Source organism: Myxocyprinus asiaticus, chromosome 42 (genome assembly GCF_019703515.2).
Source record: "Myxocyprinus asiaticus isolate MX2 ecotype Aquarium Trade chromosome 42, UBuf_Myxa_2, whole genome shotgun sequence".
Classification (NCBI taxonomy): domain Eukaryota; kingdom Metazoa; phylum Chordata; class Actinopteri; order Cypriniformes; family Catostomidae; genus Myxocyprinus; species Myxocyprinus asiaticus.
The window spans coordinates 25,836,574-26,095,000 of record NC_059385.1 but is presented as its reverse complement, the minus strand read 5'-3'; the positions used below and the strand labels follow the sequence as shown (position 1 = coordinate 26,095,000).

The 258,427-nt window shown below is 39.7% G+C and overlaps 4 protein-coding genes across 9 annotated transcripts in view; 1 reads left to right on the top strand and 3 right to left on the bottom strand.

Annotated features, from left to right (window-relative positions):
• LOC127432969 (spermatid perinuclear RNA-binding protein-like) overlaps positions 1-7,745 on the top strand; it is a 162,292-nt gene extending 154,547 nt beyond the window's left edge. For all 3 annotated transcript variants that reach the window (XM_051684519.1, XM_051684520.1, XM_051684518.1), the window contains exon 19: positions 856-7,745. In XM_051684519.1, the coding sequence (XP_051540479.1) occupies positions 856-950 (95 nt within the window). In that variant the 3' untranslated portion in view covers positions 951-7,745. The remainder of the gene's footprint in view (positions 1-855) is intronic.
• A 12,825-nt stretch (positions 7,746-20,570) lies between these two features.
• Positions 20,571-178,249, bottom strand: LOC127432493 (rab GTPase-activating protein 1). Of its 2 annotated transcripts, XM_051683624.1 has the most exons (27): positions 177,650-178,239; positions 146,365-146,570; positions 143,148-143,177; positions 135,846-136,074; positions 134,884-135,091; positions 134,435-134,609; positions 131,829-131,986; positions 128,099-128,209; positions 125,963-126,029; positions 125,289-125,391; positions 117,369-117,538; positions 115,493-115,661; positions 115,089-115,182; positions 110,060-110,210; positions 64,574-64,687; positions 59,299-59,373; positions 57,052-57,177; positions 55,640-55,783; positions 55,394-55,435; positions 54,885-55,013; positions 48,569-48,661; positions 46,865-46,975; positions 45,870-45,974; positions 42,925-43,008; positions 38,931-39,002; positions 22,680-22,877; positions 20,571-22,484 (listed from the first exon to the last, which is right to left on the bottom strand). In XM_051683624.1, the coding sequence occupies exons 2-27, from the start codon at positions 146,512-146,514 to the stop codon at positions 22,362-22,364; spliced, it is 3,231 nt and encodes a 1,076-aa protein (XP_051539584.1). In that variant the 5' UTR covers positions 146,515-146,570; positions 177,650-178,239; the 3' UTR covers positions 20,571-22,361. The 2 variants fall into 2 exon arrangements, with proteins under 2 accessions (XP_051539584.1, XP_051539585.1); XM_051683625.1 differs by lacking the exons at positions 20,571-22,484; positions 22,680-22,877; positions 38,931-39,002 and adding an exon at positions 39,016-40,861 and having other exon boundaries at positions 177,650-178,249.
• Positions 81,506-86,768, bottom strand: LOC127432494 (probable G-protein coupled receptor 21). The gene has a single exon (XM_051683626.1). The coding sequence runs from the start codon at positions 85,926-85,928 to the stop codon at positions 84,900-84,902; it is 1,029 nt and encodes a 342-aa protein (XP_051539586.1). The 5' UTR covers positions 85,929-86,768; the 3' UTR covers positions 81,506-84,899.
• Positions 178,250-179,484: 1,235 nt separating the features above from the next.
• LOC127432489 (roquin-2-like) lies at positions 179,485-221,169 on the bottom strand. Of its 3 annotated transcripts, none has more exons than XM_051683614.1 (19): positions 220,898-221,169; positions 214,796-215,099; positions 209,714-209,831; positions 206,180-206,413; positions 205,620-205,795; positions 204,033-204,233; positions 203,673-203,805; positions 200,304-200,422; positions 200,061-200,173; positions 199,500-199,751; positions 194,527-194,681; positions 193,677-194,059; positions 193,371-193,505; positions 192,826-192,978; positions 190,070-190,283; positions 189,859-189,943; positions 187,976-188,153; positions 187,474-187,610; positions 179,485-184,386 (listed from the first exon to the last, which is right to left on the bottom strand). In XM_051683614.1, the coding sequence occupies exons 2-19, from the start codon at positions 215,024-215,026 to the stop codon at positions 184,266-184,268; spliced, it is 3,138 nt and encodes a 1,045-aa protein (XP_051539574.1). In that variant the 5' UTR covers positions 215,027-215,099; positions 220,898-221,169; the 3' UTR covers positions 179,485-184,265. The 3 variants fall into 3 exon arrangements, 2 of the variants coding, with proteins under 2 accessions (XP_051539574.1, XP_051539575.1); XM_051683615.1 differs by having other exon boundaries at positions 221,013-221,165; XR_007895753.1 differs by having other exon boundaries at positions 184,333-184,386; positions 187,474-187,554.
• Between the last annotated feature and the right edge of the window lie 37,258 nt (positions 221,170-258,427).

Below are 258,427 nucleotides of genomic sequence, written 5' to 3'. Positions count from 1 at the left end.
ATTTATTCACCTTCTCTTTCAAATCTTGTTCAGTTCTGTTAATTGTTAATGGTCTAGAATTCAAATGAACAAAATTCAAATACTTTAGTCATTGTTCTGGCTCCATATTTTGTGTTCGATGGAAGAAAGTCATACAGGTTAAGTACAACATGACTGTGCGTAAATAATGTTTTGATTTAATATACCATTGGCTCGCTTGTACTAAGAGCAAAAACGTTTTAACACCGTAATGCATCCAGATATGTTCAGAAGTATCTTTGCTTTTTGTTTTGGTCATTTCAGCAAAAGCTTGTGCTGGCTGATGGTTGGGTCATGATCATCGTTTACCAAAGAGGAACACAATCTCCATGGTTACACGAGTGTTTGCGATATTCCCATTCATTGTTAATGGATTCCCCCACACATTCATTGTCAAGTGTCCACTCTAAACCAATGGCTCTGTCCTCTTTGGTAGTGATAGCTGTCATTGTACTATACTCTCTCCAAAATCAAAACAGATCTGATTTGTCAGAGTTATGTACTAACTACATCTGTATGGAAACTTCCAAGTTGCTACATATGTCTCACATTTCCTCTGCCTGTTTATATCAAACGAATGAGCTCCAAATTTCTTTCCATTTTTTTTTTCTGTTGGAAAGTGATAACCATGCAGCTTACATTGTTGATGTATTTTTTATTAACCTTGAAACGCTCCCTTTGCAATGAAAACCCCACATACAGCCCGAAAGAGCAGAGGTCCTAGTACCCACCCCTGTGGCACACCCTAACCCCATTCCACCATCAGAGTGTATGCGGCTGCCTCCACCCGGTCCGCACCATTAATCACAGCTTTCTCTGCTCTTGTCCTCACTGTAGGTGGTCTTTTCATTGACAATCCCTTTTACCAGCCGCGGACCATCGCTCCTTTTTTTATTCACTTGGGTCCTCAAGATCTCTTCTCAGACTTCTAGAACCATCAGGTTGTGTGGCTCTAAACTGTCGTACCACTCCAGGCTTGACCAGGCTGTCTCCGCCGCACAGAAACGCCCAAACTTCATACTTTCTCCACCCAAACCCATCCATACCCTATCTATGGATCCAAAAACGCACCAGTCTTACAAAAGCAATACTCGATTACACTTGCTCCTCCCGAAAACCTGCTGGGGACCTTGGTTCTTTCTTATATAGCAATACACTTAAACTTCTTTGGGCTTTAAGCTTACTTTAGATGATGTGAATGTTCAGTCGAGTCTTACTCAATCTTAGCTTTGCAATATAGTCATTTTTATTGTATATTCACCACGTGTAAATGTGGCTATATTATAAATATATGCATATATATGTATGGTCTATGGCACTATAAATATATATGTGTAGATATACCCATGTACTTATGTATATTTATATGCATTTTATATATATATATATATATATATATATATATATATATATATACACACACACACACATATTCTTGGTATTAATTATTTTAGAATTGGAAAGTGATATTTAGCCATTATACTAGGATGTAGCTTTCTTCCAATTATTTATATATATATATATATATATATGCTAAGCAATTTAAGCTTGTATTCTCTGTAAACATGCAATATGAAAGCTCTTTTCTTAATCTACCTGTAGTAGATTAGCAATGCTTCCTTCTCTGCACCTTGAGCAGCTTTATCATGTCTTTTCACTAGATCTGTGCGAGTGCGTGTTTTTGTGTGCGCACATGCTCAGTCGACCAAAGTCTGGCATTCTGGTTAGTTTAAGAGGTCGTCCTCCAAATATCTGGCCATTTCACCTGTCCATCACACACACACACACACACACACAGGCAATGTGTGAACTATTAAAGGATTATTAATTAAAATTAAAGGGGTTTCTGTAGGGTTCAATCTGTTGAGATTAAGCAGTTTGTCCAAGAATCTTAAATTCTGTCTAAACAAAGTTTGTTGTATATAAATCAATTAAAAATTTAGAAATAAAGACTTACCTGTTTGTTTTGTCGATATATCGTTTAATACTGATCTGGAAACCGTGTGAGCAGTGCGCTGTTGTTATAGGAAACCTCCTCAGGTGAACAAGATATCTGTTAATGAGTGTGTAATTATTTGATGTTATAACACTCAGTTATCCCATGTTATATAGAGAGATACCTACAGTATAAGTAAGCCATCTGTAGGTTGAGTACCCTGAAAAGTAAAACTGTAGCATTTCTTCATTTGTCCAACAAATGGCAGCCAGTTGAAACTGTTTGGAGTTATATTTGGTGTCACTAGAGGTGCTTTAATTACACACTTCACCTTTAAGACCCCTCTAACCTTTTGTTTAGACTTCCTATAATTCCTATAACTAATATGATTCACACCTTGCACACTGGTTTTTCTAAAGCACATCCAGCTGCAGATCTGTTTACATTCTCTCACTGTTGACTGAGGTGCATTCTCATACAGACAATCACTAACATGTTTGTGTGTGAGCAGGTCTGACGGGCAGCTAGCGTGACCCAGACAACTTTTCCTTGTCAAAAGCACAGGTGACTCTCCTTAATATGCCATTGATGGTCCTTCACTTGCCTTCCCAGTCATTGTTTCATTTCTACTTCTCAGGCCTGTTTCACACAGTATGCATATGCAGGGCATATTTATTTTGTTGTCCATAGTAACAGGCTACAGCATTCATACCGACCACGTAAAGCTGGAAACATTGCGAGTATGCCAATGCAAACGCTTTGTCAACACATTGCAAGCATACTCAAGTACTGTCATTTAAGCGGATATTATTATTTTGGTAGCCAGCTATTAACATGTGACTTTAACTTGCTCTGCAAGACTCTTTAAACTGTTGCTCTGCTATGACAGTAGTTGGCCTGAAAGAGAAAATTGACTAGAAGACATTTAGCTGTTGTCCGCTATAACGCCACTTGTGTTAAGAATGCAACACATACTTGTGTTGCTTATGATATGCGGTCTGTCATATTTCAGAACATAACTTAAAAATTTGCTTGCGTAGTTAGGAACATTTGTGTTCCAGTACTTGTGTATATTATGTTTCGGGCTGAAGCAGCACAACGCTGCTTAGCAGAAGTGTAGCTGCATGTAGAGTTTAAGCACTCAACCTCACCAGAAAATGTTTTTTTTTTTTTTGTTTTAATGAGTCAATATAAAATAATGGAGCAAACCATTCGTTATTTGAAAAAAGACAGTATGTCAGGCTTAATGCAAGTTATATGAAGTGACAGGCATACAAACACTCTTTCTATTCAGTAAATATAACTGAATCCAGAAAATTAAGCAGTGTATATCTGAACTTTTGGGTTTGGATTTCGTTCCACATAAATTAATTACTATTTGGATGTAAATGCTATCCACTTCCTCATATAAATAAATGTTCATATCGATCAGTTTTTAATAATCTCAATGTTTAACCCTATTCTGATAACCTTATTATAATTTATGGCAGTTGTCAAAGGAAATACAAACTATGGTAACCCAGAAATCGCTTCATTTTCTGCATAAATCCACAGTTTAAAAAATCCTGTCGGTGTGAAAGCTCAATGCGAGCCTGCTATTGCAGTTGTGCCGCAGCACCGCTTACGCTTGTGGTGTGAAACAGGCCTCACTGTAATGCAGCAGTGAGCGGTCGCTTTTTACTTTTGCGTTTTTCTTCACACAACTCTAGGCTAACTAATTTATAACAGCACTCAAAAGACTCCCAGATCTCAACCACAGAGCACATTAATGGGAAAAAGCTTGATGATATTATATTATGTGTGCTATATATGGAAATGAAGCTATCATGAACCATCCTACCATAAGGATTACCATATTCTGAATACTTGAGAAAAGAAAGTACTTGTTATTTAAAAAATTTCTGTGACTTGTTAGTTTCACATGTATAAGAGTAGATAAATCAGCCAATATTACTTGTATTGATGTTTGTATGCCAAAACATTTTTGATATTTGATTGTGTATACAGTAAACACAATGTTTAAATTTCTCACCAAAAATATTGTCTAGGCCAAACTTTTGTGGATGTCACAGAAAGAGGGCACAGCTGACCTACTTTAATGCCCAGCTCACATAGATATTGAATGTGTTGCCTTCTATAAATCTCCCCATGTATTTAGTAATATTTAAGCTGTTGTGTTTGAATGTGAAATATTGTAGCTCTCAAATAGGAAAAGATGGGATGTAATCACAGTAATACTAACAGAATAGTACTAGTTTTATAGTAATAGTACATAGTTCAGTAATAGCAATAGAACATGCATCTCACTATGATAGTAAAAATTTTAATATCCTTGTTTGTCATAATGTATGTTTGTGTTTTTTTTCTCATTTAAAAGTGAAAATGTTTTGAAAACATTTTTTGTCCCCCAACCAGATACGACTTCGGTCAGTTTTGAATTAGTGATGGTAAGTCTTGAATGGGTAAGTTTTGTGTGAAAATGGAATGGAGATTTGAGAGAAAAGCGCATCAGAAACACCCTGCAAATGACAAAACATAAGTTGGCCTTTAATTTATTTTAGCTTTACGAATGCTCGTCAAACACACAAGCCCCTTTTCCTTTGTCACACCAGCACTCCTCAGTTCAAACAACTGACAATTGGAGGTCAAGGCTAAAAGCTACCCTAGTCAATGCAACAGTTAATGTTTTCAATGTTATATTGAGTTATTAAAACAGAGTGCTAACAAAGTGTAGCAGTGAATGTTTACATTTTTGTTTCATCTTCATTTGAAGTCTTCCAGGTTATTTAGTGTTTCGTCAAATCAGTTTGTGGAACGTGGATCTCACTGACAGTTTTTAAAGTGAAAATGAAATCAAAATGGGCCCTATTCATATGTTTCTGATTGTATTGTCAATGATTCATCAGAGCATGCTAGAAAATAATTGTTAATAATCTTCAAAAATGTTCTTAATAAAAGAATAAGACTTTCCTTATTTTTCAACCCCACTCTAACCATGCCCACTTTTCACTATTCAGTCAATTACCAGTGGCTAAAATGTTTTCATTAAATATCTGTTGTCACATTATGGACATAAAATTGGATGTAAATGTTGTTTCATATTGACTTTTAACCAAGATTATCACAAATGTTTTCCAATACTCACAAATGTGCTTTAAAATAATACGTATTTCAAAGCAAAGCCTCTAATACTGTAGTCAACAAAAATATTACAGGGATGCTTCATTAACCCAAAAATATTAATCCAGCGTAAAAGTTATATAGCCTGTCTTTATAAAATACCAGCTGTGGCATTGTTGCTACAATGCTTTTCAAGCCTCAAAATCTTCTCCCGAAGTGCATATCTCTCTTATTTGTGCGAGCCTGCTTCCCCAGGTGGCACTGACAGCCATATGGTCTATATGTTGTGAGGAGTCATATTTTAGTTGAGTTTATGTTTTAATTCTGCTTATCAAAGAAGAGGGGAGTTCATCAGCTGTGTTTTGGATTGCGGTGGGGAGGATCTCCTGTGAAATTAAGTGTGGAGGTAACGTTTGAAATGAAATTGCAATAAAAGACCCAGCAAGGCTCTAGATACCAGAGAGAAAATCAAGCTCAGTGCAATCTGATTTTGTATGAGCCATCAAAAGTTTGTGATTTATTTTGACCCTTTGGGTCTTCCATATGATTTGCGATTAGCTGTACTCTGGTCGAAGCCAAATGCATCTTTACGGATGCAGCATGCAAACTTGCCACATGCTCTAGTGGCATTAAGCTACATGCCAGTCCACATCAATCAGATTTATAATAAGAATGCCAGGTTGTACTGTGGACATATAAAGGTATGGTACTCACCTGAGGGATGCAGGTTTGCGTCCTAAGTGTCTTCACTGTCTCTGTCCAATAAAGTAGTAAAAGAATACTTTAAATATAAAGAATTTCAGGATTGAAGTTACTAGACACTAAATGGTTGCCTCTGACCGATCCAGTACCATTTCAATTATTTTCTCCAACTACAATATTTAGGACCAGTTATTATTAATTTCCTATTATAGAAGATATATTAGCAGGTTACATTCTCTAGGCCAAATAATTCATTTGGTACAGTGGCCCCCCAAAAGATTCAGACACTTTAAAACCTAACAAACTTGAAATGTTTCACTTGAAAAGTGTTTGTGCTTAAAGAAAATTCTGGGCTTAATACATATCAATACAGGTTACAGTAAGGCACTTACAATGAAGGCGAAAGGGGCGTATTTTTGGAGGGTTTAAAGGCGGAAATGTGAAGCTTAAAATTTTATAAAAAACACTTACATTTATTTTTCTGTGAAAACTTGTCTACTATTAAAGCTGTAAAGGTGTTTAAATCATAGTTTTCATTGTAGTTTTAGGTTTATGGTGTTACATCGTCATTGCAACGAAGTTCTAAAATTGAATATAACTTTACACTGAAAAGTTTAGTAAGTGATTTTCTCACACTAAAAGCATGTTGTTCACATCTTGTGGCTATACTTTTGAAACAGTGAGTACTGTAATGTTTACGGATTGACCCCATTCACTTCCAATGTAAGTGCTTCACTGTAACCCTGATTTTTAGCTTTTTTCTAAAGAAAAGGAGGGACGAGTCGAAATGATAGTACTAATTTTTGTACATGTCAACTGTCACAAATGCTGTCGATTCAGCTTAACTTGTATTGAGCCCGGAATATTTCTTTAAAATAAATTACACTTGGTATGATATTTTGTTTCATAATGCAGAAAAAAAAATCATTATTTTTTTAAGTGTGACTTTCTAATACAGATGCTGGAAAAACAAGCCTTTATAATATTGGTGCTTTATCAATATGAGCAGACTTCATTGATTTTGATAACTCCACATTGAGAAGAACTTAAATGAATTTAGTGGTGAAGCAATTGTCCTGTTGAGACGGAAAGGGACTTGTGTGTGGGACCGGAGTCGAGAAAAGCTGGAAATTCAATTTGCGAGCTTGTGATCTAAGTGCAGAAATAAAGATCCAGTTTCAGCTTGAGGAAGCTTTGCTAAATGAATTGCTGAAGTGAATATTTTCTCCATGTCTCCGATCTCTCCCTGCATATAGCTGGGGTTGTTGGGGACGGGCTTCATTTATGCTGGTTCACACGCGATCAGGGATCCTCAAGTTCCCATAGACTGAACCAGCAATAGAGCCATTTTTAGGTTTGGAATGTATTCCATACTAGAATGTACTATCATAGAAGAGCTAACTGCATCATTGTGAGCACATACAAATGTACTGATATGAATTATTTATATAATTGTGATTGAGTATATTTATTTTGGGGGGGGGGGAGGTGCTTCTGTCCATGTGTTTGTTTATTTCTTTCTCATATTTATACCTTTTATGAGCATGGCAAATACTTGTTTGCTCTTCCATAATTCTGTAAATACACTTTCCTGAGTCAGACTGCAGGTGAAAGCAGTCTGTGGGATTCTCAGTTACCCATATCTCCACTTTTATGGTTCTTGATGAGTTATATAAACAAAAACATTATCTAGATTGAGACATTATCAAGGGAAATACTATAATGTGAAGTGGTGACTGTGCACAACTTCTGTGAGTGAGCAGTGCTTGAACATGACAGCAGATGTTTGCTAGCCGTGGTGTCAAATAGCGATCTATTAGTTGTGAAAATGCTGTAGTAGTTTGTCTGTCACTTTATTGCCATAATTTATGCTTTCTAAATAAAGTGCTAAATCTCTGTAAAGTGTAAACCTTTTTTAATAAATAAATATATATATAAGGATGTTAAACAATTTCTGATGTGTATTTTGTCCTGTTTATTCTTCACTACATGAGCCTGACTCACACTACAAGACAGAGTCTCATTGCTCTTAAAGTTTTTGCCATCTCGCATGCCAGTCATTGGGGCTTCTTGTGTGCACACTTGTGAGAGTCGCTCCGAGTTGTCCAAGACGCTTCTGTAAATTTCAGTTTTTCAGACTTTTTTTTAAATCTAGCCACACTGTCTCCAACAAGCAAGAGTGCATCAATGAACAACAGCCAATAAAATTATAGAGAAAAAAAAAGCAATCAGACAAACAAACAAAAAACTCTTACAAAAAAATCTAGAGTTCTGGCAAACTAGCCACAAATTTTTCACTCATTATTTTCACATGCAAATGAACGTGTGATTTGCTGCAGACGTTTGCCAGAAGTTTGCAGCTCTTCACCAGTAGTGGTGAATCTGCAGCAAACCTTTGGCAACAATGGACAATTTGCCACAAGTTTGCCGCAAAGCTCATTTGCATGTGAAAATGATCAGTGAGTTTGCAGCTCTCAATTTTTGTAAGGAAAGCCATCACAGTGCCAATTTACAGAGTCCCTTTGAGGACAAGGAGGGAATTTATTTTCTGAAATCATTTTGTGTTCCTTAGTAAGTTTTGCATTCCCTTGCAATAAATTAAAAAGTCCCTCACAATAGCTCTATCCATCCCTTATCAAATGTTCACCTATGGTATTTGTGGTAAAATACTACTAAATTAATGGGCTTTTTCTATATCGTGACACACTCCCTCCCTTGAAAAAAACAACAACAACTCATGTTGTTCAGAAAAGGAAACATAACTTCAACAACCCAAACATTCCTCATTTTCATCAGAAGAATTCTGGAATTTTCAATGTGTTTCTGTTTGTTTATGGTCTGCAACTCTTCAGCTGTTGGAAAACAGTTTTAGGTTACACATGTGGGCAGTTCGGACATCTTCAGTAGACTCCAGTGCAATTTGGTAATTTAGAGATGCTAATTGTTGTATGATACGATAGGGTGCTTTCCATTTTTTTGCCAGTGAATTGGTCCACTGCGCTGGACAAAGGAAAGTTTCGCAACCATACGCTATCCTTTTATTTGAATAGGTGGTCTCTTATGGTCTGATTGTAACTCCTTAGTTGTCTCAAGTGGGCTTTTTTGCTGCATTCTTTGGCTGTAAACTGTAATTATGCTATTTGTTTGACAACAGCATTGGAGGCATCGTCAGGTGAAAGATCTGGACTACACAACACTTTGTCCATAGGACTCTGCAACTTCCTTCCCAATTGCAGTTCGGCTGGTGTCATACTAATGGTTTTTCGAATGGCTGAGTTAATTGCAAACCTGAGTTCTGGTAAATGCTCATCCCATTTATTATGGTTGTCCTCAACATAGGTGGAGATCATACATCTGAATGTACGATTTACTCTCTCTGTCATGTTGGTTTGCGGGTGATGGGCTGTGGTTAATTTGGGTGTTATGTTCCATTTTTCTTACAATTCTTTGAAAATTGTTGAAATGAACTGTGGGCCCCTGTCTGAGAAGATGAAGTCCAACACTCCCCATCGAGCCAGCATTTCCTTCCTGAACAAGGAAGCAACATTTTGGGCAGTTGCATTTTTCATTGGAAAAAAATTCTACCCAACGCGATAGTCCATGAAGACTAGGACGTATTAGTTTTGGAACTTGCTTCGTGGCATGGGACCCATTATGCCAAAACCTAACATTTCATTAGGTCGAGAAACAACAGTCTGTTGTAAACTTCCAGCATGTTTACGATTATCATGCTTGAGAGTTTGACATTTCACACACCTTTAACATACTGCTTCACATCTGTCCACATCTTTTACCAGTATGCAACTTGCAAACTGTAGTCTGGCATTTTTATGGTGGTTTTGGAGCAGTGGATTCTTCCTTTCTGAGCAGCTTTTCAGGTTATGTCAATATAGGACTCGTTTACTGTGGATATACATACTTGTCTACCTGTTTCCTCCAGCATCTTCACAAGGTCCTTTGCTGTTGTTCTGGGATTGATTTGCACTTTTCGCACCAAACTACGTTCATCTCTAGGAGACAGAATGCATCTCCTTCCTGAGCAGTATGATGGCTGCGTGGTCCCATGGTGTTTATACTTGCGTACTATTGTTTGTACAGATGAACGTGGTACCTTCAGGCATTTGATAAATTGCGCCCAAGGATGAACCAGACATGTGGAGGTCCACAATTTATTTTGGCTGATTTCTTTTGATTTTTTTCCATCATGACATCCACAGGTACACCTCCTATCAGAAGCTAATTGTCTAAAGGCTTGATGTCTTGATATATATATATATATATATATATATATATATATATATATATATATATATATATATATATATATATATATACACACACACACACACAGTTGCAATCAAAATTATTTAACCCCCCTGTCCAATAATACATTCTGGTGATGTGAGTTAAAACACATAAAAAAAACCTCAGTAAACAGTTAAAGTAAGTTTTTAATACACATTTGAGTGATTTTGAGAACAAAGAGTTCCATTTACCCAAATTATAAAATAAAAAATAACTAATTCTCTCCACAAATGTCATGTCAAAAATATTCAACTCCCAAAGTCAATCATTTGTGGAGCATCCTTTATCCTTAATAACAGCAAATAAATGTTTCAGGTAAGTGTTCTCAGGCTTCGGACACCTCTCTATTAGAATTTTTACACATTTCTCATGAGCAAAAGCTTCCAGTTCATTGACATTCTTTGGTTTCTGTGCTGCCACTGCTTCCTTGAAATCCCAACAAAGGTTTGCAATGGGATTTTAATGATGGACTGAAAGGGCCATTTAAGGACATTCCACAACCTATCCCTGAACCAGATTTTGGACAACTTGGATGTATCCTTGGTGTTACTGTGTTGCTGGAAAGTCCAGTGATCACCGAGCTTCAATTTACATACTGAAGGCATCACATTTTTCATGCCAAAATGGCCTGATACCTGAAAGAATCCATGGTGTCAGTCACATAGTCAGGATAGCCGTTTCCTGCAGCTGCAAAACACCCCCATAACAGGACTGACCCACCTCCATGCTTGACTGTGGGGATGGTGTCGTTCTTGTCATCACCATGTCATCTCCAGACGCACTGCTGACCCATGGGTCTAAAACTCATTTTCAGTTTAGTGTCATACGTCTATAAAACCTTCTTCCAGGACTCCACAGGTCTTTCCTAATTACTTCTTGAATATTCAAGTCAACATTTCCCTTAGTGAAGTTTTGCTTTCTTCCACACCCCAAGAAGGTTGCTGTTGTACCATATTTAAAAAATTTATGAATGGTGCTGCCAACTTTGTCTATTGGAAATTGAAGTGCCTTGGAAATGCACTTTTAGCCATGACCTTTCTTGTGTAATGTAATAATCTCCTCTATTAGCTTTTGAGACAGCTTATTTTTAATTGCATTTTTTGCATAGAAATAAATGTTTGCTTACAACGTAGTTTGATGACTTAATTTTGTTTTAAAACAATTACTTGTGTAGCCTTACATATTTAAGAAACAGCTACATGCAATAGGGGTTGAATAATTATGATATGGCTGTATTTTTAAAAAATCTTTCTATTTAGAAATATTAGGTTATATATTCACACTATGACTTTGAATGTGTCACTCAACTGATATAGATGTAAAGTTAAAAAATTCTGGGTCATCAGAAAATCTTACCTTTGTAAATCCTTACTGTCTTGGGGGGGGGCGGGGTTGAATAATTTCAATTGCAACTGTATATATATATATATCTCACAAAGTCCTCAGAATAAATATTCAGAGAAAACGAGACTTATCATAGTGATCTCAAAATAAAGTTTTGTAGTTCTGTAATGGTGACGTACCATAGAATGAAGTAGAATGCTAAGTTTTTCAGGCACCAGTTAGGTTAACCTACCAAAATCAATAAATACAACTGTTTCTCCCGGTATCTCCTTACCACTGGTTACAAATACAAAAGAAAAAAAAACAAAAGTTCAGTTCCTTTTGAATGTATATTCTCAGCCCAATGAAAGATCATAAATCAAAACATTTCACTTTGTTCAAACCAAATGCAAACATAAACAACAGGCTCATACCCCAACAGAAATAAAGTCATTTGTAAAAACCACGATCTCTTTTTATATTGTTAATGATATGTATGCATTGGTGTGAGTGTGTGTGTAGGAAGTTGTGTGTGTGTGCTGCCACAGCGGGCAGATTGATCCAGTGTGTGTGTTAGTTTTCACTAACTGGTGAAACAGATGAGAGGAAGTTGCAGCCACATGGAAGCCATGCATGTGTAGCATCATCGGGAGTGAAATTCAAAAACAACTTGCCATGAGACCTCATGGATGAGCACTTGAAAGGTCCTGTAAGTCTCCTTTTCACAATGGCCCAAACGATTTCAGTTTCCCAGATGCTTTCCCTCTTGGTGTCCAGGTGAATAGGTTGAGTTTCACATCTGCCTTGCGAGCACACATAAAGTCTTCAGGAACAACCCATTCGCTGTACATATTTCCCTCTGCACAACAGTAAGTCCTGGTTCGTGTGCATACAAATTTGTGACTAGTTTCCAGTTTCTGACTATTTGTTTACTCACAAGAGCGTCTGTGAAGATGAAACTCATACCGCTCGCGGCCTCTTCTCTGGGCGCCGGGACATGATGTCACGCACCTGTCGCATAGCTTTCGCCCCATTCTGCTACCTTCCTTCACAGGTTCCAACCTTACTTTTATATCTTCCCCATAATTGATTGTGAGAGAAGGAAAAATTAATGGGCTGAGTTTTTCTGTATCGTCACAACGTTATGTGACCGTGACAACAGAATGAAATTATGTGCCTAATTACTTGTTTGGTTGCAGTTTCCCAGTGAAACGTCCAGCAGGGGGTGCCAAAAGCGAGTGAAATGTTGAAATCAGATTAGGTTTATAAGGTGAATATTAGATGGAGATTTTAATGAGTAAAACGTACCTCCCTAACCTAAAAATTTAACCTAAACCAAACCAATAGTGATCTAAAATAAAATGAGAGTTACACAAAATAGACATCCTAACCCTAAACCAACACCTAAACCTAACTGATAGTTTCCAAAAAACAAATTAGAAATGAAAAGCCAATTTTTTGAAGCAACCACGTCATTTTGTGTTGCTTCTATAACACTCTCGTCTCACGTGTAAGCTTGCATGCTTGATTGATCTCAAATCGTGTACTACTTAGTCCAACACTCTCTCAGGTGAGCTACCACGCAAGCTAATCACATTAGAATGAGTGTGTAAATCTAGAGTCTGTAATACAAGCATTAAAATGTATAGTTTTTCATGCTTGATAGTAAAAGTGTTTTGGTATCATAACATAGCAATGTGCAAAAAATATGTGTTTATAAAGTCATAATCAGCCATTGTACACATGATTTGTGTGAAAGTGAATAAAACGCACAGTTGTTGTAGTGCATCTAATGTTAATTGTACCAGGAAACTGAGTACGAAACGTAGAACGCGGCACATAAAACTCAGTTTGCAAAGATGTTGTTATAGTAACGTTTATTAATTCATAGAACACAAAATAATCTAAGGGACTCTAACAAGCTCTTAACTTTCTTCTTTTTCATTCTGTGCAAATCAACATAAAAGCAACTGCAAATCTTTCCTTAATGTTGTTTGTTGACATATTGTCTACAACTCTTGCATATACAGCATGTGTGCGAGTTTGTGTGAGAATGTAATTTGGGATCGTAGCCACAATCTGGGAGAAGAATGATCTTGTAATTGACACCTCGTAGGCAATTACTTGCGTAATGTGCGCACCATAGCTGACTCAAAATTCTGTCTTGTAGTGTACAAGAGGCTTGACACCCATGAGGGGTGAAATTATAAGCAATCTTCTCATATCAATGAATCATCTCCAGCAACTCTGCTAAAAAGACCAGCTTAACTAGCATGCAATTCCCATGCTTATCTAGGCTGGTTTATGCTCACCAGTGCTGGTTTGGTGCTGGACAGTGGACCAGCATAGCCTTGCTTTTCACCAGCTTTCTAATGAAGCTGGTTAAGCTAGTTTAAAAGCCTAGTGGGGACACTAGCATTCCAGCATCCCATGCTGGGGGACCAGCACTCAAAACACAACATAAGCTTGTGACCAGCAATGATAGTTTTATTCAGCTGGGAAGGAATAAACATTCTCAGCTGAAATCGAACACCAGTCAGACAGAAGTGTGTAAAGACCAGATTAGATGACACTGATGTTTTCTGACTGTGGTGACTGTAAACTATAGCCCAGTCACTTTGGAAGAGAGTTAGAACAGTTACTGGTACTTTAGTTTACACCAGTATTGGAGGGATACTGGGGTCGAATTAGGGTACTTTTAAATACAAACTCGCTAGACCCAGAGTCAGCTAGTCAACTGTGTGTTAACAACTTAAAAGTATATAAAGAGTTTGGTCCCAACCTGGTTACATAGAACATTTCTGCAAAATTATTTTTATGTGGCTTGTTATATGTATTGTAACAGTTTCCTGGTGAAATAAACACTAGATGCGCTACAGCAATGACTTTATTCACTCAAATCATGAATAAAATGATACATTTTCAGTTCTGTTTTGCCGTGTTCCTCACACAATGCTATCTTAAGACATTTAAACACTTTTACTATAGTACATAATATTTTAATGTTTGCATTACATGACCAACTACATTTGCACGCTTGTTCAAGTGTGATAAAATTGCATGGTAGCGCAACTAATAGAGCATAGCACTTGCTAAGCAAAGGACTGGGTACGAACCCTGAAGAGCAGGCGAGTCAACGTGAGCCAAAAGTGTCATAGAAGCACCACAAAATGGCATGGTTGCTTCAGCAATTACGCTTTTTATCTCACATTTGTTTTTATGATGTTTAGGGTAGGTAGGTTGATTTTGTTGATTTAAAACTACACAGAGCATTAACTTTCGACTCGCTTTTAGCGTCATACAGTGGACATTTCACCTTAGATATGCTGCGATACATGTAAGGAACCACGTAACGTCACTTTGCTAAAATGTCGCCACAGTCATGAAATTTTCAGGCTGGAATGTCCATGTGACGTGTGTGGGCCCATTTTAGGGTCTGAAAGGTTTAGTCCTGTTGATCTGTGGTAATCCACACTTGGATGGGGTTCATTTGGAAAGAACATCCTGGGGAATGTTGTTCTATGACAGGCCCTGATGAAATGACAGGAGTCCAGTTACTCTTGGCATCACTGACATGATTAAACCTCTTCCCCGCTATACTTTCACTAAGTCATGAGCTCTCCTTAAGTTCCTGTTTAACTTTAAGATCATTCCAAACCAAAGGTAGGTCCAAGGTGGAAAGCAGAGGTGAAGAACAAGACATAGACCTCAAAGTGGATGGCCAGACCCATACTACTGCTCTATTATGGGCTGTTAACATGCCTTGAGTGGTAATGAGGTAAGACCAGGTATTTTCAAGCATGACAGGGGACCTACTCTGGCCGCCAGAACATAAAAGATACCAGGTAATTATTAGACACCTCTCATATGGCAAAGCCATTGCAAGAGGATAGAGTTTTTTTTTTTTTCATTAGAAGCTGTTTTTTGTTGTTGTTGTTTTCAGCTGTTCTTTCTTGCATTAGAAGCTATTTTTGATGACTGAGCAAACACATCACCCAGGCTTGTGTCAGCAAAACCTGGAGTTAGCATACTTCAGTCCAAACTGGTCAGATTCAGACTCTGGGATACTTAGCACTGCCAGAGTATCCTAATTCACTAATGATAGAATAACATGTGAGCTGTGGAGTTTGGTTTAATTTGTGATTATATTTGGGTCTGTGCCAATGCCAGGTTATTCTGGATAACAAGATTCCCAAGTCCATTTAACACCTCTCAACATATCCTCCCAGGGTGATAATTTTACAGGACCATGTGTTATTTCAAGAGTTAAGATACTTATAAACAGGCTTAATGATATTACAGGCCCTGTTGCAGCATAATCATTTGATTATGACTATTATTATGCCTTATTTGCTTGCCACGTTTATAAAAGCTGGTTGATGTATTAAGGAAAAAAGGAGACTTTGCTCCATGGCTCATAGAAAAAACACAAACCTGCCAGCGGGCCCGCGAGAAAAAAATATTATAAAAATATTAATAACTACAGTCTTGACCAACACAAAATAGGTATCGTTTTAAAGCTTAGAAACTCTACTTTACAATGCATGTATGCATTATGACCAAAACTGAACAAGTACTTTGCAGACAAATCAGATCACGTCAGGTGACGTAATCGGAAATGATGTAGCGTCATGGAATGCTAAACCAATCGGATTTGTATATACTCACAGTCAACAACTTTTAATCAATATTTTATTGCTTTTCATTTAAATAGGACATTCACGGTGCTTCATGGGATTGTAGTTCATTCCCTCATGAAAGACGTTAAGTACACAGTCTTGTTCCTTTGTCTTTTTGGTATAAGCCTAATCCTTTTTTGCTTCAAATCAAAGTTTGAAATGTTGTGTTTCACCTCCAAGCTGGTTGGTTTGTTTTGGTTCATGGCTTAGAACTCTTTTATGAATGATTTTATTAAATCCCTATGGAAAAAAAATGAATGGGAAAATGGGAAAATTTACTTGGGAATACTACAAATACAGGAACCAAGACGGCTGAAAAAGTAGGTGGGAACTTTTGCGGTCGATGGAAGTCAGGGGGCCCTGGGGTTAAACAAAGTTAAACCCATGCATTAATGCAGCCCTGGCTGTGAGTGACTCGCACAAACAACTGTGGAAAATTGAATTGGGTTGCTCAGCGAGAGTCATGACACTGATTCAGTTTCAGATGAATAAGCACGAATTTGCTTGTGCAAAGAGTGGGACTAATTAAAAGAAAGGTTCTTTAGCTTACAGTACATGCACCACAACACATTAAATCTTTCCTGTTGTAGCTAGAGTATTAAGAATAAACCATACTTGTATAATAAATGGTTGCAAATGTTTTAGCAATTTCTTTTTAAAATCATTTCATAACTTGAGTTCTCAACAGGCCATTCAGGCATGTCTTTGACACTTTTAGGTGCTGTCACCAGTTTACTTTGTGCTGCAGTGTGACAAATGAATTGTCAATTTATGTAAAGTACATATATTCACACACACTTGTGGCAGACTCTGCCTTCCCTACCAAGGAGGAAGCAGGAACCAGAGTGAACAATCAACAGAACTTTAATTTCAAACTCAAATTTAAACAGTACAATGAAAAAGAGACACGCACACACACAGACGAATGCGTCTCCGGTTCGTCCTTATCCCCCTTCCGGCTGATTAGGACGATTCAGCGCCGGGTGTGCGTCCTCATGGCCTGGCCACGCCCTCCTCCTCATCACACTTCTCCACCACCTGATTCAGGCTGGGGAATCCTCCGGCTTGACGTACTCCCCTCCCTTCCTGGAGGGGAGGTTTTACCCTTCCGGCCGTCCTTCTGCCAGCAGGTTTTCCCCACCTCTTTGGACCCTGGGAGAGATGAGGGGAGGGAGAGGGAAAAAGTGAGGGGTAGAGAACCACAACGCCATTTGGTCCACGGCCAGCTGGGCAGTGGTCCTCCACGGGGCGATGGCACTGGACCTCGCCTCCTGGTGGACGGTAGTAAGCTCCTTCGCCTCCTGGCAGACATCAGCGGCTCCTCCGCCCTCTAGCGACCAGCAGCAGCTCCTCTGCTTCCTGGCCGATGGCACCGAGCCCCCCCGTCGGATAGCAGCAGCTCCTTCATCTCCTGGTGGATGGCAGCGGGATCCTCCGCCTTCGGGTGAACCGCTCCAGTACAATCGTATCATACCTCCTTGGTGTCGCGACCCTCCTCCAGCAGCGAGGGCTTTTCTGACGATGCGTCTTCCTCCTATCCCGGGTTTCAGCACCACTGTGGCAGACTCTGCCTTCTCTACCAAGGAGGAAGCAGGAACCGGATTGAACAATCAACATAACTTTAATTTCAAACTCAAATTTAAACAGTACAACAAAACATAGACGCATACACACACAGACACGTGCGTCTCTCCTCAACTGGCGTCTCCGGCTTGTCCTAATCCCCCTCCATGCTGATTAGGACGATTCAGCGCCGGATCCAACTTTGCAGCCCCTGAACTTTCCAAAGTTGAGTAGCCCTGACATCCTGTATTGTAAATATAAATGCTTCAGGCATTAATTATAGGCTAAGACATTTTCAATAAAAAAAATTTAAAAAATCATGGACGACTGACAGGCGATGTGATTGTAGTGAAAACAGGTACAGTAGCCTATGTTCTGTTTATCAATTCAAATGAAAAGTAGAGCGTTAGTTAGGGTAAGTGCACTCATTAAGCCTAATTTCAACTTTGAAGTGAAATAAAATAAAAACCCTCACCTCTTTTTGCTTTTTGTTCTTTTTAAATAAGTCTATTTTTTCATTTGAGTATTATTTTCTTTGCAAGCCAATCAGATTATCCAAAATTTTGCATCCCCTTGCATCCAGAAGTAGCAGAAAGTATTTTGTGTGGAGATCCTGCAAATAAACACCTACCCAATCAATTATTTGCTAATTATGCACAATTAATATTTAAGAGATCAATGGTTTTATCTATGCATGTAAAGAAATATCAATCAGAAAATTATTACCCTTCATTTTGAAAGGGAAAGATTTGTATTTTTGATCTGCCAAAAACATTGTCAATGTTAACCATGCTCTTTTTGCATTTTTGTTGTATTTTATTATGTATATCTCATACAGTAAATAAACCATATATTGTTTTATCATGTAGTTTTTTAGCAATAAATAAATAAAGCACTTCTTTCAGGTGGCCTTAAATGGTACACTAGCACAAAAACCAAGCTGCACATGATCGCTTGGTGCGAAAAAATATCAATATGAAACTTTTTTTTGGGGGGGAGGGGATTTTTCCCCTTTTTCACTCAATTCAGAATGCCCAATTCCCAGTGTGCTTTGAAGTCAGTGATTCGCCTCAATCCGGGTGGCGGAGGATGAATCCCAGTTACCCCTGCGTCTGAGACCATCAACCCGCGCATCTTATCACATGGCTTGTTGAGCGCGTTGCCATGGAGACAGTGCGTGTGGAGGCTTCACGCCATCCACCACGGCATCCGCGCTCAACTCACCACACGCCCCACCGAGAATAAACCACATTATAGCGACCACAAGAAGGTTACCCCATGTGACTCTACCCTCCCTAGCAACCGGGCCAATTTGGTTGCTTAGGAGACCTGGCTGGAGTCACTCAGCATGCCCTGGGTTTCGAACTAGCGAACTCCAGGGGTGGTAGCCAGCGTCTTTACCACTGAGCTACCCAGGCCCCCAATATGTAACTTTTTAATGCTAAATCGTCGCTTCCGGTAAGCTTCATGAGAGGGTGGAGTTCAAGCAGTCTCTTGTGTGATGTAATCTCACGGGTTGAGACATCCAAGATTAGCACACAAACGCACCATTGTGAGTAAAGAAACAGATAAATACAGATCTAAACCAAAAACAACCAAGCTACTGTACAGTGTTCCTCCTCACTTATCAACAGTGCTGACACTGTGACGCACGTGTCAGTTCTCGCGTGTTTCAAATGCCAATGCGACTGTCACACGTGCATACCGCTGCAGAACAGAAGCATGATTTAGAGTTAAAAAAGTACTTAAATATTTATCTTTTTCGCACCAAAATCGATCATGCCGCTTTAGAAGACATTAATTTAAAAGCTGGAGTCATATGGATGACGTTTATGCTGACTGTCTGTGATTTTTGGAGCTTCAAAAGAGAAATCACCATCCACTTGCATTTTATGGACCTTTTGAGCTAAGATATTTTTCAGTTTTTCTTCAAATGTGTTCTGGTGAAGAAAGAAAGTCATACACACCTGGGGTATCATGAGGGTGAGTAAATAATTAGATAATTTTTCTTTTTGGGTGGTCTTTCATCATATTGCTGTTGCCACCATTTTATAAAAGCAATAAGCCACTCAAGCTTTTCATCGTGCCAAGTACACCTCTTAAAAATCAATGTAATGCAAGGACTTTGTGTCTTTTATCATTGCTGTTGCAGCCATTTTATAAAAGCTGTAAGCCACTGTGTTGCAGTGATTTTACCACAGGTGAGGAGGATTAAGGCACTCCACTTCGCATCATGCCAATGACCCTGTCCTGGATGAAAACCGTTAAGACCACAATTACACAAAGTATGCCATTTGAAGCAGGGCATAAGAACGCCCCTTACCCATGGTAAAATCATTGTAATGCATAGCCTCTTGTGGCTTATTGTTTTAATAGATGTTCTTTTTCATTAGAAGTCCACTGTTGAGTCCACTGTTTACTAGTTCCCAGCATGCTTTGCATGGGACAGGGAGAGTAAATGTTAAAATTAAGCATCATTTTGTGTGTCTTTGTGCAAGTTAAATATAAAGGGGGAGACTGTTCATTGTTTTGTTTAGAAGAATTTCTATGATGTATATTTGGGGGTTACAATCATGGTGAATTGTTTGAGCCTAGGTTGAGGACCAAAACATTTTGAGTATTCTACATAGCACATCAATCGTTCAATGGATAAAGCACCAACCATAGCATAGTAGCCAAGTTGCACTCAGACTGTCCATGACAGAATCAAGTTCAACCATAGAGTTTTTGTGTACTTTTGCTAATTTTTTTGCATTGAAAAATATTTCTGTTAGTTACAACACACCATGGTAGTGGTGTAATTTGCAAATTTCAGGGACAAGTTGTAGATTTCTAACTACTTCCACTTCTAGCAGACAAACTATATATATAACAAAATATTATGCTACAATGTTTTAGACACAAAATAACACTATACCACAGGATACATGTGTTCATATCTTTATAATGAAATTCATGAAAGTACACAATGCAACCTACACTATTACAATGTCCACACGGATGTAATGCTGGGGAAAAGTACATTTGGCATGTAATAATGAGCAAAAAATGAGTATTAATCTCGTAGCATGGTACAATTAGGCAATATAGTACAGTTACAAAGTAGAGTTTGAAATATAAAAAAAAAAACTTGTATGTTTCTTTTTTATTTACAACCCAGTGCCTTATAATAGAACGGCCCCATTTGACTTCATAGGGCACAAAGGCCTTCTTTAACAACAACAATAACTCTAGCAAGCCAGATATCAGTATAAATATATCTGTAAGGTACAAAGACCCTCCCACTAAGTATTCTTTACACACACACACACCTCATCCACATACACAGTGACTAACGAAGTTTGAGTTCTTCCTTTACCTTGAGATGTGCTTGCCGATCAAAACGTGTGCTCAATTCATAAGTGCTTTAAAAAGCGCCTTTCCCGTTAGCCGCAACACACAGTCACTATAGAAGACAGCATATTGTGAATGACCTTTGACCTTTAAGTCACAAAAGCAGCCCTTTATAGATCAGGCCATGTGTGGCTACACCTATACAGAATCACTGTATCCCACTGTGCATGATTCATCATAAACACAACAATAACTTTTGTTAAAGGCATAGTTCACCCAAAAATGAAAATTCTCTCATCATTTACTCATCCTCATGCCATCTCAGATGTGTAGGACTTACTTTCTTCTGCAGAACACAACTGAAGATTTTTAGAAGAATATTTCAGAAACAGATCAATATTTAAGTCTTTTTTTAAACTCTAAATTCTGTTCCCTGCCCAGTAGGTGGTGATATGGATGAAGAATGCAAATCGCCAAAAAAATAGGAAGAATGTGAAAGTGGAGATTGATAGAAAAAAAGGACTTGAATATTAATCTGTTTCTCACCCACACTTATATCACTTCTGAAGACATGGATTTAACCACTGGTGTCATTTGGATTACTTTTATGCTGCCTTTCTGTGCTTTTTTCAGCTTCAAATTTTTGGTCACCATTCACTTCCATTGTATGGACCTACAGAGCTGAAATATGCTTCTAAAAATCTTTGTTTGTGTTCTGCAGAAGAAAGTCATACACATCTGGGATAGCTTGAGGGTAATAAAACAATGAAATTTTTATTTTATTTTGGGTGAACTGTTACTTGGGTGCCAGCTAGTGGTTAAAGGAGGAGTTGAATTAAAAGTTCACTGTACAATCTATGTACAGTGTGCTACTTATTTACTTCCTCTGGGAACCACAATATTGGCCAACACAGACACGCACGCACTGTACAATAAAAGCAGAACTTTTCAGTCATACACATGCACACAGATGCACGCATTTGCCATCACCTTGCAAAAAGCAAACCTGCATGACACAAATGAAAGTTACGGTTGAACGGGAACTAGATTTCCAAAAGCACTCGTACCTTATATTGACAGGGACTGTGTTTGTGCAAGTAGTCTTGAGTAGAACAGTAGATGAAGTTTTAATATCCCTCAGAAGACACAGTCCAGTCCTCTGTTTAATATCAGTAGTAGAAAGACTAGCATTAAAGTCTTTTTGCTTTCAGTAAGTACATGTGTTTCAATTGGGGTAGTTGGTACCCTTGAAGTAAAGTTCTTTTTACAAAAGGAAAAAGGAGAGAGAAAAAGCATTGTTCACTCTGTGCCAGCCGTAGGTTGAGATCGCTGGGCAGGGGAGCGATAGTTAGTGGCTGGAGTGTTGTGTCTCTCTGGTCCTGTTAGACGCTTTCTTTGCCTTGAGCTCCCGTGACAGTCTTGATGGAGGTTAATGTCCGGTTGAACCACGTCTTTTTGGCTGCTTGGACTTCATTCAGAGCCAGGCCCAGATGATGCTCCAGGTCCTGAGGAAATTAAAGGATTTAAAATGTCAGAGACAAGCTTTGAATTTTCATTTTTGGGTGAACTATTCCTTTGAAGGCCTGATCAGACCACAGCTTCTAAATTGAATTTAACAATATAAAAGTACAGTATAAACTAAACTAATTTCTTCAAAAAAGCCAATAAACCAATGAAAAACCATGATATCTGAATTTCACCTGTATCTTGCACTCTGCCTCCACCAGCTGCAGTTTGGTCTGAGCGAGCTCCAGCTCCATCTCTCTCAGCTGGTTCTTCAGCGCCTCCTTCTCCTCGTCTGTGTCTTCCTCACTGCCCTCCTTAGGAGTGCTCCGCACTTTCAGACGGCCCTCCTTACTGAAGAGAATGCTGCACTTATCACAGCCCTCCACCTTCAGCTGAACACACACACACACAAACATGCTATTTAACCCCTTAACGTCTACCAATTCTTGAGCACAAGCCTGAAAATACCATCCTTGAAATAAAAATAGCTGCAGTTCATGAACCCTTTGGATTACAGGCATGACCTTGGTCTTGTTAAAGCAGATTGAAGAGTCAGCAATTTGTTAGAGATATCGTACAGTCATTATTGAAAAAATAAACAAATAAATAAGTAGATGTGAAACAGGCAAGCCACCACATGTACTGTGGGATATGAGTTGCATTGGTCAATTGTCAATTATACAATTTAGCAGTGATTATACAAAATCAGTTGAATGTAGAAAGCCGAAATTGACCAATCAGAATAGAGAGCTGAGTAATACATTTGGCTAAAATATTTTTTATTAAACCCGTTAACACGCGATTAATTTAATATGTTTAACACATTAGATTCTGACATTTTATTCAGCTCTATGTGAGTCTGAACAATGGTTGGAATAATTTGCGACGAATATTTTGGAGGACGAGGGTTTAAGAGATTTAATTCCTATTGCAACGAATACACGACCTATGGGGACTAGTTCATTCAATTAGTCAACCTCCTACTTAGTCTTTGGGAAATGTTTAATGTTTAACACTTTACAACAAGGTTCCATTTGTTATCATTAGTAAACAACATCAGTTAACATGAACTAACAATGAACAATTTTACAGCATTTATTAAAGGGATAGTTCACCCAAAAATGAAAATTCATCATTTGCTCACCCTCATGCCATCCCAAATGTGTATGACTTTCTTTCTTCTGCAGAACACACAGATTTTTAGACGAATATTTCAGCTCCGTAGGTCCACACAATACAAGTGAATAGTGATCAGACCTTTGTAGCTCCAAAAATCACAAAGGAAACATAAAAGTAATCCATACAACTCCAGTGTTTAAATCCATATCTTCAGAAGCGATACAAGTGTGGGTAAAAAAAAAAAAACAGAACAATATTTAAGTCCTTTTTTACTCAAAATCTCCACTTAAACTTTCAGATGTGAGTGAAACTAAACAGGTACCACATGTGACTTTCAGATGTAAAAGTGAAAGTGGAGATTTATAATAAGAAAGGACTTCAATTTTGATCTGTTTCTCACCCACACCTTTTATATTGCTTCTGAAGATATGGATTTAACCACTTAAATATTCTTCTAAAACTCTTTGTTAGTGTTCTGCAGAAGAAAGAAAGTCATACACATCTGGGATGGCATAAAGGTGAGTGAATGATGAGAGAATTTTCATTTTTGGGTGAACTATTCCTTTAATCTTAGTTAATTTCAACATATACTAATACAGTTTTAAAATCAAAAGTTTTGTTTGTTAACATTAATGCACTATGAACACATGAACTAACAATGAACAGTTGTTTTTTTTATTAATTTTAACAAAGATTAATAAATGCTGTAAAAATACATTGTTTTGTGATTAACATTTTTATTAATTTTTCAAAACAAAGATAAACAAAACATATATACAATGACTCAACATTAACTCCCACTACTTCCCCTCCCCAATCAAGAACCCCACCCGACCCCAAACGAACATCCCAGTGGTCTTACATAAGTACACACATATACAGAGAATAAAATAATAAATAAATATATATATAAATATATACATATACATATACATACACATATAATAAACATACAACTCTAAACTATACCTCTCTCTCCACAGACCCACTGCGAAAGCCCCCCAAAAACATCAAATATCTACCCCATTTCCCAATAAAAGAATCCCATATCCCCAGCCTTCTACATGTTACCTCTTCGAAGGCTGCCACCCTTCCCATCTCCTCGCGCTACTCCCGAATTGAGGGTGCTCCCACCGACTTCCAACCCCTTAAAACAATCTGCCTGCCTATTATCGCACTGGTGAGGACCCAATTGTTTATGTATTTGTCACCTACATCAATGACCGCCCCATCACCCAAAACACAGAGTCTGGGGCAAAACGAAATCCGAATGCCCAACACGTCACACAGAACACTCTGTACCTTCAACCAAAATTCCTGAATCTCAGCGCACCACCAAAAAACATGGGCCATGTCTCCATCCTCTGACTGGCATCGCCAGCAGGTGGGTGTGTCTTTAAGACCAAGCCTATACAATTTAGAGGGGGTCCAATAGAACCAATGTAAAATCTTGAATTGTATAAGGCACATCCTTGCATCTCTCGATGCAGCTTTTATGTTTTTTTTAAATCCTAGCCCATTCTCTCTCCTCCAATTCCAGGTTTAAATCTTTCTCCCATAATCTCTTGAGAGTGGTTGAGACTCCATCCCCCAGACTCTGAATTAATAAGGAGTAATACACTGATGCCTCATGGCCCTTTCCAAAAGCAGAAATCACCTCTCCTAGGGTATCTGCTGCTTTAGGGGGGTGTATGCTATTCCCAAAAATAGTACAGAGCAAATGGCTTTAACTGAAGATACCTTAAAAACTTGAGATCTGGGGATCCCAAAATACTGAACCAGATTTTCAAAGGATCTCATCACACTGCTCTCATAAAGATCACCGAGTGAATTAACCCCCCTCGCAATCCACTCTGACCAACAAAAAGGGAACTTATTAATGCATAGTTTGGGGTTTAGCCATAGGCTCGAGGCAACATTTAGATAAACATCTGAATTAAACACTCTGGACACTTTTGTCCATACAGAGTGCAAATGTGAAATAACGGGGTGTGATTTAACTTCTCTATTTAGTTTGATGGAAAGGCTTTGCAATGGCAAAACAGGGGCAAGAAGTTCTTGTTCAATGCAGAACCAGGGAGGGGCTCTTTCAGGTGGAAGCGACCAATGAGCCAAATGTCTGAGACCGAATGCATAATAATAAAACAAAATCTTGGGTAAGCCTAGCCCACAATTGTCAATCGGCCTATGTAATTTATTGAATGTAATCTGGGGCGCTTACCACTCCAAATGAAAAGACTTCGCTATGCTCTCAAATTGCTTGAAATAAGAGACATCTACCGGGAGTGACTGTAGCAAGTAGTTAAATTTTGGAATACAGTTCATTTTAATAACACCTTCCCACCTGTCTACATCGCTCAAAAACCGTTTTATTAAAGGGTCAAAATCAGACAAATTTGTTGGGAATAAAATGCCCAAATACTTAATGCCCTGTTTGGGCCACTGGAAGGTGCCTGGCTGGAAGGCCATTACTGGACAGTACGCTGTCAAAGCCAAAGCTTCAGATTTAGACCAGTTGACTTTGTATCCTGAGAATTTGGAAAAGGAATTAATAATTCTGTGGAGGCAAGGCATAGATTTAGTAGGGTCAGAGACGAATAATAAAATATCATCTGCATAAAGCAGAAGCTTATGCGCCACGCCTCCCGCTGTCACCCCTGGAAAATCATCCTCCTTTCTTATCGCGGCTGCTAATGGTTCCAGGGCAAGACAGAACAATAATGGGGCCCCTATCCAGAGTAAAATAATCTGAAATTAATTCATTTGTTTGTACCGCTGCTACAGGGTGTCTATAAAGTAACTTGATTCAACCAATAAAGGTACTCCCGACCCCATACCTTTCCAAAATCTTAAAAAGATAATCCCATTCTACCATATCAAACGCCTTTTCGGCGTCAAGTGAGATGGCAGCGACCGGAGTCTGATCATTCGCCACTGACCACATGAAACGCCTAATATTATCAGAAGAGCTACGACCCTGAATAAACCCCACCTGATATACAGGTGCATCTCAATAAATTAGAATGTCATGGAAAAGTTCATTTATTTCAGTAATTCAACTCAAATTGTGAAACTCGTGTATTAAATAAATTCAATGCACACAGACTGAAGTAGTTTAAGTCTTTGGTTCTTTTAATTGTGATGATTTTGGCTCACATTTAACAAAAACCCACCAATTCACTATCTCAAAAAATTAGAATACATCATAAGACTAATAAAAAAAAAAACATTTTTAGTGAATTGTTGGCCTTCTGGAAAGTATGTTCATTTACTGTATATGTACTCAATACTTGGTAGGGGCTCCTTTTGCTTTAATTACTGCCTCAATTCAGCGTGGCATGGAGGTGATCAGTTTGTGGCACTGCTGAGGTGGTATCAGGTGGCCCAGGTTTCTTTGACAGTGGCCTTCAGCTCATCTGCATTTTTTGGTCTCTTGTTTCTCATTTTCCTCTTGACAATACCCCATAGATTCTCTATGGGCTTCAGTTCTGGTGAGTTTGCTGGCCAGTCAAGCACACCAACACCATGGTCATTTAACCAACTTTTGGTGCTTTTGGCAGTGTGGGCAGGTGCCAAATCCTGTTGGAAAATGAAATCAGCATCTTTAAAAAGCTGGTCAGCAGAAGGAAGCATGAAGTGCTCCAAAATTTCTTGGTAAACGGGTGCAGTGACTTTGGTTTTCAAAAAACACAATGGACCAACACCAGCAGATGACATTGCACCCCAAATCATCACAGACTGTGGAAACTTAACACTGGACTTCAAGCAACTTGGGCTATGAGCTTCTCCACCCTTCCTCCAGACTCTAGGACCTTGGTTTCCAAATGAAATACAAAACTTGCTCTCATCTGAAAAGAGGACTTTGGACCACTGGGCAACAGTCCAGTTCTTCTTCTCCTTAGCCCAGGTAAGACGCCAGGAGTGGCTTAACAAGAGGAATACAACAACTGTAGCCAAATTCCTTGACACGTCTGTGTGTGGTGGCTCTTGATGCCTTGACCCCAGCCTCAGTCCATTCCTTGTGAAGTTCACCCAAATTCTTGAATGGATTTTGCTTGACAATCCTCATAAGGCTGCGGTTCTCTCGGTTGGTTGTGCATCTTTTTCTTCCACACTTTTTCCTTCCACTCAACTTTCTGTTAACATGCTTGGATACAGCAGTCTGTGAACAGCCAGCTTCTTTGGCAATGAATGTTTGTGGCTTACCCTCCTTGTGAAGGGTGTCAATGATTGTCTTCTGGACAACTGTCAGATCAGCAGTCTTCCCCATGATTGTGTAGCCTAGTGAACCAAACTGAGAGACCATTTTGAAGGCTCAGGAAACCTTTGCAGGTGTTTTGAGTTGATTACCTGATTGGCATGTCACCATATTCTAATTTTTTGAGATAGTGAATTGGTGGGTTTTTGTTAAATGTGAGCCAAAATCATCACAATTAAAAGAACCAAAGACTTAAACTACTTCAGTCTGTGTGCACTGAATTTATTTAATACACGAGTTTCACAATTTGAGTTGAATTACTGAAATAAATGAACTTTTCCACGACATTCTAATTTATTGAGATGCACCTGTATATGTATAAGAGATCATAACTTTACTTAATCAGGTTAGCCAAAATTTTAACATCAAGCTGGATCAGGGAAATTGGACAGTAACTTTTACACTCGTTTGGATCTTTGTCTTTTTTAAGAATCAGACTAATCCGAGCTTGTGTCATGGTTGGCGGAAGCTTTCCATTCTCTAATGATTCAGTATAAACTTCTAACAAAATTGGAGCCAGTTCTGTTGCATAGGATCTAAAAAATTCAGCAGCAAAAACATCTGGCCCCGGAGCCTTAAGGACTTAATTACCTCGCCAGTTTCCTCCAGGGTTATCTCAGAATCAAGAGAGTTTTTTTGCTCATTCGTCAGTTTAGGGAGTTCTAATGGTTCCACAAAGTTTCTAATATCTTCATCAGTAGACGAAGACGTGGAACTATAGAGATCAAGATAGAATTCTTTAAAGGCATTATTAATATCAATGGCTGAAGTTTTCACCATCATCAGATTTCACTGAGGGAATGGTAGAAAAAGATGCTCTCTGCTTTATATATCTAGCCAAAAGCTTCCTTGCTTTGTCCCATGACTCAAGGTATGACTATCTTGCCCTGAACAACCACAACTCCACTTTCTGCGACAAAATAGTATTATATCTGTATTTCAATCGGTCAATTCTCTGAGACCATCAGACGACATTCGGCACTTCGGCTCTGCCTCGGCACTTTTAATATATCCTTCCAACTCCACGAGTTCTCGTGCTTTGGATTTTTTGGTGAATGAGGCATACTGTATGATCCGACCCCTAAGAACCGCCTTAAGTGCCTCCCAAGCCATGCCCACAGAAGATACTGAGGACCAATTGGTCTCCATATAAACATTGATTGCTGTCTTTAACATTTGTTGGAAATCAGGATTTTGCAAAAGGGATACATTAAAGCGCCAACTATATGATTTCTTTTTCTCTGTATGTGGCAAGATCTCTAAGTTCACCAGGGCATGATCTGAGACTAAAATGTTTCCAATTGAGCAATCCACAACAGATGAAATGAGGGACTTAGATATATAAAAAAATATATATATTTTCTAGAATAAATCTTATGAACTGATGAAAAAAATTTATAATCCCTACCAGATGGGTTCAAAAGTTGCCAGATATCTTCAAGACCAAGATTTTTACAGATCTTGTGAAGCATCAGTGTTGCTCTAGGGGGCTTACACACTTTTGCTTCACTATGATCAAGGAATGAGTCCATCAAAAGATTAAAGTCTCCTCCCAATATTATGTCATGAGAGATGCCAGCAGCTTGCCACATCCCATCAAGATCTATAAAAAAGCCCTGATCATCAACGTTAGGTGCGTAAATATTAGCCAAAATCAACCTTTGCCCCTAAATTTCTCCTAAAACAACAATGACTCTTCCTAATTTATCTTTAATCTGTTTGAGACAATTGAATTGTAGATGCTTATTTATCATTGTAATGACTCCTCTGCTCTTACTTGAACCAGCACTAAAGAAAACATGTCCACCCCATATCTTACCAAATTTTTCAGCTTCCTGCGGGGAAAGATGTGTTTCTTGAAGAAACACTATATCATATTTCTTACGTTTAAGAAAATAAATAACCTTCCTTCTTTTTATAGGGTGCCCCAACCCATTCACATTCCATGTGGAGAGAGACAACTTATTCATATTAACATTTGACATATTGATATAATAATAAAAAAAAAAAAATGTGTGTGTCAAAAACAAGATTACACAGACCACATTCCCCATTAATGCAACAATCAAACCCCAAACTTCCCCCCGAACAAAACAAACAGAAAAAAGAAAAACGTGCCAACCGGCGACAATCCCTCTAAATTCAAAGAGTCCATGTTCGCATGCGAGAACCCCCACGATATCTTTGCCATCGGATTATTCAAGTCCGGTGTTTCTGCACAAATTTTGTGAGGCAAAATTACATAACAGAAAATACTTTGTAAAACAGACCCCAGCCAACAGGCAGAATAACAGAAAAAACATGTAGATTCATTCACAGAACTGTCTCGAAGCTGTGTTCCTCCACAAAACAAACTCCAGCTGATATAAAGCCATTCAGTTTCCTCGGACAGACAAACAACTGTTCAGTGAGCTGGCTGTTATGAGTGCAGCAGATGAGGTAATCATTCTACTGGGAGGCATAAGCACTAGCCGCTAGGCGGAGCCAACACGAAAAACAAAACCGGCATCCTGGTTCCTCGGATGATCAAGAGCCAGACTACTAACTTGGAGGCCACAAAAAAAAAAAAAAAAAAAAGAAAAAAAAAAAAAGAAAACACCATAACTTACTCAGCCCGTCAACTTTATAAAAGACGTCCTTTATGTGAGCATGTAGATATTTTGCGGTCATCCATAGTGTCCATTCTTGGTCTGGCCGGGAACTTCAGTGTAAAGAAAATCTTCCGTCAATGCAAAAGTTTCTTGGAGTCATGCCATAAAACAAACTCCAGCTGCTAGGCGGAGCCAGCGCAAAAAGAAACAAAAATGACACCCAGCTTTCTCAGATAATAGAGTTTCTCAACCGCGAGTCAGTCCACTAATATAAGAAACATCAAATGGCTTACTCCAAAGTATTTATGAAGGAGAGTGCCTGTTTTTGACATGTAAATACCCTGCGACCATTCTTCGTTTCTATTCTCAGTTTGGCCAGGAACATCAATGCAAAAGAGATCTTCTGTTGGTGTAAGAGTTTCTTACATTCCCTGAACCGATCGGGTTTCTCTCGTCAAATTCGCAAAGTCCGGGAACAAGAAAATATTATGGTTCTTCCAAGAATGCTTCTCTTTACTCCTCACCTGGCATAAAAATACATTGTTAATTGTTTGTTCATGATACCTAATGCATTAACTAATGTTAACAAATGGAACCTTATTGTAAAGTGTTATCGTTTAATGATACTTAAATTTGTTATATTTCAGTGCATTTCTGTCTTCATACTGTGGAAGGCTTTGTTTCGAAAATGTTACCAAAATATTATTGTTACATATTGTTTTGATTTATTTCCTTAAAAGGAAATAAATGCATTTTGATAGAAAAAGAAGTACATATAGAGTCAAATTTTAGCACTTTCAAAAGTTGTCTGTACTTATTAATCGACTGACGGCACTAATTTTTATGTAAATATACATTACACTGTCCTTGCAGTGTTTGCTGGATTATTTGATATACTTGAATTTTACATGGCCTCAGTTTCCTCGTGAAATGAATGTGGCGGAGCTACAACAATGACTTTAATTCACTTTCACAAAAATCCTGAGTAAAACGGCAGATTATCAGTTCATAAACTCTTTATTTTTGCCCTGTTCCTCACACAATGCTATCTTATCACATCAAAACACTTTTATTATAGCGCATGACTTGCAAGGCAATACATTTTTATGACTGCATTTCATAATCAACAACATTTACAAGCTTGTTCGATTGCAATCAAATTGTGTGGTTGCAGATAGAGCGTTGCACAGGAGATGCAAAGAACCGGGGTACGAATCCTGAAAAGTAGGCGGGTCGACACATAAGCTAAAAGTGTCATAAAGTACCACAACATGGCGTTGTTGCTTCAGCAAATGTTTTTCATCTTACATTTGCTTTTATGACACAATCAGATAGGTTTAGGTTTAAGGTTTAGGGTAGGGAGGTAGGTTTTGTTGGTTTAAAACTAAAAAAAATGTCACTGTCACGTAATGCAGGGCTCCAGACTAAATACATGACTTAGGAGCCATTGGCTCCTTAACTGAAACATTAAGGAGCAAAATGGCTGTTTTTAGTCATCAAATCATATAATTGCTCAATTTCGATTGTTGTTCAGAAACAAGATAGAAAGCAGAAGAAAAGGAAGACAGCTGATAACCCATTAATCGGAGGTTTAATAAACAGTATATATAGTTGAAAAGATAAGTTTGCATTCCCCTTTTGTCTCATCGATGTTCACTCCCCTTTCATAATTGATACAAATATAAGAGATAAAACATTTTATTTAGTACTGCCCTTAAGAATATACATAAGCAGATATTTACATAAACCATAGTATGCATATAGTAGTGTGTTGCCTTCTTGAGCATCAATGAATGTTTGCACCTTGTGTAATAGCTGAGTCCCTCAATTGTCCTAAGTGTCAAAACCTGCATTTTATATATATATATATATATATATATATATATATATATATATATATATATATACACACACACACACAGTTGAAGTCAGAAGTTTACATACACCTTAGCCAAATACATTTAAACTCAGTTTTTCACAATTCCTGACATTTAATTGTAGAAAACATTCCCTGTCTTAGGTCAGTTAGGATCACTATTTTAAGAATGTGAAATGTCAGAATAATAGTAGAGAGAATTATTTATTTCAGCTTTTTTTTCTTTCATCACATTCCCAGTGGGTCAGAAGTTTACATACACTTTGTTAGTATTTGGTAGCATTGCCTTCAAATTGTTTAACTTGGGTCAAATGTTTTGGTTAGCATTCCACAAACTTCTCACAATAAGTTGCTGGAATTTTGGCCCATTCCTACAGACAGAACTGGTGTAACTGAGTCAGGTTTGTAGGCCTCCTTGCTCGCACACACTTTTTCAGTTCTGCCCACAAATGTTCTATCGGACTGAGGTCAGGGATTTGGGATGGCCACTCCAATACCTTGACTTTGTTGTCCTTAAGCCATTTTTCCACAACTTGAGGTATGCTTGGTGTCATTGTCCATTTGGAAAACCCATTTGCGACCGAGCATTAACTTCATGGCTGATGTCTTGAGATGTTGCTTCAATATATCCACATCATTTTCCTTCCTCATGATGCCATCTATTTTGTGAAGTGCACCAGTCCCTCCTGCAGCATAGCACCCCCACAACATGATGCTGCCACCCCCATGCTTCACGGTTGGGATGGTGTTCTTCGGCTTGCAAGCCTCTCCCTTTTTCCCCCAAACATAATGATGGTCATTATGGCCAAACAGTTACATTTTTGTTTCATCAGACCAGAGGACATTTCTCCAAAAAGTAAGATCTTTGTCCCCATGTGAACTTGCAAACTGTAGTCTGGCTTTTTTATGGCGGTTTTGGATCATTGGAACTTCCTTGCTGAGCAGCTTTTCAGGTTATGTCGATATAGGACTCGTTTTACTGTGGATATAGATACTTGTCTACCTGTTTCCTCCAGCATCTTCACAAGGTCCTTTGCTGTTGTTCTGGGATAGATTTACACTTTTCGCACCAAACTACGTTCATCTCTAGGAGACAGAATGCATCTCCTACCTGAGTGGTATGATGGGTGCATGGTCCCATGGTGTTTATACTTGCGTACTATTGTTTGTACAGATGAGCGTGGTACCTTCAGGTGTTTGGAAATTGCTCCCAAGGATGAACCAGGCTTGTGGAGGTCCACAATTCTTTTTCTGAGGTCTTAACTGATTTATTTTGATTTTCCCATGATGTCAAGCAAAGAGGCACTAAGTTTGTAGGTAGGCCTTAAAATACATCCACAGATACACCTCCAATTAACCTATCAGAAGCTATTTGGCTAAATGCCTAAAGGCTTGATATAATTTTCTGGAATTTTCCAAGCTGCTTAAAGCACAGTTATACACAAATTAGTGTATGTAAACTTCTGACCCACTGGAATTGTGATATAGTCAATTAAAAGTGAAACAATCTGTGTGTAAACAATTGTTGGAAAAATTACTCGTGCCATGCACAAAGTAGATTGCCAAAACTACAGTTTGCTAATATGAAATCTGTGGAGTGGTGAAAAAACTTTGTTTTAATGACTTCAACCTAAGTATATGTAAACTTCTGACTTCAACTATATACATATATATATGGTGCTGGACTTTTAATATTTTTAAAGAAGCCTGAAATACACATGGGACTCCTATTTTGAAATGTCTGCGCTCCCAGATGTGAACACACCGACGGATGATTCGCTGAGAAAGTGACTCTGATTCAAACTGCTAACCTGAGCTCCTGAGTTTACTTCACACCCTCAGTTCTTTTCGGGTGATTCATGAAAAAGAGTAATTTGGTCACGACTCTTGCGCACTTTCTGGGCTGTGAGGGGCTCGGAGCAAATGCGGGAGGAGCTGAACATGCAGTGCCAGCGAAGGCTTGAGCCGCTGATTTGTCCAGAGGGAGAGGGGTTCAAAGAGGGGTAGTCTCTGATCCAATGCATACAGTAGATGGTGGTAATGCACTATTTTAGCTTGCGAATCGCCATTAAAAAATAAATAATAAGACGACGATGACTCTCTTGTATGGGTTTGTTGTTGCGTGCGGTGCAGCAAGCACATCACAACAGAATGGCTCGAGACACATTGGTGGTGCGCGCTCTAAAGATGTATTCAATAACTCACAAGATGATATCTGACGAAATCACTGATATATATATATATATATATATATATATATATATATATATATATATATATATATATATATAGAACTGGATTGCTCATGATGTCATATCAGTTCCCAAACATTCCATTGTCCCTACTGACTTAATAGGAAATCTATAGTTTACTTGCGTAACCCTGGTTCTCTGATAGCATTAAGTGAGGTGTCTCACTATGGGATACGCCCCTTCTGTGTATTCCTAGAAGACCTATTACATAACGCCAGCCCCTATTGGCTAGCAGAAATTATGCTAGTGTCAGGAGGAGGCTACACTTCCCAGTACAAAAGGGGCGACACAGCGTCATCACATCATTCAAAACAAGCACACCTCTTCCTCGCTTCACACAGCAAGGAGGGTGATCTGGTGAGACACCTCACTCAGTGCTATCAGAGAACCGGGGTTACACAAATAACCTATAGTTCTCTTTCAAGCATACGTTTCAAGCAGCCAGAAACACTTTTATGGTTGAGAAGGCATTTACCTTATCTATCAAATCTTGTAGAAATTACAGTATAACAGCAACTGAGCACTGATAGGGAATCTCGAGTTTAACTGCGCACCAATGCTCAAACACGCCCCATTTATACCCATACAAAGATTTAGTAAACGATGCTCTAGCATTCTGTATAGTCCTAATAACATTATGGGGCAACCCAGTTGCATTCAAACTGAACCACTCACAGGCCAGGCCCACAATGCCAGGCGTTCTGGATGAGGATGAAACATTTCCCCCTGTGCCTGCGATAGCAGGTCTCTTCGCAACGGAAGTGGCCACGGCTGTTCGTATAGCATATGTATGATCTCTGCCAGCCAATATTTCCCCAGCCAGTGCGGAGCTATTAATATCATCCTCTCTCTCACTTTGGAGAGGGTTGGAGATATCAATGCTATCGGTGGGAATGCATAAAAGAGAATGTGAGGCCATTCGTGTGCCAGTGCATCTATTCCCATCGGTGCATTCTGATCCTTCAGAGAAAAGAACAGAGGGCACTGAGCATACTCTTGAGACTCGAACAGATCCACTGTCACCCTGCCGAACCGGCTCCAAATCTGCTCGACCACTTCTCTGTTCAGTCTCCATTCCCCGTAAAGAGGATTGCCCCTCGACAGCAAATCCGCACCCCGATTCATAATACTCTGTATGTGCGTCGCTCTCAGGGATAAGAAGTGGGCATTGCTCCACAGAATCAGTTTGTGTGCCAATGTGTGCAGGAGTGATCTTAGACCTCCCTGTCCATTTATATACGCTACCACTGTAGTGTTGTCCGTTCTCACAAGAACATGATGCCCTTCTAATAAGGGAAGAAAATGCTTCAGGGTTAAGAAAACTGCCTGCATTTCCATTAAATTTATATAGTGATTGGTCAAATGATGACCCCATCTCCCATTTTTTATCCTGCCCTTGTGAGTGCTCCCCCAACCGGACAGTGAAGCGTCCGTAGTAATGATTTTTCTGGCCTGAACAACACCCATGGGGATCCCTTGAATCAAAAAGGATGGGTGTTTCCAATGGCGCAATGCCAGCACTTACACCGATGTCACCCTCACTCTCCTCCGAGAGTGATGTAATGGGTCCAATCTCAGAGAGGCTACCCAGCGTTGAAACTCTCTCATGAATAATTGGCCTAGTGGAATAACTATCAGAGCTGAGGCCATTAACCCCAAAAGTCTGAGGCATGTTCGAAATGAAACACTGTTTCCCCTCCAAAACTCAGCCAGACATTGAGTAAACTTTATCACTCTCTCCTCTGACAGTCGTGCTCTAAATGTCACCGAGTCCAGTGACAGTCCCAGAAATGTAATTGACTGTGTGGGGATTAATACACTCTTCTCGGTGTTTAATCTCAAACCCAATTTTTGAAGATGAGCTATAAGCATCGCAGTGTGCTCTCTCGCTATATGCTCCGATTGAGCTGTCACGAGCCAATTGTCTATGTATGAAACGAGACAAATGCCTCTCTCTCTGAGCAGGGTCAGAGCCGCTTCCATACATTTGACAAAGACCCTCGGGCTAAGAGACAGGCCGAAAGGTAGAAATAAATATTCGTACATCACCCCCTGAAATGCAAAACTCAGGAATTTCCTGTGGGGTGGGTATATGTTTCTGTGAAAATATGCGTCCTTCAGATCGATGGATGTGAACCAAACGCCTGGATGCACCAATTTCAGGAGTGTTGAATGAGTGAGCATTCTGAATTTGTACTTTCTTAAATACTTGTTCAGTGCTTGTAGATCTAATATGGGACAGAGAGCCTGAGTTCCTTTCTTTAGAACGAGGAAATCCTCAAATAAATAAAAGTCACTCTGGCTTTGCTCGGGCAGAACCACTCTTATTGCTTTCTTGTTCAGCAAGGAGGAAATTTCCCCCCCCGAACCCGTGAGTGAATTATCCCTCTGAATTGCGGGGGGCATGCAGTAAATTGCAGTCTGTACCCGACTGTATTGTCCTCAACACCCAGCGCTCTGTCGCCATCTCGTGGCTGAGGCGTGAACGAGCCTGAGCTCTGCTCTGCGCTGCGCATGTGTGAACACTTAGCGCTTGGACAGAGTTTAAGTGGCTCACCACCTCTAAGGGAGTGGTGACTCCCCGAGGTGGCGTTATTATATGTTCTGTTAATGTATTTTTCAAAATCTTTTGGGACATTTTGTTTGGCAACATTTTTGGGGGATACAGTGAAGACTTTATTGAATTTTGAGAGTGTAAAGTGCTTGTGACTAGTGGGTGAGTGTGCACCACTGCACCATCTCTCGTCCTCTTCATTGCTTTGCAACCCCTTGCCCAGCCGGGCTCTGTTTGCCACATAGAACAATTGGGAACTCCTGAAATCATTCCCTCCTGAATGCTGAATAACTGAGGGGTTGGAGCCAGCATATTGGGGGGGGGGGGGGCTGTGGATGAAACAGCATATAGACACACACAACCCGACTAGGTGGGTTTCCATCCAACTATTTTTATGCTCATTTTGAAATTGCACATAAGAAAACCTGAATGGAAACACTTGATATGCGGAAAAAAAAACTTTCGCTTTAAAAAACTTTCTACATTCGCTTTAAATTTAATGCACTAGGAGGAAGTGGATTTTCTTGAGTTTCGCATTAGTTAAAATGCGCATTAAGGTGATGGAATTGTTTTATTCGCAAAACGATGACGTGTTTTGACCATTTGTGCATGTGTTATAAGTTTGCGATAGCTTGATGTGACTGGCACACCGAAAGGGCCGACATTGGCACACAATTCTTTGAACATAGCGCTTGTCATTCGGAAGTGTTTAACCCACAGCTTGTCGATAAAGTGGGTCCTCAAAATCAGACATAACCGTTTTGAGAGCGGGCGCCCCCAGGTAAGCGGAGACTGGTGGTGTATGGGCATCGCAGCTATTTCAGCCCACATAATTTCAGATATTACACTTATTCTACGGTGTCTCGTGGATGCATTTAATAAAATGAGATACTTGCTCCAATTTTGCAAATACAACTGTCCCCAAAGCAGGGAGAGGTCATTCAGATGCTCTATCATGACGAGGCGGCTCCCTCACTATAATGTGCATTACAAAGTGGATGGAAACACGCAACGATTCGTATTTTCTTAAGTCGAATTTTTAGAAATGCGCTTAAAATATGCTAAACATTTTTGATGGAAACCCAGTGTAGCCAATAGCGACTAGACTTTAAATTATCGTCACAATCAATTCTTTTTGGTTGCATTTGTGTCCATTTTAGTCGCAGTATGGAGCCCTGTAATGTGCATGAGATCACGTTACCTCGCTGTCTATGTGCCCTAAGAAGCGTGCCTCAAATTGAGAGGCCATCATCCCACTCAAGAGTCTCTCCACTTACCTACTTACCTCATTAGTGTGCACACACACAATCAGTTCAAGCTTGCTCATTAGAAAATGCTCATTAGAAATGTTACAATAATTCAACTCTGAAACAAAGCCTTATTCAGAACTAGAAAAATATCATGCTGCAAAGTAATCATCAAAAACGAAATGACATCAAAATTAGCCCCATTTACTTTCTTAATAACTGTCCCTGGTCTTTTTGTGAACAATTCATGAGTGTTTTATTCCAAAGAAAATTGCTTTTCATAGTCTTCAATCAAAGTGTAATAACTTTAAGCCTATGTTTAACAATCCAATCAAATCCTGAAGGATTAAATCATGTCCCACCCTACATTTTATACCTCTGAATATTCTATTTCACTTTGGAGGTTTGTCATATTATGTAAGTTAAATGCATTGCATATGCCATTTCATGCTAATCTTTTAACCAGGCCCCAACAATAAACAGCTTTTCAAAAAACAGCTAATGAAACGTGGCAGTGTGTGTGTATATCTGCCATAGTCTTCACCTACCCGGATCTTCTCCAACTCTCCTCTGTTGGCAGTCTGCTGTTTCTCCAGACGCTCGCTAAGCTGAGAGCAGATCTGACACACAAACACACAGAGGTCAAAGGTCAGTATACACTACCTCAGTACTAGAGTGAGACGAACATGCCATCATTCAATTTATATATCATGTTACAAGATATCACATTCCTCGTCTCTCTCTTTGAAAACCCAGCATCCTCTTACAGTAAGTGCATTAACAGCACTACACAGCTCAAGTCTGTAGGTGATCACGCTGACTTTTCAACCTCAAATCTATTTTTGATTGGGTGCCTTTACTGGAACACTTGATCAATGACATGTATTCATTCTCAACCCAACATCAATCGTTTACAGGGTGTTGTTGGAGCGATGAGGATCAGATTTCTTAATTAGGCTTCCACCTTCATATACATTCATCAACAAGGAGAATGAATGGAGCATGGATTGCTGTTTAAAAATAAAGTTTAATGCCAGAGTCATGGCTAAGCAGTTAGCGCACTTGTTCCAAACGCGCTGAGTTGTGGTGCTAATGTGAGTGATGCAAGTCTCTCGGCCATCCCTTAAGAAATTAATCATGGTTGTATTACAGTATTTGTAGTAAAGCCAAAGCACAGGTTTAAGAAAGACATAAGATTGAAATGGCTGCTTTAGAGCAATGCCTGAAACAATTTATATAGAAATGATTTCCCTCTAGAGTATTTGTGTTTTTTGTCTATTTCTTCAGACGGCAGACAAGGTAAACCTGTCCTACTCGCACTAATGAGCTGTCCAAGTGAATGTGTGTTCATTTCATACCGGGAAGCCATCCAGCATGATACCTGCAGACTTCAAACACTCATTGTGTGTTGTCTGGCTCATACAAGCAATATGGGTGTGAGTGTGTGTAAGAGAGAGCTGGTTCAGCTCTGAGGACAACATTATCATGCTCCACCATGAATCATGCTGTCAGCGGTTCCATTAAAATGAGCTCTGCAGGGACAGCAGCTCAACTATTTTTACAGAGCAACTCTCATACTGCACTGAAGGGGCCACTTTCAGGCCCGTCTCTCCTCTACACTCACATCAGCCCTTATCTGCACATCTTACTGGAATCTGAGATGTAAAATTGGTCTAGTTTGGAAGCGAGTTCTTATAGGACCATTCAGTGTCTTTACTGTGGTCTATTAGTGGTTATTTTGAGTTGTTTCAGAGAAACACTCTCGAACAACTATACAGAACAAAACTATCTTTATGCCATTACAACTCACGAGAATGAGAGCGTTAAGACCGATGTTTCAATAGTGTCATTTGGTAGGTTGAGAACATCAATACAGTGTTGTTTTAATAGTGTTAAATGAAGTGCACTTCAATTTTGTCAAGCAGTTTAAAGGTATAGTTCACCCAAAAATGAAAATTATCTCATCATTTACTCACCCTCATGCCATCCCAGATATGTATGACTTTTTTTATTCTGCTGAATACAAATGAAGATTTTTAGAAGAATATTTCAGCTCTGTAGGTCCATACTGAAGGAGAAAAATTCTAATCCCTCTTTGCTCTTGAAAGTTATATCTTATATTTCATAATCCTCACTTAATCTTATTATATTAATCAATCTTCTGTTCTCTTTTCCTAAAAGGTACAAGTAATATGTATGTGATTTGAGGGGTATCTGAGGGTCTGGCCCATGTCAGGAGTGCTTCAACAGTGTTTACTCTTTTAGCCCAGTCTCCGGAGAATGTGCATTTTATATTGTATTGCATTTATTCCATTTCTATTTCTATTTTTATTACATAATGAATCATATACCTTATTTAACTAGATGCAGCAATAGTGTGCTCTCTTGTGCCCTTTTGTTTCTCTTTGTGCTCTGTCCTAATGTTCCACAGATGGTGAAGACCGGCATTCCAGCAAGGTTTAGGAGGAGGCCTCTATTCCTGAGAAGACAACACCTACACATTGCATGTCTAAATAACTCATGTCTCTGAATTATTTACGGTTATTGTGCCCTCTCAAATGTGACTTTGTCATAGTCGAAAAACAACTTCCAAGGATTTTAATTGCTCTCTTTGGTACCCCTTTGATGTAAAGAAATAAGGAGTAGCCATAACTGATAGCTAACCTTTGATATCTGACCATAAGTTTGTTTCAAACAAGGATGGGGCCTCAATTCACGTTGTGGCTAACAATTATTGTTTGCACGAAGACGGAAACAGTCCATATTTGTAATATGTTAAAATGTTTGAAGTAGCTGACCTATCCGAATGCTAGAACCTGTGGTTTGATGACACCCTTAATGTAATTTTCATATGACTATAATTGCTTTGGAAAGTTTGTAAAACTTCACTTCGAACTGTTGTATCTCATTGACTCATGATGCCTATTGAACCTGCAGAGAATAATCAGTAAACTCTCTCATTTGACTATTGCAAAACCTGACTCTGAGTTTTATTCTTCAATATCCATATTGAGGACCCAGCTGTTACTCCTAACAATACAATGCAAGTGAATGGTGGCCAGAACTTTAAAGCTCCAAAAATCACATAAAAGCAACATAAAAGTAATCCATCCGACTCCAGTGGTTTAATCCATGTCTTCAGAAGCAATATGATAGGTGTGGGTGAGAAACAGATCAATATTTAAGTCTTTTTTTACTATAAATCTCCACCTTTGACCCAACCAGAGGTGGCTATATGCACGAAGAATGTGAATCGGCAAAAAATAAAAGCAGCAGAATGGAAATGAAAGTGAAAGTAGAGATTTATAGTAAAAAAGGACTTAAAAATGTTTCATACCCTCACCTATTATATCGCTTTTGAAGACACGGATTAAACTACTGGAGTTGAAAGTATTATTTTAGGATGCCTTTATGTGCTTTTTTGAGCTTCAGAGTTCTAGCCACCATTCACTTGTATTGTATGGTCCTACAGAGCTGAGATATTTTTCCAAAAATCTTCATTTGTGTTCAGCAGAAGAAAGTCATCCACATCTGAAATGGCATGAGGATGAGTAAATGATGAGAGCATTTTCCTTTTTGGGTGAACTATCCCTTTATTCATTTCAGTGAATTGGTAAATAAATTGTTTAATTAAATACATATATTTATTTCGAAATAAAATCAATAAAATAATTATTATAAAATTATTAAATTCATAAAGTTTATAAAATAAAATAGGCAAACATGTATGCTAGTCCTCAAATTGAGCAAAGATTTAGGATGGCAAGAAAAACAACAGGAAGAGAACAGTATAACATCAGTTTTATCGTACAGGGTTCCCACTCTTTTCAACCAATGAATTCCAAGCCCAAACATTTAGTCTTTCATTATGAAAATGGCACCATAATCACAAATTTGTAAAAAACTAAACCACACCATTGTTTGATAAAAATTCAACTGAAAACATTTATTTTTTTAAATTTAACCCATCCAAACACATTGCGTGAATCATAAAATGGGTGGGGAGTAGCAGCATATCGTTGTCTCTAATTGATCAGGTATTTAAAATAGCATATTTTAAACTCTTCACCATGTGTTTTTAATCCAGTGCAACGTAACACCCCGATTAAATATTTTAGGACAGAGTATAATAAAGAAAAATATATTAACTTTAAAAAAATTCCATGATTTTTCTATGACTTTGTATATTTTATACATTTCCGTTACTTTTCCAGGCCTGGAATCACAATTTTAAAATTCCCTGATATTTCGAGGTTTCCATGACCGTGGGAACCCTGTACAGTAAAACTGATGTGCCTTCAAAGTCTCAGTTTTTTTGTTGAAAATGTAATTAGACTATGGGGTGTTTTAAAATATGACATGGCTGCGATTAGGCTATTTAAACTGATTTAGAGAGTGACACAGCCACAATGTCCTGGTGGAGGGATTTTGGACTTCATTATGGCAACAGAAGGCCATTAGAATCATAAAGACTTCAGATAAGAGTGCCAGACCTTACACACTAGAGACACGAGGCATGTGAGTGTATGTGTTTGTGTTCACCTGTTTATATTCTCCAATGATGGAGCCGTTCTTCTTTATCTCCGACTCTGATTTGTCCAGTTCTCTCCGACACATCTCCTTCAGCTGAAAATAGGTATGAGATATGATGAGGTATAATTGAGGTATGAGTTAAAGACTCTTTCACTCTCTTCACACTACAGAAAATCATTCACAATCACAACAATCCTTTATTTAACTCAAATATACCCTCCGGGAGACATCGCTCCACTCTATCTAAGGACAACTTTGTCTTCAGGCAGTATTGTCCCTCTAATATAAGACCCATCTCAGGAGGACCACAGCAATCAACTGAAACACACGTCCATCGTATTGCAAGTCTGCCCTCTCAAGGGACCATTTCCTGATATCACTTGATCCAAAGTATAGACATAAAAACACAATACTGTATATGGAAGTGAAGTCATTATGGGGTTATTTATGATGATTTATCTTAAAATCCTATTGATCTAAAGGCTTATGCTTAAATGCTTGAAATACGTTTTGAAAACAAATGTAAATTGTCTACAGATGAATTTCTTTACAAGACAAAAAACTAAAAAAATCCAACAATTGTCCAGCATACATATGAACTTTATTTTAATGCATCTCAGCATGCACATCATGAAGTTGTTTGAAAGAATGGCCAGAGTGTGCAGAGCTGTAAAGGTCTCTGTATACTCAAGGCAAAGTGCTTTTTTGTTCTTCGCTCAGTGCTAAAAAGAAGTTTGAAACAGTCGAGTAACGACATACAGTTTGTGAACATTCAGACACCAGCCACACTGTTGGGGGAGGCATTTAGAGGAGCATTTAAATATGAGGATGCACAAGATTACATGTGAAACATCAACTAATATGACATTAATATGTGTTATCAATGATGTCATGCCTCATTCTAGGAGTAGAATTCACACGAGATCAGTAAAAGAAGCTGTTTTAACTACTCAATGATGATTTTAAGTAATCTATATGCAGTCGATAATGTGTAATTTGTAATGTTTACCTTGGCATTCATGCAATATGTGGTCATAATATGCGCAGATTACACTGTTATTGTAATTTACGATTATGCTGATACTACTGCAAAGATGGGTGTATAAAAGAGTGTTAATGGGTAGAATACAGACAAAAGAATGATGATAAGAGGTATATCTTACTTTGGCCACATGTGTGAATGGCTTTTACTGCAGACGGCATATGAGTAAAGCAGCATATAAAGCAAAAAAGTGAATGGGCACTTAAGAGTGTTTGAGTAGATTTGATTCCTTCTAAAGACTAATTAAACAAACAAAATAAATTGCACAACATGGTCTTGGAAAACATCTCTATGCCAACAACTGCACAGATGTATGTAAATTTGCACCAGCTCGCTAATAACTCTGTACACCGGTGTGTTCATGTTGGGAGTGGTGGCGGCGTAGTGGACTAAAGCACTGAACAGGTAAGAAGAAGGTTGTTGGTTCAATCCCCACAGCCACCACCATTGTGTCCTTGAGCAAGGCACTTAACTCCAAGTTACTCCAGGGGGATTGTCCCTGTAATAAGGGCACTGTAAGTTGCTTTGGATAAAAGCGTCTGCCAAATGCGTAAATGTAAATGTTGACTGATCTTAACTGACTGAAGGGGAATAAGCTGTTGGCCTCAAAGTAGGTGGAGCTCCAGGTCACATCTACCGATGGACATAGACCAATGGCAGTAAGAAGGTGTTTAGCATGCGGTAAGAATTTTTCCTAAAATTTGCCCTGGTGAGCTGTTTCGACCATGGAAACAAGCTCAAAAACACCTTCCTTTTGGCCAGATTTTGTTCTAAATGTAGTCACACCCATTCGTTCTTCGATTTCATATGAAGTATGTTGGGGCCTTAATCTAGACAAAGTGTAAAATATAAGACAGCGTAATTCTCACATGTCCATCTGTGTTATTGTGTTTAGTTACTTTTACAGTCTGCATCTGTATTTCATCATTTACACTTATAAAAGAATTAAACTACTGTCAAGCTCAAGAGTTTAATTCTGTTAAGGGAAAAAAAAATAGTGTGAAAAATGTTTTACAGGAAAAACATATTGTCCTTGGCACAAAACACAATAAAACTGATTGCCAATCAGTAGTGTGGTGCAATATTTGTTATTTAAGGCCATTATTAAACATTTTTGCATTTACCTCGAAACATTTTTTGAAACCGGGTTAGCACAAAACATTTTGAAAGAGAAAAGTCATGCATTTTTAATATTTGTTTTCAATTATAAAGTTATTAAATGTATTCAAATTAAAAGTATACAGTATGTGAAATGCTCTTTCATTTCGAGTCAGAAGTCACCATAGGTATTTTTTGGAGAAATGTGAAATTAGTTTTCCACTGTTTTAAGTTTTCTATCATTTTTTTTATTTTTTTTTATTTATTTTTTTTACAGTAATTATTATTAAATCTCAGTTTTCAAACTTTGTCAATGTTTTCATACAATTTATATATATATATATATATATTATTATTATTTTTTTTTTTATGTGGTTTGCTCTAAATGTGGAGTGGTTGCTGTTAATTTAAAATTAATTATGTTTATTAAAATAATACCTAATATGAAAATGAAAATGTTTTACTTAAATTGTTTTTGATGTCTTCATAATAACTAAACATAAGAACAAATCTACTAATTCTGCCAAATAATGTCTGAAAATTGTTTGGAATATTTGGAGTCAATTTTGTAGGTTTTATGACAGCCATCAATGACAAACTCATATTTGTTGAGCTCTAATCTATGTCTATGGCAGTTATGGTTCTGGTAGTTTGAGTCTGATGTGGGAAAATATGATTTAGTTCAAGTTCAGCAATTATTTGACAGTTTTTATGACTAGAAAAACAGACAACTATTGCTCTAAAATGAGTAGGTGTGTCCAAACTTTCAACTGGTAGTGTACATGGGGTTTTGGTGATGGAGGAGGGGCCCGACCTGTGCAGACTCTTCCTCCAGTCTTCTCTTCTCATCTTCAGAGTCCACCAGTTTCTGTTTGGTGATGAGAAGCTCTTTATTGAGAGCGTCGGCTTTCTCTTCTGCCTAAATACAAAGCACACGCACACATACAGAGATTTAATATTCACACCAGAAGATACAGGTTGGTGTGATTGACAGTCTGTGCTGAAGCAGGACTTGCAAGAGGGAAAACCTTTGAGAAATTTAAAAAAATCACTTTCCACAAATAAGGTGCAAAAATATCTGGGGAAAAAAACAAAACACATTTTTTTTTTTTTTTTTATCAAATAGTCAGTAAAAGGAGGTGCTTAACTTTCAGAAAGTGTTGCTCGTCAAACCCAGGAGATCGAATATTGGTTGTTTAATTTTTTTTTTCATTTTCTATGAGGTTTGCAATGTGTTATTTGTATGATTTTGCAATTGTCTAGCAATCAACATCCCAATTAAACTGTTTGGCAAATGCAACCAACATTTGTAAAACTTGAGAAAATGGAATAAGATTAAATACAGTACTTTCCCACTATGCTGTAAAGATGTTATAGCAATAAAAATGTTACTTCTTAAGTGTCACAATTTTAAGTAATACTTTTAAGAAAAATACTTTTTCAATGGGAAAATTATGTGGTTACAGGGTTGCACAAAAAATGTGGGACTAAATATTCAGTTTTGGGCAATTAAAATGATGTTTTACTACTTTGAACGTCAAAACTACACAGAAAATATCAATATTCTGACAATGTTGTTGGATACAGTGGAGAAAGTCAAGACCTCTGAGGTGGGACAGTCCAAAATCACCATATTTGATGTGTTTAAAACAAGCTACTTTTCATGCTAGGTTAATTTTTATGTTAAATAACTGTTTATCCAACATTAAAAAATTGGGATTTGTGGCTTTCTTACTTTCCAAAGAAGAGATTGGACACCAAAGCATACCGTATTCGTGGAAAGTGGAGATAACTGCGCAATAAACTTACGTTGTCCAGGTCTTTCCGCAGCGCAATCTTACTGCTGACCAGCTCATGTGCCAGGTCGTCGTTTTCCTGTTCCAGACGCATGTTAGCTTCCTGTAACCGCCGGTTCTCTCTCTACAGAGCAGACACAGAGTGTGTGTGTGACAGTCGTTATAATGGTTAACTGTGCTGAGAATAAGAGGAAACTTGGAGAAATTTCCCAGTTACAGGAAAACATGTCAGAAAACAATTAATACACTGACTGGACAATCCTCAGACTATTGTACAAAGAGAGAGTGTGCACCAGTCATTAAACAGAGAGAGTGTGTTTTGCAACATAAATGTGCATGTTAATGACATACATACAGTACACATACATAATATTTAAGAGCCTTCGTATTTAAGTGCCACTGATTTAAACATCGCAATGTGTGGTCTTATTTAAATATGTATGCGCATATTCAGTGCAGGATTTAATTGAAATGTAAATTAGGCTAGATAATTATATTACTAATGAACATTGCCGTCAGTATAGATCAACAGTGACAGCACTTGCTAAAGTTACCTAGCTAGCCTGCAAAAACCTCTGTGGAGACTGCCATGATTCCTATTTTCTAGTGACAACTTCTCTGATTGGTTGATCTCTCTTTAGGATTGTGGGTAGTGTAGTACTTCATAAGAAATTTGCCAAATAAATCCATTTTTTTTTTTTTTAATTTAAAAAAGTTCCCTGACATCAAACTTACTTAAGCATATGAAAGGTCTATGCTATTGCTAAAGCTTTATATGCTATTAAAAGGTTTATTCGATATTTGTAAACAGTAGTTTAGCAGTGTCCCAATTAGTAGAATAATATACTAAGCACTAAAAGTGTTTTTTGCTGGTGATGGGAAAGTGCATTCTTTGAGAATGCAGTAAGACACAAGTATAGGGAGATACTACGATGTCATAAAAACAACTTACTTGGAAAAACTTAAACCAAACTAAAATAAACTTGTACTCTAAAACTAAGCAAAATAAAATAAAAATGACCCTGAATTGACTTGTTTTCGCTACAGAGCATTTTATATAATTTTAAACCTTTACAACCTGCTTTTATTAAACATGAACTTTGAAAGTCCTAAAATACCAAAACTTATACTAAAATAAAAACTAAACATACTTAAAAACTGAACTGAAACTAGAAAACACAGAATGAAAACTAACGACAATCTCACAAAAATTGAAGGACACACTGAAAATAAAATAGATATTAAAATATTAAATATTCAAAACTATAATAAAGTTAATCTAAACTATTATAGTTTACACTGTGAAAGTGTATACACCCAAAGCAGGACTGACAGTTGCTAAATGATCATTTTAGTTCCTGGTGAGTTGAATGGCAGGCTGCAACTATCAGGAATCCATCAGCCCATCTTTTCATCATCTCTCTGAGCCCAGCGGTGACCTCTTCCCACATTACTGCTCATTAAACTCAAAAAGCACATTTGCTAATAGGAGGATGTGCAGAATGGAAATGGGAAAAATTCATTTGCGCTCAATGCAAAAGGAGAAAACAAGCTCTGACTTGGGGGAGAACAAGATCTTAGCCTAGATTAAATTTACATGCCAATGGATCATGTAAATATTCATATGCACACAGTCACGAATGCAGATGCGTAAATCCCTGTAGAGATAAGCACATGCTTATACACACACACAGATGCAGAAGAGGGATAAGTCTACCTCATATCTCTCGATTGGCGCCTCCTGCTGTTCTTGTTGCTCGCGAATGGTGTGATATTCCTTCTCGTACTTCTTTAGCTTCTTCTGACTGATCTGTGATGTACAGAAACAAGAACACCAACAATCATCCATGTGATTATCTAATCAGCCAATCGTGTGGCAGCAGTGCAGTGCATAAAATCATGCAGATATGGGTCAGGAGCTTCAGTTAATGTTCACATCAACCATCAGAATGGGGAACAAATGTGATTTCAGTGATTTGGACCGTGGCATGATTGTTGGTGCCAGATGGGCTGGTTTGAGTATTTCTGTAACTGCTGATCTCCTGGGATTTCACACACAACCGTCTCTAGAATTTACTCCGAATGGTGCCAAAAGTAAAAAACATCCAGTGAGTGGCAGTTCTGTGGATGGAAATGCCTTGTTGATGAGAGAGAGCAACAGAGAATGGCCAGACTGGTTTGAACTGACGAAGTCTACGGTAACTCAGATAACCGCTCTGTACAATTGCGGTGAGAAGAATATCATATCAATGCTATTCTGAGATGCGGGTTGGAGCTGTTTTGGTGGCACGAGGGAAATATATATATATATATATATATATATATATTTATATATATATTAGATGATATTTAACTATTTCTCTTCATTGATAAGATTAATTGTGAAGATAAGAGATACACTGTTAACTTAATACAAAGTAAACATTTTATGTGTATGACAAAGTAAATTTATTTAGGCTTTTGTACAATGAGAATATAATTAATTTCGCTAATATGTTATCTTTATAATATTTTACTAACTATTTTTCTAACACAGTAAAATTGGGTCTTTATGCATGGAAATATAAAGCTGCCTTTATTTTTTTGGAAGGGGGTCCATCCCAAGGGTATCATCATATTTGGGGGTTCTTGGCATCGAAAAGTTTGAAAACCCCTGGTCTATTTAACAATCTAAGCTGCTGCTGCTGCTGCATTATTTGAATGAGAATCACTTTGTTGCATTGTTGTTTCACTGATTTCAAAATTACCCTCCTCTATATGCTATGTAAAATAGGAAAATGTTGTTGGTTTTTTTACTTGTTGTTCCAAAGGCCGTTTCTTGTCCAAATGGGCGGGTTCTAGGCCAGAACAAGCTGCAAAGTGGACTAGACTTTATGATAATAGTCAAAAGTCCGTCAATGAGAAACTAACCTGAATCACTCTGGAGATTTCACGACTTAAAACAAACCCGACAGACAAAATGAAGCTGAGATTCAAAGTAGATCTGAAAGAGTTATCTTAACATAATACTGTGACTAACCACTTATTCATTTAACAAGATTTCTGTTCATGCAGTTCCTGCACTGTGGACACCCAAATATACACACTGTGTCGTGTTTATCATCCTGCAGCTCAATACTACCCCGTTCTCATCAAATGACCCAATTTCTGTGAGACTGAGTGCATTTTGTGTAAATAGCACCAGCTATTCCTCACAGGAACCCTCTGGTCCCTCACACTTGCAGGAGCTGCAAATACATGCAGGTTTGTAAATGAGCCCTATTTAGCATATTGCACAGGCTTTGAGACATAGAACCGGGTATGTTATATATTTATCCATAATGCCTCCACAGATGGAGCCATGTCGAGTTGAAATGAGATCCATACAGAAGCCCTCAATGTCAAGACGAGTTCATCAGTCAGTGTGTTTTCAACGACACCCGGGGGAACAATTAAGGGCAGGGTGCAGTGAAATGAAATTGTGTGTGTTATACAGTGTTGTGGAAGCTACTTTGAAACTGCAGCTTCCTCAGCTGCACACTAATCATAATATAAAGCTAATCTACAGTCAAGCTTCCTGGAAATACTTCAATAAATATTCTTTTTTTATTTATTTGTTTATTTATTATAAAAATAATTAAATAATATATATTTGTCTGGCACAAATTAGAAATCAATTCCAAAATTGAACAGATAAGACTCTGTTCTACTGTTAAGAACACTTTCATTTCTATTAGAACTGGATAATGTATTGAATATTTATGTTATACTTGCAATGGTTTTGCTGGTAATCTAAAATCAAGCAATCATAAATATCGAAATGTTTTTTAAAATTACTTTGTTACAGGAAAAGTACGATACAAAAAAAAATTGAAGTGTCTCTACTTTGAGACCCCATTTACACCTGGTATTAAAGGAATAGTTCACCCAAAAATGAAAATTCTCTCATCATTTACTCACCCTCATGCCATCCCAGATGTGTATGACTTACTTTCTTCTGCTGAAAACAAATGAAGATTTTTAGAAGAATATTTCAGCTCTGTAGGTCCATATAATTTAAGTGAATAGTGGCCAGAACTTTGAAGCTCCAAAAAACATATAAAGGCAGCATAAAAGTAATTCATTCGATTCCAGTGGTTCAATCCATATCTTCAGAAGCGATATGAAAGGTGTGTGAGAAACAGATCAATTTTTACGTATTATTTTAACTTTAAATTCCCTGCTCAGTAGGTGGCAATATGTACAAAGAATGTGAATCGCCAAAAACAAAAGAAAAAGAATAAGGAAGTGAGAGTGGAGATTTATAGTAAAAAATTACTTAAATATTGACTTTATGTGACTTTTGGAGCTTCAGAGTTCTGGTAACTGTTCACTTGCATTGTATGGACCTACAGAGCTGAAATATTCTTCTAAAAACCTTCGTTTGTGTTCTGCAGAAGAAAGAAAGTCCTACACAACTGGGATGGCATGAGGGTGAGTAAATGATGAGAGAATTTTCATTTTTGGGTGAAATATCTCTTTAAGATAAGTTTTGGTGATCCGATCACATGTAGTCAGGCAAGACCCATCGCTGTTTACACCCATTCGCTTAAATGCATCTCCTGTCACCACTTGTGTTTGGATTTTGAGGGGAGAGTCTCTGATTTCATGATGACATGCATCAATCACTACGTCAGTGTTTTACTGCATGATACAGCAAAAGTGCCCTGAAAAGCACAGAAAAACACCCTGCATGTTGACATCAGACACACTGAAGAAGATCTGTGAAGTTCTCGTGCTTGTGTATGTTTTTGTCGAATTTTCCTATCAGATGGTTACTTCTCCTTTTAAAGCCGCTAGTAGCCAGCAAAGTTTAAACTTGTTGTAACGTAGCAGTTGATTGACAGGTGAGGAATGGTGCTTCACTGCTGTTCGGGATGCATTCAGGACTGATTAGCATTCACACCTCAAATGTGATGTGGTCACATTTGTTTTCGACTACCTTCGTATATGGTTTTTGTGATCCGATCACAAAATGTTTTGCACCCCATTTCCGCCTGTATTCATCGCTGACCACTTGTGATCGTATCACCTGAAACATATCTTAATACCAGGAGGAAACGGGGTCTTAGTTAGGTCCTCCAACACTGGTGTTGCAGCATGTAAAAGCTCTTTTGATCACATCTGCTTTTAAACCAAAGGGGGTGGTGTCACTTAAACTGAGGAAGGGGCCATGGGTCTCTCATACTGAAATAACACACAAAGGCACCTAAACTCAGTAGTGAGCTTTCAGTGTTGTGATGGGAGAGCGTGAGTGAAGGATGTAGAGAAATATAGGTTAGTTTGTATTTGGAAGGAAAGCGAGCAGGGCCAAAAGAGACTCAATCAGTCCTGTTTTGACTGCACTCAAGACTTGATATGGCAGCACGACACATAAAACACACTTGACAGTGCAGAGGCCAGCATTTCCAGAAAGTAAAGTGTGTAATGACAGGTACAGATACACATTCAATGACAAACTCTCTCATATCTTCATCTCAGCTGCCCACCTTCTTGTGCTGACAGAATGTGGTTGCTGGTCGAGATGGAATGATACTTCCTTCTATTCTCCTCCATCACTGAACAATTTGTGCTCTGTTACAACCTGATGTGCTCATTGGGTCACACTAACAAGTTCAGATACCAAGGGTGAAAACAGTGACCTCACTGCATCACTTAAAAACCTGTACATGTATGCTAAAGGGATAGCTGAACCAAAAATGGAAATTCTTGGAAAAAAGATGCAATGAAAATGAATGGTGATCCATGGCAGGTGAAGACGTGGACATACAAGACGCATTCTATGAATGTGGATTTGTTTTGTTCATCATAAAGACCCACTTTTTACACACCAAATACCATAGATAGATCACAGGAAGTATAACAACCTGAATCAAAATGCATCCACTTTGTTGGAGTAAAAAATGAGTTCCATAATGCACCAAAAACCAATGTCCTCTGCTGGTCACGCCTGAATATTACATCAAAACTCCATCAGGTTCTCTTAGCAGTCACTTGACGTATCATAAAGGATTCTAAATGCTGATAATAGAGAATACGACCAAATGAAAATTAAAACTAACCACATTAACACTACGTAATTCATACAAATACTTTGGCTAAAAATGAGTTTTGAACTAGATTTGCATTTTCAGATGAAAAACCAGTGATTGCAAGGCAGCAAAATAAAGTTTTGAGATACATAACGAGACAATCTGTGCAGTGGAAAGGAGGCTATTTAAATAGACAGGCACAATGCAGAATGCAAATATTGCAATGACATCACTGTTGGTTACATTTTGAATGCTAATTATTACATAAATGCATGTCAATTGGAGATTTTCAAACTTCAATCGTAAATTTTAAGTTTGAATGGAATCTGAACTAGAGGTATATAAGCAAAAATCTATGTCAATAGTTGCCGTTAAATTTTTTTCAATTATTATTATTCCTACATGTTCCTCTGTAGCCGACACTGGAGGATTCTACAGTTAGAGCGGTTTGATTCTATAGTACAACAGCGGCCTCTAGAGGTGAAATAAAAACAATCACATGGGGATTTGCTTTATCTAAATCTTTCATCATTGACAATATTAATCCATATTTCTATCCTCACTTCAATGCAGATTTTGTAATTGAAACAGAGCTAAGTCTCTGTCATATCAAAATAAGAGTCCCATGCGTGTTTTGAGCTTGTTTATAGTTAAAAGTCCCACATTATGCACCAAATCTTAATTTTTCCTGGTTATTATTGGGATTTTGGTTAAACAATAAACTGCATCTGGCATGTTATTAATTATGGGCTCTTGTAACATCTACGTCTGTGCCCGTCACAGTTAGGAAACATAGGGGACAGAAACATCTTAAAGTGAAAGTTCACCCAAAAATGAAAATTCTCTCATCATTTACTCACCCTCATCCTATTCCAGATGTGTATGACTTTCTTTCTTCTGCAGAACACAAACAAAGATTTTTAGAAGAATATCTCAACTCTTTAGGTCCATACAATGCAAGTGAATGGTGGCCAGAACTCTGTAGCACCAAACATCACATAAAGGAAACATAAAAGTAATCCATACAACTCCTGTGTTTAAATCCATATCTTCAGAAGAAATATAATAGGTGTGGGTGAGAAACAGATCCTTATTTTTAACTCTAAATCTCCACTTTCACTTTTACATCTGAAAGTTATATGTTGTGCCTGTTTAGTTTTACTTTCACATCTGAAAGTGAAAGTTAAGTGCAGATTTCGAGTAAAAAAAGACTTAAATATTGTTTCTCATCCAAACCTATTATATCACTTCTGAAGATATGGATTGAACCATTGGAGTCTGATTGATTACTTCTATGTTTCCTTTATGTGCGTTTTGGAGCTACAAAGGTCTGATCACCATTCACTTGCATTGTAAGGACCTACTGAGCTGAAATATTTTTCTACAAATCAGAATTTGTGTTCTGCAGAAGAAAGAAAGTCATACACATCTGGGATGGTATGAGGATGAGTAAATGATGAGAGAACTTTCATTTTGGGGTGAACTATTAATTTAAAGGAAGTGTTCACCCAAAAACACAAATTATATCATTATTACAAAAATTTGAAAAATTTCACACGGCTTATGCCACATAATGAAAGTGAATGGCGACTACAGGATGTCGTGCTCCAAAAAGAAAATAATAATAATAATAAAACCATAGAGAAGAAATCAATACAACTCATGCACTATATTCCAAAGTCTTCTAAAGCCATATAGCCATCAGGTTTGATGTCATTGATGTCCAACCTGCACCACTGTCATCATATTTGATTTGGGCGCTGCTTCAATGTGTTGATCAACGATTTGATTTGAGAGTCACTATTTACTGTCATACTGTAAATGGCAAAAAGCTGTGTGAAGATTTGTCACTTTTTTTCTTTTGTGTTCCATGAAAGAAAGAAAATCACTTGGGTTAGGAAGCACATGAGGGTGAGTGAATAATGATTCTTAAGGACTAGTTAACCAGCCTGATTATGGACACTGAGAGCTTTGATTGGTTACCTTCATACTACATGCTAGCTCCATGAGCTTCTTGGCGTTCTCCTCTGAGCGATAGCGTTTGGGCACAGGCACTCGAAAGAACTTCAGCGCGCCTTCAAAATCAGTCTGTAACAGGTCATCTTTAGATGTCTGTGGAGATACAGAGAGCTTTAAGAAAGTTCTTAGGGCCAGACAGCACTGCTCCTTCAAGTCAAAGAGACGTGATCTTAGGTTAATGGTACTAATTTTCAGTTGAAGTGTTTGGGTGGTACGCTGGAAAGACACTGCATCTCATCCTAGGGTTAAATGATAGCAGTGCTTCACTAATTAACATATCTGATCACAGTGTAATGTATGTGCCAAATATCAAGAGTGCCAATAAAGTCAAACATCCTTTAAATAGCTGTAACCATGGCAATGAGGCACGGGTTGTTTGCAGGTTAATTTTGGGGAAATGGGCCTGCACATTCATTATGTTTCCTTGGTGAAACCTCTTAGAAAAAGATGAAAAGTGGCAGCCGGTGATTTACCTTCAGTAACGCAAGAGCCACATTGAAAATGACACTGATGCCCTGAAAGGAGAAAAGAACAGTCAGATTGAGAGAGAAAAAAATCTCTAATTTTTATTTGTCATCTAAATTAACAGGTAAACTGTCTGAAGACAGAGCTGAAAAAGAGACTTTTAAGGTAAGGCAGGTAAATATGTTAAATATAATCATCATTTATGATAATTAAACAAAATTCATTTGAAATGTTTAATATGTCAAATCTGTTACCTCACACAGCAGTAGGTCTATGATGTGAAAGACCATGTAGAGGGGGAATTTGGCTGTGAAGAGAGTGAGGAACCACTGGGAGGCGTACATGTGCGCTTCCAAACCCAGATTCAGGAAGTGTGCGTACAGGTCTGGAATGTATTCCTACAACAAAGGATAACATTAATAAAAAAAAAAAAAAAAAAAAAAATATATATATATATATATATATATATATATATATATATATATATAATTTTTAATTATGTCAATATAATAAATGATATTACATATAATGCATGATAATATAATATTTATAATTATATTTATAATATTTTATTTTAGATTTAAATGTTATTTATATATTTTAAATATTGATAATACAGTATGTTTATATAATTTTATTTAATATTATAATTCAATTAATTAATTATTAAATTTGTTACATTAAATTAATATTCATTTATTTTATTTTTATTTATACATAGGGATGCACAATTTTATTGGTGGCTATATCGGTATCAGCCGATAAATGTGAATTTTAAAGTTAGTGGTTATCGGTCCGATAAGAAAATATGGCAGATATATCAAAGCCGATAAATTATGGCTTTTCCAGGCACGTCATGTGGGTTTTGATTGGTGCCTTCTGGCTTAGATTTAGAGGATCAGACTGGATCTGAGTAAACACTCCATTATACAGTATTTAATTATGTCACATGCATTTTGTTTCTTTTCTTTTCAAATTCACTGTTATGTTAGGAGTGAGTTTGAGACTTGTTTGCATTCCTTAGTTTTGTCTTTTCACAGGTTTGAATCAAGTGCAATGCACTGTATTTATAAAAGTAGCTCACTCATCATATTAATTTTAAACTGCATGAGTCATTATGCTTTTTTTAAATAAAAGGAAGTTGGCCATAGGAGTGAATAATTTCTTTATTTAACTGGTTCAAAGTAGGCTACATTTAGTTCATGATTTATAAATTTTAGATGTTTCTTGCAGGTTCCTTGTTTTCTGCAATTGAAGTTGTTTTAATATAAAAACAATAATCCAATTTACATGATTGATTTCATTAGAAGTGCTCCGGATGTGGCTTTATAACGTGAGCCTTTTGTTTTTGTAATCAGACACACAAAATGTAGATTTATATCCAGATATAGATTTATCGGCAAATATGTTGGTTATCGGCCTCCAAATACACTGAATTATCGGTATCGGCCAAAATGTTCATATCGGTGCATCCCTATTTGTACATTTTATTTATAAATATATAACAATCGTATAACATTCTTTTTTTTTTATAATTATGTATGTTTAAAAATGTATACACAATATTTTACTTTTGGATAATATTCATTTGTAGACAAATTTAAATTTCTAACAATTTAATTTTGTGAAATTGTTGATTAATAAACCATTACAAACCCTCACTGACCTGCATGAGTCTCTCCAGCTGGAAGAACTTGCAGTGCAGATCTTCAAAGTTCTGCTTAAAGAGCTCCCTGAGACCGTATTCAAACATGATCTTCACCAGCACGCTGAACGCCTGCTCCTCTGGCATCTACACATGAAATAACATGACACACTTCACAAACAGACATGTCTGGATTTATACATCTCAATTCTAACAAGTGTCTTGATGCTTAAAGGAGGTTTGACAGTTGTGGCAGAGGGAAATTTACAGTGAAAATGATACATTTCGGTCTGTTCCCCACAAAACCTTGATAGCACACATAAGTTTCTGAGATGTCTGTTAGTGTTTCATCTGAAAACCATTGCAGTCTAATTAACATCTCATAAATATCAGATTCTAAATCATTAACATCTCAAAGACATCTGCTAAATGTCTTTATGACATTGAATACCCCGTTTAATCCTAGTACTGTATTAATATGCGTTTCAGGTGATCCAATAACAATTGGTCAGCTTTAAATCAGGTGCAAATTGGGTGCAAAACGTTTTATGATCGGATCACAAAAAATACATATGGAGGTTGTCAAAAACGCATGTTACAACACTGCATTACAGGTGTAAACGCTAATCCATCCGGAATGCGTCCCGGACAGTAGTGAAGCGCCATCCCTCATCTGTCAATCAACCGCTACGTTATAACAAGAGTTTAAACTTCGCCGGTTATTAACAGCTTTAAAAAGGCAAATAACCATCCGATAGGAAAATCTGAAAAAAGCGAATACATACACAAGCACGAGAACTTCACAGATCTTATTCAGTGTGTCTGATGTCAACATGCAGGGACACCTATGAGAAGCACGAACATCTGAAGCTCAAGTACTCCACTAAAATAAAGGATCATTTTGGTTGAAATGTTGCGTTTGTGCTTCGATCAAATTTCAGCAGCATCTGGGAGAAACACTAGCTGTCAATCCAATCTAATGATTCCGAACGAACTGTTTATATGAACGGCAAAAAAAGTTTTTACGTTGATGCGCGCATTTATATGTCAAAAGCATCAAATCTGAATTGATCTTGTGACATGCGTACACTGCACGACCAAACAGCATTCCCTTGCCGTTTGAAGGGGCGGTCACACTAGACTTTGTGCATTATTTCAGACAACGCAACGAATGAGGATATGATGTAACACGAGGGCTTCTGGTTTTAATAAACAATACATCACAAATCAAATAAAAAATCATTCCGAATTTTAAAATATACCATCTACTTGCTATCCAGCAACAACAAAAAACATCTAGCTTTGAAATATTAGAGGTCAGTGGTGTGTGACATTTCGATCTTCTATTGTGTCACACGTCTTCTCAGAGTTCAGCATTCCCTCGTTGTCATGACACCATTACTGCGTCAGTTATGGACATGCACACAACGTCACAGTTTCAGAAAGCAACCCGATCAAGCATTTACATGGCAAGTATTTTGTTCTTGAATGGATTATAAAAGATTTACACCACCCTTTACAATCCAAATGAAGTTTTCATTGGATTTGACCAATTCATTCCCATTGATGTGGTTACATGAGACGTTTTTATTCAGACTGTGCTAATAGTCCGATCACAAACGGATTACGAGGGTCCATGTAAACACACCTAGTGTGCCGGTTTTATTCGCACTTTCTTAGTCTTTTCAGATTTTTTGCGGTTTATTATCACTCAGTAGCACACTGACATACTGATTGATGTTCTGTATGTCATCATGTAATCAGAGACCCTCCCCTCGAAATCTGATCACAAGTGGTCACAGGAGATGCATTTAAGCGACCTTAAATCTGTGTCTAGCCTGACCACATACGATCGGATCACCCGATACGCATCTTAATATGCACCTGACAAGCATCTATTATATATATATATATATATATATATATATATATATATATATATATATATATATATATATCTTTGTTTTTTTTTTTTTGGAGCTTGACAACCCGTACACATTTTGAAAAAGAGCACTCTGGACACTCCTCAATATATTTTCTCTAGTTTTCCACGTAAGAAAGTAATATGGGTTTGGAACGTCATTGTAGTAAATAATGGCCATATCCCAGCATCCCAAACATACACAGAAATGGACCATACAGTACAGCTGATAGCAGAAAATCTCCACTAGATGGCATTGCTTCTCATTTTAAGGAATGAAGCAATAGACACATGCATTGCAGTAAAAACTTCTTATTCTAAGAGTGTGTGACATATGTGACACTCACGTGTAGCAGCAGCACAGCGGCGAGGAAGGACTGTCCCTGGCAGTAACCAATCTCTTCATCATATACAGAGTATGCCTGCAGAGGGAAAGTCATACAATGTTTATTAGAATTATGAGTAGTGGTGTTCTTAATTTGAGTGGTGATGTGTCATTTTATGATTTTAAAATACTTTCTCAGCAGTTAATGACAGAATTTTCATTTTTGGGTGAACTATTCCTTCAGGTTGACCTACATGCCTCCCAAAACTGTGTTAAAAATGCCTGCTAAGATTGTGACAAACACAAATTGCAGTCCTAACAATCTTTGAGGACTGGATTGAATTGTGGTGGTTAGAGGCCAGCATTGAGAGATCTGAATCGCACCGTGTGGTCAATATGACAAATCTATCGAGCCATATAAATGATGGCAGTAACACTCAGAGAGAGGACTGCTGAATTATTAAGAGGCGCCCAAAGATGGAAACTCAGCCATCAATCTCCTCATACCCTCATCATTACTGACTTTCACATTACACCCACTGACCTCATTATTTTAGGGAAAAAGTTTGTGAGACCTGAAAAGTGTGGAAGTTGTTAAACAGGTAATGTGTGTCACTGAACATCCACTATGGGTGTACCATTATATTGTAAAGACCTCTTACTATGCTTTTAGAAAGCTGATTGATTGTGGATATTCAAAACAGAAATACACATTTTTGTGATGTCATAATTGGTGCCTCCCATTAAGGTCACCCCTCCACTAAATCTCCCCAAAAATGACAACTTTTCAAAGATGTCATGTGGTTCTTGCTCTAGCTGAAAACACTTTACAATAAGGTTGCCTTTGTTAACATTTGCTAATGACTTAGTTAACATTAGTTAATGCATTAGTGAACATGAACTAACAATGAACAACACTTATTTACAGCATTTATTAATCTTGTTTTATGTTAATTTATAGATCTACAGTATATAGTTAATGTGAACTAACAAGGAACAGTGCCTCTTTACAGTGTTTAATAATGTTAATTTATATGAAGGCATATGATAACATATAGTGTATATACTACTTACACATTTCTCAACTTTGAAAGGTGTATACATATGATAACATCCATTGTGGAGGAGAAAAGTTGGAGGGATATTGAAAGAATTGCCAGTCACCTATGTTCCTGGGTGATATTTTACTGAACTACTTAGAATAAAGTATTTATTATGCATATTTATCAGTGGTGAAAAGAGTACTGAGTACTGAGTAAAGAGTACAAGAAAAGATTTACTGACTTAAGTAAAAGTACTGCTAGAAATAATTCACTTGAGTACAAATAGAAGTACTGAGAAATATTATGACTTGAGTAAATAAGTAGTTTGCCAAAAAACTACAAGTAATTACAAGTTACTTTATGAAAATTATATTTTATATAGTATATACACTTCTCTTATTATTAAAACAATTGAAAATGATTGCGCTACCATGCGGAAATCACAATACAGTGGGTTTTTCCCCCCATTTTCTGAGGTATTGATTTCTTACAAGTTGCTTTACACTTGCAGTCAAATTTAGGTTTTAAAAATAGGCAAAAAGAAACACATTTCTCCTGAAATTCTATTTTCTCCTAAACTCTATTGTTTTAGAGAGAATAAGGCTATTCCATGCATTACTGTTTTGAAAAAATGTTCATGATGCTGTGCCCTGCGGACTTCAGTCGTGCCGCGCACAACACGTTTTAGTTTATAAACAGATTTAGCGCTTATAACTTTCTTCTTCCCAAAAATTCAGAAATATGATGTATTTTTTCTGTACTTTGTAATTGTGGTGAAAAATAACTGTAGCGAAGTTGAATACTTCATTTTTAATCAACTCAAGTAAAAGTACTATTATTTATACTTAGGAAAGTAGGATATTTTGAAAATATACTCAAGTAATGTAAAGAGAGAAGTTGTAATTCGTTACTTTCCACCTCTGATATTTATGAACCTTATTGTAAAGTGGAAACCATTTGAACATCAATTAATGTGTTACTAATGTTTGTTGACTCTTAATTAATGATAAATAATGATAATAACGTTTTTACTGTGCATATTTGTGAAACTTATTGAGAACTCCGCTCACATTTCCTTCAAAAAATGTAACATTTATTACTTCATTTGCAACTTTATCGTTTCTTCCACGTTGGGTCCATTCGTTATCCTTTGGAAAAACCTGTATTTGACGGAACCGGATTCCTGAAGCGATCCTCCAATCAGACCAGTCAATCCTGAATGGAACTTTCAGCAAAGGGTGCATCTCAATCAGTTTCCTAGTTCAGTAGTCAGGGCACTGATCAGTGAATCAGCAATTTTAAGGGCTGTCTCATTTGCAAAATCGTTCCAGTGCACTGAAACGTTCACTCCCTAAAAAATCCCACAATGCACCTTAAAAACCAGGGAGCATCATTGCTCACTATGTATGCTCATTACCGGAAATGTCATCATGTCTTCTGAAGTCTCTCAAGTCGTTAGATGACGAACACAAGTGTAAATATATGAAGTCCAAGCCTTATTTTTTCTTTAAAAAGATGTAGTTTGTAATTTCATTCATAATTACCATGAAAGTGAAACAATCTTTTAAATATTTTAGTTGTTAAAAGGCTTAAAATGCACTCCAGTATATTTTTATTTCTTTATTTATGCCATTTACCTGTTATAATAACACTGTACTTTTGAATATCTTGAATGAAAATGAACAACAGTGTCATTTATACAGCAATGCTGTTGATTAATAACAGCTACGCTTGGATGCGCTTCATTTCGTTAATGTGTCGCCTGTCGCGGGTAATTGAGTCATAAGTGTCCCAATATTCAGTGGATCAGTACCCTTACCAGTGCCCGAATTCATGTTTACGATATACTGATTCACAACATAGGGAGCTAGGGAGCTAACTGAGACACAGGGTATTTTTTTCCATCAAGTCTGTTCACTGTCGGCCATCTTTGGAATGCTCTCGGGAGACTATTACCAGTTATGCCAGTGCAGCTCCAATCTACTTGAATGGGGAAAGACCGAAATCTCAAAAATGGTTGGTCAAGATTACGATCAAAGAACATATTTCAAATCAGCAATAAAATCTGACAATACTGGAATCATAAATTTTGATTCTTTACCTCATATTACGCAAAAAATCACGCATTTACGTGTTCTAGAGTTGATTGACAGATGATGTCTGTATCTAAAAGGTGATTGGCTCTTTTAACTGTTAGGCAGGACTTCCTTTCTACATCCATTGACCATTGGGCGCTCAGAGCTCCTTGGTTGAGCGTTCTAATTTCTCCCATTCATTTTAATAGAAGTGGCCCATCTTCGCTAAAAAATCTCTGCTTTCAGCGAGTCTCCTGTTTCCATGGTAACACTCTTCAGCATTGTGGGTAATGTAGTTGTTCATGAATTCGACAGCTTTTATTATATATATATACACTATACTGCCAAAAGTATTCACTCACCCATCCAAATAATTGAATTCAGGTGTTCCAATCACTTTCATGGCCACAGGTGTATAAAATGAAGCACCTAGGCATGCAGACTGCTTCTACAAACATTTATGAAAGAATGGGCCGCTCTCAGGAGCTCAGTGAATTCCAGCGTGGTACTGTGATAGGATGCCACCTGTGCAACAAGTCCAGTCGTGAAATTTCCTCGCTACTAAATATTCCATATTCAACTGTCAGTGGTATTATAACAAAGTGGAAGCGATTGGGAATGACAGCAACTCAGCCACGAAGTGGTAGGCAACGTAAAATGACAGAGCGGGGTCAGCGGATGCTGAGGCACATAGTGCACAGAGGTCGCCAACTTTCTGCAGAGTCAATCGCTACAGACCTCCAAAGTTCATTTGGCCTTCAGATTAGCTCAAGAACAGTGCGTAGAGAGCTTCATGGAATGGGTTTCCATGGCCGAGCAGCTGCATCCAAGCCATACATCACCAAGTGCAATGCAAAGCGTCGGATGCAGTGGTGTTAAGCACGCTGCCACTGGACTCTAGAGCAGTGGAGACGCATTCTCTGGAGTGACGGATCACGCTTCTCCATCTGGCAATCTGATGGACGAGTCTGGGTTTGGCGGTTGCCAGGAGAACGGTACTTGTCTGACTGCATTGTGCCAACTGTGAAGTTTGGTGGAGGGGGGATTATGGTGTGGGGTTATTTTTCAGGAGCTGGGCTTGGCCCCTTAGTTCCAGTGAAAGGAACTCTGAATGCTTCAGCATACCAAGAGATTTTGGACAATTCCATGCTCCCAACTTTGTGGGAACAGTTTGGGGATGGCCCCTTCCTGTTCCAACATGACTGTGCACCAGTGCACAAAGCAAGGTCCATAAAGACATGGATGAGCGAGTTTGGTGTGGAAGAACTTGACGGGCCTGCACAGAGTCCTGACCTCAACCCGATAGAGCACCTTTGGGATGAATTAGAGCGAAGACTGCGAGCCAGGCCTTCTCGTTCAACATCAGTGTCTGACCTCACAAATGCGTTTCTGGAAGAATGGTCAAAAATTCCCATAAACACACTCCTAAACCTTGTGGAAAGCCTTCCCAGAAGAGTTGAAGCTGTTATAGCTGCAAAGGGTGGGCCGATGTCATATTAAACCCTATGGATTAAGAATGGGATGTCACTTAAGTTCATATGCGTCTAAAGGCAGATGAGCGAATACTCTTGGCAATATAGTGTGTATATATATATATATATATATATATATATATATATAATATAATATAACGCATATTATTAACATTAAACAAGACACATAAATACTGTAAATACATGTTATTTTTTTGTGTTAGTTGACGTTAAGTAATGCATTGAGTAATGTTAACAAATGCAACCTTATTGTAAAGTGTTACCGACAAACCCATTTCAATATGACCCATATTCATCACTCAACCACTACCCTAAACAAGATGACACTTGTTTTACAATAGAGTGTTTTATCCATTAAGCAATTTCTAGATTACTATAAAGAAACCCATACCAAAAGTAGCTTATGAAGGAGCTGGCACAGTCCAGGAGTGCACATTTTACTTCTTTGAGAGATTTTAAGAATTTATATTCCAGAGCATTTTCCAGAGCACAATAAACTGGATATTACATGGCTCTATGGAAAACTTCATTCTGATTGGTCAATGGTGCCATCTAGCGGTCTGATATTTCGCACATCCACACATCACACCGCTCATCTGGATATTGCAAGCCTTACGTAGAACGCAAGTGCAGTATCAGAACTGTGCTGCCAAAATGAAAGAAAACCTGGAAAAACATCTGCTCACCTTACAGATCTTATAAAGAGAGTCCTGCCCATCACCTCCAGTGTCTTTGAAGTAGTCGTGTGCAGGAAAGGTACGGTTAATGTCACGAGTGATGGCACTGTCTTGCGGAGATTCCTGATAAAAGACAAAGAGAGAGAAACAGAGAGAATTATTGTCAATGTGAGACAGAACTATTTGTCTACAATGCAGATATATAAACTTCTTTCACAATACAATACAATTTGAAGGTAGCACATTAAATGTACACAAAATTGGTCAAATGTATTTGAAGATTTGCATTATCCATGAACAAGCTTGTCGGTAGATTTTGAAACTCACAAGGAGCAGCTAACTGTTCGTTGGTCACGCAGTTACGGTTATCAGATAGTCTCAAAATCAGCCCAAACGATATATCGGTCTAACAGAATTATCCAACAAATACTTCAAAACCGAAGTCGATAAACTCAATATCCGTCTGGCTGATATTTAATAAATCACAAATTCATATATATACAGTATACAGTCACTATTCAGTCAATATTGATAAATCTATAAACCAGACCATTTATTGATCACCACGTTATTTTTGTTTTTGAGGCTTCATATATTAACATTAGCCGACATTTAAATTAGAAGCCTAATTTGTGTGCTGTTTAATTCACTGTCACTTGGCCTATTGTTTAATGCAGTCTGGTGTAATAGCTTTGGGAGACCACAAGGGGGTAATATAACATTTACTGTACTAACTATTGAAGGGCCTGACAATGTGGTGAAGGTGGTAGTCCAAAGTCTCGAATATAGTCACCATTCACACAAAAGTTACGAAGGTTTTTGTACTTCTAAGAATGAACAGAGTAACGTTAAGTTTGAAGGTTAGTGTATAAAACTGGTGTAACTGCGCAAACTAAATGATTAGAAATGGTGATGTTTGTTATGCAATCTCTCTGTATGTAACCTTAAATACTGTAGGTTTCATTCAAGTTGTCAAACCACAAAAAGACATAATTGTAACTGAAAATATATTTTGCTGTCTATATGAAAGATACATATACACAATACTGTATATCATCCAGAGATGTAGGGCTGCAACTAACGATTATTTTGATAATCAATTAATCTTTGATTATTTCTTCGATTAATCTGATAAAAAAATACATTTTATTTCTTGTATTTATTAACATAGGAAAAAAAAAAAGAGTGGCATGCTGTCATAGCAACCATGTTACGTTCCGTTTCCGTTTGTACTACGAAGGCCATCTCGTTTAAACGAGACTTGTTTAAAGGAGGACACTCGGTATACTGCAGCCTTCAAAGGACGCATCCTACCTAGCATGCAGCCTTCCAAACGAGACACAGAAACTGAAAGTGCGGTATGATGTCGCACGAGTTTAATCAAAGTGATTGTGCTCCCTTTCTCCATTGTGATCGGTTTGACTGACGTGGATGCGCGCTCGCTCGCTTGCTCAGTGAAGTTTAATGGAGACTCGCATTTGGTAAAAGCAAACAGTTTTGTGAAATATGTGGAAATACACGTCTGATTTTGAGTCATAACATGTATACATTATAAAACAGAAAATAGCAGTAAAATGTAAGGCATGTGCTGAGAGAAACAACTCTTAAGCGCATCAAACAGCACAATCACTCTTTCAGCGCACCTGATGCAGCAACCGCTCCACATTAAACTGTAGGCTTATTATGATCTTTGAAGTGTTTTATAAAGTGCTCTTGTGCGCTGGACAACTTAGAAGTACATAGAAGATCTTAGAGCTTTCTCAGTTTGCATTACTCTGCTGAATAAATAGTGTTGTTCCAAACAGAATCAAGGGAACATTTGTTTTGTAGTGAGGATTGTTTGAATAGAGTGGCCACTAACAAAAGAGCTGATTGGGAGGTCAGTTAGTCCCACCTGTCCTCTCTAATCTCAACAGGGCTTGATCTACCAACACCTCACAAAGTTCTACTCTCATTCACGCACACAACACAGATGTCTTCAGTCAAAGTACCGACCTTAACAGCGCAGCTATTACATTATGTTCCCTAAAAAGCTTGTACTAGTGCATTATCCACCTTAATCATATCTCTAGACTTCTCTACCCAAATATAGATTTCTTTGAGTCTCAATGATACGGATTATGGTTCGTTCCCCTGCTGAAAAAGACCTCTTAAACCAGCATGGAAATTCAGGGCTGGTTATGCTGGTAAAAGCAATTTTGGTGTTGGTCCAGCTGGTTGGCTAGCACAGTCATGCTGTTTACCAGCAAAACTTAGCTGTTAAAGCTTCTCAACCAACATGGCCTTTTCTGGTGAAGATGGTTGACCAAGGTATTCTTTCTTGTTAAGCTAGTTAAGAATACCTCTCACACTAAAGCTTTTGCTGTGGGAACCAGACAGTTTGGCATCAGACTTTGGTTTGTTTAATTGGTGCAGATGCTTTGGTCCTGTTTTTGAACTCAGGTGTGCACCAGCTAACCGCTTGAAGTAGTTGTGGTGTGGACTCCAGTAGGGTTCAGTTCTTTTATGAAAGCAATCCAGACTAAGTCACGTAACTGAACTGCTATTGATGACATGATGACAATTTGCCAAATTACAGTTTAAACACACATGTGCACAGATAGACCCCAGGTGGTGCACAAGCACCTGCCTTTTTGGCCTCTGACTAGATAAGTGCCCTTTTTGCAAGACATTTTTTTTTCTTTTTCTAATTTAATATTTTAGTTTTTACATTTGGCCAATGGTATAAATTCTCAATTAAAAGCATGTTGTAATGCCCAACAACTGCATTTGAGTTCTAATTCTGCGAGACCACATGAGCCCCTGCCCCTCCCTCTTTGACTTCCCTTGTCAAAGCTACCACAGTTAATGCATGCAAATTGAGCACCCTGCGGAGCAGCATCCATGTCTTTCTGACCTGCCTTCATTGGTGACAGCCAGGTAACGATTGTGTTTGCCCTAAGTTTCAACATTGTTCGTCACTGTTGTGAAATTAAACCACTATTAAAATATCTCAATACAGCAAAGACTAACTTAGGCAACAGCCCTCCATTAAGCTTAACAAGCAAGCAAGGTAGTCTGGCGTTGGCGTAAAATAACATTGTGACACCGTCGTCAATGAAAAATGAGTGAAATCCAGTAGGATAGTTCCTTTGTCAGGCAAATTAAACAAATAAATATGCATTACTTGGTTAATAGTCAATCACATTTGGATATCAGAAACATTAGCCGATCTGTCACCCGTCACAAGAAAATGTGCAAATATATGATTCATCCACTGTTTACATGCTCATACTGATTAGCAAAAGCTTTAAGATATAGCCTAGTAAATTATCGATTCTTACTCCTGTGACACACAATTTACTGGTAGTTGTAGGCAAGCCAACTGAATATCATTTCAATACAATAGTCCAGGGCCTTTATAAGCTCAGATTTGAAAGTTTAACTGTTCATCTAATTTTAATTTTAAATGCAGGAGAATGATCCTGCTCCCTTCACCTCAGTACACAGAACACACTTAGACTAATTGGTGCAACTGAACATACGCCTACTTTGTAGTTTGAAGGGTACATTGGCTGGTTTATTCTTTTATTTTATTTATTCAGAGAACAGCTTTTTTCAATTTTGTGTAAAGATTTGTTGATTTTGAATGGTTATTTATTTTACAGACCACTAAAGCATGCACAATGTGGCATTGTTTTCTTTGTTGTTGCCTGTTATTGTGATGAAAGTAGAAATAGCAGTGTTTCCCATTAAGTACCTAGACTGTCTAATTTGTCCCGCCACAGTTTCATAATGAACCGAAAATATTTTTACACTTCTCATAACAACATAAAAGATCTATAGCATTGTGTTTTGCGCTGTTGCTTCGGCAAAGCATCTCTCACTCCCAGTCAGCAGCTGAGGAGCAAGTTCAACACAGGTAACCACTTTTGCTTAATTTCTTTGATGGCTCAAATATATGCTCTAGTCAGTTTTGTGTTTTGACCATTTGTGAACTGCGTTAAACTCCATCTTGTTTACCATGCTTTGTGGGTGTGAGTTTTTTGCCTTGTCATCAACATACTTATCTATACAATGATTAAATTACTTCAAGAGCACAAAATTGTTTACCAGAGCACAAAGTTCTTCATAGATCTAGCCTCTTAATTTTGCTCTCAAATTGCACCAGATTGATGCATTTAACTTTAAAATGTAAAAAAATATAGTACGGGGAAGCATGCCCCCAGACACCCCCAGAGGGTCCGAGGTCCACCCACTTCAATCTCACAAAATCCTGTGAGAAACACTGATAATAGTGAATGCTAAAGACCATCGTCTCTGTGTGAATTGATCATTTTGTAGAAATCTGTTGAGTATTAAATATTTGCATGAGTGTATGGGTATTGAAATAAAAAAAATATATATATGTAATTAAAGGTGCAATATGTAACAATTTTCATGTAATATTTGCCCTTTTTTTTGCCAATGTGTGAACGGCTTGTAATGCAACTTAAAAAATGAGCCCTTTCCGGACTTCCTAGGTTGCCTATTAAAGCCTGTAGACTGATTTTCATGCGAAGGGAGCGGGTCGCTTTTGCCAGGAAAATCCAAAGGATGTGACATTTATGCGCGCTCCCGAGAGCCTTGCCTCAGTGCTTCTCTTCCGCTATTCAACAGCAACAACAAACTGCAACACTAGGTAACGTTATATTAGAGATGGAATCCAGCAAACGTCCTACACAAACTCAGAGTAAGCCAGAACAAAAAGAGAAAAAAACATTTATCTACTGAATCCAGTCTGGCTAAACGGGAACATGATCGTGGTCAAGTGAAAACTAGAGTGAACGTTGGCAGGGCATTTGATTCCTGGAGGGACCTTCGTTCGTTTTTGGGGATCAAAACCGACCCTAAACTGGCGTTCTTCTTATTGGACAGGTAAGCTTACATAACTGCAATTCATGTGAAATATAGTGCCATAAGGATTGATCTGTGTAATTTTAGCTAAACTACAATAACACATGAAATGAATGCTAGACAATGTTCAAGATAATGCAAAAAGACCCATTCATTAATGTAACGTAACTTAGTTATACAGAAAATATATACATTCTATTATTATAAAACTACAGAGCATCGATATATCAAAATGACAGTTGTGGTCACATCAGTACTGAATTGGGTCAACATATTTATAATGTACAGTCTATTTTATAAACAGCTACTGTCATCATCCACCAAATTTAGGTAACAGCTTTTGATAAAGCTGGCTAGCTAGCTAACACCGACATAGGCTATCTTATAAATGCAGTTAATGTATCATGCAAAGAAAAGTGATTACTTCAAACTACAGTCTCGCATAGTCAGACCTATATCCACACTTTGTTTTAGCCCTGTTCCAGCACTGGAGAGGCAAATATAATATACAGTCTCAAAGTTTGTAGTAAAACACTCATAACTTTGTAATTGTAATTATGTTACCTCATCTGTCAGCACGATGCTGGTGAATCACACTGTCTCTTTGTACATTACGTCATTATTTTGGATGCTCGCTCGCTCGTGTCCCTATGGAGTGTGCACGAGCATGAGCAACAAGTAGCTGGCAGTTCACTTAATGGCCACAGGTGTCATTAATAACAAGGGTTTCTGAATCTTACATACTGCAAAATATAAAGATGTGCTACTGGTTGTAACTTTATTTTTTATAAATAATTTTGAGAGGGGTGCCCTTTTTTCCACTTGAGCACCTGCCCTCCAAAATGTCTGTGCAGTTTAAAGCTGTTCTCATTGCTACTTGACTCCATAGGGAATATGCCTTTGGCTAGTAACTCCCATTTTCCCATTTTTTGTGCATCCGCAGCAGACAAACGCAAGTGCTAATGTGTGCGTGTTGTGGTGCATTGAAGTCGTTTTGGAAAGATCGTATTTACGAGATGAGCACACATGAACGCCACCACAAAGACGGAATTACGAGTGGGAAATTCTTGATTTTCTTTGAACCCCGACTTTCTGAGTTGGGGGCATGTCGATTTAAGAATCATGGCGGAAGCAAATTGTTATTGGTAATAATTTAGTTTGACATGAGGAGTTTGACTGTGAAGTATAGTTTGTATAAATTTTTGTACTGTTATGAAGAATGATGATAAAACTTGAAAATAACAATGAAAATAAGACTCTTTTAGCTGGTTTAAGCAGCGACAATTAAAAACATTATGTGTGGCTTTGCTCTTCATTTTGTTGCATTGGTGCTGAAAAAGCTTCCTACCTTTGCTAATAAGTGAAAAAGAGAGAAAGAAATATGAAATTGTAAAACTGGTCCATTCTTTCTGACTAGAATCACTTGAACGCACATCATATCGTATTTACGATACGAACTACCCAGGAGGACTTCAGTGCACTGAAAAACCATAGGGACAAAAACATCAATTAACCAACTTTATATTTGGTGTCTTTAACTACTATTGTATGTACTTAAGCATTTGATACAATGTACTAATTATGTACATACGTTTTGTTGCATTGTACTTACATTCAAAAAACCTGCATTTAATTACATCTGTAGTAACACTTAATCTTACCCCTAACCCTAAACTTAACCCTATCCTAACCAAACCCTACTCCAAAACCCACCCCTACAGTACATCAACCTCAATAGCAGCAAATGTGAATCTTGTGAGAATATTGTCAGAACAAATTAAAATCTAAATTGTGTCCAGGGATAATGAGATTAAATCTACTTGATAAGATGGAAGATGACACTATAACCCTAAAGGTTTGATGGAGAGAGTAGAAATTATTCTTGTAAAGAATGAAGAAAAAGGAAAGCAGAAGAGGAATGGAGGGGTGTTATGTTTCACTGGCCCAATTAATTAGCCAATTAAGGGCTCTTGGAAAAGGGCAAATGGCGCAATCAATTCAAGAGCCACATCACATGACCGAAAGAACATGAAAAATTTAATGAAAGAAAAGTGGGAGTGGTGGCCATTGACATAGATGATATTAAAAGCAAAAGATGAAGAAAGAGAGGTGAAGAGAGATATAGAGTTGGAATAGAGTACAAAACATCCTTTCACAACAGTCCGGAATATGTTGAGCACATGACCTGTCTACGAACACCACCGAGCCACAAATAAAAGCAGGCCACTACACTGGCATTCAATGTGATTTCCAACTTGTCAATTTTCTCCAATTACTTAGGACTGCACAGCATTTCCCATGGATTTGAATGTTCAGGGATGCTTGCTAAATTGGAAGACCAGATTATATTAAATTCCTGTTTACACCTGTCTTCCATTGGTTGTACAACTGTCCCGCCCCAAACACACCACAGATCAAGCCAATGTTGCTGTGTTGGGACGGACGGGACACGCCACACATTAAATAAAGAAACACTTTTAGGTGATACCTCCAAGTGGCTTACTTACAATTGATGCTGCATATTAAGCTGAGATACAAGAAAGAATTGTACAACACATTAGCTTTAATTTAGGCAAAAAACACTTGTCCATATTCATGTATCCTCACATACACACACAGTGGATTCTTTTGATGACTTTGTTCTTTGGGTTTAATTTATAACACTATACAAATCACATTCTGAAAGGAACATCAGCCATATTGTGAGCCCAACTGGAGACCATGTGACCCGGCAGGATATCTATGTAAACACAGATAAAGATTCACGACATAAACTGTTTATACAGTGCCACAGTGTACTAAGTAAACACAAAAATAGCTACAGTAGAGTCACTGTACAGCTCTGTGCCTTATCACACAAAGCCAAATCTAGATTACACAACATCTATTTATAGCTGCACTCCATTTTGAACATACACGCACACCCAGCGGGGGCACAGTAGCTTAAAGGCAAACTGTGGTCAACATCCTTTTGCCATTTTAAATGACAATAAAGCTAGACATTACATAATGCCTGTGGCCAACAGTTATAACATACTCAAAATGTTACTAAAAGAGTACAGTAAGGGGAGTATGCCCTTTCAATGCTTTCTCATTTTTTTGTTTTTTTTTTGTTGTGATTTTGGTTTTTGTGTGTTCCCATTTTTTAATCTCTTTTAAACATACATTAATTTCAGTGATGCTATATAAATAAATGTAAACAGACCTCACTTCCTGGAACAGCGATTTAACACTTCCTGAACATGCCCAAAAGTGTTTCCATAGAGTCACCCCAATATGTCAGCTTCCTAAATCCCCCACTGTCAATGTGAAAGGCACAGTTTGACAATTTACTACATGGGGCTACAGTAATGAAACTTTTAGTTAGAAGGGAAATCACATGATGAGTGTTACGAACTATCTACCATAATTAAATCAACCACTATCCGAGGTCAGGATGTGAGTGGAGACCCTTTACCACCTGTCTAACACACACATACAGAACTTAGAAAATAGGGAAGGGTATTGGCAACCACCTCACGAAATGCATCACGATACATGTCACGATTCAAAATATTGCAATTGTATCAGCACAGCCCAAATAGGAAGCTCAGCAGAAATGGAATGCCGGTCTTTAAAGACTTCAACTGCAAACACCAAGTCTATTATGAATAAAACATTTCCTAGTTCCAACACATTTCCAGGATTAGAAGTTTGATATTTCTTAAGATACCAGACAGCAGCGCATCGTCTGGCTCTACTATAAAGACATAAGAGAAGATGATCTGCGATTATGATCCAGTTGAACTAAAAAACTGGACTATTTAACTTTGTGGAACATTCATGAATGCGCACACACTGATAATGTATATCCCAGGCCTTGTCTGGTGATTAAAGATTGGGGCTAGTAACCAAATGGTTGCAGGTTCAAATCCCGCTAGAGGCAATATTTAAGCTATCACCATTGTGCACTTTAGCAAGATACTTAACCTCCGGTTGCTCCAGGGGGACTGTCCCTGTAACTTAAAGTCAACAAGGCACACTGTTTGCAATCCATTTAATCTGACATATTTCTAATGCATATGTGCATAGACCAACAATTGCAAAAAAATGAGACAGAAGACAAGAAAACAGCGACTCGTTGGTCAGTCAGTTTTCATTGCAGTCCAAAGAACAAAAAACGGACTGGTTCTCCAAGATGCTTGGAACAACCTATCCGCTAACAACATCGAAAAACTGTGTGTAAGTGTACCTAGGAGAATTAGTGCTGTTTAAAGGCATAGGGTGGTCTGCGCTTGTACATGGATTTCAATGCATTCCCAGGTTCCCCATCAAATACATAGATGGTTGCAAAGATCCTTACTTTACTACACATGAGTAAACTGGTGGCCCATAGTACTTCAAACAATAACCAAGATCACAGTTTCTGTCTGTGAATGTCTGACTTTGCCATAAACAAGGATGAATCTTTCATCCTGCTTGAGAAGGGGAGTCTCCACTAGCTGTCTCACTTTGGGTCTGGATGGTGGGGTTCAACCTGAATTCAGGACACCATGTTTTATTCATCTGCTTTCAAGCACAAGACTTCAGTCTCCTCCTAAATGCACAATTAATATCAGTTGTCACACACAACTTTGTTTCTTCACTGCACCCTACACACTTTGGCTTTCTTCGTCTTATTCTATTTTCTCTATAGCTGACCCTCTTTACCCATCTTATGTCTTTACAAAATAATCGCCATATGTGTTGTACGTTTGCACCTACGCCTCTTGTGATCATTCTCTGCATTTTGACTTCAATTCACACCATCTCTCATGTAATACAAGTGAACTACCACCTGCTAACATTGCTACCAAGACTGAAGCCCATGCAATAACCTACAGGGATGAAATGTTTTCCGTAAAAACACAAAACAGACTAGCGTGCGCACATGCAAGGCACTCGCAAGTACTCCCACACACTTGGACTATCAGCGGATTCCAGCCTGAATAAGCATAGCCCCTTTTCAAAGATTAATTACCCTCTCTTTCTATAATTGATACTCTGTTTATGTGGAAGAGAGCAGCCACTAAATAATGCATCTGCAACCAGCAGCTCAGCTGACAAACTCGGCAGCTACGCAAACTCAGCACGAACTGCGTGGCAGACTGACCCACTGCTAACACCAGCTAGGCCACAGGCCAGCAAGCTGAGAAGAGAATGGAAAGGGTCTAAGAAGAAAGTAGGACAGAGCTACAGTGACTTCACTGGATCAGAAGAAGCTAAAAAATAGGTCAGTTTGAGATCAGACCATAATCGGACCATTCCGACTGACCTGAAGCAAGTCTCGGAGGAAGATCAGATTAGTCTTTTGCTCAGACTACAAATTGACAGTAGTTTAATATCAGACTAAGTAGACTAGTCAACTATTGGGATAGAGGCCAGCTGTAACCTGACCAAACCTAAATGGAAAGCAGGTCTGGAAAAAGCCCAAAAAGGACCGAAGGACTATAGGTCAAAAAGTGCTGAGCTACTGTTTGGTAAATCAGTGTTTCCTAATCCTAGTCTTTGAATCCCTGTGTCTGAATATATCTACTTCCCTACTGTATAGTATGTATAAGTGGTATAACCGTATCCTCAGTATTCAAAAACCATTAAGCTGAAAAAACCCAGTAGACCTTCTGCATTTGGCGAGATTCTGAAGTGCGCATCCACTGGACACTTTACCAACCCATAATGCCTCGGGAGCTTAGACACTGTCAGAATTAAAAAAGAAAAATGGCAAAGAAAAAATGTAAATGCTATATCTACAAGCAAAGCTGTTCCTGGTTGATAAACTGTACTTGTTTAACAAAAACAGAGTAAATTATTTTTGCATTTGTTGTTACATTTTCATACATTCAGGGTCACGGAACAATGCCCACGTTCCCGGATGATTATGTCTGAGAATATATTCATACTACACACCTAAATAACATACTTTATTAATGGCCAAGAAGTACGTTATTCTTCAAATGCATAATTACTCTAATACCTTCATCCATATTGTTCTGTGTTTTGGGTACTCAGGGTTGGGAAATAACAGCTGCGTCTCAGTTCACGCACTTTCAGAGTATGTACTGCATTTGATTAATAGAGTACTTCTCGGCCACTAACAAAGTGTGTTTTTTAGGTAGGCAGGTGAGTAGTATAAATATAATCACAGACTACTTCAATATTGTGCATTGTCCAGTGACCCGAATATATGAGGTTGCAACAACAAATTCGAAAATAATCGTATCAGGTTTTGTTAAAGAAGCACAATTTAACCACAAGGAACAACTTTCTTGGTGTATAAAACACAGTTGAAAAGAGCCAGCCAACTCGTGGTTTTCCTGTGTATTTGTTTTTTAATTCAACATTTTGAATCTGACAGTTTTTCTGCTCCTGACGCATTATGGCATAGTATAGTGTCCAGTGCATCGGCACTTCAGAATTTTGCTGGATAGTACGTCATCTGGGTGTTTCTCGCCTACTGTTTTATGAATGCTGCAGATTCCGACACGCTATTGAAATGGCATACTATTTTTATTTATGGTAGGGAAGTATGCATATTCTGACGTGGGGACTGTAATAAATGACATCTGTATCCATAATTACTTATAAATGGTTTAAAAAAAGTGACATCACAAAGCATGAGTATGTTTTGAGCAGGAACAAAGCATTACATCTCCATTTCCAGAGGTAAGAATGCCTTCCTCTCAAACATTTCCATGAAACCATAAAAGAGGAAGGCACAAATTAAAGAAAAGCAAGAATGCAAAGAATGGCAGGAAGAAATCAATAATAAACAAAGAATTAATGGACAAATTCTTTCTTTTTTTACTTCCACAAGGATTCCCAAGACTCTTTCTTTCTCAGCATCTGTCCAACAACCCCAGGAGAAGGAAGTCAGAATATGTTTTCAGGGTTTGCTGGGAGTTAAAGTGTCTTGTACATGGAACCATATTTATGTTCTGCCAACATTGGGGACAGTCGTCCTGAAAAACCCTTGTGACGCAAGACCACTTAGGAGATCTGTGTGAACCTAACTTGCACAAAACATAACTTGGGTTTTGAATGTAATGGTGAGATTGTGTGTGTGGTGGGAGAAGGGTGCTTCCGCAGGACGTGCACTGTACCTTTTTCCTGACCATTGTTTAGAGTCGTTTATTCTGATCAGCAACAATGGGCAAAAATGGCATTTTGTTTTTCTTTGGGGAGGCTGATTATAAAACGTGTAGCTAGCTTGATGAAAGCTGAGAGAGGGAGAGGCTGATGGTGGGCGAGTTGGTGGGTTGACTCTTGTTCACTCCCTCATTAAGAGGGAGGCAGGGAGGGTCCACTTCCTCTTCCCTTAAACACTACATCACCCAATAGGCACATGTTGGGGAATCAGGGCTCTCTAGGGTCTGTTAGAACACATTAATGAAAAAGGTTTAATGACATTTAACTGTACACTATATCATTGTGGAATCTGCATGTATTGTGTAACACCGTGTTGTAATCAGGTGCAACACAATAAAGTGACAAGCATGAAAATGCTATGTCTTCCATGTTAGTCTGGGTTTAAATGAGAGTCCTAAACAGCCACAGTGAAATCTCATTGGTCCAAATTCCATTCCAAATAACTTTATATTAAACATCAAATTGTCACTGGAAATGTGTCATGCAAGGTTAAGACATGGTGTGATGCAATGAAAATATTAAATATTTCTGAGTAAAAGGTTCTCAATGATTTATTAACTTGTTTGATTTTGTTGTTTTTAAACCCATTCATTTTTCAAGACGATTTTAACAGCTATTTTATATTTTAGCTTGGCGGTCAGAATCTGTCACATTTTTAAAAAAATTGTCTGACTATGTTTAGCAAGATCCGTGATTCTCAACTGGGGATACGTGAGCAGGTTGGGGTACACGAAAATAATTAGATTTTACTTTGTTTAACCTATAAAATAAAAAGTATGACTGGGCTTGGTGCTGGATAAAAATATACATTTTTAGATTAACTGAGATATTCCTTTGAACAATCTCAATTTCGATTCTTAAAATCCTTTTAATATGCAAAGTTCAGCACTGAGATCCTTTCACTACGTGTTCACAGTAAAAGTTTGTTTTGACTTGTTCCATATAATGTTTTAGCATTTGTTGTACATAGCAATGTAAAATTCCTGTAAATAGTACGAATTATGCATGTAAACAATAAGCATGTAGGCCTAAAAATACATTGTAAAATGAATATTTCAAAATGTACCAAGCTAGATGGCCAGGTTAGTTGTTTTTGTTGAATTTCTGATGAATAAACATCATAAATGGCACGTTCATCTTCTCATTTTGTACATCAGGGATTTTGCAATATAAATAATAACATTAAATGATATCTAGCCTTTGGTACTAGGACTTGGCGATAAATAGACTATTCACAATATAATTGTGATGATATTGCTGAGGATAAATAAAATTAAGCAATATCGTGAATATTGCAATAATATTAATATGCTTTTATGTTTCATAAAGAGCCCATCAGTAGACTAATTTCATGATCCTTCAGGGCTGTAAAATGAATTAAAATGACATAAAAAAGGTGATACGGTCAAATGTGATTATTAAACTGCAAAAGGCTACGAAACAGATAAACATGGTCCGTGTGTGCTTCAGTATAAACAGTTAACACGCTGATCTGTGCACACGTATGCTCATGTTTTAAGCACTTTTAGAGCAGTACACGTGCATTGTGAAAGAAAAGTACTGCAGGGTAAAGCGTTCACGCAATTCTAAACATCAGTAACCGTTCTAAGTTCTAATAAAAATTAGGATAGTCAATCGATTAAAATTTGTTATCAAATTAATTACAGTACAAGCCATTTAAATCATATAATCACAATTAATTGCTTATATCATTATTTGCTGAGAAAGTCCTCCCAAATAAAAATAATATAAAAAGTTAATAATAACTGAAATATTTATAAATATACTACGTAGGGCCTATAATAAATATATAATACAGATTGAAATTTGAAATAAATTGCATTACGGCAGATGAATAGTGGAGAGGGACTGCAGCTTCAAATTCCTCGGAGTTCACATCTTGACTTTATTGTCCTTAAGCCATTTTGCCACAACTTTGGAGGTATGCTTGTGGTCATTGTCCATTTGGAAGACCCATTTGCGACTGAGCTTTAAATTCCTGGCTAATGTCTTGAGATGTTTCTTCAATATATCCACATAATTTTCCTTCCTCATGATGCCATCTATTCTGTGTAGTCCCTCCTGCAGCAAAGCACCCCCACAACATGATGCTGCCACCCCCATGCTTCACGGTTGGGATGGTGTTCTTCAGCTTGCAAGCCTCACCCTTTTTCCTCCAAACATAATGATGGTCATTATGGCCAAACAGTTCACTTTTTGTTTCATTAGACCAGAGGACATTTCTCCAAAAAGTAAGATTTTTGTCCCCATGTGCACTTGCAAACTGTAGTCTAGCTTTTTTTTAATTGCGGTTTTGGAGCAGTGGCTTCTTCCTTGCTGAGCAGCCTTTTAGGTTATGTCGATATAGGACTTGTTTTACTGTGGATATAGATACTTGTTTACCTGTTTCCTCCAGCATCTTTACATGGTCCTTTGCTGTTGTTCTGGGAAAGATTTGCACTTTTCGCACCAATCTAGGTTCATCTCTAGGAGACAGAACACGTCTCCTTCCTGAGCGGTACGATGGCTGCGTGGTCCCATGGTGTTTATACTTGCGTACTACTGTTTGTACAGATAAATGTTGTACCTTCAGGCATTTGGAAATTGCTCAAAAGGATGAACCAGACTTATAGAGGTCCACAAATTGTTTTTTTCTTGGCAGATTTCTTTTTATTTTCCCATGATGTCAAGCAAAGAGGCACTGAGTTTGAAGGTAGGCCTTAAAATACATCCACAGGTACACCTCCAATTCAGAACACCTCCTATCAGAAGCTAATTGGCTAACTGTCTAAAGGCTTGTCATCATTTTCTGGAAATTTCTACAAACGCGGGACAGCATTACAGAAAAAGAGGAGATGAAAGCGTTTCACCAGAACGGAGCTTTGTAAACGACACTGCACTTTCAGTGTCAAAATAAAAGCTCCAGGTGAAGGTGAAATATGACCTAAATATTTTCAAAACATAAGTGGAGTAGTTTTTGAATGCTCTAAAATGCTTTAGTAAAAATATATGACGGTAAATAATACACTTTTATTAAGCTACTATGTATATAAAATATAAATATAAAAGTGCATGTCAATGAAAATACATTTCATTCTCCCTAGTGTTCATTTAGTGAACAAATGTGGGCAAACATGCGTTAAATATTTTTAAATATATTTTGATTCAATGCCTTTAAAATACTGAATCTACTTGGCTACAATGGCTAATTGTATAATCCTAACCCTCTAATCATCTGAAAAAAATATATATATAGAATATCGAGATATCGTCCGGCCCTATTTGGTATTCATGTTTAGTTTTGTTTCGATGAAGAGGTACTTGAGCTTTACTGATGGTGCTGTGGGGGTACTTAGGCAAAAAAGATTAGAAAACACTCAGCTACTGTAGATAACGTTACTTTGGTAAAATACTTCAACCACCAAGCATATGCAACATCTATTAAAGTCATGAGAAACTTATGAATGCATGCAACACGTTACAACTTTGACTTGTCACAGAAAAGTTGGCAAGGATTAAAAACAATGTAGTTGATCAGCAAATGTAAGATATATTCAAATAACACTGCAATGCAAGTAATTACCTAATAAAGCCTGACTGCAAAGAGACAATTATTGATGAACCATCAGACACTCACAACAGCACATTCATCTACATTAAAAAATATGCATACATTCAACACAAACATACAAATGCACTCAACAATAGTCTTTCTTCATTCAATGACTAAAGTTCAAACAAGACAGGATAGGATCACATTTATTTCCTCAGTGCAGATATACCAGAATATAAACATATTATCCACAAATATTTTCTAAAACATGACATCATTACAAAATTTGCGGTAAAGTACACCAGTACCTCAGCTTCAACCCTAAAACATACTGGACAATTTGTTGATTTCCTAAAAAAAAATATGGAAGAACAGTTCAGTTTCCTTTCAGCCCAGCAACTTCCAAAACAGTGTTAATCACCAAGACTTTGCAGTGTTTTCACATCCTTTTGTAAAAAATGTTCACTAAAAAAAAAAAAATGAAATACAGTTTGGGACATTTTAAGGTGAAAGGCGAAAAATTATTCTCTCCAGTTAATCAAATTAAAAATCAGAGCCACTTAAGAGGGCAAGATCATGAGCAATTCATTAAAGAGCCTGTCTCAGCAATTTAACAGATTGCAAAAACATACACGAACAAATTCAATAAAGATGCCAAGTACAATCAAGGCGAGGTTGCAAAAGAGGGGTGTGTGAGTGAGTAAGAGTGTGTGTGTGTGTGTGTGTGTGTGTGTGTGTGTGTGTGTGTGTGTGCGCCCAGAGGGGTGTGTGTTCCTTAGGGAGAGAACACACACTGTTCCAGCTTGGTCCTCCATTTTCTGTGATGGCAGGGGCCCGGTTGGGTCCTGCGTCCTAATATGGCACAGCAGAAAGCAAGTCATCATGGGAGATTAGTTCCCATGAGAGCACTAGCCCTTGACTTTGATTTCAAGAACAGAACCATTTTCCCACAGGAAAGGAAAAAAAAGCTTTGGCATCATATAGAGAACAAAAAACATACAAAACAAACTCTCTGGCATCGAAATGTCCCAAAAGTTCAATTACATTGAAACCATTCCACTACTTTTACCCAAGACGTACAGTACCATTGTTTACGTTGCAAAACATGCAATGCCAACACCTGTTTGGGCAGCGGCATAGTTTTAAAATCCATGTCTTTTTTTCCTCAGACAAAAAAACAAAAAAACATCAAATCGCATTTGTCGAAAACAAAAATGTATATACAATCCCATTGACTACATCCTTCAGTTAAAAAGAAGTATGCAGAAATATCCTCAAAAGACAATATCTACAGTGTTTGAAAACAGATATGCTATGCTTCAATATCAAGAATTTCACAAACCCAAATAATTGTTCACTTTATTTATTCATTTTTTAATTTATTTTTTAACAGATACAGGGTTCCCACTCTTTTTGACCAACGAATATCCATGAATTTTCCATGACCTTTACAATCATTTGTGACTACTGGATAAGGATTTTTTTAAGAGCAATCAAATTCAGACCAATTTGTGAACCTGTTTGACTGATTTTTTTGAAGAGAACTGATTTAAAAGAACATTACGCTCACAAATCGGACATAACTTTCACTATTTCATCAAGCCAATGAAATATCTTACAAAAAACATCACTAGAAAAATTTACATTCGAATTTTCATGATTTTTAAGATTTTATTAATTGCCATTATTTTTCTAGGATTGGAAAGCACAACATTTTAAAATTCCCTAATAATTTCAGGTTTTTCATGACTGTGGGAACTTCAGAAAAGGAGTAGCAAATGGTACGGATAATCCGGTCTCCAAAAAAGTGATAACATTTTGGGTGTTTAATTTAATCTCAATCCTTTCTAGGTGAATAAAATGTTTCATGGATGAGATGGATTCTGAATGCTGATGCTCCAGGAGAATTACAGAGACCAAAAAGCAATCAAGACGAATGCTAAAAACAAGTTCTCAGAATAGACATGCACCTTTGTTCGGTTTAAAGTACATACGCACACTCGTGGTCATGTGCGATCAATAAAGTGGTGGATGGGTAAATGGCTCGACAGTGATACACAAATTCTTTCAGCTCTGGTTCAAAAACAGCACATAGCCAGAGGCCACCAGATCAGGATCTACATTTCAACACACATCTGGGACACTTGGATAAAATAAAAGCCCTTTTTCTATTATGTGTGATATGTTTTCTCTAAAAAAAGAAAGTATTGCACAGCACCCTGCCATGACATGGCAGTTCAGAAGCAGTCTCAACTATATTTAACTCTTACCCAACACATCACCTATGAAAGGCTTGTCCTGACACTTCATAAGTTACACTTTGTCACATCACAGTAATACAATTATGAAAGCAAGCCCATAGACAATCCATGCATAAACTGAAGAGATGTGGCATAAAAAATAAATCAATTTCTGATCAAAAATAAATTTTGGTTATACCAAATTTCATACCAAAAACTGGACTTTAAGATATGCCACAATACATAACCCTATCCAATGAAAAACATTCTATTAAAGAGAAGGTAAAAGTCATACCCAGAAATACACTTAAATTACATACAAAGAGAAAATGGGTGTTTATATCTAATAAAAAACTTCTTACATTTTGCTAATAATCAAACACTCCATTAAACAACATGTGTTTTCAATCTTATTACTTGAACAATTTTGTGGATCCTCTATTATTAAAAAAATAAAAAATAATATTTAATCAGAGAACGCCCATAAATATATATTTTTTTACTTTGGTCAACTATGAAGACCAGGCTATCTGCATAAGAACCCATTTTTAACAGTACCATCCAAATGAGGGAATTCATGATCACAGTCATAGCATGACAAAGGACAAAAAACATGATTTTAAATGCCCAGTTTTCTTGGCACCTCCACACATGAATTATGTACAGAATCGGCGTATGAGGTTTCTTAAGTGCGTCACAAAGATAAATAATACAGCGCAATAAAATGTAGTTCATTGTTCTATTTTTTTGCAAAGACTTCTTTAAAGATTGTCTATAAACATGCAAGACTCTCCAGAAACTTTGACCTCTGCGTTCTGCCATCACCGTTTCAGTAGCTTTCAAACTGACCTGCATTTTAGTAATTAATTACCCTAATCCACCCAGGGTTGGACAGTTTTCTGTGGTTATTGTCCACATAAGCACCTTTACCATTGCAGTGTCGTTCATCTTAATTGCCCGCCAATGTAATTAACAGCTGTTATGGTCATGTGTGTCGTGCTAACTACATGAAGTAATGTATTAAGTGTGATGTTCTTTGAGCAATGCGTTAGGACAGATGTTCCCCTCCCCTCTTTAACCATTCATCCCCACCACTAAAATTTGCAACCTGTGAAAGCAAATCAAGTATGGCAATGGAGCTCCACAGGATAACTCACGGTAGAGGAAAAGTCAAAGAGTCATTCTAGCAGGCATTACATGTCCAATAGGCATTACAACCAAATTGAAATTAATTGTCAAACCAGATCCTCCAAGTAATTAAATAAATCTTTCAGAAGGATTTGAAGGGTGGTGAGCCTATAGAGTTGATGCTGGGGGTAAGGGAAGAAAGTTCATCTCCAGTACAATCAAGGGTTAGAAAGGAGTCAGGCAGAACAGGCTGTCTGTTTGCAGTTGTATTAATGCATCTTTTGGGGATGATGTCCTTATATGAGAGGCTTGGTTATGCAATCCCTCCATGACATTAAATAATCAGCAAATGAGAAGACCATGTAATTGCTGCATTGTTGAAGGGCTTGGGTAGAATTCTGCTTTTTGGGAACAGCTCTTGTGAAAAATTCCACTCCGACTACTGAAGGTCAAAACTCATTGCTGGTCCAGAGACGAAAAGCACTACGAATCTAGCAAAAACATCCTTCCACTGAGGAGTAGGGTCATGATCAGGTTATCCTCTGAATTTTGCAGAATAAATTTGGTATTGCAAGCATAAAAATAAATAAAATAATTTACAGAGTCTGAAACCAGGTCAGACCCTGGAAATGCTTTTAATCTTTGCAGAGTTATTGAAGTCTCTGTCTAAAAGATCATTATAACACCTATTAAGTAGTATTTAAGATTTTAAATGTGTACCTGCATTTAAACAGCTGTGAGCCAGTTAGCAGTATAAACAGAGGCTATATGTTCTCACTGTGCTGACCACATAACTACAAGTCATTGGTCCACAAAGACTGGCAAAGTCACCACAAAGTCTACAGATCAGCTAGCTAAGGCTGCTGAAAGTCATAAACTTTCTCCTTTAAGCTGTGGTCTTTTAAGCAGACAAATCAACTCCCCAGCACTGTTTTTTTGTTTTGTTTTGTTTTTTTGTCACTAATGAAAAGTAAGCTTTTTTGCATACAGACACTGAAATCTAAACTATATAGTCATAATTCTCTAATATAATTTGATTCTTCTCCTTTTCTCATTACTCCTTTTCTTACTATCACTGTATCAAAATCTGCTGAGAATGGTATATCAGCTAACACCAATGAGAGTAGCCCACTCTCACATAACATTCCTCTTCACTTCTAATGACCAGGGTCAGGGGTCAACTTCTCCCTCCAAGATAATCGCAACTACACAAAGAAACAGACCGTTGTGGTCTTGCCTAGTTCAAAACACCCTAACAGGGACCAAACTTGAACTGTGCATAGATGCCCAGATACAAATCTTTTAGCATCAGCTTTTAGCTTGACAAGACAATTGCCATCAACACCAAAGTGACTCTCCTTGCCAACAGAAGGTGCTATACATGGCAAGCAGGATGGGGAGGGGATGGGAGATCTCCTAGGGGCTTCTTGGTGTTGGTACGTTGCAGACATAGAAGGCAGAGGCGCTTGAGGCCTTTGCGGAAGGCGCTGTTGGACAGGCTGTAGATGAGGCAGTTGCAAAAACTATTGCTAATGGCCAGCCATGTGGTCAGAAATGAGGCGATGGCATGGCGGTATATCCCTGCGCTCTCCAGTAGAAAGTAGATGATGTAGGGTAGCCAAAGCAGGTAGAACACACTGGTGATGCGGAAGAGCACGGTAGCGTAACGTTTGTCCGTGCAGGCTGGCTCACCTGGTTCAGACTCTTGTGGGCCAAAGCGAGCTCTACGCTCACTGATCTGCCGTGTGTGCTGCCGACATATGCGAAAGATATGGGCATAGGTGAAACAAACAGTGAAAGCAGCTGGTGCATAGAGGGCTGCCACAATAAAGGCAGTGAAGAGGGGCTGGGTGTCCCAAGAGGAACACCACCTAAACACATCACCGTGGTATCCTGGCTTGCCCCAACCAAAAAAAGAGGGCAAAAAGATGAGTGCCGAGTATAGCCAAATAAGGGCGATGCAGGTACGAAGACGGCAGGGTGTGACCAGAGCTGCATAGGAAAGAGGCCTGGTGATTGCAACATAACGGTCAACACTAACGCATGCCAGAGAGGCCATGGAGACGCTCTTCAACACGCAGACCATGTAGCTAAAAACCATGCAGGTGAGTTCCTCGTTCAAGCCCTCCCAGTGGTACAGCAGAGACAGGGAAGGGATGAGACAGCTGACCCCAACCAGGAAGTCTGCGTATGCCATTGTCTGTATGAAGGAACTGGTGGTATGATGGCTGAGTAGTGGGGCACAGTGGAAAACAAAGATAACGACAAGGTTTCCAGAGATGATGAGCACTGTCAAGAAAAAAATAACAGCTACTTCCAGCAGGCAGGTCTCGAAGATCTGAGAGTAGCCAATGTCCAGCAGGCAGAAGGGTTCTGTGCTTTGGTTCAGCTCAGTTGCATTCATTTTGTTCAGGGTGCGCTTGGGCGCACAATTAGGGTGCTAGTTCCTTGGGGGCCTAGCTCAGCAAAGGCTTCCCATAGTACATCTGCCCCTGATAGACCCAAGGTATGTGTCCATGCAAGGTTCCTTCCATATTAGCAGCAACATGAGCCACTAGTGCTTCGTGTCCGCAGCAATCCTTTCACAAACACATACACACAGAGACAGCGACAGTATCCTGGAGAGAGTCACTTACTGAGTAAAACACTGAATCATACTCGCTGTGACTGCTGTGTGGGCAGGAGGCGAGTCAAGCATAAAGTCCAGATCGAACTCCAGCAGTACAGGACATCCACAAACCCCCTCCTCTATCTGTGCCCCACCTTTCCGGGGAGAACCACAGCTGTGTCTGAACAGGGCTGGCAGCTGCTGACACAGGATGTGCACACTGAAAAAAGGAGAGGAAGCTGAGTCCTTGCCACTCTGATCACAGAAATCCTGGCCACACCTAAACAAATTTAAGTCAGGAGCCTGGAACAAGCACAGCATCAGCACTGGAGAATCCTCAAAACAACAAAGTCAAATTCAGTCTATTACTGGAAATCTCAAAGAGGATGAAATCCACAGTCTGTTATCTTCACAGAAACTTCAGTTGGCATTCAGACTGAAAGTAGGGAATCTCCTCAGCACGTGCCGAGCTACCAGCTCCCTCACATCAACGCAGAGGAAGTGTGTGTGATCGAGGATAAAGGAAGAGCCAGGGGTGATTGGCATTTCAAACGGCGAAGGGGGCTCTCCAGAGAGGAGCCAGCATCTGGAATGTAAATGAAGGACAGAGAGGTATGATGCAGAAAGCAGCACCTCTCTCTCTCTTCCGTGGCAATGATGCATCCGTGCTCTTTCCTTCCCTCCCTCCCTCTCTCTCTCTTCTGCAGCAGAAGCAGTAAAACTCCTCCCACCCACGACTTCAGCCAGTGAGCAGATGTAAGAGCATGAGCAGAGAGAGGCATCCCCTTACCTTCCATATACTCCATCAGCTGAAATACTAGCTGAAAAATGCTTTGCCTTCAGCTTTTTACAGACTAAGTCACTTAAACACTATTTCTACATTAAAACTCCTAATGCTCGCTCTCTAGCACTTGGTCTATCCTTTCCCTCTATTCTCACCCTTATTCCAATGCAACTTCCCTCCCACACACTCTCTCGCTCTCCCGCTCACATGCGGACACATGGAGAAAACAGCAGGAGGTCAGAATGTTGCGCTAGCCATTTCTAAAGTCCTGCAAATATGTCTTATTGCCAGAAATATTTTCTATTTCTTATAAAATTAATTGAAAATTACTTTTCATGACATCATACTTTGTACAGGAGCCACAAAACTAGTCATAAAAAATGGATGTAAAGCAAAGTAAAAATGCACTCCAGTGGTTTTTACCATCACAAGTCCTTTGACACACATCAAGAAGATATTCATTAAGGTCTCCTAGTTCCTTAAGGCAATTCCATTCTAAAAGCTTTTCATTGGGCTTGTGTATTTGTTTCATGCATTCTTATGTTATCAGATGATGCCTGAATTAGGTCAAAAGATTGTTACTTTAGAGATCGGCATGCAGCCAGAATAGGCACATGTGGGCAGCAGAAATACTAAGGTCACTGTGGTATGATTTGTGCCAGTCTGGTTTTAGTAAATGTTCTACAATACTGATTCACTGAACTCTTAAAGGCCGTTCACACTGAACACAGTCTTACATTCTGTCTGCACTATATTTTAATTGTTGCTCTACTTAAACATATGCGCTCAATGGACGTCTTTGACCATTAAGACACTGTGTCTTTCTACATCTGCTGTTCAATTTTTTACACGCAGCATGAATGATCATTGTCAGTTTTAAAACAATTGACAAATCGGATGAAACTGGGGGTGTGATAGACATTTTAACATATGTACAAATATATACTAGAGCAAAGGAGTTAAAAGCCTATGTCTGTTTTTTAATAAAAGAGTGACCTGTGTGAATGCCCCCTTAGTGTTTCTCATAATACAAACTTACCTGTTTCCATTTTATATCTTTTGTCTATTTATCAGTCCCTATTCTCTGTCAACATGGTTCAACTAAAACCACAAGACACCTTCAATTTCCTTTCATTCTGTCTCTGAAAAGAATCCGCATATACACAAACGCACACACACTCCCCACTTTCACGCATCTCCTCAGCCTGGCACACAAGGAGCTAAAAATAGGCCCGACTGAAAGGTGGGGAGCGGACGACACTGGGCTCATCCATTAGGAGGGAGACAATGAGGATGAGAGGAAGAAATAAAGAGGAAGGGCTGAATGAATGCAAGACAGACAGAGACTTAAAAAGTACAGTTTGTTCAATATGTTGTACTTTTGCTAATCGGAATGTTGATCATTTAACCAGCAAGGACAGAAAATACACCTTTCCAATTTCAGACAACTTGGGTTGAGACTTTTGGGGCTTTTCCACTGCACGGTACAGCTCGACTCGACTCTGCTCGCTTTTTGGGGGTTTTCCACTGTGGATAGTACATGGTACCTGGTACTTTTTTTAGTACCACCTCGGTCGAGGTTCCAAGCGAGCTGAGCCGATTCTAAATGTGACGTCAAAACCATGCAGATCACTGATTGGTCAGAGAGAATCGTCACTACCAGCGTCATTGCTACAAGCTAGATAGCAGGTTAGCTTACCCTCGTGCATCGTCTTTGAGCTAACACAGTGATGTTCTCGTCTGAGCTTTGGTGTATGATTTCCCAAACTCTCCTGTTTTTTTTTAGCTGTATTTTGACTTGCTGCCATCAGCCTTTTTTGAAACAAAGTTTGTCGTCTTGCTGTGAAAAACAGCCACATGCCGAGAATCAAGAACACTATTCCTTCGATATCCTCCATTGCTCCTTTGTTGTGTGTTTGCGTCACATTTGAGATGATGTCACGGCAGTAGAGGCGGCACTACTATGACGATCAGCCTATAATCCCACCCACATTGAGGCTGCACTAAACTGCAGTGGAAAAGCAAGCTCAGAAAAGTAAAGCGAGCATAGTCGAGTCGAACCGCAACGTGCAGTGGAAAAGTGCCATTAGGTCCTTAAAGTGAACATGAAATCAAAATGGACTATATTTACTTTCTTAATGCACATTGCAAATAGTGAACGATTCATTGTTATTGCAACGATTCATTGGTACGATTCATTTGGTAATGTTATTCCAAAGAAAAGTTTGTCTTTGCTCACCAAGTCCATTTTTCTCAATAAAAAAAAAAAAATTGCATTTCTTATCTCATGATATGAGTAATTTTATATCACAATATATATATTTTTTTCAGAGAAACTATATAAAAAGTAGTTTATACTGTATATTAAATAACATACTGTAATGCCTATTTTAGAGTAGTGATTTAAATACTATCAAAATGTTATAAATACTTCCTCTTATATAATTTTCTCCTTATTTGGAACTTGACAAATATAGTCAGTTATAAAAAACAAAACAAAACAAAACAAAAAAACTAAATTTGGATTTAAATCAACCTTACCATTTTGCTAAATTTCACCATTATGCCTCAAGACATTATGCCTAAAGACGCTGACTACCACACCTGGAGTCGCGGGTTCGAATCCAGGGTGTGCTGAGTGACTCCAGCCAGGTCTCCTAAGCAACCAAATTGGCCCGGTTGCTAGGGAGGGTGGAGTCACATTGGGTTACCACCCCGTGGTCGCTATAATGTGGTTCTTGCTCTCGGTGGAGCGTATGGTGAGATCTGCGTGGATGCTGCGGAGAATAGCGTGAAGCCTCCACACGCACAATGTCTCTGTGGTAACGCGCTCAACAAGCCACGTGATAAAATGCGCAGATTGACAGTCTCAGATGTGGAGGCAACCCGGATTGAGGCCACCACGAGGACTTAGAGCACATTGGGAATTGGGCACTCCAAATTGGGGAGAAAAAAAAAGGAACAACAAAGGAAATAATAAATAAGTAAAAAAATATCCAATGAAAATAAACACTTCATTGAGAACTTAATGCTTTAAGTCTTCTCTGTAGAGAATGATGAATATCTGAAGGCAAACATGGCCGGTTTGTTTCCAAATTTCTAACATCATTCAAACAGAATTTTCTGAAGGGTGATCATGTTTAGTTTAAAAAACACACAACACATAATTGTTGGCCCATGACACTGTTTTCCTTGTCAGCGGTGGTTAAAAAGTCGGGTTGTCTTGTTGTTTGAAATGTTTGACTTTCTTCATAGCACTTTAAGGTAAAAAAACTCAGTAGAATTCAAATGGGTCATATGAGTTTTGTGGTTTGAGCACGATATCAAGAGAAGCCAATTTTAATAGCGCGAGTGATCCTGCTCTGCGATCTCCTTTATCTGAAGCACAGATATCGGGAAGCCTGCTGGACTTACGTTAACTGTATCGCTTTTTCTAAAGCCAAACAAATTCCACACATCAGAACACGGACCTTTTTTTTCTTCACAATCTCCTCCTCATTTTCTTGTATAAGGGATTTGAGGAACTAGCAGCCGCTCCGCCTTCCTCCTCCATTTCTCTGACAGAATGTGTACCGCGTATGTGTAACATGAATCGAATGCGGTGCACATTTCTTGCCACACGTAACCACAATAGAAACGATAATTCAAAATGTATACTGATTGTCAAATTTCTACTGGTTTATCGTGTCTACCGGTATATCGCCCACCCAACTCGATCTCATGAAAATGTTTACAGAATTTATGAGCTGGCTATTTCGTATGGTCGCGCACGATGTTGTTCGCATAAACTCGTACGACTTCATTATGTGCAAATTCCCAGATGTCCAATGCGGAAGCAAGCACAAGTTCCGCACACAAGGCGTTAAGGACATACTTATTAATATTATGCCCTTAACCAAACCCTTTATCAAAACTTAACCAATCAGTAGAGTATGTAAACATGACAGTAAGCTGTTGTGTGTGACAAAAGCAAGTAATTGAAGCGTATTAGATGGAAACGATGTCCAGCAACGTCATTGGCTGTAGTGAAAGTCGTAGGAATTCAAACAAGTGTAGTCACACGATATCATACGAATTAGCCAAATTTAGAAAAGTTGTACGAATCTGTGTTGTGCCCATCCCTAGCATCTACTCTGAATAAGGTCTATATGATAGGATAAGATACAGGCCGTCCCAGTAAGTGATGGGAAGGAGTTAGTCGAGTTCGGCCTGGCTCAGCTGCTCAGTGAAAACATAGTGCACACAAACAACACATACTCATCCCATCATAAAGTGAGACAGCAGCTTTTACATCAGCAGTCAGACAAACTCTCAGCTCCACAGCCCTGGACATCACTGCTGCAGCACAGACCTGCAGGAATCCTGGCATTTAGACCACCCACAGTCTTTCTCCATGAACCCTGCACAATCTCCTGGGTCTAGACCATTCAGCATGACATTAATCCCGCAGAGCACTGATGCTATTTTTATACAGAAGTATACACTATATTAACTGGTGATAATAAAATATCTTCTTGAATATAAGTAGTAAAGTTGAATCACCATGTTTATTCACCAATTAGTCGTCCAATAACCAACAAGTCAATTAATGAGGTTAACCAGTTCATCTAGATTTTTTTTGTTTGTGTGTTCTTGTGTGTTCTATGCAGATATAAATATATATTAAGAAGATAATATTCTATACAAGTATTAGGCCGGTCAATTGATTAAGAACACACACACACACTATATATATTTATATGCAGTGTATATATAAAAAATATATACTGTGTATATATATATATATATATATATATATATATATATATATATATATATATATATATATATATATATATATATATATATATATATATATATATATATATATAGACACACACACAAACTGGCGGCCAAAATTTGGAATAACGTACAGATTTTGCTCTTACGGAAAGTTGTTTTTATTTTTATTCACCAAAGTGGCATTCAACTGATCACAATGTATAGTCAGGACATTAATAACATGAAAAATTACTATTACAATTTGAAAAAAACTTCACTCAGTGTCAGTGATCACTTAAACTACTTCAAAGAGTTGTCATCAAAAAATCCTCCACGTGCAGCAATGACAGCTTTGCAGATCCTTGGCATTCTAGCTGTCAGTTTGTCTAGATACTCATGTCTATTTCTCAAACTAGCGACTCTGATGAACTTATCCTCTTGTTTAGTTGTACATCTGACCTTCCACATCTCTTTCTGTCCTTGTTAGAGCCAGTTGTCCTTTGTCTTTGAAGACTGTAGTGTACACCTTTGTATGAAATCTTCAGTTTTTTGGCAATTTCAAGCATTGTAAAGCCTTCAGTCCACAAAACAATGATTGACTGACGAGTTTCTAGAGAAAGCTGTTTCTTTTTTGCCATTTGTGACCTAATATTGACCTTAAGACATGCCAGTCTATTGCATACTGTGGCAACTCAGAAACAAACACAAAGACAATGATAAGCTTCATTTAACGAACCAAATAGCTTTCAACCGTGTTTGATATAATGGCAAGTGATTTTCTAGTACCAAATTAGCAATTTAGCATGATTACTCAAGGATAAGGTGTTGGGAGTGATGGCTGCTGGAAATGGGGCCTGTCTAGATTTGATCAAAAATGACTTTTTTCAAATAGTGATGGTGCTGTTTTTTTACATCAGTCCTGACTATACTTTGTGATCAGTTGAATGCCACTGTGGTGAATTAAAGTACCAATTTCCTTCCGAAACAGCAAAATCTGTACATTATTCCAAACTTTTGGCCACCAGTGTGTGTGTGTGTATATATATATATATATATATATGTAGCTGTTGATTTAAAACATTAATTCACTGTGATTATATAAAAAATAACGCATTAAAAAAAAAACATTTAAACACACTTAATCATGTCCCTGGAACATAAGGAATATTCCTACCTATTCAAGCTTAAAGTACCACCTGTTTTCAGCAGGGGGCATTAAGCGAAACTACAGATGTTTAGTCAACGTGCAGCTGTATTGACAACAATCCTCGTCTTGCTTGAAACAACTGACAGAACAAGATGTGAACGAGTTCTTGCGTTCAAACAGCTGGACTGAGTGTAATTCCAACTGCGGGGATCTTTTCAAACTATGTTTAACTTGACACAGCGACCTAAAAGCGTTGTGTTTATGATGTGATGCAACCAAAGTGTCCATAGTCTGTGTACATTGACGCGATCTTAGAAAAGCCCTCATTATAAATCTATTTCGGACAGATTGACGAATTCAGTTGCAAAATGGATTACTGTGGACTGTAGGCCAATGGCTTTTATATGGAACAATATGGAAATAATTAATATCTATTAATATACTGACTTACAAAGCTACTTTTTGAATTGTCTTATCAATGCTTTACTCATTTGCTACATATATATATATATATATACACACACACACAACAGTTAGTTCTGGTCATCGAATCTGATTGGACGAGAGACATTCCATGAGTACTGATGGTCTCACACCATCAGCACTCGGACACTTCACTGTGTGTATCACTCCGCTTGTGTTCGTGCCATTCTAAACTAAAGTGTAAGAGCAGTGCAGATGTGTTAAGAGCTACTGTATATCTGTCTCTTTACATTTAATTTTGTGACATTACATATTTTAGCCAGCAGGTGGAGGCAAAAGACCTTTCTGTCTGTAATATGAGCCAGTTGGTGATGTGAAGTGAGTCAGCGTCACTCAGTGTCAGTGATCACTCGTATTACTACTACACTACTAAAGCTAGGAAATAGCTTTGAATGGCTTTAAACTAACAACTTAAGCATTAGGGCTCATCACAGCTGAGAGACACAACAGACTGATTAATTACACAAACTCAAGGCGCTTACCTCTTACCGGAGTTTCCACCTTGGAGAGGACAAAACGGTAGTGGAGATTGCGGTTTCTATAGTGAACGACTCTTGCGCACCAGCTACCATGAAATAGGGAGGAATACCCCTGCTTGGACGGCTATTTTTCCACTGAGAAAATAGGATGCATTTCACCAAAATTACATTATCTTCAGAAAGCTGACTAACAGACTACAGCATCATCAACAGGTGATCGCACATGCTCCATCTCTCTCTCTCTCTCTCTCTCTCACTCACACACACACACACACACACACACACACACACACACACATATCCTTGTTTCTCCAATAACATGTTAGAAACAGCCCAAGCTGTGATACTAGTAGCTTTGAAGTTATGTTTTTGAGAGGCTTGGATGCATCATTTGGTTTAAACCAGCAACGGCATATTCTGATCCATCGCGTAAGAAAGTAGTTCTATGCATGAATGTGTTTTTTGTGACCGTACTCAGTTTTTCCTAATTTTTTTAAATTTACTTGTTCATTGAACTGTTGTGTATAAGCAATATCACACTCGCAATCATGCTATTTGCTATTTATTATGGAATTTACGTACGGTTAGGTGGCATGATTAATTGTGTTAATTAGTTAAACATTTGCTCTAATTTGTTTTAATTTCTTCAAACGCAATAAGTGTGCTAACATCATGCTGTGCTTTAAAGATTAATGTTGCATATTTTTTCCTTCCCCTTTCTAGCAAAGCCACTATGTCTCTGGTCATTGTGTCAAGACTCATGCTGTCTTGTGAGCATCCTGCAAAAACTGTTGCATTATTCTGAATATGCCATCTTGGACTTACAATGACACCTAAGGGCGTGGATGCAGCATCATTTGAAATACAATAGTTTTCAGTGACAGATGCCATTGTAGAAATTTACTATTCACAGTGAGCCATGAGTAATTTAATCCATGAAATTAATAATTAGTAAAATAATCCATTTAGCGAGTAGTATTTTGCTGGTCATGTGATTCTTAATTTAGATTAAAACAGCTTTTAAAAGGGTAATGATATGACTGGAGTCATTCATCTTATGTGAGCGGTCATGATTTTATACATATGTTTAATTAAATTCTTTAAAAGTAATACTTTTTAAACGAGGAAATAAAATTGTGAGATCACCTTTAAGACAATGTCAAGTTAAAAACAGTCTAAAAATAAATAAATAAATAAATAAATATTTATTTATTGTGGCTTGTTTAGAATGCTGGGACGTGAAGTGAGAAGAGGTGTGGGCCGCTGCAGAACGGACAAACAGACAAGGCTTTGTGTTAACCGTTTGTTTTTATTCACCACATGGGGTGGTGTGTGAGAAGCGTCTAGAAAATCTGTGTGTGTCTGACCTCTGCATCTGTGTTTATGGACATAGGCACATCTGGTAATAGTATAAGCCGGAGAAAAACAGTCCGGACAAACTTGGCCAGCCCAGGGATGAGCGCAGGGAAATGAAGGCTTCATAAGCTAATGCTTGTTACTCCATTAACAGTATAAGATCGAGAGCCAGATGGTGACAGAGTGCAGAAGTAGGCTCCATGACTGTTAGCTATGCATTAATATCTTGATTGGATTTGCAATGTCACCATATGAAACATCCTGTAGCAGTAGTTTTTTACAGCATAACATATTTACATGGTTTCAATACAGTCTTGGAGCCTGTGTGCAGTTTTACAGTTTTTCTAATGTATTTCAGGAATATTTTCAGCTTCGGAATGATGACTATTAGAACATCAAAGGCAAATAAATTAAAAGGGCTGTATTTCATGAATGCCTCAAATTGTGAGGCTTGTTGATGAGAAGTCTGCTATTACTTTTCTTAGTGATTTGACTAATGATTTTCATATGAGGGACAGTAAATGGGCCAAAAACAAATCTAAAAAGGGATCTAAGAGAAACCAGAATATCATAGACTTCGAGTTAGGCTCTTTTGACATGGGTCAGTAAAAAAACACTTAGCAACCACACAAAAAACCTAAGCAACCACCTACCAATGCCCCAACAACAACCTAGAGACTGCATACCATGCTTCTAGGGGTGGGCGATATGATGATATGAAAAATAAATAAACAAAAACTCTCCTTGTTTTAAAATCAACCTCACCATAATACTAAATTTCACATTATGCCACATTTCAGTGTTATGCTGTTGACTAGTATTATTATATAATTATTATAAACTTTCCTCAAGAAACTCAACATCTTCTCAAAGCAATGCAACAAAGAAAATAATAAGTAAAAAAATATTCAATGAAAATAAACACAATGATTTAAGTAATCTCTAAAGAGAATATTTAAATATCTGAAGGCAAACATGGCCGGTTTATTTCGAAATATTTAATGTCATTCGAAACGAATTTTAGTAAAGGTGATAATGTTAACTTTAAAAACCCTGTATTTTGGCATGTTTAAGCTGTTTTCCTCATCAGTGGAGGTTAGACTGTAGGGCTGTCTAGCTGTTTGATTTCCTCCATAGTGCTTTAAATTAAAATGATCAAATGATTCCTCTCTGCGCTCTTCTGTCTCAGGAGCAAAAATATCGAGAAGCCTGCTGGACTGCGCATTTTCGTGCTCAAGAGGCAGCGTGCGTGACACTCACGTGAAACACAGGTGCAACACTTTATTTGATTGCCACAATATACTGTATATCGTCATCACCCAGCCCTACATGCAACCACTCCGAACATCTTAGCAACCGCACAGCATTGCCCTAAAAACCAACCAGAACAACCTAGCAACTGCACAGCAACATGTTTCCTATCAGAACACCTTAGCAACTGCACTGCAATGCCCTAACAACCACCCAGCACAACCTAGCAACTGCACAGCAAAATGTTTCCCTCAGAACAACTTATCAACAGCATGGCAATGTCCTAACAACCACCCAGAACAACCTACCAACTGCACAGCACATGTTTCCAATCAGAACACCTTAGCAACTGCACTGCAACATCCTAACAACCACCCAGCACAACCTAGCAACTGCACAGCAACATGTTTCTACTTAGAACACCTTAGCAAATGCATGGTAATACCTTAACAACCTCCCAGAACAACCAAAAAACTGTACAACAACACGTTTCCCCTCAGAACACCATTGCAACAGCATTGCAATGCCCTGCCAACCACCCAGAACAACCAAGAAACTTTACAACATGTTTCCATTCAGAACAACTTAGCAACTGCATGGCAAGACCCTAACAACCACCCAGAACAACCAAGCAACTGCACAGCAACATATTTCCACTAGGAACAATTTAGCAACTAAATGGCAACGCCCTATAAACCACCCAGAACAACCTAGAAACTGCATAACAATATGTTTCTACTCATATCAACTTAACCGCATGGCAACACCCTAACAACCACCCAGAACAACCTAGAAACTGAATAACAAAATGTTTTCACTCAAAACACCTCAATAACCACATGACAACACCCTGGCAACCACCCAGGACACCCTAACATTTCAGCTAAAAGTATTTTCTTCTTCAAAAACAAACAAACATTGCTTATAATAAAAAATACAGCTCAAAACGTTCACCCCTTCATTTATAATTGTTACAACCAACCAGCTGAGGTTTCTATACCCCTTATATTGTGACAGTTTGGTACAGTACTGAGCCTGTCTACCATCGTTTCCATGGCAACAAGTGTAAATAAATGGAGATTTATTGGGGTTAAAATGAGTGGCACTCCTTGAGATATAAATGGAAAAGGTGAAGCCCTCAGTAAAATTAAATCAAAACTGTCATCACTCAGGCCCCGGTGTTAAGACGTGTCCTGTATTTATGTCCCAGCACTGGTAAAAATCAACACTTGTCTTAATCCAGCCATTTGGCCCAAATATATCAGAGGGAGGCCTGTCTCTCAAAACACTGGAAATTCTATATTTCTCAGTAAAATGTTTACTGGAAGCGGAGACATTCATCAATGTCACTCTGTTGCTTAAGTTGCTGTAAGCGTTAAACTATAGAGCAGCCTGCCAGTTCCACGATAACAGCTCAAAATAGAAATGTGGGCCATTCAATGCTTCCATTGAATTATACACAATAGCAAAACTCAGCAAGCTATTCTTTGTGCAACACTTTTAAGTCATGAATCACCATGGTTCCCAGGCGTCAACCATAAATGTACACATACACAGGGGGGATAAATGTTGTAAAAAGGTTCAAAACTTTTCTGGCTCGACATATGTCGTTATTTAACAAATATTAGCGTAAAAGGGCATCAGCAACAATTCTTATGAATTGGCTATAAGGTTAAGAACACTATCATTAATTTCTAATAAGCCAGTGTAAGAGTGTGACCTGTGGTTTAGCTTTCACTCGAACCCTATGAGATATCGTTTTAGTCTGTTTCTACTGTAGTGTAGTGTGCAAGTAGGGCAGACAGTGAAAAGTGCAGGCCTGTGATAACTAGCTAAGTGGAAACAAGACCTTTCATCAAGGGCACCCCATAACGGCTGTCCATAAGTCAGCTTAGTGAGAGTTACAGCCGGGTCTGGCTTTATACTCTCCTCTCATAACAGAACGTGCAAAGAAAGGTAAAAATACTAAGAATATTACAATACATTTAAAAATAGCATTTTTCCACAAGTGTGGGGGAAAAAAGGTTAAGCTTTATAAACTAGAAGACCATGTTACTTTCGCTGAACACATTTTGAGGTACTAAGGGTCTTTATGTCTTCAATCAAGTCTATTGAATAGGAAAAGGGAACAAGATTATCATCAGATGATTATTTCCTGTTTACTGATGCTCAATACTATGAGGTCACAGTGACATGGGACATCCAGTATATGGCCAAAAGTGTAAGAGTACCCCCTTCTAATTAACAGGTCTGGCTAGACCTCTTAATAACAGTGAAACAGATTTTAAAGCTACGGCATACAATGACAATCTAGAGACCTTTCTCTTTTCCGATACAGTGTACTGTTTGGAATATGCCATCAGAATTTGACATGATTCCCTTTGAGACAATAGAGAGTTTTAGAATTTTTGTTCCTGATGCCCCTGCCTTTCAACTAGTCTTTGAATATGTGGTCCTCAAATGCAAAACATTTTAAAATGCTAATTGTGTGAACTGTCATCTTATGGAGTTTTGTGTTCCTTGCCACAGTCGTCTTCGCCTTGCTCACTGGGGTTATAAATACAATTATTATTTAATTACTTATTTTTAAACAATTCACAATCGTATTTTATCAAACTACACAATGATGACTCTAAGACATTATAGATATTACAGTTTTATCTTCTGTTAATGCCTGATCTTCTGTAAAGCTGCTTTGGAATGATGTGTGTTGTGAAAGGTGCTATACAAATAAAAATGACTTGACTTGACTTGTCAGATCAACTTCACTGAACTGCTTATTAATCAACCAAAGCTTTACCTTGAGATCTCTCCAAGGTGAGATTCACCTTTGCAACTGAACATGTAGCAGTAATTTAGTTAAGTCAAAGTTAAGCTCCTTTAATCTAATGCTTTAAAATAGGGCTTTGAAATAGTAAACATTTTTAAACTAATTAATCGCACAGTTTTCTGTGATTAATCGCAATTTAATTATGGCACATGATATATTACAACAAACATAAAAATAAAAAAAATAATCATTATAAATATACTGTATTTACATGATACTTTGTCTCAAAGAACTTGCAAGAAATTGGTTAGTCATCATTTTCTTTATTTAAATAGGTTAAAATATTCAGTTCAGTTATTTTATTTTATAAAAAATTTTGTGGATAGAGTTAATCAGACACATTTTTACAGGTATTATCTTTGATGCAAGTACATGTATACATGCCATAAAATCAGTGGACATATTGTAATTACAATTTGGGCAAAATCTTCAGCTGTTTTAAAGTAGACTTTTCTAATTAAAGGGTCAAATGGTAATTCTGTTTCATTCCTCCTGACCACCAGAGGCGGTGCTTAAGCACTAGTGGATTATCGCAGCACCAGCTGGATAGGTCAAGAGAATATACCAAAGTCACGTAGTGACTCGAGGATAATAGCCACATTAGCTCAGCATTCAGCCTCTTTTGCTTTCTCGCCTGATAGAGATAGGTCATTACTCTTCGTGTGATCCCGCACTGTCAAGTGCATCTTACTAGAGCAGCGAAGTATCGTCCTCGCAATCTGTGACAGCTCGCTCCTAAACCTTTTGGATCCAGATTGGATTATTTTGTCGGTGTTTGGTGAGTTTTGTTTTTCATTGGATATACTTTCACGATCTGTCGGTAACACTTAGTGCTTCTCGGAGATATCAGGTGGTTAGTGTTTACCGTGCTAAGTTTGCGGTTCCCCGCTAACTTAATTATCGAAATCTCTATTCGGATTTTTGTGATACGCTGTGCTCCTAGGTGCAGTCCGGCGGCCAGTTATCAGAGTATGGATATATTCTTTTTGACATTTTTTCCGCAAACATTCCTTGCTGAACTGCCTTCCCCAGGATGTTCATTCTAGTCTTTCAGCTGTGGGGGGTTCTAGTGGGGATTCAGTTCAGTCATCAGGACAGGATCTGTCCTCTTCGGATGACACTTGGCTGTGCTTCAGATGACGGTTGCTCATCTAAGACTGGACAAGTCAGTTTTCAACCTCATCATTGGCAGATGCCAGGGGGACCACACCTGCGCCCCCCACTGCCACTAAAAGTCACACCCATAAAGCCTGTGGTCCTTGGGCTGGCGGTTGATCTTTTTTCAATGCAACATCTACAATGCTGGAGGAGCACAACAGTAGATCCCTGGGTTTTGACTACCCTGAGCACGGGGTATGCTCTACAGTTTCGACAAGTTCTCTAGTATTGTCCCTACAGTGGTCAGGGATGCAGTTCATTCAGTGGCTCTCTCAGAAGTTCATTCTCTTTTGGAGAAGGGAGCCATAGAAATGGTTCATCCCCTCGTTCAAAGGAAGGGTTTTTATTCAACTTATTTTCTAATTCCGAAAAAGACAGTGGTTTTCATCCAATTCTCGATTTAAGGCATCTAAACTTGTTCCAGAATATGCTGCCTTTTCGAAGGTTATGTGCAGCTGACGTTCTTCAGTCTGTCATGAGGGAGGATTGGTTTACAAGCGTTGACTTGAAGACATATACTTTCATGTTGCGATTGCACCTCAGCACAGGAAGTTTCTTCGATTCAGTTTAGAAAAACAAGCTTACCAATCTAAGGTCCTACCATTCGGACTGTCTCTTGCCCCTCGTTTTTTCACAAGGTGCATGAGTGCAGGTCTGTACCCTCTATGATCCAGAGGAATGCGGATCCTTCCTTATTTGGATGACTGGCTGCTTTGTGCCCCCACAAGGCATCAAGGTGTCCACAACACCAGACTGCTTTTAGAGCATATGCAGAAACTGGGTCTCACTGTAAATGAGACAGAGTTGCCTGATTCCGGTGCAATCGGTTACTTTCACTGGGATGACTCTGGACTCTCGTTCAATGTCTGCCACTCTATCACGTGCTCGGGCAGACAATATTCTGCATCTCCTTGCTCGTTTCCAGTTGGGAACGATGTTGCCATACAGAGTGTTACTATAGCTTATGGGGATGCTGACTGCTGCCACTTCTGTGATTCCACTGGGCTTGCTCCACCTCAGGCCTCTCCAGCAGTTGAACAACAGTGTGTGTTTGAACCCCACCAGACATAGTCATCGGTTGATCATTGTTTCCCACAGTTGTGTTCATGCATTAACACAATGGAATCACTAGAAGTTTTTAATCGGGAGGTGGTCACGACCGATGCTTCCCTCATGGAATATGGTGCAACATGGAATCACAAGGGTATTTGTGGCCGTTGATCTCGAGATCAGTCCACAGACCTCATCAACCTCCTGGAGTTACACATGGTTTCCTAGCCCTACAATATTTCTTGCCAGTTCTGGCAGGCCGTCATGTGCTCATTCAGTCTGACAACACCTCAACGGTGTTCCACCTGAACCATTAGGGTGGCACGAAGTCGCTCACGGTAGTCCTTGCATCTCACTCACAAGATTCTCACCTGGTCTCTTCCCCGACTAGCATCACTGAGGGCAGTTTACCTCCCGGGGTCGAGCAATCAGGTAGCAGATGCTCTATCAAGGGATCTTCTGCAACCGGGAGAATTGAGTCTTCACTCGGATGTGGTTCAGAGCATATGGCATCAGTTCGGTGAAGCAGAAGGGGATCTTTTCGCATCAGAGGCAACCACCCATTGTCACTTGTGGTTTGCAAGGACAGAGACATCCAACCCGTTTAACGACTCACCAGTGACCGAACTGCCTAATTTATACATTTCTTCCTATTCCACTGATGTAGGAGACATTACACAAGATCTCCCTGTGCAACCACAGGGTGCTCCTTGTAACACCCCGATGGCTAGTCAGGCCTTGGTTTCCCATACCTCTGAGACTATTGGTGGGCAGACAGTGGCAGCTTCCACTCAGGAAGGATCTACTATTGCAGATGGATGGCAGTGTTTGGCACCCGAATCCAGCCTGTCTGCAGTTTTGGGTTTGGCCACTGGGACCAATCCTCTTCTAACTGATTGTGAACATGCTGTTGTTCATACTATTGCTAGTGCTAGGGCTGCATCCACACGTCAGCTCTACACTGCGCAATGGAATTTTTTGTCTTCATGGTGCAGGGATCGTGGGTTGGATCCTACACACTGTGAGGTTTCATGAGTTTTTAGTTTTTATGCAACATCATTTGGATGCAGGCAAGACGGCTTCCACATTAAAGGTATACGTTGCAGCCATTTCTGCATTTCATGTACCAGTCAATGGTTCTTGTCTTGGTTCCCATAATCTTGTTTGTAGTTTTTTTTAAAGTGTGCGAGACATTTAATGCCAGCCTGCAACCCCTGTTTTCCTGTGTGGGATTTACTACTTGTGCTTGAATTTCTCTGTTTGCTGCCGTTCAAACCTTTGCAGATGGCTGACCTGGATATCTTTGAAAACTGCCTTTCTGTTGGCCATCGCTTCTACTAAACGAGTCAGTGAGTTACATGCATTGTCTGTTAGTGGGTTATGCATGTGTTGGTTGCTAGATGATTCTGGCATTGTGTCTTTTCTTCCTAAAGTTCTGTTTCCTCAGTTCATGAATCAGTCCATTAATCTGGCCGCATTTCAGTATTCGTCCCAATCAGGTGAGTCAAGGGATCACCTCTTGTGCCCTGTGCGAGCCTTGAGGTGTTACGTGGATGCTACCATTCATCTTAGAAAAACAGATCAGTTATTTGTTTTCTATGGTGGTGTCCGGTAGGGTGCCTCTGTTTCTAAGCAGAGATTGTCACACTGGATAGTGGAGGTGATCATTCTGAAATACAAGAAAGCCCAAAAGTCCCTGCCAGGAGGTATTTATTGTCATTCTACTAGGGCTGTGTCTAAATCTTGGGCTGCATTTAGAGGAGTCTCCATGGTAGATATCTGTACAGCTTCTACCTGGGCTTCTCCATGTACCTTTGCTCGCTTCTACAAGGTCAATGTTGCTACCCCTCATGCTGTGAGTTCAGCGGTTCTTCAGGGACAGCCTTGACTGTTTTTCAGGTGGGTGGCATTCCTCATGACTATGTTGGTAGTAGTCATCCACTAGAGCATAAGCACCACCTCTGGCAGTCAGGAGGAATGAAACAGAATGCTACTTACATAGGTAACTGTGGTTCTATGAATTCCGGATGACCACCAGAGTTATTTGTCACTCGGAATGCACGAGAAAGATGTACCAAGGCTGAATGCTGAGCTAATGTGGCTATTGTCCTCAAGGCTCTGCCTACGTCACTACGTGACTTTGTTGGTATATTCTCTCGACCTATCTACCTGGCGCTGCGATAATCCACTAGTGCTTAAGCACCGCCTCTAGCAGGCATCCAGAATTCACAGAACCACAATTACATATGTAACTAGTGATTCAATTCATATCAAACTTTATTTGGCAAAAGAAACTTAAGTGTACATTGCCAATGCATTAATAGACACTATACATACAGATATAAAACATACAGTGCATCCGGAAAGTATTCACAGCGCTTCACTTTTTCCACATTTTTTTATGTTACAGCCTTATTCCAAAATTGATTAAATTCATTATTTTCCTCAAAATTCTACAAACAATACCCCATAATGACAACATGAAAGAAGTTTGTTTGAAATCTTTGCAAATGTATTAAAAAGAAAAAAAGAAGAAAAAAAAAATCACATGAACATAAGTATTCACAGCCTTTGCTCAATACTTTGTTGAAGCACCTTTGGCACCAATTACAGCCTCAAGTCTTTTTGAGTATGATGCTACAAGCTTGGCACACCTATTTTTGGGCAGTCTCTCCCATTCTTCTTTGCAGGACCTCTCAAGCTCCATCAGGTTGGATGGGGAGCGTCGGTGCACAGCCATTTTCAGATCTCTCCAGAGATGTTCAATCGGGTTCAAGTCTGGGCTCTGGCTGGGCCACTCAAGGACATTCACAGAATCGTCCCATAGCCACTCCTTTGTTATCTTGGCTGTGTGCTTAGGGTCGTTGTCCTGTTGGAAGATGAACCTTCGCCTCAGTCTGAGGTCCAGAGCGCTCTGGAGCAGGTTTTCATCAAGGATGTCTCTGTACATTGCTGCATTCATCTTTCCCTCGATCCTGACTAGTCTCCCAGTTCCTGCTGCTGAAAAACATCCCCACAGCATGATGCTGCCACCACCATGCTTCACTGTAGGGATGGTATTGGCCAGATGATGAGCGGTGCCTGGCTTCCTCCAGGCATGATGCTTGCCATTCAGGCCAAAGAGTTCAATCTTTGTTTCATCAGACCAGAGAATTTTGTTTCTCATGGTCTGAGAGTCCTTCAGGCAGGCTGTCATGTGCCTTTTACTGAGGAGTGGCTTCTGTCTGGCCACTCTACCATACAGGCCTGACTGGTGGAGTGCTGCAGAGATGGTTGTTCTTCTGGAAGGTTCTCCTCTCTCCACAGAGAAACGTTGGAGCTCTGTCAGAATGACCATCGGGTTCTTGGTCACCTCCCTGACTAAGGCCCTTCTCCCCCGATCGCTCAGTTTGGCCAGGCGGCCAGCTCTAGGAAGAGTCCTGGTGGTTCCAAACTTCTACCATTTATGGATGATGGAGGTCACAGTGCTCATTGTGACCTTCAATTCTGCAGAAATGTTTCTGTACCCTTCCCCAGATCTGTGCCTCGATACAATCCTGTCTCGGAGGTCTACAGGTAATTCCTTGGAATTCATGGCTTGGTTTGTGCTCTGACATGCACTATTAACTGTGGGACCTTATATAGACAGGTGTGTGCCTTTCCAAATCATGTCCAATCAACTGAATTTACCACAAGTGGACTCCAATCAAGTTGTAGAAACATCTCAAGGATGATCAGTGGAAACAGGATGCACCTGAGCTCAATTCTGAGTGTCATGGCAAAGGCTGTGAATACTTATGTACGTGAATTTTTTTTCGTTTTTTGTATTTTTAATAAATTTGCAAAGATTTCAAACAAACTTCTTTCACGTTGTCATTATGGGGTATTGTTTGTAGAATTTTGAGGAAAATAATGAATTTAATCAATATTGGAATAACGCTGTAACATAATAAAATGTGGAAACAGTGAAGCGCTGTGAATACTTTCCGGATGCACTTTATTGAATGCTGAAGTTTAATTTGCTGAAGTATTAAATCTCAAAATGATTATTTTCTCTGGCTGCCATTCAGTCTTTACAAGTTTACCTGCTGCAGCTTCCTGAATGGCTAGGTCGGGTCTCTTTCTCACACCCTCGGTCTCATGGGTGGTTTCGCTTTTGAAACCAGTTCAGATGAAAATCAATGAACGTTTTCGGGTAATGCAAAGAGATTCGGCAGCTTGCCCATATCTCTCCCACACCTGTGAAGTCTCCATTCTCCATTCAGTAAATCCACTCCCGTGTTTATTATGCCCGGGACATACGTCCGGACATGCACTGCTCCACACAATCAGTTTTAGTGCTAGGATGTACAGTTGAGTTGAGCGTGTACCTCCTGAAAATGTATCTATGCCAATTTGAGCCACAGAAAGTGGCGAATAACATTAATAAAGTTTTGCCCATTGTAAAAAGGAGCCTGGGTTTGTTCCTGGCAGGCAGCAGATGCGCTAACCCCGCCCCAAGCCTACCCAACCTGCAACTCGGGGACACCTTTCTCCTATCACATGGAGTTTCAGGAAGTAAAGTTTTTTATGCATTAAAGGATTCTGGTTTCAATACAAGTCAAGCTCAATCGACAGCATTTGTAGCATAACGTTGATTACCACAAAAATTATTTTCGACTCTCTTCTTTTCTTTAAAAAAAGCAAAAATGGAGGTTACAGTGAAGCACTTACAATGGAAGTGAATGGGGGCCAATTTTTGGAGGGTTTAAAAGCAGAAATGTGAATCGTATAATGTTATAAAAGCACTTGCATTAATTATTCATTTTAGGATTTTAGGTTTTGGTGACATTACATCATCAACATTACACAGAAAAGGTTAGTAAGCAATTTTATCACTTTAAAATCATGTTAACACACATTTTGTTTATGTCTTGTGCCTATACTTCTGAAACAGTGAGTATTTTAAACAATTGGTCTCCCTGTGACCCAGATTTTTGCTTTTTTTTTTTTTTTTAAGAAAAGGAGGAAGGGGTCAAAAATTTATTTTTGTGGTAATCAATATTATGCTACAAATGCTGTCAATTGAGCTCAACTTGTATTGAACCTGGAAAATTCCTTTAAAAATGTTTTTATTAATCGCAGAAATAAACACGGTAAATTTCCCAGCCCTACTTTAAAGGAATGTCTGTCTTCATCAGCTGAGTCTGGATAAACAAATTAGCGAACTGAAATTGACTGTCGTCGGACGATTTCTAGGAAGCTGATGTGGTCTTCGAGTACTCTGCACTTAATTGGTACCACACCCTTGCAGTGTACTATGCTGCTCCAGACTGTCTTTTTTCACAACACTTTAAGGTCACATGCAAAAAAAGAAAACTTTGAGAATTCAAATTATTCATTCAGCTCCACGTGTTTCACAGAACTGGCAAAATCTGCACTAGATCTTGCCAACATCAATTCTTTTTCAGCACAAATTATTAACTATACATCACTTACATAAACAAGGGCATTTTTCATTTTTGGGTGTACTGTCCTTTTAATTATAATAGTGATCAACACATCACTAAACGTGGAGACAACATGAAAGATTTCAGGTATCCTCTGTTCTTTTGAAGCCTGCAGCGATACAAAATTGGTTTAGTTTAACTCAGTATGGTTTGAGAGACAGACCTATATGTGCTGGAGCCCCTCAATATCGATGTTGTCTTCACCATCTCTCTCTAACACACACACTCGGTGTGTGCAGATCAAGTTTATTTGTACTTTGGGGTGGGTGTGTGTTTAGGGGGAGTGAGGAACATCTTGTAGCCACCTGGGACCTCAGTGCTGTGGGATATTTTCTTTACATAATGACAGCTGACACGGCCGTGCCCAGTGAAATCACTGCAAGCACGTAGCCAAACTAACAAATAAACTACGAGACAGCCTTTGCTTGCTGCCGACTCCAAATATGGAAATCCAAGGAAGATCCATGAAGCCGAACTATGTTTAGCATGAACAATGCAACACAGTACAGATGTGGACACATCACTGTATGCTCTGCTAAAGATGTGTTGCGTTAGATTAAATCTGCAGGTGAGGACTGATGGTGCGTTCACACTGACAGCAAATGAATCATTGGAGATTGGCAAACTTCTGTACTGTTTATCATTAGTTAGCAGGTGTTCTTACAAGGGTTGGGCAAAATTCAGAATTTAAGAATTGGCAGCCTTTCAATTCATGAGTTGGAATTTAAATTCAATTGGCCACATCCCACGTGATGTTGAATTGGAGTATAGATTTGAAATATAAAATTGTTGAATTGAAAGAGGAATTTACTGAACTGCAATTCTACGAAATTACAAAAATGTTGGTTTCAACGAAATCGGCAAGAACAGATAACTTAGGTGCTCAGTTTAAGGTTCGAATCTTTTAAGCATGCCTCACGTTGCTCGTCTTAATTTTAAAGACTTTGGGGTAAATTAGAGTATTCCGGAAAATATAAAGAATTTTTCTGTCATTCTAATCATCATATTTATGGTGAATATATACATTTATTTGAGTTGTCAATTGTTTCAAAATTTTAATCAAATTAACTACATCATTGCCAATTAAGTAATTGAATTAATTGCAATTAATCTCATATCAATATTTGCAGAGAAATATTGAATAATTCAATATATAATGATTAAATAATTTTAAATAATTGTAAATATAATATATAATGCATAAAAAATATACACTTATTTAAAATCAGATGATTGCTACATGCTCCAAAAAAAGTTGGGACAGTCGAGTGTTTTCCACTGTGTAACATCACCATTTTTTCTAATAACACAAACATTTGGGCACTGAAGACACAAGTTTGTTGAATTTTGCAAGTGGAAATGTCCAAAGTTAGAAGGTTTCCTGTATAAAAGCATTAGCTGAGAGAGAATTTCTTTCATGTATTTCTTTCACAATCAGCTATGATTAATTTAATCCATGAGTGAAAATGTCTAATACAAGAATGGTTACTGAGATTAAGTGAGTAGTATTCAGCTGGTCATGTGATTCTAAAATGGCAGCTCCCATGGGAGTGCCCCTGCCCCATGTAGCATAAAACAGCTTTTATATGGTTACTGATATGACTAAAGTCCTCATCTCATGTAAGTGCTCATGATTTTATACAAATGTTTCAAAATTACAATTTATGTCTTTAGGAGTAAAACTTTTTAATGGGGAAAAATGACTGAGTGCACCTTTAAATTATATATTATATATCAAATTGTAATATACCTACCACAGATTATTAGTAATATGATATGTGATCTAATGTTTCTGACAATACCCCTTGTGTTGTGTGTAACATAATAACATGTTCACAGGTCATTCATTAAGAAAAATGAAAATGTATTTTTTAAAAACTAGTCATTGCAGGTAGATTCTTTGAATTTCAATCCATTTTAATTCTACTAACTTGAATTAAAATTACAATTCTGCATCATACCTCAATTCAAATTTAATTTAGGAATTGAAATCGAATTTCTTATTCAAACCAAATCATCAACTCCCATTGAAAATGAATGACCTCCAGTCACTTTATTACTGCAAATAGCTGACAGTGAGAACGTCCCTTGATTTATGTCTGGACTCTAGTGGATGAACCTCATCAGCCTTTTCAACTGACATGAGATAAAACAAGTCAATGTTGCATCAATGGTACAATGCTACAACATAATGAACAAACTCAAAAATGGGTAGCTCACAAAGTGAGAAACAAAGAGTCAACAAGGGATGACTAGCTTTCACATTAGAGCCAAATTACATTGGGTGTAATGGGGAACAAATGGGACAGGCCACAGTGGTTCACAGAATACTGAGAATAGTGCTGTTGTATGTTGTTTGGGAAATGGGCTCTGCACAATAAACTTATGCAGTAAAAGCCCCTGCTTTCAGGAAAATGTCTTTACTACTGGGAGGCACCTCAGGGACAAGGTAAAATAATTGACAGGTATGGTACATTGGCATTCGTCCCGTTAAAACGAGTCTAGAACCACAACTGTACACATGCCCAAACAAACAGAGTTTGCATGTGGAATGGTAAAAAAGGGGATGCTGAAATGAATACACGATGTTGCTTTTGTTTATTTATGCTATGCAAAGTAAAGGAAGTATAGAATGTTGCCTTTGCTGGGCAGTCTAGTGTAGTGTAACAGTGCCTGACAATATTTTCAACCATCTTGGTTCCAAAAGTATTTTTCCCATAATTCTTCATAAAAGTGTTCTAAGCAATGGACCAAACCATCCATCTCTGAGGTGAATTGTTTCATTAAAAACTTTGATTTGAAGGAGATAATTATTTGAAAATCAGACAAAAATACAAAGCCACAAAATGTCTTTAATGGGGGAATGAACTACATTCCCACTGCAGAAGCATTGCAAATTACATAATGAAATTTCAAACAATGGAAAAACATACTATTGATTTAGTATTTCTTGATTACAATTAGTTCTTGATTACAAGTATAAAGACAATGTATTTTAACTTTATTGCAAAATATTCATATATATATACAATATATGCGTAGTTCAGTATATTTGCATTAAGATGCATTAAGTCAGTCTTGTTGAAAAGTTATACTATGCCTTATGATTTAAAATCTGTTTTTGGTGCACTAAAATGGCATATAGGAACTGTATGCCTACCTTTGTAATGAGTGTTCGGTACTCCTCCACCTGATGGTCATTGTTATGACATCCGGCCAGTAGCTGCCACACCTCCCCTCTCAAGGCCTCTGGGACACCACTGCGGACCAGTGCCGGCAGCTGTTTGGGCCGAACCGCCAAGTTCAGATGCCTGAAGAAACATTAGAGTAACCACAGGGACTCATGGCTACAGCCTGAATTATAGCGCAATTACATTCAAGACTGCCATTCATACTGTGTTTGCACTTTGAAACAATGGGGAACACAATGAATGTACGATGACAAAAGTGTTACACCATGTTCCAACCAGACGCAATAGGATTCCAGGGACAAGCAATTTGTCCATCCACACTCAATGTGATAAGGCTGTGCAGCACAATCACAGCATATTTGGTGTTTAATGTACAGTTATGAGGAGCAGACTTCTGGACCAATGAGACTTCACAGTGGGCAGGACTATTCCACATGAATAAGCAGAAATAAAAACCAAGTGATCGACAGAATGTCCTGTGGTTCGTTGCTTGTCGCAGTCTCAGCTGGTTTGGACAAAACAAAAAAAGATATACACTCACGAGCACTTTATTAGGAACATTATGGTCCTAATAAAGTGCCCGACGTGGTCTTCTGCTGTTGTAGCCCATCTGCCTCAGGTTGGATGTGTTGTGCATTCTCAGAGTCTATCCTGCTCACTACAATTGTACAGAGGGGTTATCTGAGTTACCTCAGCTTTCTGTCAGGTTGAACCACTCTGGTCATTCTCTGTTGACCTCTCTAATCAACAAGGCATTTCTGTCCGCAGAACTGCTGCTCACTGGATGTTTTTTGGGTTTTGCTACCATTCTGAGTAAACTTTAGAGACTGTTGTGTCTGAGAATCCCAGGAGATCAGCAGTTACAGAAATACTCAAACCAGCCCGTCTGGCTCCAACAATCATGCCACGGTCGACATCACAGAGATCAAACTTTTTCCCCATTCTGATGGTCGATGTGAAGATTAACTGAAGCTCCTGACACGTGTCTGCATGATTTTATGCACTGCACTGCACTGCTGCCGCACGATTGGCTCACTAGATAATCACATGAATAAGTAGGTGTACAGGTGTACCTAATAAAGTGGTCGGTGAGTATATTTTTTCACTTGTAGCTTTAACGAGTTACATTTGGTTAGGACACGTTTGGTCTGACACATTGGTTGGTCGCTGTCATGTCAATCAGAAGGCTTCTTCTTGTCCAAGTGGGCTATACTTGGCCAGAATAAGTGGGCCAAACTTCATGTCAGTGGTCAGAAGTCTGGCTTATGCATTACTCAGACAATGGTTACATGCACAGTTGTAATAAAGCTACAGCAGGTTTTTGCAAGTCAAGCTGCAATCTTCATCTGAATGTCCAAGTAAACATAACACAATACGTAATCAAATATTTGAAAGAAGGACATCAAATATGGCAGCTTAAATACATGTCAAATATCACCTCTTCCCTTTAGAGCATATAATATAGTATAAATGCTGGACAAGGCCAAGCAACAATAGAGTTATCTATGCCGGTAAGTCCAGCTTCGCAAAAATTGGACTGGTACAATTTTTGTTGGACTAAATCATGACACTTTAAAAATACAAATTATTGTTTTTTGTCTGGCTGAAATCAAACTTTTGAAGTGCATGTAAACATCCCGAGTGTAAAAGTAATTCTGGGAGGCAATGTCATCTATTTATGTGATGAGCTGTGCGGAACCTTTAACTCGTGAAGAGGATTGGATAATTCTGAGACACAATTGTAACCAGCTACAGGCATAATATCTGAATGAGCAATGTGTTTACGAGCACACATTGTATTTGTTTATGGCATACTGTGTCATAATGTCACAGGTGCCAAGAAAAGTGCATACTTCCAGTGTGTTGCAACATGACCCTTTCTGGCAAGGAATTTTAGTGTGGATATTACCCTGCCAATCACTCAAAGCTGGCAAACTCAAATGTGATTACTGCTGCAAACTGTTTCCTCCAATAAATAACACTGAATATCAGTGCAACAAATCTTTAAGACATTAAAATACTGTCATTAGGATGAGTTACTAATGAGTGAATAAGTCCTTTTATAAATCCGTAATGTCAGTTTCCTAGTTTGCGCTAGGAAACATGGGGGCAAATATTTTTAAGGCAATAGTTCAACCAAAAAAGAAAATTCTGTCACCATTTCTACTCACCCTTAAGAAACCCATATGACTTTCTGTATTCCACTGAACAGAAAAGATGGAATTCTGAAGAATGTTTACGTTAACGCTCTTTTCTATGCAACAAAATCTTATAGTGGCCAAAGGACGATAAAAGACCATAAAAGTAGTCTTCTGAGGCCATGAAATAATTTTCTGAGGAACGGACTACTGAAAATCATCCCCTCCACTGAAACTCACAACTTTTGGCATCGCTGACTTAAAAATCTGATATGGCAAGTTTTTACGCGGCAAATCAACCTGTGTATGTGTGAATGAGATTTGAGAACTGCAATTAAAAGCAATGTTTTCAGCCAATAACAGATTACATTTCAGTCTATTGCTCACACAAAGCTTTCGCATAGCTTCAGAAGACTTCTTAGTGCAAGTAAAATAGTGCACAAGTCATGTAGACTACTTTTAAGGAACTTTTACTGAACTTTTTTGTCATTTTTGGAGCTCAACAGCCATCAATTTCATTGTATAGAAAAGAGAAGCATGAACATTCTGCATAACATCTATTTTTGTTTTAGGAACAACATGAGGGTGAGTAACAAGGAGCCTATGTATATCTGCCAGCAATTTTCATTTTCAAATTTCTTTTTGCCTGAGCAGTTAGAAGGAATCACAGCTGTTTCGTGCTCTGTGAAAAACAGAGAGGATGTTAACTTTTATGTCAGATTACTCAGCACAAATTGAATTATATATGGATGTTTGCAGAGGCATGACCACAAAATACCAAAATATTAATTAACAAAAACTAGACAATTAAAAATGGTTTGAAGAACATTTTGTCTTTCGGTGTGCAATAAAGTAGTACCTGCAAAAAGATAGATTGTAAATCTCAATTTCCAAAACAAGGAAAGCCAAGATGGGGAAAGCGAGGGAATTACTAGATACAGATGTGAGCACACAACACACACACACATATAGACACACAGAAAGACACAGCTGTGTTCTTCAGCAGTGTGGAGAGAGTCGCAAGCCGTAATGAAATTACTGAGCATAATTTAATTCATCTCGAGTTTTTGATTAACAACAATGAGAGTAATGGGAAGGGGGAAAAAATCTTAATTAGACCCTTTATCTGTATTTGACCATTCCTTCCATCCCATTTCCACTGCTCCACATTAAAAAATATCTCTCATTTCCCACTCATGAATGAGTTCTTAAATTAGAAATGGTGTGTGCATGCGTATGTGTGTTGGGGGGGGGGGGGGGGGTTGTGTGGTTTATGAGGACATTTTTTTTAGGTTACAAACTGGTAATTACAATGGTAATATGCAGTAAGTGTGGTATATGAGGACATTTCTAGTGTCTCCATAGTTCAAATCGCTTAAAAATAAAAAATAAAAAAAAACATACTAAACTATGTTTTTTTTGAAAATGTAAAAATGCAGAAAGTTTTTTATGAAGGTTAGGTTTAGGGGTAGGGTTAGGGTTCAGAATCTATAGTTCGAAGATATGACAGAAGATATGATGTGTTTATATCCACATAATGCAATTCAATGGGGTCCAACATTTCCAAGCCCCAAAAAGGACATAAAGGATCCACCAGTCAATACATCTGCTTTGTGGCATCGATAATGGTGTAATCTCACATTTAAATACCAAACAAATAAAAATAAAACTAGGGCCATCATTCGATTAAAAATTTTAACTGAATTAATTAAATGAAATGCAACAAATGAGACGAATTAATCACAATTAACCGCATATATCAATATTTGCTGAGAAAGGCCCCCCAAATAAAGATAATTCAATAAATAATAATCAAAACAAGAAGAAATTAGTGCTGTTGATTTAAAATATTAATTCAGTACAATTAATTATATAAAAAGTAACATGTAAAAAAAAAAAATTATGCAATTCATCATGTCCCCGGACCATAATAAGGAATATTCCTGCCATTGGAGTGCAACTACAAATGCAGGGATCGAGTGTTTTTTAAAGCTTCAAACTACATTTACTTTGACACAGCGACCTTATAATAAATCTATTTCGGACAGATTGACAAATACAATTGCAAAATGGATTGCTGTGGACTGTAGGCCAATGACAGGCTTATGTTCGACAATATAGAAATAAACAGTATATTGCCTTTTAAAGCCATTTTTGTATTGTCTTTTTAATGCTTAACATGTCTGCCACAAAAATGTCATGCTTTTTAATTATCTGAATTATTACATTAATAATTCATATTATATTTTTAATTATTTAAATATAACTATTTAAAGTTATTTAATCATTATGTTGAATAATTTTTATTTGAGGGCCTTTCTAAGCAAGTATTTATATATGCGATTACTTGCGCTTAATGTAAATAATGAATCATAATTAATTTGATGAAAAATTTTAATCGATTGACAGTCCTACTTTTAACGCGTTATTTTTAATATATTTAATTGTACAGAATTAAAATGTTATATCGACAACATGAAATCAAGCAATCTATATTCAGGGTGTGTTTAGAGGTCCAAAAAAATGTAAAAAATAAAGAAATAAATAAATTGTCAATGTGGCTATTGAACTGGCTAAGGTTGAGTATCACTGCTGTACAATGTAACTTTACGAGGTAACTTTCTGTTTATGACAGTTACAGTAGCTTAAACTCATTCTAATACATGCTACTCTAGCAAGGCTCTCGGATTCTACCTGGATGGCTCATTTGGATCACACGCCACATACAGAGCGGAGCTGACATGAGCGGCTATGGTGTGGTCACTATATGTCAGGTTTCTGCTGCTCCTGCGCTGAAGAACTGAAGGTCATACTATATGTAACTGAAAATTAGCACTATATATTGTTGTAAAGCACTCACCATTTGGATAATAAATCCCCCCAAGTTTCCAGAATTTTTTCGCCACATTCCTTAGACACATCTCCAGAGCCGCTTAGTAAGGGCTCATCATTATCTAGAGGAATAGACAGATAATAGACAGAAGAATAAAGAGAGAGAAAGATGTTCTTAGTAGCAGAGGTTCAATTAAATCTCAGCAAAAAACACAAAATTACCACATGTAAGGCTCAAGTGACAAAGTAACAATAATAATAATAAAAACAACTAGATTATGACAGTTACTATGGAAAATTTGAGTGGAACTTGTTTGTGCAAAACTTGTTGATCTGTGAGACTCAACTCCTAAGAACCTTCTGGACTGATTTCATCTTGAGTTTTCAGCTACCATAAAGTGACTGTGAATGTGTTCGGGGTGGGCCACTCACCTTTCTCCTCATCATCCTCTGGTGGCGAGGGCACCATAGAGCCAAGAGACCCAGAGGGCGGGATGCCGGGACTCGCCGTGGTCTTCATCCTTTCTCTCTCCGTCTCACTTTCTAATTTCACCACTTCATACAGAGTGTCTGAGTTATTCTTCCTCTCCTTATTCTCCATCTGAGACCAGAAAGAGGACACTGTCAGATCTCACTCAAAGACTTCAGAGAGATGCAAAAATCCAGCACTTTCTTGAATCAGAATCATGAATCATACAATTACAGTTGCAATCAAAATTATTCAACCCCCCTGACCAGCAATACATTCTGGTGATGTGAATTAAAACACCTCATTAAACAGTCAAATTAAGTTTTTAATACACATTTGAGTGATTTTGAGAACAAAGAGCTCAGTTTAAACCAAATTTTAAAATAAAAAATAACTAATTCTCTCCACAAATGTCATGTCAAAAATATTCAACCCCTAAAGTCAATCATTTGTGGAGCATCCTTTATCCTTAATAACAGCAAATAAATGTTTCAGGTAAGTGTTCTCAGGCTTCGGACACCTCTCTATTAGAATTTTTACACATTTCTCATGAGCAAAAGCTTCCAGCTCATTGACATTCTTTGGTTTCTGTGCTGCCACTGCTTCCTTGTAATCCCAACAAAGGCTTGCAATGGGATTTTAATGATGGACTGAAAGGGCCATTTAAGGACATTCCACGACCTATCCCTGAACCAGATTTTGGACAACTTGGATGTATCCTTGGTGTTATTGTGTTGCTGGAAAGTCCAGTGATCACCGAGCTTCAATTTACACACTGAAAGCATCACATTTTTCATGCCAAAATGGCCTGATACCTGAAAGAATCCATGGTGTCAGTCACATAGTCAGGATAGCCATTTCCTGCAGCCGCAAAACACCCCCATAACAGGACTGACCCACCTCCATGCTTGACTGTGGGGATGGTGTCGTTCTTGTCATCACCATGTCATCTCCGGACGCACTGCTGACCCATGGGTCTAAAACTCATTTTCAGTTTGGTGTCATACGTCTATAAAACCTTCTTCCAGGACTCCACAGGTCTTTCCTAATTACTTCTTGAATATTCAAGTCAACATTTACTTTGGTGAAGTTTTGCTTTCTTCCACACCCCAAGAAGGTTGCTGTTGTACCATATTTAAAAAATGTATGAATGGTGCTGTTAACTTTGTCTATTGGAAATTGAAGTGCCTTGGAAATGCACTTTTAGCCATGACCTTTCTTGTGTAATGAAATAATCTCCTCTATTAGCTTATGAGACAGCTTATTTTTAATTGCATTTTTTGCATAGAAATACATTTCTGCTTACAACACTAAACTTAAATTTTAAAACTTAAATAAGTGCCATTGCAGATTGATGACTTAATTTTGTTTTAAAACAATTACTTGTGTAGCCTTACATATTTAAGAAACAGCTACATGCAATAGGGGTCGAATAATTATGACATGGCTGTATTTCTAAAACATCCTACTATTTAGAAATATTAGGTTATATATTCACACTATGACTTTGAATGTGTCACTCAACTGATAAAATTCTGGGTCATCAGAAAAGCTTACCTTTGTAAGTCCTTACTGTCTTGGGGAGGGTTGAATAATTTTGATTGCAACTGCATGTGCACTTTCATACCTTGGATGTGTCTTAAAGCCAAGTGGGCTGCCTACCTAGCCGAACAACTGCCATTAAGATGAATGAGAAAGCTAAGTGAATGAAAGCTCTTTCAAGGTATTATAGGCCTGCTTTGCTGTAACAATCTCCATTAACAGGATATTTCCTACTGACGGATTCTCTGTGTGTCTAACAGAAGCAGAAGGTGTCAATTCATTTTAGTCGGCACTCACCGGTCTGAGTTTGAGATAGAAGGTCTCAGTGTAACTGCGTTTACTGAAGGGCCAGAAAAGCCTGTCGTTGGGTGAGCACACTCGAACCCGCGTCTCCAGCAGGAACCTCACGGGCTCCTCCACCTCAGTGATCACCAGATCCACTGCCGTTGTCATGTACATGAATGTATCTGTGTCATAGAAACAAAAACAGCAGACATTAATGGGGGATTCTACAATTAGGGCAGTGTTTCTCAACTTTTGTGTGCACCATTGTGAAAGATAATATTCGAAGATATTTCCTCCGATACTTCTGCTGTAATGATGACAAAGCTGTTCATTTTCAAATATTATTTTTTTTTTACAATAACTGAAACTGTGTAAATTGATTAAAATAAATAATGTAGCAAAATTTTGTAATTCGTGAACTGTATATTCCTTAATAAAAACAATAAATCCCAATAAAGGATTTGCTGAACTACACTAAGAAATCTTATTTTTTATTTATGTTTACATCTTAATTATTTTGCTGTTTTTAGCATTTTCTTTTAAGTTAGAATGTAAATATTACTTATTTCAAATTATTCTGAGGCATCTTGTGGCCCCTTGAAAGCAGTGTTATTATAGTTTGGGATTTTTAATTTAGTTTTTATTTCTATTTTATATTCAATTTTTCATTACAATTTAGTTTAGTTTTCGTTAGTTCCCTATCTGTCACTCACTCGACGTTGTGTCGATGTAGTGACACTAGGGGTCACTCTTGGGAGCCCCAAACACCCCTGCTTTTATGAAAAAGGGCAATGAGAATTGGCAAGTGGAAATTGCATGCCACTCCCCCGGACATACGGCTGGTATGCAGCCACTCATTCAGATTTTTCTCTTTGGAGCCGAGCGGTTGTATTCAGTGCACTGAATTCAATTCCCTCCAAAGACGCACCTCAAAACTTCTGGATTTACGGCACATTTCAGCGGCTTCTCCCCCTCTGCACCCGTGGAGTGCAGAGAACGCCCCTGGGTGCTTCGGCAGAGCAAAGATAAGAGAGTATATTCTAAAAGAGTATATTTTCATTCACAAAAAGAGCGGCACACGCGGAACGTCTTTTTAAGATGTCTTTCCGTTTGTGTGATATTCCTGGTTGCGGTCGTTATCTCTCCTCTTCTGACGGCCATGATCGCTGTCTTACGTGTCTGGGCACTGCCCACGTGGAGACATCGTTCGTGGATGAGTCATGTCCTCATTGTGTGAACATGACCATGGCAACGTTGCGGTCGCGGCTTGCTTTTCGTAAGAAAGCAAGCCACCCCAGCGGCCCCCCGCACCGGTCCTTCTACCTCTCGCACGAGACTGCCGGCTAGTCTCAGCGCGAGTTCGACTTCTCATTTGGAGCTCGGGAAGGCGATGAGTTATCAAGCGCAGCATCGGAGAGCGGGCTCGTCCAGTCTGACGCAGAGGCTTCGGCTGGGCTTCCTCCTTCGGGAATGGTCGCTCAGTCTCACGCCGACGCGGAAATGACGGACATGCTTTCCCGGGCGGCCGCAAGCATTGGGCTAGAGTGGAACCCTCCACTCTCCCCTGAACCCTCGCGGCTCGACGATTGGTTTCTGGGCTCGGGGTGCCACCCACGGCCACCCCCCACCCCCGTTCCTTTCTTGCCGGAAGTGCATGAGGAGCTGACAAGATCGTGGGAGGCACCTTTTACTGCCCGGTCCTGGTCTTTCAGCTCCCCCGCTCTCACTACCCTCGATGGTGGAGCAGCCAGGGGGTATTTGGTGATCCCCCAGGTGGATAAGGCGCTCACGGTGCACTTGTGTCCGCAGAGCACCGCCACGTGGCATGGGCGCCCGAAGCTCCCATCCAGGGCCTGTAGGATTATGTCGTCCCTGACGACTGTGGCCTGCAGTGCCACTGGACAAGCCACCTCCGCCCTGCACGCCATGGCACTCCTGCAAGTACACCAAGCCAAGGCGCTAAAAGAACTGTACGAGGGTAGTTCTGAACCGGGATTGATGCAGGAACTGCGTTCGGCGACTGACCTCGCTCTCTGTGCGATGAATGTCACGGCGCGGTCTCTCCGGCAGGCGATGTCCACCCTGGTAGTCCAGGAGCGCCACCTTTGGCTCAACTTGGTCGAGATGGGAGAGGTGGACAAGGCATGGTTCCTTGATGCCCCCATTTCCCAGGTTGGTCTGTTTGGCGATGCCATCGAGGACTTTGCCCAGCAGTTCTCGGCGATGAAGAAGCAGACGGAGGCCTTACAACATATCCTGCCCCAGCGCGGCTTAAGACCCCGCACCCTGTCTGCTCATTGCCAAGGGCATCCTCCTGCAGAAACAACACCGGCTCTGCCACAGCCCTTCCCCATGGCCCGGCTCCGGCGTGGAGCCCTCCGCAGGACGCAGACACCACCCATTTCGTGGCCAGCCGCTAAGAACCCGAGGAAGGCTTTGAAGCGACCCCGAGACGGGCGACCCAGGGGCGAGGAGACCCACTTCTCTGGGGCTGATCGACAGACCACTGCATCCCCCGGTGGAGGGCCGAGAAGAGAATCTTTTGTCGCCACATGCCCAGGAGGCTGCGGCACCCAAAAGCCTGGTTCCCTCATCTCCTGGGTCACACATCCGGTGCACACGGCCGTCGTCACGACCACCGTCCACTGTCCCATTTTGGCAGGTATGGCGCTCCAGCGGTGGACCCCCCGCCCCTGTGCGCCCAGCTGTGGCACAAACACACCCACACGGGATTGGTTCCGGTGGACTACAGGGACGAGATTCCTCCTCCCCCCTCCTCGGCAAATCTTATGTTGGTCGGCAGGAGCCAGGTAAGTGCTTCGATGTCCCTGGACTCAGCACAGCCACGGGGCTCAAGTCCCCTCAACGTGGCACCTCGAGCTCTGCCCCGCAGCGAGGCCCCACCCGCCGTTACGTCCGACGTGATCATTCCCTTGGTCCCCCTCGCCCGGAGTATGGGCGCATGGCTCACGCTTTCCAACCCGTCGCGATGGCTGACCCGGAGCGTCCGACTTGGCTACGCGATTCAGTTCACCAGGCGCCCGCCCAGGTTCAGCCGTGTCCGCTTCACCTCGGTGAAGGGCAAGAACGCCGCTACCTGCGAGTACTGAACCGGGCTTTGCACAGACTCCCGCCCAAGATGCTGATGCAAAAACACACTCTAACGAGCATCCGGCATCAAGATTGGTTCATGGTGGTAGACCTGAAGGACGCGTACTGCCACGTCTTGGTCTTACCTCGACACAGACCCTTCCTGCGGTTTGCCTTCGAAGGCCAGGCGTACCAGTACAAGGTCCTCCCCTTTGGCCTGTCCTTGTCCCCTCGCGTCTTCACAAAGGTCGCAGAGACAGCCCTTGCCCCGCTAAGGGAAGTGGGCATCCGCATCCTCAACTATCTCGATGACTGGCTAATCCTAGCTCACTCTCGAGAGTTGCTGTGCGCACACAGGGACCTCGTGCTCCGGCACCTCAGCCGATTTGGGATTCGGGTCAACTGGGAAAAGAGCAAGCTCTTTCTGGTTCAGAGCATCTCTTTTCTCGGTTTGGAGTTGGACTCAGTCTCGATGACAGTGCGCCTCACGAACGAGCGCACGCAGTCGGTGCTAAACTGTCTGAAGGTGTTAAGACGGAGGACAGCGGTTCCACTGAAACATTTTCAGAGGCTCCTGGGGCATATGGCATCCTCAGCGGCGGCCACACTGCTCGGGTTGATGCATATGAGACCGCTTCAGCACTGGCTGCAGACTAGAGTCCCGAGATGGGCATGGCGCCGCGGGACACATCGTGTGACCATCACACTGATCTGTCGCCACATCTTCAGCCCTCAGACCGGCCTTGCATTTCTACGGGCAGGGGTTCCCCTAGAGCAGGTCTCCAGGCGCGTCGTGGTTACAACAGAGGCCTCCAAGACAGGCTGGGGAGCCGTATGCAATGGGCACACAGCCGCCGGCTCCTGGACTGGCCTGTGGCTGCGTTGGCACATCAACTGCCTAGAGTTGTTGGCAGTACTGCTCACCCTGCGGAGGTTCCAGCCATTGATCCAGCGCAAGCACATGTTGGTCCGGACGGACAACACAGTGATGGTAGCGTACATCAACCATCAAGGCGGTCTACGCTCCCATCGCGTGTCACAACTTGCCCGCCATCTCCTCCTCTGGAGTCAGCAGCGTCTCAAGTCACTACAAGCCACTCACATCCCGGGTGACCTCAACACCACAGCGGACGCGCTGTCATGTCAGGTTACCCTCAGGGGAGAGTGGAGACTCCACCCTCAGGTGGTCCAGCTGATTTGAAGTTGATTCGGTTGAGCACAGGTAGACCTGTTTGCTTCCCGGGAATCCTCCCACTGCCCGCTTTGGTACGCCCTGACCGAGGCACCTCTCGGTATAGATGCGCTGGCACACAGCTGGCCCCCTGGACTACGCAAATACGCATTTCCCCCAGTAAGCCTACTTGCACAGACCCTGTGCAAGGTCAGGGAGGATGAGGATCAGATCATCCTAGTAGCACCCTACTGGCCCACCCAGACGTGGTTCTCGAATCTCACGCTCCTCGTGACAGCCCCCTCCTGGTGAATTACCCTGAGGGAGGACCTTCTTTCTCAGGGACGGGGAACCATCTGGCACCCGTGACCAGACCTCTGGAATCTCCATGTCTGGCCCCTGGACGGGACACAGAAGACCTAAGTGGCATACCACCCGCGGTGGTAGACATGATCACTCAGGCTAGGGTGCCCTCTATGAGGCGCCTGTATGCCTTGAAGTGGCGTCTGTTCGCTAAGTGGTGTTCTTCCCGACGCGAAGACCCCCAGAGATGCGCAGTCGGATCGGTGCTTTCCTTCCTGCAGGAGAGGCTGGAGGGGCGGCTGGCCCCTTCCACCCTGAAGGTGTATGTAGCCGCTATTTCGGCGCATCACGATGCAGTAGATGGTAAGTACTTGGGGAAGCACGACTTGATCATCAGGTTCCTGAGAGGTGCTAGGAGGTTGAATCCCTCCAGACCGCACCTAGTCCCCTCGTGGGACCTCCCTGTAGTCCTTCGGGGTCTACAGGGAGCTCCCTTTGAGCCTTTGGAGTCAGCTGAGCTTAAGGCACTCTCTTTGAAGACTGCCCTCCTGACTGCGCTCACTTCCATCAAAAGGGTAGGGGAACTGCAGGCGTTCTCTGTTAGCGAATCGTGCCTGGAGTTCGGTCTGGGTTACTCTCACGTGATCCTGAGACCCCGACTGGGCTATGTGCCCAAGGTTCCCACGACCCCTTTTAGGGATCAGGTGGTGAACCTGCAAGCGCTGCCCCAGGAGGAGGCAGACCCAGCCTTGGCGTTGCTGTGTCCGGTGCGAGCTTTACACATCTATTTGGATCACACGCAGAGCCTTAGAAGCTCTGAGCAGCTCTTTATCTGCTTTGGTGCACAGCGGAAAGGAAGCGCTGTCTCCAAACAGAGGATCACCCACTGGGTCATTGACGCCATCGCGATGGCATATCAGGCTCAGGATGTGCCACCCCCTGCGGGGTTACGAGCCCACTCTACCAGGAGTGTGGTGGCCTCCTGGGCCCTGGCCAGTGGCACCTCTTTGGCAGACATCTGCAGAGCAGCTCATGTACAACACCTTTGTGAGGTTCTACAATCTCCGGGTTGAGCCGGTCTCGTCCCGTGTATTGGCAGGCAGAGCAGGTAAGTTCCGGGACAACTGGCCGTGTGTACTGCTTGCGCATAGTGCCTTTCCCCTCCCTTGAGGTGAAGACATGTGCTCTTGACTCCCAGTCATGTTCACAGACTGTGATCCCTGGATGACTTTCCTCCTTAGCCCTCTGGCAGTTGAGTTTGAGGAAAAACTCGCTGACTGATCCAGTACGTGCGCTAATGAGCCCCGGTACTGAGGTAGGTGCTCCACATGTGCTGATTTCCCGAAGGCGACCCCATGTGATATCTTCCGCAAAATCGTTTCGCTGTCGGCAACTGCGTCTTCCTTGGGCAGAGGCCCCTCTGCCCCCCGTTGTCATGCTCTGAGTTTTGGGCAGGGTGTGGTCTCCGCTGTGTCTTCCCCTTGGGAGGGACACCCCCCGACGCAGACACTTATGGCTCCCAGTCAGTTAACAAATAGGTTATAAAAAGAGGATCTTCAAAGGTTCTTCTTCCCAGTATTGAATATTTCTTAATTTTTTCTCTTTTGACTAAGGTAGAAAACATCCTAAGCTTTCTTCAAAGGTATAATCTTAGGTTATGTGTCATTTGGATCATAATTTAAAGTGTCAAGAAAAGAACAATTTCCAAAATTGTCCCACTTTGCCCATATTCACCATATTATGTCGAAAACTAAAACTAAGATGAATTCGATATCATTTTTCTTTATTTTAGTTTGTTTTGGAGTTATGAAAAAGTATTTTAGTTTAAGTTTTTTTTCCAATAATTTAACTATAATAACACTGCTTGGAAGTTTGCTGAGGCCCCCTGGTTGAGAACCACTGCAAATTGTTTTAAAGAAAAAAAAAAAAAAAGAAAAAAAAAAGCAGCAACATTTTTCAGATTTGTTTATTTGGAATAATTAAAGAATTTCTCTATTCTGTCCCCCAGCCCGACATTTTAGCTTCCCCCTCATAATAAGTGTACTTTAACAATGCTAAAATTGGAAAGTCTACTTTCCATTTTTTCATAAAAATCATGTTTTCAAATTATTTGGTATTTGTGCACAACTTGAGAAACACTGTACTCAATACTGCTGTTATTATCATCAGCATTTCAGAAAACATTTCAGATATTGTTTTTTAAAGAGGTGAGAAATGATTGCATTTCTGTCAGTGCAACAGAGTGACCATTTACAGATCCGAAATGTAAACATTTTCAAGATTTTTACATCATGACCTACTACTGCATGAGGGGAACTTTTTCATTCACTTGGATGATTTTAATGAAATTAAATTAAAAGATTGTTTCCTTTTTTTTTTTTTTTTATAATTATAGAATTTCTTTCCTTTGCCTCCTAGCCCAACATTTTAACCCCCCTCTATAATAAATGTATTTTTAAAAAAGTGTTAAAATTAGGAAACGTCTACTTTCCCTTTTTTCATAAGAATTAAACAATTATTTAATTTAATTTCAATTAATTTGGTATTTGAGTACAATTCAGATTTTGCTGTTTCAGAAGGAAATTGGTACTTTAATTCACCAAAGTGGCATTCAACTGATCACAAAGTATAGTCAGGATATTACTGATGTAAAAAACAGCACCATCACTATTTGAAAAAAGTCATTTTTGATCAAATCTAGACAGGCCCCATTTCCAGCAGCCATCACTCCAACACCTTATCCTTGAGTAATCATGCTAAATTGCTAATTTGGTACTAGAAAATCACTTGCCATTATATCAAACACAGTTGAAAGCTATTTGGTTCGTTAAAGCTTAACATTGTCTTTGTGTTTGTTTTTGAGTTGCCACAGACTGGCATGTCTTAAGGTCAATATTAGGTAAAAAATGGCAAAAAAGAAACAGCTTTCTCTAGAAACTTGTCAGTCAATCATTATTTTGAGGAATGAAGGCTATACAATGCTTGAAATTGCCAAATAAATTGAAGATTTCATACAAAGGTGTACACTACAGTCTTCAAAGACGAAGGACAACTGGCTCTAACAAGGACAGAAAGAGATGTGGAAAGCCCAGATGTGCAACTAAACAAGAGGATAAGTACATCAGAGTCTCTAGTTTGAGAAATAGACGCCTCACATGTCCTCAGCTGACAGCTTCATTGAATTCTACCCGCTCAACACCAATTTCATGTACAACAGTAAAGAGAAGACTCAGGGGTGCAGGCCATATACGCAAGTCTTCGCAGGACGGCCATCATTACAGTGCCTATGAATTTCCTGCATTCCAATGAAGTGTGTCAAATCTAGTCACCTAGTACGAACTGAGTGTGCACATACTGTATGTCTTTACCTTTGGGTGTCTCCTCGTTCACAGCCTGAAACTGTGGAGTGTTTGGATTCCAGCTCCCTGTGATGATGTAAGACTTCCCATCTGAACTCTTGCCCATTGATTCCTAACAGACCAACAAAGGAGAGATGGTGAGGACAGCCAATGGAATAAGAGAATAAACAGAGAGAACAGAAACAGAGTCAAACATAATCTTGACTTCATAAAAATTAAATTTGTGGCTATAAACACAATGTGATTCACTCATGCTGAATTAAACAACTGGGAGCCGTCCCAGCCAAAATCCAGACAGCTGATTGGTTGACACTGTCTGCGGAACTAATAGTATGGAGGACAACACTTCTGGGCTTGTGAAACATTACTACATGAGATTGTGTGGCCAATGAAAAAGCTGTTTCAGAAATCTGTGTTTATCTGAATGTTACACAATTCTGTTTAGAAGCCACAGGATGTGTGTCACCTCCAGCATTCGGTCTTGAAGAGTTTGATGTCCCCATCAGATCAATATTTGTGCATCTGTTTAAAGCTCATCTCTTGCACATTTATCCTTGCCTGACTCTGATGATAGATTATGTATGAGGTCTAGCTTACTCTGATTTAGCTGTGAGTTTTCGTTTTTACCTGAATGGAGGACCTTAATTGTTAATTTAGTTATCTAAATATGAAACGCCACCTACCAAGTCAAGCAGGTGCATGTCACTGTTCTTTACGTTCTTTCCTGGGCTCAAGAGCAGACCAAAACACCTGTAAAACACACACAAACACTTAAAGGGATAGTTCACCCAATAATACAAATTATGTCACCATTTCTCACCCTCATGTTGTTCCAAACCCGTAAAACTTTCCTTCCTTCATTGACGAAACTTTAGTTTCCGTCACCATTTACTTTTATTGTATAGAAGAATCAAATAAAGTGAATGGTGACCAAGGCTTACATTCTGTCTAACATCTCTATACTATAAACCTTAATAGGTTGATTCTACTCAATTAATTGATTGAGTAAACTCGTTCCCTCAATTGAATTGCATAATGGTGTCTCCAAAACTTGTGTAATCAAGTTCACTTAACTTGGTGTTCATATCAAATGAACTTAACAATTTAAGTTAAAGGGATAGTTCACCCAAAAAAGAAAATGATCTCATTATTTACTCACCCTCATGCCATCCCAGATGTGTATGACTTTCTTTCTTCTGCGGAGCACAAATGAAGATTTTTAAAAGAAGATCTCAGCTCTGTAGGTTCATACAATGCAAGTGAATGGTGACCAGAACTTTGAAGCTCCAAAAAGCACATAAATGCAGCATAAAAGTAATCCACACAACTCCAGTGGTCAAATCCATTACTTCTGAAATGATATGATAGGTGTGGGTTAGAAACTGATAAATATTTAAGTCCTTTTTTACTATAAATCTCCACTTTCACATTCTTCTTCTTTTGTTTTTGTGGCAATTCACATTCGTCATGCATATCACCACCTACTGGGCAGGAAAGAGAATTTATAGTAAAAAAGGAATAAAATATTGATCTGTTTATCACTCATCATCATATCGCTTCTGAAGACAGAGTAAACCACTTGAGTCATATGGACTACTTCTATGCTGCCTTTATGTGCTTTTGGAGCTTCAAAGTTCTATTGTCATTGTAGCATTTTAAGGACCTACAGAGCTGAGAAATTCTTCTAAAAATCTTCATTTGTGTTCAGCAGAAGAAAGAAAGCCATACACATCTAAGATGGCATGAGGGTGATTAAAAGATGAGAGAATTTTCATTTTTGGCTGAAATATTCCTTTAAGGTAACTAGATGCAAGTACACTTAACTCATATTTGCTATTTAAATGTTGTTGTTTCAACTCAAATTTAGGTCATACAACAACACCGCTTAAATAATGATTAAAATATTATTAACTTATTACAGGCCAATCAGTAAATAAACGTAATTCTCCAAAGAAATGTATACCTCTACTTCAGTTGCACATGCCCAAGGTGAGCTGAAATAGATTTAACAGGGCCCAACTTGGCCAAAGGGGACACAGATCACCATAATGGTGACATCACATGAAACAACTATTTGTAACAAAACAACATAAATAATAATACAATAGAGCTAAAACCTCTATGAATTCTTAATAACAACTATTTAAATGCCACATATGTTCCCTTTGACCAAGAAAACAAAGTGCAAGGCATTGTGGGTATTCCCTATAGCCTCAATTTTGTACCCAACAGTTTGAGTTATTAAAACCTAAAATCTTAAATCTATGGATTATTAAGAAAAATAAGTTCAAGGAACTTGGATTTGTGTTATGAGCCCAAAACTTGATATTTCAAGTAAAGTAAACTTCACTTAAACTTCCAGTAATGACAACATTATGGTTTACAGCATGAAAATCTTTTTTGCAGGTCATATGGGTCTGAAACAAAATTTGGGTGAGTAATAGAAGACAGAATTTTCATTTTTGGGTGAAATATCCCTTAAACTTAAACAGGACCTACAGAGCAACAAGACACATAAACTGCACAACTGTGTATTCACATGCCAATTTGTGGCTGCAAAGCCTGAGAAAACACAAAACCCAGCTGTGTGTTCATCCAGGGTTGACTTCGGTACACCACAACATCAGTCACAATAAATGAAAAACTATTCTCCATTTTCTCATGGCCCGAGAGGAACACTTGAGCTTTGAGGAGACATAATTCAGCTCTTGTTTATCATTAATAAATGAATTATTGGTTGTTATGGGAGACAGGGGGCTGTTCTGGATAAGGATGTCCTCTCGGTGTAGAGACCCTGTGTAACTGCAGAGAGAACATACCTCTCGATGGCCAGCTCTTTGTTGGACGTCTGTTGGACATAGATCACTATCTTCTTGTCCATGCCTGGCCGCAGTTTAAAGCTCTGCCTGTCCTTATCCTTTGACACAGCACTGTTGGACACAGAGGAGTTTTCAAAATCTTGGTTGGGTAAATTTCACAAAAACATGTCCATGTCATATTTCACCCCAAAATGAAGAGAGAAAAATAAGACATTATATTTCTTTGTAAAGAATCTGAAGCCTATATTTAGGACCAATATTTGTATTTTATTTTTTTATTTTTTTGCATTTTTACATTATTTTCATGACTTCAGAACATTTTCCTCTCAAATTCTTATAACCATTATATGCCTAAACATTTTACTTTTTTTTTTCTCCCCTTTTTTCTCTCCCCAATTTGGAATGCCCAATTCCCAATGCACTCCAAGTCCTCATGGTCGCGTAGTGACTGGTGACTCCGGGTGGCGGAGGACGAATCTCAGTTGCCTCCGCATCTGCGGAGACATAGCGTGTGTGGAGGCTTCACGTCATCCACAGCAGCATCCACGCTCAACTCACCACGCGCCCCACCGAGAGCGAATCACATTATAGCGACCACGAGGAGGTTACCCCATGTGACTCTACCCTCCCTAGCAACCGGGCCAATTTGGTTGCTTAGGAGACCTGGCTGGAGTCACTCAGCACGCCCTGGGATTCGAACTCACGAACTCCAGGGGTGGTAGTCAGCGTCTTTATAAACATTTTACTTTTTGAGTTTGTTTATAGTTCCTAATCAGTGTTGGGTTAAATCTGATTATAACATTATTAATTACTGTAATCGTATTGCTTTTTTGATATAAAAAGTAATGTATCATTACATTATTAACATTTTTAACACTTGCAATCAGATTACAGTTACTAGCATTAAATTCAATTAATTAATTTTAAGTACATTACTTGGGTTACGCATATTTCTAAAATAAAATTATTTATATAAAATACAATTAAAGGGATAGTTCACCCAAAATGAAAATTCTCTCTCATCACTTATTCACCTTCATGTCATCCCAGATGTGTATGACTTTCTTTATTCTGCTGAACACAAACAAAGATTTTTAGAAGAATATCTCAACTCTGTTGGTCCTTACAATGCAAGTGAATGGTGATCAGAGATTTGTAGCTCCAAATATCACATAAAGAAAACAGAGAAGTAATCCATAAGACTCCAGTGGTTAAATCCATATCTCCAAAAGCAATATAATAGGTGTGTGTGAGAAACAGATCAAAATTTACTCTAAATCTCCACTTTCACTTTTACATCTGAAAGTCATATGTGGCGCCTGTTTAGTTTCACTTTCACATGAGAAAGTGAAAGTTAATGTGGAGATTTAGAGTAAAAAAGGACTTCAATATTGTTCTGTTTCTCACTCACACCTATTATATTGCTTCTGGAGATATGGATTAAAACACTGGAGTCTTATTGATTACTTCTCTGTTTTCTTTATGTGATATTTGGAGCTACAAATTTTGATCACAATTCACTTGCATTGTAAGGACCAACAGAGCTGAAATATTTTTCTAAAAATATTTTTGTGTTCTGCTGAAGAAAGAAAGTTATACACATCTGGGATGGCATGAGAGTGAGTAAAAGATGAAAGAATTTTCATTTTGGGTAAACCATCCCTTTAAAACATGAATTATGAACTGTAGGTCTGTTCATGATTTTGTCACAGCTGAAGGATGTGAACCTGCTAATAATTCATTGTAAAGGAGAAACAAGTGATGCTGAATGTATGACTTGCATCCAACAACGAACAAGGAAAAAAATACAGACATTATTTTGAATTCTATGGGCAGAAAAAAATATTTTTTTCTTTTTTTTTTTTTAATGAAAAGTGTTCTAGAAAGTAACTTTTAATAAATAATTAGCAACATGAATTTGAATTTGGGAAGTAAATAGTAATTAGAAGCAGATTACTTTGAGTTACTTTCCCAGCACTATACCTAAAATTCTTAATAGCTGGCTATTGAATATTATGGTATATATGCTGTATATTATTGAATATAATAGGGACTATTCTCATTATACTCATACTCCTGCATTACAACATTTCATTTAAATTAGTATAAATTAAAGGCATTACAACAAATATGACCATGTTTTTTTTCCTTCTCCAATTTAATTAGTGTAAAAACAAATTCCCATTACAGTAATGAGAATCTGGGGTGCGGGCAGATTTCGTGAAAATAATGTCATGATCTTGACAGATTTTGTGAGATTCACCTGGTTAGCACTGGCCCAGAGCTGATTTTGTGCAACTTATACCCAAGAAAATGATTACTGTTTAGAAAAAACAACAACAACAATATGAAAAATATTTTAGAGAAATCATATCCTTTCAGGAATTACAAAATCGAGTATAAAGCTCATTTAAATTGACATTACCTATGAAGAACAACAAATAAGTGTGTGTGTATGATGGTATACCTGGCAGAGTGGTCTACCAAGCATTTCAAAAACTAAAGCAAACCCTCTTTTCACTTCCACTTTTGAGGTGTTGCCTACAGTATGAGATGATCAATGATTTGATTTGAGAGTGAATAAAAATTTCGGTCTGTTCATCATATAAAGCAATCGTATGCCTTCAGAAGACTTGGAATATGACAAACGAGTCGCATGGACTACTTTAATGACACTTTTGAGTGTTTTTTTTTTTTTTTTTTACTTAAAGGTATAGTTCACCTAAAAATGAAGATTCTCTCATGATTTACTCACCCTCTTGGCATCTCAGATGTGTATGACTTTCTTTCTTCTGCAGAACACACATTAAGATTTTTAGAAGAATATTTCAGCTCTGTTGGTCCACACAATGCATGTGAATGGATGCCAAAATTGTGAAGCTCCAAAATTCATATAAAGGGAGCATAAAAGTAATCCATACGACTCCAGTGGTTAAATCGATGTGTTCAGACACGATTTGATAGGTGTGGGTGAGAAACAGATCAATATTTAAGCAATTTTTTATCATAAAATTCTCCTCTGGGATGCCAGGATGGTGAGTAAATCATGAGAGTGTTTATTTTTAGGTGAACTATTCCTTTAAAATGAGGCACTATCAAATGCTTTTGTATGGAAATCAGTGATCACTGCATTCTTTGAAATATCTCCTTTTGTGTTATGCATAAGAAAGTAATATAAGTTTGGTGTGGACATGAGGGTAAGTAAATTATGACAGAATTTCTTATTTTTGGGTGAACAATTCCTTTTACCAAGACCACCACCACCCCTAAGACGTGCATAAAGTTTCCCCCTGTAAGGTACGTGAAGATGGTTGTTGGAAAGGTCAAGACTTATCCTCTTCCTGGATGCCCATTATACTGCACAGTGCTTTTTAATATCTACAGTCAATCAACAAAGTGAGTTAAAGTGAGTTTTCCCCACTGTAGTACAGTGAAGTTCTGCTGTACACTCAGTGTTAAGAAGACTGTGTACGGCAGAGGAACGAGGCAAAGATTTAAAGCATGATTAATGAGAGGAAACATGTGTCGACACTTATGGGGAGAAAGAGAGGGAGGCGGAAGATTTGTTCTATTTTTAACATTTCCTTAATCAAAACAGGGCAGATGACTTCCGAAGACTGAATATCATAAAATAACACCTAATTTAATTATGCAGTTAAAGACGACTAGGCCTTTGGAAGACTAAAATGAACCTGAATGGACTGGGAGAAGAAAAGTCATAGAGGGTCACCTAAATATGCCCTTCCCATCATCCTCTTTGATCTCCAGGCTGACGGTGAAGGTGAAAACGTCACTGTCTGGCGTGAGGGGCGGAGCCTTGGCAGCAAGTGGTGCTTTATTGGCTGATCGTCGGAAGGCTGTGGCAAAACTGTAAAGTATTCTGCTGACCTATAAAGAGAGAAACACACCTTTCTCAGTGATTGGATTCAAAACAGCATCCAGTAACAGAGGCTGAATTACAATGACTCACAGTCGGTCTGCTCTCAGGTTATCAACACCCTCATTAGCACAGATACTGATACAGATACTGTACAACTGCCTAAAGACTGATGCATCATTACTGGTCACAGAGTACGGGTCTGACTTCCACTTTAATGCCAAGCGAACACTACATGGGCACTGAAACAGCTCTCCTTGGCTTTCTAAATGATGCCCTTTCTTGAAGCCCTCATTATCTCACTCTTTTAGATCTTAGCTCTGGATTCAACACCATTTCCCACTCCATACTCCTCTCCAGGCTTTCATATTTTGGTACATCCTGCACTGCTCTTTCCTGGTTTGAATCATATTCGTGTGAGAGAGGGTATTTTATATCCATAGGTCAACATAATTGCCATCCTTTCACAAGGTGTCTCCCAAGGTTCTGTCCTTGGGCCTCTTCTTTTCTTTCTCTATCTGCTGCCAGACACGACTGCGACAAGCGACGGGCAAAAGGACATTTTGGCCCCGTTTACACCTTGTATTAACCTGCGTTTTAGGTGATCCATTTGAAACAGGATGGCGCTAAAGACAGGTGTAAACGGAGTCCAAAATTATTTAAGATTTGTCCACATTTGTCCACAAATTTGGAGGTTGTTGAAAGTGGTCAAAAACACAAGTGACCACCAGTGTTGGGTAAGTTACTCTAAAAAACAAAAATGTATTACAAACTACTAATTACATCTTGTACAGTGTAATTAGATTACTGTACTAATTACTCTGTCTGAAAAGTAACTGCATTACTAATTACTTTCTAAAACCTTTATTAACCTCGACCAGATGAAAAATATAAGAACAGACATGAAATTGTCCTTTTAATTCTTTCAAATAAATCATATAAAATTAAATAAATTATTTATGAACTAGCCAAAGAATTTAAGGGGGCAGCATTAAATTAGAAAACATAAATTTTATTATTAGATGTTAAACTTCAATTTTAAATTCACTATTGTTTTATATAGAATTGTTCTATAGTCTATACAGTATTTAACACAATTACATCAGAAGTAACTCTAGTTAAAATACTGAAAAATTAAGAGTAATTCCTTACTTTACTTTTTCAATGAAAAAGTAATTTAATTACAGTGATTAATTACTTAGTAATGTATTACACACAACACTGGTGACCACATTGGGCTTGTAGTATAAACGGTCATCAATTCGAATCTGCCACCTAATCACCAGTCAATCAACCAATATGCTAAAACAGAAGATTAAACTATGCTGTACCTTCGGCTTTAAATAACCGTCCAATCAGTAAATTTGAAAAAGCAAATACTTGGGCGCAGGGCAATGAGCTTCAGTCTTGTCGTGTGCGTTTGGCTTAGTGTTTCAAAGATTCACCTCTGAAATTCAAGTCAAAAATAAAACATTGGTTAACAATGGTCAACATGAGACATGTTCTACACAACAGAGTTGATAATAGCCAAAAACCAATGTAATTTCTGAAGCAGTGCAAGTTGTTACATTTTGAAGAAAATTTACAAAGACAAAATTAGTCTTTGATGTGCACTGATGAACAGTTCACAATAAGACCAGGAATGTGTATTATAAAAGTGCATAGGGTAAATTTTGATTTCATAGCTTTAAAATGAATGCCCCCTTCAAACTTTAATGAACTTTAACACACACACAAACACACACACAACACAAATTACAATTGCTTCAGTTACGATGCACAAATGCTAAGAACTAATTTAAGACTTAATTTAAGCCTTCGAGCACATGGCTGTAGTGTGTCTGGGTGTGTGTGTGTGTGTGTGTGTGTGTGTGAATAACAAGGACTGGATCATTGTTGGAGCATGTTAGGCCAAATTGAAGTTTACAGCTGAGGCCTCGTCACACAGAAATCGAAGCAAAAAGTGTGATCCTCCAATGTGCAAGCATGCTTAATATCATATAAAAAACTAAAAACAACAAATGCTCCCCCTTCTGGTTGAAACCTAAAAGTGCAGTAATATTATCAGCAATGGGATGTTCATTCTCCATGATAATATGGAGTATTGATGACAAAAAAAACAAACAAAAAAAGAAACAATCCAAGATCATACCCATACCAAATGTCATTCCACTATTTCCTTAATCAACAGTTTTGTTCCAAAATCTAGTAAGCTACCTACCTAGCCAGCAACAATGGTGTGTTCCTGACACAAAAGGCTGTACAATATACAGTATATAACAGTATTATAAGATACCTTGTTTTGTCCACAATCTAAGGAAGCATCACATGTGTGCATGGATAAAGCAATACCGGAATACATTATGACGAGCTCAGCGAACATTTTTATCCAAGATGGTGGAGTATATATATATTTATAACATTACAAAAAATATTTGATAAGTATTTGTTTGTCTCACCGCCTCCTGGATTTCACAGCGGAAGACGTGGATGCGGAAGATCTCAGCGTTGTAGTGGCTCTCAGTGAAGGCGAAGCAGTCGCTCTCTGGTGTCCCGTCGTGGCCACGAACACAAAAGAGGATCTTGTAAATGGGGTAGTTGGCAATCTCAGCACTGCTCTGAGGGTCCAGTAACCTGATGGTCATCAAAAAAAAATTTTTACATCAAGAAAAACTGTCCAGTGTTTATCTTACAGATAAAAGTCTAAGAAAAAAAATACAGTATATACATAAACTATTTTTATTATGCACTGCATTTTTTTCATGCAGATAATCTGGATACATTGTGCATGCACACATAGTGCATTACTAGTAGTTGTAGTTCTATGACATTACGCCATTCTAAACATAGCCATCACTGTCTTTCTTCTGCTCCACCCCTCCCATTCTATCCCTGCTTCCCAGTGTACCTGACGGTGCCCTCAGAGACTCCGGGCACAGAGAGGGTGATGTCCAGGGGCATCTGGCACTGGCTGCGAAGGATGCTGACCATACGTAGGGCCTCCACCTCACTGCGAGGGGCATTTACTGATGCACAGCCCAAATATGTCAGTTTACTGAACACCACGCTGTCCTCGTCTGGGACAGGAGTACTGGGACTCATCTCAGAGGGCTCATCTAGAGGCAATTATGGATAGATAACAGGAGGAGAGACAACTTAGAACATTCATGATTTAAGCTTTCACACACAGCATGCACTGTATATTTCAACAATTTGCCATGGTTTGGTTTTAATGTTCATAGTTTTGAAATTAAATATTTGGGTAGTAGAAAATATTTGCAGAATTTCTGTCAAAAATAAATAGATAAAACTCATAAAAATAAAATCATGTTTATGTTTTGTAACAATGCAGACTCTATTACTTTACATGTAGGTTTGTGCCTTGAAAACCAATGACCAGCAGGTGGAGCTGACTGCATATGGATTCTATTTAGTGACATTAAGAGTTTAAACGTTATTCACACTCAACCTGAACTTTCAGCACACAAAACGTGCTGCTGAAAAGATTCGGAAACACCATACTGTAATAAGTTGCCATTTTGTTCACTAACTTGGCTAGGTCTGAAAAAAAAATTATGCATACAAAAATAAATAATAAAAAAAGCAATTCCAAGAACGGCAAAATTCAACTTTAGACTCATTTAGGACATTAGAATAATTTAAGAATATTTTGAAAAACACTTTATTGTTATTATTAAAACATGACAGACTTTGTGTGAACAAAGCTTTTAAAGCTGGAGTGTGTAATTCATTTGGCAGCACAATAGGCAGTTTATTCATACAGATTTGCCAAACAACACTTTGTAGATGCCTCTGTTCATAGCGCAGTGGTAGGATGGAGTAACTTTTTTTTTTTTCTTTTTTTTTTACCCCTGTAAGATCTCTCATTGAGTTCGCTCTCCTGAGGCCCCTGAACAGGCAGCATCATTTCGAGTTTAGGGGGTGTCAGACAGGACTGTGGCGGGGCAACAGTGGTAGGGTAGCCATGATCTTCCCCTCCCGACTGGTCCGGTCCACCAGCCAGCTCAGTCACAGAAGGGTCCATCAGCACATCTTCCAGCTCCAGCTGTAACTGCTGTTCACTGCCGTTCCCCACGATCTGAACACACACACACCCATTATTCCGCAATGCATTTGAGTAAAGTACTTGTGGAGCCACAAAAACAAACAAAACAGACAATGAAACAATACCACAAAAATTTAAGGAATGTTCTTGGACGAGTTAAGCTCAGTGGATCTCTGACAAGCTTATAATTATTATTTATATATATATATACACACACACACGCACACACACACATTCGTGGTGATACACTGCCTGGCCCAAAAAAAGTTGCCATTTGTATTTAAACAATGGTTATGATCTGGGGTTACTTCAATTGGTCAGGTCTAGGCTCAGCAACATTATGCGGCAATAAAATGAAGTCAGCTGAGTTCCTGAATGTACTGAAGGACCAGGTTATCCCATCAATGGATTTTTCATTCCCTGACAGCACAGGCATATTCCAGGACAACAATGCCAAGACTCATTGGCCTCAAATTGTAAAAGAGTGGTTCAGAGAGCATGAGGAATCATTTTCACACATAATTTGGCCACCACAGAGTCCTGACCCCAACCCCATTGAAAGTCTTTGGGATGTGCTGGAGAAGACTTTACGGAATGGTTCAAATCTCCTGTCATCAATGTAAGATCTCTGCCAAAAATTAATGCAACTCTGGATGGAAATAAATGTTGTGACGTTGCACAAAGTTGTTGAAACAATGCCATGACGAGACGAAGCACTCCGTAAAGTCTTCTCCAGCACATCCCAACGACTTTCAATGGGGTTAGGGTCAGGACTCTGTGGTGGCCAATCCATGTGTGAAAATGAATCCTAATGCACCCTGAACCACTCTTTCACAATTTAAGCCCTATGAATCTAGGCACTGATGTCCTGGAATATACCCGTGCCGTCAGGGAAGAAAAAAACCATTGATGGGATAACCTGATCATTCAGTACATTCAGGTATTCAGCTGACTTCATTTTATTGCTGCATAATGTTGCTGAGCATAGACCTGACCAATTGAAGCAACCCCAGGTCATAACACTGCCTTAAATCCAAACTGTGACTTTTTTTTTTGGCCAGGCAGTGTATATAAGGCATGTCAATCGATTAAAATTTCAAATGAATTCATTACATGATATGCTAATTGCAACTGATCACATATAATAAATATTTGCTGAGAAAGACCCTCAAATAACAATAACTCAACAATCATTCAATAATTATAAATAGTTGTATTTAAATGACTATAAATAAAATATATATTATTAAAATTAAAATTCAGATAATCAAAATGCATTGACATGCAGACGAGTAAAGTAATGCTAAGACAATTCAAAAAGTAGCTTTATTACGCAATATATTGTTTATTTCCATTTTATTGAACATAAGCCTACAGTCTACAGCAATTCATTTTGCACTTAAATTTGTCAATCTTTCCAAGACAGATTTATTATAAAGGCTTTTCTAAGGATGCGTCAATGTACACATGCTACACATTTAGATCGTCTCACTTTGGTTGCGTTGCAAGCAAGCCTGAGTGTGGTTTCTTGTCATCTGTACAGCTGTGCGTTGACTGTACAGCTGTGCGTTGACTATACAGCTGGAGTCTCGCTTACTGACCCCTGCTGGAAACAGGTGGTATTTCGAGCCTGAATTGCTCCAATGGTATGAATATCCCATATAACGGTCCGGGGACATGATTAATTGAGTAATTTTTATTTAACTAGGGATGGGCATTTTGAGTCATTTTGTAGTTGAGTACTCTAACACATAGAATTTAAGTTCAAGCTTCAACCTTTGAACCCATTTTTCTAATGAAAAAATTACCACTTTGCATAAACAAAAACATCTAGATTCAAAAATGACAAAGGAACATTTGCACTTCCTCAAAGAACATACATTCCACGTCTTCTGAAGTGCTTTAAATATTGATAGACTGTTATTTTGGGTTAACTACTCCTTTAACAACGCCGTGCAATCGCAGTAACAACCAATGCATTGAGTTGTAACAGCGAGATTTAGGAAAGAGAAGCAGTTCATTGTTGCCCACAGAAGGCAAATGCACAAAATGAAATTGCAATATTCGAGTAGTGTTTTTACTAGCCAATTAATTAAAGCTGAACGACTACTCGATCAATCAACTTCTCATGCACATCCCTATTTTTAATGTGTTCATTTAATAGAATTAATTGCACTGGATTAACGCGTTGTGATATATACTGTATATACTGTATACTTATATATATATATATATATATATATATATATAAATAAAACACACTGTGTCTAGTTATATTTAGTGTGAAACTTGACGTGTCTCGAGACCCCTGCATTCAGAGCTGTGCTCTGTCCAGCTGTCTTTGAACAGCTGCTGGTTTGTTGCCTGTACATCTAGAGCTGCGCTGACTTCTCCCTGCTGACTGTGACTCTCAAAAATATGGTAAAAAAGGTGGTACTTCAAACATCAAAAAACAAATCACTTACTAACCATGTAAAGCCATTAAACCCAGAACCTTCCACAAAATACAAAGACACCAGAAATTGACCTTATGTAACTAACCGTAAAACAATGTTTATATTAAGCAAACTCCACCCACAGGAATAACATCAGTAACGCATGACCTGACATTCATCTGCCTAGTAGTCCCACTACCAAAAGGACTACAAGACAACTTAGACAATTAAATTAATACAACTTCACAACCGGAAATACACACATTTTTGTATTGTTTATGTAATTTGAAAGAATTATGCTGTCGATAAAGCATTGTTTTAATTCACAACATTAATGAATGTCTTTATTTCAAGCTGGATTTGAAATCAATGTGATCAGTGTGAACCATTTTGGTTTCAATTTGGTTCTTCCAGTTCAAATTCAGCAGATGCTCCTGAAGTTTTGGACTTAAACTTCAGATTCCTGTTATTCTTGTTAAATTGGCAGAGGAGAAGAGAAAAGAGGGCCTGATTTGTGTTTATTTCAGGCCAGATGTTCGAGACTGAAAAGAAAAGATCTCGTAAGTATTGCACAGGCCAAAGGCAGGAGGTTCAGCAAGAGCAGAGGATTAAGCAGACGACTAATTCAAAACAATGACTTTGATCTTCAGGTAAAACATTAACACATTTTTTTTTTTATGCATTCAGTTTTTAAATTAAGCTTATAAAAGTCAGCCAAAAGACCTTTAGCATAAAGGCAAGAGGAATCTAGCATGGCCTGTACATTGTGGGCATTTTAGGGAGACTGGACTAAAACTTGACTAAGGCTCTGTCCCAGATGGCACCCTCAGCCTTCGCTGTCCTCCTCCAAGTCAGAACTTTGCCGCATGGACAGTTGGGTAAGATTCTGAGGTAGGAATGTCAAAAGTACCAGTACTGTGGTACCACTTTGATAATAAAATAAAAAAACACTAATGCTATCAGTCTATCTTTGGTACCGGTAGGACAGCTTTCAAAAGTTTCCCACACATCTGACTGACAGGCGGTTGTTTATAAATGCTCATATGCGTATTTGCGTGCATGCTCTGTAAACAGTGGTAAAGGCTAAAGTATATTTCGGTTTTCCGCATGCCCTACGTCCCACTAAATTCGTAATCAGCGGGGGCCTGAGTAGCTCAGCGAGTATTGACGCTGACTACCACCCCTGGAGTCGCGAGTTCGAATTCAAGGTTGTGCTGAGTGACTCCAGCCATGTCTCCTAAGCAACCAAATTGGCCCGGTTGCTAGGGAGGGTACAGTCACATGGGGTAACCTCCTCGTGGTCGTGATTAGTGGTTCTCGCTCTCAATGGGGAGCGTGGTAAGTTGTGCGTGGATTGCGGAGAGTAGCATGAGCCTCCACATGCGGGTCTCCACGGTGTCATGCACAACGAGCCACGTGTTAAGATGCGCAGATTGACTGTCTCAGAAACGGAGGCAACTGAGACTTGTCCTCCGCCACCCGGATTGAGGTGAGTAACCACGCCACCACGAGGACCTACTAAGTAGTGGAAATTGGGCATTCCAAATTGGGAGAAAAGGGGATAAAAATAAAAAATTTTAATAAAAATAAAATACATTCGTAATCAGCATAGTCCACACTGACATCCCGAGTGCTGTCCAATATTTTGTGTCCACGTCTGAGCGTGTCTTGTGACAACATGATCACATGTGAAGTCAGCATGATGTTTCCGATAGTTTCGGTACCCAAGGATCGGCAACTGTATGCCGATGCGCTGACATGCAGCATTCTTATCAGACACGTTTGTAGTGGTTTCAATGCGTTTACCACCTGGCGCGATTGGCAGTGCATTGCATCAGCTGCGTGGGAGACTAGGGTTCAAAGCCAGACAGTAACCACGTTTGAATAATCACTGAAAAGCATGATTTGGAAGCTTCACTTTTCCCTCTAACATTACTTTTTTACTCCACTAATGGTTAAGGTAAGGTTTGTGTTTGGGTTGGAGGATATAATCTATAAATATATGATTTTCTCTTCATTGTATAATGTCCTGTAAAGCTGAAAACAACTTGCTTCACTACTAGCTTTTGGCGACCTCTCCTGGACATAAATGGAGCTCACATGTGCCCATATGCCCTACAACACTTACCGCTTTGGACACTGGGGGCAGTGTTTCGAAATTTCGGTCAACGTATACCAATTTTGACGAAAGAAAAGTCGATCAACTCTTTCCGATTTCACTGTGAGATCAGGCTGCTTCTGCACATGCGCCTGGCATTGACTGTGCTAGAGAAGTCATAGTGTGCGCAGTCAAGAGTGTATTGGTACCGGCAAAGTTATGTGGAAAAACAAAGTATACCCTTGCTTTAAATGTAGTGATACGGATGCATGAAGGAATGGTTAAATGTGCTTCACGGTCAAAATGACCGTCCTGCTAAATATTAATGTAAACTAGGGTTGTGAACTGAGAACAGGTTCTTATTAAGAACCAGCTCCATTTTTAATAGAATTAAAGAACCGAATGTTATTCATAACTTTTGGTTTAGCAGCGCAAATAATTTAGAGCAACCAGTTTAGCCCGATTCCTGAAGGAATGACTGTCATGAGTCAGTTCCAGTGCTGTCAACAGGGCTGAGCAACTAAATTCAGTTTTTTTCACTGAAATATTTGCAATATTATAAATATTTCTAATTTTAAAGACAGTCTTTCAGGTAGTGGTAAAAATCTACAAGACATCTGATTTTTAAACTGACATTGTCTCCACGTCCACAAGGGGGCGCAACAAATCAATATAAACCACTCAGCACTGTGTTATGGTGATTGTTTATTGCGAAGAACATATGGGGCTGCTAACTCAAATGTGTGTAAAATGATAGTCAAAAGATGTAGCCAGTTTATATTCTAAAATAGCAAGTAAAAAATTTAAACGAGAAAATAAACGCTTCAAAAGACAGTTCTTTGTAAACTTAGTGTTACACAATAGCCTATACTGGTACTATTGTACTACCACAGACTCATACTTTATAATAACGGCTGTACCACAGTGTTTTTCATTTAATACAGTTGTATGCACGTACCTAATGCTTATGCAGTGAGATGCTGATAAGACATTCACTGCCGTCAAAGACATTCACGTCTGGGTGCCATTCACTTTGATTGCACCTGACTTCTTCTATGCAAGTATGCACTAGACGGACGTCTCTGACCGTTGCACCATGGGGGGGGTTGCATCTTTTTTCAGACAATGTGTTAATTTAAAAGGAAATTCAACCTTTAAACGCACCGCGAGACACCCACGTTCTGTTTTATCCATTGCACTGCATCTTAATTAGCACAATCATCAGTGCTTGGCACATATCCAAAATGTGCATTTTTATCTTAAATTCGACGAATATTAGAATTCCGAATTTTTATTTGACAGCCTTAGGTCAGTTCTTTTGAATCTACGTTGCAAAATATACAACGCTACCTCCTGAACGAATGACTCTATTTATGCAGTTCTTTTCAGTGAATCAAAAACTTAACCTCAAGTTATTCATTTCATCATGTCTGACTTAAAATGAACCAAGAATTGGAGTACTTAAAGATACACATTCTAAGTTTTGTTGTAACTAGCGGTGTTTTACAAAAATTTATGAATTCATAAAATAGGCCTATATTTATTAAAAAGTCTATGTAAACACACCTTTTGCAATAATCTGTTCTGTTAAAATTTGAAATCATCTAATCATGTGATGATAGGCTGCTGAGAGCAGTAAATCAAAAAGAACTGCTTTTTTCATTTCTAAATATTCTTCCTCAAAACCACTAAAAAAATTGTTAATGGCACCGTTAAGGAAATGGAATCGTTATGAGGAATCGAAATTGGAACTGGAATCGTTAAATTCCTCACAATTCCTATCCCTAAAGTAAACACAGCCAGTTATGTCTTAAGTGAATGCAAACAGGACGAAGAAAAGTGTCAAAATATTGGATCTGTGCATTAGACCTTGCAATGTAAATGTAGCCTAATATACCTGCCAGTATGTTGTTAATATTTATCATAGAATATTATTGAAAAGAAACAAAACATTGACTGACTTCTAATTACTTTTTTAGTTTCTATTATGATGTTCCATGTTTATACTTAGTTCTATATTATTATGATGTTTTACTTCAATAATTACTTCAAAAAATGAATAAATAAAAATAACTGAAAATTTAGTAACACTTGAAGGCTGGCATTGTTTTATTTTAATGAGTTAACATTTAAATTAATATTTAACTTTTTACATAAAGTAGCATATTCAATTAGCTATTTTGGTGTGGTATTGAAATTGGTATCAGGAATTGTGAAATTTCACTGGTATTGGAACCGACTACTGAAATTTTGTTATCGTAACAACACTTGTCTGCGATGGAATCCAGGACCACATCGAGTGCACCATTTGGGACAGGGCCTAAGAGTAAACTAGGCCTGGAATAAGGGAATAGTGAAAGCATCACGCACAAAACAGCAGCCTACAAAAATTCTATGTGCACTACACAAACAACCACATTGTCTTAGTCCCGCCTATGCCCCACATTCAGCCACTGCACAGACCAGAAGAGCTGCCAATCAAACCGATCAGCCAATCAGACACAAAGCACGGAGACACAGTACCACCACAGAGCCACAGAGGAAGAGAGAGGAATTATTAAAGAAAGACTGACCTTAAAGCTGACCCCTTCCTCAGAAATCACCTGTGTAACAAACAGAGTGTTTAAGAGATGCCCTTAAAAGTCAGAGGATGGAGAGAAATGGGTTAACTGAGAATTCTCCATATGTGAGGACTGACAGACTGTATGATCGTATGCTGTCGCTGATGAAACAATGTACTGTTGCACTCAAGTGGCATATAGCTTAACTGTGCAATCCAAAGTGGTTTGACCTAACTAGTGCAGTTATTTTGACTAATTAAAGGGACAGTTCAGCCAAAATAATTTTTTTTACATTATTTAATCCATAATTATGGAGTAAATGTTCATCATAATAATGTTATCCTCATGTTGCTTCAATCCCGTATGACTTTCTTTCTTTCATGGAACACAGAAGGAGACGTTTAGTAGAATGTCCTGAGTACTATTTTCCATGCAATGAAAGTGAATAGGGACTGGGAGCTCCAAAACTTAAAAACACACCATAAAAGAAGTATGTGCCCTATATTTCAAGTCTTATGAAGTCATATGGTAGCTTTATGTGAGAAACAGATGGAAATATATAGTGGAGGGGAAGATTTTTAGTGAATAAAGACTCAAAGGGATAGTTTATTCAAAAATGAAAATTCTCTCATCATTTACTCACACTCATTCCATCCCAGATGTGTATGACTTTCTTTCTTTTGCAGAACACAAATGAAGATTTTTAGAAGAATATTTCAGCTCTGAATGTCCATACAATGCAATTGAATGGGTGCACAAATTTTGAAAGCACATAAAGGCAGCATAAAAGTAATCCATTTGACTCCAGTGTTTTAATCCATATATTCAGGAGTGATATTATAGGTGTGGGTGTGAAACAGATCAATATTTATGTCCTTTTTTGCTAGAAATTCTTCACCCTGCCCAGTAGGGGGTGACATGCATGAAGAATGTGAATCACCAAAAACACGAGAAGAATTTGAAAGTGAAAGTTAAAGGGGAGATTGACTGAGCAGCAAGGAGAATTTATAGTAAAAAACAAACAACAAAAGGAATTAAATATTGATCTGTTTCTCACCCACACCTATCATTTCACTTCTGAAGACACTGGTGTAACCACTGGAGACTTATGGATTACTTTTATGCTGCTGACTTAAGTGATTTTTGGAGCTTCAAAACTGGTCACCATTCTCTTGCATTGTATGGACCAAAACAGCTGAGAAATTAGTTTTATCCCCTTTTCAACCCGATTTGAAATGCCCAATTTCAAATGTGCTCTAAGTCCTCGTGGTGGTGTAGTGACTCACCTCAATCCGGGTGGCGGAGGACGAATCTCCGTCAATCCGCACATTTATCACACGGCTTGTTGAGCGCGTTACCGCAGAGACATAACGCGTGTGGAGACTCATGCTATTCTCCGCAGCATCCACACACAACTCACCACGTGCCCCACCAAGAGCGAGAACCACACATTATAGCGACCACGAGGAGGTTACCCCATGTGACTCTACCCTCCCTAGCAACCGGGCCAATTTGGTTGCTTAGAAGATCTGGCTGGAGTCACTCAGCACGCCCTGGATTCGAACTCGCGACTCCAGGCCCCTGAGAAATTCTTTAAAAATCTTCAAAGAGTTCGGCAGATGAAAGAGAGTCATACACATCTAGGATGGCATGAGGGTGAGTAAATAAAGAATTTTTATTTTGGGGTGAACTATTCCTTTAAATCTGGTCTGTCTCTCACACAAAGCTGTCGTATGGCTTCAGAATACTTTTAATGTGATTTTAAGGTGGTTTTTGTCAGTTTTGGAGCTCAATAGCCCCTGTCGCTATTCACTTTCATTATATGGAAAGAGTTATTGGTCGACAAAGTCAAACAGGTTTGGTATGACATGAGAGTGAGTAAATAACGACAGAATTTTCATTTTTGGGTGAACCATCCCTTTAAAATCTTTCAAAAGAGAGCAACAAATCAAGTCGAGCATTATGAGAAAAAGAGAAGAATACAGAGTTCCATGACCGCGATCGAAAGCAAAGATGGATGACGATGACTCCGTGAACCAACAGACCAAAGTCAAGCAGAAAGCAAAAGAGTGATGGTGAAATTAATATTCAAGCATGGTGAAAGAAAGGACCAAAAAAGTGGTAGGATTGGAGTGGCGTAGTGGAAGGAATTCTGCGTGGATAACATATTTGCCTGCTATGGCACTATGGAACATAAGTGCATTTCTACGCATATCTGAAAGTGCAGGTGTGTAGTGGCACATAGACAAAGAATCCACTCGTGTCGATAGCATTAAATTGGTTCAATTTATGAAAAGTGATAGACAATGGACAAACGTCTTGAAAGCATTCATAAGGTGTGGAATTGTCTGGGAATGGACAAGTCTCGCCATGAGCTGAGCAGAAGAACAAAATGTAAAATGAGGAGGACCAGATAGCAAAATTCTTCTGCTTTCTATTGACACGTAAACATATTTATACAAACTAACTAGGTAGAGCAAACTATACTTTCTAATTAATTACTAATTAATCTAAGGAATAGACTTCCCAGAATTGAAAAAACTGTCATCATTTACTCACCCACATGTTGTTCCAAACCCGTATGACTTTTTATCTTTCATGGAACACAAAAGGACATTTTGAAGAATATTCTTGCCATTCTTTTCCATATAAAGAAAGTGAAATGGAACTGAGGTCATCAAGAAATGACAAAAAAATAGTCCACAGAACTTGTGCGTTACATTCCAAGTCTTCTGAAGTCATACAATAGATTTGTACAAAAAACAGATTGCGATTTAAATAGTTATTCACTAATAATCTTCCCCTCCACCGAAGCTCTCAAATAGACAAAAAGGCCTGTTGATGTGACTCATGCAAAACACTACTGGTTTTCACCTGTCTCTTGTCGTCTTTTTTCATTTTCTAAGCTCCAGCAGAAGGAATGATGTCACACAAAAGCAATCGGATGTCTTCAGAAGACTTGGAATATAGCGCACGAGTCATAAAGACTACATTTTTGATCCTTGTATGGTGTTTTTCTCATTTTGATGCTTGACAACCACAGTCCCCATTCCCTTCATTATATGGATAAAAGCCACAATATTCTTTAGAATTGTTTATTTCACGGACAAAAAAAAAGTCATAAGTACAGGACCTGAAGGTGAGTAAATGATAACAGAATATTTTATTTTGGGTGAACTATTAGACAAATTTAGATGATCACCCTGTCTGTTAATCAGTCTACTCTTACCTTCAGTCCTGTCTTTTCATCATCGCTACTGTTATTAGTGGAGGGGGTCTCATCCCCCAGACGGAACACCAGGACAAAATCCTCACTGTTGAGGGTGGACACCGAGTCAGAAGACACACTAATTTTCCCCACTGAGGCCTTGTCATCCATGACTGCTAAACCAAGCCAGACACGCTCATGAATGGCAGTTTAATGAGCAAAATTACCTGGAAAAGATAAAAAGAAATAAGGTGAAAAAACAATGAGGAAATGAAAAAAAGCCTAGTTCAAACCTAGATAATAAAGGCTAAAGAGATGTGTGCAAGGAGAAAATTCCAAAATGAATAGTAAAAGAAATGGCGGGTAAAGTTTGTAAAATGATGATCTTTAGGCGTTCATCAGTCTTTGTAACCTAGATTCTAAAAATATTTGAAAATCATAAACTAGTGAATCTCACAACAATATTCAAAATTCACCTCAAAATCAAACTTAAAAAGTTAAGAAAATATTTAATTTTAAGACTGTAATTTTACACTTTTAACACTGTAGTATTACTGTAACACAATTATTTTTTAAATCAGCATAAATTTAAGGCAGTCCAACAAATACTACCATGATAAATACTTCACACGTTACACAATATATCATTTTCACATTACAGTAATGAGAATGAGATTTTAATCGCATGCCGAAATGCAATACACTGTAAAAAAAAAAAAAAAAAAAAAAGTTTGTAACTTTAATGGAATAATAATATAAAAATGTTGGTTAACTTCTAGTTACCTCCCATTTAAAAAAAAAATAATTATCTATATTTTATTTAAGACAATAAATGTTTTTTTGTTTTTTTACAAAATAAAAAATCTAAAATGTATTAATTGTTTTTAGAAGTAAAAATTATTTATAGTTAACATAAAATGTATATTATGTTTAACAAGACAATACATGTTTTTTTTTATAGCAAACTATTGTTAGAAATTGTGGTGAAAAACAATAATTGGGCATTTCCAGAAGTTCCTGCATGACCTGTCACATTTTATTATATTTTATTGAAACATTTAGGTTTCATCTTATTTTTGATATCAGTTATGTACATTACAGTGTTATAATATCTCAAGGCCTGAGGTGTATTTCTAGTAATGTATGCTCCTAATGTGTGTTTATGCAAAAAATAATCTAGGAAGAAAATGGGCGTTGCTACGTATATCCTCAGATAGCCAATCATACACAAAATGTAAATAGGAACATTATCTCCGTGGCAATATTCAAATGACAAACAAACTCGGTGGTGTTGTGGATTGTGAACTGTGCTGCCCGTTCTATGCTGTGTTTACATTACACTGCACGGCAAAACTAAAGTCGAAAACAAATGTGATTTTATTAAGCTAACTTAATTACTATTTTGATTTAAAAAAAAAAAAAAAAGTCAAATGACATTATGCGATATCACAAATGGCTGATGTTTTGAAAGAAAGTAAAAAAAAAAGAATTGTGCATGTTAGATACCTGTGTGTATATGAGAAAGAGCAGAGAGGTTTTGGCAGAGGGTCAATAATGAACTATATTTGGCAATGGGAGAGAAATAATGGGAACATACAAGTCCAGACACGGTCACACTAACAAAAGGAACTGCGCCATTTCACTGCACAGACTCTGGAGGAAGTATCAGAAGAATGCCCTGTATACTTTAAACAAACTGCCTGTGCATGATTTACTGTGCGTTCCAATGTGTTACCATCCCCAAAAGTCCTGTACTTGACAAAAGGGATGTTGAAACAATGAATTCAAGACACAAATGTGGGTTAAAGACCTGTAACAAATGTTTTATGGTCTCCATTTAACATTCAGTTCTTAATGGAGAATAAAGCTGTCTCAGAGAGTTTACTTCAACACAGGAAAATCTTTATATCCACCGCTCTGTTTAATTTCCGTGTAATGGACAGTATAGGCACTACTTCAGACAAAAGAAAAAAAGACAGATGTGTTAGACAGAACAAGACTATTCTTCTATAAACTCACTTTTCACATTTTATGAAGAAAATCAATGTACGTGGTCCATTCAGATTTCTGTCTTGGTATCTGTTGCAAATTAATGCCAAGTGAACAGACACTGTATCGGTACATGATACCTGTCGATATTAATACAGTACTACTAATGATGTACTCAGTATTGGTACTATCAGATGTGGGAAAATGGCTATGGTATAATGTATTTTAAGAGTAAGAAAACTCTAACATCCAAAAGTATATAAGGTTTTAAGCACCAGTAAAGGCAAGCAAATATTGACATCTTCTAATTATTGCCTGATCTGGACAAGCTAAACAAATTGAAAAAACCTGTATGCTCAACTCTGACTCACTAAATTGCTCATTTCTTGAGGTCAAAGAGAGATTACAGAAAATTATAAAAGCAGTTTGCCTGCGACCTCTGCGTTAATATGAATTTGCTTGTTACAGAACCTGAGATGATTCTTTTCGCTCTCATGAATTTGGTTTAGAGAAGTCTGTTGATAAACCATCCATATCAAATTCTAAAACTGTAATAAGGTTCTATTTGTTAATATTAGTAAATGCATTAGGTATTATAAACTACCAATGAACAATACTATATTAACAATATATTAACAATATTTTTAACAGCATTTTTTAATCTTGGTTAATGTTCATTTATAAAAACACAATTATCCATTGTTAGCTCATGATAGTTTATAATGCATTAACAAATGTTAACTTCCAACTTTTAATAATAAAAAAAAATATTACAAGTATATGTTGAAATTAACCATGATTAATTAATGCTGTAAAAGTACTGTTCATTGTTTATGTTAACTAATGTACTCCACTAATGTAAACAAATGCAACCGGTAACACTTTACAATTAGGTTCTATTTTTTAAACATTAATAAATACATAAAGTATCATGAACACAATTTTTAACTGCATTAAAATGTTAGTTTCTAAAAACACAATTATTAAAAGTAAGCTCATAATGCATTAACTAATGTTAACATATCCAACTTTTAATATAAAAAATTTACTAGTGTGGAAATTAACCAAGATTAATTCATGCTTTAAAAGTATTGTTCATTGTTAATGCTAATGAACGTACTTCACTAATGTTAACAAATACATCCGGTAACACTTTACAATAGGGCCAGTTTAGCTTATAATGCAGTAACTAATGTTAACAATTTTCTCTTTTCATTTTAAAATTGTAAAACTGTATGCTGAAATGAACTATAACCAAGATTAATTCAAGCTTTAAAAGTATTGTTCATTGTTAGTTCATGTTAACTAATATAGTTAACTAACGTTAATGAATACAACGTTACTGTAAAGTGTTATGAAATCGTCATACATTAAATAATGGTTCAATCACCAAGACAATCGCAACACCACATTATCACAATATTTGAGTTTCCATTCTTTTATTTTTATTAAACTTTATTTTTGTTTTTAACTAATTATTTTAAATTACTTATCAAATTACCCAACTAAACCAATTCAGTGGATTTGAATGGATACAGAACATCCTGAATTTGTGCAACAATGCTAGACTAACTTGCCATAAGGATTGTCATAACTCCACTTCTAAAGGAAAGAAAACATGCAGAGTTACATCCTTTAGAATAGAGATGGGTCACGATGCATAAGTCAGTTAGTGAGGTCGAATAGTTTCGCGAACATATTTGAGATCATTTTAATTTAATAAGATTTGTGTGATTTAATAAGTGTGCTCACAGCATGCTGTGCTTTGGTAAAATGGTAAAAAGTTGCATCTTAAAATGAATTTCCATCACCACCGCTATAGCCAGATGCATAATTTTGTTGTTCTTCCATCTAACTAGCCTAATTATACAGGGGTTCCCCTTTAAGGCTCGGTAACATTTGCCTTTGCAAAACTGGATTTCAAAAATATAGTTTAAAGATTTCCACTAAACTCTTACATAAAGCTACCACAAACATCATGATGTCAAGCTAATAGTGGGCCCTCAGAGCAAGCTGATGTCAAGTGTCTTCACTCAAGACAGACTGACATTACAAGAAAAATAAAAGCCAGAGGATACTGCTCTCAAAGCAGCTTTGCTGTTTAAATTTCCTGTTTTGTTAGAGCTGTGGTGCAGTGGTAAGCACATGCTACAAATACATTGAGGTTCAACCCACCAATGCACCAACTTCCTGTCACTCTCCACCATCTAATCTATTAAAGTAGCCAAAAGCCCCCCAAAAGTGCCAGTATGCCGTTTAATAGTCTACTTCTCAAAACAGAACTGTCTGACTCCAAAACTGATGTAGAAAGAGGCAGACTAGCTGACCTGGGATCAGAAAGCCACATTCATTGAGCCCTTTACCAGAGAGGCAGAGTGCTGCAACTGTCCCTGGAGTAGTTTTTCTTTTCTCCTTTAACACAAACAGTAGCAGGTTGTGTGTTGAATGGCAGGTCAGAGAGTTCAGTCTGCAGGGATTCAGTAGAGAGGATGTTGAGTGGCAGGTTGTGCCTTTGTGAATGAGCTTTGGTTTTCCTGACTAGGCATATTGTGTTCTGTCCTAATGGAGACCAGAGTCAGTGGTACACTCCCTGGGGTGCAATGACCAGAAACCAGCAGCACAAAAGCCTCAGAGAGCACCTACAATGATCCGTGTGTATTGTGCTACTGGTTAAGATAGAAGATCAGTTCTTTTAGGCAAAAGTATACTTTGTTTTTCTGTTTAGTTACATCTCGTGCATGATCGAGCGCTCTGACCAAGAGCCTGTATGGACTTGTTTTATGTATGCACACTACGAATGCTTTGTGATACTCTTTTATCACAGTCAAGGGCAGGTGCCTGTGCAGACGATGCACAAAGGCATGGACTGTCCGCATGTCTAGAAAAACTGCATGCACACGTTGTGTACTGTGCTGATGACAAAATTTGCGTCGGCCGAAATGTAGCAGCATGTGGAAAATCTATGCTTCTTTGGCGGTCATAGTCTCATTCACTGATATCCAAATGGGTTTGGGTGGAATTAGGGCTGGACAATATACTGAACATTTACAAGAATAATGCTGCTGATATAAAATTATGACATATCAGGAATACCATGATAAGTGTGTCATAAGGCTAATTTTGTAATCGTCCCTTGTCTCGTGACTCACGATTGTGCAAGCGTTTACACAGAGAAGTATCTTATTTTATCAGACGTATGTAACCTCGGTTCCCTGAGATGAAGGGAATGAGACATTGCATCCTGCTGACGCATATGGGGAGTGTCCTTCTAAATGACCTAGTTGAAACCCTTCTACAATAATGCCAATTCTAATATTGGCTATGGTGTTTGAGCCCCGCCCTTTTAGGTGCGAAGCTGACAGGTATAAAAGCAGGCGCACAAACACCATTCCTCTGAATTTTCTGAATGAGGGACAAAGAGCGCATCACTCGCACCTCAAAGAACTCCGAGTCTGTAGTGCGGCCAGCTTTCGCAATGTCTAGTTCACTTCATCTCAGGGAACCGAGGTTACATACGTAACCGAGATGTTCCCTTACGATTCAGTACACTTGACATTGCGTCCTGCTGATGCATATGGTGAACAGAGTCCCATCATGTCGCGCTACACGACACAACCCTACCAGAGAGGAAACATGACGCCGCAGTCCCACGGGATGACAACCGACATGAGTATGCCACAAGTGAATGACCCTCATGGTGAGCCAGGAGGGGAACACTCAGAATGGAATATGAACTACAGCCATATAGTATGAATTAACCCCTTCACAAAACCAGTCAGTAAGGAAGTTTATTTATATTGAAAGCAAGTTTATAGTCTGAATGCAAGCGGTTGTTTAAAATGACAGGGAGCCCATACTTAAAAAGAGGGGCACAAGTATATGTTTGGCCAACTAAATAGCAAGCGCTCTAGACAGAGAGGACTTGCAAAGAGTGAGACGTTACATCTAGGTTGTAAAACCTTGCAAATGTGTTTTGATAAGACCATCCTGCTGCAAAACATATGTCTTCACACCATTCGTCCATGCTCATGAAGAGGCCATGCCTCTAGTTAAATGTGCTTTAACACCAATTGGGCAATGCACACCCTGCGACTTGTAAGCCAGGGTGATCGCATCACCGATCCAGTGAGAAGTCTTTGCTTGGAGACGGACATTCTTTCATGCATCCTTCATAGCACACAAGAGTTGGTCATACAGTCTGAATTAGCAGTTGCGCTCAACATATGTGTGTAGCGCTCGCACAGGGCATAACAAATGCAAGGACTGAACCTCATCCGAATTAAATGGAGGAGGGAAAACGGTTTGAAGGTGAACCACCTGCGCTTTGAAGGGCGTGATTAGAACCTTAGGCACATAGCCATCCCTAGGTTTGATAGTAGCTTGAAAGACCCGGACCAAATTCCAGACATGAATTATCGACTGACAGTGCTTGTCAATCACCAACCAATTTTACTGAGGCCAAAGCCAGCAGTAATGCGGTCTTAAGAGAAAGCACACGCAATTCAACATAGTCCAGATGAACGCAGATTATAGTCACCACATAAACTCTGAGTGTCCAATTCTAATTGCGTCCAATTGCTCTTAAAGAAATGTACGAATTTTGGGTATGGGGCAGTTCACTGCGTTTTTGCCATGTGAAAAGCACCAATTAGTGAACATTTAATTTCAGTGCGTAAAGGCGTCTTGTGAATGGTGCTCTAGCCCGTAAAATTGTGTTTATAACCTCATCCACTGCGCTCTGTTCAGAGGCCACACATATAGGCTTCACAGCTCTGGCTGGGAATGCTGAATCGTGCCTTGTGTTTGAGAGAGAAGGTCTCTCCTCAGCGGTATTTCCCATGGAGGCCCGTCTAGTATTTCAAACCAGGACTGATTAGGCCATTTTGGCGCAATTAATAGAGCTGTTTCCATGTCCACTCGGACTTTGCTGATGACAGACTGAAGGGGCGCACTGGGTGAAATGCATACTTGCTTTTCTACTGTTTCAACTACTGCTGTGTTGTCCGAACGAATCAAAATGTGGTGATTCATGATGTTGCAATGAAAAGCTCTCAAAGCTAGAAAGACAGCCAGTAGCTCTAGGCGGTTGACGTACCATGCCCACCATGCAAAGTAGCAAGTCTCTGTGTTCGCTCAGTAGTGCCTCCAATTGGCTAGTAATAACAAGAGGTAATTCTAACACACACACCGTTCATTTTCAATGGGGCGAGCGCCGCATCAATACATTTCGTGAAAATGCGGGGAGCCAGAGACAGACTGAAAGGAAGGACTTTAAATTGATACGCAGTTCCCTCGAACACGAATCTCAAAAACTGGTTTTAACGCGGTGCAATTGGTACATGAAGTACGCGTCCTTCGGATCTATTGATGCAAACCAGTCCTAGGGACGGAAGTTAACATTTTGAATGGGCACATCGCGAGCACGCGATTCAAGCGTCTCAGAACTAGAATGGGCCGAAGCCTGCCATCCTTCTCCAGAACAAGGAATAACGGTTGTAAAACCCACTGTGTGTGTCGTAGTATGGAACAGTCTCTATCGCATTTTTTTGTGAGGAGACTGTGAATCTCTGCGCACAACACCGGCACATCCTGTGGTCAGAGATTGCAAAGCACTGGTGACGTGAGGTGGCCAGTGTACAAACTGAATCGTATCGATTGTTTTTAACACCCAGTCTGACACGTTCGTGAGGGCTTGTCACACATTCGCACAGCAGGACAGCAGGCTTATTAATTCATCTGAAACAACCTCTATCACGTTTTTTTGAGAGAAGATTGTGTATTTCGGCTCATAATACCGGTGCGTCTTCGGACGGAACCATGCAAGACAGAATGGCATTGAAACGTGCAAATGGATCGTATAACCATGTTCAATCGTTTTTAGCACCAAATCAGAAATGCCCGTAAGGGCTTACCATGTGTCCGCGAATGGGACAGAGGGCGATTTGTTTCGTGCATTATATGGTATAATGCATCACTCCCCATTTGGATGCAGTTGTGCATAATGTGTGGGCTTAGAAGTGGAAAAGAGCTCTTTATTGATAAAGTGTTAGCGTCTCGTGCATGCGTAATGAGCGCTGTATTCTTTTTGCATTGTTTGTACGTTCATTACATGATATAATGCATAGCTCACCATTGGGAAGCAGCTGTGCAAATTGAGTGGGCTTTGAAGTGGAAAAGAGCTCTTTATTGAACAAGTGTGAGCGTCTCGAGCATGTGGAATGAGTGCTGTATTCTTTTCTGCATTCTTTATTGCATGTGTTTGAATGTGAGACACAAAAACAACATTCTGAACAAGAATATTCCTTTCCCAACAAACAGCAGTGGGGAAGAGGTGAACAGCATTGTGTCTCTCCAATCGAGCCTTCTTCAGGAAGGGTCTGGAAGGAACGGCGAGCTCTGCATTCCGCTTCATGGAGCTGTGCTAGTGATGCGCGCTTTTCTGGAGGGGGGGGGGTGTTGCTCACGCTAATGCGGCTGCCTTCACTTGGGCCATGGTTTGCATGGCTTTACCGGCTGCTCAGTGGCAACATTTGGTGGTGCTAGGCCAGCAGGTGTGGGGTTTTTAGCCGGGTGCTGGCCTGAGTGGGAGTGAGCCAGTTGTGATGAAATATTGCTCTGTTTTGGCAAAAAATGTCTCACAGCCTGTGAGTTTTGTTGAATCGTGACAAAGCGCTCAGCAAATTTATCCACAGAGCCGCTGAAATGCTGAATGGAGACACCAGAGCATCAAAGAGAGCAGCTTTATCTGCGTCACGCATTTCCGTGAGGGTCAGCCAGATGTGACGATCCACAACCACTAGGTTGCCCATTAACTTGCCAATGGCCTGTGCAGTGAATTTTGTGGCTCTGATGTACTTATCCTCTTCTTTAGTTGTATATCTGGGCCTTCCACATCTCTTTCTGTCCTTGTTAGAGCCAGTTGTCCTTTGTCTTTGAAGACTGTAGTGTACACCTTTGTATGAAATCTTCAGTTTTTTGGCAATTTCAATTATTGTATCGCCTTCATTCCTCAAAACAATGATTGACTGACGAGTTTCTAGAGAAAGCTGTTTTTTTTTTGTTTTTTTTTCCATTTTTGACCTAATATTGACCTTAAGACATGTCAGTCTATTGCATACTGTGGTAACTCAAAAACAAACACAAACACAATGTTAAGCTTCATTTAACGAACCAAATAGCTTTCAGCAGTGTTTGATATAATGGCAAGTGATTTTCTAGTACCAAATTAGCAATTTAGCATGATTACTCAAGGATAAGGTTTTGGAGTGATGGCTGCTGGAAATGGGGCCTGTCTAGATTTGATTTTTCAAATAGTCATGGTGCTGTTTTTTTACATCAGTAATATCCTGACTATACTTTGTGATCAGTTGAATGCCACTTTGGTGAATTAAAGTACCAATTTCCATCCGAAACAGCAAAATCTGTACATTATTCCAAACTTTTGGCCGCCAATGTATATCAACCTTTTACATTATGCCAGGGGTCCTCATTACATTGATCGCAATTTACCAGTCAATCACAAGACACCCACTGGTTGATCTCATTATCAGGTAAAAAGGAAAACAAAGTAGAGGGAGAAGTAGTGTAAATGCAGCCTAATAGACCCACTGTCAACTATGTTGTTAATATTAATGAAACAACAATACAAAAAAAAAATTGAAAACCAATCAATGCTCTTTAATACAGTGAAGACCACTAATTTAAGCAGTTTAAATGTCATGATTTTTTTCAGTTTCCGAATGCTTACATGAATACTAGGCTACTGCTGTTAAAAACTTCAAGCACTGTTATCTTCATTTGTATCTTTGTTCTATTACTTCTATTTGGTTTATTGCTTGTCATTTGTTTCTTTGTTCTTTATTACTGACTGTTTACTTATCTGGAAAAAGTTATTAAAAACTTGACACAATGATTACTTAAATTAGTTAATATTACAGATTGACTGTTATTGATTTTTTACAACCGATACGATACTGATTATTTGCATGTTTACTTGTCCGATAACCGATATGCAGAACCAATTTTTCATTCATCTAAGCAAAATTTATTGAAAACGTCTCATGTTTTCAAATGGAGAACATAAATAAACGACAAGGGAGTCTACCAGCTTTGCATACATGTAATCTTACATTTTAAATAACAATTTTTAAAAGGTTTAGGTGTTGTTTATTAAGTCAAAGGCAAATGGTTTACTGGAATAAGTATACATTTTCAGGAAAGTGAAAAAAAAATAAAAAAAAAATAAAAAAAGTCGATTCTGTTACAAATCGCGATTCTTCTACGATCCCTGGAGTCGTGAGTTCGAATCCAGGGTGCTGAGTGACTCCAGCCAGGTCTCCTAAGCAACAAAATTGGCCTGGTTTCTAGGGAGGGTAGTCACATGGGGTAACCTCCTTGTGGTCACAATAATGTGGTTCGCTCTTGGTGGGGTGCGTGGTGAGTTGTGTGTGGATGTTCGTAACGCGCTCAACAAGCCACATGATAAAATATGTGGATTGACGTCTCAGATGCGGAGGCAACTGAGATTCGTCCTCCACCACCCCGAATTAAGGCGAGTCACTACGCCACCACGAGGACTTAAAGCTCATTGGGAATTGGGCATTCAATTCTTGAGCAAAACGATTTTAAAATGGGTGTTTGTGGTGTGATGCGGTGACTGCCTAGTTCGCTTATGCCTAGAAACGGCCCTGCATCTGGGAGCAGTTTGTAAGAAAAGAGTTGTCTATGAGAACGCTGCATAGGATCTCAGACTATCTCAGGATGCATATGCAAACAACATGTAACGACAGTGGGACTACAGGCGAATTGTCATGTGTCTCAGTACAGCATCAGAAATGGTTCTTGAACAATTTACTCTTTATGCAAAATTATCATTATGATAATAGTAATAGCCTATGGTAATATATGTTATATTTTATATTCTAAAATAACAAAATTAGTTTGATAAGTTAAAATGATATAGGCCTATGTATATATTTATTTGTTGAATACAACTGGACATTATGCAGCTTTATACAGGGGTTCTTTGCACTAAATAGTCCAGACAATGCACTGACTGGTTGATTGACAGTTTTAATTTGGTATTTTTGTACATCCCAACCTTTTACCAGCAAGTTATATATTACAGAGTGAAACAATTGTCATTTCAGACACAACTGTTCTTTAATAGACATTCCTTTCTGAGAAAAAGGAGTTAACTAAGTTTATTTGTATCTTTTTAAAAAGTTTTTATATCAAAACATCAAATCGCAGCACTTACAGAATAGCAATATCGCAATACATATCGAATTGGATAGGAAATATCATTGTATTATCAAATCGGGAGGTCTGTGGCAATTCCCAGCCCTATTAAAAATGTCTTTGTTGGTCTAGATTATAGCAGCTGCCTAATACAAGCTGAAAGAGTGCGATTTTTAGTGTTTTACAGTGAGCAGCACATCTGGAGCCTATCTGGCAGCAAATGACATGAACATCTCACCAACGCTCATTGTCACCCGACACAAAGCAATTTTAGACACGTTTACTGTTTATTGTGACACAAATAAATTTACACACATACATTTCTATGCGCTTACGCAAAAATTATACTTAAGCGGTTTCAAGGAGATAATAAATTGGGCATTCTGTCGGAACACGTCTGAGCATCAACCTAATCGGAGCCAAGGCTGAGTAGCCTGCCAGGAACATCTCGTGACAACTTTCTCCTATTGCATGAACTTTCAGGAAGTAAAAATTGTTAATTGTTTTTACGCATTAAAGTATTAATCGCATTTAATAGCATACAATTATAATAGCTTTGTGTATAATAAAAAATGAATGCATTAAATTTACTAGCCTTAAGTAAAACAAAATATATGTAGGGAAATATTGCTGTTTATCGATATGTTTTGTTAGGCCTATTGTTGCATATAAATGATAATGATTAAATATAGGCTACTTCTTCCTTGGGTTTATTTAGTGAAATTCACTGTAGAAATCTTGCATTTGTGTTTTTACTATATTTTACTACAGATTTTTACTATAATTTACTTCTTGCATTAAACATTTTGAATTAACATGTCAACTAGTGGTCGACCGATATGGGTTTTTTAATGGCCGATGCCGATATCCAGAGTGCAGGGTGCCGATATATAACACAATTTAATTACAAACATAAAATTGCTAAAAAATTAAATAAAATAATCAACTCTTATTTAGCATTATATTTACTAAATTTCACACAAAACTTTAATTTTGTAAAAAAGAATCTAAAAAAATAATTGTATTTTAAATGGTAGATAGCAGTTTCTTCTGATTTCTGTTTAGTCATCAAATTTGAGTAATTTATTTGCACATGAAGAAATTGTTAATATATTAGGAAGAAGGACATAACAGTACACACAGTAGTCCAGCAACCATAGATGGCATTTCCACATCAGCAATCGCATTTTCTAAAAAAACAAATACCAAATCAAACCAATTGTACATACAGTACATAGTGAATAAGACATTTCCTCATAGCACATGTGAAGCGCTTTTACCTTGAAGTTGCACCAGCGACTACATAGCAGAGATGCACTTTCGTGACTGGAAATAGTCTCCCGAGAGCATTCCAAACATGGCCGACAGTGGACTGACTTGCTAGAAAGACTTTGGTTGCATTCACGTGTTTGTGCAGATCCAGCACGAGCCTCAATCTCCTGACAGTTTAAATGGCCTGGATCACCTGCTTGGATTGCCATTATGATTTGTGAATCAGAGGAACTTTTGATCCTGATCCTGAAGTTTTGATTCTGGTTGATAGAATACGCACTAAAGAGGAAGATATTAGATGAGTGCTCAATGGGAAAAATACGTTGGATTTCTGTAAGGTTCGTGAATTACATCTGTTTATACGAGATATCTGCATATTTACAGACGATATATAATTTTAAATAATATATAAAGTTATATTAAAAAATAAATAAATAACGTTTTATTTATATTTGCCTTTTATCACTAGAACAGTGACAGGGAACTGTTGAGGAGAGACCATTAGAATATACAGGTGCATCTCAATAAATTAGAATGTCGTGGAAAAGTTCATTTATTTCAGTAATTCAACTCAAATTGTGAAACTCGTGTATTAAATAAATTCAGTGCACACAGACTGAAGTAGTTTAAGTCTTTGGTTCTTTTAATTGTGATGATTTTGGCTCACATTTAACAAAAACCCACCAATTCACTATCTCAAAAAATTAGAATACATCATAAGACCAATCAAAAAAACATTTTTAGTGAATTGTTGGCCTTCTGGAAAGTATGTTCATTTACTGTATATGTACTCAATACTTGGTAGGGGCTCCTTTTGCTTTAATTACTGCCTCAATTCAGCGTGGCATGGAGGTGATCAGTTTGTGGCACTGCTGAGGTGGTATGGAAGCCCAGGTTTCTTTGACAGTGGCCTTCAGCTCATCTGCATTTTTTGGTCTCTTGTTTCTCATTTTCCTCTGGACAATACCCCATAGATTCTCTATGGGGTTCAGGTCTGGTGAGTTTGCTGGCCAGTCAAGCACACCAACACCATGGTCATTTAACCAACTTTTGGTGCTTTTGGCAGTGTGGGCAGGTGCCAAATCCTGCTGGAAAATGAAATCAGCATCTTTAAAAAGCTGGTCAGCAGAAGGAAGCATGAAGTGCTCCAAAATTTCTTGGTAAACGGGTGCAGTGACTTTGGTTTTCAAAAAACACAATGGACCAACACCAGCAGATGACATTGTACCCCAGATCATCACAGACTGTGGAAACTTAACACTGGACTTCAAGCAGCTTGGGCTATGAGCTTCTCCACCCTTCCTCCAGACTCTAGGACCTTGGTTTCCAAATGAAATATAAAACTTGCTCTCATCTGAAAAGAGGACTTTGGACCACTGGGCAACAGTCCAGTTCTTCTTCTCCTTAGCCCAGGTAAGACGCCTCTGACGTTGTCTGTGGTTCAGGAGTGGCTTAACAAGAGGAATACGACAACTGTAGCCAAATTCCTTGACATGTCTGTGTGTGGTGGCTCTTGATGCCTTGACCCCAGCCTCAGTCCATTCCTTGTGAAGTTCACCCAAATTCTTGAATCGATTTTGCTTGACAATCATAAGGCTGCGGTTCTCTTGGTTGGTTGTGCATCTTTTTCTTCCACACTTTTTCCCTTCCACTCAACTTTCTGTTAACATGCTTGGATACAGCACTCTGTGAACAGCCAGCTTCTTTGGCAATGAATGTTTGTGGCTTACCCTCCTTGTGAAGGGTGTCAATGATTGTCTTCTGGACAACTGTCAGATCAGCAGTCTTCCCCATGATTGTGTAGCCTAGTGAACCAAACTGAGAGACCATTTTGAAGGCTCAGGAAACCTTTGCAGGTGTTTTGAGTTGATTAGCTGATTGGCATGTCACCATATTCTAATTTGTTGAGATAGTGAATTGGTGGGTTTTTGTTAAATGTGAGCCAAAATCATCACAATTAAAAGAACCAAAGACTTAAACTACTTCAGTCTGTGTGCATTGAATTTATTTAATACACGAGTTTCACAATTTGAGTTGAATTACTGAAATAAATGAACTTTTCCACGACATTCTAATTTATTGAGATGCACCTGTATATGCTTTAGAGGAAGATATATGAGCTCTCCACAGGATGCTGAAGTTGTATGAGGTTGGGATAATACATCTGTTTAAACAAGATATGCGCATATTTGCAGACAGTATATGATATTAGTTTATTGATATTTGCCTTTTTATCATTAGACAAGACAGTTAAATGTTACAGGGAACTGTTGAGGAGAGTGAGAATGAAACAGGTGAACACTTTAACATTATCAGCTCAAACACGTCTTTCGTGGCTCTGATATGCGGACCGTTTAAATGACACTGTTGCACACCGGTCTATTATTGTAGGAACACGATGGCACGTAACAACAAAACGAACCATGACTGGTCGTTACCATGTCTCAGTCGCTTCACATGCAAGCAGGCGATTCTCGGCGCCCTCAAGAAACAAATCGGCCAAAGGGGAAAATTTATCGGCCGATGCTGATAATTAAAAAAAAACGTCAGAGTATCGACCGATTCCGCGATATTTCGGTCGACTACTAATGTCAAAATCATGCAACATGATTAAAAGGCTGAAAAATTTTATCACCCAAGTCCCTAATCCTTCCACAGACTAATAGTCAGACAACTGACTTCATCTCCTTGTTCACCGATATCCTAATGGATTCATGTGGAATCGACACACAGGATGCTCTCATACACAGATGCTCTGTTCTCTTGCTGTTATAATGGCTGCCTTGTCAGCTTTTCCTCCCTCACTCTCTCTCTGCCTCGGGACACTACAGCCAAATGGGGAGCGAAAGACAAGACGATATTTCGGACTCTCTTGGGGAAAAGAATAGGAGGAGAAAGAGAAATAGAGAGAGGCTGCACAAGTCATCTCTCTCCTGAAAGTGTTCAGCTGGGTGTCACCATAGCAATGGCACATCTACCTGTTCAAAACAGCCTCAACAGTTTGACTGTAGCCCGACAACTTGTACTGCTACAATCACTAAGCAACCGGGACACATTAGACCAATCCAGAATGACCAAAAGAGAGAAATCTTGTAAAGAAAAATATCCTACAGCATATACAGACAAAAAAATGCCTTTCAAGTCGTACAGTGTAAAAAACCCAACTTGAAAAATGTTTAAATGACTGTTTTTATTGTGTTGGTTGAGAAAAAAATCCATGAAAAAGTCAGTACAACTACTTTTAATACATTTATTCAACCTAACCAAAGATTTTCATAATTAAAAAGATGAGTTTTGTGAACAATGCTTTTCAAGTTCATTCAACAAAACCTCTGCAAACCTATTAATTTGAGTTTAGTCAATCGTATTGACTATTCCTGCAAACAGTCCCAGTAAGGGAGGAATTGCTCTCCCGTTGGAGAAAGCAAATCCCAGTTTTGGATGAAAATCTAACCACTTATTTACTAGGCCAATGAAGATACATTTTGTTGTTTGGGGATTTTTAGACTTAAAAAAACGTGCCTACTGTGCATAACACATTTCCAACAGAATTCAGCTTTTGCTGCAATTGTATAATTGTTAATTGCTTTATAATTGTTATACAATTTAAAAATCTTATAATTGTATAACAACAACAACATGATGATGATGATGATGATGTTGATTATTATAAAAGTAATATTTCAGTAGGCCTGATGATTTCTTAACTTGTACACAGCATTGCTACGGGGTCCGGATAAACCATCAAACCTTTATTTTGGCGCAAATCTGCAGGAAGACCTTTACTGTGTAGTTGCATTAACAGCCTCTGAATGAACTTTCATCAACTCACAGTACAAACAGAACGCACGAAAATTTAACTGTTATATTTAACTAAATCATACATTAAAAAAACAAACATAATCAGCATATTTTTATATTCCGGTGAGCAAGGATATCATCCCTCTCCCCAGTCTGGAGTCTGGACGGTTGCGAAAGCCTGGAGTTCAACCTCAATTTCGAAGTTTTAAAGTGGGAGAAAGAACTGGAAGTTTTCAGCAAAGAAAAGACAGCACCTGAACAAGAATCCAGAGGAATATTTATGCTGAGTGTGTTTGATCGTTGCTCTTATATTTATGGTGAGTGTGTTTGATCAATGCTCTTTCTTTAAGTGACACTTTTTCTTAATATGTTGGCTATTTAGAAAACTACAGACACCATTGCATTTTATTTTATTTTTTTGTAAGTTATCCACATTCCTCAATGTTGAAATCGAGCGTCACTATTCTGGAGTAAACGCGTTTTTTTTTAACCCTGCATTAAATATTGCTGTATTTGTTTTATCTTGTTTGGATATCTTAACTCTATATGTATACTGGACTGAGTGCTTTCTTTGTTTGCCTTAAATTTGTGTGTTAAAAAATGCTTTCTTTGTCCTTTTTATGATCATAATTGGGATCTGGAAAAATAGTGCATATAAGAGCAGTTGGTCGACAGTGTGGCCTGCTGATTGCCAAGTATTAAATGTTAATTAGTTAAAACATTAGTGGATATAAAATGTTGAATTTTTATGAATTACCCAACCATTGTTGAATTGCTTTATTGAAAGGGCTGAGGAGATAAGGATCAATGATAATATTGTGGCATTTTGTAACTGTGCATCAGTTTTTCTTTTACCAGGTGCGTTGAAAACGCAACTGCATAGGGCCCACAATCAATTTTCTTACAGACCATCCTGTTGGTGTGGATGCTGCTGCGCTGGAGCATGAAAGGGACCAGATTGAGCTTAAAGTCAAGAAAAGGAACATGGATTTGACAATAGAGCTGTTCAGCTTGTAGGCCAAAAAAACCCGGAAGAGAATTCGCCATGGGTTTCCTCTGGATTTTCCTATGGGTTTTTTTTATCATTTTTGAACTTATGAGTAAAATAAGGTCTGTGGTAAACATTACTTGATAAAACAAAACATCCATGTATCACAACATAAATTACACACCGTCATACCTCAAACGTGAATTTTGAAGTCGTACTGAATAACAAATTATTTTTTTTTAAATCACACGGCGACTTCAAAATTATACGACGATATATGATGACATACAAAAAGGTATGACGGTGTGTAATTTATGTTGTAAAATAAAAACGTCCACATATCATCAAGTAATGTTTACCACAGACCTTATTTTACAACATAAATTACACACTGTCATACCTTTTTGTATGTCATCATATATCGTCGTATAATTTTGAAGTCGACTTTTTATAGACTATCCTTATGAACACAGATTTGTGTTCCTCCTACATGCTGCTGTTCTGTCAAACGATGTTTTATATTTAGTTGTGGCAGTATTTTGTGAAACCATTTTAACTGCAATGTTTTATTTTAATAGCGTAGTCCTAAAAGATTAGTTCACCCAAAAATTTAAATTCTCGCATGATTTACTCACCTTTAAGCCATCCCAGATGTGTATGTCTTTCCTTCTCCAGCAGAACCGAAATGTAGATGCAAATTTCACCTCTTTTTGTTCATACAATGCAAGTGAATGGGTGCCATGAGGCTGCTGGCTGTTTGATGGTCCAAAAGTCATATTTAGGCAGCATAAAAGTAATCCACGTGTCTCCAGTCAATCAATTAATGTCTTCTGAAGCAAATCAATAGGTTTGTGTAAGAAACAAATTGATAATTAAAATGTCTTTAACTTTAAATCATTACTTCCAGCCAGCGCTGGGATGCTGTTTGAAATGACCTAACTCTCGCGTGATGTTCGTTCCTCTGTTGTATACAAAGCGTGTGCTTGCGACTTCTCGCGTGAACACGTCATCACGCTTATGTCACACGACAGCCCCGTGATGTGTCGACTGCTAGCAGGAAGTGTTTTTGAAAAGTTAATAAAGTTTTAATGATCGATTTCTTTTTTACACAAACCTATCGATTTGCTTCAGAAGACATTAATTGATCGACTGGAGTCATGTGGATTAATTTTATGCTGCCTAAATGTGAATTTTGGACCGTCAAACAGCCAGCAGCCTGATGGCACCAATTCACTTGCATTGTATGGACAAAATGAGCTTACACAAATCTTAATTTCGGTTCTGCTGAAGAAGGAAATACCTACACATCTGGGATGGCTTAAATGTGAGTAAATCATGAGAGAATTTTCATTTTTGGATGAACTATTCCTTTAAATAATTTTTGCTTCTTGTAACATCTTGTATCACAGGATGTTTTATTCAAAGTAACTGCATTTTGTGGTTTGGTTCAACTGTGGGAAATATTTAAAGGGAATAGTTAACCCAAAAATGATAATTTTTCTCATCATTTACTCACCCTAATGCTGCCTCAAACTCATATGACTTTCTCTTTTCTCTTTTTTTTTTTTTTTTTTTGCAGAATTATAGATATTTTCATAGATGTCTGATGGGGATCCAACACTTGAGTGATTTAATCCATGTCTTCTGAGGCGATAAGATTGGATGTCAAGAATTTGTTACATTTTGGTCTGTTTCTCACCCAAAACCAATCATATCACTTCAGAAGACATGGATTAAACCACTGGAGTCTTATGGATTACCATTATATACTTTTTGGATCTTTAAAGTTTTGAACCCCATTGACTTGTATTGAATGTATTTAAACATCTTTGAAACTCTATGAAACTTTCTTTGTGTGCATCCTACAGATGAAAGTCATACAAGTTTGAGACGTCATAAGGGGGTAAATGATGAGAGAATTATAATTTTGTGAACAATTCCTTTAAGAGAAATCTTGATCCTCATGCCTGTAACAGGTTTGTGAAATAATGTTTTGTTAAAATTGTCAAATTGTTTTCAGTTTTTGACTAGGGCAATGTTATTGTAGTTTCCAATTTAAACGTAATATTACTTGGTACCAATTTCCAGTAGCATTATTTGTTCACTCAACTTCAGAAATGTTTTTCTAAACAAAACAAAATCTGAATTGGCTCAACTCAAAAAGTTTTATGGCATAGTTGCACCTCTCAAGGAAACTAAAAAATCTTAAGTTACCGCAACAAAATATTTTTTGTTATAGAATAGTTGTACCGCTCAAGAAAACTACCTCAACTAAATAATTTTTGTATCACTGACAGCTTTTTATCAGTCAGTATAACTGTTATTTAAAAAAAGTTCAGTAAACAAGAAAAAGCTAGGGGAAATTGGTACCAAGATTTTTGTTGTTGTGCTGGCTTAATTTTCATTTTACCGTGTAGCCATAGCCGAGCAATGCCCCAACACATTGGGTTTTGGTGCTCATGCAGGCACTGAGAGTTCAAGTTTGGATCACAACATTTCCCAATCTCATTCTCCAAACTTCTCCCCAACATTTCCTGTTGTCCCTCTCGACTTTGCAGTTAATAAAGTGTCATAAAAAGCACACAAAAACCTGACTTTCAATAGAGGTGATCGTTTTTTACCCCTACGTTAGCAGAGTGCACAATATTGCACTTGCTGTAAGTGTGTCAGTCAGTTGAATTCTGTGTTTATGTTTGTGCTATTAAACACAAATCCACTTCCTCTATGAAGAGAGGCAAAGGGAAGAGAGATAAGTAGATAAGACAGCATGAATAGCACAGGATAGATGAGTTAGGTGAGAAAGAGAGAGAGAGACAATCCATTTATTGGCTAAACCTGTGCTATTCAGGTAATAAACAATATAGTATTCTTTACATTCATGCCAATAAAGCTTTGTTGAAACTGACTCTGGAAGTGAAACAGGGAGAGGCAGACAGAGATCGAGAGAGAGAGAGAGAGAGAGAGATAGAGAGAGTAAAAGCACAAGGAAACAGAACAGCTACTGATCCATATTTAATAAATATCTCTTTCAAGTTAAATGCTCTGCATGCGAAACAATAGCCTTCATAGCAGCACCTGATGTTAAATGACCAATAATTTGAGGGAAATTTCTTACATAACGTTGTACTGAAGACGCTGAAAAGCCAAACTAACCAGATTTTTACATTTTCTGAATAAAATGTGAATGGTGCTTGATAGCAATGCACCGATGTATCGGTAAAACATTGGTATCAGCAGATAAAAGCAACTATTTGGATATTATATCGGATATCACATATTGGACAAAAGTTATTATCAGTGATTTGAAACAAGATAGCATAATAACGCAAAACTTCCAAACTATCGGTATCGGTTGTAAATAATCGGTTATTGGTATCGGCAGAAACATTTTGTATCGGTGCATCCTTACTGCTTGCCTGTACAAAAATCACAATGCTAGAGTTTTTTGGGTGGTTGCTAGGCCATTACTATGCAGTTATAGTAGGGTGTTCTGGGTGGCTGCTAAAGCGTTATTGGGGTGCTGCTTTAAAAGAAGGATTTCTTCATTTTATCATCTACTATAGGTGAAAATAATACGTCTGATTGCTTGGGAAAGAAATTGCACACCTCTCCTCAACAAGCCAAAAAACAAATTAGTCACGTACATCAGCATGTGATGGTATTAGGTTATACGGTATATCATGGTAATTAGCATGCACAATATTGTTTTCGTGGGCACTTCAAAATACTGTAAATAATTCTAGATAACCTTTTAGCCAAATTGTTAAAATTTTTCCGATTGCACAGTAGTTTTTATCCCATCAACGAATCAAGTTTTACAACACTGCGTGTATGAGGCACAAATGACACATGCGCACTCTGATGTAAACAAACCAGCGTGGACTAGAAGCATGGCTGAAAGAGGAACCTTTATCTGCCTTCTAACAGGGTTATGTCGGGTTATGTTGGGTTCCATAAAAATGCAGAAGGAATGATGCTTTCCCTTTGTGTAAAACATGCTGCAGAAAAGTGGCAGCGAAACACGGGAACACCTCCAACATGTTCACTCATTTGCGGGACAATCGTTCTGTTCTATTTAGCAAGATAAAGGTAAGTTGTGAGAGTTCTGCTCATTTTTCCAAACTGTTTTTGAAAACTGAGAGACATCGCTCTAAGAGACAATTAGCTAAGTGACAACTAAGATGACAAAAAAGTGAACTGTTGTTGCTATTTGCAGATAATGTGTAGCTTACTTTCAAGTGACCGAAGTGTAGTTCGCTAAAACTGATAGCTACACAGTACAATCTGCGTCTTGTAGTAACAACTAAAACACAGTTGTAATCAGATAATACCTTAGTATTATCTCCTGTAATTAATAATGGCAATGTGGCACAATGATGATTTCAACATTAAAATCAAGTTAGAATGCCACGCAAACATACGTTGCCATACAGTGTGTGTGACTTAACTTGAGGTTATTACATTTGTAGCTAGCGCCTAGCTATTAATTAGCAACTGGCTTGCTATCCAGATAAAAAAAACAAAAAAAACTAAAACAAACATGCATACTATTGTTGTATCCTTGTAGCTGGCTTGATAAAATTAGTCTATCCTTACTTTAACATTAGCCTCAACAAGACAAGGTCTGTCCTGAACTGTAATGATCAGTGGCCCCATGGCATAATGACCTTTTAAATATTAAGACATCAACTTAATGTTATTTGGCTATGTATCCATGGTGTTGATGGTAGTTTTTTAAACGTTCAAGGTTCTTTTCAAAGTTCTTCGTTATCTGTTAAAGGCCAATTTGGTATTGAAAACGTAATTTAACTTGTTATTAAGAGAACAACAATAAAGTTTGTTTATCTTTTGACTCATTTTTGTCATGGAATTCAATACCGTGATGGTACCGTATACAGTGATAAAAGCTTCAGCAATTATTGTGACGTGAAAATTTGATACCGTCACATGCCTACATACATCTTGCCATCAGAAGTTTCCTTGGTGATCATGAGTTCAAGCTCAATTACACGCCCAAGCTTAATCTAGCATTTTGCGCATGCGTCAAGCACTAGGTAGTGTAATTGAGCTTCAAACCATGATCGTGCATAGAGACTGCGATTACAAGATTTATAGTGAAAAACCGATTGGCTCGCTTAAGAAGAAAAATATTTAACCACTGGAGTCATATGGATTCCTTTTATACTGCCTTTTATACTGAGCTTCAAAGTTTTGATCACCATTCACTTGCATTTTATGGACCTACAGAGCTGAAATATTCTTCAAAAATCTTCATTTGTGTTTTGCAGAAGAAAGTAAGACATACACTGGGATCTGGGATGGCATAAGGGTGAATAAATGATGAGAATTTAAATTTTTGGGTGAACTATTCCTTTAATACTTATGGTTAGTGTGTTGAAATCCCTAACTCGAAGTATGAGCAGTAAAAGTGATGCTTGCCTTAGAAAGAGACAATGTGGTTTAGAATGGGTAGGTTAAATGTAAAAAAAAAAAAAAAAAAAAAAAACATGTGGACTCTGGCGAGCTCTCTGTCACTGATATATCATCAGGGTGTGGTTGCACAAGGGCCAGCTGTCTCACATACCCAGGAGATGAGAAGCATCTGTCATTGGGCTGTTAGACACATGGTTGGCCACTGGGCCTCTAGGACAGACCTATGCACAAAAGCACTCAAGCTATCTCTTGTTATTAAAAAACAGATCCTTTTCTGCACTCTTCAATCTAAATGCTGTCCAATATGTGCTTAGTTCATGATGTTGCAACACAGTTATTTTTCCCAGATGAAGACATAGACCACTGAGCAACTCGCCGCTGCTGCCTTGGCAACATAACGCCACCGAGGGGCTTGTTTATTGTTGTGGAACACAAGCATACAGGTAATCATTCACTTGTAATGCTGACTTTCTATATTTGGATCAATAAAAGGACTTTATATGGTTGTTTTTATATAGTAATTTTACATAAAACAACAGTGAGGAATAATCCAGTATTGACCAGTGGTAGTCAACATCAATGAATTGACAGCAGGGTGGATGATGGCCAGTATTAAGCTGATATTTGTGACATTGCCTAATTCAATTTTGTTATACAAATAGAGATTTTCAAATTGAAAATTGACTACATGGTTTTGGAACACAAAAAGATTGCGCTTTATTTTATTTTTTTTTCATCGGCCAAGGGGTAACAGTTATCGGCCGATACGATAATCTCAAAATGCCCAAATATTGGATGAGTTATACTATCACTAGTATTGTAAAAAATATTTACTAAGTTTACCATAGTTTTCACTTGTCTCTGCTTACATGCTAGGTATGCATTGATCTGATACCAACCTTTTTAGATGGATGAGGCCGATTCAAATCCGATACTGAGCGCTATTCATAGTCGTGCACTGAGAAAGGTACCAGAGGAGCATTTCACCAGATTTTGAATGAGACGCATATTAAAACTACAGTGAACTTCACACAGAATCTCAACAGTATTCCTTGACTGTTCCGCCAAAATAAAAGCCAGAGGGTTTAAAAGTTGAAAAATTAAGACTGAATTATATTGCTGTACAATAAACCTCTATTTTGTATTGATATTTATAATATTTGTTATTGTTATTATTATTACTATTATCATTATTATTATATTGGAAATTACAACAATATTTAAGATGACTGTGTTCTAAAAAATATATATATAACTGAATGAAAAGTGGACTGATATATTATCACAACTAAAGTGGACAAAAGAAAAGAGAACAAAATGTCTGAATCCACTTACTTTAAGTCCAGATACAATGTGGGGGAACATTTTTTTCAGAACTGGCTTCTTTTCCACTGAAGATTTCCACTGGAATTACTGTTAATTTTGCTGCTGTATTTTTCAGTAGACTAGTTAAAGTTTTTCTTAATAGACTACACATTTTTTATGCAATAATGTTTTTGCTCTCTTTCATAATGAAATCGTGTAGTTTGAGGTTTGTTTCTTTACACATGAAAGAGTACTCCCAATAATCCCCACACAGTGAGGTTTGGATATTATAATCTGCTTGAGGAAAACAAGACTGGAATCTGATCGGGATCGGACGATACTACAAGTACTACCATACTACCATGGTAACATTTTGTAAGGGAATGAATACTTTAGGCATGATTTCACAGAAATAAGCAGCGTGACAATATGTGTCAATATGTCATGTGACATCATTACCTACTGTTCTCTACCTCAAGCACATGAGAATAACACATGACGTCAAATACAGGAAGCACAAAGTCATATAATTGATTATAAAAAGATGTTGTGTGTGAAATGGATCACTTGTTCACTATTCAATTCTCTACAGTAAATACAACATAGTGCACCTTAGGGAAGGAGTGAGCAAAAATGAGTGAGTGAATTCGGACACTGATGTAGATGTGTGTGTTAATTCAGGTTCCTGTAATTATTATGAGGATTTAAAATGAAATCATGGTGTGGGTGAGGCAGCACACAGTTCCTCCCAACACAATATCATATAACAGGGTAAATCCCATGAAACCTGTTAAGAAAATGCACTGGTCATGCATAACACCAGATCAATAAAATATTTTTTTTATTATATATATATATATATATATATATATATATATATATATATATATATATATATCACACATACACACACACACACACACACACACACACACAACTGGTCAAATGTTTTGAAACACTTGACTGAAATGTTTCTCATGATTTTAAAAATCTTTTGATCTGAAGGCGTATGCTTAAATGTTTGAAATTAGTTTTGTAGACAAAAATATAATTGTGCCATCATATTAATTTAATTATAAAACTAAAATTGAATAAATAAAAAAAAAAAAAGGTTTTTGAAATTGATGACTTGGACCAAATAATAAAGAAAAGCAGCCAATTAAGTGCCCAACATAGATGGGAACTCCTTCAATACTGTTTAAAAAGCATCCTAGGGTGATACCTCAAGAAGTTGGTTGAGAAAATGTCAAGAGTACATGTCTGCAAATTCAAGGCAAAGGGTGACTACTTTGAAGATGCTAAAATATAACACAGTTTTGATTTATTTTGGATTTTGTTTAGTCACAACATAATTCCCATAGTTCCATTTATGTTATTCCATAGTTTTGATGACTTTACTATTACTCTAAAATGTGAAAACAATTATAATAAAGAATGAGTTTCAAAACTTTTGACCGGTAGTGTGTGTGTGTGTGTGTGAGTGTGTGTGTGTGTAATATATATATATATATATGTTTCACATTTTCACTTTTACTATTCTCATTGTTTTCTATGATGATTCTCATTACCATAACACAGTAAAAAGATGCAGTTGTACAAAACATTTTTTTATTAAATCAGCAAAAAAAAAAAAAAAGGGAGTACCAAGGGAGTACTACTATAACGTAAAAATACTTTGCAGTTTAAACAATATATCGATTTTTTAGGTTGCAGTAGTAATGAGAATATCATATAAACTAGGACTGGGTAAAAATATACATTTTCCAGTAGGCTACATCACGATATCTTCATTTGAATTAAGCGATCTCTATATCGATTCTTAAATCCCAAGATAGATCATTTACTATATGCGCAAGTCCTACAATGTGAATAAATCACTTGCATATGAGAACAAATTTTGTGCTATGCGACTAAAAATGTCTGCGATTAGCTACTGGCTGGTTAATTTTCAGATTTCACTCATCAATAATCAAGAAGTATATTGGCAAAGTTCAGAATAAAAGTTTGATTTGACTCATTCCGTGTAATGTGTGTCCAGTTTCCTCTCTGTTGTTTACAGTCAGTTGTTGATTAAAAACAACAAAAAAATAGACATTTAATTTTAAACACGGATAGCATGGATGAGGTAAAGAAGCCATTCAAGTTCTCTTTCATTAATATGCGCTCATGTACAGATACTCTTAACAAAACTGCCAGTTTTCTTAAAGAGACAGTAACTATTTTTAGCACATGTTGTACAAATCAATGTAAATACTTGCAAACAGTATAAATTATGCATTAAACAATAAACATGTAACAAAATATAATATATGCAATATAATATAATTTATTTATCGAATACATGGATTTGTACATTTTTAAAAAGCTAGAATGTGCCCAAAAAGTTGAAAAACTAATAAAATATAATTAATACAATTAATATTTTCATAATGCACCAAGTTAGAAGATCCCCTGTATAATTAACAGCCTTAGCTGAGAAAGAATTTCTTTCATATTTAAGCAAAATGGACATTATAAATGAAATATCTCCATATGAATTGATATCATTAATTAAATCGAAATTGCAATCAAATCGAATCAAGAGCTTGTGAATCAGAATCTATTTGGGAAATCTGTATTAATACTAGGAATGCACCAATATTAAATTGTTGGGCCGATACCGATATTAACAAAAAAAAAATATGCTGATACCGATAACGATATTTTGCCACTTAACTTATTTTGGCATCAGATTACTGTTTTGCTCAGGAATCATGTTTAAAAAATGTACAAAGAGGTACAAAAGCTTTTTCATTGTTCTAATCAATAAATAATTCCCATTGAGCTTGGATTGGATCTGTTGAACACAGATAGTGTTAAGTGCCACTTTCACAACTGTCACGTCTGTAACGCAGGTTTGTCCTCATTAATGTGAGAACGAGAAAGAATAAAAATTAAATACATGTTCCAAGGAGTGCCAACCCTTTTACATTTTTGGCAATCATTATTTCTGGATTTTGCATTTGACTTCACAGAGTTTTAACAAAGTGTGTTGATAATTAATTATAAATAAACCATCAGTTTTACATATCTGGTTTTCATGCTTAAGTTGAAGTCAGAAAATTACTTACACTTAGGCTGAAGTTATTAAAACTCATTTTTTAACCACTCCACAGATTTCATATTAGCAAACTATAGTTTTGGCAAGTCATTTAGGACATCTACTTTGTGCATGACAAGTAATTTTTCCAACAACTGTTTACAGACAGACTGTTTCACTTTTAATTGACTATATCACAATTCCAGTGGGTCAGAAGTTTACAGACACGAAGTTAACTGTGCCTTTAAGCAGCTTGGGAAATTCCAGAAAATGATGTCAAGCCTTTAGACAATTAGCTTCTGATAGGAGGTGTACTGAATTGGAGGTGTACCAGTGGATGTATTTTAAGGCCTACCTTCAAACTCAGTGCCTCTTTGCTTGACATCATGAGAAAATCAAAAGAAATTAGCCAAGACTTCAGAAGAAAAAATTGTGGACCTCCACAAGTCTGGTTCATCCTTGGGAGCAATTTCCAAATGCCTGAAGGTACCAATTTCATCTGTACAAACAATAGTACACAAGTATAAACACCATGGGACCACGCAGCCATCATACCGCTCAGGAGGAGACGTATTCTGTGTCCTAGAGATGAATGCAGTTTGGTGCAAAAACAGCAACAGCAAAGGACCTTGTGAAGATGCTGGAGGAAACAAGTAGACAAGTATCTATATCCACAGTAAAACGACTCCTATATCGACATAACCTGAAAGGCTGCTCAGTAGGGCCGGGACGATTCATCAACATAATCGATGTCATGGATTACAGAAATACATCGATTTGCATAACATGCGTCGGCGCGTCGCAATGGAGCAATTAAAATGGCAGCGCCCAGTTTAAGCATGGATTCCCCTGAAGAACAAACTCACCCAGTATTTTAGCCAGAGACCCAACAATGTGGTGCTGTGTAAGCTATGCAAATTGGAAATGGCTTATCACAGCAGTACAACCGCCACGAACAAACACTTGAAGCGAAAGCATCCCGGAGCACTTTGTCAAGACAGCAGCACCGTAAGTCCTGTTTACTTTTTGTCCCCACCCAAGCATGACATATTAGTATTACAACACGTGTTTCTGTTAGTAGTAGTCACTTAAAATTGATTTTCTAAAAGTTTCCTCATCGCCCCCATGTTAAAAGCAATTTCTGCACCGCTGCTAACGTAGGGTGACCATACATCCTCTTTTTCGGACCTTAAAAAAGCATCCAGCCGGGATTTCTACATTTGCGAAAATGTCAGAGATTCGGCTTTAGTTGCTTTATGATGTGCATCTGGTCTAATACTTCATTGTGTGTGTGCGCATATTTGAGTTGCTATAACCCCTCTTTGTAAGTCCTGCCTTCTTGCACACCAATTGGTCAATTATAAGAGGCTTGCAGCAACTATTGGCCAAATTCCTGTCTGTCAATCTCTCCGCGAACACGCGAAGCCCTGTTGTGTTCGGCATCAAACAGTTGCTTGACAGTAGCAGCAAATGCCAGCTGAGTGGAAACAATGCCCTAATGAAAGTGCAAATTTACAGAAGATTTGCGCAAAATTCCCATGCTTTCGTCCAGGTCGAGATCCGTGGGAAGCAGAATGTATGACATGTAAAGCTGGCCCTTATGTGTCAGTTGCTAATAAAGGTGCAAGTGATTTAGAAGCACACATTAGCTCTGCGAAGCATAAAGGGTCAGCAAAAGGTGAAAGTTCATCAGGTAAATTAAAGGACTACTTTTTGCGACCAGGTAAAATGATCACATTGCTTCATTTTCCATGGCCATTCAAAATAATACTAATAGTTAAAGAAGGTACACTTATGACATCAAATATTTTATTTTAGTACATGGACATTCAAAAGAATGTTGGAAAATTGTATTTATTTATATATATTTGTCATGCTAATAGTGTGTCTTTTTCACTGTATTAAAGTTTGCAATCATAGTAACAAAAAAAAGTGTGTCCTCTTTTTGGAAAACCAAAAATCATCTTTCCTTCTGAAAGTGACTTGAATTTTACATTTGTTTCATTTATTTTGTTGTTGGATTGCTGAAATGTAGACTGCACTTTCCTTTTACTTGAATTGAACAAGTTCTTACTTTTATTTTGGAGAGATTTTATGTTGGACTGTAAAATGGAGATTACCAGTTAAAACAGGGCTATTTTTGTTGCAGAATAATGCCCTGCAGTGCACACTTTGTTTCTTGTACATTTGTTTGTGTTTAAGAGAAGATGATTTAATAAAATATTGAAATATTAATGAGACAAATTTTTTATATTTATTTTGGGTTAATTAATTGTTATATTAATCAAGTAATAATTATAAAAATCTTTAGAATAATCTGCAAATTAGTCGTTAGATTAATCGACTAATCGGAAAATGAATCGTTAGATTAATCGATAAAAAAAGATAATCGTTAGGTGCAGCCCTACTGCTCAGCAAGGAAGAAGCCACTGCTCCAAAACTGCCATAAAAAAGCCAGACTACAGTTTGCAAGTGCACATGGGGACAAAGATCTTACTTTATGAAGAAATATCCTCTGGTCTGATTAAACAAAAATGTTACTGTTTGGCCATAATGACCATCGTTATGTTTGGAGGAAAAGGGGTGAGGCTTGCAAGCCAAAGAACACCATCCCAACCGTGAAGCATGGGGGTGGCAGCATCATGTTGTGGGGGTGCTTTGCTGCAGGAGGGACTGGTGCACTTCACAAAATAGATGGCATCATGAGGAAGGAAAATTATGTGGCTATATTGAAGCAACATCTCAAGACATCAGCCAGGAAGTTAAAGCTTGGTCACAAATGGGTCTTCCACATGGACAATGACCCCAAGCACACCTCCAACGTTGTGGCAAAATGGCTTAAGGACAACAAAGTCAAGGTACTGGAGTGGCCATCACAACGTCTTGACCTCAATCCGATAGAAAATTTGTGGGCAGAACTGAAAAAGCGTGGCCTACAAACCTGTCTCAGTTACAGAATTCCAGCAACTTATTGTGAGAAGCTTGTGGAAGGCTACCCAAAATATCTGACCCAAGTTAAACAATTTAAAGGCAATGCTACCAAATACTAACAAAGTGTATGTAAACTTCTGACCCACTGGGAATGTGATGAAAGAAATACAAGCTGAAATAAATCATTCTCTCATTCTCTATTATTCTGACATTTCACATTCGTAAAATAAAGTAGTGATCCTTACTGACCTAAGACAGGGAATGTTTTCTATGATTAAATGTCAGGAATTGTGAAAAACTTAGTTCAAATGTATTTGGCTAAGGTGTATGTAAACTTCTGACTTCAGCTGTATAACCGATATACCGATTGTTTTAATTTGGTAAAAATTGGCCGATAAATTTCAGAGGCGATAAAATCAAAACCCAACCTTAATGATGGCCATCTTTTTTTCACCGTTGAGGTAAGGAGATTTGGGCGGTAAAATGTGCGTAACTCATGAAAACGTCACAATGTAAAAAAATCTTAAAAAGGCTTCATTTTCTATATGCCAAATGAGTAATAATTTAATAAAGCAAAGCTTCATATTTGTTTATTTTCAATGTCAGAGATAGAAACAGGACATTTACTTGTCACGTTTCGTGAGAATCACCCAACAAGACAATTCTTATTATGCAATCTGAAATCATGTTAATAACGTTAAATTGCATTTATGACAGCTGAAGTTCACTGCGGACTGTAAGTAATAGGCAGACCTGCCTCTGGGTGGAGGAATAATGTCGTGTTCCTACAATCACACTGTCACGATTATCATCAAACACGTCAAACTAGACTCAAAACAATTACAAACACGAATGCATCATCTGTATACAGTAGTTCAAAATGTAATTGCAGTGTTGTATATATTTCTAGATGATGCATTTATACTGACAACAAATCCTTTTAATTCCACCTTTTATGTTGCTTAAAAAATAATGCACTAACAATGTCCTGATTTTTCTATTGCTCTTGGTGCAAAACAGCATCGGTCACAAATATAAGCATGTGTGGTGTGCAGATCCCAGATCTTTGCAGTTTTTGTGTCATGCACTGAAGCACAGCAGCACACGGCCTTTAACGGGCTAACACACTATAGCATGCTAGCCTCACATCCAAATGTAAATGTGTTACTATATTTTACTTTCCTCCTTTAAAACGCCTAGAATGGCGCAAAACGGATGTGTAGATTACATAAAAACACAGAGGTATGCATCGCTGCCACGCATCCTACCTGTTTCCACAAACGCTTTTTATTCCAGAGATGCTTGACATAACAGCTTTGAACGTTAGCCAGCAACAGTGCAGCTGTAAACACAAACCAAACCCCGCTCAAACTGCGCATGCGCGGACGCAGCTACGTACAGAATGGAACACTAGTATATTACTTACTACATACTACTTAGTATATACTACAGTATATAAACAGTAGTATGCAACATGGTTGTCACATTACCTCACTTTGTTTCATGTTCAGTTTAGTAGTGTTCAGTTATCATTTCAGAAATTAAACGGATATTGTGCGTTTTTATTCCAATATTGGGTAAACTGTCTTAACTCTTGGCAGTTCATTAAAATAATGTGACAAGAAGATGTTCAAAATCTTGTTATATTCACACTGGGAATGTCAAATGGAGTGCATTGTATGAAATGACCGGTTTTTTAGGCCTACGTAGTTTGCTCTGGTTACAGGCTATATACTGCACATTTTGGCAGCGTAATAGGTCATCAGGGTATTCCAGGCATACAAAAAGCTTTCATACTGCATACAGTATACATGCTGCATACTTTATAAATATTATTAGTATGGTTGTATGCTATATAAATAACAAATAAACACGCATTCCCCACAACCTCTTAAAGGAATAGTTCACCCAAAAATAAAAACTCATCATTTAGGCTACTCGCCCTCATGCCATCCCATATGTGTATGACTTCCTTTCTTCTGAAGAACACAAATGAATATTTTTTTAGAAGAATATCTCAGCTCTGTAGGTCCATACAATGCAAGTGAATAGTGAACAGAACTTTGAAGCTCCAAAAAACACATAAAGGCAGCAGAAAAGTAATCCATAAGACTCCAGTGGTTTAATCCATGTCTTCTGAAGCGATATGATAGATGTGGGTGGAAAACAGATCAATATTTAAATCCTTTTTTACTATAAATCTCCACCTTTGACCAGTCCCGACCAGTAGGTGGCGATATGCATGAAGAATGTGAATCACTAAAAAACAAAAGAAGAAGAATGTGTAAGTGAAAGGGGAGATTCATAGTAAAAAAGGACTTACATATTGATTTGTTTCTCATCCACACCTATCATATCACTTCTGAAGTTATGGATTTAACCACTGGAATCACATGGATTACGTTTATGCTGCCTTTATATGTTTTTTGGAGATATTCTTTAAAAATAATTAATTTAATTTGTGTTCTGCAGAAGAAAGAAAGTCATACACATCTGGGATAGCATGAGGGTGAGTAAATGATGAGTTTTTATTTTTGGGTGAACTATTTCTTTAAGATTAAGGATTTATTTACATAAAGATAAGCCACTGGGACATTTATTAAACAAATATTACAGTATGTCTGTTCCTGTTTTGTTTTTTTATTACAAAAATCTGTTTGAAAATATTTTTTCTTGAATACACAGTAATCTGTGATTTGATAACATAAAAACCAATCATCAAAATTTATCAAAGACATCAAAATAATCAGAATTATTGATTTCTGAAATGATCTACTTGTTATATTTATGTTCTCTGTGTGCAAAGAATGTAAATGGACTGGCTTGAATTGTTATAGTTTAAGTACCATTTCATATAATACATATGATATATAATATTTACAACATGTAATTGTGTCTCGACACTCATGTGGTTATGAAGTTACAACATTGGCTGTGATCAACTTTCCTTCCTACTTATGAGATAAGCTTTGTATTTTACTCTTTGAACCAGCTAATTGATATATTTAAGATTTTTCAGCTTCAGAACCACAGTACACCAGCAGATGTCATACTTATGCAAATAACTGCATCTTTGGGGCAAAAAAGAGGCCAGGCACTCATGTGATAACATAATTGTGTTTATTATCTTGGCATGCAGTTACATGTCATGAACTTTCATTTCATCTCACCAGCTTGCCCTACATATTAGAGCAAAGTTTAGCCAAGACACAAGAGCAATAACAAACAAACAACCAAAAACAGTAAGATTTAACTGTGCATTGGCTACGTTTCTATATATTCTGTCTTGCATTGCCACAAGCAAGGGAAATATCAGCCCAGTGGTATTTTAAAATAAACAAATTCAATATAAATATCTGTTATTATTTAATCAAAAGATATTCCTAACTTTTAGATTCTCTCTCTGTGACCATAAATATCCTCATATATTTAAATATAGTTGACTATATATCATAAAAATGTGCAGTATGTCCATCTAATGATGGCTCTGGCTTTATAAAATGACGGATGTCCATCTTATATTCATTTACAATTGAATCGAACAATAGATTTGCAAATAAAATGTCTAATACAGACATAAAAATATCCAACACATCAGTTCATTGTTTGCGGTTGCACACAGGACAAAACAAGCTTGTCACAACTAATCTTATCACAACCAACCGATAAAAGTCCTTCCCCAGCCAAGCAAATGTTTAAAATTCAAATGCAAACAAAATTACAATTTCCAAGGGAAAAAACTATGGATATAAAAAAATTACAATCATAATCCTGATATTCATCCATAAAAACAGACACTAAGTGCTATAGGCAGGAAGTGAACATGATACAAGATACAACCACAAAGTGGGCATGTGCAGTACACTCACAGCACTGGGGTGTTGTGTGACACAACTACACAATCATACTTCCTTTGCCAAAGAAACCCTTTCCCAAAGGATGCATGCATGATACAGAGCTGGGCTGATAAAACAGAATAAAAACATGTACTCATAAGGCTTCGTTAAGTTGCTTTAGGTGATAAAAAAAAATGAGAAAGCAACATTTTAAATGCAATTTGAAAGCTAGCAAGATATTGCTACTAACCCAGCTCTATTTTTAAATCACTCACATCAGATGAGATAAATAAAAATGAATTTAAAAATAAAGGCAAATACTTTTCTCTATAAACAAAAAATAAAAAGGCAAAACACATTGTTTCTATTCATACACTAAATCAACAAGATGTTACACCCGCACTCGATGTAAGCTTAAAGGGATTGTTCATCCATCATCAGTTCTGTCATCATTTACTCACCCTCATGTTGCTCCAAACCTGTATGCATTTCTGTCTTCTGTGGAACACAAAAGAAGATATTTTGAGAAATGTCTTTTTTTGTCCATACAATGAGTCAATGAGTTCCAATATTGTTTTGGACCCCATTGACTTTCATTGAATAGACAAAAACGGTATTTAACATTCTTCAACATATTTTCTTTAGCTTTCCAATGAAGAAAGAAAGTCATACAGGTTTGGAGCGAAATAAGGGTGAGTAAATGATCACAGAATTTTCATTTTTGGGTGAACTATCCCTTTAAGTTAATATCTCTTTCCTACAGGGCTGCAGAGGTGCAACTGTTAACATGCCTTGTTGAAAATAAAACTTTGACTGTATGAGAAAAATGCCAAGACCAGAAAGATTTAACTCCACATTTCTCATTTCTTAAAGATGACACTGGGCTTATAAACGTAAAGTAAAACCAGGATTAACAGTCTTAAGTGATCCTGCATTCATATACGTTTTTTGTTCAGGATTAACAAATACATACATGTGCACACTCATACACAAATACCAACATAAGATACAATACATTTAACAAAGAAAAGAAATAACAAAGAAGACAAGTGAATAGCAAATAAAATAAGTGACCGTTTTTATAAAATAAAAGATGGAAGCTGAAAAACATCATAATCCCCTGACAAATTATATATATATATATATTTATATATATATATATATATATATATATATATATATATATATATATATATATATATATAAACAAATAAATCTTATTGTAAAAAGGACAGTTTTTCCTATGTGGAAAAACACCCCACTCTCCCTTAAAATTCCCCACTCTCGCAAGAACAGTTGTGTCAGCACACAAAACTACATTTACTGTAAATAAACACCACAAGTTTCTTAAAATGTTTGTTTGTTTACCAAATGGGAAATACAGAATAATTAAAAAAATTTGACAGTTGGTAGACAGGGTTGAATGTTCTTCCAAATTTTTTTAAACATGTACAAAATGGGAGGAAAAGGGCTGGTAAAATCACTCTGGACCCCACTCACCCAGTCCACTACCATTTTGAACTGTTGCCTTCTAGCCGACGCTACAGAGCACTGAGCACTAGAACCGTCAGGCACAAGCACGTATTTTTCCTTATGGCTATCCATCTCATGAACAGTTAAAACTATACTATAATTACGTGCAATACACAGCCTAGTCAATTATATTATTTAACATATCCTACCTCTTCTGGATTACATTCCCTTGCACTGTATATAACAGATTTGTATTTGTACATACTATATGTATATTTTTGTATTATTGGGTATTTCTATATATATTTATTTTTCTATTTGCTCTTTATTTTTATTCTATTTTATTTTATTATTATTATTTTTTTAATCTCTGTCTTGTTGTTGTATTGTTTGTGCACTGGAAGCTTCTGTCACCAAGAAAAATTCCTTGTATATAGACAATAAAGCTCATTCTGATTCTAAAAATATTTTTGACTACAACTTCATGGAAGTTAGCAATGTTGTGTCGTAAATTAAGGAAAATTTTAAATATGAAACCAAGTAGTCTAATTGTCGTTTTTTCTCCGTCAAACTAAAACTACAGGAAAAAAACTGATGTGAACTTTTGACCATTGTAAACAATAAGCAGGAACACAGAAATGGGGAACTTACACTTACACAACGCATCAAAGAGAAACTGTGTTCCACATTCCATACGCTTTAAACGCACATCTTTTTTCTCATCAATTCTAACTTCTACCGTCTAATCCCATTGTGCTGTTTTTAACTATTAAAGGAATAGCTTACCCAAAAATGAAAATTTGGATTTTTATCCAAATTTTAAATCGTTATTCACATTGCACCAGGTTTGACAACAATGTAGTAAAAACGTCACTGGTTCACGCGAATCTCGTGACTATCGTTAATGTCAAATCTGGCGATTTGCAGCAATTTACGACTTAAATTTTGGTCTGTTCTTCACACAAAGTTATTGTATAGCTTAACAAGCCCCGGAAAATAGTGTACAAGTCACATGGACTACTTATTTATTTACTATTTAACTATTACGTTTATTGTGCTTTTTTATTTTTGGAGCTTGACAGCATCCATGCTCATTTACTTTCACTGTACTGAAAAGAGAACCACAAGCTTTTTGTCTAAGTTCACCTTAAAAATAAAAAATAAAATCATAAAGGTTTGGAACAACATGAGGATAAGTAGTGACAGAATCTATTTTTGGGTAAACTATTCCTTTAAGAACTTGTACAAAATATTGATTGCCTGTGAAACAGCAGACGTATACCATAACCCGTATATTTAAACAATGATGTCATATTCATGACCAAACAATTCATGTACATTTCAGTGGCTAACACTGCAATAACAACAATAATGCGAGTACTATAAATTCTGAGCACCTTGGTTAATCTTGCTATATATATCTGACTCTATACTGTAAACACTGATATGCGGTATATCTGTAATTACCAATCGGAAGAGACTGTTGTATAGTCAAATACAGTAGATTGTAATGTATTCAGTGTGTTAAAAGCTAGTAAGAACCGTCACTTTTTGTACAAAGTTATAGAACATGGGTAATAAAGCGCAACAGTTGCGTAGTAAAAACACAATTTCTTTTTCTATAGAGAAATAGGTTTTTGACGATAACATTTAAACTTTTTAAGACAGACCAACTATGAGCTCCGAGGTTGTTAATTGATGGTATATGCTTCAACTGAACCCATTAGTCTGTATTATTTCAACTTAATTTTTTAAAAATTGTTTTTAGTAGCAGAATTCCTCATGAAGAACTACACTACCCACAATCCTGAGAGGTCCACCAATCAGAGAACTGCAGCAAAAAAATCATTGCAATAGAGCTCTACAGAGAACGCCCACTCCCATTACACTCATAAATGACACAGTCCATATATCTGAATATTTTGTAATAAACTTAAAATATATTGTTTCTATTCTTATAATCACTGATTTTAAATCAACAGTTTTATATTTTTAACCGTTTTTAAATGCTTCATGGGATTGTAGTTCATCCCCTCATTAAAGACGTTAAATGCACATTCTTGCTTCTTTGTCTTTTTTGCATTAAATCAAAGTAATGCAAAGCAATTTGTAATGGTGTGATTCAACTCAGAGCTTTTTGGTTTGGTTCACGGCTTATAACCTTTTAACAATGTTTTTTTTAATTCTCTATGGAGAAAATGAATCAGGAAAATACTTTCAGAACCAATACGGCTGAAGACAGGTGGGCACAGATAACTTCTATTGTGCATTGGAGAGAGTTTTGATTGGATGACATCAAGAGGTACCTGAGGTGGAGTTGTGACTCATCATGATTCATTCATCCACGAGAGGTGATTTAAAAAAAAACTCTGAATAGATGACTAGTGATTACAATTGCAGGGCATAGCTAGCTCTTATGAAGAGAACACATGAATACAGAAGGCTTTTGGCTGCATCTGGCTGCCTCAATTGACTCCTATAAGGGCAACTTTACCTTCTACAAAAGGAGTATGGTGGATTCTTGGCATGACCCCGTGGAATTGGAACAAGTGGGGGCTGTTGTGTCCAGCCCACCTCAGGTCCCGTTTAGCAGCATCTCAGGTCCTGGGCTGGGTCGTGGGGGCTCTCCAGGCCTGGGCGAGCATGTCCTCATTGGCATCTTCCCAATACTGGGGCCTCCAGGAGAGAGGGTCTTCCTGTAATGTCAAGTCACACATTAAGAAAATAAAGAAAGAGTTATAACAACTGAAACTCTGAAGGCTCTATAAAGGTATAATACAGTTCAACGGAAGAAACGTGTTAGCTGTTACAGATTGTATTACACCAACCCAGTAGATATATTTGCGTGGTTATTAGTGGGCAAAACTGCATAATGTTATTTACAAGTGAGAGGAATGAAGAAACAGTAATGCAAAAATATAATGTGGGACATGTCCCAAACAAGTCAAGATGATGAAGAACATGATATTAAGAGGTATTGTTAACCTCCGCTTCGCATTGCGCTAAGTTGTTTATAGTTGACGAGCAAAGTCACAACTTGCCTCATTAATATTTAACTGATATACATTCACAAGTGGGTGTATCCACCTTTTTCCTGAACGTGGAAGTGTACCACGATTCATAACGGAAGCCTGTTTTCATTTTCCGGTCTCCAGTGTTCCCTATCTGTCACTCACTCGACGTTGTGTCGATGTAGTGACACTAGGGGTCACTCTTGGGAGCCCGAGACACCTCTGGTCTTTGATAAAAGGCCAATGAAATGAGTATTTGCATACCACTTCCCCGGACATACGGGTATAAAAGGAGCTGGTATGCAACCACTCGTTCAGATTTTCTCTTCGGAGCCGAACGTTCATGCTCACTGAGCTGAATTCCCACGACTGTTCATTCACCTCTGCTGGATCTGACGGCGTATTTCAGCAGCTTCTCCCCCCTCTGCACTGGTGCGCTACAGAGAATGCCCAGAAAAGCACCCTACTGTCCCACCCAGACATGGTTCTCGGACCTCACGCTCCTCGCGACAGCCCCCCCCCGGGCGAATTCCCCTGAGGAAGGATCTTCTTTCTCAGGGACGGGACACCATCTGACACCCGCGACCAGACCTCTGGAATCTCCATATCTGGCCCCTGGACGGGGCGCGGAAGACCTAAGCGGTCTACCACCCGCAGTGGTAGACACGATCATTTAGGCTAGGGCCCCCTCTACGAGGCGCCTGTATGCCTCTAAGTGCCGTCTGTTTGCTAAGTGGTGTTCTTCCCGATGGGAAGACCCCCAGAGATGCGCAGTCGGTTCGGTGCTTTCCTTCCTGCAGGAGAGGTGGGAAGGGCGTCTGTCCCCTTAAACCTTGAAGGTCTATGTAACCGCTATAGCAGCACACCACGACACAGTGGACGGTAAGTCCTTAGGGAAGCACGACCTGATCATCAGGTTCCTGAGAGGCGCCAGGAGGCTGAATCCCTCCAGACCGCACCTCGTTCCCTCATGGGACCTCTCTGCAGTTCTTCAGAGTGTACAGAGAGCCCCATTTGAGCCTTTGCAGTCAGCTGAGCTTAAGGCACTCTCCTTGAAGACTGCCCTCCTGACTGTGCTCACTTTCATCAAGAGGGTAGGAGACCTGCAAGCGTTCTCTGTCAGCGAAATGTGCCTGGAGTTCGGTCCGGGCTACTCTCACGTGATCCTGAGACCCCGACCGGGCTATGTGCCCAAGGTTCCCACGACCTCTTTTAGGGACCAGGTGGTGAACCTGCAAGCGCTGCCCCATGAGGAGGCAGACCCAGCCCTGATGTTGCTGTGTCCAGTGCATGCTTTACGCATCTATTTGGATCGCACGCAGAGCTTTAGAGTCTCTGAGCAGCTCTTTGTCTGCTTTGGTGGACAGCGGAAAGGAAGCGCTGTCTCCAAGCAGAGGATCGCCCACTGGCTCATTGACGCCATAATTATGGCATATCACGCCCAGGACGTGCCGCCCCCGGTAGGGCTACGAGCCCATTCTACCTGGGGTGTAGCGGCCTCCTGGGCCTTGGCCAGGGGCGCCTCTCTAACAGACATTTGCAGAGCAGCGGGCTGGGCAACACCCAACACCTTTGCGAGGTTCTACAACCTCCGGGTGGAACTGGTTTCGTCCCGTGTAGTGGCACGCACAAGCAGGTAATATAAAGTCTAATTTGCGTGCTTTCCAATTCACTGTCAGTTGGCCTTCCATTTAATGTAGTCTGCCGTAATAGCCTTAGGAGACCACAAGGGGGTGATATAACATTTACGGTACCTAATACTAAGTTATCTTCACCTCTGTCACCCCTACGTTTGTCCAGATGGTGTTTTGCATAGTGTTTTGTTATGTATAATGTTATGGCATTTAAACAAATAGGACAGTTTTGGGCAAGTATGTGCAGCGAAAGGCAACACACAGGTATAACCTACATTTGCGGAAACTTTGAACCCTTGGAAAAAATTATCAACTGATTCGCCACAAGCCAAGTAGCTAACAAATTGTGTAGCTAAGTTTATAGTCTACGATATGCAGCCACTTAACGTGGTGGAGAGTCCCTTTTTCCAAAACATGTTTGAGGAAATTGCCGCTCACACTTTACAAATGTTGTGTTGAGAAATATGTATGAAGAGACTATTGTGAAATCAGTAGCCCTATTTATATATGGAAAAAAAATGCCAATATAGACGATCATCGGGAACATTTTCTGATTATCGATACATGAAAAAGGCATTGATCCCAAGCCAAGAGACCAGAATCAGAAAACAGTGGTTGGTCAAGAAAACTGTGGATATCGGCTATTTTACAAAATCAGAAAACAAAATCAGCTCCTTCAATCAGAATTTGGAGTGAGATCAACAATAATAATACAAATAATAATAATAATAAAAACATATTTGTTTTACTGTTTTGACTCTTTTTTTTTTTTTACTCAACTTACAGTCCATAATGTGAAGCTGTTTTTGTACTGATGCCAGACTTCTCATTCATTTGTTATGAATAATCTCATCTTTTGCCTTGCGTACGTAAAGTTCCAAATAAAAAGATAAAATAATCGAATGAGATACAGTAAAAATGGGCATTACCAGCAAAATTAACTATACTGAGATACTATACAGTATATACTGTATACCTAGACTCCAAATAAAACACATGGATCAATATCTCAAACTCACAGAGACAATTTTTTTCATTTTAATTTTTATTTTGAATGTTTTTCATGTCAAAAATTCAAGGTTGCATGAATAGGCCATAAATCTTTACAGACCTACGCTTCAGAATTTCTTTGACTCACCTAAATGCCATCTTCTTTATAAGGTGGGTGTCCATTCTGTCAGGCAGACGATTGTCCATTTGGGATCGGGCCACTGGCTCACTGAAGACAGAAGAGAGGTGACTGCACTGTGAGTGACTTGGTGTTTCAAGTGAGTCCTTCAGACAAAACAAGACAAGACATAATAAACAACACAAAACTAAGTGCAACTGGGCTTTAAAGACTAAGGCTTCATTTACACTGCAAGGCTTAATGCACAGATCATTAACGCACATTTTTTGTCTCACCTATTTACATTCACTTGAGCCAAAATCAACTGTTTTACATGAATAATTAGCCAAGATGCACAAGGCTGTCAGTCAACACTGTCAAGCATTTTATGTTTATTTTTAGTAGTAGTCCTCACAAGTGTTTAACATGAATTGCACTATAAATGCAGAGTATCCCTCAGTGTAACAGCATGAAAAATACAAATCAGAATTAGTTAACAGTGTAAATGCGACCAAAATCTAAAAGATACTACCTCAGGCTTGCTGTCCTGTGTCTCAGTATCCTCCATGTCCAGAGCGGACAGCTCCAGTTCGATGTTTCTGTCGGGCTGACTCTCTGTTCCGTACTTCCCCAGGAGTTCTGAGCTCTGCTTTGACCAGCTGCTTAAGGAATTACGCTGCACATGCAGCCCTGACACTGCCAGATGATCACTGAAACACACACATACAAACACACTTAACTCTGAAACACACACAAACCTGAGAACACAAAGTATTCTAGATCTATGGTTTGGTGTCCTCAGACTAGAAACTCAATATTGAGATCAGGTGAGAAAAACTTTTCTCCCACTCAGAATCTGCCCTATGAGTAATCATCATTGACACCAAACATCACCGATGTGTTATTAAAAAGGACACACCATGAAAACAGGAATTTTATGGCTATTTTGAAATTGAAGGCCATCATGAAATGCCAGTTTTCCAACTTGTTTTGCTCTATGAATATGAAAGAATAAAAAATTTCCATTTTCTTTTTTTATACTAGTTTTTATCTTGGTGAATAATGGAGCTTTTAATACCATGTTCATTTTGCAATGGTATCGAATTGGTGTCGAGAATCATTACATTTCACTGATACTGTAATTGAGAACTGATATTTTTGTGTAGTGACTACTTCACCGCACCAATTTATTTATAAATGCCTATTGGTCTACTCTGATGAACAACAATGTGAGCTTTGTCTGTACAAAGATGTTAGCCGGTCTTAACAGAGGTTATTTACACATAGATGTCTTACAGGTACTAGGGATCAGTGGCATAACTACAGGGAAGGCGGGTGGGCAGCCGCCATAGAGCCTGAGGTGAGAGGGGGCCTGCGACGGCCGACCAAAAGGAAACCATAGAAAAGACTGCGGGCACAAAGGGCGATGAAAAATCCAACCACTTGCACTTTCAACCCCATTCATGAGGGGAGAGGGGGCATGAATTGTAGAGGGAGATATGAACTTGTAGGATTTAAGGAGACTCTATGTAAATGTAAGTCTTCTCTGCTGTGTTTAAGAGCTCTACAAACACAAAACTAAAGGAGCTGTGTTCCGGCTGCTGCTCTATTTATAGAAGGCAGCAGCAAGACGACTACAGTGGGATGAAGTTGGGGTAAAGAGGGGACTACTTGTGAAGATTACTTGCGAATATTTCCAACAAATAAAATTAATGTACATATGACACTGATAATAAGTGATACATGAAATTTACTCTTTTTAGAGCCATTTGTATAGCAATTAAAATATATTCTGATGAAAATATAAGTATTGTTTGCCTGGCAAATCTTACAGCCATGATGCTATGGTGTTCTGTGTGGTTGCCAGGGCATTGCTATGCGGTTGCTAGAGTGTTCTGGGTGGATGCTAAAGCATTGCTAGGTGGTTATTCATTGACCCCCAAGTATCTATAATATTCTGGTCCCTAAATATGCCTCCAGTCCCTCCTGCAATTTAAGTCTATAGGACTTTTTTGCCTGTTTTATCATCCGCCATGCAAGGACGAGTGCAAGACCAGTTATGCTCTAAATTTAAACTATGGTTCAAATTGCATTTCACAAGTTCACTGGTTCATATAGTCCTGGAGGGCATTAAGGCAAACATATTTGGCAAGCAGTCCATAACGGAGGGGCTTGAGCACAGGGTCCCCACAGACTATCTGACTAAAGCAAGAAATATAAAGACAGTTTTGAAATAATTGGTATAGGCATTAAGAAATATAAAGGTGGAGATGGGGAGGTGGAGGGATGATGGAAGAAAAGTCACTGGCGCAAGGGAAACAGCTTCTTTGGCAGGCCTAGATGAACAAGCTCCTCCCAAACATACATTATGAAATAGAACGTTTCTAGATAAGATGTTTCAGTTTGAAGTGTTACTTCTCTAGATAGCTGGAGTGACTAGTGGAATCAGCACTGCGTGGGCCCCATCTGAGGTCACTGTGACCAATATGAGAGCCGTAATCTGTAAAGAGAAGAGAACATAATCACTCACAGAGCAAAGAAATCAAATGATGCATCAAAAGGCAGAAAATGGTATCCATTCACTAAGGCATTTTCTTGAAAAGCAAGCATAGATTTAGATTCTAACCTATGAAGTTGATTGACGTTGTACCGGCACTCCCCTGCAATACAGTTGCCTGGACCGGGTCAGTGGTGTGGTAGCCGGTGCGGGAGGCCCGAGAGATTGCTCCCCATTTGGAGATAATGGGCCCCTCTCCGAAAGGAATGATGGGGTCTTCATCTTTCAGTCGCCTGTAGTGCTCAAACATATGTAGCCATCGTTTGCCACCACTCTCTCCATCCTGAGGAGAGTTAAACAGATATCAATTAGGAATCAGATATCACTTAGGAACAGTATTTGCATAAAATTTAGCATATTTATTTTTGGCTAAAATATCCTAAGAATTAATTTGGCTTCATTTTGATTCAGTGTGATGGAACCAATAGGAAAGTGTTATAGAGTAACACATTTATAAATAAAACTGAGTGATTCAGTTTGTGGGAATTAACAATAATAGTACCCGAACAATTTATCGGTCGGCCGATATTATCGGCCAATATTAGCCTTTCACAGATATATCGTATTGGCGTATTTGTTTTCTGATATGCGCAGATATGAAAACTTTTTTTTTCAGAACATATAATGCAGAAAACAATGCTTGGGGTGATTTAGAATTGGTGTCATAACGTAGTTTGTCCAGCAGAGCGCGCTCCGACTCCATTGTTTACAGAGCTGAGCTGATGGTGGTTCTGCTGACAGTGTGGAGTTAAGCGGTGTCTTCACGGTAATTTGCTAACTAGTTTGTGAAATACATACTGGAAAGTTAATAAACAATGACCCCATCATTTTCCTTTTTCAATATAACTACGACGAGCTTATAGCTAACTAGCTATCCACGTAGCTACTTTCATACCTTGTCAGCTGAGTGGAAGATAATGTGTAAAAATGTATTCACCAAACTGTTTTGTTCAGGATTCGCGGTTTGGTACCCAATGAACTGAACAATTCCAGTCATTGCATTTACAAAATGTAATATTTAAAAGTCTGGTTTTCCACCGTTGAAAGTTTCCCCTGAACTCTTATAGCAGAATATGGTGTAACACTGCTGCCGCTGTTTATCTCTTGACTCGGCAGCAGCGAACCGAATAACAGCGAAGTTATTGTTTGTGACTGTTTTGTTAGCAGCGAAATATTGCTGATGATGTTTTGATAAGCAAGAAAGCTGTACTTTAGTACAATTTAGAGGTACTTTTCTTGAGTATTACTATGGCATTTTCTATTACTTTATACTTCCACTCCACCACATTTCAGAGGGAAATATTGTAATTTTTCCAATGTTGACAATGTTTAATAATAATGTCACATATTCTTTGATAAAAAATATTTGTGCCAATCAGTGCACAATCCACATAGAAAAGGTCTGCTTTCATTCCAGCTCAAAAATTAACTATATCGGCCACCATATCTGTAATTGGTGAATTTTCCCCCTCTAAAATCAGTATCGGTATCGGACTCAAAAATCCCATATCGGTCGGGCTCTAAACAATAATGTTACAAAGTAAATTTAAATGTGAATATGTGAATGTGATGTGAAGTGACTCCACTTGTACCTGTACTATTCATTTTTTATTCAGTTTAAGGGAATCAATAGCAATTTATGGCAAAAATAAATTTAGCAGTGAATCAGAATGAATGTAATCTGGAGTGACACCACTTGTACTGTACCAGCTACACATTCAATTTTAATTCACTTTAAGGGAATCAATAGCAATTTGCTACATCAATTCAAAAAGTTGAATTCAGTTGGATGGAATCAATAGGACTGCATCAGAGAGTAAACACATTTAAGAGTGAATCAGTGAGAAAGTGATCTGAAGTGACTCCACTTTCACCTGCTCCACATTCATTTTGATTCTGTTTAAGGGAATCAATAGGAATGTTTTACAGTGCAAGTAAATTTAGGAGTGAACTAGTGATAATGTGATCTGGAGTGACTCCACTTGCATCTGCTACATGTTCATTTTTAATTCAGTTTGAGGAAATCAACAGGAATGTGTTATAGCACATTTAGGAGTGAATCAGTGAGAATGTGATCTGCAGTGCCACGTTTTCACTCTGAAGGACGCAGCGCGTGCATTTATTTAATTAGATCGTATTCTTTTGAAGTTTTATAGTTACATTATTTAAAAATTAAATTTAAGACCTCTTTATATGATAATTAAGACTTTTGCTGTATCATTTAAGATATTTAAGACTTTTTATGACCTTAAATTTTGGAAAACTAAAGACTTTTTAAGGATACGCGGGATCTTGATTCTGATTTTGATTCTGTTCGAATGAATCAATATAAATTTGTTATAGAGTAAGTAAATTCAAAAGTAAATCTGTCAACATGATCTGAAGTGTCTCCATTGTACTTCACATTCATACTGATTTAAATTGTGGGACTGAATTGCTATGTTACAGAGTAAGTACATTTAAAAGTTAATCAGGCTGAAAACGATCTGAAGGGACTGAACTTTCACCTGCTACACATCCATATAGATTCACTTCAAGGGAAACAATAGAAAATTGTTATAAAGTACATTTAAAAGTACATCTGTTTCAATGTGACCTGAAGAGTCTCCACTTGTACTGACTTCCCATTCATATTGATTCAGTTTGAGGGAATCAACAGGACTGCATCAGAGAGTAAACACATTTAAGAGTGAATCATTGTGAACATGTCCTGAAACGACTCCACTTATACCTGTTACACATTTATTTTGATTGATTTAAGGCAATGGATATGAATGTGTTACAGAGTAAACACAGAAGAGTGAATCAGTGCAGGCTCCACTTACTGGCTGCTTGGAACAGGAGTGGGTTGACAAATGGTGGGGCTCTGACTCAAACGGGCTGATGGTGCCGCACGACCAAGGGGAGTATTGGGCAAGATTTTCTTCTCTACCATGACACTTACAAGTCATACACCCACCAACTACACCCTCTGGATGCTAAAGGAGGAGAAAGAGAAAGATGACAACATTCTATTTCACACCTACCAGCATGCAACAGGCTGCCATTTTCAAAAAATGGGGGAGGAAAGAAACAATACAAAGTGACTCAGCCTGTGTGGTGCCAAATCTTTCTCAGAGAGTTCATGCATTTCAAAGCCTTTGTGCGCACACTAAATTTTCAGGCTTTTTGCTTTGGATTTTTCACAGTTGCTGAGCAACGGTAGCACTTAAAATAGCTTAACAAACCTCAGACTTCAGCTTTAGTCCCAAAGTTATTAATCGGAAAGAAACAACAAATTTAATTTAACACCACTTTAGCACAATGTAGGCATGTGATATAGTTTTCCCATGACACACATCTCTAAAAACGGCATATGATTAGTCATTACTTCTGGACACAAGTTCACAGTGAAGACAGGAGACGATTGGGAGGGTCTGTTCATGTTGCCGTGGTGATGTGCCCACTGTTCCTGTTTGTGGCGATGGAGATCCTCATAGCCAAGATGAACACGGGCATATGAGTCCTACACAAAAGACAGAGGATGAGACAGAAGATATAAATCTAAACAGAAATTACACACTTGATCTTACGACTACACTTTCAACCCGGTTCTTGAGGGCAAATAGGGTTACTTAGTAAGTCAGTGCCCAAGTTGTCCAACCAAAACACTTTAATAAACACTAATAAAACTTGCCCTGTGCATTGCTGCTCTCTGCTCTGCTGCGCTGCAATAAGGGCTGTCAAGCGAGTTGTATCTCTCTCTGAGTGGCGGCTGGTAAACGGACGAATGGAAAACCTCTGGAGGGAGAGAGTTACTCCGCCCACCCTCCCTGGGGTACAGCGGCGGCCTCCACGCGCGTCTGCTGTCGTAGACGGGGGTGTACACACCATGTGCGTGACTGTGAGATATGGAGGTGTATGTTGAGGGCGGTCCATAATGTGCGGGGCCTAATCTGTCTGGAGGCGGGACAGAGGGGTGCTGATCTGGATACAGAGGGCCCAGTGAAGGGGGCAACATGGACTCAGCCACATTGCTGGAACGAAGGAAGCGTGTGTTGCATGATTTGTAAGAATGAACTGTGGAAGAAAAATAAGAGAGTTAGAAAGTGAAATGGATGTGTCTATCTATACCAGGCCCACAATGAAGGACTTTGTCCCAAAACAATTATCTTTAAAGGTTTTTTTGGAAGTTACATTTAAAAGAATAAATACCTTTAAAAAATAAACTTGACAATATTTTTTATTTTAACCTCTATATGAAAAATGGAATGCATTTTGACCCTATGGTTAACCCTAACCCTAAGTATGATGTTAGTTTACATGCTGTAGGCCTACATCTTGATTTTAGCATTTTTTTTAGCATTTATATTAAGTATTTAGTACATAGTATAAGTATAATATTCTAACTTAAATAATTTTGACTCAACTTGCAGCCCTCTTAGAAGTGGCCCCCTAGTGGGCTATGACCCCTTGGTTGAGAACCATTGAGCTATACCAAAGTAGGGTGAGTCGGACAGAGAAGAGAGACAGAATTTTTCACTCACTGGCAGGTTGGTGGTAGGGGGGCAGGTCATAATGGGATCTCTGGTCATGAGAGTAATAAATCTCATGATGAGCTCTCATTTGGACAGACCCGTGTTTGGGAGGACCACAGCATTCCTCTCTAGACGCTAGAGAAACCAAGTGACTGACGGGATTTCTGGAAGAAGAGCCAGAGAATCAAAGGTGGGCAAGGAAAATTATTTGTTTAGTCAACAATTTAATTTGTAGACTACAAATTCTAGACATACTTGATGAAAAAAATTAAGACTGTTTCTCGTATACAGAGGTTAGCCAATTGTAGCAAAGGTAATTTACAGTTACAGTGGCAAAGGTACAGTAGCGAAACCATACAGCCTTTTTAATTCCAAGGGTCAGAGTTTGGATTTTTTTTTTTTTTGCAAAACTAAACAGTTGCACCTTATTTTACATGTGTATATGCTTATAGTGTACTTACCAAGAAAGTACTGAGTAATATTAGGTAACTACATGTACTTAATATGGGTTAAGGTTAGGGTTAGGTTTAGGGTTAGTACCTAGTAATTACTGTTGTTGTTGTAATTATATAGCAAGTAAATGTAGAACAGTACTGTAAAATAAAGCGCTACCAACTAAACTATAACTGTTTTTGGTGTAAGAAATCTTGACTAACATCAAACGTTCGTGTGTAAGACTTGAACTGAGCTCAAAACTTCCATTGACACAATTTTCAAAGAATTCTGTTATGCAAACCATTTTAAACAGTTAACAGAACTAGATTTTTAAATGTTCTAAAAACAATGTGAGTGGTGCTTTCCACGGCGAAAAATCACGTCATGATGCCAGGGGTTATGGCTGGTTGCCAGAGCCTTGCTATCCAGTTGCAACGGTGTTCTGAGTGGTTTTTAACATTGCTATGTGGTTGATAGTGTGTTCTTTCCCATGCAAACATCACCGTCTGCCAGAACCAGAAACATTTATCATGCTCTATAACTCTGCAAAAAATGTAATGGCATCTACGCTAATATTATTCTATTTGTTTCCCTGTCTTAACCTCGGTATTCATATCCAGAGGTTACCAGAGCCTGCCAGATCCACCTCCGTTCCTGCTTGGTGTCAGACTCCACTGCTCTGTGTCTCTGAGTAATGGTGACTAAATGCAGCCGGTGCCAGCCAGGCATCACTTCAGTCTATTACGATGGACTTCAGGGAATTAACTGATGCCAACTCCAACTATAAGACATGGGATACTTCATATGCTACTGCCTGAACTTTGGACTTAGGATAGATCTCAATGAAATTACCTGCTGGTTGAACTGCGATGCCCCTCACTGTTCTCTGCCTGCATTGCCTTGGTCTAATGATGGACTACACTCTTGAAATGGAACTCACAATTAGGCTGCTTTGGTTAGGTCTGCTGGAATCAGAAATATCTATCATGATCTATAACTCTGCATAAAATTGAATGGCATCTACGCTAATAATATTCTATTTGTTTCCATCTCTCAACCTCAGGATTCATATCCCGAGGTTACCAGAGTTGTCCAGATCCAGCTCCGTTCTCCAATGCTGCGTGTCGCTGAGTGATGATGACAAACTACAGCTGGTGCTAGCCAGACACTTCAGTCTTTTGACTTCAGAGGATGAACTGATGCCAACTCCAACTGTAAGACATTGGATACTTCATATGCCACTGCCGGAACCTTGGATTTAGGATGGACCACACCAAACCTCACCGAAATTACCTGCCAGTTAAACTGAGATGCACCTCATTGATCTCTGCCTGCATCAACTTTGTCTATCGAAGAACTACACTCTTGAAATGGGATACATAGACTATCATTTAATTACAAACAAAAGCCTTCATCAGCCAACTAACTGACAAAGAACAATGCATCTATGTGAACTTCTGCAGTTAATCCAGGATGGACTTCAAAGACATTAATCATTAATCTGAAAGTTCATAAAAAATCTTTTTTTTTAAACACTGGACCTTAATGCTTACTTCATTTACACATTTTAAACCATGACTTGCAGTGCACACAAACAACTAATACTGCCATTATATTAATGTTGTTTAGCCAGAGGGGTACTGGCCCCCACAGTGTGCCTGGTTTCTCCCAATGTTATTTTTCTCCATTAACCAACATTTTATGGAGTTTTGTGTTCCTTGCCACAGTTACCTTCAGCTTGCTCACAGGGGTTCTAAAAACAATTATTTAATTTTTATACACAATTTACAATCATATTTAATCAAACTACACAATGATCACTCTAAGACTTTATAGATATTACAGTTACATTTTTTTGTTAATGCATGATTTCCTGTAAAGCTGCTTTGAAACGTGTTGTGAAAAGCACTATACAAATAAAAATGACTTGATTTGAATACATAGACTATCAATTATTTGCCAGCAAAAACCTTCATCGGCCAAATAACAAAGGCCAACTGCCAACTCCAACCATAAGACATGGGATACATATGCCACTGCCGGAACCTTGGACTTAGGATAGATCTCACCGAAATGACCTGTTGGTTGAATTGCGATGCACCTCACTGATCTCTGCCTGCATCACCTTGGTCCAATGATGGACTACACTCTTAAAATGGAATACATAGACTTTCAATTATTTGCCAACAAAAGACTTCATCAGCCAACTAACTAGGACAATGCATCAATGTGAACTTCTACAGTTAATCCAGGATGGACTTCAAAGACATTAGTCATTAATCTTACAGTTCATACAAAATCTTTGTATAAACACTGGCCCTTAACACTTACTTAGTTTAATAATTTTAAACCATGACCTGCACTGCACACAAATAACTAATATTGGCATTATATTCATGCTGTTTAGCCAGAGGGGAACTGGCCCCCACAGTGAGCCTGGTTTCTCCCAAGGTTATTTTTCTCCATTAACCAACATCTTATGGAGTTTTGTGTTCCTTGCCACAGTCACCTTCAGCTTGCTCACAGGGGTTCTAAATACAATTATTATTTTAATTCTTTAATTATTTGTTTTTATAGACAATTTACAGTCATATTTAATCAAACTACACAATGATGACTCTGAGACTTTATAGATATTACAGTTTCTGTTGTGATGTGTGTTGTGAAAATTGCTATACAAATAAAAATGACTTGAGCGTCTTGATGCCAGGGGTTATGGCTTGTTGCTAAGGTGTTCCTTTTCAGTTGCTAAGATGTTCTGAGTGTTTTTAATGTTGCTACAGTATGTGGTTGGTAGGGTGTGCTTGGCTGCCCATGCAAGCATCACCTTCATGATGGCAGGGTTTATGGGTGGTTGCCAGGGCGTTGCTATGCAGTTGCTAAGGTGTTCTGAGTGGTTTTCAAAAGTTGCTATATGGTTGCTAGGGTGTGCTTGCCCATGCAAAAATCACCTTCATGATGCCTGGGGTTACTGCTAGTCACCAGGGTGTTGCTTCTGTATGCAGTTGCTAAGGTTTTCTGAGTGTTTTTTAATGTTGCTATGTGATTGCTAGGGTGTTCTTGCCCATGCAAATATCATCAACTATGTTTCCATCCAAGGTTTTTTTTGCGACAAAAGGTGTAGCGAATCAAAAAGTTTACCTATATAGCTGATGGAAATGCAAATTATCGCTAAAATTTCATAAGTGTTGACTTAATACTTTTCCGTTTAACACTAGCGCATAAACTCTATGTCGATACTTCAAATGTCATGAAAAACTGGTTTGAAAACACTTTTTTTCGAGAAAATTAGCATTAATGCAAAAATGTAGTGTCACATGACAAAATTTACCCCAATCGTTAGCCTGTGTTAATCATGACAACAAGGTATACATCCTTGAAAGCCAAGTTATTGTACGTGAATCATTACTCGCACTGTTATGGATTGGTCTTAACGGCATACCTGCACAGATCCGATGCAGCAAACACATCTGCTTCATGACACTTCCAGGAGTGCCAACACAAATATCTCGTATCATGCACCTGTCATCGACAAGTGCACAGAGAACAAATGAATGGCCACTCTTTGCAATTAATTTAATCATGGTAGCCATCCATTTATTTATTAAAGTTGCTTTTCCACACCATTCAAAATACTAGACGGCAGACATGGAATTAGCCCACAATACAAAAAACATATCATTTCTGTGCACAAAGAAAATAAATACACAAAACTAGGAGAAAAGCTTCAATGTGCTTTTTGGATCACAAACATAGCCCAATTCTATAAAATTAATCTTAGATTACAATCAAGTTCAGTTGGTCGTTAAAAGTTGCTGGACAAATATGCGGGACATAATGCAGTTGTGATGGCAATGCTTTAGATTAGATGATTGTTCAAAATAGCCTACTGAATATCAGGAATGTATCATGTAAACCCTGATATTAAACCGCATCAATTTTTCTTTAATAGCTGTGCACACAGCATAAACACATCGATGGATGGTCCTTATACTAAGACTGAAAGTTTCCCCAACTACTTGGTACAGGTTGTCAGCTTGAACAGGGCCATGACGATCCGATTTCGGGTCGGAACCGGTGGCAACCTGCGATAGGCGCAACATCAGGATCAATATTACAGTCCTATCAGAAGAGCAACAGCTCCCTTTTGATTAAAATTCCTCCTCTTCTGATTGCATTTATTTGTGAAATGTATTTTGGGGGGGACATTAGGGACATCTAGGAGGCGAAAGGTAAAAAATTAGTGATATACACACATTTCTGAATGGAAACGGCTTAAGGGCAGATTTCTTTTGCGATAAACCAAAACGTATGCGACAAAGTGTTTTTTTTAAGCATTACGTCATCATACACACCATTTTTAGCGATAAAAGACCATTTGAATGGAAACAAGCAAATGTAGCAATTTTTTTTACACATTTTAACTATGTCGATAAAAAAACAGCGTGAAAAGTGGATGGAAACTAGGTTATTGTTATGATGGCATGGTTTTCATTGTTTTCATTTATGCTTGCTATGGCAAACACCACTAATGAACTGCATCTTACTGTTCTAGGCTGGAATCAGGTAGTCCATTAGCACAGTTGGGAAGTGATTGTTCATCCTGGTGTTCTCCACCTCTAGGGATCAGCTGAGTTGGAAATGAGTCCTCTGAGGTTGGGTCAACTTTCTCGTTGTTTTTCAGAACTTCTGTTCCCACATCTGACCCTACTTCTTTGGTGCCCACTTTGGGCATAACTGCTGGAACTGACAGGAAGGGCCTCACCACTCCACTGGCTTTCCTATTCCTCATTCTGTACCTGAAAAGAGAGAGAGATCTCATGAGAGAGAGGAAGAAAGGAAATGTGGTGATGAGAGTAAGGAAGAGGCACACCAGTATTCTGCGTGTTGTTGTGTTGGTGTGATAGTGTGGGTGAACATGAATAAGAATAAGCAACATGGAGACATGGGAAGCGGGGAGGTACCGTACTTGTGTGCCAGTGTTCGTTTGTAAATTACGGCACGAGACAGCCTGAGTGAATGTGTGCGTGAATAAGAGAGCGAGGCAAAATTTTCCATGAATTATTTCAGCACAAAAACACCAAATTCTTAGTGAATTGTGTTCTCACATTTCTAGCTCGTCCTGTGTGTGGGCAAAAGTGCAACTGGCTCCTCTCGGGCAGCCACCTTGCTGCCGTAAGTCCCTGCACATACTGGTCTTGTACTTGCTGTTGGGTTGAGCCTGTACAAAGAAAACATAATGCACAAAGCTGTTTCAAATCTGTTTCAGGATCAGCTAGAATTACAGTGAATGACTGTATTGACTGTATTGGAAAAAATCTGATTTAGAGTTATTAAAGATCAGTCTTTACCTGAGGGCTGTCATGGATCTTCTTGCTGAAGTTTTGTATGAATTCCACCAGCCCGTGGATAACAACTTTCACAGCCAGTAACACGCTCTCCAGTTCTGCCCAGGATGGAGTAGCCGCATCTAAACACACACACACACACACACACACACACACACACACACACACACACACACACACACACACACACACAAAGTTATTTATATGTAGTGCTTGCAAAGTAACACTTTTGCTCATATTTATGGTCAGGTGCATTAATGCACAGGTTTACAAGGGTTTACAAACTTCCAGGGGGCCCCATTCGCGGCATCCGCCACCCTTTTCTCTCCCCTCAATGTTTGCGGGAAAAGCGCATCTGAACGTGTTCAACGGGAGATGCTGATTTAAACAAGAAGACGGTGCGCAACAGTGATTTGAATGAACCCCTTACCCATGTATCAAACCTTGGTGTGTAACCCATCCCGTTTATACATGAATTTTACCTTAAATCATGTGGCTTGAGAAGAGATGTACTACTATTATCCTAAGCAATCATACTGACAAATCACCTGGCAGAGCAAAAATGGGTGAAAATCTCCCATAGACTTACACTGAAGGAAGGACCTCAGCCATATCTGGTTACAACACCCACCTAGCAACCACCCAAAACACCCTAGTGACCAACTAGTAACTCCCTAACAACCACCCAAAACACACTAACAACCACCCAGTAACTCCCAATCAACCACCCAGTAACTACCTTGCAGCCACCCAGAACACCCTAGGAACCACCTCGTAACTCCCTAGCAACCACCAAGTAAATCGACAACAACCATCTAAAATACCCTAGCAATGACCTAATAACTCCCTAACAGCCACGCAGAACACCTTAGGAACCACATAGTAACTCCCTTGGGCTGGGCGATATGTCTTAAAAAATTCACAATATTTTTCAGCCTATTGACGGTATTCGATATATATCACAATAATTATTTATTTGCTCTAAAATGTCTCAAAAGTGTTTTTTTTTGTCTGTTTGTTTTATCAGAGGAACCATCATTTCAACCAAACAGCCACTGTAACGAAGTAAATTAAATATTTTAAAGACGTGAAATTAAAATATAATAATTCGTTTTTCATTAAACACAAGGGAGGATGAAATTCAATTATTTTTATTGATATTCACTTTATATTTATATTTCTTTCACAATGATACATAGTAACTTAATACATAAAAAGCATTATTACCTTCAAATGTTTTTACTGTGAGCTACAAAGCTACTTCATTTATTTATTTAATGAATATTTATGATTTATTTTTGAAACCCCAGTTGAACATTGCATAATACTAAATTATGAATGTGGGACACGTTATTATAATTATTATTATTATAATATAATGCTGAATTATCATTATTATTCTGATTATTAGATTTGCGTTATACAAAAGTAATATATTTCTGTCCTGTTTATTTCATCTTCACCTGGGGGCTTTTATTTTGACACCGAAAGTGCTGTCGTATTTACTTCAACTTCACAAGGAGCTTTTATTTTGACACAGAACAGGCAATAGTCTTTTTTCACACTCCAGGGCTGCGTTCCACTTCACTTTTAACATCCACTCGCTAACTCCCCTAAGCACTTCCACTCGGGAGAACCCCCGCCGCGATTTTGGAAGTCCGTTCCACTTTGTTACGTGAGCGAGGGAAGTTTCTGTTGACAGACTCTCAACCCATCGATTTTGGCCGAGGGAGTGAGCCTACTCTGATGTACACTTTAGGCAGCTCCATATCCTACAATGCAACTCGATTGTGACATGACAGCAGATTGCACTTCATAAACCCCACCCCCACACAACTCTAATGTATGATGTGAAGTTAGGTCAATTAAGCAGTTTAGAAAAGTTATATTGAGATTTAACAGCATAATACTTGTAGCTACCTTAAACTGTTTATCACACAGTTATAGCCTATGTGTTCATTGTCATGTTAAAATTTTCGTTTGTGTAAATCTTGATTAATCCTTTCTAACAATTAATTCTAATGAAAAAAAAAAAACATGCTCCAAATGATCAAGGGTTTAGGGTGTTCCAGTTAAACCCTTAAAAAAGAGGGATGTAGGTCATGCCGGGGGCTCCCCGGCCTGAGAGAACAAGTGAGGAATGTGGCAGGGTGCAGGGCGGGGCCGGGTCGTGATTCCGCACACTAGTTAGGCTGATGAAGCCCGAGAGGGATAAAGGCGACCGGAGAAGGCAGTGCGACAGAGAGAGTTACGGGCAGCTGCCCGACACCTGTGTGTGTGTCTTTTGGTTCAGTTTCTCATTAAAATATTATTTATATCATCAAGCCAGTTCTCACCTCCTCCTTTCCATTTAAGTATGTTACAGGAACGCAGCCCAGGTTTTGGAACGCAGAAGTAAACATTTGCAGGGTAAACTTCGACAGCGGTGAATGGGAGATCACAGCAAATATTATTTTTACTTACCCATTTGCTCCAAGACCAAAAGAAAAAAATCCACTATTACATTTGAATGACTTTCTAGAAGAGAAAAAAAATTGAGAGCGGTGGATTAAGACAGTAAAATGGGAGAAGATGCCAAATTTAATGTCACTCTCTGAGCTGCTGTAATAGAAACCCCCTCACAGCTGTGGTAATTAGTTTTTTAAAACTGATTCCAGGGTAATATAACACAAAGAATAATGTTATAAACTTACACTCAATATTTAAAAAAAATTATCATATAAAAAAGTTTGCTAGATTTACGCTGCTAAGTAAGGCAGAAACACGTCATCACAGTCTGTGAAAAAGATCTATGTGTATTTGACAGTTTACACTTTACAATGTTCTGCATTTCATGAAACGCTGTAATCTCCTCCTTTTCTGTTATTCTGTGCCACGTTTGTCGATGTGTATAATAACTGATACTAATGTTTGGAATTGCACGAATGCTTGAACCTGCATTACTTTGATTTCACAATGCACGTGAACTGATTTGACAGCGCCGCCATGCACGTGCACACAGATCAGTGCATCACTGATTTGTTCTGAATCACACACAGACCACGTTTATCTGTCTTTAAATCACAGCATTTTGTGGATTAATAATCACATATGACTAACTTTTTGATGTTATTTTAATTGTGCAGCCCTGAAGGATTGTGAAATTAGTCTACTGATGCACTCTTTATGAAACTTAATGGCCAAATGAAAGCACATTAAAATCATTGCGATATTGGTCAATTTTACATCGTCAGCAGAATTATCTCGATTATATCGTTAATATTCTATATATCGCCCAGCCCTACTAGCAACCACCTAGTAACTCCCCAACAACCACTTAGAACACCCTAGCAACCACCTAGCAAAGCCCAAACAACAAACCCCCCTCATCACCAGGATTGTAGTCGATGTTGGCCAGCCGTTCAAGACAAGTTCTGAGGCTGTTGAGGTTGGCTGGGTCTTCTGTTCTCTGCAGGATTATCGTAAGCTCCTGCACGCTCTTAGCAAAGGACTCTGGTGACTGGAGCTATGGCATTGAAAAGAAAAAAGACAAATGCATTGAGATGTGCAGCACAGAAGAGTGACAACAGCAACACATTCAATCTAGAAACATACAACATGAACTAACAACAGGACAGTGTTACAGTAGTTTATGCTACTTACCTAATTCATTGATTTAATTCTTTACATTGTGATGTAATCTGATATTTCACTGTATGTGATGCAAGAAAGTGAACATGAAACAGTTGATACCTTGTCTATGATTGACTGCATGTGAGATTTGTGTATGAGGTCTCCATACAGCAGAGAGGACCACTGCTCAGGCGAGATACGCAGCCCTGCTTCCATGGCGATGTGAACAATCTGAGCATCGTGCTCGCGCCGTAGAGCATCGTAAGTGCGAAACTCCTCCTTCAGCTGCATGAGAGAGGAGTCTTCATCTCGTTTGGTCACCTAAAAGGAGAGACAGTATGAATACTTAAAAATGTTGCAAACATTACAAATATAATTTAAACAATTGAAGTAATTCAGTATGCACACATCTACATTTAGACTGAATAACATTTCAGTATATGTCACAACTCAAATTCTGAATATAAAGTGAATATATATGAATAGAAACTCTGAACACTGGAACTGAGTTGAAACTCGACCTTTCATCTGTTGCTGGTGCACACATGGGACACTCAACTGAGCCAAACAGGCAACCTTTTATAAAGCTGTTATTGACTGTTGATTTAAATGATTTTATTACGATGATTTGCCATAACCACAGTAAATCAAGCTTTAATGAAAGATGCCAGATCATTTGCAAATAGATATGAAGATGTCTGGTTGGCTCTGAAGACATTATTAGAAATTCCCTCTCTTGACTACTCTGTGTCCACCTAACATCAAGTTATTCAAAAAACACATTTTATTACATGGCTCTCTGGAATACTGATTGATCAATGGCGCCATCTAGTGGTCTGATATTTCTCAGTAACAACCGCACATCCACAAATCAGGCAGCTATTCCAGGTAATGCGAGCCATCGTTCCTGCTTCTCGGATCACTGTGCAACCTCTACAAGTAAGCTAATAAAATCATTTAAACTCAAATCAATGTTTCATGTGCATTCATTTTTTATTAGGCAAGCTTGTAATAAGATTCACAACGAGCAGTCAGACGTTCAATTATTAAAAAATTAACACCAACAGAACTCCGATGCAAGCCGGAGGTGGATTTCAGATGTTCAGCTATTTCACATAATTACATAATTTCAACGCGAATCAATATTATATGTTCATGTATTTATTTATTTGGTTAGTAGCCATGTAATAAGTGAGATAATGTGCAGTCAGCCAGTTGTTATCGCAAAATAAAGCCCTTCAGGCTGATACAAGACCCTGTCTGGGTTCATTTTGCAGTTCATTTCGAATGCCTGTACATTATCCATTACATAACACCTAATTTCCCTGGTTGTGCAATCCCTCATTTGACATAAGTGGAGTACTGATTTTATGATATTCCAAATTGATGCATCCCTAAAAAAAAATGTTTTTTTTAAATAATTTCATTTCAATGGGTCTAACCAGTTCATAGTAATTAATAACTTTAATGTTTGATTTTAAGGATATTTTTGATCAATTTTGTTAATGTGTTGGGTCGCCACTTGATGTCCAATGTAAAATCTGGGTGCTAAAGCAAAACCAGATAAGAACCACTGTGCTAAATGACAAACAACCACAGGACATGCCAAACTGTAAACCAATCTGTGGCGTCATGTGCTTCCATTATTAATATAATTGAGCAGTAGTTTTAGCGCAGTCGCTGTGAGGAGCTGTTTATAGATCTGACCTTAAAGCAGGAGGCGCGATACAGCAGCTGAACTACATGACCAATGCTGGTCTTGGATGCCTGAGGGAACCGTGCCTCCAGTTTCTGCACCACAAACAACACCAGAACCTTCCGAGACAGAGCCGAGCCGTCCTCAAGGGCCAGCAGCACCAGTTTCAGCGCGTCTTCCTGCATGGCTGCAACATACAGTATGTGAACAAAAACACATAGTAAGTGCTGAAAGTAATATTCAGTTGACGATGTCAGAGGAATGAATGTACTGTATGCTCCGGTGTTCTCAGACTGGAAAACTCAATATGAGATCACATGAGAAAATCAGTGTTTTCCCATTCAGAATCTGCCCTATGAGTAATCATCACTGACAGCCGAGCATAAACATTCTCTTTATATGCATTGCAGGAATGTGGCAGATTATTTACATTTTGCAACATAAAGTATTTACAGCCACAAAAAATCTCAACTCATCAACAGGTCTGTAAAAATGTGTTTACAGAATGATAAAATGAGGCATTGCAAAGAGATGTCATGACAAAACATGGACATTTAAACCATGGACTTACCAGGTCCGAGAAACTGACAGCCGCGTGCCCGCACAGCAGCCCAAAGGTTGGCCGAGAGCTGCTGTGGGTTCTGGTGTTGTAGGATGAGTTCAGTGATGGTGCGCTCACCCAGAGATCTGCACACCCGGACCGCCCGCATTCGCCCCTCCTCCTCAACCAGCTGGCAGTTCACCAGGGTCACCAGCTTCCTCTGCATGGGCCTACTTAGTGTGCACTGACTGAGGGTAACTACACCTGTGTGAGAGAGGCAAATACATATATTGCTATAAAGGAACAGTGGTTCTAACCCTAACTGTGTGGCGAAAAAATATATGTTGATGGTCCAGAAGTGTAAAGAGGAAAAATTAGTCTTCCTTTTTGATACCACTAAAAATGACTAAGGGACTTGGCATTTGTGTTTGACTGAAATATCTATATCAATATTTTGTATTTTATTGGCATCAGCTGATAACTTTTCTTGTTTGGATCAGTGACGCATACCAGACCTATGACAGCATATATATATATATATATATATATATATATATATATATATATATATATATATATATATATATATATATATATATATACTGTATACTGTATATACACACACACAGTATATACAGTATATACACTACCGTTCAAAAGTTTGTGGTTACTTGCCTGAAATGTTTCTCATGATCTTAAAAACCTTCTGATCTAAAGGCGTATTCTTAAATGTTTGAAATTAATTTTGTTGACAACAATATAATTGTCCCAACATATTAATTTATTTAATTACAAAACAAAAATTTTATTAAAAAAAAAAAAAAAAATTTGAAATGGATGACTTGAACCAAATAATTAAGAAAAGCAGCCACTAAGTGCCCAACATATAGATGGGAACTCCTTCAATACTGTTTAAAAAGCATCACAGGGTGATACCTCAAGAAGTTGGTTGAGAAAATGCCAAGAGTGCATTTCTGCAAAATCTAGGCAAAGGGTGACTACTCTGAAGATGCTAAAATATAACATAGTTTTGATTTATTTTACACATACAGTATACTCTATACATTCTGTATATATTTTTTGAGTAAATATTATATAAACTTAATGTTTCATTTAATCTATTTAAATGTTAGCATATGTGTCATTTAATAAAAAAATAATTATGTGATGCCATGCAAGGTTTTACCACAGTCCAAATAAACATGGTAATACTGTGGTACCTTTTTGTTGGTGTAAAGTCAAATTATCATTAAAATGTTTAAAGATTAATTGATACAAAGACTGAAAAACCATGCCAGAATCAAACTTTATTACAAAGGTCAGATCATATACTGTAAGCACATATACATTTTGGTTAGTTTTTAACTCAGTTTCTCAACAATTATTTGCAACTAGCAAGTACAAATAACTCGACTATCATTTGTTAGCGCATCTCAGTTAGCTTTTACCTCAGTTAATCGACTATTATTTGTTAGCAAATATCAGTTAGCTTTTACCTCAGTTTATCGACTATTACTATTGTTTTAAACATTTATTCCTACCACCAGAAGCTGATAAAAATCCTGTGGGTGAAAGTTTCATGAATCTTATGACTATGCCACACTGTAATAGCGAAGGCTTGGCAGAAGAGCTCTGTTATGAACTCAGAGCTCCTCTATGAGTAGTTTTAAGAGCTTTAGCCTTTAGCTTCTCACTAGTCTCCTGTGAAGAGAAACTTTTATTGTTACTTCAATAAAACACTCAATTAACTTTTTCACTCACAGCAGCTGGGAACATTATTGGCCTGAAGGTTCAGAGTTCATGAAGAACAAGCCTTTTATTGGTCTAAAAAGATCTGTTCTTGTGTTCAGTGGTTACAAAGGTGGTAAATGAGATTCAGTGAATAATAAGTATTTCCGGCAACTGAGGTGTGTAATAATGTAAGATTTAAAAATTAATTGGGTATGTTTTTAGTGTGCTGCTGGTCTTTTTTGCAGGTTTTATTCTGCACTATACCTTTGCTAAATGTCTGTGCATATTACAAATATTTAGGGCCCCTATTTTACGTCTTAAGTGCTGCACTATGTGATAAGTCATATGTACAAAGTCAGTGGGCATGGCCATGAAGTTTTGATATTTTCACGCAAGTATGCGTTGAGTCCAGGCGCAAGTGGGTTTTCGAAATAGCGCGTGCAAAGCGCTAATCGGCTGGGTCAAGAGCAAATTAATTTTGAGGTTCTTCTCCGGTTATTGTACCATCTGTGTTCTATTATATATTCCATTTTATGTCAAGCAACATCGATATTCAGAAAGACAGCCTATTAATAAGAATTTGGTAGTGTAAATGGGTTGTATGTAATGCATTACTAGAATAGTAATATGAACCATTTGTGTCTTATGTTCTTCCACACAATACTACATCCTTGCTGTGAACTCTCTCCCGCTTTGTCTCCCATCATTCCAGTGTTGTGGAGTTTAGCTGTGAAATACTACAGAGGATTTTTGTGTTTCCTCCTGCCTCCGAACCACGATACACGTGTTCTCTATTGGCCTGTCTCACCTGCGATCTTGACGGATGTTACGGGATGCTTGAAACATGCTTTGCTGCTCTGCCATTGTTCAAAGTTTTTAGTGCATATTTGTTATCTGTTTCGCTGTATAATGTTCTATGTTTTATTTCTGTACAGCGACCTTACGCTATACAAGGCGCTATACAAAATAAACGTATTATTATTATTAATCATATTGATCTACTGACACACAAATCATGACTAGTATTAAAAGTGATTGATAGCTCTTTGATATCATCTGATGGTGGAATCTCCAAACTGCAGATGCAGGAACTGATTTTAGATTTTGCACAATTAAATGTGATTCTCAAACGTCTAAGCCCAATGACCCATTTCTCAGGAAAATAGAAAATTGTGCTTTGTGCCACTGCATTATCATACACTACACCCACAATTTGCGTGCATACACCCACAGATAGCACAGACATTCACACCCATGGCCACTTGTGCTTTGCGCTGCTTCAAAAATTGTGCTTAGATATGAAGTAGCGCACAGATTTTGCACATAGTGCTGCGCCTAGCACAGTCCCGAAAATAGAGCCCATTTACTGTTTTCCAGCTCTGCTGAAAGAAGCACCTTAAAACAGTCTAAGCTAGTTTCCCTCCTTAAGAACACCATCTTGAACCAGCCTGGTCTTAGCTGGTTAAAATTGGTCTAGTTGGTCTCCCAGCTAGTTTAAGATAGACCAGCTTAAACTAGCTAAGGCCAGCCAACCAGCTTTTTTTTTTTTTTTTTTTTTTTTAGCATAGAGTGCATTTCATTGCATTTATTGCATATAAAATACCTGCATGCTACTCTTTTGTTTCAGAAATGTCCTTTGGGTTATAGTGTTTTTTTTTCTCCTACTGACGTAAAAATCTCCAACCACAGAGAAATCAAATGTGCACACACTGAACAACAGGAAAAGTGCTGTACTAACCTGAGCTCATTCAGCCACAAACCAGAACAATAATGCAGCAATCACGTGCAATCTTTTTGCGATGATCTACCTGTATAATGCACACACACACTTACCTTTTCCTCCGCTGATGTGTTTGAGATAGAGCGCCAGCTCCTCCACACACATTTGGCACACTTCATAATGTCTGGTGTCTTCAACACTTCCCACATTTACAATCTCACCCTCTGGCACCTGCAGATAAAATATATTGTCATCTATGAGACCATGACAACTGCACCAAAGACAAGCAATAATGGTCAAAAAACACATTGAGTTAAATGGCAAAACGATGCAGATTCATTGTTAAAAAATATCACCGCTGATGACAATATTTTTTAGTTATAGTTGAGTCAGGAGGTATGGAAAATTCTAATATTACATGGCAACCAAGAAAACAACACAAACCAAAACAATAAACATACAAATTCATTGGGGTTCAATATAAGACACTTTAAAATTCATAAATAAATTAAAGGTATATTAAGTAGCCTTATAATGATACCAATCACTGTGGATGCAACAGTAATCAACTGTTTTCGGAAACTGATGCTATTTTGTACAATTTTGAACATTTGCATAAACACTGAAACGTACAATATCAACATATTGACCAGTGTTGTGTGTAATCTTATCACAAGGTAATTCGATACTATAATCTAATTACTTTCTTTAATGAAACTACTTTTTAGTACAAAAAGTAGTTTAACACATTACATTTTAAATTCCTGTAATCAGAATATTTACTTTTAAATCACTGTAAGGGAGAAACTTGTGGTGCTGAGTTTATGACTTTTGAGTGACAATGAAAAAGGAGGAATGAGGCCGATGACAGTGGTGTCGTCTGCAAACTTCAGGAGCTTGACAGAGGGGTCCTTGGTGATGCAGTCATTGGTGTAGAGGGAGAAGAGTAGTGGGGAGAGCACACATCCATGGGGGGCACCAGTGCTGATTGCACAGGTGCTAGAAGTGAGTTTCCCCTGTCTCACAAGCTGCTGCCTGTCCGTCAGAAAGCTGGTAGATAGACATGGGAACAGAGAGTTGGTGTAATTTATTCTGGAGTATAGCTGGAATGATTGTGTTGAAAGCCGAACTGAAGTCCACAAAAAGGTCCCTGGTCTGTCCAGATGTTGCAGGATATGATGCAATACTATGTTGACTGCATCATCCACAGACCTGTTTGCTCGATAAGCAAATTGAAAGGGATCTAGAAAGGGCCCAGTGATGTTCTTCAGGTGGGTCAACACCAGTCTCTCAAATGATTTCATGACCACAGACATCAGGGCGACAGGTCTGTAGTCATTAAGTCCTGTGATTTTTGGTTTCTTTGGGACAGGAATAATGATTGAGCGTTTGAAGCAGCATGGGACTTCACACTGCTCCAGTGATCTATTGAAGATCTGTGTGAAGATGGGGCCAGCTGGTTAGCACAGGATCAAAGACACGCTGGTGAGACGCCATCTGGGCCTGAAGCCTTCCTCGTCTTTTGTTTCCGAAAGACGTGGCTCACATCATCTTCACAGATCTTAAGTGCAGGTTGAGTAGCAGGAGGTGTTGGTGTTTGTGTGAAGGTCAGAGTGGGTGTGGGGTGTGAGATTGGGCCTTTCAAATCTGCAGAAGAACACATTCAGGTCGTCAGCCAGTGTTTGTTCCCTACAGGGTTGGGGGTAGGAGTCCTGTAAATTATAAGTTGTTTCATGCCACTCCACACTGATGCAGGGTCGTTATCTGAAAGCTTGTTTTTCAGCTTCTCAGAGTATCTTCTTTTAGCCACTCTGAATGTCCCTGTTCAGTGTGTTCCTGGACTGATTGTACAAGACTTTATCCCCACCCCTGTAAGCATCCTCTTTGGCCTGACGAAGCTGCCTGAGCTCTGCTGTAAACCACGGTTTGTCATTGTTGAACTTTAAATAAGTCCTAGTAGGAATGCACATATCCTCACAGAAACTGATATATGATGTAACAGTATCTGTGAGCTCGTCCATGTCTGTGGCTGCAGCCTCAAAAACACTCCAATCCGTGCAATCGAAGCAGGCTTGTAGTTCCTGCTCTGCTTCATTGGTCCATCTCTTTACAGTCCTTACTACTGGCTTGGTTGATTTTAGTTTCTGCCTGTAGGTTGGAAGAAGATGAACCAGACAGTGATCAGAGAGTCCCAAAGCTGCTCTAGGGACAGAGCGATATGCATACTTTATTGTTGTGTAACAATGATCCAGTATGTTCCTGTCTCTGATGGCGCATGTGATGTGCTGTTTGTATTTGGGCAGTTCATGTGTGAGATTTTCTTTGTTAAAATCCCCAAGAATAATAATAACTGAGTCCCGGTATTGTTGTTCCATGTCTGTGACTTGATCAGCCAGCTGTTGCAGCGATGTGTTCAAACACGCAATTGGTGCCATATACACACTCACCAGAATAAACGGTGAGTAGAAAGGCTTACAGTTAATAAAGAGCGCTTCCAAAATAGGACAGTACATCCTCTTTAACGTTGTTAAATCTGTACACCAACTTTCATTGATATAAAAGCATGTTCCACCGCCTCTCGTTTTCCCCGTTAACTCCGCGATGCGATCCGCTCTGAACAGCTGGAAGCCCGGCAGATGTAACGCACTGTCCGGAATGGCTTCACTCAGCCAGGTTTCTTTGTTACACAAGGCAGCAGAGGTTGAAAAGTCCTTGTTTGTGTGTGTGAGGAGATGTAGTTTGTCCGTTTTGTTAGGAAGAGAGTGGAGATTCGCTAAGTGAATTCTCGGCAGCGCTATTCGAAATCCGTGCCAACGGAGTTTGACCAGCGCACCGGCTTGTCTCCTTCGCCTGCGTCTCTTGAACAGCAGAGCTGCGCCTCCAACTAAAATGTCTAGCAAAACGTCTGAATATTCGAAAACCAGGAAAAGATTGTCTGGTATATGCTGTCGAATGTTCAGCAGTTCGTCTCTGTTAAAACTGACTGGAAAAAGATCACTAAACACAGGACAAACAAACAAAAACAACAAAAGAACTGAGGAGCTCCACACCGAGGCAGCCATCCGCGGCGCCAGGTTAAACCCACGGATAGTAGTCAGATTTACCACCTCAACCTCTTAAAACCATGGAGGAAGGTGGTCCCCATGGCTTTGGCGATGGTGGTACCGGAGAGGGAGGAGCTCAGGCCGGAGGTGAACTTAAAAGCCAATCGCAGCACCCCAGTCACTTGCAGAGACCACCTCTCACCATTGCAAATCTTGGACATGGCCCAGTTGCAAAGAGAATTCTCGGACGTGTTCTCGCCCCTTCCTGGTCGTACAGACCTCATAAAACACCATATCGAAACAACTCCAGGGGTAGTGGTACGCAGTCGTCCATACCGATTACCCGAGCACAAAAAAAAAAAGTTTGAGAAGAATTAAAGTCCATGCTCGATATGGGGGTAATAGAAGAATCCCACAGTGACTGAGCCAGCCCGGTGGTGCTGGTTCCAAAGATCGATGGCTCGGTCCGGTTCTGTGTGGATTATAGAAAGGTCAATGTGGTGTCTAATTTTGACATGTATCCAATGCCTCGTACTGACGAACTGCTCGATCAGCTGGGCTTTTATTCCTTTTAAGGGGCGCAGATGGCTGTTGCAGACTTTCTCTCCAGAAATGGGGGTATGTGGTGGTGGGGGCATGGTTGAGCGCTGGCTTGTGAATGGAGAGCGAGATCAGGAAATGAGAATGGTAAGGATCATCACCTGGCAATGATTGTCTCTACCAGCTGTTTGTCATTGCAGTGAGAGTGGAGACAGGCTTTAAGAGCGAGCTGTAAGCCAGTGAGTGGAGAGAGAGTTACGAGACACATGCCGAAGAGACTGTACTGATCTGTGTCTGCTGAAAAGTGTGTTTTTCTGAGTGTGTCCACTGAAAAGCGTGAATTTTGAGTTTAAAATAAACATACCATTTGAGTTTAATTTGCCATCTCCCACTTCCTCCTTTCCCCTAACTGTGAACATTGTTACAATAGAGTATGCTGATCTTGTACATTTCCGTAACTATCCAAATGTACAAAAACCTTTACGTAACGTTAAGTACAAGTATCTAGGAATACTCATGAGATCACCCTGGTATTTGTCACCCATGATTTTTTTTTTTTTTTTGTTATTAAAATTTTTTATTGATTCATAAATTAACACAAGAAATACAACAACATATATATAATGAATCAAAAACTTTTAACATTAAACCCCCACTATATCCCCTCCCCCTACCAAACTCTCAACCCACCCTGACCCCCCCACGAACACCCCTGTGGTCAATAGAATATAGACACACACACACACAGAAAACTAAAACAACAACATAAAATAACAAACAATAATCAAGTATAATAATAATAAAATTAAAAATTAAAAATAAAAAACTCTAAATTACTCCCTCCACCGCCCCACCTCGAGATTCCCTCAAAAATTCTAAATAATTGCCCCATTTCTTATTGTAAGTTTCCCTAACCCCCATCCTAATACTCGACCCATCCTCGAAGGCAGCCACCCTCCCCATCTCCGCACACCACTCCGGGAACGAGGGTGCTCCATCCGACTTCCAACTCCTCAAAATAACCTGTCTACCAATCATCACACCGGTCAAAACCCAGTCCTTCATGTGCTTATCTACCAAATTCATGACCTCCCTATCTCCCAAAATACAGAGTCTGGGGCAGAATAAGACCTGAGTGCCCAACACATCACACACAAAACTTTGCACCTTCAGCCAAAATTCTTGGATCTTAAGGCACCCCCAAAAAACATGGATGGTTTGTCACCCATGATTAATTTTTTCCGCAACCCCGAGGGTCCAACAATAGAGAGGTTATGGACATACAGATAGTTGTGTTTGGCTGATCCACTGATTTCAACATGGGAGCCACCATGAGGTGGGACCACCCTTATGTAGAATAAAACACCTTTTTCTTGGCCACTGATTTGACTGAATGATGTTGTAAATATTCATCACTTTATGTTTGACAAATTGTTTGCTAATTTCTTTAGATGTAAAAGAAACTGTTTAAGACACTGCCAATAATACTTTAAATGGAACACCACTTAACTTAAATTTCAAAACACTCACATCCAAGAAAATTACTGGATGTCATTAGCTATTTAAAAACTCTACAGCTATCATATCAATCTTTCATCATGCCACACTCACCGGTGCCCCCACCAGCTGCAGGAGGGCACAGTTGACAGGCAGCACGTCAATGTCAGTGCTAATGGCTGTCTGGTCAAAGGGACAGGCCTTGCGGTGCAGTTTGAGCAGGCAGGTCTTGCAGATGGTGTGCGAGCAGCCCAGGCTGATGGGCTTGTGGCAGCTGGCATCAAACTCATTGTAGCAGATGGGGCAGGATAAAAACTCAGTCCATTGTGCTGCCTGCACCGGCATCCTGTGACCTCCAGGTGGAACTATCACACTCAGGTTGATTGCATGTTGCTAAACCTGAACACCTTAAGCACACCTAGAGGGGAGAAGAAGACAATGAGTGATGCTGTACAAGATCCTTTAAGTTCCTTTGAACTTAACTTAACTTTAGAAAATATCTATGAGCTATTGCTTCAAAGAACCTTGAAGAGCTTCAGTGTACCTCTGTTAATAAATGACAGACATAGCAATATACTGATCTGAAGAATCTGTAATGTAATTTATAGACTTTTCTAATCTACAAGGAACAAAATAGGCTGTGTCTCAAAATTCAAGTTTTGGAGCCTCATAAGCACATTTGAATCAACCATTTTTAGGCCATGGTAGAAGGGTATGAACATTCGAATCTGATATTTCTGATAATCACTGATGCGTTAAAAACATTCAAAATGAACATTTTGGGTGTCATAAGTGCATTTGAACGTTCAAATCAAACTTTTGAGCATTAGCACATTTGAACATTTGAACTGAGCATTTTGGGCATTATAAGAAAATTCAAACATTTTAATCTACTATTTTATCACCTACTATGCCCAAAGAATGCTTTCGAGGTAGGCTGCTTACTAGGTGTTAAGCCACAGCCATAGCAACTCAAACTTTGGTCTGCACCATTTGTGCTATGGACATGAATGATACCTCAAACTGTGCTGCTTTTTGAGAGGGGGTGTGCTTTCTAAGCGATCAATCTTTTCATTTTTGCCTGGCAGACAAAAGAAATGGGTGAAAAGATCCCAGACTTACATTGAAGGAGGGACACAAGACATATCTAGGGATCAGAATATCTATAAAGACATGGGATGTGCTGTTATGACTTTGGCCAGTAAGCAACCACCTGGCAACCACCAAGAATAACTTAGCAACCACAGAGGTGAAAAGAACTGAGCAACCATCCCGAACAATTTAGCAACTGTATAAAGACAAAGTAAAAACCACACCAGTCCGGAACACCTTCCCAACCAATTGGTAACACCCTAGCAACCACCATACAACTTTACTCTTTTCTTGTTCATTTGTACTTTCTCTCTCTCTCTCTCTCTTCCTCTCTCTCTGGTGCCATTTTGTGTTGTCATCACCCCTCAGCTCTAGGAATAAACTGTCTTTCATTCAGAGTCATTAATGTTCTTCATCTCCATTCACTCAACTCCTCCCTCTCTCTTTCTCCCTGTCTGTCTATGAAGCCCTCTCAGCCTGTCTGAAAGCGGTGAAGCAGTAAGAGTGATTTACAAACAGCCATCAATGGTGTTGGATTTAAACCCCACATTAAACACATTTCACAAAACCCCAGGAAAGAACATATAAAACAGACAGATGAAAAAATGAAAGCCAGTGGCTCATGGATTTTTTTTTTTTGTTCATAGCTCTAGTTGGTAAAATCAGCAAAAACATCAGGCTGGCCAGACCAGGAGACCACCTAAGACTAAAAAACTAGCTTACACTAGTTTATGATGATGTTCAGCTGGTCTCCAAAATCTTCCAGTCTGGCCACACTGGTCTTCAGCCAGTCTAGCTGGTCTCCAAACATGGCCAAGCTGGTATACAGCTGGTCTCCAAGGTCTTCCAGCTTGACCATGCTAGTTTAGAATGGTATTCAGCTTGTTTAGCTGGTTTCCAAGGTCTTCCAGCCTGTCCAAGCTGGTCTACAGCTGGTTTAACTAGTTAGACTAACCAGCTGACAAGTGCTCAAATCCCCTAAAACCAGTAAAAATATCAGCCTGGCCAGTCTGGGAAACCAGCAAACCAACTTTTTAAGTTGGCTGGTTTAAGCTGGTGTTCAGCTGGTTTAGATGGTCTCCAAGGTGTCCCAGCCTGGCCAAGTTGGTCTTCAGCCATTCTAGCTGGTCTTCCAGCTTGGCAAAGCTGGTTTAAGATGATTATCAGCTTGTTTAGATGTTTTCCCAGGTCTCCCAGCCTGGCCAAGTTGGTCTTCGGCTGGTTGGCCAGCTGGTCTCCAAGACTGACTAGCTGACAAGTACCCCAAACCTCCCTAAAACCAGCATACAGACATACTGGGAGATCAGCTGAACAGTAAACCAGTTCAGGCTGATTTAAGCTGTTTTTTTTTTAGGAGGGTGGACACTGCAAAGAGCTTCAGCTGTCATTTAACTGCTGTTAGCACGTGTTGGCCGAACCCCTGATGTCTGTTCCTCTTGGAAAAGCCTTGGTGACACTTCATGCTCTCTCAAAATTACCATGTAATGCGAAGTTATGTAAGAGCCCCCACTGCTGTTGAGAATCAATCATTTGTCTGACAGAGAGAGACTCAAAGTCTGTGGCCATGTGGGCACACTGCTCAACACACACTGCACGGTTCAATATCACACAAAAGAACGTCTCCTTAATAGAGCTTAGCTGTTTGGAAAAAAGTAAACTATCTCAATGATGTTTATTTGCATTTCTTATTTGGACTTATAAATGTAATAAGACAGTAACAAGAACATGAAAGTATTTTTTGCATAATTCATTTTGAAGAAGCCTTATGTAGCCTACCCTTAAAACTGAGCAGTGCACATCATTTAATGTTCATATTAATGTTCATAAGTGTAAGGACACATTACACAAGGCTGAAGACAAAAAAAACAAAAAACAGAAAAAATATGTAACATCAAAGATAAGTTCAGAAACAGGAAATAACTGTTCTGTCTTGTGATGCAGGACTTCAGAAAATAGAAAATCTGCCGTCAAAAAGGAAAACATTTGTAACTATTTAAACAAATGTATTCAAGCAAGACACTATTTTTACTGTTTACTGTAAAACACGTGTCATAGGTGACATGCCAAAAGTTCACATGTTCCGTAATGTAAAACTGCAGACTGTAGAACTCAATAACTGTTAAATGTTGTCTAAATATTTCATTAGTATTTAACGCTTCTTTAAGATTTCACCCACATCTCAACAAAGAAAATCAATGGAATGCTCGAGCCAGTAACATGACACAAAATGGTTGCTTTCATCAAGAACATGTGCACCTGGCATGGCAAATAGGTGCCACTGCATGGGGGAGGGGGGGTGCAAGTGTGTGCAGGATTTTTAGGAATAGGGGGGTTCTAATTTTGACTGGTATTGGCTCTTTAAGCACATTTCCACAGGACTGCAACCCTTGTGTTGGAACATCCTGTCCTTGTCATCCCCAACATCTCCTATATCTTCTCTCTTCCACACACACACACACACACACACAGTTTTTTCCCCAACAACAGCCAAACATTCTAATGGACAGGGCCGGTCAACCCATTAGGCGACATAGGCGAGCGCCTAGGGTGGATTTGCTTTGGGGGCACCGATCTAGGGTGACTTTCATGCAATACTTGCCAAATAGTGAGCAATTTTAACTTTAACATGTTACAAATGCTTTATTAATACTTATTCATCCTTATATTAATTAAAAAAAATATGAAATGCCTTAATTCATGATTTAAGTCACAATGTAGCAAAATAGACTATTATGGTGAGATTTAAAAGAGGGAATATGCCATTTTGCTACAAACCACTTTGTGTTTTTATGAATTACTGCAATGTCTTGACTCTTGTCACTTTCCTTGTCACGTTAATGTCAAAAGAATGGTTTTACCTAGTCCTACCTAAAGTCCTCTGCAAAAACACTTTTCAGGTCTTCATGTTCATTCACAGCATCAGCATATATCAAATAATTAAACCTGATATCCATTAAACCACACTAAATGTTTATGTGTTTATGAAGATGTGTTGTTAAGCATTTATAATATATGAGATAAAATGGCTCACTACTTGGCAGGTATTGCATAAAAGTTACTCTTGTTATGCATGTTGTTATAATCACATTTCAATGATTTAAAAAAGCATTTGTAAATGAATTATTAGTCATTAATGGACACCTTTAGATTCCCTTTACAAAGGGTACATTAAAGTGCTACCAAAATTTCATATGGATCACTCTGATCATAAACAACTTAGTGAGAGTTCTCCATTGTAACTAGTGCATATACATTCAAGAGAGCGCAACTGTTTAAAGGAATAGTTCACCCAAATGAAAATTCTTTCATCATTTACTCACCTTCATGTCATCCCAGATGTGTATGACTTCCTTTCTTCTGCAGAACGCAAACAAAGATTTTTAGAAGAATATCTCAGCTCTGTAGGTACATACAATGCACGTGAATGGTGGCCAAAACTTTAAAGCTACAAAAAGCACATAAAGGCAGCATAAAAGTAATCAATCAGGCTCCAGTGGTTATATCCATATCTTCACAAGCAATATAGTAGGTGTGGGTGAGAAACAGATAAATACTGAAGTCCTTTTGTACTATAAATCTCCACCTTTGACCAGCCCCGACCAGTATATGGCGATATACAGAAAGAATGCCAAATGCCAAAATAAGTGAATGTGACAGTGAAAGTGGAGATTTATAATAAAACAGGAATTAAATATTGATGTGTTTCTCACCCACACCTATCATATCACTTCTGAAGTCATGGATTTAACCACTGGAGTACCTGGATTACTTTTATGCTGCCTTTATAAGTTGTTTGGAGCTTTAAAGTTTTGGCCACCATTCACTTGTATTGTATGGACCTACAGAGCTGAGATATTCTTCTAAAAAAACTTTGTTGTGTTCTGCAGAAGAAAGAAAGTCACACACTTCTAGGATGGCAGGAGGGTGAGTAAATGAAAGAATTTTTGGGTGAACTATCCTTCTAACATTTCTGCTACACTTGTGCATTACAGATGAGATGAGACTAAACAATGAGTAATAAGAGCATTACATGGTGTCTGTATACTGTAAAGTGACAATGTGTTAATTCAAGGAATGATTTCTACATGAACCGACCCTTAAAACTACTTCAGTTGGTGTAACCAAATGTATTCAGGTTTATTAGTAATATTAAACCACTTCTTTGATTTGAATTGAACCAGTTAATTAAGATGTTACATCACATGGACCACAGGCTTACTGACAAATCATTTAGGTGTATCACCTCCAAAATGCATGGGAAACTTTGGACTGGTAGGGTCAAAATATTGATTTATAAATTACACCAAATTATGACCATTTTTTTTTCTTTTTTTAAATGATTAATTCGTTCAAATAAATGATTACAGTCTTGGTGGCCAACGTGCTTCCTGCTAGGTACAGTACAAATTATAATGAAACTGAAACTGTGAAATTGCATGTGTGAAACTACTGTGTTGACTAAGCTATTAATTACTTGGTCTTCACATTGTAAAGCACTGTCAGTCGTTATTAGTGTCCAGTCCACTAGAAATTAATTATCATTACACTTTGGGTGGATCATATGAATTAAAACACACACACACACACACACACACACACACACACACACACACACACACACACATCAGTTGTACACGGAAGTGTTTGAGCGCGAATTGCACTTGATGGTGTTGTGCAACTTTACCGATCTGCGCACCTATCTAAACTTATTCTAGTGCAGATAAACTTTATGTTATTACACATAAAACGACTGGATCGATGGCAGGTTCGCAAAGTCAGGAAAATATATATTTTCCGTCAAGAAATGTAATAAATATTTTAATAGAGGCTGACGTAGCCTAACATCTAAAATAATATGCAGAATGTTTTATATGGTTCCACGTGCAAAAGCCAACGCGAAAATGATCGCTCATATAGTAACTACAGCTGTGCATCGCGCCACATGCTGTTGCTCATTCATCACTGTCCACTGGTTGATGAAAAAAGTTTGGAAAATATTTTGTATATATTACAGAAATTATCTATAATAATTTCGCGCGCATATTGAAAGCAGCGCGCGCTGCACCTGCAGCGTTACTCGGTAATACTCAGCAATGCTGTCAAAGTCGCGCTACTCGCACTTACCTTAGGCGATACATAGTATCATCATAACCGTCCATAGTTTATGTGCACTTCGTCATGAACACGGAATTCTTCATCGCGTTTCAGTTATTCGCAAAACAGGCGAACTTGTTTTTACCGTTTATGCCGCCTTTTTGTTTCGTCCAGACATCACACATAATCACGTATGTAATTTCCCGACATTTGGGAGAGCATTCCCTGTCAGCGCGGCATGTTCAGTGCGAGCAGGTACACTCCCATCATGTACTGTCAGCGAAGTTACGAATCCTACTATTGAGAAGTCTCGTTTATTAATATTCACGAGCAAAGCCTGAGCCATTTGAATCTGAAAACATGACGTCTGTGTTCTCTAATCTATATTCATGAGCCTAGCCCTCTCCATTGGAAGATAACCTGCAACGTTCTCATTACCTAATTAATATACATAATCCAAGCCTTCGCCTTAGTAAGATTTACGATTATGAATTAAAACCGATATCACTCCGCCGGGGAATCACGTAGTCTGAATTGAGCTGTGGCTGTGTTTGTTTGCATTTAAAATGACTCGGATAGATACTAATACAGTGACGTTTTTCAACACAATAAGGTATAGGTTGTTGTTGTAGATTATTGTGCATGGTACTATTTTCATAAAGGGGGCAAGGATAAAGATGTAAAGGGGCAAAGCCGGAACAAGCCGCTTTTAGAGGCGTAGTCTGCATGTGTTTTAAAGAGACAGAGATGCTTTAGGCCAGTGGTTCTCAACTGGTTTTGCTTCAGGACCAGATTTTACACTGGAAATTAAGTGGTGACCAACCATAGTAAAAACGTAACCTGTATTTAATGTATCCTGGGTCGCATTTCCTTTTATCTGGCATCAAGTGACATTATTGTTGCTGTTGATGTCAACAACAAAGGCTACAGGAAGTTTTCTCTCCCCCCTTTTAAAAATTCAAGAGCATATTTATTTATATGAGCCCATTATTATCCCATGTGTTTCGTAATTTCAAACACCATTCAAACAGAACATAGCCTACATATTACACAGGAGGAAAAGCTCCTTATTACCATGGTTAGGTCAATGTAGCTAGTCTTAAATAATAGTAATAATAATAATAATAATATATTATAGTATTTATTTCTTTTAAATTCTAGCCTAAACACATTCTGAAACTAACCACAACTGCCACTGTTGATATAAAATGACGTCTAATAGATTCTACCTATAGATTATTTAATACGAAACTATAACGTTCTTCAGTGGTAGAACTATGGCATTGTTCTTTCCCTGCTGTCCGCGACCCAGTCCGAATAGGCCTGTGACCCACCAGTTGAGAAACACTGCTTTAGGCAAAGTGTATGAGATGCTGCCTCACTTTGATCATGCACTTCATTAAGGCTCTTGGTGCAGTAAGAAAGATAGGAATTATGTAATGATTAGTAAATATAAAGGTCTGCTTAAAATGGTCCAAAAAGTTTAATTTGCCTTCATGACACGCAACAAAGAACATTCTCATGGGAATCTATTGTATATTGTAAGCATATCCTGTAATTCAGTGCATGTGCACACACAAGCACACTCTTTCTGTTCCTCCTCAAAGTTAAAGGGATAGTTCACCCAAAAATGAACATCCTCTCATCATTTATTCACCCTCATCCCATCACAGATGTGTATGACTTTCTTTCTTCTGCTGAACACAGAATATCTCAACTCTGTAGGTCCATTAAATGCAAGTGAATGGTGCCCAGAACTTTGAAGTTCCAAAATGCACAACAAGGCAAATAAAATAAACGTATGTAATCCATAAGACTCCAGTGGTTTAATCCATGTCTTCAGAAGTGATATGATAGGTGTGGGTGAGAAACAGATCAGTATTTAAGTTTTTTTTTTCGCCACCTACTGGGAAGGGAGGAGACCCTATGCACAAAGAATGTGAATCGCCCTAAAAAAAGGAAGAAGAATGTGAAAGTGGAAATTTATAGTTAAAGGATAGTAAATATTGATCTTTTTCTCACCCACACTTATCATATTACTTCTGGTGATATGGATTTAACCACTTGAGTGGTATGGGTTACTTTTATGCTGCCTTTATTTGCTTTTAGAGCTTCAGCATTTTGGTACCCATTCCCTACAGAGCTGAAACATTCCTCTAAAAATCTTTGTTTGTGTTCAGCAGAAGAAAGAAAGTCATACACATCTGGGAAGTCGTAGGAAAAAATACTCTTTGCATTTAAAGCCACACAGTTTGCACTTCAGACTGCCACCATGTTTACACATTTACCCCCATTCACTCACTTTTCATTTGTGTTACAGTAAAGCCCAAGTGAGAGATACACCTTTGATAAAGGTGTTGGCGACATCATCTGGTCATAAAAATACACTGCAGTTATTTTGGGCAATTAATCACTCATTCTCTTCTTTGGGCTGTTGCTGTTCAACAGTTTCAACACTCCATTTGCTCCCTAAGATTTTAGTTACTGTCATTTATTTAGTCACACCGCAAATAATTTTACACAAATTTTTACACTTTTACTGTAGCTTGATTGCTACTCTGGAAATTCAGTACTGCAGTGCTGCTTATTGTTAGCTCCTGCGTGATAAACTGATTGTTTTTCCTCATTTGTAAGTTGCTTTTGAATAAGTGTATGCTAAATCATTATATTTAGCTTAATGTAAAGGCAAACCTAGCATGCATCTTTCCATATTCCATGCTTCTCTAAATGGCTTACTGATTTGCATTAATGCAGCAGTGCAATTAACCATTTGCCAAATTCTCTAAAAAATCAATCAGATTTTGATTTGTATTTTTAATTAAAAAAGTAATATTTAATTTCATGTTTTGATTAATATTACATACATTCCTTGTGTAAATGGGGTAAAGTTTCTTGCCAAAAGCACGTGGGGGCGCTCTTCGTCTATTTTACTATGAGCGTCCGCGCACTCTAGCAAGTGGCTCGAGAGCGCTTGAAAAAGCTTATGTTATTATTGACCATGGAAATTAATTCATAGCAATATGTGGTCAGTGATTGTTCTTTGTCAAGGTCATACACATTTTACACAGTATCGTAACGCACCATGACCTTACCTGCTCCAAAAACAGCACAATGCAATGAACTGTGAACTTCTTAAAGGTGCATGCAGTAAAACAATTCCTCATTTAAAAAGTTTTACTTCTAAAGAAATTAATAGTAATTTTGAAACATACATATAAAATTATGACCACTCATGTGAGATGAAAAGTTCAGTCATATCAGTAACCTAATACAAGCTCTTTTATTCTACATAGAGCAGTTGTGCTTCATGGGGGCACTCGCGTAATCTCAGTAACTGCCCTGTTATCAGACACTTTTACTCATGGATTAAATTAATCCTGGTTTACTGTGCATAGTGAATTTCTACAATGGCATTGGTAACTGATAACTACTGTTTTTGAATGATGCAGCATCCAGGCCACAAGAAGTCAGTGTAAGCCATAATTTGAAAAACGTAAAAAACATTTATGAAAACTTTGTTCTATCTAGTGATATCTGTGGTTGAAACTCAAAATTGCAAGCTATTGTCAGAAGAACATTTTACATGAGTTGTGTATCAGCTCTGCTCTTCTCCATGGATGGATGTCATGGTTTGAGCTTACCTGGACATCGCCTGTGTGTGATCATGACTGGGAGGTATTCAGAGCCGGAGTCATTTGTTCTATTTTCATGTTGATATTATGTTATTGTATTAAACAATTATAACTTAAATATTACTTGCTTTGATAAAGATAAACAACAGACATATATTACATATTTTGAATGAATACATTTTACATTTATAGCGCTTTTCTGACACACTTTTACATAGAGAACAGGGGACTCTCAGTAACCAGTATATTTTAATATGATTATTCAAGTGTTTTATCTACTATTAATGTTTGTATTGTACTACACAAATCAATTTAAGAGGTGCAACTCGTGATATGGCTATACGAGTTCAATTGAAGACTTTTTTATTTTTATATTAAATTGTAAAGCCTCAGTCAATAATGCAATTGATCCGTAATACTACAATAGTATGTCTATGCACTACACACAATAACACTGCAAACTAATAAAATAATACGAGGATTCAGCAATGAAGGGGATGAAATATACTTTACTAAACATGAAAATTATATGCAGAAATGAGCATTATAACAATTACAATAAAATGTTTATTTTAATAATTTCTGTAGCAGTAAAGTTATAATAGATAGATGGTTACACACTAAACAAATTAATACATACATTACTGTGCTATGAAATCGATACATTTTAAACAACTTGAGATAAAAATACATTTCATGGGGAATTACCTTATAGTAACTTGGACCTATACTTAATCCTCTTCCCTCCAATTGGAGCAAAAGGTGCAAATGAATCTTCTCAGTCTTCATGGTCCTGAGCGAGCTAGCTGATTTCATTCCAGGTCTTGTCTTTCATCTTCATCTCCTCCTCCACCATCCTCCTCCAAGTGCCCAATGATTTCCCCCTTTTTCTTTTTAAGGTGGTGTCCATCTGAGTGCTATATGAGGATGTCACGTTTTGTTCATCCTTAGTACTTGGCCTAGCCATCTCCATCTTCTTTGCTTTCTTTTGTCTGTGATGTTGTTGTTGCCTGTGCGTCTGCTTCTTTGTTGCTGACGTGCTGTTCCCAACGCATTCTAAGGATACGCCGAAGGCACCGTCCTTCAAAGCATCTGAGCCTAATTTCGATCATCCTGTTGGTCCTCCAAGTCTCTGCGTCATACACCAGGACTGAGCGCACATTCGACCTATAGATCTTCAATTTGGTTCTGATCTGCAGCAATGACAACTTCCAGATGGTGTTGAGCCTATAGAAGGCTTGCACTGCTTGGGCGATTCTGGAGGAAATCTTTCTTTCGATGTCACTATCTGCCAAGATGTATCTGCCAAGATACCTTAAGTCTTTTACTTCTTCCAGCTCTTCTCCATTAATGATGGTTCCCTATCTGTCACTCACTCGATGTTGTGTCGATGTAGTGACACTAGGGTCACTCTTGGGAACCCGAGACACCTCTGGTCTTTGATAAAAGGCCAATGAAAATTGGCGAGTGGTATTTGCATGCCACTCCCCCGGACATACGGGTATAAAAGGAGCTGGTATGCAACCACCCATTCAGATTTTCTCTTCGGAGCCAAACGGTCATGCTCATGGAGCTGAATTACTACTGTTCATTCACCTCTGCTGGATCTGACGGCGCATTTCAATGGCTTCTCCCTCCTCTGCACTGGTGCACTGCAGAGAACGCCCCTGGGCGCTTCGGCAGAAAAAAAAAGAGTATATTTTCTGAAAGAGTTTATTTCTCTAAAAGAGTATATTTCTCTAAAAGAGCGGCACAAACGGAACTTCTTTTTAAAGACGCGTCTTTTTAAAGATGCCTTTCTGATTGTGTGTTAATCCTGGTTGCGGTCGTTATCTCTCAACTTCGGATGGTCATGATCGCTGTCTTTCGTGTCTGGGCGCGACCAACACAGAGGCAGCGTTCGTGTATGGTTCATGTTCTCACTGCGAGAGCATGACCATGGCAACATTGCGGTTGCGGCTTGCTTTCGTAAAGCGGAAAGCGGCTCCCCGCCTTGGTCCTTCTACCTACGGGTTTGAGGCCAGCGCGGCTAGCACTGGGGGCGATTTGGGGACCCCAATGGGATCACCTCCGCCGGGTATCCCCCGCGGACCTCCCATTCCCCAGCACGCTCGTCTGCCCCAGTCGGGCTTCCAGATGAGTCCGCCGGCTCGTCTCACTGCGAGTTTGGCCTCTTGTTCGGAGCCCGCGAAGATGATGAGCTCTCGAGCACAGCATCGGAGAGCGGGCTTGTCCAGTCGGACTCAGAAGCCTCAGCTGAGCTCCCCCCCTTGGGGACGATTGCCCAGTCACAGGCTGATGCAGAGATGACGGACGTGCTTTCCCAGGTGGCTCAATGATTGGTTCCTGGACTCGCGGCGCCGCTCAAAGCAGCCACGCCCCACTCCAGTGCCTTTCTTCCCTGAAGTGCACGAGGAGCTGACAAAATCGTGGGGGGCACCTTTTACTGCCCGGCCCCGATTCCTCAGTTCCTCCGCCCTCACTACCCTTGATGGCGGGGCGGCCAGGGGCTATACAGCGATTCCCCCGGTGGATAAGGCGCTCACGGTGCACCTATGCCCGCAGAGTGCCGCCACCTGGCGCAGATGCCCAAAGCTCCCATCCAAGCAATGTAGGTTCACGTCGTCCCTGACGACTAAAGCCTACAGCGCTGCTGGATAAGCCGTGGCTCTCCTGCAGGTCCACCAAGCCAAGGCACTAAAAGAAGTGCACAAGGGTAGTTCCGCCCCAGATTTGATGCAGGAACTGCGCTCGGTGACCGACCTCGCTCTCCGAGCAACGAAGGTCACGGCGCGGACTCTCGGGTGGACGATGGCCACATTAGTGGTCCAGGAGTGCCACCTTTGGCTCAACCTGGTCCAGATGGGTGAGGCTGACAAGACACGGTTTCTTGCTGCCCCCATTTCACAGGCTGGCCTATTTGGTGACACCATCGAGGACTTTGCCCAGCAGTTCTCAGCGGTGAAGCAGCAGACGGAGGCTATCTGGCACATCCTGCCCTGGCGCGGCTCAAGATCCCGCACCCCATCTGCTCATCACCAAGGGTGTCCCCCTGTGGTGACTGCACCAGCTCCGCCGCAGCCCACCCCTTCGGCCCGGCCCCGGCGTGGAGCCAACCGCAGGAAGCAAACACCACCCATCTCACAGTCAGCCGCTAAGAACCCACGGAGGTCGTCAAAGTGCCCCTGAGACAGGCGGCCCAGGGATGACGAAACCCACTCACCTGGAGCTGGTATGAAGACCACTCCATCCCCCAGTGGAGGGCTGGTTGGAAAATCTTTTGTTGCCTTTTTGTTTGCTCAAGTGGCTGCGGTACCCAACAGTTCAGCAAAAGAGTGGTTTCCTTCCTCCCTGGGTCACATACCCGGTATACATGGTTGTCATCACGACTACCGTCCACGGGTTTTTCCTTGCAGGATTGGCGCTCCAGTGGTGGTCTTCCACGTGGAGATCGCTACCCTCCTATGGAAGGGCGCGATAGAAGCTGTCCCTCCGGCCGAGATGAAGAAGGGGTTTTACAGCCCCTACTTCATTGTACCGAAAAAAGCCGGTGGGTTGCGGCCAATTTTGGACCTGCGAGTACTGAACTGGGCCTTACACAGATTCCCGTTCAAGATGCTGATGTAAAAACGCATTCTGGTGAGCGTCCGGCATCAAGATTGGTTCGTAGCGGTAGACCTGAAGGACGCGTACTTTCAAGTCTCGATCCTTCCTCGACACAGACCCTTCCTGAGGTTTGCATTTGAGGGTCAGGCGTATCAGTACAAAGTCCTCACTTTCGGCCTATCCCTGTCTCCTTGCGTCTTCACAAAGGTCGCAGAGTGCAACCCTTGCCCCATTAAGGGAGGTGGGCATTCGCATCTCAACTATATCGACGACTGGCTAATCCTAGCTCACTCTCGGGACATGTGGTGCGCAAACAGGGACTTGGTGCTCTCACACCTCAGCCGACTAGGGCTTCGGGTCAACTGGGTAAAGAGCAAGCTCCTCCCGGTTCAGAGCATCTCTTTTCTCGGTTTGGAGCTGGAGTCTCTTTGACAGCGCGCCTTACGAATGAGCGTGCCCAGTCGGTGCTGGCCTGTTTGAAGGCATTCAAACGGAAAACAGTGGTTCCACTGAAACTTTTTCAGAGGCTCCTGGGGCATATGGCATCCTCAGCGGTAGCCACCCCGCTCGGGTTGATGCATATGAGACCGCTTCAGCACTGGCTTCAGACTCAAGTCCCGAGATGGGTATGGCGCCACGGGACACATCGCGTGGTCATCACGCCGGTCGCTCACCGTCTTTTCAGCCCTTGGACCGGCCTCTCATTCTACGGGCAGGTGTTCCCCTAGAACTGGTCTCCAGGCATGTCGTGGTCACGACGGACGCCTCCAAAACGGACTGGGGCACTGTTTGCAATGGGCACACAGCCGCCAGCCTGTGGACAGCCCGCGACTGCATTGGCACATCAAGTGCCTCGAGTTGTTGGCAATTCTGCTTGCCCTGCAGAGGTTTCGGCCATTGATCCAGGGCAAGCACGTGTTAGTTTGGACAAACAACATGGCAACGGTAGCATATGTCAACCACCAAGGCGGTCTGCGCTCTCGTTGTATGTCACAACTCGCCCTCCATCTCCTCCTCTGGAGTCAGCAGCACTTCAAGTCACTGCGAGCCACTCACATCCCGGGCAACCTCAACACTACAGCGGACGTGCTGTCATGGCAGGTTACCCTCAGGGGAGAGTGGAGACTCCACCCTCAGGTGGTCCAGCTGATTTGGAGTCGATTCGGAAGTGGACAGGTGGACCTCTTCGCCTCCCAAGAATCCTCCCACTGCCCGCTCTGGTACGCCCTGACCGAGGCCCCCCTCGACATAGACACGCTGGCACACAGCTGGCCCCCTGGCCTGCGCAAATATGCGTTTCCCCCAGTGAGCCTACTTGCACAGACCCTGTGCAAGGTCAGGGAGGATGAGGAGCAGGTCGTCCTGATAGACACGATCACTCAGGCTAGGGCCCCCTCTATGAGGCGCCTGTATGCCTTTAAGTGGCGTCTGTTCGCTAAGTCGTGTTCTTCCCGACAGGAAGACCCCCAGAGATGCGCAGTTGGATCAGTGCTTTCCTTCCTGCAGGAGAGGTTGGAAGGGAGGCTGTCCCCTTCCACCTTGAAGGTGTATGTTGCCGCCATAGCAGCATACCACAATGCAGTCGACGGTAAGTCCTTAGGGAAGCACGACCTGATCATCAGGTTCCTAAGAGGTGCCAGGAGGCTGAATCCCTCCAGACCGCGCCTCGTTCCCTCACGGGACCTCTCTGTAGTTCTTCAGGGTCTACAGAGAGCCCCCTTTGAGTCTTTGCAGTCAGCCGAGCTTATGGCACTCTCCTTGAAGACTGCCCTCCTGACTGCGCTCACTTCCATCCAGAGGGTAGGAGACCTGCAAGCGTTCTCTGTCAGTGAAACGTGCCTGGAGTTCGGTCCGGGCTACTCTCACGTAATCCTGAGACCCCGACCGGGCTATGTGCCCAAGGTTCCCACGACCCCTTTTAGAGACCAGGTGGTGAACCTGCAAGTGCTGCCCCAGGAGGAGGCAGACCCAGCCCTTTCGTTGCTGTGTCCGGTGCGCGCTTTACGTATCTATTTGGATCGCACGCAGAGCTTTAGGATCTCTGAGCAGCTCTTTGTCTGCTTTGGTGCACAGTGGAAAGGAAGCACTTTCTCCAAGCAGAGGATCACCCACTGACTCATTGACGCCATAACTATGGCATATCACACCCAGGACATTCCGCCCCCGGAAGGGCTATCAGCCCATTCTACCAGGGGTGTAGCAGCCTCCTGGGCCCTGGCCAGGGGTGCCTCTCTAACAGATATTTGCAGAGCAGCAGGCTGGGCAACACCCAACACCTCCAGGTGGAACCGCTTTCGTCCCAGGTAGTGGCACGCAATACAAGCGGATAAGCCCGGGATAGCCGGCCGGGTGTATCGCTTGCACATAGTACCTTCCACCTCCTTTTGAGCTGAAGATGTGCGCCATTAATTCCCAGTAGTGTTCACAAACTTTGTTCCCTGGTTAACTTCCTCCGAGCCCTGTGGCAGTCGAGTTTTCGGAGAGACTCGCTGCCGGCCCAGTACACGTGCTAACTAAGAGTCCTGTTCTGGGGTAGGTGCTCCGCATGTGGCGGTTCCCTGTAAGGCTAACCCCATGCGATGTATATCTTCTGCTAATTTGTTTCCCTGTTGGCAAACTGCGTCTTCCTTGGGCAGAGCCCTCTGCCCCAGTCTCCATGTTTGTATTAACTCCTCCCCCGTTGGGTAGGATCTACCTTGAAGACTCTCCACATAGTCGGAAAGACCATGTGACGTATTTTTCCACTTAAATACCCCCCCTCCCCACCCCCTTTGGGCGTGGTGTGGTCTCCGCGGTGTCTTCCCCTTGGGAGGGACACCCCCTGACTAGACCTGGTGGCCCAGTCGGATAATCCCCCTTCTTTTTTAGGGAGTGGGAAAAAAAGAAGGGGAAAAGAGGCCACGACTGGGTTAGCCTGTCTCTAACTTTTGGGTAGTCGACTTGTCCCCAAAGGGCCGTTCGACACTCATAATTACGTTGGGGGAGGTTACGTGTCGACCTGGTGTGCTGGCTACGAGGCACACAGTGGTCTGCCCGCCACACACCGCCAGTTCACATAACACAGTTCAGCCAGTTGTGGCGTTTCATATAGGGACCCCTACTGTCACTACATTTACACAACGTAGAGTGAGTGACAGATAAGGAATGTCATGGTTACTTGTGTAACCTCCGTTCCCTGATGGAGGGAACGAGACGTTGTGTCCCTCCTGCCACAACGCTGAACTACCCGCTGAAATGGTCGGACCTTGTCTCGGCTCCTCAGCATAAAACCCGAATGAGTGGTTGCATACCAGCTCCTTTTATACCCGTATGTCCAGGGGAGTGGCATGCAAATACCACTCACCAATTTTCATTGGCCTTTTATCAAAGACCAGAGGTGTCTCGGGCTCCCAAGAGTGACCCCTAGTGTCACTACATTGACACAACGTCTCATTCCCTCCATTAGGGAACGGAGGTTACACAAGTAACCATGACATTTTTGCTTTTTTTAAAGAAAAGGAGGGACAAGTCAAAATACATTTTTGTGGTAATCAATATTATGACACAAATTCTGTCGATTGAGCTTAACTTGTATTGAACCCGGAATATTCCTTTAAGAAAACCGTAAGTGACAATACACATCCAATTAGCTTAAGGGGTTTCTTGTAAGTGGGTTCATACCTTTAATCAATTTTTTTCATTGTACTGAATGATAAATCGTACATTTTACTTCAAAATTCATTTTCTACTTTTTGAGTAATGGCTTCTTTTGAGTTGCCCTCACAGAACAGTATTGTGCTGAGCTCTTAGTTTAGGCTATTTCACTGGTGAAACTTATAAGCTACTGAACTCTGTCAGTCTTTCAAAGTATTTGTTGCCCTCTATGTGGCTTTTCAAGCAAGTCGCTTTCTTTCTTTTCTTTCTTTCTTTTTTTTTTTTTTTTTGTGTGGAGTTTTCTAGGACGATCTCTTAGGCTGTGTCTGCGTCGTTGTTTGATGTTGTCTCCACTTACCATGATTGAAAGAACAGTTTCACTGGGATGTCCAGACACTTGAATATTATATTTCAATATATATATATATATATGGTCCTTCAATTGGGCTTTTTACTAGTTAGAAAATAACTATTGGTTTACTGTCTGTCTGTCTGTCTGTCTGTCTATCTATCTATATGTTTGAGATCAAAACAATGCCACAGTGAGCATTCCCTGTCGTGTAACATTACTGTAATTCATTTGGAATTTCAGTGCTTAGATATAAAAGTTTCACAGAGAACTAAATTTCAATATAGGATTTGTAATTTAATAAGTAAGTAAAACGATATATTGTTTTTCTCCTGGATCTGCTTGCCTGTCCATCTCTAGAGCATAATCACTTTCCATCCCCATGATTTCCCTGGCATGAGATTTCCATGACAATGTGTCATTAGCTAAGCACAGGCATTCACAACTGGACAAGAAGTAATTATAGAGCACTGAAAAACAGTTTTAGGATAGAATGTCGCAGGAATGCTAATGACACACGTTTACTCCCTTTGAAGAGAATCACTTTGAGGAAGTGAATGTTACATACAACCTGATTGGACACAGCACTAAAATGTAGTCCTGTCTTGTTTGATGGATGGCCAGTAAATTATTTGAACAATTCTGATTAGTCCTGTTGAGAATATATTTAATGGATTGTTGAGAGATATTCACCACTAAACTTTCTGTTATATAAGCTGTCACTAAGTTAAAATAATCTCTGTTAAGCTTTTACGCAAAGCCCCCCAGAACAGGTTTCTTAGATGGGAAAATGACAAAGAATATCTTCTTAGGAAGCAATTGGACTCACTTTAATGGACAATTTAACCTTTTTATGTAATTAAACATGAGGTGAAAATATTCTAATATCTCCAAAACCAAAATAACAATCTAAAACCATGTAAGTTACCTTGCTTTCTACTGCCTAAATTGATCCATGGCTTGCAATTTTTTTTCAGCGTCTCGAGCAGGAGCGTGATGTTTTTAAATTCTGTGTCAGTTTAAAAAAAAACATCAGCTTTTAAAAACGTGTCTCAAGACACCTGTGTTCTGTTCTGTTTGTTGCAAGTGAGTCTATCGGAGGTGTTCCACGGTTCATAAAGGAAGCCTTTTTCATTTTCCGGTCTCCAGTGTTTTCACTCAGTGCATGTCTTTAACAGATAATGTGATGTTTAGCCGTTTAAATTGCCAAATAAAAAAGCATCTGGCTCCATATTACCGATACTTTACAGAGTCGTGATGACATTGAACTACTAGTTAGGTTAGTTGAACTACTTTGAGTTGTTTTCACTGCCAACAACTGCACAAGTTGAGCCTGAACTCATTTTTAAATGGTAACACTTAAAATGGTTGTTGTTCTCAGTCTGGATAACTTGTTTTGATAGTTTTTACATTGCTTTTAACATTGCTTCTTCCAGAGAATAGTCCAGCGGTAATTAAAATTATCATGGTGCTGCACAGTGGTTGGTCAGGAATATATCATGGTTACTTTCGTAACCTCCATTCCCTGATGGAGGGAACGAGATGTTGTGTCGATGTAGTGACACTAGGGGTCACTCTTGGGAGCCCAAGACAGCTCTGCTTTTATGAAAAAAGGCCAATGGGAATTACCGAGTGGAATTTGCATGCCACTCCCCCGGACATACGGGTATAAAAGGAGCTGGTATGCAACCACTCATTCAGGTTTTGTGCTGAGGAGCCGAGACCAGGTCCCGGCCATTTCAGCGGCTAGTTCAGCGTTGTGGCAAGAGGGACACAACGTCTCGTTCTCTCCATCAGGGAACGGAGGTTATGAAAGAAACCATGACGTTCCCTATCTGTCACTCACTCGACGTTGTGTCGATGTAGTGACACTAGGGGTCCCTAAACAAAACGCCACAACTATCTGAACTGTGTTACGTGAACTGGCGATGCGAGACGGGCAGACCGCTGTGTGCCTCGTAGCCAGCACACCAGGCCGTCATGTAACCTCCCCCAATGCTCTTATGAGCATCGAACAGTCCTTCGGGAACAAGTCGACTGCCCAACAATAGGGACAGGCTAGCCCAGCCGAGGCCTCTTTTCCTCTTTTTTTCTCCCCAAAAAGAGTGGAATTTGTTAACCGACTGGGAGCCATAGGTGTCTACATCGGGGGGTATCCCTCCCAAGGGGAAGACACCGCGGAAACCACACCCCACCCAAAAAGAGGGGGGGATATTTTGAGTGGAATACGTCACATGGTCTTACTGAGTCTTGTCGGAAGTATGTCATGTGGAGAGGTCCCATGGTAGGTCCTACCCGAAGGGGGAGGAGTTTTTATAAGGCATGGCGACTGGGGGCAGAGGGGCCTCTGCCCAAGGAAGACACAGTTTACCGACAGGGAAACGATTTTGCGGAAGATATCACATGGGGTCGCCTTCGGGGAACCAGCACATGTGGAGCACCTACCTCAGTACAGGGCCTCATTAGCACATGTACTGGGCCGGCAGCGAGTTTCTCCGCAAACTCAACTGCCAGAGGGCTAAGGAGGAAAGTCATCCAGGGATCACAGTCTGTGAACACGACTGGGAGTCAAGAGCACACGTCTTCACCTCAAGGGAGGGGAAAGGCACTATGCGCAAGTGGTACACCCGGCCAGCTGTCCCGGAACTTACCTGCTTGTGCCTACCAATACACGGGACAAGACCTGCTCAACACAGAGATTGTAGAACCTCGCAAAGGTGTAGGGTGCTGCCCAGCCCGATGCTCTGCAGATGTCTGCCAAAGAGGCGCCACTGGCCAGGGCCCAGGAGGCCACCACACTACTGGTAGAGTGGGCACATAACCCCACAGGGGGTGGCATGTACTGAGCCTGATATGCCATCGCGATGGCATCGATGACCCAGTGGGTTATCCTCTGTTTGGAGACAGTGCTTCCTTTCCGCTGTCCACCAAAGCAGACAAAGAGCTGCTTGGAGCTTCTAAAGCTCTGTGTGCGATCCAAATAGATGTGTAAAGCTCGCACCGGACACAGCAACGCCAAGGCTGGGTCTGCCTCCTCCTGGGGCAGCGCTTGCAGGTTCACCACCTGATCCCTAAAAGGGGTCGTGGGAACCTTGGGCACATAGCCCGGTCGGGGTCTCAGGATCACGTGAGAGTAACCTGGACCGAATTCCAGGCACGATTCGCTGACAGAAAACGCCTGCAGGTCCCCTACCCTCTTGATGGAAGTCAGCGCAGTCAGGAGGGCAGTCTTCAAAGAGAGTGCCTTAAGCTCAGCTGACACCAAGTGCTCAAAGGGAGCTCCCCGTAGACCCCGAAGGACTACAGAGAGGTCCCACAAGGGGACGAGGCGCGGTCTGGAGGGATTCAACATCTAGCACCTCTCAGGAACCTGATGATCAAATCGTGTTTCCCCAAGTACTTACCATCTACTGCATTGTGATGAGCCGAAATAGCGGCTACATCCACCTTCAAGGTGGAGGGGGACAGCCACCCCTCCAGCCTCTCCTGCAGAAAGGAAAGCAAAGATCCAACTGCACATCTCTGGGGGTCTTCGCGTTGGGAAGAACACCACTTAGCGAACAGACGCCACTTCAAGGCATACAGGTGCCTCATAGAGGGAGCCCTAGCCTGAGTGATCGTGTCTACCACTGCGGGTGGTAGGCAACATAGGTCTTCTGCATCCCATCCAAGGGCTAGACGTGGAGATTCCAGAGGTCTGGTCACGGGTACCAGATGGTGCCCCGTCCCTGAGAAAGAAGGTCCTTCCTCAGGGGAATTCGCCAGAGGGGGGCTGTCGCAAGGAGCGTGAGATCCGAGTGGGCCAGTAGGGTGCTACTAGGATGATCTGCTCCTCATCCTCCCTGACCTTGCACAGGGTCTGTGCAAGTAGGCTCACTGGGGGAAACGCATATTTGCATAGTCCAGGGGGCCAGCTGTGTCTCGGTCAGGGTGTACCAAAGCGGGCGGTGGGAGGATTCCCGGGAAGCAAACAGGTCTACTCCAAATCAGCTGGACCACCTGGGGGTGGAGTCTCCACTCTCCCCTGAGGGTAACCTGTTGTGACAGCGCGTCCGCTGCGGTGTTGAGGTTGCCCGGGATGTGAGTGGCTCGTAGCGACTTGAGGCGCTGCTGACTCCAGTGGAGGAGACAGCGGGCGAGTTGTGACATGCAACGGGAGCGTAGACCACCTTGACGGTTGATATACGCACCATTGCTGTGTTGTCCGTCTGGACCAACACGTGCTTGCCCTGGATCAACGGCCGGAACCTCCACAGGGCGAGCAGTACTGCCAACATCTCTAGGCAGTTGATGTGCCAACACAGCCGCCGGCTCCTGGACTGGCCCGCGGCTGTGTTGGCATGTAACCGTTGCATACAGCACCCCAGCCCGTCTTGGAGGTGTCTGTTGTAACCACAATGTGCCTGGAGACCTGCTCTAGGGGAACCCCTGCCCATAGAAATGCAAGGTCAGTCCAAGGACTGAAGAGGCAGCGACAGATCGGCGTAATGGCCACGCGATGTGTCCCACGGTGCCATACCCATCTCTGGACTTGAGTCTGAAGCCAGTGCTGAAGTGATCTCGTATGCATCAACCCGAGCAGTGTGGCCGCCGCTGAGGGTGCCATATGCCCCAGGAGCCTCTGAAACAGTTTCAGTGGAATCATTGTCCTCCATCTGAACGCCTTCAGACAGTTCAGCACCGACTGTGCATGCTCGTTCGTGAGGTGCGCCGTCATCGAGACTGAGTCCAACTCCAAACCGAGAAAAGAGATGCTCTGAACCGGAGAGCTTGCTCTTTTCCCAGTTGACCCGAAGCCCCAGTCGGCTGAGGTGCCGGAGCACGAGGTCCCTGTGTGCACACGGCAACTCTCGAGAGTGAGCAAGGATTAGCCAGTCGTGGAGATAGTTGAGGCTGCGGATGCCCACTTCCCTTAGCGGGGCAAGGGCTGCCTCTGCGACCTTCGTGAAGACGCAAGGGGACAAGAACAGGCCAAAGGGGAGGACCTTGTACTGGTACGCCTGGCCTTCGAAGGCAAACCGCAGGAAGGGTCTGTGTCGAGGTAAGACCGAGACGTGGAAGTACGCGTCCTTCAGGTCTACCGCCGCGAACCAATCTTGATGCCGGACGCTCGCTAGAATGCGTTTTTGCGTCAGCATCTTGAACGGGAGTCTGTGCAAAGCCCGGTTCAGTACTCGCAGGTCCAGGATTGGTCGCAACCCACCGCCTTTCTTCAGTACGATGAAGTAGGGGCTGTAGAACCCTTTCTTCATCTCAGCTGGAGGGACAGGCTCTATCGCTCCCTTGCGGAGAAGGGTAGCAATCTCCGCACGCAAGGTAGCGGCGTTCTCGCCCTTCACCGAGGTGAAGTGGACGCCGCTGAACCTGGACGGGTGCCTGGCAAACTGAATCGCGTAGCCGAATTGGACGGTCCGGGTCAGCCGTCGCAACGGGTTGGAAAGCGTGAGCTACGCGCCCAAATTCCGGGCGAGGGGGACCAAAGGAATGATCACGTCGGACGTACCGGCGGGTGGGGCCTCGTGGCGGGGTGGAGCCCGAGGTGCCACGTTGAGGGGACTCGAGCCCTGTGGCCATGCTGAGTCCAGGGACATCGAAGCACTTACCTGGCTCCTGCCGCTCACCATAAGATTGGCCGAGGAGGGGGGAAGAGGAATCTCGTCCCCGTAGTCCACCGGAACCAATCCCGTGTGGCCGTTTTTGTGCCACAGCACAAAAATGGGACGGTGGATGGTGGTTGTGACAATGGCAGAACGCACCGGACATGTGACCCAGGAAATGAGAAAACCACTCTTTTTTTAACTTTTGGGTACCGCAGCCTCTTGGGCATGCGGCAAAAAATGAAACAAAAGATTCTCCTCCCGGCCCTCCACCAGGGGATGGAGTGGTCTGTTCACCAGCTCCAGAGAAGCAGGTCTCCTTGCCCCTGGGTCGCCCGTCTCAGGGGCGTTTTGAAGCCTTCCTCGGGTTCTTAGCGGCCGGCCGTGAGACGGGTGGTGTCTGCTTCTACCCGGCGGAGGTGGTCCCATTGATGTCCCCAAATTGCCCCCAGTGCTAACCGATGTGGCCTCAAACCCGTAGGTAGAAGCAAGCCGCGACCGCAACGTTGCCATGGTCATGTTCTCACAATAAGGACATGATCTATCCACGAACGATGTCTCCGTGTGGGCAGCATCCAGACACGTAAGACAGCGATCGTGGCCATCAGAAGCGGAGAGATAACGACCGCAACCAGGAATAACACGGAACGGAAAGGCATCTTTAAAAAGACATTCTGTGTGTGCCGCTCTTTTTGTGAATGAAAATATACTCTTTTAGAATATACTCTCTTTTTCGCTCTGCCGAAGTGCCCAGGGGCATTCTCTGCACTCCACGGGTGCAGAGGGGGAGAAGCCGCTGAAATGTGCCATAAATCCAGCAGTTTTGAGGTGCGTCTTTCGAGGGAAATTGAATTCAGTGCACTGAATACAACCGCTCGGCTCCAAAGAGAAAATCTGAATGAGTGTGTTTAAAACCAAGATACAAACTGAAGTCTACAAAGGAGTGACTGTTGAACAGTGGTCCATTGTCAGTTTTGACTGTGTGCTGAATGCCAAATGACGAGAATATTTTGTCTAGCTTGGGGATTGCGGCATTGGAATAATGCTACCATAAATAGCACGGCAACATTGAGGTCATGAATCAAATCGTCCACGGTAGGGGTGACATGAAGTTCTCAATTGGATAGCACAATTTGGCATGAGCATGTCTACGCATATGCAAACATTTTCAGAATTTATGGGTTTAGGTGCAATGACTATGGGTGAGACCCAGGGTGTCAGACCACTGACCTTCTCGATGATGCCTTGTTTTTCCAGCCTGGGTGAGTTCTTGCTCGACTTTTTTTTCTGATGTGGAATGGAATTCTTCTGTGTGGTTGCACTGCTGGCTTTACAGACTCGTCAATGTGTAATTTTACTTGAAAATCCTTTAATTTGCCAATGCCCTGAAAGAAGTCTATGTATTCTTCCAGTAGTTGATTGACAGTGGGGACTTGAGGTGGTTGAGCAGACATTGAGTTGATTATTTGTAGAATTCCAAGTTCCATTGCAGTGTTTTAACTAAGCAGAGAACCAGAATTACCATTGATCACATAAAATGTGGCTGTGCTCTTTCCTTTGGTGGAACTTAATTCTGCTTGGAATTTTCCCTTCAGTGTGAGTGGTGTAGATAATCCATATGCAATTTTTTTTGTGTTGCATTTTAGCTTGTTGTAGGCGCCACCGTCAACAATGTTTACACTTGCACTGGAATCAATGATGATTTCAACTGGTATGCCTGCAATTATAACTTGAGAATGTGGCTGAGGCGCATGTTGAAGTGTATGTGTCACATATACATAATCTTCATCTGAGCTAGTCTGTGTATTTGGCTGTGGATCGAGTTTTGCATCATCTGTGTGAATTGTGTTCACTTTTTGTTTTGTGTCCTCCACAGTTGTTGCATGTTGAAATTGCCATGCTTGCTTTTGATGTATGGTTTGTTGTGTATGGCATGTGCTGAGAATTCTTTGAACGGTTTTGCATGTGTTGCATCTATTCTTGCTGCTTGTTTGTCGGCTGTTTCTTGTGCCCTTCCCACATCTAGCAGTTATTGGAGTGTCATAGTCCAGTCTCATAACGCCATCTTGCAGAGATGTTATGAACTGCAGCTGAGAATAATTTGTGAATTTAATTCTTTGTCCACTTTTACAAAACCACAATTTGCTGCCATCTGTCGTAATCTAGTGTGATGCGCATCCAAATTTCATCATCGGTTGTCTCGCTTGCCTGAGCATGTCAACTTCATACTCTGGATTGGCTTTTGGACAGAAATATGCTTCCAGTTTCGTTACTGCTGTAGCATAGTCTCCTCCCATCTCTGGTAATGTAAAAAAAATGTAAAACACATCAGGTCCTGCATGGTGTAATAAAACGTCATGGTTACTGCTGTAACCTCCATTCCCTGATGGAGGGAATGAGACGTTGTGTCGATGTAGTGACAATTGGGGTCACACTTGGGAGCCCAAGACACCTCTGGTCTTTGATAAAAGGCCAATGAAAATTGGCGAGTGGTATTTGCATGCCACTTACACAATGGTTACACAAGTAACCATGACGTTCCCAATCTGTCACTCACTCGACGTTGTGTCGATGTATTGACACTAGGGGTCCTTATACAAAACGCCACAATTGGCTGAACTGTGTTACGTGAACTGGTGGTGTGTGGTGTCCGTTATTTCGGCTTTGGCCTGTGACTGAGCAATCGTCCCCGAGGGGGGAAGCCCAGCTGAGGCTTCTGCATCCGACTGGACAAGCCCGCTCTCTGATGCTGCGCTCGAGAGCTCATCATCTTCGCGGGCTCCGAACAAGAAGCCAGACTTGCCATGAGACGAGCCGGCGAACTCATCCAGAAGCCCGATTGGGGCAGACGAGCGTGCTGGGGAATGGGAGGTCTGCGGGGGGATACCCGGCAGAAGCGATCCCATTGGGGTCCCCAAATCGCCCCCTGTGCTAGCTGGCCTCATACCTGTAGGTAGAAAGACCGAGGCGGGGAGCCGCTGGGGTGGCTTGCTTTCTTACGACCGCAACGTTGCCATGGTCATGTTCTTGCAATGAGAACATGAACCATCCACAAACACTGCCTCCATGTAGGTCGCACCCAGACAGGAAAGACAGCGATCATGACCATCCAAAGTTGAGAGATAACGACTGCAACCAGGAATAACACACAATCGGAAAGGCATCTTTAAAAAGACGCGTCTTTAAAAAGACGTTCCGTGTGTGCCACTCTTTTAGAGAAATATATACTCTTTTAGAGGAAAAAAGCTCTTTCAGAAAATATACTCTCTTGTTTTCTGCCGAAGTGCCCAGGGGCGTTCTCTGCAGTGCACCAGTGCAGAGGAAGTAGAAGCCACTGAAATGCGGCGTCAGAGCCAGCAGAGGTGAATGAACAGTAGAATTCAGCTCAATGAGCATAACCGTTCGGCTTCGAAGAGAAAATCTGAATTCCTTTTATACCCGTATGTCCGGGGGAGTGGCATGCAAATACCACTCACCAATTTTCATTGGCCTTTTATCAAAGACCAGAGGTGTCTCGGGCTCCCAAGAGTGACCCCTAGTGTCACTACATCGACACAACGTCGAGTGAGTGACAGATAGGGACGTGCTCTTTTCTGCTTATCATCATCGATATTTAATGCTTTCAGGAAATTATCAAAGCGGCTTTGCCATTTCTTCCACCTCGAGCCAATTGAACTGGGTTCAGCGTGAAAATCAAACGTTGGGAAATGTGGGAGAGTTGCCATTTTTGTATCGGTCATGCAATCCTGTAGCAAGCCGGTGTACTGCACACAGCGGTTTAATCAATTTTGGCACAAGAGACTTACATGTGTGGTTGAAATTGTCCATTTGTCACTTGGACAATTTGCCAATTGTGATGTCGCTTCTTGTTCAAAAGAAGAACATCGTAGACAGGGAAGGCAGGTTTAGCGTCATGTTTTACTGATGCATGTCACTCTCGTTCACTTACAGCACAACATCCTATTCTTACACTCTACCTGCTTGCGTGCTTACATAATACAGCTGCAAACCAACTGAAAAACATGGAACTGAAGTTGTCTGAAGACACTACAATTGCTCCGTGCACAGTACTCGTGATGTAAATTTCGTCATAATCCAGTCTGCGCGCTGGCCAGATTGTCTTGACTCGCGGATGCGGTCATCGTCTGTGCTCATCGTTGGCGCATGCGCCAGCCATTGACTCTACTAAAAGAGTATTACAAAGAAGTTGTAGTAGGCATGTGTCAAATGCATTCATATTCGCTCGCGGTCAGAAGAGTATACTCACAAAGGCAACGCGGTCGACCAGGCACGAGGTGATCCGGAAACACGCAAAAACGAAACATACCTGGGCCTTTAGGAAAAGCTATCTTAAAATTATGCTGCCTACATCCTTTGGAACTGCTTTTTGTGTCAAAAGTGCATCTATGATCCCAATTGTAGGCAGGTTGGCTGGTAATGATGTAGGTAGGCAGTTTACTAGGTTATGGAACAGATCTGAGAAGTGGACCCATACGATTTTCACAATGATATAATGATTTAGCCCACACATCTGTCTAGACTGTGCTTATGTAAGTCTGTTTGTTTCGTCGAGTAGGCCTGGGATAATCCTAGTTGTTAGGTGAAGGACTTTTAATGGTTTTTAAAGGCTTAAATGTCCTTTAGCGATAATAATTTGTGGGTTTTGTGTATTAAAGTCCAGAGTTTACAGGTTGTTTGTGCAGGACATTGTGGATGGGTGTAGGGTGTAGTTATAAAGTGCAGAACTTTCTCTTGGCAAAACATTAATACTCTTACAAGCACTGTTATTGTCTCATTTCAGGAACACAGGAGAGGTAATTTTACTAGTAACTGTTGCATCTCACCAGTACATGGACATGCTTGTGCTAACCATGAATGATTTTATTTTTACGCTTATTTCAGTAGTTTGCAAGTTAATGTAATCCTGCAGTGAAGATAGCATAAAAATATGTGGCTTGCTGAACCAGGTGGAGGGCTTGAGGCTCGAGACTTGACCTGAGCTCGAATGCCCCCCCAGCCCCCCGGAATGGATTAGTATTGATGGAATAGATAGAACGAGATGGGGAGGTGGTGGGATGCTGGAAACTCTCAATGCTACGTAGAGGTAAGCAGCTGTTTATATACTCTTACTCTGGCTGTGTGATTGGTCAGATTAAATGAACTTGCTCCTCCCGAACTTTGTTTACAAAACACCATTTCAGTAGTTCACAAGTTAATGTAATCCTGCAGTGAGGATAGCGTAAACATATGTGGCATCACTGGCATTGTGGCCTCGTGAGGTGCAGAAGGGAATAAGAGGAACCGATTGATTTTAACAGCAACCCCCCCCCTCAAAAAAAGAATGGAAACTGAAACGAAGTACTGGAAGGGAAGGGGAGGCGCTCACCCAACCTTGTGTGCCAGATGGGCAGAGGTGCCACAGAAGATAGAGCTATTGGAGGCAGCCTCACGCTACGGCCCGCTTGGGGGATAGGAAACCAATAGGTGCAGGATAAGGAGAAATTAGAGAGTGAAATTAGGCTGAAACACTGAAAGACAGGGGCGTTTGCGGCCAGATTGAAATGAGCTCTTGCGAAATGAGCTGTTGTAATTACAAAGGCTTTGTCACGCCTGAGGAAGGACTCCCCCCCCCCGATTGCGCAGGTCTGTCCTAGGTGTGGGAGAACCCGAGCCGCCCAGACCAGACCTTAAGCGTCCCTCCAGATGCAATTCATTTGACAGGAGGTGCCCGCGCAGTGAATGGGTTAAAAGGGACTGAATCCTCGAGCACGGGATCACACGGCGTTAACAGGAAGAGCCTGTGTTTTCGTGTGAACAGTTCACACTGCATATAAGCAAGAACTCACTCTGCGATACAAATGGGTTGAGTCGCCAAGCACGGTGTTCAACATAAGGGCATATAGTAGATGATATTTGACTGAAATTGATTGATGCGGAGATACCGGCTTGTGGCAGACTGTTTAGGGAATACCTAAAGCAGCCTGATTGTCAATCACTAGGTGGTGATGGTTCATTTAGTATGAGTAGCATAGTATGGGTTACGGAGCCATGCGGGCTGAGATGCATGGTCTGAAAGACATGCCAAGTTTGTGGCACTTGGAGTTTGTCATATGACCCTAAAGACGCCATGGTTGCAGTGCTTGAACAGCGTATTTGCGCTGTTTACAGTGCAGTAGGAGGTTTGGTCACACAGCCCGAATGATGCCGTAGTTGTGGCACTTGGACAGCACATGCACTGTTTGCGGTGTAGTGGATTCTGTTTTTCTTGAGGAGGGATTTGGGACGAAGTTCGCTTGCGGAGGCAGCCTCGTGCAAGGAACGGTTCCGGAGTAGGAGGGATTATAATAGTAGAAGGGAGGGGGATAAAGTGAAAAGGGGAAAAAGGGTCTGGAATGTATTCTCCATTGGAGGCAGCCTCACGTGGGAATCCGCTCCAGAGGCCCATGGATAGGAAGGGGAAGAGGGATGGATGTTGGCAGAGATATTAGGATATTAGGTTGCGTGGAAAAACTAAGGTGTCTGGAACATATGCGAGGCAATGTCAGGATGCGTGCTTGCGTGGCATTTGTGATATGAACGGGCTGAATCCTCGGGCACGGGACCGAACAGTGTTTAATGGGAGAGCATATGATTCGTGTGAGAATATTTATGCTGAATTTTACTGAGCTCACTCGAAGCTGTGGCAGCTGGATCCACAGGTGTGGGCCTGCACAGCATTCGATGGTAGAATGAACGGGATGAATCCTCGAGCATGAAGTTTAACAGGAAGAGCCCAAGTTTTCGTGTGAAAGTTTATGCTGCAAATCAGCAAGAACTCACTCTGCGGTATGAATGGGTTGAGCACAGCATTTGATGTGAGGGCGTATGTTAGGCTATGTTCGAATTAAACTGATTGATGCGGAGATGCAGGCTTATGGTGAACTGTTTAGGGAAGACCTGAAACAGCCGATTGTTGTCAGTTGCTAGGTGGGTGATGGTTCATTTGGTATGAATGGCATAATTAAGGTATATAAACGCATGGTCTGAAAGACGTGCTGCGGTTGTGGCACGTGAGCGGTGGCGCCGTTTGGATGGCGCATTTGCGCTGTTTGCCATTTAGTGGGAGTTTGTCATATGGCCCTAAAGACGCCACAGTTGCAGCGCTTGGACGGTGCATTGCACTGTTTGCGGTGTAGTGGGCGGTAGTGGGTTGGCTGTAGTGTGCTGCTTAGGGATGTGTTGAGCCAATAGAAAACATGGTAACATGGTAAACATAGCAGCTGTGGACGCCTGAACGTAATAGCTGCTAGATTAAATGTCGTGAACATGTGTAAGACAATGTCAGGAAACATGCTTGCGTGTGCATATGAACAACCTCATTTAAAGTTGGTTTGTCTTGAAATTAGAAGGCACCTGAAAATGAGTGCACAGATGAATGCCGTAGTCTGATGTTTATTAACTTAAGTGTATGGTTTGGAGCTTTGTATATTGTTTTGCAACGTAATGTGAGTCATTTCATAAATCTATATTATTGGCACGGGTTGACTCGTCTCGTTTGACGAGGACATATGAAATCGTAGGAGTATGTGCTTGAGAGTTGGATTTAATAGATACTATAAGAGCTCTGTTTGCAGTAGTGTGGTGAATAAAACGACTTGTTTATATTGATGACTTGTAATAAATTCTACAGAAAAACTGAATACTGGAGTATAAAGTAAGGTGCCATGCTGAATCGTTTGACACCGATTTAAACCGGTTACTTTAAACTTGGGTGGAGAGTAAAATTATGAGAGATTGTTGAAGGCTTTTAAAATCATGCGGCAATTTAGTTGCATGGTCAAGCTTGTAAATAAAAGTTTACAATCCAATGATTCGGGCAAAAGTAGAGAAGACTGTCAGTAAAATAAAATGATAGATTGATTTTACCTGCGTGAAGCATTTGTCCTGACGGGAAGAGGGAAAGTGATGTTATAGTGTAGAGATGAGTGGAAGTTTGTAGCAGTGCTTGCTTCGTGTTACCAGGGCTGCACAGTGAGGCGAGCTCGAATGCTGGGAGGAGGTGAGGTGAGTTTGCGGAATGATTATGAATGAGTTGGGACGCAGCGCGTGATCCGCCTCTTGTGGAGCCGAATTCAGCTCATGTCTGTTCGGACAGAGGCTGTCTATAACTGCAGTGTGCTGTGTAATGGTCAGAGCAAGTACTGCGCAGCAGCGAGCTTGCGTTAAAATGTCTACGTTAGTTTGAAAAGAAGTTGTAATTAGAGTATCAGTTGATTGGCAGGAGTTCGCTGTTGCATGATTGCCCCTGTGTTCCGGATGGAATAAATCACACTCTGAAGGGCACTTTAAAGGGAGAACAATCTTGATATTCATGTTAGAAGTTGACAAACAGAATCGCTGAATGGATCACGCCCTAAACGAGCTGCAGAGCCGAGACAAGGTCCAGGCCATTTCAGCGGGTAGTCCAGCGTTGTGGCAGGAGGGACACAACTTCTCATTCCCCCATCAGGGAACGGAGGTTACGCAAGTAACCAGGACGTTCCCTATCTGTCACTCACTCGAAGTTGTGTCGATGTAGTGACACTAGGGGTCCACTGTGTCGTGGTGTGCTGCTATAGTGGCTACATGCACCTTCAAGGTGGAGGGGGACAGCCGCCCTTCCAACTTCTCCTGCAGGAAGGAAAGCACCGATCCGACTGCACATCTCTGGGGGTCTTCGTGTCGGGAATAACACCACTTAGCGAACAGACGCCACTTAAAGGCATACAGGCGCCTCATAAAGGGGACCCTAGCCTGAGTGATCGTGTCTACCACCGCGGGTGGTAGGCTGCTTAAGTCTTCCGCATCCCGTCCAGGGGCCAGACATGGAGATTCCAGAGGTCTGGTCGCGGGTGCTAGATGGTCCCCCGTCCCTGAGAAAGAAGGTCCTTCCTCAGGGGAATTTGCTGGGGGGGGGCAGTTGCGAGGAACTTGAGGTCCGAGAACCATGTCTGGGTGGGCCAGTAGGGTGCTACCAGGAAGACCTGCTCCTCATCCTCCCTGACCTTGCACAGGGTCTGTGCAAGTAGGCTCACTGGGGGAAACGCATATTTGTGCAGGCCAGGGGGCCAGCTGTATGCCAGCGCGTCTATACCTAGAGCTGCCTCGGTCAGGGCGCACCAGAGCAAGCAGTGGGAGGATTCTTGGGAGGCGAACAGGTCTACCTGTGCCTGCCCGAATCGACTCCAAATCAGCTGGACCACCTGAGGGTGGAGTCTCCACTCTCCCCTGAGGGAAACCTGCCATGACAGCGCGTCCGCTTCAGTGTTGAGTTCGCCCGGGATGTGAGTGGCTTGCAGCGACTTGAGGTGCTGCTGACTCCAGAGGAGGAGACGGCGGGCGATTTGTGACATACAACAGGAGTGCAGACCGCCTTGACCGTTGACATATGCTACCGTTGCCGTGTTGTCTGTCTGAACTAGCACATGCTTGCCCTGGATCAACAGCCGAAACCTCCGCAAGTCGAGCAGAATTGCCAGCAACTCGAGGCAGTTGATGTGCCAATGTAGCCACGGGCCCGTCCATGAGCCGGCAGCTGCGTACCCATTGCATACAGCACCCCAGCCTATTTTGGAGGCTTCTGTCATAACCACAATGCGCCTGGAGACCTGCTCTAGGGGAACGCCTGCCCGCAGAAATGTGAGGTCGATCCAAGGGCTGAAGAGGCGGATCGGCGTGATGCCCATCTCAGGACTCAAGTCTGAAGCCAGAGCTGAAGCAGTGTCATATGCATCAACCCAAGCAGAGTGGCCACCGCTGAGGATGCCATATGCCCCAGGAGCCTCTGAAACAGTTTCAGTGGAGCCGCTGTCTTCTGTCTGAACACCTTCAAACAGGTCAACACTGACTGTGCGCACTCGTTCATGAGGCGTGCCGTCAACGAGACTGAGTCCAACTCCAAGATGAGAAAAGAGATGCTCTGAACCGGGAGGAGCTTGCTCTTTTCCCAGTTGACCCGAAGCCGTAGTCGGCTGATGTGCGAGAGCACCAGGTCCCTGTGTGCACACAACACATCCCGAGAGTGAGCTAGGATTAGCCAATCATTGAGATAGTTGAGGATGCGAATGCCCACTTCCCATAGCGGGGCAAGGGCTGCCACTGCGACCTTTGTGAAGATGCGAGGGGACAAGGACAGGCCGAAAGGGAGGACCTTGTACTGATATGCCCAAGCCTCGAATGCAAACCGCAGGAAGGGTCTGTGTCAAGGTACAATCGAGACGTGGAAGTATGCGTCCTTCAGGTCTACCGCTGCGAAACAATCTTGATGCCGGACGCTCGCTAGAATGCGTTTTTGTGTCAGCATCTTGAACGGGAGTCTGTGTAAAGCCCAGTTCAGAACTCGCAGGTCCAAGACTGGCCGCAACCCACCGCCTTTTTTTGGTACAATGAAGTAGGGGCTGTAAAACCCCTTCTTCATCTCGGCTGGAGGGACACATCCTTCCGTAGGAGGGTAGCGATCTCCACGCGCAAGGTAGCAGCGTTCTCACCCTTCACCGAGGTGAAGTGGATGCTGCTGAACCTGGGTGGACGCCTGGTGAACTGAATCGCTTAGCCGAGTTGGATGGTCCGGACCAGCCATCGCGACGGGTTGGAAAGCGCAAGCCATGCGTCCAAGCTCCGGGCGAGGGGGACCATGGGGACAATCTCGTCGGACGTACCGGCGGGTGGGGCCTCGTGGTGGGGTGGAGCCTGAGGTGCCTCACTGTGTTGTGGCTGTGCTGAGTTCAGGGACATCTAAGCACTTACCTGGCTCCTTGTGACCACCCCCGGAACAGCCTGGGACAGGGGAGGAAGAGGTCTGTCCTTGTGACCCGTGGAGACTGTCACATCGGGGGCGGATTTGTGCCACAGCTGGGGTTACAGGGGTGGGGAGACCGCCGCTGGAGCGCCAAACCTGACAAAATGGAATGGTGGACGGTGGTCGTGATGACGGCCGTGCACACCAGGTATGTGACCCAGGGAACAAGGAAACCGCTATTTTGCTGAACTCTTGGGTACCGCAGCCAATTGGGCATGTGGGGAAATTAAATGAAAAGGCAACAAAAGATTCTCCTCCCGGCCCTCTTCCGGGGGATGGAGTGGTCTGCTTACAAGCTCCAAAGCAGTGAGTTTTGACATCCCTGGGTCACCCAGCTCAGGGGCGTTTAGAAGCCTTTCATGGGTTCTTGGCCGCCGGCCGTGAGACGGGTGGTGTCTGCTTCCTGCGGTGGGCTCCATGCCGGGGCTGGGCCGCAGGGGCGGGCTGCGACAGAGCCGGTGCAGTCACCGCAGGGGGACACCCTTGGCGACGAGCAGGCGGGATGTGGGATCTTGAGCCACGCCGGGGCAGGATGTGTCAGATAGCCTCCATCTGCTGCTTCACCGCCAAGAACTGCTGGGCAAAGTCCTTGACGGTGTCGCCGAATAGACCAACCTGGGAAATGTGGGCAGCAAGGAACCGTGCCTTGTCGGCCTCTCCCATCTCGATCAGGTTGAGCCAAAGGTGGCACTCCTGGACCACCAAGGTGGACATCGCCCACCCGAGAGACCGCGCCATGAACTTCGTCACCCGGAGAGCGAGGTCGGTCGCCGAGCGCAGCTCCTGCATCAATCCCGGGGCAGAACTACCCTTGTGCAGTACCTTTAGCGCCTTGGCTAGGTGGACTTGCAGGAGAGCCATGGCGTGCAGGGCGGAGGCGGCTTGTCCAGCGGCACTTTAGGCTTTGGCCATCAGGGACGACGTAAACCTACAGGCCTTGGATTGGAGCTTAGGGCGCCCGCGCCAGGTGGTGGCGCTCTGCGGGCATAGGTGCACCGTGAGCGCCTTATCCACCGGGGGAATCAGCAAATAGCCCCTGGCTGCCCCACCATCGAAGGTAGTGAGGGCGGGGGAGCCAAAAGATCGGGACCGGGGAGTAAAAGGTGCCTCCCACGACCTTGTCAGCTCCTCGTGCACTTCCGGGAAGAAAGGAACTGGGGCGGGGCATGGCTGTGAGTGGTGCCGCGAGCCCCGGAACCAATCATCGAGCCGCGAGGGTTCAGGAGAGAGCAGACGGTTCCACTCTAGCCCAATGCTCACGGCTGCCGTGGAAAGCATGTCCGTCATTTCCACGTCAGCCTGTGACTGGGCGACCGTACCCAAGGGGGGGAGCCCAGCTGAGGCTTCCACATCCGATTGCACTCCGATGCTGCGCTCGAGAGCTCATCAGCTTTGCGGGCTCCGAACAAGAGGTCGAACTTGCCGTGAGACGAGCCGGTAGACTCATCCGGAAGCCCGATCAGGGCAGACAAACATGCTGGGGAATGGGAGGTCCATGGGGGGGATACCCGGCGGAGGTGGTCCCATTGGGGTCCCCAAATCACCACCTGTGCTAGCCGCGCTGGCCTCATACCCGGTGGTAGAAGGACCGAGGCGGGGAGCCGCTGGGGTGGCTTGCTTTCTATGAAGGCAAGCCGCGACCGCAACGTTGCCATGGTCATGCTCTCGCAATATGTACATGATCCATTCACGAACACTGTCTCCGCATGGGTCACGCCCAGACACGAAAGACAATGATCGTGACTATCAGAAGTTGAGAGATAACGACCGCAACCAGGAATATCACACAAACAGAAAGTCATCTTTAAAAAGACGTTCATGTGTGCCGCTCTTTTAGAGAAATATACTCTTTTATTTCTGCCGAAGCGCCCAGGGGCATTCTCTGCAGTGCACCAGTGCAGAGGAGGGAGAAGCCGCTGAAATGCGCAGTCAGATCCAGCAGAGGTGATTGAACAGTCAGCTCAATGAACATTGACCGTTTGGCTCCGAAGAGAAAATCTGAATGAGTGGTTGCATACCAGCTCCTTTTATACCCGTATGTCTGGGGGAGTGGTATGCAAATACCGCTCGCCAATTTTAATTGGCCTTTTATCAAAGACCAGAGTTGTTTTGGGCTCCCAAGAGTGTCACTACATCGACACAACATCGAGTGAGTGACAGATAGGGAACATTAAATTAAAGGCAGTAGAAAAAATACCTCATTATAAATAACATAACTGTGTACAGTATGTTGTTCCAGAAATGAAAACCCGACAGATACACATACAAAAACTATTTTGTAATGAATGCTTGCCAAATAAGAGTGATCTTGTTGGGCTCAGGTGCATTCAATAAGGCAGAAAATCAGATCCAGATCAGGTTTTGTGATAATAAAGTGGGAAATTGCGCTACAGCCTAAAAGTAACTTAACATACACTTACATTTACACCAGCATGTACAATCCACATTAAGTGGAAATGAAACTGGAGCTGGCACTCAAACCGCACAATTTGAGATATTGGTTTTGTCAGTAGCACAAATGACTAGGGCTTGGCGATATGGGGAGTGTCAAACAAGTGTCAAACAGTGGAGATTTTTCAATCACGTGTATTTCGCGGTATGTAATAATCTGTGTGCACGACGCTCCACCTGGCTTCACATGAGACTGATCTTGAGAGAGACAATCATACATGGAGAAATATGAACACAGAATGCAGGACGACCCCGAAACAAGTCAAACGGAGGAAGAGGAATTTATTTTTGCATTCAAAAAGTGCTGTTTTCTCATAGTCTTGGATGAGAGCTCTGTGCATGTGCAACAGAAAGTGAGACAGAGTGTCATGGCACGTGAAGGTGGTTAAAATGAAAACTGATGCGCTAATTCTTTTGACGCCTTATGAACAAATTCATTGCCTGTTTTTTTTTTTTTTTTTTTTAATATGCCAAAATGATGGAGAGCATTATCCTGCAATTTTTTTAAATTCAGTAAATAATGAAAATACCTGGCTAACGTAAACACAGGTTTAAATTCAAAGAGAAAACGAGGTAGAGCCTGTTTTGTTATTAAAAGTTTTTATTGATTCCATATAACATATAAAAAAAAACAAATATATATATAAAAAAATAACAGAATATTTGGAATCATATTATATTATTTACAACCCTTCCTCCTGAACATTAACCACCCCACCACCCAACACAAACAGATACCCCAGTGGTCAAATACAATTGACAAAGACACACAAACAAACAATAAACTAGAAGACAATATTTAGAAATAAATTTCAAAAAAGTATATGTGCAAAAACAAAAAGGCTACAACATACACATTTAAAACAATATGTCTCCCTCCACTGTCCCTCCCCGAGGGCCCTCCAAAAAGGCCAAATAGCTGCCCCACCTCCTTATGAACATATCCATGTTGCCTAGCCTTCTATTTGACAACATTTCCCAAGCTGCCACCCTGCCCATCTCCTCACACCACTCACGAAACGAGGGGGCTCCAGCTGACTTCCATCCTCTAAGGATAACCTGTCTGCCCACCATAACACCGGCCAGGATCCAATTCTTCGTGTACTTATCTCCTACATCAATGACCACCCCGTCACCCAAAATACAGAGCCTGGGGCAAAAGGAGATCTGAGTACCCAATACGTTGGCCATAAAATTCTGGACCCTCAACCAGAACTCCTGTATCTTACGACACCCCCAAAAAACATGGGCATCTCCATCTTCTAAATGGCATTGCCAGTAGGTGGGTGTGTCCTTAAGACCAAGTCTATACAATTTAGAAGTGGTCCAATAAAATCTAGAATCTTAAATTGTATAAGGTGCACCCTTGCATCTCTAGATGCAGACTTGATGTTTTTAAGAATCCTAGCCCACACTCCCTCCTCCAAAAGCAAATTTAAATCTTTCTCCCATAATCTTTTGAGGGAATTTAAAGCTCCGTCCCCCAGACTCTAAATTAGCAGTGAGTAATACACTGATGCCTCATGACCTTTTCCAAAAGCAGTAATCACCACTCCCAGAGTATCTGCCAAACTAGGGGGGTGTGTGCCACTTCCAAAAACAGTGCAGAGTAGGTGCCACAGCTGTAAATACTTTTAAAATTGAGATCTGGGAATCCCAAAATTTTGCACCAAATTTTCAAAAGGTCTCAATACTCCACTCTCATATAGGTCACCGAGTGTATTAACCTCCCTCACAATCCAGTCTGACCAACAGAAAGGGGACTTATTAATGCATAGTTTAGGGTTCTGCCATATAATCGAGGCTACGTTTAAATAAATATCCGAATTAAACACTCTGGACACTTTTATCCATATCGAGTGTAAATGCAAAATAACGGGGTGTGACTTAACTTCTCCGATTAATTTGATCAAAAGGCTATGCAGAGGCAAGATAGGGGCAAGAGCTTCCTTTTCAATACAAAACCAGGGAGGGGCTCTCTCAGGTGGAAGTGACCAATGAGCCAAATGTCTGAGACTGAAAGCATAATAATAAAACAAAATCTTGGGTAGGCCTAACCCACCTTTTCCAATCGGCCTATGTAACTTATTGAAATTTAACCTGGCATGCTTACCATTCCAAATGAAGGACTTCGCTATGCTATCAAATTGCTTGAAATAAGAGAGGGGGACATCTATTGGGAGAGACTGTAACAGGTAGTTGAATTTTTAATTACATTAACCTTCCCAATCATCCATAAGTGTAATGAAGCCAACCTGTCCACATCATTCGAAAATCTTTTTATTAAGGGATCAAAATTAACTCTGACTAAATCAGACAAATTTGCTGGGAATAAAATTCCCAAATACTTTATGCCCTGTTTGGACCACTGGAAGGCGCCCGGCTGGAAGGCCGTTACTGGACAGTACGCTGTCAAAGTCAAAGCTTCGGATTTAGACCAACTGACTTTGTAACCTGAGAACTTGGAAAAGGAATTAATAATTCTTTGGAGGCAAGGCATAGATCTAGTGGGGTCAGAGATGAATAATAAAATATAATCTGCGTAAAGCAGAAGTTTATGCGCCACACCTCCCGCCGTCACACCTGGAAAAGTCATCCTCCTTTCTTATCACGGCTGCTAATGGTTCCAGGGCAAGACAGAACAATAATTGGGAAAGAGGGCAACACTGCCGAGTGCCCCTATTCAGAGTAAAATAATCTGAAATTAATCCATTTGTTTGTACCGCTGCTATGGGGTGTTTATAAAGTAACTTAATCCAACCAATAAATGTACTCCCGAACCCATACATTTCCAAAATCTTAAAAAGATAATCCCATTCTACCATATCAAATGCCTTTTCGGCGTCAAGTGAGATGGCAGCGACCGGAGACTGATCATTCGCTACTGACCACATGATATTGATGAGACGCCTGATGTTATCAGAAGAGCTACGGCCCTGAATAAACCCCACCTGATCTATATGTATAAGAGATGTCATAACCTTACTTAATCGGTTAGCCAGAATATTTGACAATATTTTTAGATCTAATTGGATCAGGGAGATTGGACGGTAACTTTTACACTCGCTTGGATCTTTGTCCTTTTTAAGAATCAGACTGATCCAGGCTTGTGTCATGGTTGGAGGAAGCTTTCCATTCTTTAATGATTCAGTATAAACTTCTAACAAAAGTGGAGCCAGTTCTGTGGCATAGGATCTAAAAAATTCTGCAGTAAAACCATCTGGCCCCGGAGCCTTGCCAGTAGGTAGGAACTTAATTACCTTGTCAAGCTCCTCCAAGGTTATCTCAGAATCAAGAAAGTTTTTTAGCTCAATCGTCAGTTTAGGAAGATCTAATGGTTCCACAAAGTTTCTAATATCTTCAACAGTAGACATAGACGAGGAACTATAGAGATCAAGGTAGAATTCTTTAAAAGCATTATTAATATCAATGGCCGAGGTACAAATTTCACCACCAGCAGATTTCACTGAGGGAATGATAGAAAGAGACTCTCTCTGCTTTATATATCTAGCCAAAAGCTTCCCTACCTTGTCACCCGACTCTCTTGCCCTGAATAACCAAAACTCCATTTTCCATGACAAAATAGTATTATATCTATATTTCAATCGGGTCAATTCTCTGAGGCCATCAGCTGACATACGGCGCTTCAGCTCTGCCTCTGCACTTTTAATATTCTCTTCCAACTCCACGAGTTCTCGTGCTTTGGATTTTTTAATGAATGAGGTATACTGTATGATCCGACCCCTAAGAACCGCCTTAAATGCCTCCCAAGCCACGCCCACAGAGGATACTGAGGACCAGTTGGTCTCCATATAAACATTGATTTCAGTCTTTAGCATTTGTTGGAAATCAGGATTTTGCAAAAGGGACACATTAAGGCACCAACTATATGATTTCTTTTTCTCTGTATATGGCAACACCTCTAAACTCACCAGGGCATGATCTGAGACTAAGATATTTCCAATTGAGCAATCAACAACAGATGAAATGAGGGATTTGGATATCAAAAAAATATCTATTCTAGAATAAATCTTATGGACTGATGAAAAAAATGTATAGTTCCTACCAGATGGGTTCAAAAGTCTCCAAATTTCCATAAGACCAAGATTTTTACACATCCTGTGAAGCGTCAATGTTGCTCTAGGGGGTTTACACACTTTTGCTTCACTGTGATCAAGGACTGATTCCATCAAAAGATTAAAGTCTCCTCCCAATATTATATCATGAGGGGTGCCAGCGGTTTGCAGCATCCCTTTAAGATCTATAAAAAAGCCCTGATCATCAGCATTAGGTGCATAAATATTAGCCAAAATCAACCTTTGCCCTTGAATTTCAGCTAAAACAATAATGACTCTTCCTAATTTATCTTTAACCTGTTTGAGACATTTGAATTGTAGATGTTTATTTACCAATATAATGACTCCCTTGCTCTTACTTGAGCCAGCACTAAAAAAAACATGTCCACCCCATATCTTCCCAAATTTTTCAGCTTCCTGCAGGGAGAGATGTGTTTCTTGAAGAAATACTATATCATATTTCTTACGTTTAAGAAAAGTAATAACCTTCCTTCTTTTTATGGGGTGCCCCAACCCATTTACATTCCATGTGGAGAGAGATAGTACACTCATATTAACATTTTACATTTTGATATAGTAGAAAAAATTAATTGTGTGTCACAGACCACATTCCCCATTAGTGAAACAATCAAACCCCGAACTTCCCCCCGAACAAGACAAACAGAAAAAAGAGAAAAGTGCACATTAACCCCACGCACGAAAGCGCCAACCAGCGACAATCCCTTTAATCTCAAAAGGTCCATGAATGCCCACGAGCCCCCACGACAACTTTACCATCGGATTGCTCAATTTTTTAACAAAATTACATAACAGAAAATACTTTGTAAAATAAACCCCAGCAAATAGGAAGAATAAACACAAAGGATGTATAGATTCATTCACAGAACTGTCTCAAAGGTGTGATCTTCCACAAAACAAATTCCAGCTGATATAAAACCATTCAGATTCCTCGGAAAATAAATAACAACATCTACAAAATGGTACTAATATGCAAAAGGAGACTATAAATAGATAAGAAAATAAAGTGCATAGGATGGAGTGGATGGAGTGGTTGAGTTAGATGTAGATAAAATTAGAAAGAGTAAGGCAATTATTGTTATCTTATGGAAAGGTAAATTGCTCTCTCTGTTAAATAATAAGGTATAAAGACCTTATTTCTAGTTAAACATGTAATTCAAGATTATTTGCTAGACATGTGATATCAGTTATGCAATCTAAGGAACATTAGATAATCATAAACTGGTAACATACACTAATTGCAAGGTCTCTGTAACCATTTGGATAGTGATATTTTACATTCTTGATCGAGCAATGAGTTTTGTGATGGTGACGTCTTTCAGTTGGTTTTACTGAGGTGCATTGCAGTGGGAAAAGAATTCCGTTTCAATAGCCTTGAACACAAAGCTCTGAGGAATGCTGATCTCTTGGAGCACTGAGAGAGACCTTGCAATCTTGAACACAAAGATGGAGCCCTGATATTGGCACAGAATTTCCTTAATCTAGAAACACGCAGATGAAGAAAACTTGAAGAGAAGGTTTGCTCTCAAGAGATTAACCTTGTCTCTGGAGTTTCTATAGATATCTTCCAAAACTTAGTATTGCTGTTGTCTCTTGTAGTGAGACTTGCTACTTGGTCGATGTTTTACTGTCACTATGGACGGGAGACACAGAACATGTTTCTGTTGGTGTCTCCTACCTTACAGCTAGAGACTCAGAACGTGGAGTGTTCTTCTACTATTGCCTCCTGAAGCAGAGACTTAGAATGTGGACTGTTATTCTGTTAGTGTCTCCCACAACTCAGGCCGGAGACTCAGAAAGGGTGTATACATTGCAAGGATACTTTTATCCCTTTCTCACGAGGAGACTGCAGTTTGGCACCTTTCTGTTCCAGTGTTCTGATTGGCTGTTGAAATCAGAGGTTGAACACACAGTGTGCACCCCCACCCTCACCCCTCTTCTAGGTTAGGTTTAGGGTTGGGGTTTGGGTTAGGGAGTGAAGTAAATAAAAAATGCATTCCTATTGACAGTATTACATCATTTACAACAGAAAACAACTTGTTTTTGGCGCCACCCTTTGGACATTTCACCAGAAACTGGAGCTCACATGTGCCCTTATGTTCCACAACACTTTCAGGTGGGGGAAGTGCTTTGAATTACAGTAAGCACAGGACGATTTCAGCTGAAGAACTTTCAACCTACTGTCACGGATTCACAGTGCTGCCTAACATCTAGCATCACTTTTAGCTGAACTTTTCCTTTAAAACTTAGTGCTCGAAGTGAGCTGGTATGCACAAGTATGCTATACCGGCAATGATGTGAAAATGACTAATAAAATAAAAGTAAATTTCATTCCAACAGAAATAAATCCTATATGTGTTAGGCATGTAATTGGAAATTCCAATCCAGACTTCTAAATGAATTTAGGACAGGTTTTTCAGGGCTTCTTGTGACATCCTCATGTTCTCCAGTTCAGATGGCCACAAGCCAAACCACTCTTCAAGCCACACTAACCTATCATGTGCTGCATTTTCTAGCCAACTGATCAAATCAAGTGGATAGGTCCATTTAGGTGAGGTTTATCACAATCAGTACGCCGTCACCAATCAGAAAGGTTTGCTCTAGTTTTGGCACAAACCTCATTAACAATAATTCCCAAATAGTACCATGTGAAAGAGTAGAAACCCTCCAAATATTTTCTTTTCTTTCAGTTCTCTTTATTTAATACAGTAACTCAAATATTCAATTAAAAAATCTACACTTCCAGACGAGGGAATTCCCATGAACGAGCCACATGCAAACTTTGAAAAGTGCTGTAGCTACATTGTCCTGGTGTGAACCTAACTTGTTTTACATGTTTGTAAAGTTTTCCTTTTCCATTCAAATCACATTATTAAAGTGGAAAAATAGCACATCAAGGTGTTTTTGGTGCCTTCAGTACTTGTCACAATACTCTTTATTACTGTATTTCGGTCTGTAGTTCAACATTTTATATTTGCCTATATTATTTTACTTGTCCACTGGGCTACTTTTTTGCCATGCAAATTTTACTGATTCATACGCTTGTTGTCTAGACAGAAACAGGCATAAAAAACAAATGATCAAAAATGATTTGATAACAGATAAAATTTTCTCGAGAAATGTATGTTGTTTTCGAATGTTCCCTGAAATGGACCCCATTCTGCTGAGATACTGACAAGCACTATCTCCCATCAGATATTTTTGCATCAAATAAAAACATTTCACCTTTCCCTCTGGTGCAACCTCCCAGACCATTTCTGGTCTCAAGAAGTAATTACGTTCACTTAAAGGGTCTGTTCACCCAAAAATGAAAATTTACTCACCCTCATACTATCCCAGATATGTATGACTTTCTTTCTTCTGCTGAACACAATTGAAGATT

Excerpts from the sequence above, each read along its gene's own strand:
- LOC127432489 (XM_051683614.1), bottom strand. The coding sequence starts at position 215,026 with ATGCCGGTGCAGGCAGCACAATGGACTGAGTTTTTATCCTGCCCCATC. Across the intron at positions 204,234-205,619 it reads ATCGCGCCTCCTGCTTTAAG|GTGACCAAACGAGATGAAGA; the intron begins GTCAGATCTATA and ends CTCTCCTTTTAG. Across the intron at positions 193,506-193,676 it reads AGAGAGCAGCAATGCACAGG|GACTCATATGCCCGTGTTCA; the intron begins GCAAGTTTTATT and ends TCTTTTGTGTAG.
- LOC127432494 (XM_051683626.1), bottom strand. The coding sequence starts at position 85,928 with ATGAATGCAACTGAGCTGAACCAAAGCACAGAACCCTTCTGCCTGCTG.
- LOC127432493 (XM_051683624.1), bottom strand. The coding sequence starts at position 146,514 with ATGGATGACAAGGCCTCAGTGGGGAAAATTAGTGTGTCTTCTGACTCG. Across the intron at positions 125,392-125,962 it reads ACATGCACCTGCTTGACTTG|GAATCAATGGGCAAGAGTTC; the intron begins GTAGGTGGCGTT and ends TTGGTCTGTTAG. Across the intron at positions 22,878-38,930 it reads GAGAGTTGGAGAAGATCCGG|CTGAAGGTGGAGGGCTGTGA; the intron begins GTAGGTGAAGAC and ends GTGTGTGTTCAG.